Genomic DNA, 288,358 nt, shown 5'->3' with positions numbered 1-288,358 from the left:
TGTCACTTGGCCTTGAAATCCTGGGAAATTCCACTTCTGTAGCTCTGTGGTTTTGTCAGTCTCTCTTGCTGTCTTGTGAGCTTCTGAGATTCCGGATATACAATTTCATGAGTATGTTTTTGTTTTGCATTAGCAGCAAAATGATATGTTGACTATGAATGTAGTCAGAGGTGCTGAGGGTACTCCAAGTAACAAAGGGAGGCCAGAAACAAAACTGCAGTCCGGCTGGCAGTGTTCAGAGATAGTACTCTCCTGTTCTTCCAGAGTGATGCGTTTATGAGGTGATAACTATCAGGAGTTAGAGCACAACAAGAGAAATTTCTTTTTGTAAGAATTTGCTGTAGATTTGGTCTTTGACCAGCGGGAGAAAACAGACTCTTTACTCTTTAGATGGTTTCACAGAGCAACCACTGCATTTCTCAGTGCTTTTAGAGTCTTGTATATTCTATGAGTGAACAACCTGTCCAGTAATCTTTTCCACAAGTTTTTTCAAGAAAATGTATTTTGTTTTTGAAGTAAAACAAACTTAGCTGTATTCTTAGCTGCTTCTGTGCAGTAACTGCCCCCATGTTGTGCAAAAACTGTCCCCCCTTTTTCTTTCCTCTTCCTGTCTATATTTGAACGTGTCATTTTGGCTAAGCACTGTAAATCTATAGATAGTGGAAAGCGGGTCATGTTGCTCGCCCATATAGCTTCTCCTCATATTTTTCTTGTCTTTTAAGCGGAAGACAAAAATCAGTCCTCACTACTGACAAATGACAAGGTGTTGAAATGAGTCAGCTTGGCACCTCACATACTTGTTGGTGTGTTACAGGGTTGAATTACCAAGTGATAAGCAGCACATATATCAGGAATTTGGACTCACCCATTGTTTACATGCTTATTTGTTGTGGTTTAACCTCAGCCAGCAACTGAGCACCACACAGCCGCTCGCTCACTCCCCATCGTCCCCCGTCCCCACCTCGTGGAATGGGGGAGAGAATTGGAAGAGTAGAAGTGAGAAAGCTTGTGGGTTGAGATAAAAAGTTTAATAATTGAAATAAAATAATAATAATAATAATAATACGAAGAAGAATATACAAAGCAAGTGATGCACAGTGCAATTGCTCACTACCCACCAACTGATGCTCAGCTAGTCCCTGAGCAGCGGCCCCCCCGGCCGGCTTTCCCCCAGTTTATGTACTGAGCATGACGTCCCATGGTATGGCATGTCCCTTTGGCCAGTTTGGGTCAGCTGTCCTGGCTGTGCCCCCTCCCAGCTTCTTGTGCACCCCCAGCCTTCTCAGTCGGTAGAGCATGGGAAACTGAAAAGTCCTTGGCTAGTGTAAGCACTGCTCAGCAACAACTAAAACGTGGTGTGTTATCAACATTGTTCTCATCCTAAATCCAAAACACAGCACTATACCACCTACTAGGAAGAAAATTAACTCTATCCCAGCCGAAACCAGGACGTTATTTTTTGTTGCTCTTCCTTCTTCCTTTGTAATTCCTCCTCTTCGTGTCTATAAGTGAAAAACACTGATATCCAGCATAATTGATACTTAGTGTAATACTCAGCCAGGTATTAAGGAGAGGAGTTTTGAGGAGGGAGGCTCACAAAATGCAAAGTAGCTTCTAGCATATAAGGGTGTGGACTCTTGGGAACAGGCAGGCTTTAGGCTGGAAAACACTCCTCTTTTTCCCCTCCCTCAGTTCTTCTCTTGGTTTCTTTCTCGTTGGTAATCCCTCTTGCCGTCTGCTGCAACAGGAGTTCTCTTTCTGCCCCTGTTTCTTCTCTAAAGCTCGACTATACTTGTATTTAAATGTGAACTATCAATATACATTATCATTTGCTTTAAAATTGGTAAAGCCTTTGTCTAAACAAGATGTGGTACCTACTGGTTCTTGCTAAAATAACCATATTAAAGACCTGGTTTCAAACAGAACTTTACCTGTACCTATCTAATTCATACTAAGGTCTGTTTTGCCATAGATTGTGGCCTTTGGAAAGTGAGTATTGAATTTGGTATCTCAAAGTGTTCAAATTGACTGGCTGTGCTTTGGTTTTCAAGATGTGTTTATCAAAACTGAACAGGTATTTGAAGGATGTTAGTCTGTTAATGTGGGCAAAAAAGGCAGATGTGCACTCCTTTCCTCTCTGACCTGCCAGAGGTTCCTGTTCCACTCAGTTTCTCTTAGTCTTGATAAGAAAATAAGATGGAGAACTGTTTTCTGGAAAAAGTTTTATTATCAAATTGTTCCTATACAGCATTTTTACCCTTGGTAAGGTAATACAGATCTATGTATGCACTCGCTTGGAATTCAGTTCCGCCAAAAAGAGAAAATCAGCCAACACCACCTTTAGTGCAAATTAATGCCTTAGATTATATGAATTTTCTGGTTTTGGGTTTTTTTTTTTTTCTTTATGCATGTTTTCCTCTCAGAGTGCTCTCCAAGTTCATCTTTGAATGAGGGAAAATTGTGCTTGTTACAAAAATAGGTAGCATTTCAATTTCTAGACAAGCGCCAGCTTTACAGTACAGTGGGAGGTAATTTATCAACCTCTAAAGTCCTTATTTCTTCATGAAATTCATGAAATTTCTTCACCCCTTCATGGGGCGAACCCATGCTTGGTATTGCACAGACAGGACATTAAAGCAGCAGAGGCTGAGTCAGGTGGGGAAGAAGTTCCACGCAAGGAGGAAGACGACCAGTGATAAGGACTGTTTCAGTAATACATGTTCTTGTCCCACCAGCCTGCAGCAGGAGAAGGGGGGGAGATAAGTTATTTTTTCCTCAGAAAGGAAAAGTAATCATTGGGAACAAATGGTCCATTTTTAAGCAGTCCACCTGTCAGCGGCAGCTAAGGTAGATGTATGAGTGAAAGGGTAGGAAAGGACACTTTATATTAAAATGATAAACTAGAAAAATCTACTTACTTCCTGGGTATCTCCTGATAAACAGCTTGCGGACTTCATCGTAGACCCATATCAAGATGGCAAATGGTACAGCCACAAACCAGTACTGAAACCTGGGAGTGGCAGAAGAGGTATTCATTCAGAAGCATCTAACCACTCAGCTGAATTTCTGGGGTCTCTGTCTATGCTATTTGATGCCACTAAAAGAGAATCTGGCCTTTTTGGCTTTTTTTTCTTCTTAATTTAAGCACTCAAACGGTTAGAAATAAGATGATGTGTATGTAAGCCTCCCAGTCTTAAGTAGTTACTGAATTAATTTATTCCAGATACTATTCAGAAGGAAATGTTGCCTGGTGCTATTACAGCCTCTGAAGATGGCAGAAAACTGGAACATTTCTGACAGCGATATCTTTAGAATAAAAGTTGCTTGCATAAAATTAAGTAAAATGCTACTTAATCTCACCAAAATATTGGGGATCCTGGCAAAAATATTAAAATGTTTGTTCTACACGAGTAGGTTTCTGGATCCTCGGTAGTAAATCTAGTAGAAAAAGTAGTGCTTTTTTTGTGGACACTATGAAGATAATGCCCTTTTTGGTCAGGAAATTGTCCACCCTGTTCTTCATAATGAATATTCTTAAATATTTATCCTTGAGTTGTGCTGCATGGGCATCCTGCTCCCATTTGTCTGTTTCTGGCAGAATGGTAAGTCCATGTCTGTTTATACGTGGAGGGCAAGGGAAGTACGCTAGAACAAAAACTTACCTCAGTGGTGTGAAGTTCAGGGCTGTAACATGTCCAAGACCATAGGTAAGAATCAGAGCAATTCCTATCTGGGAAAATATACCCACCCAGATGACTTTGTTCCTACAAGAAAACCAAAGAGGAAGGGTTACATGCCTCTGTCCATGCAAAAAAAACCTGACACCACAGCTTAATGTAAAGGCTGTGCCACTTCAGAGTTGTGGTTGTGCTCCGGTAGCTAGCTTGAGTGATCTGCATCAGATGATGAGCACTGCAGACACAGTAGCATGAGACAAGTGGTAGACTCTGTCGCACTGTCTTACATCGCATACGCCCGTGTCTTTCCTGGTAGTGTTCCTGACCTACCTAGATTAAAGCAAGCTTTAGGTAGACGTGCAGTGTGCATTAGTCATGTCTTCTAGTTGCACTGTGAAGGTGCGCATTGTGACCCAAATGTAAATGTAAGAAGGTAAATGTATACACAGGTGTAGGTTCTGTATGTGCAGATAAAGAAAAGAAACAACTTGCTTTCCTATCAGAAATACTCTGACTAAATGCCAACTTTTACTTGTAGCCTCCAACCCAATAGGTATTTTTAACTCCCTGGCTTCCAGGGGATTGAAGGGTACAGTGCGTTTTGGAGAGGGCAGTCAGCACTATCTTAGGGAGTGTGACCAGCTGGTATCTCCTCAGAGGCTAAAGTTATCTCAGAGAAGTCCAAATGTGCTATCTATTGATAACTACATAAAGAACTTAAGAAAATAACCTGGAGAGGAAACTCCCTTTTTTTGTACTAAACATTTTAATGAATAGAGAGTTAGTTTTAAGGCGATGCATTTTCAGAGTAACCAGTACAACATCCTTCTTTAAAGAAAACCCCTATCGTGAAGTAGGAAAGGGGGTGGAGGGAGGTGTAATAAAATGTTTGTCTGAGATTTGCAATTGCTTGAAGCCAGATTTAGTCTTTGTTCAAAGACTGAATGTGAGTGGGCTAAATCGCTGAGCTAACCTTCTTCTAAAATTAGCAGTAGGCTAACTTATCCTCTCATGTGTCAGGTAGAGAATCTGCAAAACTTACCTGAAAAGACCCTGCTGGAAAATGGAATTTCTTCGTGTTTTCCTGATGATCAAATCAGCAACTTGCTGAATTGTGATGCTGACAAAAAAGGCAGTATAACCAGTCCACTGTAGGTACATCCTCTGGTATTTAGTCTGCAAAGCAAAGGAGAAATCAAATAGCGTTATATCAGACGCTCATATCTTGTGGAAGTGACTGCAAACCTTTGTAGTAGGATTTCAGTTACTAAAGTGTAAATGCAGAGTTATTCTAAATTTAGATACACAATGATCAGATTTTGGCCAGTTGTTCTAGTCTGTTAGTTACTGTGGATGAGTCATAAGGCTGAAGCATGAGCTTGATGTAAGGAGGTATCTATATCGATTTGTTAATGGCTTGTGTGTCTTGCAATTTCTGCAGAATGAGTGAGGGGGAATGATGAGTGGAAGGGGGAGGGAGAGTCTGCAAAGTACTTTACAGTAGTGCTGTTCAGAAGCAGGGCTGAGAGATTATGATGGGTCTAAACAAAAGGTCTAGAGAAGAAGGTGCATCTCCAGAGGCTTTGAATCAGAAGGTGGCAAATTGTAGAAGAATGAATGAAAGAATGGAGTCTGAATGAAAGAGCTAGGTGGCAGGAAGCTCTAAAGATTCTATCCTGAGGGATCATTAGATGAAAACTAATTATTTTTGCATTTAAATTTCTCTCTCTTTCCCTAATCCGTTGTTTTGGAGGAGAGTATAGAATTTTTAAGAAACTGTTCGGTGAGAGAAGCGCAAGGATGTTTCAGTGCTTCTTTACCCATTCCTGTCCATATGAATCCTCAAAGTCATTAATGGCATTGTTTTCCCAGTCGACTCGCACGCCAAGCAGCGTGGAAGGGAGGAAACCTTGTTCAGCATACACGGTAAAATAGGTTACAAAGGCTCCCACTGACTGCATGATACCTGCAAAATCAAAGAGTTAGAAATGAGGAAGAAGCAAAATTTAGGAGCACTGGGGAATGTGCTGGATATCAGTGTTGATCTATCTCCTATGGCATGAAACTTGCTATGAGTCTAAAGGTAGTTTTAGAGCTCTTAGTGCTCTAAGGTTCTTGACCTCTGTAGGTAAAAACCTGTTGTATTGTTAAATAATGAGCAACAGAAGGGAGTTAGTAAGTTTGCCTAGGAAGGCAGCGGAAGGAGTTGAGTTTCAGCTCCCCCTTTTCTAAAAAATTAATCAACTTGATTCTGTCTTGGTTTGCTGATACAAGATAGTGCTTCAGAGAACAGGTCAACCTACCAATCTGCAGATAGGAGTATACAGCGAGCTGCTCATTCACCAGCCTGTCTTTCCTTTTGTTACGAGGTCTCCTGTTCATAATATCACTTTCAGCTTTTTCGTAGGCTAATGCAACAGAGGGGATCTACAACAGAAATAAACCATCAGATTTTGGTGGCAATATTTGTCTGCTTCTCAGATGCTTATCAGAAAAGTTTCAGTTCTCAAGTGGTTCCGTTGACATACCCTGCCTTTTCCGTATACACAGAGCAAATGAAAGAAGGATCCATGTAGCATTCTTTTGACATGTATAAAGGATTTGAGGGAAGTCTGAAACTGTTTTGTCAGTCTGGTGATCATATCACAATACAAAGGGCTAGAGGACACTGAAAACATTAAAAGGTCTTTCAGAACCCTTGGACTGGGCTGTGATGAAATATCTGGTATTCATCCCCTGTAGTAACTGCAGCAATCTGTACAATCCTTGATTGAAACACACTGTTATTTTGCACACTGCTGAGTTTTGCTTGTCAGCATGGATCAGAAGTCTTTTTTCTTTCTGCTCCCCTTCTGCAGGTTTTTTTTTCTACTCTTCTTTCTCTATCCCTGGCTGCTTTTAATCTAGCCCTCTACTCTTTCACTAGCTTGTTACTCAGCTGCAGGGTAAGGCAACGAAATCTTCCAGTGTTCTGTATGTCCCTTTGCACCCAGCCCCTCTCACTTGTCATGATATTTCAGCAGAAAAGAACTGAAAAGACCCCAACTTACGATGTCTGTGCCCAGGTCAATAAACAGGATGGTGATAGTGCCAATGGGCATTGGAATGCTAGCAATAATGTAGATGAGAAAGGGACAGAGCTCAGCAATATTCTTAGTCAGGGTGTAGGCAATTGTTTTCTTTAGGTTGTCAAAGATCAGGCGGCCTGGAGGAAAAGGAAATACTTCTGTAAAAGCTAATTGTCAACAGTGTATTCCACAAAAAAAATTAATTTTTAGCTAAACGAAGTGAAAACATTTACTGCTTATGTCTACTTTCCTCGTACATTTCCTTATGCATTTTGGGTTGTTTTTTTTTAAACTACTAACCTACCTTCCCTTAGAGCCTTCTGAAAATTCAGGTGAAAATAGAAAATCTCTTTCAATGAGACAGATTGAGGAAAAAGTCCCGTTCCACAATACGCTGTAGTTTTAATGGAAACCACAAGCTCTTTACGGTGAAAGAAGAGCGAAATGTGTGTTACTGTCATAGGTGAAAATGTAGAGAAAACAATTTTGTATCTTTGTGAGGCTCAGAACTGCATAGGAACAAGATGGGAAGTGCTTTTGTCTGGAGCTTGAACAAGCAGCGATAGCAGACCGATGCAATGTGTGAGAGAGGGGGATGATTTCCTTATTGTCTGTTTGTCGTGTCTATAAATGGAATTAATTCCTAGTTTTTCCAAATACCAAAATCACATTTCCAAATCCAGATGGAAAAAAAGGGGGGTAAGCACAGGAGGGAAGGATCAGGAGGACCCACCAGTGCTGTGTGGCTGTCAGCAGCTTTCAGCTAAGAAAGTGGATAGCAACATTATTTTTACCTTCCTCCACTCCTGTGACAATAGAAGCAAAGTTATCATCCAGCAATACCATATCAGCTGCATTTTTAGCTGCGTCAGAACCAGCAATACCCATAGCAATTCCAATATCTGCTTTTTTAAGAGCGGGGGAGTCATTGACTCCATCTCCAGTCACGGCAACAACTGCTCCCTGAAACACACAAAAGGATCCAGATGTGGGTTTTTTGAGGAGATGGTGCTATCTTCCCCTAAGGACAGTCTGCTCTCAGCACACTCCCTGTCTTTAAATCTCTAGAAGAAAGATGCTGATATGAAGTTCTGAATCCTCTTCGTACCCACATAAAACATAGCCAGTGATCAGAAAGACGCTAGGTAGGATTAATACAGCAACCTCAGACTTTTGTGTGACAGATGTCTGTATCTGAGTTTGTCATCTAGACTCCCTTCAAAGTAGAGAGAAATGGGAAATTCAGCGATATGATTTACTACATCCTAAAGAGTAGGCATCTAAATTAGGTGCACTTAGAAATGATCAGATTAATTGCATTTTTTCTGTGGAATATAAGGGGGCTTAAAAATTTAGACATCTGTCTATATGTATACGGTCTATCCCTGTCTGAGCAGACCTAGGCTCATCTCTGGCATCTGTGGGAGATTCAGTTGACACAATATGTTCTGTCCTTGGTTTTTTTTGTGAAGTGCTTATACAGTCAGTCAGTTTTCATCTTAATTGTAAATTATGTAACTGTTCAGTCAGAGAGCGTTCTCATCCTATCCCAGCAACTTCTGGTCATTGCCAGTCTATGCTAGATTTGTGTTAGTAATCCAAAAGATGGAAAACTGATAATTCAACTCAGCTGCTTTGTTATCTTCCAATGAAACCATCTACTGCAGCTAAAGGTCCTGTTCTAGTTGATGCAAAAGTTCAGGGCTTGATAACAATACAGTGTGTTCTGAGTGGGGAAAAAGCCTGGCAAACTGATTAATACAAATACTGAATGTCCTGTCCCTGTGGGGATTTAGCACAGTGTCACTACCTATAAATAATGCCATGTACAGAAGGGCAGAACTAAACATAGCATGTAGACTGGCTGGCTTGAGTTGAGGGGGGTAGGGTGTTCCTTTTCATCCTTTAAAGAGCCAAATCTACTAGGAGTGTGGGTGTCTAAGCAGTGCAGAACACATTTACCCCGTCTGCCAAAGGCCATAAAAAGATTTTATCTTTTTTTTTTTTTTAATCTCCTGAAAGCAGTTCAGGCTTAAACCCGAAGAGCTGATAATGCTGATTGGAAAGCTTAGCTCTGGTGTAATTACAAAAATAAAATAATGTCTTGCGCCACATCTCCTTCTCTGCAAAGTTCAGGCACAGCAGTAGCGTGGCTTTCAATTCACAGCATCTACTTGGAAGATGTCATATCTGAGGGGAGAATCTTTCAATGACAATTTGCGTCTTTTTCAGAGCTCTATACATGTAATTTCTTCCCCTTCTGCCTCTTGTGCTGGCTGCACTCCATGCTCCTTTACATAATATTGCCAGTGGATGGGACAAAGTCTCTTTAAATCCTGCTTTCTGTGGGTTGCTTTACAGTCTCTGAAAGTAACATAGATAAGGCTTGGTTCTACATAAATCACGCTATGACATTTTGCAGGATTCATAGCTTGTTTTGCTTCTAAACATTCCTGTGGGCAGGAAGTGCATAGGTTTAAATGGCCACAAGAGATAAGATGAGAGGATGTGGTAACATGTTGCTTTTATCTGGGTTTAAAGAATTTTTGAGGCAAGGCTGCTTCCCAAACAGTGTATAGTCTCTGCCCAGGAGGCTTTATGTGCAGCACAGCAGCAGCTTCTCAGAATTATATGCAAAAGACAGCTCCAAGCCAATCAAACTTAGGAAAAACTCATTTTGTCAATAGGAGTTCAGAGTCTGTAACAGGAATTTGAGTAGCCTGGATTCTGTCCATCAGTGTTTGTGGCAATCTGTTAATGTTCTTGCACAGTGAAAAGAGTATAAACAGAGCTTAGAGAGCATTGGAAATTGGCTTCCACCCTCTCACCGCGGGGATGGTATCTGTGGAAAGCTACTGCCTCATGAATGCCCTCTAGCCATAGCTGTGTGTAACCTTTTACACCTCTTACTCACCTGCCTTTGGCAGCCTTCAACTATAACCAGTTTCTGTTGGGGTGATGTCCGAGCAAAGACTATCTCTGAGTGGTCACACAAGATTTCATCCAGCTGCTGCAAGCTCATATCCTTCAGCTCCATCCCATTAACTACTGCTGCTGTAGCTTCTCTGTAAGAGCCATGGGAAAGCTGGGTAAATTTTCAAATCAAAAGGCTTAGATAAAAATAGTGCACTCATAGAATGTATGAGGCTTGATAGTAAGGAAAGCAGCAAGTTGAGTTAATTTCAGAAGCATTAGTTGTTAATCAGCAGGTGTTGAATGAAAGCCAGTGTAGAAATCCAGAGTGAATTACAGTTACCTAGATACAGAGGGGAGTAATTGAAGCTTCCTCCTGAGCAGACATAACAGCAGAAAATGCATTTTAAAGAGGGCTCTGAGTGGGAGGGTGGCACAGTGGAGGAGGAAGACATCTTTTCTGTAAACAGTTTTTATCTTTCTCTTGTGATGTTATTTTTTTCACATTTAATGGGTGAAAGTGGAATTTGGACTGATGGTCCTTAGGTCGTGTGATTCTGAATTTTGCTTTTTGTATGTGTGTGTTTTGTCAAATGGGCAGTGACAGCAAAGTCCAACATGATCTGCAAAGTATAATTTCCTAGGTTTTTTTCAAGGGCCAGTGAAGATGAGAGCCACTGACCTAGACACATAGTTATTTAAGTAGAGATGGACGCGTTGGATGGACACAATGGCTTGGGAATGTATCAAGAAACAGAAAAGCAAAAAGCAGCCATGATTTAGAAATAGGCTATAAAAGCATGGTGGGGGGAGAAGGCATAGCTTTCAGAAAATGAACCCATAGGAATCCCCTATACTCTGTTTGCTCTTACCGTCTGTTGACTTGCTCAACAGGAATGTTGAGGCGCTTAGCAATATCTTCCACAGTCTCGCTGGTGGCTGAAATGATGCCTACACTCTTGGCAATGGCCTTAGCTGTGATTGGATGGTCGCCAGTGACCATGATAACCTGAGGAAGGGACAAGCACTCAACATGAGTGACAAATGTATAGGCAATGGCTGGAGTGAGATAAGGTGAAATATCTATTGTTGTAGACCAGGAAGCGGTTTAGAATCTGAACTTGGAAAGCTGTGCTAGGTACATAACGATGACAGCTTATGACTATTACTTACTTAGCTCTATATTGACATCTGGTCTCTACCGTTTGTTATTGCACTATTTTATCAGGGCAGTGATATCATTATCAGTGACAATTTGTCACAGGCAGCAAGGTTAGAATAATACAGAATAAAGAAGCCTTTGTATAAGAATTTATATTAGGTATACTCAAAGGTGAGAGTTCGTTAGAATGTTGCATCTTAAAATGGATCCTTGTGACTGAGGTGTCCTGACAGATAAGACACCGTTTTTTCTTGTTTTTCTTGAAGAAAAGTTGCCAGTTGCCAGATCTGCCTTCAGAATACAGAAAATTTCATCAGGGTTGGGACTTGTGATTCATCTCATCCGAGATCAGTAATTCCGGATACTGATTTTCCTTTCTTTACCTAGATTGCCTCTCTGCCTAGAGCTGAAAGTTTACTTGTGGGTCCCCTGGGAGGACTGCTTTAGGTTCAACAATTCAGGAGAATTACTGCTTCAGGTTCAACTTTGAACAGTTTTGAGATTAGTGATTCCTACGCATAAAAGTTCATAACAGGTGTAGCCCTGTGTCCTAATGCCTTCTCAAGAATTGTTTCTGTTACCTTACGCTGTTTACAAACAAGTAATTCTAGCTGGCATGGTTTCTATATTCTAGAAATGAATCTGATGAGACAGTATCTGAGCTTTTCCAAATTTGGATTTCCAGTTTTGGGGTTCTGTGCACTTCCTATAGTCTGATTCCCACGTAAATTAAACTGTTTTGCCTCTTGGGGCCTTCAAGTAGTTTCTTTAGGTTACAATTGTAGAATGGTATTACAAACGTTTAGATTTTTGGTAGTTGTTGCTAGAAAGATACTTAATGACATTGTGGTGGAAGATCTTAGAAGTTATATTATCATGAGTCTTTCTGTAGAATCACTGTATTTTTCATTGTAAAATCCCTACCTTGATCCCAGCACTGCGGCATTTTGAGACAGCATCTGGCACTGTGGAACGAGGTGGGTCAATCATAGATAAGAGCCCAACAAAGCACAGGTTGGAGGTTGGGAAGTTCATGGAATCTGTGTCAAATGGGTAGGTGTCTGGAAACTCATTTTCAGGCAGGTACAAATGACAGAAACCTGAAAAGAAACTTAAGTTGATGTAAAGTACAGGAAATAGTGGGAGAAAGAGGAAAGCTTGCTATATAGCATCAGGCTTATGCTCTTGTCTGTAGAATTCCAGTGCATTTAACCATTACCTTTTCGTGGAGGATTTTTTAACCTGCCATTATAACCTTCACATCAAAGTTCATATAGAGTCAGTGTTTCACATGGCAAAGCTAGTGATACTGCCAGCAGGGAAGAATGTTTTCCTTTGTGGATTACCTATGGGTTTTTTTGGCTGCGCAGTGTGGCAGATCAACATCAGTATAGAGCAGTAAGGGCATCCCTGCCACAGAGACCTTACAGCACGTCAGTGTGGTTTTAACACTGCTTAGGAGGCTGTACGCTTTCCTTTTTCCCCTCCACTGCGAGAGGAATGAAGTCCAGACACACTGGATTGTACCAAGTTTTAAAACCCCATTTTACACCGCAGTTCTCTGATAGTCCCTCTGGTTGGACTCACCCAGCACTCTCTCTCCCATGCCCCCCAGTTCCATGTATGCTGTTTGGAAAGCTTCTGCCTTTTCACTGTCCAGTGGTTCTTCTTTGCCGTTGATCATGATAGTGCTACATCTCTCTAAAATCCTCTCTGGGGCACCTTTCATCACCAGCAGAAAGCGTTTGTCGTTGGGATCTTCAGTCTCATGAATCGAAAGCTGTGTGCCACAAATATGAAATGATTTGAAAGATCATACGTGATCCTCACTTGTTTCTAGTTTTGATCACTTTGCATGGAAGTAATGTTTCTTCTTTTCCATGAGGATATCATACATTCTATCAAATGGAATTAACTACGTTTATTATAGCTTAGATTTCCTCTGTCACTGAATTACTCCATTAAGACTTTGAGGTCACAAATAGTTGTGTTAGACCCAGTGATAGAAACGGTTTAAGCTGGAAACAGTCTGGCATAATTTCCACAAATGAAACACACCTGGAATTTGTTGGTAGAGTTGAAAGGAATTTCAGCCACTTTCTTGTTCTGTGCTCTAATATTCATGACGTCACCCAAAATGACTTCTGCAAATTTTAGCAGAGCTGTTTCAGAGGCATCACCTACCACAACTCTCTGTATGCACAAAAGAAGAAGCAGTTTAGAGCACATATACTTCTGCGCTTCCATCAGGGGAGCTTGCATGCTTCTATAACATGTTGTATGCTTAAGCAGCAATGAATCTATGTAGCTACATCCAGGTTGTCCTGGAAAGTTATTACAGTAAAAATTTGGGACATCTGTTTTGCACTTGCTGCTAGAACTAAGCTACAGCAAAGAGATGAAATTAGCGCTTGATTCTGCAAAAGCGCAAGATTTGTGATCACTTTTAGGTTTGTGTGGAAGCTTTGTAATGCAGTTCTAGGGTAGCAGCAGGCATGTATGGGTAAGCTAACTGATGCACAAAATCAAGTGACTTTGAGGAATGCATTGATGGAGTAAACAGTAGAAATCGGGGATCTGTTCTGGTAGTCTAGTCACCAGAATTTACTACCTTCAGCAGTCATGTGTAAAGACATTAATTAAGGCACGTTTGTCTTTTCTATCTTGCTATATTAAATTAATAGTGTAGTAATTATTAGTGTAGAAATTCTTGCTACCTGAATTGTCTTTTTCCTCATAGGGACAGTTGCTCTTAGCTTTGTGGGTTTTCCCCCCCGTCTTAAACGTTTTGTGAGTGTATAGCAGTAATGCTACTATTCATAGTAACTTAGAAGATTGCTGTGGTAAAATGAAGGACGTTACTAAAGCCAAACAGAACAACTTACATGTATTGTTCTTTCAGAGGAAGAGAAATAAGCTGATACAAAGCAGGCAGTACCTTCATTATTGGGAGATTCTCCTGCCCTGGTCTGAATTCTGCCCGGTTGCAGAGAGTTAAAATTTTTGATAATGCTGTCCATGATGGAGAACTTTGGTCAAAAGGCTGGGCTGAGAGGAAGCAAAATAAATATTGCATCCCTTAGCATATTACGTGATGAAAGTGGAAGCTTGAGTTTTAAACAACAGGATTGAATTATTTGCAGAAGAAAATTGCTCTTTTGAGAGGTTCTGTGACAGAAAAACAATTTGACACAAACCATTACATCCGTCAGTTAGCGGTTCTGGCAAAGTTGCTTAGATGATCCTTCTCTGTTTATTTCCCTACTAAGTTTACCGTCGGCAAAAGGATCTGGATTAGAACCTCCTCCAGACATTCTGTGAGTGGAGTTAAAATATTAATTCTTTTTTTCACGTTTCTACATGGCTAAGAAGGGATTTTCTTGTTGCACACCACACTTCTATGTGGAAGGAAAAAATGTCTGGTTTAGCTATCAAAATATATTCCCATTGACATCAGCTTGACAGCTGGTAGGTGTGAAACACCACAGGTTTGATCCAAGTAGTTGCCCCTTCCCAGATCCCCCATTGCCATATTTACTTGTTTGATCTTCACTGGTGTCAGCTGAGTAGATCTGATTATCAAACCAGAGGTGAGCAACAGTCATCCTGTTTTGTGTGAGGGTCCCTGTCTTGTCAGAACAGATGATGGAGGTAGAACCGAGTGTTTCTACAGCTTCCAAGTTCTTCACCAAACAGTTCTTCTTTGCCATCCGCTTGGCTGTCAGAGACAGACTCACCTGGCAGAAGTAAAGAAGTTCAGCTCACTGTTAGTGAGGTACAGTTACAGAATGATGCAGTGAGGTTACATAGTTCTGCTCGGTTTTGTTTTTGGTTTTGTTTTTGGTTTTTTAGGATGAGAACATTTTAAAAAAATTATCTTTTGGTTGACTGCAGTGCATTTTTTTTCTTTTTTAATAGCATTATTAAGGTCAGAGGCTTGGCTGTAACTAGCACAAGTACATTTGCTGCTGAGAGGAACCTGCTTTCCTGCTGATAGAAAATCAGAATGTCATATCAGTTAAGAGGCTGTTTTAGATGGGAGAACCTACGATGCGGGGGGAGCTTCTAATCACCAACTCAATGAATCCTGAAATGATTCTCTTCATTATTGCAGTACTGCTGGTTGTTCATTGTTGGTGTACTTTAAGGCTAACAGTGCTTAGCAGTTGTACTGCTTCTCAGCCAGGGATTTTAGTGATGCTTTATACATGTTAGTAAGTGGAATTTTCACATGACTTTTAGGGTACAATATCCTCATTTCCAAATAGGAACAGGTTGTGGGGAAATGAGTCACATCATTCTACTGGTTAGGAATTGAGGGAGAACTGTACTTGAAGAACCTTATTTCAAATTGGATTGTTGCACTGAAGCTTTTAAGATTAATGGCTCAGTTATGCCAGAATTCCCAAATGAAATGTTTGTCCTTTCAGTTTCATGGAAACAAACACCCCTATTTCAAACTCAACTCAGCCAAGTCACTTAATAGATAATTTGTTCTTCACTGGTTAGTGTTGCACTGTAACGAACTTAGGAGTGATGAATTGTGGTAATGACTGAAGAACTACAGTGGCAACCAGCGAATTCAAACATAGACTCACCGTTACTGTGGCTAGCAGTCCCTCTGGCACATTTGCCACAATGATGCCAATGAGAAAGATGATGGAGTCCAGAATCTTGTATCGCATAGAAACAGATATAATGAAGAAGAGAACACCGATGGAAATGGCCACTCCTGCCACCAGGTAGACAAAATGTTCTATCTCAATAGCAATGGGTGTTTTCTCATTTCCTACTCCCGATGCGAGAGAGGCAATCCGCCCGATGATAGTGCGATCCCCAGTGTTGATTACAATGCCAGTAGCAGTGCCTGCAAAGAAATAAATGATTGTCAGCTCCAGGAGAGACTAATCCTGTCTTCTGTACCCAGTACTGATTGACGAAGACCCTTCTCAGCCTTAATGTGACTGAGACTTCACCCCAGAATTACATTCTTCCCCTTAGAAATCTTAGAAGCTCTGTCGGTGATGAGACAGACAGACGTAAGCTATTTTCATTCATTAGAGTCTTTTTTGATTGCATTGCAGTAGGAACGTAGTGTTATCCTGGGTGCTGTACGGTCTCGTAGCAGATAGTCTGTTGGGTATGACACACATACTTTTTAGCCCTGAGAATAGGAACAACACCTTTATGTGTGGAGAGCCCTTACTCAGAAGCATCCACAAGTACTTAGAGGCATCGGCAATTTGACATTCCTAAAGATAGTGATGGAAAGACCACAAGGAAACTGCAATTAATTGATTGTTGCACCCATAACCAGGCTAGGTGTTAAAATAAATGTCTCACTGGTTGATGCTAAGTATGACTAGCCCAGTGCTTAAGGCTTTATTTTGGTGTGCTTGGGACAATAGTTTCTTGTGAGCAACTAAACCTTTCTGGAATTCCTTGAAGCAGAATTGTTTAAAATGAGTTAGCAGTATTACGTAGCACCCTGTACAGGTGCCATTTCTGGAGGCCCTTCTCTCCGTCTGTACACACCTTCCACACAGGTGGTGGAGTAGAATGCAATGTTCCTGGTCTCCAAGGGGTTCTCATGGGTGAAGTCACAGGAACGAGACTGTGGTTCTGATTCCCCTGTGAGCGAAGAATTGTCCACCTTTAATGAAATGGAGACATGCCCATATTAAAGTTAGTAATATGCAGTTATGTCTAGCTCAGAAGGTAAGGCGGCAGCACATTTAATAATGGGTGACAGGGCCATAATCTCTCAGTGCCTTTTCTCCGAGGGAGTTGCCGTTGTCACTGAGAGAATCTGTTTCTGTGGGAATTCAGTTCAGTCAATGTTTTGTGTCTGTCAGTGGGATTTTCAGTAGCAGCCTGAAAGAAAACATGGTTTGAAGATCTGCCTCCAGGTCTGTGGAAACTCTTAATACTGTATTGGTATTTCTGCCCCTGTCCTGGCAAAGAGTATTGCTAGAACATGGTGTGGACCTAATGGCTTCTTTTAATGTTCAGGGAGTGGAGATGTTAGTCCTAGATGAGCTGAGCATCACAGTATAGCTTCTGCACTCTATGATTTAATTAGATTATGTCTAATTAAAGCTCTAATAACTCACATTGGGTGCGCAGAAATTCTTTATATGTAGTAAAAGTCTCTAAACCATGTTTTTCCTCTTTCCCCATGCTCTACAAAGCACTGTTTACCTTACAACCCTGAGTAAAGATCAGACGAATGTCTGCTGGGATCCTGTCTCCGCCCTTTATTTCCACGATGTCTCCAACCACCAGCTGGTCTGATGGCAGTTCCTTCTTTTCTGCATCTCTGATGACAAGAGCTTGCTGAAAGACAGAAGTGTGACAAAAATTAGCATTGTGCCATCCTCTAAACCTCCTGCCAAGAGGTAAATTCAAGTTGGGCTTATTGTGGTTTTGTCATTTTGAGGTGCATTATTGGAATGAACTTTCATCTCATATGAAATGCCTTGGTTATTCTCACCTGTGGAATCATTTTACTGAAGCTGGCCATGATGTTTGTGCTTTTAGCTTCTTGATAGTAAGCAAAGATACCAGTGAGGATGACAACCAGTGCCAGGACTACTCCAAGGTAGAGCTAATCAATAAAAGACATAATCCAGTTAATTTAAGACAAGTGTTAAGCAGTTCCTCTGCTAGAATAAATCATAGTTCTATATTGTTTCGGGAGACTCTTAAAATGAGGTATTGGTCAGGTTAAAAGACAGTTTAAGAAAAGAACTCTCAAGTTTTGCCCTGCTAATGATCAAGTAAAGCTTTTCGAGTATGAAGACGGCTTTTGATAGCAAGTTTCCCATCTCTCTAAAAGCCTTCTCTAAACTAAACCTGACACAAACCGGAACAATTTACATTCCTAGCAGAGCATTAACTCATAAGGGAATCAGAGTCAAAGACTCCAGAGTACTTTGTGGACTTCGGTATTGCTCTTATGAGTACTCAAGTAGTTATGATTATGGGTAGTGGTTATAAAACCTTTGGATAGGCACTCTTAGACAGAAGTGGTATGTCAGGTATTTGAGCATTTATCAGAAACATTTAGTAGCAGAGGGAGAGTCCTGAAAGAATAAAAGGCCTCCTTGTAGTTACTGAATAACTGTGAATTAGTATTTAAATTACATAGATTGTCAAAGGGTCAAATACTCACTTTGTGGTTATTCAAATACTTACATTGTCAAAGGGTGATTCAGCTCCCTGAGCAAGCTGAATGCCAAATGAAATCCAGGAGAAGACGGCTCCTATCCATAAGAGGATGGAAAACCCTCCCACCATCTGCTTGAGGAACTTAACAATTTCAGGAGTGGCTTTGGGAGGAGTGAGTGAGTTGGGACCATCCCGAGCCAAAATCTCTGCTGCTCTTGCACTAGAGAGACCCTGCAAAAGTAAATGACGTGTTTAAAATGAAGTCACAGAAAACAGATTTTTGTCTCAACTTAGAACAAAATTCACATGCTGTTTTTTCCTTAAACATTGTTTGTGTCACAGATCAGCTGCAGTAACCTGCATCTTTGATTTCCAAACTTTGTGATTTCAGGGTGGCTACTATTAGTTATCTGCTAGGAAGAAACAGATATTTTTTTACTGGAGCATTGAATCTGGGGCTGCATCCATTAGGAGTTTTCATTCTGTCGGTTATCTGTCAAGTATACCTGTACTTAGTGTTTAGAAAGCTGGGGAAAAACAGGCATCAGTTCTTTTGCCACTGTTTCTGCATTTCCACCAAGATGTTTGGAGTTCATGGGTTACTTGAAATTCTTGTCTGTACTCTGGCCACGTTGCAATGCTTTGATATTCGAAAGTGAGGTGTCAAAGGGACTCAGGAGTATAGTTTCTCAAATCTAGCATTTCCTTCAAGATAAAATAATTTCCAGTGCACTCTCTTGCTACAGACACTGCCAGTGAAAAATGAATTGTCGTGAAATTGAAATATCAGATAAAAACTTCAGAAAAGCTGAGGTCCTGGTGCAAACTTTGAGGTCACGTTTTGCGCAGGGATTTTGATTTCAAAACAGTAGATCAGACTTCTTCAGACTTGAGAGAAACTCCAGTCTAAACCCATGTCAGTGCTGTACGTGGACTTGCTGGTTTAGGCTTTATTGGGAGTTAGCGCGTCATACTCATGCATGCGTGCATCCACACGTACATCTATAGGTATGAGTCTGTTGATTTGAATGTTTTCCTACTGCTTCTAGGAAGCTTTGGGTAAGTCAGAGGCAAAGTAAGGCAACTGATTCAGGCAGTTTCTTAATGATGCCCTATAGACTTACTTTATTGATGCTCGTACCATACTTTTCCTCCAGTTCTGAAGTGCTGAGTTTGTGGTCATCCTGGATTCCAAAAGAAAGAGAAAATAATAGTGAGCAAGCAGAATGTCAGACTGCTTTATTTATTTCAGGATCTGGGGAATGTTCAAACACCTGGATCTAGGACCACGGATCCAGTTGCTAGTATGACATTCCACTTATTCATGAATAGACAATATGCAATTTGCATATTGATAAGCAAATTATCTTCCACTGGAAGATGGTATTTTCTTTTGGTTTTGAGAGTACTTTTGTAAATAGCTCCCTCCTCCAGCAAATCTGTCACAAGAACAGAATGGTGTTTTCATGTCAATACTGCTTGCCACAAATGTCTGTGCTTCTTTTAGATAAATAGCTCCTCTTTAAATGCTACAGGACTCAAGCATTCAGTACCATAGGCAATATGTTGACAGAAGAAAGGGTGTGGTGTCAGAATATGTGTGACAACAATCGTTGCACTTGATTGACAAGGTAGGGTATGTGAAATTATTCGCCACAGTCTTGTAGAAAGAAGCAGCAGGTTCTAACCACAGTTAAAAAGGGTGTGGGAGGGGGAAATCTCAAAGCTCTTCTCCTTTCCCTGCAGTGACACCTCTGTGATATCATTGACCTAATTATATTTTGTGCCGAACTAAGACTTAGAAGCCAAGAATTTGAGAGATCTCACAATTGTTTTCACAGAATGATTCATTGGTACTTGGATGAGTCAATTAACTTGTCTGTGCTTTGGTTTCTCTTTAGAAACATGAGAGTAATGTTACATCCCTGGTGGCAAAGATAAGATACGTTGAGAATTATTTAGCTAGTACTGGGTAGATCTTGGAAACATGATGGGGAAACTGATGGCCCATTTTGGGGTATCCTTACCCTTTGAAATACCATCTAGCCCATAAATAGCCTCTCCTTTGAGTTGTTCTCAAAGCAATTCAGAAAAGAGGTCAGTATAATTACCTTCATTTTTCAGATTGGGAAACTGAATCGTATAGAGAGGAAGCAACTTTTCCAAGATCAGCCAGCAGGTCAGTAGCAAGCCGGAAGTAAAATACAGGTTTCTTGAGCTTAGTGCGCTGTCCTTGAAGTACAGTGCAGTTAGTTTGGGGAAAAAAAAACTGTGCTTAAAGCTGAGGCATGCTTTTAGATATACTAGAAATCTCTGGAGCAAAACGTTGTGTTTCTACCTTTCCTTCTGTTTCCTGGCTGACTGTGTAAGTGGCAATTCAGAGGAAATACTGATTGCAGCTATTCCACCTGGGGAATAACTCCTCTTTGGGGAGATAATGTTCTGTACCATTGGTGACTTAATTAAGCCAGAATCATTCTTTCATTATAGGTATTAACCCTGCACAACTCTTTTCTGGCACACTTCAGGAGCGTGAGGAAACAAATCCTTCCCTGTGTTAGGATTTTCAGTGCAGCAGGTCTTCTGTTAAAATGATAGTGCATTGGCATTCACTCCCCTTCACCAGACTTCATTCAGACAGTGGGTAGAGGCTGTCCTGCCACGTGTAATGGGAGCTGAGCAACACTCACCAGGTCCAGTTCTTTCTTAAGGTCTTCTGTCTTCTTTTTTTTCTTGTTGCCTTTCAAGTCTTTGTACGTCTCCCCTTCATCTCCAATATCTGTTTTTTCTAGATCTTTTGTCCCATAGATCTCAACCGAGTAAACATCAGACTTTTTCTGTAAAAGAAATATGGTTTTGGCATTGTTGTGAACATCTGTTGGGACTTGAAGGAAGCAGTAAAAATATACCACAAAGTCAAACTCTGACAAATCTACTTTTTTTAGACAAGCCACAGATTGCTACTGTCTCTTTCTCCTGGCAACTGAGAGTGCTAGTTCCTGTCGTATCCTGAGATCCCTCCAGCATGTGTTGCAGTAATCATGGTCAGGTCTTTGGCACATGTAAATTACAGTGATTCCTTTAGAGATGTGCAACACTTTTAGCAGTTTATGGTCTAACACAAAGTGTAGGAATAATGCCCAGGATCTCAGCATTACTAGTGAAAACCATTAAGTCATTTATCAGCTCCAAGAAGAGATCAGTGTAAAAGCAAAAGATTTTTAAAAGAAAGGGGAGGGGGAAAAAATATTCATTGAGAACTTGCCTATTCCTGGAGCTTTCTAGATACATGACTTCAAGATTTACTTGTCTTTTTTAATTAGAATTAACATTTATACATTTATATTTACACATTTACACTTGATCACGTAGCGAGAAATGGAGGCAAACACCATACTGGTAGCCAAGGAGAAGCAAGTCTTTCTTTTCACATAGAGCTCAGAACTGACAGGGAGTTAGCAAACTTCACTCGTTTTTGCCAATCTAGTATCAGGTGCAGGAAACTGTTAACACAGGGAAGCTGCTAAACCTCTGACAATGTTTTGCTTTTATTGATAACTTGGGGGTTGTGCTGTTTCCTAACTTTAAGTTAATACCGTAGTCTGAAGGGCAAACTTCCTGTGTTGCTACTTTACCAGCTTCTATAATCATAACGTTCCAGATCCTAATTATCTTGTAAACTACATGCCATGCCTTGGAAGAACTATTGGTTGACCCCATTTCAGAGGCTTCCTTACAGATTAACCATCAGAGCTTCGTGAGAGTCATACTGGATCTTATCTGATGGTGTGCTTTACTAGTGGGCCAGATGAGCTTGTAGGCTGCTTGCTGCCGCCGTTGTCTGTCTAATGAGTACATACACACTCTGCAGGGCATTTGTCAATGTTTGGACTCCTGCAGAGGTAATATTTCAGATGAGTTGAGAGTAGATGTCTTAATTACGTGCAGACTAAACCAGAGAGCTCAAGTAATGGAAACAACAAGGGAAAAAAAAAAAAAAAAGGATTGGGACATCTTATTACATAATACTATTCTGAACTCAAAAGCGGCATCTTCTCCTCAGATGCCCTTTAATTAGAGGAATGTTGAAGTCTTGACATTGTATCTTGAGGAAGGGAAAAACTAAGAGCTGGTGAGTGGTTTGGGGAGTTAAAAGTCTGAAATCCTTTTCCTAAAGCACTTGAATTTGCTTGGTGATACATATCCCAGATAAAGGACATGTCTGTTACAAGAAGTTCTATTTTTTCTACCATGCCGAAGATTCACAATCTGGTTTATCTATTGGGATTTTTCCTTCACCTTCCTCCTTCTCCTCCTCCTCTCTTTAACTATCCCACCCAAAAATCTGTTCAGCTTTTCAAATCCCCATAAAGTAGAGAGACCAGGAGAGAAAGAAAACAGCTATCTATTGTGAGAACTTAGCAGATGGAGGAGAATAATAAAGACAATGAAGTTAGTAAAATTTATTGATCACTTCTAAGCATGATCTATGTTTAACTTTTAACCTGCAAGTTTTCATAAAATCTCAGATTTTGGCATTTGCAAAAGGGGTAACGTTCATGAAACTCTTGATTATGAAACTAGCCAGTCCTAGAATTCTTCGCTATGCAATCTGATCTCTTTACTTTTTAGGATTAGAGGTGCATGCCCGTAATGTACCTCCATACAGTGAAAATTTTAGTTGGGGCACTGGATGCCCAACAGTGTCTAGTATTAGTTCCATTTTTCACTTAGCTCATATTTATAATATACATATGTATATTAAAACTTAAATTAATGCTTGTTCTTAAGAAGAAAAACACATGTGCAATAGCAGCAGTTCCGTGAACGGTGTACTCACCTTTACCATCTTGGTGAGTTTATTCCTTTCCTGATGGAGTGAAACAGCCAAGCTAAAGTCTCTGGATGAAAAGCAAAAGCCCAACTGGAGAATGAAGTGGCTCAGAGTAGTTTTGGCTATTGGAGTGCAAAAGCTCACAGAGGTTGTAGCTCCCTCTTGCCTGGCAAGCAGATGTTAGCTGGAATCCTGCTTGCACTTTGGCATCCTTCAGGCAGGACGACTTCGTTGTCCAAAGCCTGTGGAGAAAGAGCACTGTTGGCTAGTGCTTTATAAATCAGCATCTTGTGCTGCCACTCCACCCCTCTCCTTCCAGGTCCAGCCCATCTTCTGTTTCACCTGTAGTAGGTGGAAAAATACCACAGTAATGGGCATGTGGGTTTCAGGTCAGATAGTTTCTAATTATTCCTTTGTAGTGTTTGCTCACGACTAGGGAACAGGTGTATTATTCATCTTGCTAGAAGCAAAGAGTTTTCTTCGGAGACTTTCCAGCACTGGACTCCCCTTATGATTTCCAGCTGTCGTGGCAACGTACGGTGGGGTAAAGGAAGTCTGTGCACATTTTGTCTTGCTTTGTTTACATGATGTTCTGTTTGCCTGCCTAGGGTCCCTAAAAGTCAGATCCCTGCCCTGTTTAGGTACTAATAGGGATTTAGTGGAGTGGTGCTCCTTCAAGCCTCTTAGCTTGGACTTCACTTTTAATTCTTGCATTGCATTTGTTGTGGTTTTAACCTTCATGCTTAGCTGAAAAAAGCACTTCGGAGTGCATTTTCAGCAAGAGCACTTACCTGAACAGCTTATTTACATTGTTTGTCTTGCACCAATTACCAGCTTCCATACAGGAGTGATTATGAGATTTATGACACTTTTGATACCTGGTGTATCTCATCGCTTAGAAGTAAAGTTAACTTCTTCACCTCTGAAATTTAACTGAGAAAAATGAAGTCAAATAGGGTGAAGGATTTTCTGTACTTTAACATTATTTGGGGGAAGACTGTCTTTCATCTGTCTGACAGAACTGGTCTCACTGAACAACATAGCATTTCAGCAGTTGGTCTTTTACATTATATAATTCCTGAGCTTCAGATTGCATCATTTGAGATGCTGTGAAGTACCACAGTCACTAGCAGATGACTCAAATTGTGGTGAGAGATACCACGTGTTAATGGAGATAACTGATGTTGACTGTTTCAAGCTATATGTATAAGCTGTTAGTGTAGGGAAGACAACCAAGAAATGTCCCTGACTACTTCAACAGGAGCATAAATAAATTCACGTTCAACTTACAGGCAGGTTCCAAGTGATTTGAGTATCACACCTCCTTAAACATCGCTTATATTAAAAAGCGAAGCTGTTTCCACTTTTCAGTTTATGTGTATTGGTCTTTTTCCATGGCATTCTTTCATCTTAGAATGTTATGCAAGATACAGAAGTGTATCTGGAAAGGTTTCGCGTTCAGTTTCTGCTGTTTGTTGTATTGAGAACTGGATTGTGTCCTGGGGCTTGAAGATGAAACCTTTTCATATGTATATAAGTATTGGAGATTTCACAATATGTCCCGTATGCAAGAGCAGTAATATATTGACTGTATCCAGTGAATCTGCATGTGTCATGTCTTACCCATTACTGAGATTGTTCTCTCTACTGCTGGAAAAGGTACTAGAACAAGAAGATCAAGAGGTACAGTGAGCATATTTGACATCAAACTAGACTACTGAGGCTGGAAGTGGGGGGATATGTAAAAGGAAACATGAACTTGGAAATAGGGAAATGCCTTCCAGGAATGCAGCTGCGTTGTCTGTCGGATCTGTTGGTAAAGACAGTAGGCTGGAAAATGTGAAAACAGGGCTAGCATAGTTTATCGTGTTCATTTACAATTTTTAACTGGGAACTGGGATTTCTAATCCAGTGGCGAGGAATAGGTGGTAGATGGAAAACAAGAATGTGTATCATTATATACTGCTATTCACAGGTTTGTAAAAACAACTATTCTGTACTTTTTAGTAATGGTTTGTGATTTAGAATGTTATCTGGGTCATTTGGGCAGTTTTTGCATTTGTCTTCTATAAATCATGAGTACTTTGGCCTGGGGACAAATGTTAGAAATGCAAATTAGAAAAGTGTTCGGCACCAAAGTACCCCATACACCCTAGTCTACGTGCAGTATTTACAGTGACGCATCTGTCGTCTGAAGGGTATGTTCTGTAGCAAATTCATTAAACTGGGAAAGCCCTATAGACAGTACCACAGCTTAGCAATATTTACAAAGTATTGAGCCGGGTTTGCTGCTGACAAAGGATCTGTATTGAGCTGCCAAATTCAAAGTGCAAAATTGATGGTTAAAAAGTTCTGTGGCAGAAATTTCATTAATTTTGTCCACTGAAGGGATTGTTTTCCTGTGAGTTACAAAGTAAAGATGAGAAGTTCTGGAAAAAAACAAATCTCTTGTTCCCCGTGAACCAACATAGCATGGTTGGACGGTGTAATATCCCACTGCTGGGAGAAATTATCCTTGTTAACAGTAGTCACTTGCCACTGATCATCTTGGGTTTTGTCATTTGGCCCTGCTGAAAAGGTACCAGAAATAGAGCCCACATGAGAACGTGGGCTGCAGTTCTGGTCAAGTGCTTATGCACAACTGAATCCTGCCAGTGAAACACTCTTGCCCTGGTTTGGCAAGACATGGCGTGTATAGAGAGGAATATACTTGGGCCTGTGCCAGAGAGCTGTAGTTGTCACATGTTTCTAGTATGTCTCAACATTCATAGCTGAGCCCTGTTTAGAAGGTAAAATGAATGAGTATTGTTCTGATTTCTAAATATCAGTCTGGAAAAATAATGTGTCCCTTCTGAATTATTATGTCTTTTACACTTCTTCACCAGAATTAAGACATATTTTGATCCTATTCTAAGTTCCTGTGGCTGTATGCAAGTCCTGTAAAAAGACAGTCAGGAGAATGCTTTGCTGTTATTTAACACACAGAGACCACATTTCTTAACTTGTAGTGCATGAAGACTGCAGGTTGCTGATACCTGTGCTCAGATTCTCAAATTCGTTCAGGTTGTGAAGCAAAGGTGTAAATGTTGGTAAGGGCTTTTGGAGTAAGGAGAATGTAATGCATTTGCCTGCGATTTGCCGGTTGAACTTTTCTGTGTTATTTATATGTCTCCTATCTGGTATGAAGTGGGGCCTGCATTAGCAAAAATGGCAGCGTGCAGCTTTAGAAGTACCTGTAGATGCAGGATTAGGTGGTAGATCCATACTTAAATTTGCTTTTACAAGGCATGGGTGCAGGCTTGCTGCCTTTCCTCAGGGAGAGCCAGCAGAGGGAGCACAGCAGCCTCTGTGCTTAGTGTTTTCCTTGTTCATTCATTGCTTTTACACCAGCAAAAATAAGATTTTAGAGAGCAGAATGTGTGTCTATCTTGGTGTCCTAGCACAGGCCTATCTCCAGTGATAAAGAAGTGTTTTGTTTTTCTTCCTTTGAGGCCAAGTGTAAAACAAAACCTGAACTTCAGGTGATAGTTTTATGGTGCGGAAATCATCTTTCAAGGTGAGATAGAACTGCAGATGAGCTAGGCACGTACTGGCATGTATGTACATGAGCTCTACGATTTCCTTATGCTTTAAGTAGCCTTTAAAACAAGGCTTTGCAGCCAGCTATCTCCAGTAGCAGGCAACCTGTTAGTGAAGGCAAGTAGAAGGGGCTGAGAATGTATTCTGGGTCCATCCCTTAGCAAAGGGGGGAAGTTTTGAGGATTCCTTGTTTCCTTACTCAGTGGAGTGAAGAAACTCCCCCCTCAGCAGGAGAGGGAAAACCTATTGCTAAATCTTTCTTTTTTTCCCTTCTTAATTTAGCCCAAAGGTGTTAAACCATAATTCACAGGCCACAAGTGATGAACCAAGCACTTGCATAGACCTCTCGGGAGCCAAATTAAAACAAAAGCTTAGGCAGTATTTTGACACTGGTAATTTAGGCACTGGTGGTAAACCACTCCTTGTCTGAGTGCCTACAGCATTCACCTTCCCGTGATCGGGGAATTTTACATAGTACTGTACAGAGTTCATGGAAAGCTATATTTCTGTGCTTTTTTCTAATTTTCCTTTCTTGTTAACCAGAGGTGAGTAGGAAATTACAAGGAGCAATAGGCTTAATTCCTAGCTTTTAAGATGGCATTTTAAATGGTGAACTATAGCGTGCCTCACTATAAGTACCATGCTGACTTGATATCCCGAGGGACTTGGCACAGTCACCGCAGCTGTAGTCTGTTTCAGTGAAAGTTTTATCTCGATTTTACAAAAGGATTTGGCCTACCCTCACCCTTTTGAAGCTAATATACTGCTGAGGTGAATTTTGTATATCCACAAAGAGATAACACGGATGAAATGCATCATTTCATATATATTTTTTTAATATATCGTTTATTTCTTCACATCATCTGAAGAAGAGCTAGTTAGGCGTGGGGGAAGTGACTGGTCTTTTCACCTCTAGTCCTTGTTTACAGAGTTTCTACTTAGATTTCTACAATAGAGTCATTTGTATTCTGTCACTTTGTGATGTGGAGAACTGCTCATTCAAAACATTTTCACATGGGTAATCAAGAAGCTATGACTGTCTCCAATATATCTAAAGTAATTCTGGGTTACTTGAAATAGTAAGCTACAGAGGTGTGTCTGTCAGGGCACACTATCAACTGCTGAGCTAGCTGCTCCCCACCTAAAGAAAGTTCAAAAAGATGAGAAGTAAAACTTGCACATTTCTTGGGGAGGGGGGATATTATTTAGAAGCAATCTTTTGTTGAAATTTTCTGTCTCTGAGGAAGAAAACAGAAGCCACAAGCGAGAGACAGTATCTAGGACTTTCTTACTCTTCTTGGTATTTTATCTTCCTGCTTCCTAATGCTATTAATATGAATCATTACTGAATTCATACTGAACATGGTATAAAAACAGTAAGGAAAAATTATCTTCTTCCTCTTTGCAACTTCCTGGGACTGTGCAAAGGTACGGTCAGGACTGGAAGTTGGTGTGGAAACACAGTATAACTATCTTCTTTAAATGTGGTGATATTTCCAACATTTCATTTGCAATAATAAATGATTTATAGGAATTCGTAAAGTCTAGTCTTTCTTTCAAACAGCTGCTGTCTTGATGCTTTCATCATTCTCAGGCAAAACAATACATTTTTCCTTTTAAAATGTTATCTGATGTGCTGGTTAATGTGCCAAACCAGTGCATCTAGAACTTGCAGAGCCAACCTGTAGTTTGCAGTCTGAATCTATTCCTCTGGAACAACATACCCAACCTCATTCCTCATGTCACAGCCTGTCAAGTGTCAGAGGCAAGCTAACTCTTCAGGTGAAGACAGGATGAAAAAGGGACAGTTAAAAGAGGGATGCGAGTATGGGCCTATGCATAACTAAAGCTGGATGCATGGGAAGAGAAAATGGATAGTAATGCAGAGGTATGTTTACCCCAAAGCACCTATGCAAATGTAGGCAGGGAAGCTTTGGGGAAGACTCGCTTGTAAAATACATGGTATGTGTGCTATATGTTTATAAGTAATGCTACCTAGAAATGGCAGTCTGTGGTCAGCAAAGGTTTCCATACACAGCCTCTGGAAGGATGTTGTCCATTATTTGTCAAAAGTCACTTCAAATGGGCACGAATTATTTCCTAATTTCATGTGGAAACAAACTAAGTGTTATTTGGCAAAGATGCTCTTCGGCTTAGAAAATTTTGGCCCTGTGGCTTTTGGTTTTTTATGATGAAAAGCAGGTCATTGCACTAATGTGACTGCACAAGTAGTTGACAACTGATACAGCGGGACTAGATGTTGACTAGCAAGATAATTCTCGTTGGAAGATGGCTGAGGTGCCACAGCCAGATGTTTACTGTCTGGATGACCTCTATTGGAAAATGATTAAAAATGAGTCAGTTGGTTGAATGTGGGTCGTTCAAACAGATGATCCTTTTTTTACCCTGTGATGTCCTTGCATTGCTGCCATGTCACCCGAGAGTTCTGCTAACTGAAAATGACAGTTTGTGAGCACAGAAGCGGTGAGTGTTTCAGCTGAGAATGCCAAGATGCTGGCTCACAGCTTGCAACAGCTGCTAGCAGAGCAAGTCAGGATCTTTAGTCACAGCTTGCAAAGCCGAAGGCTGAGACTGACAAAGTGATGGCTCATGGTTTACAAGAGCTGACAGCCAGCGACCATTGCTCTGATACAGACTGACCTCTGTGTTTGGTATTCCCATCTGTAACAATGCTAGCAGATTTGCAGGCAGGAAGCAAAGTTTAAATGGCCAATAGTTGAAAGGGATATTGAAAACTGTGGGCTTCAGTGGCTCAGTGGAAGAAAAGAGTAAACCATGTTTAAAAATGACTGGTTTTAAACTATTTTTTAATTTTGCCTTTGCACTTTTGCATTCCCAGAAAAGTGGGTGGATCGTATAGAGCTGTTACCAGAGCAGGCAAGGTGGTAGGGATCTGTCGAAGCATTTAATAGAGAATGCTGTGTGTCTCTCCTCTTTCTTTTTTTTTTTTTCATTTACATGTGATAGCATTGCAGTGGAATTCTGTTGGCCACTTTAAAAGGTGGGGAGGGAGGGAGAGCATTCTCCATTCAATTCCTCATACCTTTTGAGATATTTCAGAGAATCTGTATTTCATTTTTCATTTGTATTTCCTTCTGAAACTCTGTCCTCTAGCAATAATGGTCACATTTGTGTCCTTGAGTAAAATTCAGAGAAGGCTTCTGGGGTGAGAGAAAATGGTCTTGAAATAGTTCAAGGTGTTACACAACTGGGATGTTTGGGCTGTGATATGAAGTTGCAAACAGCATTTTACCTGTGGAATTTGAAAATCACATGGGTTTGTACACAGCCCAGAGCAGTGTGAAATCTTACCCGTATAGACCTTGCACTCGGCCTTGTACAGAAAATACTTAAGGTCAAGAAAAACTTGTTTCATATTTGTCAAAGCCACGTGAAGGGGCTTGGCCGAGTCTCCATGCCCTCACCGCCAGTGCCTCTGCTTTGGTCCCACACCATCCTTTGTACTTGCAACTCAGTGCCTCACTTCAGAGTCACACAGACAGTCTGAGATGTTGCAGGTGGGAGATGAGCAATTTAAAAGGTAAAATGCAGAACTAGAGAAAGTGCTAGCGCCATGACGTAGGGCCTTTACACGATGAGCATAAGAAATTCACAGTGCCGATTCTCACCAGTCTCTAAAAGCCCAGCTATTTTGGTTGTGCATTGCTAACGTAAGTTACTTGTGCTTCTGCCATGATACAGAAAATCACGATGAAAAAACTCCCCTGCCACTTAGCTCCATCCAGAGAAAGAGAAAGGTTTACATGATGTAGGTCCGTACGCATGGAGTGGTGGCCTTGAAGGGAGCAATGGCCATAAAGAGAGGAAGGAGCCTTTGCATTCTCTTCAGAGCCTTCCACGAAGCCGGCATGAGTGAGGTGCTCTGCCTCTGCCCGCACTGTTGCCATCGCCTCCCCGTACACCAACGCTGAGCGCGTCTCTCTATGTGGGCAGAGTTTCACCTTGCGCTTTCAGTCTTGGGGCAGTTAATGCTGTAGGAAAATCCAGCCTTACCTTTCACCTACTTTCCTCTTGGGAAAATGCCCTTGACTTTGATTTACACTGGATATTGTTTGACTGCTGCTGAGAACCTGTCCAACTGCTTGTTCGATGCAAATTAGAATAAAGTCAGTTAAGTAAGAAATATAGAAAGTTATAGGATTGGGGCTTGGCTAGCAATGAATTCACTGGTTTTCACAGTCTGTTTGACTTTGGAAATGGCTCAGGATAGCATGGTTAATGTTTTGAAAAGCTATTCTATCCACAAAGAATGCAAAGTTTTGTTAGATGCAAGATGCACTTAAGTGGTTTGTAGTCTTGTTTTAGTGAAGTGTTTGTATTTAACAGTTCCAAAATGTTACCTTAAATAGAAAATGTTAGCCAAGTTTAGATTTTTCCCTGTAACTCTTCTCCTTTTATAAGTCATGTCTGTGGTATCTGTTTTTACTGTGCTCAGCTTGAGGAAGGTCACAGAACTGGGCCTTTTTAGTATCGTACTTAAAGGCATTTGTAAAATGCCCCTAGTTAGTGAGTAGTAACACCTATGTGTTAGGGTTGGTTTTTTTCATCAGTAGATCTAATAATAATTGGCAAAGGAGGTCAGGAGCATTATCTCCACTTTACAGATGGAGAAACTGAGTCATGGAGAGGCAGCGACTTGTACAAGATCAACCAGTAAATCTGGGGTCCTAGCTGAGTATCGTGTCAACCTGGTGCGGTGTCACAGCCCCCTACTAAGTGTTTTTGCCTATTCTGTTTTCTGATTGCCACCTCAAGCGCTGATGGAATAGGGGTGAACTCGCAGCATTATTGTGTAAAGTGGTGCAGAGAGGACCACTGTTTGCTGGAGGTGTCAGTCTTTTCCAGGGCTTTTACAGCCGGCGGTCCCCACAATCTTGAGTGCTTCCATAGTAAAATCAACAGCAGCAGTAAGGTCCCAGTGAAAGGATGAGATCTGAGTTTTCGGCTTGCTTGATTTGTGTGTGTCCCTTCCCCGTACAATTTGCTTGATAGCTGCAAAACTTAATAAGATCTCCTAGTACAAAATTGCCTAGGATGGGATACAGCTCATTTAAATTAACTCTGAGGCTACGCTAGTCACTCGGGTTGTCTTTATAGCCAAAAGGAAGAAAGAAGCACCTCCAGACAGCAATTCGTCTCATTTGCGTTAGGCGTATGAGATGATAATTACCCTGTAGAGGCATGCTGTTCTCTGCCTGAATAAAGCAGCCTGGAAGAATACTTCAGATGAAATACATAGCTTTTAGGGCAGATGAATCCTGTCCTTAGGAACAAATGCATATAGATGAGTCCAGATGACATGGTTTAAATATTAAAACCAGCATAAAACCAGGACCTGTTGCAGCGGGTCCAGAGGAGGGTCACAAAAATGATCAGGGGGATGGAACACCTCTCCTATGAAGAAAGGCTGAGAGAGTTGGGGTTGTTCAGCCTAGAGAAGAGAAGGCTTCAGCAGACCTTATTGCAGCCTATCAGTACTTAAAGGGGACTTATAAAAAAAGATGGTGGCAAACTTTTTAGCAGGGCCTGTTGTGACAGGACAAGGGGGAATGGCTTTAAACTAAAGGGGGATAGATTTAGACTAGATATAAGGAAGAAATTTTTTACACTGAGGGTGGTGAAACACTGGCACAGGTCGCCCAGAACAGGCGGTGGATGCCCCATCCCTGGAAACGTTCAAGGCCAGGCTGGATGGGGCTCTGAGCAACCTGATCTAGTTGAAGCTGTCCGTGCCCATGGCAGGGGGGTTGGACTAGATGACCTTTAAAGGTCCCTTCCAACCCAAACTATTCTATGATTTTCCAAGCTTGCACTGTTTGGACTTGGCTTTTGTGTACAGACAAGTCTGAACTAGTCACAGATGTGAGCATGCGTAGTCCTTGGGCTTCCTTTTAACGCATTTTGCTAGGAGTTGAGCTTCAGTCGGTCATACTGATTTGTCATGGAGAAATATTTGCTGTTAATGCTGATTTTTACCAAAAGATCTTGCAAGTCCCATCAAGTTTTGCGTCAAAAGTCAATTATTTTGAATGCGTCTGGCATGAGATGATTTGTGAAAAAGCTGACTATGAATGAAAGGCTCCCTACATCACCAAATCCATGTTCAGTATGCAAAGTTTTATGATGAGTGAGTAGGTGGTGGCTGAGGTCTATCATAAGTTACATGCAGGTAAGCACAATGTTAGTATAAGCAAGCAAATGAGCTGAAATAGCTGGACAAAAGCCTGTGCTTTTGACAAGCGGGAAAACAAATTGAGTCCTTTTGGTAGTGGGTCTGAACCAAGTGGTTCCCGGGACGCAGGAGGTTGTTCCTCTCCTGGGACAAATGCCATGTGCTCCATGTCTTTCTCTGGAAGTGGAAGAGAGGTATCAAAAATGAACACAGTTATAGGAGATGCTCTGAATTTAATAAGTCAAAGGACTGTGAAGTGCAACATATGCTCATGCTCTTGATAACCCTGTGAAAAGATGGACAAAGCAAGGGATAACTGGGACTTCCTGTCAAATGAGCTTTATTACTTCTTCCTTGCTGCTGTGTAACCTGTCTGCAGAGCTGTCCTTGCAGCACAAGTATCGGGGGCGTGCGAAGTGTTGAACCTGAGCTTCATGCTTTGGAAGTCAATTTTGATGTATTGTGATACTCTTAATCCAGGCACTTTCCAGGACAGTGTGAGGGAGATAGGGTGTCATAGCATAACTATACCCTGCAACAGGAGGCAGGCAGGGCAGAGGCTGCTGGACTGCTGGCGAATGAGCTAGCTCCAGAGCTGGAAGCAGCATAATCACATCAGCACTGTGCTTGTGTTAATAAGCTCTGTTGCATCATGGTGGTAATTGGTATTTGCATAGCACTTTGCAAATATGAAAGCAGTGCTTAAATGCAAACAATAAATAGGTTGGCTTCCAGCCTGCTTGTATAGCTTGCTCTCTCAGCTAAGTTAGGCACTTGATATGAATGTAAAATAAAGGATTGAATCAAATATCTTTTTTACGGTTTGGTTCTGACTAGACGGGCTTATTCCTCTTCAAATGTGTAGGTGGGCTGTGAAACTGTTTGAGCTTAGAGAACTGTTAGTAAAGGAATGTGCAGCATTTTGGGATCTGGATTCCATGAGGTGCCCTTAAAAGCCATGGAAACAGCCGTGCTCTGCTTTACTTCATGTGAGCCGTCGTGTGATGAGATTTACAGTGCTTAGTGCCATAATGCTAACTTTACTTGAGATGTTTTCATCCTTCTTGGTGTCGATGTGAATTTAAATTTGGGAATGTGTGTAGCTTAGTTACTGGCTTGGGGTTTTATTGGATGCTAGCCATGTGCTTTTTAGTAACAGTAAACTCTGTCTTCTCATGTAATTGTTTTAAATTGTAGTGCAATTTGGGCAGGCAGCACAGTATGCACAGATGATGCATTTGGGATGACTAGAAAAGTTCCAAAACATGTATTATTCCTCTCTCCTATGGAAACCGTAATTGTGGCGAATTAAAATACATGAATTAGTATTTTCTTCCTTGGAAGTGAAGTCAGATACTTTGATATTTCACATGCACATAATAAGACTTCTTTTTAGCTATTTCAGAACCCTGAAATTTACACTACTTGGCAAAATGAGGCTTTGTATTCATAGCGTGTAGGAGTTTAGGCTACTGCATCATTTGGAAATAGATTACTCTTTAACATCATGTATTTTAAGATTAATAATTTCAGAAGTTTCTGAGCATCCATCCAAGAGAGCAGCTCCTTGTAACAATGTCTATTTTTTATCGGGTTATTGCATAAAATCAGCATTGCATTCAAATATTACTCTCTTGCAGTATCATTCTCAAGTATATTGTTCAGCTGCTGAATTGATACTACAAAATGAGTATTGCTTTATCACAAAGTGAATGCATGTGAAACCAAACATCAGAAAGAAAGAATTATATGCTATGCTAGTAGGAAACAAAGACTAAAATACAATAGCGAAACAGTTTTGCAAAGGCCACCGAAGTTCAGAAAGGGAAAATAGCATCGTAAAGAAAATCAGTCTTAATAAATTACCAGTCCTGTGGGAATTGTCTTGTACTCTGAAAAGTAGTTCCGGTTTTTCTTCTCACCAGAATGATTAATAGACTGATTCTGCCAAAGGGCAGAATGTTTAAGCAAAATGTAAGCACTAAAAATGAAAGCTTAGTATTTTTGCAGCTGCCCATCGTGAAATTGGGTTCTCTAAGGAAGAGGGAAAAATTAGAATACTTGCAAAGGAAGCTGGATCAATGAAATAAAGCAGTTTAATTTTGATCCATCAGAGGAAACTGGAAGCACATCAGAAAGAGATATTATCCCCAGATGAGTTCCTTGCTTATGCCCTCTCCCCCAAAATCATCTCAGCTACCTTAGTTACTTGACTGTGGAATTAAAATTAGGAGCCTAGCCACTGCAGGTTTTCCCTCTAAGCAGAGATTTGACCTACTGGATTCAGTCTCCTGCTCTGAATTGCCCCGTAACGTTTTGTCTTTCTCCGTGGGCTCTATGAAACCTGGTATGGCATCAGGATAAGTTTCTCTCTCATGGTGGCTTGAAGGTGCTGCTGGTCAGTACCCATTTCCCATTTCTTCTGACAAAAATACTGTCTGCCTTTGGACATGTCCCTGTTTGTTATCAGCTGCCTCACATGCTTTTGTGATAACTTGCTGTATGATTGTGCCCGTTGCAAAAAAGCTTTAAACTAGTATAACATCCAGTTTGTCAGCTGGAAATAATTTGTCCTGCCCAATTTTTGGACGTACTGTTTGCCAGTTAAAAATTCAGAAGGCCGATTCCCCTTTGGCATATGTTGGAGCAGCACTGCTAAAATGTTCAGTGTATGAGAGAGGAAAGCCAGGCATGTGTCCAGAGTTTCCAAGTGAATCAACCCAGTTCCCATTAGCTTTGCTGTAGGTAGTGCTTTTCAGTCACACAGATGCTTTTCAGCACTCCAGCCTCCTGCAGGACATCTCAGTGATGGCCGTTTGATTTACACAAACCCTATTACCCAGGAAGAACAAGTTGTAAATCAGTACTTGAGATGTCTGAAATGAATTAATCCGTTTCTGTTGAAGCAGGTGGCACATAAAGGTCTATCAGGTCCACTGTTCTGGATCAACATATGATTTACATGTGCTTGTCTTCCTCATGGAGATGAGTCAGAGGCTAAAGAGTTTCAGTCCAGTGAGGAACTGAGTATCTATTTTAAGTTGCTATACGTTCTTGATTTCTCCTGAGAGGGAGATAGCAGGGACTGAACACCTTAGCTGATATCACTGATATCTCAAACGATAATCCGTGGGATGGAGAGTATCAGGAGAGTAAAAATCACAAGCCTAGACTGCAGCAAGCCAACCAGATAATGGCTAAACATCGCCCAGTTGCTGGGCGTAGATAGACTCCGCTTCCCCTGCGGCTGGCGCTGTTCCCATCCTTTTGGTGTTCTCTGTACTGCACTTTGTGACATCGTTTCTCTTTTTATATTTCTAGCCTATTAAGCACTCCTTAGCTGGAGGTTTTGCTTTGTAAAGTGCTCTGTTTGTGCAATGCAATATATGCTGCTTTATCAGGAGTTATTTACAATCTGAAGGTAGGCTCTGAATCTTTGAAACTGCCCATCGTGTGATTTGATTGTCAAAACCGTGGAAGTACTGCCTGTGTAAAACGTGTTGCTTGCAATTGTATATCTGCCTTGGACATGTGAGCGCTGCGACTATACAAAGTCTATTAGGTGGACAGAGATCCTTTTGCAGTCATGGCAAGCATGAAATCCATTTTTCCTGGATTTCTCCTTTAGCAAAAACCTGACTGTAATACTAGCATATTGGGCAGGAGAGGGAGCCTTCACTTTTGGATGTCACATCATTGGTTGTGCTTAATTGCCTTGGTTTTGGGAGAATGTGGGGTGTTGTTGCATTAGAAGGCATGTTTATGGAGATAATCCATTTATCAGGCCAAGAACACATTCTCTCTCTACTAGACGACAAATTAGTTCTTTCCTTACCGAGACAGATAATAAGGGATATCCTAACCCAGAGGAACAGGGGAGGACATGGCATGAAGCTGACAAGATCAGAAACAAAAGTAGAAGCAGGAGATGAAAAATACATTGATTGAAGAATGGCTGCAAAATACAAGTGATCTACTGCAGCAACTTATTCATCAAGGGAATTTGGCCTTGCCTCACTGTAATCTAAATTGAATCTAATTTAGATTCCAAGCAAGGGATGGGAATCCTTTCCTGAACCAAAACAAGCCTTGCCACCTCCTACCTTTTCATTACTCATTCCTTAAGTTGTTTGGGTTTGTTATGTAGGACACTCAGGAAGAATAGCTTAAAGCTGTGTGTGCCTGTGCTAAATCTGATGTTATAATCACACTTTACTGTACATTGGGTTGATTTTTGATGCAGTTAAAGCACCCAGAGCTGGTAATGTGCCTCTGCCTGGGGCCCCCAGGCGTGAACATCTTTCTCTTCTTTCCTGAGCGCTGAATTACTTGCATTGTTGCTTGACTTAGTCTGGGGGAGTCCACTACAGCCTTGGCCTCAAGCAGCTTCTCTGTTTTTTCATTCTAAAAATCAGCTCTGCTCATGCCTACATACGTTGATCAAAACCATCCTGGAAGAAGGGACTGGAAGATAGTTTTTTTCATTTTTGAGATACCATGCTTGCTGACCTACTTTCTGTTCTTGCATTATAAGTTGATAAATGGCAAAACTTGGCCTCCTAGTCTGTGCATGTCTGGGAAGACTGAATGGCATAATTCCTTCCCTGAGGCTTGTCAGGACTCTCAGCACCTGAACTGAGGCTCAGACTGTGCTCAGGGCCATGGCAGCAAACAGGCTTTATTCAGTACTCTATTGGTGATTCCCTCTTAAAATGCGTGCTGTATTTTTTCTGAGACTTTTTCCTGAGGAGTGAGAAGAGATGAGATTTGGGCATTGATTGCAGTAGAGATTTCTGTAACACGGGGCACGTCAGGACGCTGCCTTGGAGCATGTCCCAAACCATCGTGCTACCTCATAATTTTCGAACTCCTTACCTGATTCTTTGACGTGTGCTCCTCAGTGTCTCACCTCCCTCGCTCCCGGAAACCCGTCCCAGTTCTGAGGTGTTTGCTTCCCTGTGAATACTCTGCTGCCTTACAGAAATCTCCTGTGATCTTGTGGGTATGTGCTCTGGTCGCTGCCTTAGTGCCATAAATCTTGTCATACCTACATATATAGTTCCCATACAACTAATTTGTCTCCTACTGATTCTGAACAACATGCCTACATCTGAACAAAACGGTGGGTTGAGCAGGTTGTTACGCCCCAAGGGTAAAGAAGTTACTCGCAAGTTCAGGACATGGACAAAACCTGCCTGCAAGCAGTGTGAGAGAGCACTGCTTTGGGGAACGGGAAAATTGAGTGGCTAAACAGGGATGGTGAGAGTGGCTTGGAAGAACTCTGGAGGGAAAGAGAATCAAATGATGGAGTTGGGGGGGTGTCAGGATGCCTCTTGAGAATTCGCTGGAAAAAAAAGCAAATTATTTATTTCCCTGCAGAATTGAAGGTATGAAAAGGATTAAACATGTACACTGAACCAGAGCGTATGTATTTTATATATTTGAAGTTCTAACTGACAGCAAGTTTTCTGCCATCTCTATCTTAATGCTCATCAGGAGTGCGTGCCCTATTTTAGTATTGTTTGCCAGTTTGTACTTGCTGGCTTCCTTATGGAAAGTATTCTAAGCCACGTGAGATAGGTGGGTGATAAAATGCTTAGTAGCAACCAGCTGGTAATGGGAGTAAGGATTGTGGGAATGCTGCTTCCTTCCCACTTCCGAGAACTGCACCAAAAAACAAGAACCTCTACCACATGTGAACTGCGCTCTAGACCGCTTCAGGCAAGGGCTGGGAAGCTTTGTTCTGGTTGCAGTAGGAAATTCCAGTCGAAACCAAGACTGGGTTGGCCTCATTAGAGCAGGACACAGGCGGCAAAACATCTCCTTTCCCAAGATCCCTTTCTTGTTGCTGAGGTGAGTATTGGGGTCTGCTATTTAATGCATCCAGCCACTTTTCATGATCCAGTAATCGTGCTATCTTCTCCTACAACCTGCTTTAGTGATGCTTTGTACTCTCTTCTGATTTTTCTCTCTGAATTTTTCTCTTGGTGGCTGCTGCTCAGCACTTTGATGCAGTTTAATACATACATATCTGATGATACTGCCATTTTATTACATTTTGAGCTGAAAAGAATTTGCAGTTTGGTGTTCAGGCAGATTTTTCAGGAATGTAGAGACACCCCATGAAATAGTAGTTGGTGGAATCGAAACTGACTGATGTTTTTCAAATTCTTAATAATTACATTGGGGGGGGATCAGCATAACTTTTTTTTTTTTAAACAAAGTGGTTTTTAAAATAATTTTAAAACAGCTGGAAATAAGAAATTAGCAACTGACAGTCTTAACATGCAGCTGATGAGCTTTTCTGCCTGCTCCAATAAATGGCAGGTAGTACTTTCCATTGCTAAGCCCGAGTTCTGCTCAAGTAGACTAGGCCAGAGAAGGTTGCTGTCTGAGAGCTGTTTGTGTGGGCTCTTGGAAGCGTAAGCTTTTTTATTTTCTGTGATGGTGTTTCCATGTGACTAGGGAATGCTGCCACTGTTAGCGTAAGTAGATCCCTTTGGTGACAACGCCAATACTCAGATCAAAACTGGAACAAGTCAAGGAGAGAGCTCCTCGCAGTGGGGCGTTTGTCTGTGTTGTGTTTTCCAAATGTAGTCGGAAGACTTGAACCTTCCGAGCCAGCATTTTGGCTTTGAGACTAAAATAACACACAGGAAAAATCTATATGCTGCTGGAAATATTCCTGACTGCATTAGATTCTCCTTATCAATCTAAGCGTGCATTTGGAATTGTGCCGTGGATTCCCAGACTCATGTTCAGTGTTGCTCCGTTTCATGCTTGTTTCGAGTGTGAGGTGTGGAATGTCTATCGAGCTGGCTGATGACTATTTTCACGGAAAACAGTAAATTAGCAGAACATTGAGTCACTTTATAGAGAACTGTAGCTATTTGCATATTTAATAATTTGCAAATCATTAAATGCAAATGACTTAATGCCCCAAGAAGGAAAAGTATGGGATAAAAACCATGAAACATTTAATTCTGAGATATCGCCAAGAGGAAAGCTGATTTTATTACTGGATTTCAGTCAGTCAAGGACTCTCTGAAGTTAAAATGGAAAAATTTGGTTTAGTCTAGATTTACCAGCCTAGTGTTCATTTTGCTCTCCCCCATCCTTCTGCAGTAATCAGTTGTCTCTTGCAAATGAGTGTACTGATGTCGCTAACCTTTTCTGTCAAAAGAGTAGACTCTTGTAGACAGTGCTCTCCTGTACCCACCTTTCATGATGTTTGCTATTTTCTTGTACAGCAGAACTGTGAGGGAAGAGGACCTTGTGCTGTGCTGCTGCAGTGTCTACCCTGCAGCTGTTGTGAAATTATCTAGGTTAAGAGGATGCTACTATCACCAGCAGACAAAGGCAAAGGCTTTCAGTACTTTGAAGTACTAAAGTGCTTCCTGTTTGCATGTTGGCATGTTCCAAGAGCGTGATACAAGATGGGGAGAAGAAGAGACTGTAAAGCTTTGCCTAGAAAGGGAAATGAGGTGAGACGGTTTTGCTGAGCAAGAGGCATAAGGGAAGGAGAAAGACTGATATTGCTAAACAAGCCCATGTGCGATCATGGGACAGCAATGAAGGTATGGGGGTCAGTGATGGGGCAGAGGCTCTGTAACCTGGTCATTAAAACAGGAAACAGGAAGTTAAGGGCCCTCACCTCAACCCCAGATTTAATCTGTGGCCTTGAGCAAATCATTTCACCTTGATCTACCTCTGTTTCCACTCTTCCTCATGGGAGGGAGGATTTGACACCTCATGGGTTCAGATGTTAAAAGACTTCACTAGTTTATGGATGAATATGTATGCAGTACCCACTGATATCAGAAGTAGGTGCAGAATTGACCCTACCTGTCTATATCATCTTTCCAATTCTGCATTTACGGACCCCACAGTAGTTGGGGAAAAGAAAATCATACTTAATACTCTGTTACAGTTTAGGAGCTCTCTGGCATATTAGAGAAAGCACATTTCTTTCTAAATTGAAATAAGCTTCCAGCTTTTGTTGAGGACGTGTGAAATTTTATTTCTTCCTCGGAAATAGCTTCATGCTTGTGCCTTTAGTACATCGCAGCGATGTGCTTTATTTCTTCATTTCTTAGAGAAACAACCAGTGTTGATACTTATTGTGGTGGTGTGTGTTGTTGCTCTTAGATGCTGGGAAAGGGCGGTGATATCTGTGGTATGTGAGAAAAAGACTATTTCTAGAACAAACAGCTCCTTTGTTAGGCAGTGTCACTCCTTGTATGGTTTACATCAGGATGGGTGTAGGAGGAGGAAAGACTATTGTCAAAGCACGGGGAGTTGCCCTCTGTAGTGAGCAATCCAAACCCCACTGAGCACCTTGCACCGTGGCTGTCCGGGAGCATGGAGTAGCTGCGCAGGGAGAACAGTTATATGCAGGAGATGAGAACATAATCCTTGCCACGCAAATGGAGTACATTTAAGCCCAGCTGACTGAGAACATCTGTCAGGGCTCTGTTTTATAGTGCACAGCTTGGTTTTTAATGTAATGAAATTTCTGGCATAAAGCTTCCGTATTTTATAGAACAAGTTAATTTTGTCTCTCCCCCAAAGGCTTTGTTCAAAAACGCTTTTGACAAAAAGTGGACACCCCATCATCGTTTGCTCACCACGCATGAGGGATCAGAGGGACCTCAGCCTCCCAGCTATCGTTCTGCCGATCCTGTACAGAAAAGCCCATAGACAGTCTTGATAACATAAAATGTCTTGGGGTTTTAGAATTAAAATTGTACTTCCAAATATGTTTTTAATCAAGGGTTGTTTACATTCCATGGCAAAAGTAATAACTAGCTGCTGTTGATGCACTGTGAGCACCCTGAATGCATGACTGATCAGAATTCAATAACTCATGTACTGATAGGGACTGGTGGCCATGTGTAGTGCTACTGGAATGGAAATGATCATGCCACTGCTTAGTGGGTCACATAAGTAGCCTTTCACCTCATTCTTCCTGGGCATTTGTGACTATGTGGATGGCTTCCAACGTAACCACTTTTATGTAGAGGAATACATACGTCTCTTTAAGTGGAATGTATGTGCATAGTGTTCTTTCGTATAGTGTTCTCTCTCTGATACGATCAGCACGACTCCTTATCAAAAATCAGTTGTTATCACTGGATAATTGTACCTGGACAAGGATCCTACGGTGCTGAATCTATACAAATATGAAAGAAAAAGAGATCGTAGTCCAAGTGGTTTCCTGTTTCAATTATTCAAATATATGCATAAGAATAACAATAAAGAAAATGTTACATAAGTTGCAGATAAAACTTAATTCTCTTCAGAACAGCAAGCTTCTCTCTCAAGTATGAGTAATAACAAACACCCCCTTTTTTTTTTTTCTTAATAGGAAGTGGTACTCAATAACGGCCTCTGGAAGCATTGTGCCGACGTTCTGTATTTCTGCATGTGCGAGAGCGATCAGGGAGTGTACATCAACGGTGTGTCCCTTGTTCCTGAGTTGGACAGCCCCATCTCCAGCGCTGGAAGGAAACTGTTTCTTTTTCCAAAGTACCATCCAAAAAGTTGGGTTTGGTTTTGTTTGGTTTTGAGGGTGGGCAGGTAATAATGGCATCTGACTGTAAGGACCAAGAACACTCTTGAACTGGATTCATTCTCCACATGTTGCTGGCACTTGGCACTAATTTTTAGTCCTTGCCAAGACACAGACTTGAGCTGATGACCTAGTTTCAGCTGACCTTGAAATAAGCAACCTATGTGACCTTCAAGCAATTACATGACTCAGGTAGCTGGCTATCCCGTCAGCTGGCTGCGGAGCTAAGGGTGCTTTTGTTATGCTCTGTTCAAGGGCTGCTGGTGGAACTGAATTATTCCCTGTGCCTTCCAGCTTGTCTGATCTCACAGACATTTTTTGATTCCTTATTATTTTCTTTATCTTAAGAACTGGCAGGAACACGCTGAGATCTGTACCTGATACCAACAGTTACAGATTCATTCTTCTCAGAGCATTGGGGTTTTTAATTATAGCCAAAGCCAGCGTTTTATATGGTCTGTAGTTCTTTGTAAAAAGTAGCGACTCGCTGTAATTGGTCACTGCATGCAATACAGTCTATTTTTGTGTAGTGTCCTCTCAGCTCAATGTAAACCACCCGATCTTTAGAGGCACCGTGGAGCGAAGAGTAAGTGGCCATCAACTGGGCAGTGAGAGGGGACAAGGGCAGGCAAGGCTTGCAGATAATGGTACATGAGTTGGCAAGGCACAGGCAAAGCAGAATGACAGAGAAAGTAAGGGTTCCTGTGGGAGGAACAGGAGTCAGGCAGGGCAAAGAGGTGAAGCGGGAGGAGTGAGAGGGAGGGGGAAGGCGAGGCAAGCATGTGGAGTGGAGCAGAGTTGGTACTGTATGCCAGGGTTTAGTCTGGAGAGGAATTTCTGCATCCCTCTTGCTTTTATTGTGTCACAGAAATCTAATTCTGAAGCCCATATCGAGATTGTGCATCACTTAAGTCCTTTATGACCAAATGCTTTTAGAATTTGACAGGCACCAACAGAAGAGCTATTCTGTTGCAGGGATTTCATGGTTTTGCTAAATCAAGAACTTCAGATCTTTGGGGTGAAAGGGGAGTATTTGCACTTGCATGCAAAGTGTTAAGTATTGCAGCTGATTCAGTTACCGTGTGTGACTTTAATGTAGGTTTGCACCCCTGTTTTTTCTAAGAGAGTAGATGTACTTCTGTAGAGTTTCACAGTAACTGGGGAAAAGGTGTAAGTGATGCAGACACATCATCTATTTGTAGATAAATAGAGTTTTTGCAGAGAAATTACTTTAATCAGTCACCAGCTGGGACACTGAAGCAATCACGGTCATTAAATCATGGGACAGAAAGGCTACACTGAGCTCTTAGTCCAGCGTTTGTAAAGCGTCTTGTCTGTGATGGGGACTCTCTGAGGTGAGTAAGTAACAGTAATAACATCAGACAACAAGTGGATGCAGCTAGAAAGACGAGGAGAACACAGAAACAGTGGCACAGTTTCTCTAGCTCCGAGATCTGTATTGCCTGAAAAATGTCTCTGAATAGAGGAGCTTGGCTTTACCTCCGGCGACACAGAGGGGACAGCGCTATCTGCCGGATCTGCAGGAACAGTGCCATTGTTTTCCAGGATTGCACACCACCAGGCATATTTTACCTCCTGCCCACAACACACACTTACATACATATGTACACACACATATATGTGTTTGCTCTCTCCCTCTCTCCCCTTCTCCCTCTGCTCCTCCCTTGGGATTTCTCCATGTAATCTCTCCTTTCCTGTACAGTATTTGGCCTCTGGATGGAAACCTATGATTGCTCTAAATTTGTTTGGTTTTTTTCTGGTTTCTTTGCTTAAAGTTAATAAAACAACTACTAAAAGTAAGCAAACTGTAGCAGAATACCGAGCCAGGAGAAGGTGCCTGCTTAGACGGTGAAGTGCTAGCAAGGAATTCCCTTTGAAAAATGGTAGTTTTGAAGGAGAAAGTGACATTTTACAGATTCAAAGCTCTGCTTAACTTCTGCTATTTTACACGGCACCTTTGAATTTGACTGGGGAGATGTTCCTCGCTGTCAGAAGACAAGAGACCTTTCAAATCCGTCATACTGAACCTGTAAAAACTGTTTCTCCTTTCTCTTGTGTGATGTCTAATGTATTACATATGTGTTTGTCGTTTTAGATGAAAGACAATGACAATTGTGCTACTAGGAGGGGAAAGTTGGAAACCCACAGATGGAAGGTGTAGAACATAGCCAAAGACCAAAAAAGTTCCTCTTTCACAATGGGAGACTTGAGTCTGCAAGACAATAAGTATATCCGACCAAACATCTCCAGTACAAAAAAAGTTTCTTGGAATCCTTCATATTTCCTGGACTGCTGTGAAAACAAACCACATTTGAGAAGTAGCCCAGAGCTTTCTTCTAGGGGACTTGGAAATGAACTTAAAGCAGTATGCCCGTGTTTATTGACAGCTGGGGAGGAGATTCAGCCTTGTTCACCATTTAAGGGAAAAAGCAGCAACTAGCACTTCAATCCAGCCAAGGTAAGAGAGTAACACTTGCTGAACAAGCTTTTCTTTACAAAAATGCAGTCATTGCATGGTGCTAAAGTAATTGATGCATTGGTGTATTTTACTAGCAGTAAGAATTCAGAAATTAAATGAGCAAATGTGAATGAATACGTGTGGCAATCTGACACACTAATGGATTTTCATCCGCTGCTGAAGTGAATGAGCTGAGGAGAGGCCTAAAAGCATATCTGTGAAAGTGCCACCTCATTAGACTCCAGACTGGTAAAACAGCACTTCAGTTGCAGCACACAAAGGCTTGTCTATGTGCATATGCACTACTTGATTTTATTGGCATTGAGTCCCAGAAAACAGTACCCCAAAAGTGCCTGGACCAACACCAGGGCTTAGAATTTCCAGCATGGATACAATAACACACCTCTAAATATGGCCTGTATCAAATGTCTGAAAAAATGTATTTGTTTAGTTGCTGACCACAAAGTGTTAGTAACGTGCAGGAATGTAGCTCAGTGTGTTTCTTGGACAGAGAGGGGAGAATTTTCAACCCAGCCTTCAGAGCGCACCTGCTGCTCAAAGGAATCCAAGTCCCCAGACCCTGCCAGTCCTCTGTGCATGCGCAGGCTTTGGCTTATGCAAGACTGTTCTGCATTTGATGAAGTATTTCTCTGACAGCACCACTGTGAAAAGCATTAAAGGCTCACGAACAGCTCAGGCAGTCTGCTTGCTGGGGCAGTTACTTCTTGTTCACAGAGGGGAGGACTCTCTAATATCCAGTCCTTCTCATTCTTAGTCTTGAAAGGAAAACAATTCTCAGAGCCAAGGATAAATAGAGGCATGTTGAACAGCCTGTGTTTTCTCTGGGAGATAAGGATGGCAAAGAGACTGTGCCTTGTGGGTCCTCAGTGAAAGCAGGAAGGGAGAGCAGCCGGCATTAAAGGATCAGAATTGCTCATCCAGAACCAGAGGCCTTGGAAATCAGTTGGCCTCTTCCACAGGCATGAAGCAACCTAAGCCAAGCTCAGGTAGCAGTAGTAAATCAAGAACATGCACGATCTGTATATAGTGGAAGGAGGTTCTGCAGCATGTATGTGACAGAAAACAGAGCGGTTGTTCAGTATGGAGCATAGCTTTCAGGAATCACAGGGGTATGTGCACGGGGAAATAGATCTGGCAAAAAATGATGCAATGCAAATGCAGGCAGGTATTTGTATAGAGAGCGCATGTAAGATAGCGCAGTCACTCTGGGTACCTGCATCTTAAGAGCATTGATGGGGACCTACCTTCTTGAATATGGGGGGGGGGGGTGAGAAGGGCATGCAACTGGGGCTGGGTGCACCTGAATGCTGAAGACCTAGTCCCCAGCACTGGGAACTGTGCATCAGCTGGAAATGTAGGTCTACAGATGGAAAGATGTGTGAAGAGTATAGCTGGAGCTGTCTGTAGTGTATACGATGGGGATCCAGATGTTGGCACGTACATGGAGAATGCATTTTAAAACTTGAGTGTGAAAAAGAAAACTGAATGAGCTTTTATAACCCTCCAGGGGCACCCTGTAAAGGCAAGTAGAGAAGTCTTCCCTTGCTATAGATTTCTGTAGAATGGTTTTTAAAGTGCGTGGGAAGGATGCCTACATCTATTAAATTCAATGTTTTTAAATTCATATACATTATCCTGTGTGACTTTTCTGCAAATCGTTACTGGTTTCATACCTAAGCTAGAGGCTGCTCTGTAGGAGCAGCAGCGAGCCAACTGTAAAGGGTGCTCTCTTCCTTTTCTTGCTCTTTCTTCCAGCACTTGTGCATCAGGGGATTGCACTACTGTTATTTGGTTGTTGCACAGCTCTGGTGGCCTTGAGGTTGGGATGGTTGTTGATCCCAGTGGTGGGTATGTGTTGGTTCCTGACAGTCAGAAGGGGCTGTGCAAGGAACAAGCTTTGCTGATGTCTGGCTGCACAATAAAGAGGACATTTGCACTGAAGCGAGCTGATGTGATTGCGGATGGCAGAGGAAGATGCCAAGATGGCTGTCACAGGGAGGCCAGACACGCAGGTTTTGTGTTCCCACTCCCATAGCCTGGCTCAGGGACCATAAGAGTGAGGGATTAGTGAGGACAGGGTGCTGACATTATTTTTAACCTCTCATCTTGTGCCTGTGCAAAAGTGCCAGCCTTTTTTCTTTTCCTGTTTTTCATTTTCATGTGAAGCATTAACTGGGTGGGTTGCCATAGCAACCCCTGCATGATAAGTTGGGCTGCTTCTTGCAGCATTCAAGATTTCTGTCTCTCAACATTCAGTTCCCTTCACCATTTCCCCTGGAGTGCCAAAATGGCTGAGGGCTTTGTGGTGCTGAGCGAGCATCCTGTGCCCTAAGGGTTACACCTGTCCTCCAGCCTGTTCACTGGAGGCATCAGGGCTCTGTTAGGGCAAGAAGGAGCGGCTGTGCGTCCTTGCATTGGATGGGGTTTGAAGAACATGTGCTCTCCATCTCTTTCGCAGCACACCAGAGCTGAAAATTGAAACAGGCTTCCAACGTGGCATCCTGATTATTTGCAAGTTTTCCTGAAGAGGGCTGGGCAGTGTTTGTTGCCCATTCGAAACAGGCACATGGAGACGTTGGAGGGGTTCCCAGCTAAGCCCAGATCATAGCAAGAATGAAAGGATCTTACCCTTTCATTCTAAAAACATACAGTATCCCTGAATAAGTCCAGAGAAGTTTTTCTGGGTGTGTGTTTGTTTTAAAAAAACTAACACAGGTTCTGGCAGTTTAATAAACTGGACTGACTACAAATATTTATTTCAAATCACCTTTGGTTTTGTCTGTAGTACGTGAAGCATGCTCTAGGTGAAGAATAAACTTCTCCAGAGCTTGGGGAGAGGATGTGATCTCTGCTTCCGGGGCCTGTGGCTTTTTGTGTTAGAATCCACCCAAATCCAAGCCCGGTTTCACCAGAGATTTTCTTCACTTTGGGCCCAATTTCCCTTCTTTACATAGCACGTAGAACACCAGTCTAGCATGAAGTGCTTGAGGTCTGTACACGAGTGATTCTGAGGGACAACTCATTACTTTTTTGGGATGTTTGTTTGTCACTGTAATTTAAATTGGTTGGCAGGTGAGTGCTGGAGTGCCTGGGGTTAGAGGAGAAAAAGGCTTCTGTTTCTACCTGGGGGAGCACTGAGGCAGCTGACAGCAGGGCTGTGCTAAGAAAGGAGTAGAAGCGGGTGAAGGGTCAGTCGGTGTCTGCTGACCGAACCAGCCTTGTAGACCTGCTGCTTCCTCTTAATCCTCTCAGACCCTCTCTCTCCTCCCTGGCAGGATTCTCTGTAATAGATGTAATTAGAGCAGCCATAGCACAAACAGTACAGCTTTGCTGATCTGTGTTCTGTGTTTTCTGGCAGTGCACCTGGCTTCCTGAGAACAGATGTGATTTCCACTGTACTTCATGAAACAGGTGGCTGTCAAATGAGATAGCCAGGGACATTGTCCAGTAGTTCCTGTGTCTATAAAAAACCCACCACCAGCACTGATCCGCCACGCACAGGCTGGATTGTTCCAGAAGAGTTAGGAGCAAATCCTGTGGCTTAGCCTGCCCTTCCCTTTGCCGAGTTGTTGTGAACATAGCAAGGGGCAATGGGAGAAAAGCAAATGGCTTCACGTAGGAGGCTACGTCCTTCCATCGTCTCTGGGTATCGTGGCTGCCATCTTGTCTTCCTGTGGAGAAAAGTCAGATTTTATGTTTTGGATATTTATGATGGATGGCTTCTAAGGGGGGAATTGGAAGTATGTTGCTGGCATCTGCAGGCCACTGACTCGCAAGCTGTTGGTCTCCATAGTCACACCTGGCTCCTGGAGAAACCTTAAATAGGTGTTTTCTTTCATTAGTTTGCTGATGGGAGTGCACCGTAACCCAAAGAAGCCTAGGAGCAGAGGGAGCAGTGAGTGAAACCTGACGGCCCGCATGTAGGGACTGTCGTGGCTTTGGTTGGTCCCTGCTGTAATACCTCAGGGCTGCAAAGGTTTCAGGGGTCATAGCCAGACGTGGCTTGGAACAGGGCAGAGTAACCTGTCCAGTCAGTAAAATGAAGCAGCACAAGGAATTAGGAAGATGTCCTTAGCTAGGAATTACTTGGAGTTGTCACAGCAGGCTACAAAGGGTGGCGTGGAGGCAGTTGCTCTGTACGTGGTTATTGGCAGATGATGAATGCAGCTTGCTGATACAAACATGATTAGATGATGTCTAGGAAAAGCGTTGGCTGTCTTTGTCCTGTGCCTGCTTCGCTTAAGCAGTGTAGGGACCAGACTGCCTGTGTGCGCCCTTAGCACCAAGCCCCCGGTGCCAGGCTGTGCCGGGAGGCAACAGGGCTGTGGTAGTGACCACCACCGGCAGGGTTGTGCCCAGCTGAGAGTCCGCCGTGAACAGCTGGAGGGCTCGAAGCTGATGCTTTCTGATGGCTGCAAATTTCCCTGTTTGGGTGGGTCTCGCTGTCTGCGCTCTGAGTTCTGGCACTGCGAGTTGCTCACGTGTGGTTCTCTGAGGGGGTTGGGCAGGTTTAATTCAATAGATTGTGCTGAGCCGACATCAGAGCAGATGCTTTAAAAAGAGGGAGCACGTTTAACAAGCGCTTCACTTTTCTCTCTCTGTCCGCTGTGACCTTCAAAGGTGGAGAAGCCCTTCAGGGCACGGTGGCCCCAGTCCAAAAAGAGAAAGCCCAGCCTGCTGCTGGCATTAAACTCCTGGGAATCGGACTGGAACATGAGGAGAGAGGATTTCCCAGTATTTCCAACAGTGACCTTCAGAGCTGTGCAGACGTTAGTATTAAACTCATGAGAGGCGGAGGCCTTTCTGTGACCCCGCATGGATAACTCTCCCCCCACTCTCCCCCCTCGGCTTCATTTTGGAGGCCGGATGAATGATGCTGATATCCCCTCTCCAGCTGCTCTAGCCAAGCTGCCACGTCCCTGCGGCCGGGAAGGAAGATGCCCGAGCGCTGACCCCTCCGGCGGCTCCCGAAGGGGCTGAGGAGCCCGGTTAGCTGCCGGCACGGCGGGGACAGCCGGGCCCCAGGCTCCCTCTCCGCGGCCGGCAGGAGCCCGGCGCGCCCCGCGCCGGGGCCGGGGGAGGGAGGGAGGCGCCCGCGCATGCCTGCCGCGGGCCGTGCCCCCCGCCCGGGCTAGGCTGGGCTCCGCGCAGACGTTGCCGGCCGCGGCACGCAGGGACACTGCGCCCCCGCGCAGCGATGCGCGCTGCCCCCGGCCGGGCCGGAGAACAAAGGGCCGCCGGCTGCCGCCTCCCAGCCCCGCGCTGAGCGGCGCCGGGCCGCGCTGAGCCGCGCCGCTCCCCGCAGCCACCTGCTGCTCCGCGCCCCGGCGGCGCCCGGCACCTCCCTGCGCGGAGCGGCGGGGAGCGGGGCTGTCTGCCGGCGCCGCGGAGCTGTCCGGGGCCGCGGCCCTGTCCGTGGTGCTGCCGCCCGCGCCGGTGGGAGCCCAGCCCAGCCCTCGCGGGGATCCCGTGCCACGGGGAAACGGCACCCCCCCGGTCCGAGTCAGCCCGCAGCTGCCGCCCACCCTCGGCTCCCTTCTCGCCAGCAGATCCGAACCAACAGGCACAGAGCAGCCGGCAGCCCGAGGCATCCTGTTGCGCTGGGTCCACTTCGAGGAGGGGAGAAGGCAGTGTCTTCTGAAAGAGCCTCTGCCCGGGTTGAGATTCGCTCCCGGCTGGGAACAATGGCTGCACTGCCAAGGCTGGTTTGTGCGTCTTCGGTCGTGTTGGTGGTCTGGGGTAGGTGCTTCCATTCCATGTTGTCTTCAGCCAGGTTCTCCACCAAATCTGGTGCTTGCCTCTTGTAGGATGCTTCTTTAAAGCACCGCTTTTCCTAGCAAGGTTCCCTTAACGCTGTTATGAAGACCAGCCTTCGAAGGGGCTTTTTTGTTTACAAGAGGAGAAGGAAATGATATTCACGCAGAGTTAGTATGAATGTAATGGGGTTAATATGAGGAGAGAAAATACGTTACTGTTAAGTAGCCTTACGGCGCAAAGCGTGTGCTTTAATACGCATGCAAGTTCTTTACTGTTTCCTGTTGTTTTGAAATTTATGTATTTTAAATGTAATTTAACATATAGTTGCCTCAGGGAGGATGTGCAAACCATTAAGCAGTGCATGTTAGTGCTAGTTTTCCATGCAGTCTATATAAACCGGAGTAAATAATTTTATTGCAATTACAGTTTTTCTTCTGCAACCAAGAAAAGGTTGGTTAGTTTTGCCAATACAGCTACATTTGATGTGCACGTATAGCGACAGCTCTGTGTGCGGGTGCATATCTGTGTGGACGTATCTAATTTAACCGGACTAAAGCACGATCCGGTAGCTTCTTCCTTATTTCTCCCAGAAAGCTGGTGCTACCCGTGGAGCTGGCAGTACAGGAGAATTGGAATCTGGCTATTTCCAGGATAGGTCCCAGGATAATACAGTGCTCGAGAGAACAGGTGAATGGTATCTCAGAGGCTGGGGAGGAGGGAGCAGCCAGCAAAGTCAGCATCTTCAGTGAGCTAAACTTCTAGGCTTTGGAGACAGGTTTGGACAGACAGAACCCAGTATTGTTTAGCCCAGGGGACAAATGTCAGCAGGGATTTAGTCTGAGATGTCGTGCCGAAGCATTCCTTTTGTGATCAAGTACGAAGCTTCACAGACAATGATTTTTGTCTTGTTTGGGAGAGCTGTATTTTATAGTTGCCAGTGTTAGCACAGATCTGATTGGAAGCATTTCGAGCAGGAATGCATGTAAAATCAATAACTCCTCCCACTGCCAAATCTACTCAAGTCCAAGCCCCTTGGTTCCCAGTACTGCTTATGAAACCTAGAAACAGGAAGGGTGGTGAATCCTCCCAGTTTGTTTTGAACACACTGCCAGATTAAAACATCCAGACCTTTTAACTTAGCACAAAGAGCGAGCTGTTCCTCCACGCTTGAATTCTGGGCTTTCTTTCATAGCAGACTGTAATTGCTACTGTAACAGGACCATTCTCAGCATGCATGGGAGAGAATGAACAATGCCTCTAAAGTGGCATTAATTACTATGGGAAAATTAAAGTTGTGGCAAAGGAGATGCTGGAGAGGTGAACCTGCATGAAGTGGTCACCCTCTGTTCATTATTATGAATTATTTATATCTCAGAGAAGGAAGCTTGGTAAAATTTGACATTTGAGATCTATCTGTTGTCAGAGGGTGCTAGTAACGAATCAAACAGTTTTCCATTGGGGATGATGTGATCATAAAATGCCGAGATGTGGATAACTGATGTCTCTCTAATTCTGTCTTACGCTTCTCTGTCTCGCTTCTTCTCTGCTGCTCCTTCCCCCTAGCTGGTTTTTGTTCTGCAGTATGTGTTGAAGTTCCATCAGAGACAGAGGCTGTCCAAGGAAGGCACATGAAGCTACTCTGCATCTCCTGTATGAAGAGGGAAGAGGTCACAGCCAGCACAGTGGTGGAATGGTTCTACAGGCCGGAGGGTGGAAAAGATGAACCTGTATGTATGTTTGGTAGCTGAGCCCTTGTTTTCATAGGTCTTACTGTGAAACACAGTCCAGTGAACTCATGTGGGAGAAGCCAAAAGGTATTTGTGAGAGTGTAAGTTTGTCCTGTGGCAGGATCCCCAAGGAAGACTGTATAAGGGAAGGAGAGAGACCCAAACATGAACAAAAGCTTTCTGCCCCATTCTTATCCAAGTCTGTAGAAATGCCCAGCAGGCTGCTCTTGTATCATGGAGGAGAGATGAGCCTGGAATTCAGCTCTAAGCTGCAGATCTTCACAATTTCTGCAGCGTTTTCACCCAGAGGTTCCACAGCACCAATTTTGAGCAGTAACTGAAGTGTCTTTTCCTCGCTTAGCTGATTTCCATGCTTGGGCACAGCATGAACTCATGGCAGGAAAAGCTAGAATCTCTTGTCGAGTTCAAACATTTGGGGTCGTACATACATGCATGTCAGTTTCCAGTTCCATTCCTTGAATACGTAAAATCTAGTACGTAAGGAAATCAAGAAGGGAAACAGAAGTATGGAGTGACACCTGGTACCCTTGGCCACATTTCCCTTCTTAAGACACTTCTGAATCCCAAAGCTGTTCTTTGGAGTTTAAGTCGGGCTCCGATAAATCTGCAGGACAGGATTTACTTCTTTTTGCCTCAGAGAAAGCCGTGGTATCCTGACTGTGGGAGGATCTCTCCGAGTTGTTTTGGATCCCTGTCAGGAAAAGGTAAAATTCGTTTTCAGAGTGAATCAACATGGGAATCATTCAGACGAGGGGCAACTGGAATTCAAGAAAGAATGGTAAAACGGAGAATAAGATAAAGGCTGAGTGCACATATTTCTTTCTAACTATTTTGTCTGAGTACGAAGCATTAGATCAGTGGTTGCATTTCATTGCGATTGAGCAGGGCCAGGAAAGATGACAAATATTCTCCTACTGTCCTGAGAACTGTAGGGACCGCGCCAAGGAATGAGATGGGAATTCGCTTTCAGTGACCTGGGCGATACATTTGCCAGTGGCAACCCCAAGAATGCTAACAGAAGTGAGCTGGGGCGGACAGTTTAATGATGGGGACTGTGGTCAGCCAGAAACTTGCAAGAGATTAGGCCTGCGAAAGCCATCCAAGCTCTGTTCTTCTGATGTACTGTTTTCACGCTGTCATATTTACCCTGCAACACTTCCATTTCAGCTGAATATCCCAGGGCTTACCAAAAACGACTGACTGTCTTTGCTGTATTTATTCTGTGGTTCCTTCTTAATATAATCTTACGTGCAGTGACCGACAGGCTAGGCACGAAGACTGCAGGATCCTAGTTTTTAGTTCCATTGCTGATTTTGTGTGTCATTGTCCACATGCGTCTCTGTTTTTCTGTGCCTTAGTTTTTCTACCTCTGCGATGGAGGTAATTCCGTTTTCTGTCTTTTGTAAAGTAGTCTGAGATTTGGAGGTAAAGGGTGATAGACTATGAATAGCTGCTGTTACTAAGGAAGCCGTAGCCCAGAACATACATGTGTGTAGCTAGAGGATGATGTTGCTCCTTGCAATATGCTGTGGTGTTGTCCGAGATATGCATCGGTGATTAATCAGAATATCCCTTCACGTTTCCTCACAGATCTACGAGTACAGGAAAACAAACCATGAATTTCCAAGCCGCTTCAGTGGTCGGTTACAGTGGAATGGGAGTAAAGACATGCAGGATGTATCCATCACTGTGTTAAACGTGACCTTGAACGATTCGGGTATCTATACCTGTAACATCACCCGGGAGTTTGAGTTCGAGATTCACCGACCTCTCTTCACAAGCTCCAGATTGATCCACCTCACCGTGGTGGAGGAGGGTATGAAGGATTGGCAGAAAGCGTGTTGTGCCTTAACTCGTCGTGGGTGTTGTCATCCAGGGATATGGTTTGTCATTGCATTGCAGGAGAGGGATGACTGAGCTGCCAGATAAAGGTGTCTGTCTTTGCCAGCAAGAAACACTACACAGGGTTCAGGAGGGGAAGACCTGCATTTTGTTTGCTGGCTGCAGCCTCTTTTTAGGCTCAGAGTGGTTGTGTGAATGTGGGAAGGTATAATAAGCTTGGCAGGCTGGGGCAACAGCTGGGCAGGCACAAGAAGCGAGCAGAGGTTTCCAGTTTCTCCGCTCAGAACCCTTGCTTCTCCCCTGGCGGCTCTAGGACGCTACAGCACAGCCTTTGCCAGGGTTCCCGCAGCTTCTGCTTCCTCGCTTCCGCCCCCTCCCTCTTGGAACGACTCATTCTCCATTTTGATATCAGTCTCTTGCTTCCACCCTCTCCCAATCTCTCCTTCCCTTTGCAGTGCTCCCGAGTCTTTCTGTTCCTCTTGGTTTTGCTCAGCTCAGTGCTGAAATCCTGGCTTGTTAGAAATCAGTGGGAATTCTGCTGTTCTCTTCAGAGGAGGGACAAGAGCTTTTAGCCCTCATCTTTTTCTGCTGTGTCTTCCCTTCCCTTCTTCCCCACAAGCATCTGTGTGTTTTGATCTCTTTCAAATCACTGGCGGCACAATACAGTCAAGTAACACCCACGAGTAGGACGCACAAAGGAAACAGAGCGTGAAGATGAGATAGGCTAACGGTGAGCAATCTGTATGAACGTGTGGGTGGCAGAGAATGCAAGACACATGCAAGCCTGTGCATGTTTGATTCCACTGGAAACATGCAGTGGGATCGCTGCTGGCATATCCTGTTGGCAGCCTCGCCTGTTCCCTGTCTTTTGTCCCCTTGCAGTGTAGTGGCACCTGGGTATCTCTGGCAAGGTGGGTTAGGAAGGATGACATGAGGGTGGAAAGTGTCAGTGGAGCTGCTGTGCTCCGATAGCTGCATGTGAGTGATCAGAGATTATTTCATTTTCTTAACAGCTGGAGAAGACTTCACCTCGGTCATCTCTGAAATTATGATGTATATTCTGCTGGTCTTCCTCACCTTGTGGCTACTGATAGAAATGGTCTATTGCTACAGGAAAGTCTCTAAGGCAGAGGAGGCTGCCCAGGAAAATGCGTAAGTGTGAAATCTCTCCAGATGTGAGCTGTTCTGCAAGGGTTCTTCAGATGTCTCAGTCCAGATCAGACTGCAGGAAGACTGAACTTGGCTACCACACGCTTCTAGCTGATGTTTGCTATGTCTGGAATCATTGCAATGTTTAGGAGTGCCAAAAGAGACAGTGCACTTGCACAACGCACCAGGTAGGGAGGGTGGCCACGGTGCACGGTATTCCAAAGTGGCCCGGTTTGAACTGCGCAGAGATGCTCTCCTGGAAGGCCTGCTTTCAGAGATCTGACTCACAGATGCAGTTGACACAGCAGAGATGTTCCGACTTTTATACTGGCCCATTCCCATCTTTCTACATACTTGGCTTGGGTAAGGGTGCTCTTTGTACATGGTAGGAAGGCTGTATGCGTAGGATTTTACAGTAGGGAAGACTTGGTGTCTGCTCCTGACTATGCCGAGGAGTGTTTCCTACTGCAAGCATCTTCTACAGGCGACATTTGTTACCTTAGAGATACTTAGAGGCGTTCAAGATCTCTGTAAGGGTGAATGGACCCAAACTGTTTTTTTGCACTGTAGCACTTGAGGTTATGCTTTCCTCCTTCCCTCCAACTACAGGACAGACTATCTTGCGATTCCATCAGAAAACAAGGAAAACTGTGCTGTGCCTGTGGAGGAATAGCAGAGAGGAGTCAGCGGAACGAATGGCACCAAGGTAGGCGATGAGGAAACAGTCAATCACTGCTTGTGTCTGTCAACCTTTCAGCCTTACTACAGCGGGTTAGGTAGGTGTGCGTGGGGCTGGAGAAAAGGCAGATGGGAGACTCCTGGAGTCTGGCTGTGCTTCTTCCCTGCAGCTTCCCCAGTGACCTTGGAAGCAATATAGGTATCTTTAGGTGCTGGGTGTACTAATATTACTTTAAACCCCTAACCAACACACACGTTCACTTTCAGGCCATGGTGTAATTACTCCTCTTTTGCCCATTCCTGTGGAGTTGGGAATAGTCAGTGTCCCCTGCAGATGGGGAGCTGTGCTCAGGAGGAATACGAGAGCACTATCTCCAAAGGAGGCATCTGCTAGGAAGGACTTTGTGTGCAAAAGACCAAAATCTAGATCTTTTAAAGTCTTGCTCACGTCCTGTCAGTTATCATGCTAATTATATCACGATTCTCACTTCAGTAAGGTCAAATGACTCGTGCTCCAAGAGGAATTCTCTCAATTGCAGGGGCTCTGAAGACAGAAGGACTGCGTCATGCCAGCCAGGTTTGAGGGGGAGCTCTGCGCCGTCAGGAGGAAATACGGGGAAGTGTAAATTCTCTTCTATTTGCCTTGGACTCTGTACAGCCTTGACTTTGGCCTCATGACTCCATTCTGAGCTGCCAGCCCATTTGCTAAAGGACTCTTCTTTTGAAGCATGCTGAGCAAAGGGTGCAGGGGAGTGGGCAGCACGCCTCCTTCCCAGGTTTCAGTCCTATCATCACGTTAATGGCTTTGTAAATGTTAAGTGTCATTTCTTAGCTGCCATCACCGCCACCTTTATTTGCTAAATATGCTAGTTCTCCATTGCAGAGGTAAAGGGTATGTATGTCATGTTACTCTGACCTGCAGGACTGGGAATCGGGTCATTTTAGGGTCATGTTCCACCATATGTTACAGCCCAAGCAGTCCTACCAGTGTTCAAACAGGAAGAATTCAATTAATTAGTTGTTGATCTGGACTTTGGGCTGCCCGTGCACAGGCAGAGTAGGATGAGGACTGTAATGCATTAGAATTTTTGAAACTGTGTAGTAGGAAGGGTGAGTCCCTGTGCCATGTTCACACTTGCTTCTGAAGGAGGAAAGTGAGAATACAGATCCTGAAGTACTCCTACTTTGGGAGGCAGTATGACGTAAGTATAAGAATCCCCTGTACCCACCCGTTTCATTTAGCAAGCGTCAAAATTCTTCGTTCCTTCCATTTGCCTTGCATAGCAGGTTTACTCCTCAAGTACGTAGAGACACAGTGATAAGAGTAACCTGCGGAGCTGCGTTCTGCAACAACGGGGAAGCCAGTAGGACACAGTATGCAGTTCACCTGTTCCTGGGGGAACCCCCGAAAGGAAGACAGCCTGATGCAAGTAGGCGAGCAAAGTAAATAGGATGCACAGCCCTCACAGGAAAAGGACGGACAGCTTTGCAAAATGGTACTACTTTTTGTAACTGTGCTATCAGTCTTCCCATACTGTAGTGTAGCACCACCTAGAGGAATAGACAGAAAACGCTTATTTTTTTTCCTAGTTGATCGTAATTCTGTCATGTGATAACTGGTCACTGGTTTGAACAGTCAGCATTCGTAAGTGATCCACTGCTGCACAGGAATCACGCTGTAAATTCAATGTTTCCTATGCAGACCTACCTTTTTGATTGTAGTGGATTAAGCAGAGTAAAATTTGTTTTCTGGCCTCAGATGTAGATCAGTTGAGCTCAACAACTAGGATTACAAGGAGGAAAAAAGGCAGAAACATTGGCCGGGGTGGAATTGTACCTTAAGACAAAATGGGGGAAGGTTTGTTTTTTTCATATAGCAGATGTTGTTACATCCCTGCTGCAATGGAGCCTATACTGCTTGCAAGAGTTGACAAATTATGCTACACTGACCGCTTCTAAATAGTTACAAAGTGCTTGTGAATCAAGGCATGCTTCCCACCTAATGGAACTTCCTCTGCTTTGTTCTGCTGCTTTTTATGTGTTGCTAAAATCACAGAAATTACTCCATTTGTCAGTCAGGCCCAGGCCAGATTTCTAACTGGCAGTTGTTCAAAATTCCTTTTTTAGAGTGGGTGTCAACTTTAGCAAACTACTACAATGCAGCCTTCACAGTAGGATCGCTCTCAAGTCCAGAGCCAAGTCTGGCAACCTGAGCGCATTTTCCAGGTGAAGCACACTTGTAGTCTGGGCACCGGTTCCTTAAAACCTAATATCCAAAAGGGGAAAAAGCAGCTCCTCTTCTAATTCAGCTGGACATCTTCATTTTCCCTAGGCCAATTTGCTTGGCCTCAGGGCAATTTTGGGCACAATCCTAACTCTAAACCCACAGCGACAGAGGAGGGACTAGATTGTAACTCCAGAATTTCCGTCACTGACCACGGCATTGACGCCCATGGTGATTTTTAGGTAAGGTCACGTAACCTCTCTCCCACTTCAACTCTGCTCCTCAGTCCCCGTGAAGCATTGATAACCCTCTGGTGTCATAACATTAAGTCAAAAAAGGAGGAAACCGAGAACTTCTTGAGAGCTACCTCAGGTGGTAAAGAAGGGCCGTCCTCTAGTCCTGCACCTTCCGGTAGCTTACACGCATCTTCTCAAGATGCTTTTTTTTGGACACATCTTTCACTTTTCTGGTTCCTGCAGAGACACATGACTATTGCCCCGTGTTGTTCTAGGCAGGAGAAAATGGTGTGTAAATTTTGCTCAAGATTCTCATAGGAAAAAAAAAAAAGTTTGGGGTGTCTCAAGGGTGGTGTTTAAAGGCAGGCTGTGTCCTGGGAGAGATGGTCCTGGTTGGTCTCTGAAAAGACTCTCTCTGTATTTGGAAATGACAGAAGAGACTTTAGAATAGGCAGGATAATAAAAAGAACAAAGCACTCACAAGTCGCGCTGTTTGTTTGTTTGATAATTTTTTTTTTTTTTTAATTTATACCGTACTTCCATTGTACTAGCTACTTTACATTAAGTTTTGGCTGCATAGCCTTTACGATTCCTAGGTTCTAGCAGGTAAGTTTCATTATCATTTTACTGCATTTTGCGCACAGCGCAAAGTTTATGACAGTTAGACAACTCCTAAAACAAAACCACGGTTCCTCCCCTGCCCCACCCTAGAGTTCACGTTAGCGCTACAGGCGCATCAGCCTTGGCCAACAGCCCCCCGCTTCCCGGGCTCTGGTGGTGAAATCCAGAAGGGAAGCGCACGCCTACGGGTGATTGTACGACCCACTCCCATTCCTTGCTGACGCGAGGCGATCCTCATTAATTTGCAGTTACGCACAGCAATTGGGGTTGCAGGATCCAGGGCCTCAGGTGGGGACAACACACTCCAGGTTTTTAGCAGCTTTATCCGGTCCTGGAGCATGCGATGGGAGATGAACTGCCGTGAGAATGGTAACGTCCCAGAGGTGCCACAGCCACACGATGCCAGTCCTGGGCGGTTGTAATGCTGCAACGGTTCTGCTGCTCCTCCCTCCCCCCTGACCTCGTCGGGCCAAGAGCCAGGTTAGTGCTTCCATATCTGCTCTGTTAAGTGCTATTACAAGGGAGGTGGGTTTGCGAAGACAGGGAATGACACGCGTGTGGCACGGGCTCCACCTCTTTGCTGGATGAAGTTGCTGTTTTGTAACAGCCGCTCTCCCAAATCCTAATGCCACTGGGGCAGATTGGGCCGAAACTGAGACACGACCAAATAGCTCTAGAACCTGAGCTGCACGTTGGTTTTATTCCCTAACTGTTCTCAGAGTTTGGGTTGGGGAAGGTGGCCTTTTAACGTTAGCAATGGAATTGGCCTAAATGAGTGAGGTAACAGAAACGGCAAGAGGAGGTACCTCCCCGAGCCATGTGCAAATATAACTCCTTCAGCAGAAGGAAGTCCTTTTACCTACTGAGAAAAATAAAACACATTCACTTAAAGAGCATACAGACTGCGGCACGGAAAGGCAAGCAGGGACAGCACCAGGACAGTCCATCTGTGACACAGGGAATGATTGTCTGGCAGCAAAGGTGTGAGGGGAGAGGGAAAAGCCATAGCAAGCACTGCAGAATGTGTGTGGGAGAGGAGGGCATGGCATGCCACGTATCCATGCTAAGAGTTTTAAGCCCATGCTGTCTGGCTAGATTGGGAAATAATCTCAAATGGCAGTCGATCAAGACACGAGATTATTTGGCCAGTGTGCACATCTAGAAAAAGAAAGGTATTATGGCACAGAGAGACTCGTGCTGTAGAGACTGCAAAGCTTAGAGAGATCAGAGCATGCCAGGCGGGGGGAATGGGCCAGAAAGTCAGCACAGTCGCGTCTCGGAAACTACACTGACACAAATGTTTTGTGAGCCACTTACCTTAGATGCTTTGGTTTAAGAGTCTCTGTTTCGAGTATTGTTTTAAGCAAGCCCCTGACAGATATTTTAACTAGTGCTGAGACTGTCTGAAAAGACTAAGCCAGAGTCCACATGACTGCGCCATGAAACGTATCGGTGGCAGCAAGCCTGGCAGAGATCCTGTCGGAAAGATCTCTTCGGAGTTCAGCAGGTAAAGCAGAAAGCACAGGTCTGTCAAGAGCTGTGGGACAGCAGCAGCTGCCTTGACAAACATGACAGAATTGCCTCCCCTGAGCCAGGCACTGTTGCTTTAAAGTGTTTGTTACTGACCGTGCTTTTCCGCATATTGCGGAAGCAGAAAGTCCAACCTCTAAATTAGGAAGGGGTTTGCTTCTATCCTCATAGGGAAAAGCAGACACTGACTGATGGAGTGCTACTTGGTTAAAAGGGCTAGTTCAGTACACATCACGGAAACACCGTAAGGACATTCTGTGGAGAAGTCCTCTTGGGAGCGTAGCATCTCCACGCCGACAGCAGAAGAGTAGTCAACATGTTTGCCACACGCTATGACTGAGCTCCACTGTGGACAGAGCCTCTTCCTAGATCACTGCGCTAGGCTAGAGACCGTGTACGCCTGGGTACTAACCTTCACAGACTGTTTTTTCATAGACGTTAACTCACGTGCTGGCTTTATGCTAACTGTGCTCATGTAAATGAACCCAAGGCGAAGAGGAGTCCCAAATGTTTTCCCACTCCTAGCAGCACGGAAAGACCCATCTAACTAGCCAGGAATGATTCACTCCCCTGAAATATCTGCTGCTAACCTCTATTTTGCAACTCATTCCGTGTGAGCAGTGCTGGTCTTTTTAGGGTTGGAGACTTATCTCCACCACTCTGTCCTAGTGCTGGATGGTGTGAAAGCTGCAGGCTGTCCTCTCTGTCTGTCTCCTCTATTTAGGTGCCTTAGGATCACCTCAAGAGGATGGAAACACGTGACTGAGAAGGCAAAGCTTACCAGGAAAGGGAAGAGGCATTAAAGCCACGTGACACACAAGTACTGTATTCACCAAAACCTGCATGTATGCACACCCTTCTGGTTAGCACTTCTGACATACAGAAAGCCAAAACGTGAGGTTTGCAAGTGTGTCTTTCACTCAGCCTTGGTGTATCGCAGGCGCCTTCCCCGTTGCCTTTATATCTGCAGAGAAATGACTGTAGAGCATATCCAAAAGGTCTCGTTTCAAGTACCCAGACCAAAAGTGTCTCCAGCCGCTATTTGGAAAACAAATTTCTACCTTCATGTGTAAAGGTAGGAAAAAGCATATATGTAGGTAGGCTATGCGGTTTAGTGCTGAGGAGACAAGTAGGCTAAAAAGTCTGTCTCCATCTACACCCAGGTGAGCTTCTGAAACTAACGGGGTCTGTCTCTTAAGAACACAGATTAAGCATGCCAGGCTTTCTGAGAGGGGATACAGCAACGCAGGCATCATGATTTCAGAGGTGGTTTTGTGCCGGGGCTTTAAATCCAGCAAAGCACTGTGCTTTGAAACCTTGCCTCTTTCAAAACAGGGTCATATTTGTAATAAAGCCATGCTGCATATCTCTTAGGTCTCCCTCTATTAGAGCTAAAGCAGACAAGTGGGGTCAGGTGGTCAAATGGCAGACTGCTGCCCCAGACTGGTACAGCAGCCTGTAAGCTGTGTGTAAATGCACACTCTGTGTCAGCAGCATAACTGAGATATGTTAGGGGAGATCAAAGTTGTGTGACTTTCTTCTCTCCTCCCAAAGGACTTAAGGGAGCCAGAAAGGATTTATGGAGAATTATCAGCTAAGATGAATTAATATCAAAGTTTTCTGACTGAAGCGTGCCTTGGATTATCGGTTAATTGTTGAGCATCCAAAAAGCACGGTTGTCCGGTTAATTCATAGGTAAGCTCCTATTTTTACCATTGCAGGTACCTTTCTCTCTTTTAAGTGGAACGTGCAGACTCAGCAATGCCCCTGTCTTGGGCACACGCTTCTGATCTTACCACCTAAAATAACCTGTGTCTTTTGATCCTTTGTAGACTTTACGCGCAGGTGCTGCACTAGATACATTTGGTATCTACTTTATGAACACATGATTGCATAGCAGTAATCCAGGTCTCAAATTCACTTTGAGCTCGTCCCAGATGGCATAACCCAAACACCTCTTTTAAGGTAAGTATTAGAAGGCACGTAGTTATCAGAAGCGAGATTGTATCAAGCTAGGATTAGCGAGTATATTCTTCTCCCGTATGAACAGGTGATACACACAAACTGGCAAATCAGAGCCTTCTGTCCCTTCTTCTCCCTCCTCCCAATAGGTAGCATCTTACTTGGCAAGAATTAGGCTACTAGCTGTTGGCATTAGTTTGCACGTTTGGCTGGAGAAATGCTTTTTTAAAAATCTCTCTTTTGTAGTTGTTCACATTCTGCAAATGAAAACCCAGCTGCGCTCACCTGGCAGATTACCAGCGGCAGAAGGGTCAGAGGGAGGACTTGGCGGGGAAATGCGTCTGCGAGGCGCTATAAAGAAAACTACCATTGACGTGGGATTTCTGGCACAGGTTAAGCAAGGCAAGCAAGTAAAGAAGCAAAACCTGACAATGGAAGCCAAGCTACGACTTGGCTGTGACTGCTTAGGGATGGCAGAAGTACCACCCCCTGTAACATTATTCAGGTTGCTCAGCCTTGCTCCTAGAAAGCGTTGCTAATTTCTCTAGGAAATGTAATCATCAACTGACGGGTCCAAAATTGTCTATGGCTGCAAAAGGAATTAATCTGTCGATTGGGAATCAACTGCAGTAGCATGTGATTCCTACCGTAGCCATCTAGAGGAAGGCATCTAGGTGAAAACACGCCTAGGTTTTAAGCCCTCACCTTTAGTACCATTGTGGGTTTTGCCTGCAGAAAAAGACCTTGCTTTTTTCTCTTTTATTACTACTGTGATAAATTAAGAGGCAATAAAAGATCGTGAATCCTATCCAACTCCAAGCCAGACTTGCCGCCAAGTGGCAAAAAGAAATAACTAGGAATCTGAGAAAAAGAAACCTAAGGCCTCAAAGAAAAACCTTCCTCAGTCTGACGGGTGCTGCATGTACAAGGTTCTGTCTGGTGACCACCACCCTTATGCTCTTTATTGAAGGATTCAACGTAGCTGTGTGTCAGGATATATGTCAAACGTTAAACCCAGTTTAAAGTAATGTGCGGGCAGAATGAATATTAGTGCTTGAGATTGTTATAGCTGCCTCTGCATGGCCTTGCGTTAACTTAACAGAGCTTGTGCAATTCTGTCTCGAGGGCCAAGCCCGAGGAAGCCGTGTCAGTGGGAACATCCCGAACCCAACGCAATGGCAATCTGGAAGAATGCTGCAGAGGAAGAAGGATGCATGGATTGAGTGAATGGCTTTCTTGCCTCCATAACTAGCTAGAGAACGTGAAATTGGTAAGAAACCAACTCTGATCACTAGCATTTATTTTCAACCCTCTCGGACGGGTGGGTTTCTCTGCCTCTCGATGGGTTGCGTCCATCTATGTACAAAACCCTCCCAGCCAGGTGGCAGAGACCCCATGTTCCAGGCTTCTCTCTCAAGATGTGGCCGCCGCCTTTTCTGGCATGGGCAAGGTGGCAAGCACAGGGCTTCCTCTCGGTCTTTTTTCTTGGTGCTTGGAATTAAATTCTAGAAAAGCAGAAGGTGGGCAGCAGGGGATTTTTCTGTGCTTAGTAATTGTGAGAGTGACTAATGGGGAAACGGGACACTCGGCCAGTGTGGCAAGTCACAGCGGGGAGTCAGGGCCCTCCTGTCCCGAGATGAGCCGCAGAATGCCCTTCCCAGGCACTAGCACCTCAGTTTCATTGTACAGTAGCCATTTCAGCAGCCTCCCTGGGAAAAAGTCAGGGAGCGGTACAGTAGTCAGCAGCATTAAATTAAATAAATAGTCATAAATACACATTACTCTCTAGTTGCATGTCTTTTTCACAACCTCTCTTCATCCGCACTCCTTCAAATCTGAGTCGTCTTCTGCGGGACGTGTTGTGTTTAGCACTTGGTCACAAAAATCGTAGGCAGGCTGGGAGAAATCAGCGGGTTACTTCTACGTACATTACCTTTCCCTAATTGGAATGCACAGGCTTGTGAGGGTTTTCCTTAGACTCCACTTTGTCACCCAGCTGTGCGGATGAGAGTTTCTGGTACAGAGATAGGAAGACCAGTTACTCACCCTTATGTCCCCTGCTCTTTCAGCACCCATTGGAGCTAGACACAAGGGACGAGCTAGAACTGCACCGTTTGCATAAGGGGAATATGCAGCTGACTCCCTCCTGCCATTCAGAAGGTGGAAAAATCCTGGTGTTGAACAAGGTGGAGATAGAGGGCCTCGCATGTCACCTAATCTACCTGGCTGGGTAAGATGAGAAAGCATTTATTAAACATTCAAACAAGCACCCGGCATCCCAACCAGTCACAGCGGCATTTGGTACACCGCACAGCACAGCCTCTGCTGCCCCTCTTCCTCACTTGGCTGCTAATGGGAGTCCGGAATTGTCCCCCGGAACAAGTGAAAATGCATATTGTCTTTTTAATGCAGCTTTACCACCTGACTTGCTTACAGAGCAAATGCTTTGCTATCCAGCTTATGAGAGATACCAGTCTGATGCCTCACACTGTGGACATCCCTCCAGATCTATCCTGCCACCCACTGACGGTCCCTTTTTTTGTTTTTCTTTTTTGGTCCCCGCCACCCTTCCTAATCTCTCCCGGACTTTGAAAGGCCTTGTTGCTATACAGACGCAGTCATGTAAATATCCACAGTGAGGGCTGTTGCTATATAGATGCAGTCATGTAAATATCCTAGCGAAGGAAAGGAAAGTTGTTCTTTTTCTCCCTAATGTTTTCCCGCAGAGCGTGTGAGACAAGGTAAGGGCCAGGTGGTACGAGCAAAATGGTCTCGCAGACCAGGGGCAGGAGGGAAATTTGCTGAGCAGGGTAGCGGGAGCGGTTGCAAATAAATACTAATTTTGGTTCTCTTTTTAAGTTGGGGTACTCCCCCTATCGTGGGAAGTCGCACAGGCAGTAGCCCTTTCAGCACCGATGCAGATCTTCAGCACAGGGATGGCTTAATGGCAGGGGCCCAAGCACATAGAAAGCAGAGAACTACAGAAAATGTAAAGGGGACACTGTCAAAGGGAATGGAAGTGTGCTTTCTGCGGTGTGGCTCTCCTCCATCCATGCACCTTGTAGGCAGATGCTCCCCACCATCCTCCTTGGCTATTGATGCAGTATCAATAACAGGAGGCAGCAAACTAGTGTTTGGAGAAAGCATTTTAGCTCATTTGCATTCTGTGCTTTGCTCTCTGAACCAGGCTGGCTGGCATGGCAGCAAATTGTATTTCTGCTCTGAGAAGTATAGAAGGTGATTGCCAGTGAGACCTGCTCTCTACAGACCTACAGCAATTCTTGCAGAGGCCTCCTCCCCAAGTGTGGAATAGTCTTGTAAGGGATTGACGGCGACTGCCAAAACCTCTCTGCCCTGAAGCCAGCAAGGTAAGGAAGTTGACAGTGTCCCCTTTATATGTATAGATAAATATAGTCAATCAGGGACCTTCATGCGCGGGGGGGGGGGCACTCACTCTGATGCTTCCCTTTCAAACAACAAAAACAAAACAGACAGACAGACAGACAAACAGCCAGGAATATTACAGAAGAGTGGTGCCAAGGGCCCAGGGGAGCACACTTAGGCGCACCCCTAAGCGCACCTCAGTGCCGAGAGAGCACAGCCCTCCCACACACGCACACACCACGCTACCACCGAGACGCTCCATTTCAGCCAGTGTTGGAGGTCAATCCTTCCTCTCGATACGTAGGCTTTTTTTTTTCTCTTAAAATCTGTATATAATATATATATTTATATTCTGTATATATATATTTATATATATATATTTATATATCCTATTTACACGTATTGCACACGGTCCTCTGGCCTCCTGCATTCCTGCCTGTTAGTGGAAACGTTTCCGTTTCTCCTCTGGATCTGACCCGAAGTCCCGGGACCCGATGCCATTCTGAAGATTTATTAGCGAATCCTTCATCTGCAAGACAAGAAATTTTTCCACTGTGATGCTACCCTAGAGGTGAGAGCGCTTCGGGATTTCCTTCCCCTATCGGTGCCTCCTTCTTCCATGTAAAGTATCGATACCATAATCATCTGGTTTTTGGGAGCGGCATGTCAGGGCTGGGATGTACAAATGGGGACTGAGAAGACAGGATCCCGTGGGAGACCACTCTCCAAGATAACAGAGGAGGGGCGAGAACGAGGAGGGATAACAGAGGGCGATAACGAGGGGCGATAACAGAGGAGGGAGAGAACGAGGTATGGGGTGAGCAGCGCTCTCCGTAGGGGAGAGCAAGCTTTCATTTATGAGCTCTGGTCTAAGCAGCCCGGTGTACAACCGGCTCTTTAGGCAGCGGATACCGAAACCCCTGGCTTTGTGCTATTAAGGGCCCACGCAGAGTGCGTCCCCTTCATCCATGGGATGCCAGAGACTAGATATAAGATGTGCTAATATAAGGTTTTTGGCCCTGTAGAATTCTCTTTGACACGCATAGACACCTATGAGGTGACAGAGAAGCTGCAGTATCCTGCGAATAGCCCTTGGGACCTGCTGCCCACCGCTACGTCAGAAGATGGATCTAAAGGGAGATGGTAGCGGAGGTGACGCACCTGATTGATAGACTACAGTGGAACCAGGTAAGGCTGAAGGGATTGCAAGCGGGTGGCTGGGAGGACACGGTGACCCTCTAGTCACAGCGCCAACTGGCCGTGCGGTCTCACCTGGTCTAGAAGCATCACCGAGGATTTGATGATCTCACGCCATTTTTGTAGCTCTGAGTCATGATACTTCTGCTGAGATTCTAGTAACTGGGCCCATTCTGTCTGAGATTGGGGTAACCTGTCAGGCAGAATACGAGCAAGAGTGAATCTAGGGAAACTGAAGTCAAGGGGAACAAAATGGATTGGGGACATGTGGATTGTATCAGTTTCTGCCTAAGCTTTTCACCCTAAAGGGGCAGGTTTCCTTGAGCAAAAGTGCATTTAAATCTGCTTAGTATTTTCCTAAATTGGATACCAATGTTACTCTGTCTTAACCATGGTAATGAATTAATTAATAGCAATGATGTGCCTTTTGCAGAAGTTGCTGTAGTGTGGGTGGAACCCAAGGCCCGTTGGACAGAAGGCAGCGTGCTCTCATTGCCTGGGACACGTGTGTACTGAAAGATGGCACTGTGGCCGTTGATGGGGAATAACGCAAGGCAGCGTAATGATGTGGGACAGGTAGCCCCGTACAGTTTCTGTGTTTTGTTTTTTGAGACATGCTGTGTCAGTCTTTATTTAATACAAGGCTTTCTCTTTATTACGAGTAATAGCAGCACTGGCTCTCTTTTTAATGGCAGGTAAGTGTAGGTATCAAGCCCTTCCCTTCAAGCCCAATTAATCCTCCAGAACAGGGCTGGAGGCTGCTGAGTGGAGCAGGATCAGGGCAGATGCAAGCACTCAGGGCACTGACGGGAGGACCACCAGGACTGGCTGCCCAAAGCTGCCACTGAGGGCCACGTGATGGGCCTTGGGTGGGAGGTGCAGCTTGGCTGAGCCAAGGTGAGGATAAATCTCAGTTGAGCAGAGCGACGTAAGGAGCGTAGCGACGAGGAGCGGAGTCAAGGCAGTTAGCGCGGCAGCAGGAAGGCGCAGCAGTGGCAGCACCCATTTCTCCTGAGAGGTATGGCCCTTTACTTTTGCGTGCTGCTTTCTAACATAGCTAAAAGTCTGCCCTACTTTGTCTTCTGCTTACCTCTTTGGGCTTTGCTGCTTTCTAACACAGCTGAATCCCTCCTCTTAGGTTACAGTAGAGATTTTCAAGCCTCCTTTATGAAGTCCCCGTGTCAGTCAGAGCTCAGCTGCAGCTAGGAACTCACTTCTTGGGTAAGTTCCTCCTTTCTCCCTGGCAATATAATGTAATAGTCTAACTTGTTCCACTCTTACCTTAGCGAACGGGCAGAGTGGGGTGCTGCTGCCACGCTAACTGCCTTGACTCCGCTCCTTGCGTCGCCCTGCTCGACTGAGATTTATCCTCGCCTTGGCCCAGCCAAGCTGCACCTCCTGCCTGAGGCCCGTCACATGGCCCTGAGTGGCAGCTCTGGGCAGCCGGTCCTCCTGTCAGCGCCTTGAGTGCTTGCATCTGCCCTGCTCAGCCGGCTCCAGACCTGGAGATAAAACAAAGAAATGTTAATTAAGCATGACAATAAAAAACCAACACAAGTAAGAAAATGGACCCGCTCCCCATGGTCAATAATCCTCGTCTCTAATAAGTAACACGCTGCTCCTAATAAAGACTGCTTTCCTTGCCCGAGTGGAGAGGCTACATACTTGGGATTGGTACACTTAGTTTGGGGAACTGCTGACTGCCCCTGCCCGCAGAGAACTTAAGTCTCAGTAGAACCAGATATGGGGAAAAAAAGAAGTCTTTGGAGCCTCAAACAGAATGCTTCTGAGCACACCTGGCCATTGACCCAGCAGATGGCTTCAGGTCTAACTCCACAGCAATCACAGTTGCAACCCAATGAAGTTACCCTGTGCAGGGGCGGGGGGGAATAGAGCTACCCGTGTAATTAATTCCAGTACATGCACATTTACAAGGAGCACACAAACAGCATGTATGTCAGTCCTATGCTTAAATACTATAATGTGGTTGTCCGAATAAATACCAAGAGTGCCAGAGGAAGATAAAGCAGGCAAAATCACTTACTTAACGTATCTATCCATGGGAAAGTAGCAGGGCTATTATGGGGAAAATAATAATTCCCTTCCCTAATGAGGAGAAATGAGAAAGCCCATAACATGAGCCAAATCATGCAAAAAAGTCAGTAGCATATGGCTATGGTTGCTTAAAGTCAAACCCAACTTAGCAAGGGAATTAAGTGTGACCGCACAAAAGAACAGCCAGAAAGGGGGACATAAGGGGACCAAAACACCTTGGCAAAGTGGACTCGGGATGTTCTCAACCTCTGAAAATAGAGAAGAGACTATTCAGGCAGGATGCTTAGAGCTTACGTATGTAAAAAAAGCATTCACCTGAAAATGCCAGAAGGCATTCAAAACAAAATTGCTGGCTATCATTATAAACAAACAACTATGGGACATCAGGTCACCACTGTAAATGCCACCTACAAAAAGGTGCGCTGGAGCACATCCTGGGAAACGCAGACTGGCAGGTCCGCCTTTGGCCCTAGACAAGATGGGCGAGTCTGTATAATAAAGACCGATCCCAACAATCAATTCAGTCTGGTTGGAGGCTTTCGGCGTGCTTTCTGCAAAAGGAAATGGGGAAATGCTGCCATACAAACTAGAGCTCTACCCATCTCAGCACAGACCAAGTGGACACTATACTGAAACAGGACGTCCAAAAAACCCTTGGACAAGGTTCCACGCTACCAATTATTAAAGAAACTAAGTCAATCTGCAATCACACTTCACTGCTTACTATCTAGTACCGCCAGGGAACACTTTGGTCGTTAAGGAGCGCCCTGCGTCCTCCTAGTGATCTCTCTCTTCCTCCCACGCTCTAACAACTTGCTGATATCTGGACTCACACCTTTCAGAACACTTTATCTAACAGTTGATTGTGTGTCACAGGCCCAAATTCTCCTCTGAGCACAAAGGGTTCTTTCTAAGACACTGCTTTTCATACCGAGGGAAGTTCAGCCATCAAAGGAGGGGAGGTGACAACCTTGGCTCACGATTGCAAAATATACATTCGTACAGCATCTTCCGTTACATGGGATGCTGGGAAGAAGCAGAGGTTGCCTTAACTTGCTGTCTTCTGCTGCAACTGTTCAGCAGTTTCAGACCTGGGAATGCTGATGGCCCCACAGCTTCAGCTAACTACCTGCTTCATCTGTTTTACACAAAAAGGAAGCAATCTACAAGAAAGCCCAGGGCTTTGGCATTCTGGGAAAGCCTCTAACCACCACAGGAAACACGCAAGAAGAGGCAAAGACAAAGCAGGTGTGACAGTACCTTTCCTGGAGCCGCAAGCCCTGCCATGCCGTGAGTGTCTGCGTAGTATATTCTAACATCCAGAGTTTGTAGAACAGCATCATATTGAGAATGACCAGCAGCACCAGACTGGAAAGAAAGAAAACAGTCAGTTTACTAGGAGCACCTCATAGCCCATTGCCTGCCAATCACACCTGGGAAAACTCCCACGGCTTTAAGAAGGTGTCTGGGGCCCAGGTCCACACTGTATTTGAGTGGAAATTTAATCTGAGTAAGGGCCAGGTGATCAGAACCCAAAACTTCACCTCATGGGAGAAATGTGTGAGCCAGGAGGACGGACAGACAGAAAGACAGGGATGACGGATCAGACAGAACAGGTTGGATGAGTGGATGTGCTGAATGCAGAGAAAGGGAGGGAAACGGGAGAGTAAAGAGGTAAAAAAAAGAGAGAGACAGTACCTGAAACAGATCCTAATGGGAGCAGGGAAGAGAAAAGACGGAGTAGCTGCAGGTTAGAAACAGACTGACAAGGAACAGGAGAAAGTGGGCTGAGCGGAGAAGGCTCATAGACAGTGCAGAAGATACATGGGGGCGGGAGGAGGGAAGAAAGGAACGGTGGGAAGAGAGGCAAGAAGGACAGACAAATAACCGTGTGCTTGCAATTAATGGTGAAATTTGCTCAGCAAAAGATAAGCTGTGTGCAGCTCTTGCAGACAAGCCCAACGCGCGCCCATGCAGGGCACTGTCTGACACGTAAATGCATGTTGCAGCCCGCATGCATCCAGCCTTCGCCCGCTCCTACCGCACCTGGCGATGGGAACACCACCGCAGGCCACCCTGCAAACCGGTGCTTTGACCAGATACTGTACCGCTCCTCTCACCCCCCCACCGCCGCGCATGGGCATTTCCCCTCCTCCCGTCAGCCACACTCAGGGAATAGATTCCAAAATAACATGCTCGTGCCTGTCTCTGAATGGCGCAGCTATTTTGCTGGAAGAATGGCCCACTATCGCCCAATTCAGTCAGGCGGACGGCAACTGGCCAGAAGAGTATTCTAAAAACATGGAGGGCGCTCTGACCACTCTACGCTAAGCTAGTAGCCTGTCAGGAGAGATTGTTGTAAAGTTTTTGTGCCTTCCTACCCAAAGTTTAAATTGCATCTCACCTGTCTAGATGCAGAAGATAGCACGAGTCTATCTTCTCATCATTACATTACCTGACTTATCATTACAGCAGCTAGCTGGGGTGCTGCTGCAAACCTCTGCCGTCTTTATCCCCGCTGGGAAAAGGAAATGCAGAAAGGAGCTCAATTTGAAAAGTAACCTCAGTCTACAAATCTCAGCTTCTTCCCACCTCACTAAAAGGTGGGTGGAGCTTAAGAAAAGAAAGAGCCCAAGTTCTGCTGTTCCTCCAGGGTTAACAGTATGCTTCCATTTCCCTAAGTGCTGAAAAAACCCGCCATCTCTGGACTGCTCCTTCAGACTGTAGCGCTTCACAGCACCTGCCCAGCAACCTCTGCAGCACTAACACACGAAAGCTACCGTCAGCCCAAGAGGCAGGGAAACAGTAAATACGCCGGGGTTTAGGCTTAAAGACTGAGTGAGCCACAGGGATACGAGAGGCCCATACCCAGCTCACTTTGAGCGCACATCCAGCCAAGTCCAAGACTAGCAACTGTGAAAGGTGGTGGCAGAAAAGGGACCCAAACCAAACGTCCTTCCTGCTGCTGAACTAGCGAAATCATGCCACTCTCTCCTGCTTCATGTGTTTCTACCCCTTATTTTGCAGAAATCATCGCTAAATGGTCCAGCTTCTTTCTGAGATGGTATCTCTCGTCAAAATCGCCGCCCAGGACCAGAGACGAATAGGTTTTGCCAGACCAGAGGAAAGAAGTAACGGACTCCTCACATACACTGAGCCCTGTTGTGATAGCACAGTAACTCCCAGAGAGCTTTGCATGGTCATCTTTCATGATAACAGCTAGTTTGTCTGCAGATTACATTAAATGACTTATTAAAAAAAACCCACAGTTTCTAGATGTCATTGAAAATCTCTAAACTGAGTCCCCGAAATAAAAAAGACTCTTTCTGCTTGTTGGATTTCTTCTCTTTTAAGTATTAACTCCCCTCTCCTTGCACAGCTGCCCCTCGCCCTGCTTCCCACTATCAGCATTGCCTGTCCCCCGCACAGTATAGCTGACCTCCATTTAGGACTCCCAGAAACATGCAGGTCTGTGAAGCCCATGTTTCGTTAAAACAAGGTCAAAACTGAAGGGAAAGGAGAGACTTTGATAAAATAAGATCCAGAACCTACAGAGCCAGATCAGTGGCCAGCTAAGTACTGGCAAAAGCTGGGATCAAGCCAGACAAAACAGCTGCTGGGGCATTTGGAGGAAATTTTAATTAATTCTTTTCTGCCTGCCATTGCTTTTCTCTCCTCTGTGCTGCGCAAAGTTTGGGACCAGAGAGGAATATGAGAGAGAAAAAATTGGCACAGGGGAGCACAGGATGCCAGAAACACGAAAGGGCCAAAGTTGTTTAAAGGCTGACTGTGAAGGAAAGCAAAAAAATCACTTACACAAAACTGATGACAAGGAGCAGCTTGGAGACACTCTGCAGGTGGAAGCCGCTGGGGCTCTCCTCAGGGATGTGCCGTGTCTGAGTGGAACCTGAGGAGACAGATGCGTTTAGGCTAGGAAATGCTGTCTGATGGGGAGGGCAGCCCTTTTCCCTCTGCCCACCCCTCCATCTCACTCAAACAATCATAATGCATCCTCCCTGCCCTGGAAAGCCCTGGCCACTCTTCCCATTAACCCTCCGCGAGCAAAGCTCCAGTTTTTCTCCCGGGGTACCCAGCTCTCCATCCCCAAGCATGAGGGGTCTGCAGTTCCTTACCTGCCACATGCTTGATTCGATGTGCAACCTCCTCATCTGTGGGGGTGGTGACGGGACTCAGCACCTCCTCCAAGTGCGGCACCCGCAGATGGGCATGGGCCCGTTTCCTCCGGCGCACGGTCGATTGCTTGCTCACTTTCTCTTTGGGGGATTGTCTGTGGACCTCAGCCAGGTACGTGCTCTCGGTTTTGGTCAGTTCGCTCTCTGCAGAGACAGCAAGGGAAAGCATTTAGTAGAAGCGGCACTGGCCTTGCAGAGATATAGACTTAAGCCCTCTAATGGCACAGCTGCTGGGCCAAAGAAGTTGGCAGGGTCTAAGAGATCCATGCCAGAGGACACACTACACATCCCTTAACACCTTTTGCCAAACTCTGACCCCAGACTGCCTGCGCTCCTGCCTGAGAGCAGGATTTGATGACCTGATTAATTCCAGCACGTGCTACCAACGCTGTGGTAATAACTTTGGCTGGTGCCTTTCATAAGCCACCCCGAGGTCTGATCCCCAGTAGGCTGGCAGCAGGTGTCACACCGTCACGCTGCCCGCGTGCAGGGAGGCATGCATAAACTATGGAAGGTGCCACTGTCTGTGGGTCATTACCGCAGCTCCAGTCATTGCCACTCTTACCCAAATGACGGAAATAATCTTCTAGGCCGCTCCAAAAATTCTTCTCAATGAAGGATTTCACCAGCCCCCAAGGCTGTTTCCTGTAACGTAGCTCTGTGGAAACCCTATGTGAAGAAAGGAAAGTTATTCTCCCAATTTTGCTTCCCGGAGGCAATGTCAATTCACAATCCTTTGTCAATGTAAGTATGAGAAATAATCATGCACACTGTTATTTCTGGAATGGTCTCAGCCCTTCGTGTTTCTCGAGGAGAAGCATTGCATGAAAAGTCCTTCCAAAGGCCGTGGCAGGAAGGCCTCAAGAGAGCCTCCCCCGAGAGGACTCCCGAGACCTTTGGCCATGTGGCAGGCAGACATTTTGATTACTTATCAAAGTCAAACACAAAAGCCTATAGCTTTGCCTGGTACCGAATTCCTCTGCTTGTTCCCCCCCAGGCGCATCTCAGAGGCACCAGTCCCTGGAAGTACATCCTGTTGCTTATCACACGTAGTTGACTGTGTGTGACAAGCGGCCCTGCAAACCACTGCTTCCTCGAAGGGGGCAGGAAAAGTCTGTAAATCCTCTCCCTGACCCAGCTGTAACTCCTCTGCATCAGGTCTATTGTTTGCTCGATGTCACCACAGTAGGCAGCTGCCCCTACGGTAACTCTTCGCGACAGGAGTGTTCTGGCAACGGGACAAAGAAATAAGGCTAAGTTCTCCCCAACCCCTTCTAACACACCAAACAGCAGAACTCCCACCCAAAGGTGACTTTTGGTCGTCAGTAAAGCCCTTTATCCCATAAGAAGTGTACCTGAGTCGGCTTTTGTTTCTGGCAACACGAGTCAACGTGTAGCGGTTAATGGTGTAGAAATAATCATGGTAGGGGACGTCGTGAGTTAGCACCTCTGCATCTATGACATAGCACTCGCTTTCTTGGCTGGCTTTGTACATTGTCTGCATAAAAGACAGCATGCAAGGCAACTATTAGTCTGGTTAGGACATGGCTTTGATAGATTGGCGCCTTCACTAGCACTTTACAAAAACAGCTCTACCACAAATAGGAGACCACGCCCATGCCCAAGCCCCATCTCTGCCATTTTTCCATGAACAGCTCACCTTTAAGGGAAGGCATACTCGAGGAAACCAAGTGTTTCACTCAGGTGTTTCCCAAGGGCGTATTTCAAAAGGGGCATTCAGTTCCAGCAGCTCCACCTCCAGCATTTTCTATCAGAGACACAGTTACATACACTGCCACGTGAGGACCAGTGGCAGCGGGACCTTTGCAAGTGTCACCTCTTCTCATTAAACTGATGTCTGGCTTGTCAGGGAGCAACTTGATCTAAAATCAGAGGTGGCCCTGCTTTGAGCAGAGGTCCTTTCTAGCGTAAATTATTCTGCGATTCTAAACGGCATAAAAACATGTCAATTACTTCTTCTGAAGTAATGCTTCTGATCTGCTTCTTTCTTTGCCCCAGAACAAACCTCACAAAGGGGACAGACACAGTTAACTGCAGATCCATATGCAAAAGTATTGCTTTTCTTACAGACTATGTCCACTTACCTCTGCAGCAAGAACACAGCAAAGCGCACCTCAGTGGTTGACCCCAAACTCAGAATAAAATAGGCCATGTCCTTGCTTGCCTGAAAGTGTACCGTTCCCTTCGCCCATCGCTTTGCTCTCCCCTTTTCTTTCTCTATCTTCCCTGCACGCAGTCTTTGCTTCTGAACAGCACGCTTCATCCCATCCTTACAAGGTATACCTTGCCGCTGGGATTCTCCTCTCCCTGAAACATAATGCTCAGACACCCCATCTTTCCTTGGCTCCCTCTTAGTGTTCCCTCAAGCTAACTCTCAGTATCTACCTTTGGCCACTCGAACCTATCTCTGGACATGGAAGGAGGCTTTTCCTCCCTCTCTAGCTGCAGCCCCTACTAGATACAGCTAGCCTGGCTCTTCCCAGTGCATTGCAGATGCTCCCCTTTTTTACCTTTTTAAAGAGGTCATCATCTAATTGTCCTCACCAGTAATAAAAAAGCCTGGACATCTCTATGTAGAGCTGTGAGAAGGACTGGCCAGACAGTATCTGACTTTCTTGTGCCCTGCTCATAAATAACATCTGCCAGAGTGACCGCAGCTCAAAAAACACCAGTACGGGTGACAAACACAGTTGTTACAATGTGCTGGCTGGTTTACAAACTCATCTGCTTTTGCTGGAAAATTTATAGTCCTTTCCTTGCAATGCAATCCAGCGCGAGTGTAAGATTAGCTATTCACATTTGCAGTGATACTGGGTAGCAAGTTAATACAAGAAAAATGTGTAAAGGAAAATGGATAGGGACAATGAAAACATGCAAAGCAGCATGCCCAAGACAAGAAAATAAATCACAGATCTGTTTCTGCAAAGCATTACACCCCTGCTCGCCTTTCACATACCTGCGTCTCAGTGACAGTGGCAGTTTTGGGGGCCAGAGGGTTGGTGAGGGTGATGGTATACAAGATCACTCTGGTCTGATTGCCATTTTCTTCCTTCTTCCAGGGATGAAAGATAATATCTGAGAGGACAAAACAAGATCCCATTCAAGTAATTGGAGAGGGACCTCGGGTCAGTTCCCTAGGGAAAGGCGCAGCCATATAACCAAGCTCAGGACAGTATTTCCTCCCCCTTGCAGAGCTTGGCTGCAGAAGTACTACAGCTCAACTGCGCGTGAAAGAAAGGTCTCCTGTACTAACTGTGAATACTTTCCCCTCTTTCAAGTGCAGAGAAAGGGGGAGAGGCCGGGGACATATCTCCTTCAGCAAACCTACAGTTACAGGGAAAGGAGGACTACAGCATGCCAAGGGACACGCTCTTTGCATCGTCAACTGCACAGTCCGTGCCAGTGCCTGGTGTGGAGCTAGAAGAGCTTTTTCCTCACCCTGTTAAGCCTTGAACACAGGATCAGGCCTTAGCCGATGTTAAAAAAGCAAGAGTCTGCTTCTTCCATAAACTTAGATCCAGCTCTTAGAAAAATAAAACTACATAGCCAAACAAGGCTGGTTCTACCTGCTTTTGATTACTGTCAGTACAGACTACAGCTGTCCCAAGATCTGCTCAGAATATTACCCAATCCCTCTATCATCAGGCAAAGTTACACCTCCAAGGCATGTGCCGAGACCTTCCTTCTGTACAGGCCTCTGTACCTCACAGGGAACGCAGCCTCCGTCAGGGACTGGGCTTTGCCACCAGCAGCTTACCAGAGAACCGGCGCTGTTCCATGAAGTCCCTCTGGAACTGGGAGTCCGTGAAAAGCAAGTCGTACAGTTTGTCCACGCTGAAGTTGAACACTTCATTCACATACTGACGGCCGTTCAGATCCTCGTAAAAGGCTTGGACTTCCCCTGTGGGGAAACAGGCCCGCAAGCCCCAGCCATGATCCTCCGTGCCAATATCAGAGGCCGTGCTTTCACAGTACCAGAACCTTAGTATTTTACTTTGTGAAGAAGGAACCCAAAGAAGGTACTTCTAACCCTTTTCCTCCACTGATCCCAGGACAATAGTTGGAACGTCAGAAGAGGTAATGAACTACATGGGTTATTTTAGGGACATCCTTCCAAATACCCGACACGTTCGCCCTCTGCGGCCCAGGATGGGAACTCTTTGCATCTTCTGAACTCTTAGGGTCCAGAAAAGGAATTCAGTGTTTGCCACTCCAGTCCCTCACTGGAAAGGATGGGAGAAGGCTGAAAACACCACCGATGGAACGGCCCTTCCCCGCATACCTTCATCATGGGTCTCTGACGAGTCACTGAGCTCAGTGGGAATGTCTTCGTTGTCATTGAAGTCTAGGGAAGGGGAGTTCACGGGGCCGATGATCTCTATCTTCTCTCCCATGATACTTGCAATGCCAAGGTCTTTTTCCACAGGACTCTCCGCCACTGCCTCCTCCTCTTCTGGTAGCACTCCATCAAACTGCAGCAAGGAGAAAGCATAATGAGGGCAAGATCAGCACCTGGAAATTGGGGGTTATTTCTGAAAACTTTACATCTGTGGGCCAATTTTCGTACCTTTGAACATTTGGCCTCGACATGTCTGGAAATTAAATAATATAGAGAGGAGGAAGGTTACCATACGGTGTTTGTAAAACACATGGACATATTAGATCATGACATACACAAGGCTTTTTGTTTGTTCAGACAAGCACACAAACAATACTGGTTTTGCCCCTGAGTAAGCCCTATACAGCTAGGAAAATCTGAGGTTGTATCTAAACAAGGTCTGTTCTGCCGTAATACTGTGAGGGCACACACTGTTTCCTAGGGAATAACTGAAGGCAGAGAAGAAATTATAACCCTTTTATCTCCAACACTCCATTTCCTTTCATCTGAAAGTATAGAAAGGAAAATGCCCTTGCTGCTGAGAGTCCCAGTTTACCAGCTTTTAGGACAGCTACGCTTTGCTCACTTTTTCTTGGCTGAATGCCATGCTCACAGATATCACTGACTCAAGGACTGTGGTCAGCTGCAGTGGAAGAGGAGCTGCAGGGTAAACGGTCACCTCGTACATTCAAGGACTACCAGCTGGATCCCAGAGAAGAGGATTACTGCTCCCACTGCAACAGAGGAAAAACACTTACCGAGGCTGGCGCTTCACTGCTTCCCGTAGATGTCAATGTGCTCGCAGTGACAGATTTCTTTGGCAGCTGAGGGCTAGCTTCTGGCTTGGCCTCCATGCTGCTTTTTGAGGAGCTGTCGTTGACTTCATTCTCTTCCACGGGGATTTCTTCACAGTAGCTGAGACGCCACAGAGAACACAGGTTTTTATGTTTACCCCTCTCAGTACAGCTACAACTGGACACACAGAGCAAGTAAGAATACTTTTATGAAGTTTCCAGTCTGACCGGAAGCAGAAATGGCTCAGTGCAGGGAAGATCAAGCCCAAACTTGTCAAGTGTTTATACACAGACTGACAAGCATCGGCACCTTCTGACCATGTAACACGCTGACTGGCCTTGTGACTGGGATGCTTTGGCATTTACAGAATTGCTCATCTAGCTCAAGCAAGTACAGAGGCAGGCATTTCAGTTCCTACCGACTTCTGTGAGGAAATGGTATGCTTTCAGCTTTTTAGACATTACACATTTAAGGGCAAACATTTGGCCAGAACCCAGAATCTCTCACTAGGGACAAACAGCAGTTTGAGGTATGCAATATATTGGGAATCCTGCTCTCCTGAGGCCATCTTTTCTTCCTCATAGGCAGATTTTACTCCTCCTCACTCACCCCATTGTGTTGAAGTCATCATCAGGAGGCACATAGTCTTCATCATCACTGGTCAGACCCAGCTCGTTCCCATAACACTGGTGGACAAAGTGCCAGAGCTCCTTTGGACAGAGAGGCTAAAAGAGGGAACAGAGAACAGCATACACTTTCACTTGAGAACGCTAAAATATAATGAATTTTTGGAACTACCATTGTCAGGAGTATTACATTCCTCACCCTGAAAGGAGAAGTGAGAGATTCTGACACAGCCCCTGATGGGAGGTGAGAGCCTTCCGATGGGCTCACCTCTTCTGAATTCCAGTGATGCTACAAGGTGGATTGTATGTTACTGGCAGGCTGGCCCAGCTCCATGCTGGCTAAGGACTGCAATCATATGTATCCTTATATTGGTAGGCCAAGCTGGCTTAGAGAGTGTCCCCATCAAGCAATAAGAGGCCCTTTCTCCAAGTAAGCCTTCACCATCAGCCCAGGTTCTGCCCTAAAATCTGACTTCGTTATTTTTCCATGCCAGAATCTCATGTTACTTAAGACTATCAGAAAGCCAACATGAGGCTACACCCAGAGCAGCACACAAAATGAGACTTCCCGCTACTACAATGCTGTGCATGTAATAATGTAAGCAGTAAACCTGCATTTCCCTCCACACGCGTTTTCCCCGCCTCTTCTGCTGTGCCTCCATTTAATGTCTCCTACTATACCAAACCCCAACACCTTATGAGGGTTTTTCCCTCCAAGCTTGTTTAAATTAAAGCTGCCTGAAGAATTACAGCTGCAGGGAAAACGATCTAAAACAGCAACAAAGAAAAACATTTCCTGTTGCAGTTTAAAATCACAAAGTTTGTCTCACCAGATACTATTGTGAAAAGCTTGTATATACTTCCAGTTAAAAGAGAAAATGAATTATCAAGACCGTTCACAAAAGCCCAGCCTTTTAGGGATGCAGGTCAGCTGATGATCATATGACTGCGTTCTGAGGTTCTTAGGAAATGGGGCAGGAGAACTTGTGATTTAAACATGTGGTACAGGGATGAAAGGGGATGGATTTTTACCCATGAGAAATTTATGACCAATGACAAGAATTTCTTGGTAATGAGGGGTGGGTGGGTGGGAGGAAACCTAGTGAACTTTTTCTGAGTTGCTGGCTTGAACTTCTTCCCATAGTTCCTGCATGGGATAAGGCAGGAAATTTTTAATCTAGCTCCCAAAAGTAGCAATCAAAAGCATGGGGGAAAACCTCTAATGAGAAACTTTTATCCAGAAAATGCCTAACTCTGTTTCACCTTCTTACCACATGCACTCTAATTCGCGTCTTATCAGGAAAAATGGACTAGGTTCTTTCTCCCTCTCTCCTGCTGGGCATGGATCCTACACTTGGAAAAAGAGCTCTGGAAATGTTTCCTGTCTTTATCACTCACATGTCTCAGTTCCCGTTTGCTTTGACCTTGAAACCAAGGGCACTGAATTTTGTTAGGGAATTCAAAAGGCTGATCAAATTACAACATATGGTAGCAACACAAGCTGCCCAATGCAAAGCGATTCTTTTGCATACTAAATACCACCCCGATTTTCAGGACAGGGTATTCTGGGTACTTGACTACTTGAGCCTTCCAGAATGGTGTGAACTCAAGCCAGAACATCTCGAAATGCTGGTAGTGCTGTAACATCAGTTCACGAGTCTTGCTCCCGCAGTGAGGCCAGAAATACTCAATGGACTGTGGAACAGACACTCAGATCAAATATAGGATATATGGGGCCTCTGGCATAGCAGGTGCACATCCCTGCTTTATTTTAAAATCCAACCCACTGAGGCCTTACCCAGTGCACCCTGCACTCACCATTGTTCTCGTTTGGTTTTGGGATGCCCTGAACACATCCTCTTTTTCTGTCCTACCTTGAACTCTATACTTCTGAAGCACAGACTTACCAAGAGCTTTGCCTGTGCAGTGACCTATTTCTGTTGCATTTTGAACTGCTTTCTTCTGGGCTGTTTCACTTGAATTACAGACCTCAAAAAAACTCCTTCCTGAGACGCATGCTTCCACAGCTCAGCAGAGACAAAGTGGCATCTACTGTGTGTGCAAGACATGTCTGTACATCGACAGAATTCCATGCAAAAAGAGAGAATTGCACCTGAAGTTATGTACCTGCTCTGCCTAAACAGATGCTTACTGTCCCCCGCGTTTTATGCATATACATTAGTCACAGGTATTATGCTTCTGCATATATTCATCCCACCCCAACACTGAGATGCTGGTCTCTGTACCTTGTCAAGGAGAGCATTCTGCCAGAGTCTGAACATCATCATGTACGTCCTGTCTCGAGCCCCAAAGGAAGTAAAAAAGTGCTGAATGGGAAGAGATGGAGAGAAAAATCAGTTCAGAAAAGGCCCAAAAAAGGGAAGAAGAAGAGACAAGCCAGTTCAGATCACTTTCCAGCTACAGTTCACAGAAGGACTGAGCAAGCCATACAGCACAGCTGCTCAGTTCTTGGGCACAGACTGAAGCTCATGGAGGCCTCACAGAGAGGCTGAGCGCCTCTCACCCACGGGAGCGAGTCTGAACATAGAAACAGTTCTGTTAGAGATGTGCTACTATATAACCCGGATCTTCTACCTGGCCCCACACCCACAAGCTACGTGTGTTCCAGACTCAGCCCAAGGTCTGCAGAAGCTCTGCACCCAGCCCTTTTCCCTTGATGCTTCCTCCCAGGCCCCAGGTAGCACAAGCAGTCAGTTTGGAAATATCCCACAACACACTTATATTCCCCTGCCCCTGACAGCCATAAGGGGTTGCCCCAGAGCTGGAGGCTTCAAGGATGTACCTTTTCAGTGTCAGTGCAAACTTGGATGGCATTAGGAATGAGCCGTGCTGTTTTTTCCTTGGTCATCGAGCAGATATCCTTCAAGCGAACTGTCAGCTACAGTCAGAGCCATGCAGAAAGGGGAAGGCAGAAAAAGAACACAGGTAAAGAGAGACACTGATGAGAAAGACAACAGAAAGAGTGCTTTTAAAGCAATGTCAGCAAACATGCTGACATAAAACACATGCTCAATGCGGCAGACTGACAGCCTTACCAGTGTCTCCCAACGGAAAATGTTGCTGTAAAAGCAGATCCAGTTTTCAGAGAGGTAGAGGCGGCCCTGCAGCAGAATGTCTCTTTGTAGCGCACATGAGTAATCTGTGGGTGGACAACAGATGATAATTTAGGAGCACCAAAACCAGAAAACAGGACAGCCTAAAGGTAAGGATAAGCAGCAGTGGCAAGAGAAGCAGCTACTCGACACAATCCTGCAGAAAGTCAAAGGGAGAGCCAGAAGGAACCAAGCCACAGCTGCTGCTCTGTCCACTAGGTTATGACTCCTCCCAAGGGCATGTCACAGACAATCTCTCTTACTGACTGATGATCTTGCCTTATTAGCTGGTCATTCTGTAGCATCCTATGTACTATTTCCAGATCTTAATCTGCCTTTTCCTTTTCGCCTTCTAGTGCCATTGCTCATTTCTCTCCCAGTTAAGCATCCTAAACAATTTCTATTCCTCTACTAGGATGTGCATCTTTCAACAGTGTGAGACACGGTACGAGATCACCAGTTACGTAAGATAAAAGAACAGATGCAATGTACTAGGCAGTCGCTAATCAGCTAAATGGATATGGGAAGGGCAGTCATGTGTGAGTAGGGAGCATCGGGGATGTTAGAAAAAAGGGAAGCTCAGTGGTATGTGCATGTTGAGACATGCAACCCTGACCAAATGAGGAAAGAGCTCAAACACTAACACACTGTCAGGTTTGGGGGAGCACTGTGGAGGAAAACATGCTCCTCAAATCATGAGGGAACAGAGCCATAGCTGATACAAATCAGCGTTGCTCTCCCCGAAGCAAAACGAATGAAACCCATTAGAAATGGTGAGGAGGGGTTCCGCCTGCGCACAAGAAAGACACAACGGGCTTGTTCCTTGGTGGCAATCTCTTTGAAGAAGCAGCAGCTGCATGCATGTGTGCTGGATTTCCTCCCCAAACCATGGGCCAGCACAACAGGGCACTGCACCAAGGGTATGACCTTACCTACAATGAGGCGCTCCGTGTCAGGAAGCTGTTTGAAGAGTTTCCTGAAATCTTCATTCCGTTGTTTATATGTTGGACTCAATACCTGCAAATAACAGAGTGCCTGTTAAAGAGAGGGGCAGGCATGAGTACAGAGAAATGGAGTGGGAAAACAGGAACACCTTGATAAGGAGAAGGGGGATCAGATGCACTTACAAAGCATGAGGCTAGGAGCTCCCATCACAGCAGACACACAGATGGGAGGATTCGGGATTTAGTGCATTAAGTGAGAAGAAAAGGAGAACCTGACTTGGAAGAGCAAGAACAGAGTAGAAGAGCTATACCCATATCTGCTAGGTAGCAAAACGGAATTGCATGGAAGCCATGGCTACAGAAGAAATCTCTTTTCCTGCAGTCCTAGACTGTACAAGGTATGACACATTCTCTGTTTGCAATGCATCAGTTAGCTGCCAATCCCCAGCTCGCCCAGGAAAATAGGTGCTTTAGTACAGCTGCAGCCCTTCCAGAGGAACTTGAACGATCACTGTCATCAGGAGCTCGGGAATAATGCAGTCATCCCCGTTCCTCTCCCCATCAAGTGCTCCACCTGGCAGCGAGTGAACACACAACTATCTGCTGCTGCTCCACCTGGCAGTCAGTGAACACACAACCCCCACTTTTGTGGGGCTCAGAAGAGGCTCTCACAGGGACTCAACCATGTTTTGCGCTTATTCTGCAGACACTTGGCTTCATGGAAGGCCTCAGAGAAAACAGTGCTGTTGGCCGGAAGGAGACCAGGAGCTGGCTTCTCTCTGGTGTTTACTAAACTATAACATGACTCTGCCCATGTTAGACCACCTCCTACACACCATGCCCATGCTGACAGCTGCTCATATTAGCCAGAACATCTTTTGAAGGCAGAGTTGACCGAAATAGAGGCAGGTGCAAATTCAGGAGGCCCGTAACTCCTGTCTAATCTATCATGTTCTTTCTCCCACAAATGTAGGGAAGATGAAGCAACCTGGGGTACAACCTCTTCCCTCCCTATCTCCATTTCCTCTCAACAACCCTCTCCTACCTCTTCCAGCTGCACAATACATGTCTCCCAAAGCAGAAAGGTGGGCACACCTCAGAGCCTCCCAGCAAGGGCCACAGAAATCAAAGTGATTATAGAAGATAGCTTCTGTTTGAGAATGGTGTTGATGGGGTCGCAGGGGTGGGAGGAATATGAAGTTTATTTAGCATTAGCCTTACAAAATTGTCAAATGCTGTCAAATCAAAGAAGGAAACACAGACAAGACCCCATCCCCCCAAAAGCATTCGCTCTTCCTCACACCAATTCAACGAACTAGGAACAGTATTTTTTAACATCAAGTCAGCACTTCAGATATTTGCTCCAGTCCTGTGGGCCCAAAGGAAAGTATCTTACTTCTGAATAAAAACTGCTAACCAGCAGATGACAGAAATATGAATTTTACTTACCAAACTTCTAGCCTGAACATCTGGAAAAGATCTTGGTCAGAGATGGGCTCCAGCAAGAGCCCAAGCCCAAGACTTTCTGGGACAAGCAGACAGGATGGGAAAGGAGGGGGGAATAGAGATTATAATCAGCTCTGAGCTTTGGGTGCAATGCATTACAGCAACCCAACTTAGCAGTACAGTTGCCATGTGGAGGGGCGCTCCCCTCCCTTCCCCACAGTAAGGGATGTTCTGACCTGTCTAAAACCTGTACTACAACAGACGCTTCTGCTTAGCACCAGAACTTGTGTTAGACTGACAAACAGTTCCATTTAGGGACACTCACAGCTGGAATTTCATCTGATCCACGGCTGACATTTTCTTGCGGTAAGTCGACAAGCCCCTCCAGGTCCCACAGCAGACATGGCAGTTCTTGATCCAGCACAAGATCCCAGAGCGCCCCACACTCCAGCAAGGAATCCATAGCGTTTCCTCGGCACTTGCACAGCTCCCTGTGTTCTCAAACTCTGCTTTTCCTGTTCCTGCTGTCACCGCTTCTTGTTTAGATTCAAAGTCAAAAGAGATACAGCAGCTTGGCAGGAGTTTACATGCCTTCCCCTACTTTCCTGCTCACATTCAGGTCGTCTGCCCTAGTGGCCTCTGTAGATCTGAGAGAGGATTTGCCCTCCAGAGGACTTTGAAAAAGTGGCTCATTAGGGTAAGCGTGCTGACGGGCAACCTTTGTGCTCTTCTGCTCCAGTCTCACCAGCTTCTTGCTGCGGGCATCCCTTAAAGAAGCACTGCAAAAGTGCCGACAGCCTGAGCAGTCCCAGGCAGGTCTGTGCAAGGCATCTGCAACTCCCGACTGAGGCCCGATGCCCAGGACTGCCAGAGCTAGCAACTGAAATAGCTCCGACCGCCAGGAGCCCACCAGACCAGCTGTAATTCACAGATCTAGCCGCAGTTTCCAGGACTGAACAGGACAGTAAACAGTTCAGAGACTTCAGCTGCTTCCCCCCCCCCCCCCCCCCCGCCTTTTAAACCAGAAAAGCAGTTATTCCTTCAGTGCCTGCCTCAGGCTCTCCTCTCTAGTCCCTCTCTGCTCTGAAAGGCAGCTTCAGTCTTTGTTAATGTTTCTCATGGAAGGAGCGGGTGGGGAAGATACCAAACTGACTCGCACATGCTTTAAGTTACTGTGGCTGCGTAATTCTGTCGGCCAATGTCCTGCAGTAACCCAGGCTCAGCCCTGCCTCCCAGCAGATGTTTCCTGTAATGGAAAGTTGCTGGACAGAGTGTGTTGGGGGAGGCGCGAGGGGATTAAGGAGAGACCAGTCTAAAGAATATAGCTATGAGAAATCAGCCATGTGAGACCCACACAGTTAGAAATCTTAAGGGCTCCTCTACTCCTATATGTATCTCTGAGACCCCCAAAAAGCATAGGTCTTTCTAGTTTTCATTCATTAGTCAGGTCACTCTGGAAATGAAGGGCAAGGGCTTCCTTCAGGGTCCAGGAAATGAACTCCCTGCAGGTCCCAGGAGGATTGCTTGGAGCACTGGAACTCCCTGTATCCCTCTGCCCTTAGTCCCCTGCCTCTCCATCTCTCTGCTCAAGTGTAGAAATGCACACGTAAACGTCCACACCACGACACCAGTGCTGCTCAGCCATGATGCTGAGTCTGTGAAAACAAGTATACTGAAGTAAAATCCTCATTCTTCCTAACAAACTGGGCACATAGATCTCAAAAAAAAAAACAAAACAAAAAAAAACCCCAACCAAGCAACCAACCAACCAAGTGTCTGCAAAGCCGCTGTTTCATTCCAGGGCCAGTGACTGCAGTTTGCTCACTGACAGGAAGAAGTGACAAGCGCTCTGTCTGCTCAGATGCACCACAAAAGCATCGCTGGTGCTAGACAGCACACAGGTCTCTCCGTTTAGCCCTGTTAGAAGGAAGCAGTACATCCATCTGCAAAGAATTAGGATTACAGACATCTGCGAGGTAGCTGCATTGCTTTACTGAATGGCCCTCTTTGCTGGAAACTGCTTATGGGATTACTTCCAAAAAAAAAAAAAAATCACCAGGACGCTTCTGTCTACACACCCACCCACCTCCCTTTGCAGAGATGAATGGCACAAGTGATCGGAAGAGCTAACCCGGAGGTGGAGACAGCAAACATTAACTCTACTGCAAACAGAGAGAGACGGGACGGGATGGCACTGCAAAGGGTGGAGAGAAGAGGCTCGGTGGGGGAAATGGAGAGAAAAGGGTGACTCCCCATGGTAGGATCTCCCTGTTAATACACAAACAAATCCTCTGGCAGGAAATTTAAAGCAACTGTTTCTGGGGGATGGGACAGGACAGGGAAGTCTGACAAAGGTATAGTCTTGTACAGCACACAGCACAGAAAACAGGTGAGGAGGAGAGATGGCAATGGCAAGAGGCAGAGAGAAAAGGGAGAAGGTAAATCTTATCCAATTTGCATGACTGATGGACTTGCTCTTAACTCTTTAGGGAAGATTTATATTCCTTCTGGACAGAACAGGAAAACTACTGGAAAAGAACAGAATACATTCCCTGCTTGTGTGGGAGAGCTTAGACCCCACTGACAGCAGGACTGCTATGCTGATTAATGCCAGCAAAGAAACTGGCCACCTGTCCAACAGCATTTCTTCCAAACCCAGTCTGGTCCCTTGGGTTTTCTTACTCTTTTTTTTTTTTTCTTCTTTTAAAAGTGAATGAACAGCAGAGGAAGAAGCTTCAGAGTAATTACTGGCCATTTGGGGTGGAAAGTGGATGTGAATTCGTCATCACATGAGCTTGCACCAAAAGCTAACTTCTAATTTAGTGCCTCTACACCACAGTAACTGTGCCAGGCCTGGTAATCCATACACCCAAAATCATGGAAAATCTGAAGGGAATTGCCTATGAAAAATACCTGAAAGACAATGAGTTAACATTGCTCCAGAAGTAGTTTGACAAAATGGTTACTGGATCTTAAAAGATGATTGCACTGATTTACAGAGAAAAGGGCTGTTTGTGTTCAACACCTTGCTAAATCATCATCGAGCCTGGATTTTTGCAATAAACCCCGTTTACATGATTGCTGTTGCCAAGTCAGACTCAGGCTGCCACCCGTTGGAAAGCTGTTTCTGATGTTTTCCCTAAAATGATGCATAATTTCTCTCTGTCTTTATAGGGAACATTTTACTCTTTCCAACAGCTGAGTTTCCCCCTCCACTCTACTATCTATGAGGAGGGTACTGCAAGAAAAAAAGACAGCACACCAAGACCAGCAAAGGCTGATTTCTTATGGTGTTCAGTCATAATCACTTGACATTGATCTTAAGAAGCTGCAAGTGCTGCTCAAAGGTCTCCACAAAGAAAGGGCCTTCACAGCATCACAGTCCACCATGGATTCTCAGCCACCTCCTAACTCCTAGCGCACAGGCTTTTGCCGCAGTTTTCCCAAAGGAAAACCTAAGGCTCTCTCCTTCACATGGCTACCTAGTTGCATTTGACTTGATTTATTTTTGAGACTTTCACCTCTTGCAAGACAGGCTAAAAATTGCCCTGTGTGCACAGCACTTGTTTGCAGAACTGCAGGTGCAGGGCTCCTGTCTCACCCTGTGCAATCCTCACTGCAGACTTCGCTCTGCCAAAGACAAGTGGGTGGAACTGTGCTCCTGTTGATCTTTTCCGACTTACTAGGACAGCAAATGTTTCTAGCAGTATTTAAGAACACCTGAAAGAGACAATTAGTGTCTTTTCACTGTAATTTTTTTTTCCCCCCACTAACCACTCTGGGGCTATCCTGCACATGGGTGAAGAGGGGGTGGTTCAGGTCAGTTATAGGGAGAAACTGTAAGAAGAAAAAAAATTCAAGCATGGTTGCAAAATAGAATGCAGGTGAAAGGAATGTACGTAGATAAACACAAAGGAAAGGAGTACAGAGTAAGGCAGACCTTGGGATCTAAATAGTAAACTGAAAACCTCATGGACAGATACAAATCTCACCTCTTCACTGGTATCAACTGTGTTTGCTCTAACTCTTCAAGATCATCTTACTCTCTTTTCCAGGAGTATGCTCTGCAGATTCTCCTGATGCCTGGTGTCTACCAGCACAGGGACTACAGGAGGCCATTTACAGAAGCAAGCCTTGCTATAGAGTGGCAGCTAGAAACGCTGCAGAAAATTGGAGACATACAGCCTAATTTAGGAACAGTCAGGGAAGTAGAAGGATCAACAGTCCAACTGAGAGAGAAGTAGACAGAAAAAAACATGTCAGACTTGCTCGGCTCAGTGCCTCAAGTGTACACTGACCTCAAGACACAAGAACTGAGAGCTCCTCCATGCTTGGAAATGGGGTCCTTCACCCAAAGCCCAGAGAGAAAAAGAACAAAGGAGATATTTTGCTGCCGGAGTAAAAGCTATCTCCAGTTTGTCTCTAATTTTAATGATGTCTGCTGGGTGACAAATTCCTTCTACCAACTTGTGGAGTTCCTGCCACCCCCACAGCCAGTGCGACCTTGTCCTTCATGTCATCAGGGAAGTGAAACACAAATTTCCCACCTCTCTAAGCACATCAGGTCTACAGAGTAAGTCACATCCCTGTTTCAGTAAACAAAAATACAGAGAAAATTTGTTTTTGAGCTCTATTCTTTTAAAAAACAAAATTATTTTAAAACTAATAAATCGATTAACAATAACTCAACATGCAGACACACAAGTCCAAAGCAGACACACACAAACTGCATCCTGATGGCTAAGCATAGACGGGTGGGACCTAAACCACAGCTGACCAACAAACTGAGTTTCACTCCATAAGAATAACAGGTCTTCCAAACGACAGTCTCCATGTCTGCAGTTCCTCACTAAAGGCATGAGAAACACCTCAGCGACTTTTTCTTTCCGCTGCTAGTGAACTCAACCAGCTCAGTGATGGTCTGCTCTTCCACCATGAGGACATGAACACAAAGCAAACCTCGTAAGGTTGAGTATTCTCAAACTGGTGTTCTTTTCTAAATCTCACAATGCACCTGGACCAGTTTGCATTTGTCCTCTGGAAAGCAAAGCAGAGAAAGCACACCAAGACCAAGAAAGGGCAGCTCTGCCAAACCAACCCATGACCTTGGTTCACCCCTTTTCTCCCACTTCTCAATCTGGTAGGGATGTCAATCCCAAAAAGCACGTCTAGGATCAAAAGGAGAACACACAAGGCAAGAGAAGTTGGTAGCATCTTAAGGAAAAAGTAGAGAAAAAAGGAATCCAGGAGAGGGAAAAGGAAGGGTTCCAACTGGCAAAGAGGGATACAGTGCTACAAGGACAAAAAGACCAGTTAAAAGCAGCAAAAACTGAAGTCATCTTAGAAAACTAGCATTCTGACCACCGATGCTCTGGGGATCTTTGAAGACCGTATGCTCTTTGAGGCAAGGACTATATTTTTTGGTTTGTGTTTGTACAGTGCGTGGCACCCGGGGCTGCTGAACTGGCACAAAGAACAATGTGGAGGGTGTTTGCTCTGAGCATAGTGAAGTCTACGTAAAATGAAAGTGGAGGAAAGCGAGTAAAGGAAGTTGTAAGGTTTTGTGAAGGGGTAGCCTCCACAGATTCATTTCTAGAGCTGCTCTCAGTGGGGAAAGGAATTGAAGAATCAGAATGGTCCAAATGCCAGAAAAATCCTACCTGGAAGGAGTTAGCAAAGAAGGGAAGCTATATCAAGGAGATGCATTAGCAAATTTTTAATGGTAATAATACTGCCAAGTAGGATTGACTGCCTTCCTGGAGTTTGCGGCCCATCCGTATTTCCACATTGCTGCTTTTATCTGGCCAGAATGTCTCTACTCACTAGAACATGGTTTGGTTTTGTTTTGTTTTCTAATGGAAAATAATTGTGGGGAAACCACAAAAAATGCAGCTGGTGCTTACTCTCCGGATGTACTGTCTCTCATGCTGAAAATATATGGAGAAAAAACAAGAGAACAGAAAAATAAGATAGAGGGGACATGAAAACACAAGAGACCCACAGAAGCAGACCACAGCAAAGCATCATGCAGCAGGTTACGGATCTCAGCAGCTACAGTCAGAAGCAGCTCTTGCATAATAGCAAAAGTCACCTTTAGCCATGGCCACAGATTCACATTTTTGCAGCAGCCTGGTTGGGCCTGTGCATCTGCCCAAACTGCCTCACTCCACGTTCCTTTATCTGCCACTTCTCCACCAGTTTTGGCCTACCGTGGTTTATACTTCATTCTTAATGCCGTTGCCTCTATGCTTCTCCCTGCTTGTACAGCAAGTAAATAAGTCTGCCTCTCATGCCTCTGTGAAATCTGACCACACTGTATCAGCCAAAATCACTGGTTCTAATGTCTTATGCTGCAGGAAGGTAGGAACTGTTGCTGAACATGGAATGGCTGCTGCATTTGCCTACAAAATCACGGTACTGCTGGTATCTACTTTAGAGTACTCGAGGGGTGGGGGTTCAACCATGCAAAAGTGACACCGATTGTGGAAATTTGCACAACACCAGCTTTGTACTGAAAACACTGCCACTCGTGCTTACGGAACGAAAATAAGATCAAGGCAGAAGCAAAAGATGGTTTGTGTTTCCATGAGGTCAATAGAAAATAATTCCTCTCTCGCCCCACACCACCCTGAGAGATGCAAAGGGTTTGCACGGTGGCAGCTCTGTTTGTCACCACATCAAGACCAACTCTCCTGGGAAACTGGAAGGTACAGGATGTGGAGATCATCAGAAGAGTGACTGAAAAGACAAAGCTTTTGCTCTCTCTCTCTGGCATCCTTTCCCTCAGGATGTCAGTCTTCCTTTGCCAGTTCTGAGCCATTTCCACTTCCTCTTTTTAGAAATGGTCAGTATGCCCCAGTGCCACTGCAAAGCCCCTTTGCACCTTCCCCCCCACCCAGGTACCCAGCCCATATTCACCCAGGGACAAGAGAAACTGGAGTACTTACATTATACCAACTCTGGCTTTTCTGTAAGGACAAAATAAAAGAGAAGCATTAGTTAGCACAGAGATCTTAGGATCAAAAAGAAAGATGGACAGAGAAACCAGGTCCAATCTGGTTTGTATAATTAGCGAAGTGAAAGTGGGATTAAACGGAAGATTTCAATGGATTTCACAGTGTGGTCTAACACAGTTATTTCCAGTTACAGGAACAAAGAACAAATCCAGAAGCATGAGTCCATAATAGGAAACAATTCAGGCTAATGTGTGCATGTCCACATGCACACACACACACAAACTCACGCGCGCATGCTGTAATGATTTTTGCAGAACAGCAGCGCCCACTAACAACGAAGGAGCTAATCATAATCATTGCCAGCCATTTCTTTCAGAGGCTTCATTCTTCTACATCTGCTGGCTAGGTTGCAAAAATCACATTGCATTGAATGGACCCTGTGCAAATAAGCCCTCAAAGAACTACCAGGAGGCAGGGACACAATTTTACTCACAAAAGCCATCAGGCAAAACTTCCAATAGTATTTCAAATTTTAAAAGGGAGACACATACAGAGCCAGGAAAACTGCTGAAGAAAATCGCTAGAAAAGCTAAACAAAACCAAAAACAAACAAACAAAAAAAAGCTGGCGGGTTTGGGTCCCCCCCCCCCCGAATTTCAGTGCACAGTATTTTGCATCATCTGCACATGTGATTTTTTTGTCCTTATCATGGCATTTCAGATGGTTTGAGAGGACAGGCCACATGTCACACTGGAGCATATGAAAAAGCTAGCTCAGCTTGGAAAGTCACATTTGGCAATTTTCAGCTGGAAGTGAGATTTATCTGCACAGAGAGAGGAAGAAATAAGCTTCACACTCCCACTCCAGTCAGGCTGGCTTTCCAATGCCAGGACACTGAGCAGAACTGACAGAAAGTATAGGCATCCCCCATTTTAGGGTGGATTTACCTCAGGGCAATGAAGCTTGGGGGCCCTGTAGCCTTTCACCACTAATGGTGGTCAGCTACAGTGCATATTGCCAGGCACGTTGCGTGTCAGCAGCCACACAGCTGTGCCCGTCCCCCTCTCCCAACCAGCAATGGCATATCTACATTACACTTGGGGGAGTTGAGTCTAATAGACAAGGACAGAAGCAATATTTCACTGCATTTCTTTCTTTGAAGTCATCTTGCTTCTGACCTTAGATTGGGAGTATTTTTCACAGCTTTATACCCAGTCTGGAATATGAAGGAAAACATACTGTTCTCCGACTTGTAACAGGGCCTGTGGAAGTTTTACTCAGAGAGTTAAGTTCATATTCACAGAAACACAGAAACTACCTGCACTGGGATAGCCCACAACAGGACCAACGACGTACAGGATGTTTACCATAGGAAAGTAAGTGCAAAGTGTTAGTGAGATCAGATTGGACCAGAGATTTCTATGAAGACATGGGGTTGCTTACGCTGTTCTTTCCCTAGACCTCCCTGCTTTCAGTTTCCTATGCTCCCTATATGCCACTCCAGTAGACAACCTTACTGGCATCTGGATCTCATTCACGGAGTCAACATTTCTAAAGGATCCCTTGTAACCTTGGGCATTTCTGCCAGTGTCACTGCACCGGTCTCTAATGAAAAACCCCACAGTAATATAGTATATGCCACAGGCCAAAATACAAAAGTTTGACGTTAAAAAGAGCAACACCCCTAAGGCCTTTCCCCAAATCCTGGGGAAAGGATATGAACTGAAGAACTAAATACACAGTATGGCTCATCAACTAAGCAGAGGAATTTCCTCTTACTTCCTACACTTTTCCATACTTGGCCATACCCATTCATAAAAGATCTGGTTGATGTCATCCTTCTCTGCAAGTAGGACATGGAAAAAGGCCTTATGCAATTCAGCTATACTAAAAAAAAAAATCAGGGGAATTAATCTTAATCCATGTATGCACCACCTTGTCCTGAGGAGCACAGGGTCTAAGATGGAGTGATTTTGCTGCAAATTTGTTTTGCCATCTGTCTGCCTTAATGAGCAAAAGGCATAACTCAGAAGTTCCTGGAGCAAAAAAATCATAATCAAACTATAATTGGCATAGAGAAAACAGAGACACTGCTGTCACTGTGTCTTCTAAATTAGGGTGCATGTTTTGTGGTGTCAGCACACTGCAACAGGATTTCATTCCCCTCTGCTACTTTAATTGCAGTAACTCTTTTTTTCCCCTCACAGTTGAATTTCCCCAAACCGCAGCTCCTCTGTAAAGGAGCTGTGCAGCTCCACCTTTCTTAAGCTCTTCCACGCAATTACACTCACATCCAAGCCTCATTGTTTGCCTCCACCAAGTGTTCTAAACATGAGGAGATTCCTTCCCCCTGACCCTTATGTTTTGCAGGTAAAACAGACTACAGGAAGTCCAAAGAGAAGGGAGACTATCTGAGTCCTTAAATCTATATTCAATTTTATTTACCCTTTTTTTAACTCACTGAGAGTCAGAATGTAAGGGGATGCGAACTGTGAAAATCAAGAGACAGTATAATGGAGGGGAAGAAGAACAAAAAAGGAAAAACGTATTCTTACTTTGAGCAGGTTAAGTCTGTCATACTGGAAAAAGAAACCATAAGCATTAGAACTGAAAAGAGAAAATAAATAAGTAACAGAGGAATGGACTTGCACACAGAAGTGGAAAAGATGTCACTGATTTACGGAGATGATGCTATAGGAGCAGATACCAGAGTTCATAGTTATATGGTGGCTGTAACCAGGAAGAACTTAGGAGAACTTGAGGAAAGGTGAAAAATGGGGTATTTTCTCTGAACCTTTAACTAATATAGTGTTGCCTCTAAATCTTCATGGGTTAACGATCTCATATTTGCATATACTGCTATGGAAGATTACAGCTTTACAGTGCAGATGGGAAGCAGTGGATCACGCATACGAAGTTCAGCCTGCTAACTTGATGCCAACAGAAGTTTCCACCTTTTAGCATTACTGGGAGCAGGATCACAACTCACTCCTACATACTGCTGCTTCCAGGGGAACGGAAACTTTTTGCCAAGTGAATGACATGCCATAGAGCTCTAGAAGTATCCCTAAGTCTATTTTACAACTGGGGAAACAGAGGCACAGAACCAGGGTGAGAGCAGAGCTTGGAACGGATTCCAGAGCCCTTTCTCCTGACCTGTGTACTTCCAAAATCTATGCTATTCACCTGGCTTCTAAATGCCCATGGTCAAATAACTCACAGAAATTGATGAAATTTATTCCCAAATCCCTCATTCCAGTCCAAAACAACCAGAATTTCATGACCTACTACCTAAAGGGGGATTATACTACCCAATGGGAGGGGCAAATGAGAAGACACAGCCAAACCCTTCTCATAATTGCACACTGAAAGGACAAGGTGCAACAGTCATAAGCTGCAGTAAGGGAAATTCTATTCAGATAGAAGGAAAAAGCCTGATCACAGCAAGAGTGGTTAAGCACTGGAGCAGGGGCCTGACAAGGCTGTGGGATCTCCAGTCTTCGAGGTTTGCAAAATGTGCCTGGCCAAGACTTTAGACCAACCTGATCTAACCACATCTGCTCTGCTTTGAGCAGGGGCTAGGACTAGAGACTTTCTGAGAGCCCTTCCGACCTAAACTGTTCTACAATCTCCAGGGCCTACATCAAAATTCATGTTTTCCCCTAACCTGATACTTATCCTCAGCATTCATTATTAGCTATAGAGAGTGGGAAGAATCTGAAGGATTTGCAATGGAGAGGAAATCACTTTTATCCTTGGGCAAGAGCAAGAGAGTTAAAAATACGTATTTCATTGTTGGCTGCTAGCAAAAAGGGGTTTTTTGCTGAGTTCAGAAAGCTGTTCAAGAAGCAGCGGTGTTTGCCAGTAAAAGCCTAAGGCTGATGCAGGCCTATAGGTGGTTTGGTCCATGCCACACTGGCGGACAGCATGGAAAAGCAAGCTCCAGAAAAGATTTCCTACAGATATAATCCAGTGCTTAAAAACTCCTGGTGAAGCGCTCCCTCTGATGGCAACACTGCAGCATGACAATTAACACAACAGACAAAATAGGGCAAGGGACTTCAAGCAGATCTGTCAGCAATTGTATAAACACAGCATCAAACTCATGGGCTCAAGCTGTTTCATTTCATTAGTGAGACAGGCTGGAAAATCAGACCATTCTTCTTGCAGAAGAGGGGTGGGGAGAGAAGAGGCTGAGAATGGAGATTTTAAAATATTTGTCCTTAAGTTCTTTGTTCCTAACCTCTCCCTGTCTTGAACAGATACCATCATCGTCTGTCTGGGAAGAATCGGGGGGTTTATTACGCCTGAGATTCCTCACTTGTACCAGAGAAAGCCGCCTTGTGGAGCACAGAAAAGAGATTCAGCCTTCATGCTACTTTAGGCTCACGCTGTGCAGACCGTGGGTGAACAGGGCAGGAGGCTCTGACGCAGGCTGGCGGAGGTCATGCCTGGGATCCCCTTCCCTCTGTGCATTGGCTTCCTCGCACTGGAACTCATCTGAGGTCCACTTCCCTCTTGTTTCTCTAATTGTCTTAAAGTTGCTGGTTTTTTTCTCTCAGAAAAGCAAGGGGCTGGCTGCAAGCACATCACAGTACCACTACACATACATTTTACACATCGCTCTCTACCAATGTTCTTCCCACTAGTCCCTCTCCTAACAAACCTCTCCATAGCTTAGGCAAAAGCACCTCCAGCCTACCATAGCCTAGCCATGACCTGTCCTGACCCCCACACCTCTACTCACCATCAATCCTTTCAGGACTCTCTGCTACTCCAGACCTGCATTTTCCATAGAACTTGTTTCACACCTCACTTGAGACTTTAGTCCCACAGTCCTCCTTTGTAGTTATCCAAGCTACAGTTACCAAGCACAAGACAATCTGTCTAAAAAAAGACATAAAGAAGCTTCCAGCAGACACCAGCAATCATGCAAGGTCAGGCTGGTTACAAGAGGCATTATGACCAAGGAAAAACAGTAAGCCAGCACTGTAGACTTCGCTGCTCTCTGAGAACTTTCCTAGAATGGAATCTAAGGCATCAACTGGGGAAAGGCCAAGGCATTGATTTCGTAGATTATGAAGCCATCCAAGCCATTCTGGTTTTAACTTTACTTGTATACATGTGGAAATGCCAACAGCCTGACACTTTGTCCAACAGGCATCTCATCTGCGTTTCTGATTTTTACACTCTTCTGAGGGTAGCATAGAGACGTGAGATCAAATCTCAAATGAGCTTATCTCCAATCCAAGCACCCACAGAGGGATCTTCTACTTACTACCTTTCAGAGCGAGCCCATGAATTCTCACAATTCATTTGGGACAGGTCTGTTCTAACAGGTTTAAGCTGGGTTCATTTGAAATCACTGATCTTTAATATTTACATCACACAGGAAAGCAGGGCAGTAAGCTGAGATCACTGGCCACAAAACTACTATTCATCATAAAAAGCAGGCAAGAAGTTATGGAGATGAACTCTTGTTTCTGACAGGCATAAAGTAAGAAGAGAGGAAAGAGAAGGGATTATGGTACCATTCAGCCTACCAAAGCCAGCAGATTTCTCCCTGGCAAAGACAGCAGCTCACTTCAAGGGAGAGGGAAAGCAAACCTTAAAACAAAGGCTAAAATTAGTTGGAAGTAATTGAAGGAGTGTGATGAATAGGCCAGTTCTCACACCATGTGAGCAAATATTAATGAGATCCCAGTGATATAAGTGAAACCAGCTTCCCAGCTACAGGCATTGGGCTGAGCTCTTGCTGACATTCTCACAGCCGCACCAGGAGAATGCCTTACTGGGGTCACCGCTCAGTACCACGGGGAGGGTTTCTGAGTGATGAGACAATTCTACAGTGGGGGACAGGAGAGAAAAAAGAAGGCTTACTTTGGAGAGGCGCTTGTGTGACTTAATCGGAGAGAAAGCATGCAGGAATGAAAAGAGAGAAATTAAGGGAAGAAGAAAAAATTACCTTGCAAATCAAGAGAAGGAAAACCCACAAACCCAACAGAAAGCTTTATATCCCCCCCTTCCTTGTGAAAAGCACCATGAATTAAAGTCAAGCTTTAGTAGTCACCACGTTGGTAAAAATCACACTCCCATGGCCTTAAATCCCACTTTATGGGCCAGGGCAATGCAACTCATCTCTGTAATTCCCCCTTACCAAGGATGACATTTCCCTGACAGAGCATCCCCCAGTGTGGCTATAAACATAGCGTGCCCTGCATCCTGCCAGCCTCCCAGCTGCATGGCTTTCTTTCGGGCAAGACTGTTGGCACCATAATGCATGAGGGTATCATCCGGTCCTGCTGCCCTGGGGCGGTGTTTGTAGGTTACTTGTGTGCACAGGAAGCAAGTCTGACCTCAAGGGCAACCTTGAGACAGGTCTCAAATGATTAATCTTGAAAAAAACGTTCGCCCCTTCTTTTGAACTCACATACTCCCCCGTTAGTGGCGAGAGATCAGTTCAGCCCAGTGAACGTGGCCCAGCGAATGTCATTTCCTCTGCTGACAGTGACCACAAAGGGGAGTGGATGAAGACTTCTTGTATGCGTCACACAATCGAGCAATAAATCGGGCAAAGATCTAACAACTCATTTCACACAAGCCATCAGCGTTATGCCTGTGACACTGTGATGTTATTCAGGCTGAAGTATTTCACTTCAAAAATGTGGAAAAACACAAGTGCTCCTGACAGCTTACTATCTTATAATATGCCACTGACATTAGAGTTATAATCAAAGGTTATGTTTGGCTCCCGAGGCCCTCGTGTTTTTCACCAGGTCCCACTGCTCACAGAAAATCAAGAGTCGCCAAACCTGAAACCCTGTTCCTCAGTACAGCAAAGACAAGGCTGTTTCTAATATGGTCAAAAGACACAATACCTTTGTAGGGAAAATATCATCTACCCTGGCCAAGACAGTCATAATACTGCACCAATAGGAGGCAATGTGCAGAGGATTGGCAATCTGATTCTGTGCAACTTGAACCTCATCTCAACACAGGGCTTAGACAGGACTGGAGAAATGCACGGGCCCTTCACAGGCTGTCTGCACAGAGGAACCTTTATTTGTCCCGTGACCCTTCATGATCCAGCTGATAAAAAGTAATTGCAACAGCTGATTTTCAAGGTCTTTCTCAAAACCACAGAGCCTCCCAAGGAAACAGGGCCTTGACTGCAAAAAAGTTAGCCTACGTAAGCTGTTATGGAACTGCAATACAAGCCATCAGCAACTCATGGACTCAGGTCACTGAAAGGATGATAGGGTTGTGCTGAAGTCTGACCCAGGCAAATAGCTTCCTGTTAGGAGAATTTTCAGAAGTATGGTGGGGGAAGAAGGAGGAAAGTTAGCCAGAGAAAAAAAGGCACAGGACAAAGCCAGTGTACTGCATTAGAGGGTTTAGAATGGGGGACACGTGCACATCTTGGCCAAAGTCATTTGCTCGCTCCTCACCTTGGAGTTCTTGGCCCCACTGCGGCCTGACTGAGAGGAACAGCTACGCTGTACACCCTGCTCCGGCGTGGAAGGGGATTTGTCTGATGAGTGGTCTGAGCCTTTTTCCACCATGGCGTCTCCTTGGGAGTCCTGCGGTGTTGGGGACCGGGAGCGTTTGCGCAGGATTGGGGAGCAGGCAGGCGTGCTGCGGTTTGAGTTACTGGCAGTACTGCAGAAAGAAAGAAAGAGCAGGGTTAATAATCTTCAGCTCAAACAGAAAGCAATGCACCCATGCCTTGAGGTGGAGCATTACCCACAGGTTTCTCCACTAGCACAGTGGACAAATCTGGCTCCCTGAAGCAATACACCCAATGCCACACTTAGGACTTATGTCCCCAGTAAAATTAGGCTATAGACAGTTATCATTTACCAGTGGCAGAGGGAACTACAATGGCCTGCCAGTGTCTTTCTCCACCCGCTCTTCAATTCATCTGACCACAGATGAATGCCTACGAGAATGAACTCATTCTCTCCTGTCAGCTCTGAGAGTTTAAAATGATTGATCTGAGCTTAGAAAACCTAAACTTGCACTCAAGAATGAGGGAGATGTCAGTGTGTTCTCAATACAGTCCCACTCTGTCCCTCCTTTATTTTATTTCAGCAAGTGTAACTATTCTCAACAGGATGAACAAAAATGGAATCATATCTTTTAGGAAACACTCCATTAAACATCATCAAAAACGATGGGGCACTGGGAGGGGAGTCATGACGACAGACAATGCAGTCATGATTTCCTGTATCAAATCATCCTTTCCCACACCAGTTAGAGTTGGGCATGAAAATGTTTTGCTATAACATAAAAGCTTTCATGATTCTAAAAGAAAAAAGTTCCCCTTTCATAACGGGGAAAAACAAGACCTTTCAAAGTTTTACAGAAATTATGAAACATTTAGGGGAATGGAACTTTTCATCCCATACCTTCAGGAAATGCCCTAACACCTAAATCAGAAAGCCAGTTACATACATATTTATACAGAACAGGAAAACTCAGATTTCCTCACTGTTTCTTCTCTTTTGATGCCTCTTCTTCCTGCCAGACTCTTCAAAATACCACACGCTACATCAATTTTTCCCTATGCAACTCATTTCCTTCAGCAGTCAAATCTATTTACGACCGGCCCAAACATCTTTGAGGCCTTTCCAGCTGGTACCGTTCAACTCTGCAACCTGCAGGTTACAGTGGAACCTGGGCTGATCCAAGGATGAACTTTGTGCTAACTCTGCCATGCTGAGTTGTTACTGTACCTTGTTATCTTCTGAGCATTAGAAAGCAGGCCACATCTGAGTGACAGAAGAGCAGGCAATAGAAAAAGGATGAGGGAATTACAACTGTAAGGGATTGAATTAAAGAAGCTAGTACAACCAAACTCTTAAGGGCTACAATTTAAGCCCAACTATATAGAGCAAACTTAAGTTTGCTTCTCACAATGGGATGTAAAATGAGGTAGTGAAAATGGATCGTTTCCTTTCTGAAAATCTAGAAAGGTTGAATACATGCCTGAGGTTTCATTAATTCTCAGATAAAAATCATATCCACCTCTTACCTCTTAAGATGCCAAAAACATTTTACAAATGTTAGTTAGCAGATACAGGTAGATAATGTAATACACTCCTCCGTTAGTTAACAGGTTTAGTTTGGTTTGGTTTAGTACTGGATGAACTGGTCTCATAAACTAGCCTCTATTTGCTCTCTGCTTCTGTTAACACACAAGTGATGAAATTTCCCTAAACAATTTGCAGAGAGCATACAACAAAGTTGCTTATGCAAACATTAACAATCAAATTTCACGCTCATACACACAAGCTTGCAATTGGCAAGAACAGTAGCACGGCACTTCGCAGAAAACCCTTAGAAGATATTTTCAAGAATATAAAGTGTGGAAGTTCATATAGATAATGAACAGGCTAGAGAAAATGGGTTTGCAAAATGTTCAGTAAGCAGGAAGAAAGATGGATTAAATTACAAACTCCACTGTTACATATTTCTACTTAATAGACAGAGAATCATATAGATATAGAATAATAAAAAGCTGCTTGTTCAAATGCCACCTAAACCCCAAGTTAGCTCCAGTGCGAAGACCAGCAGAGTAATTCTCCCCCTTAGCTTGTTTCTTCACAGTTCACACCTAACAATGGCACATGTCATGAGTGAAATATGCCAACAGCATACTGTGTCCTCCCTTTCCCTGGTCAAGACACAGGAATACTGAATACTAACTACAAGTACAGCACAACTGTAGCAATATTCAAGCTTTAATCCCTCCAAATCATATTTGAAACAAAACAAAAGACTGAGCAAAAGATGATCTGGACCATTCTCCCAGCAGCATTGTCTGCAACAGTTTAGGTATATCATGAAGTAAAATTATCAGGGGTTTTTTTAGCTTATTAAAATGTACAAAAGTATCAGGTTTCTTTGCAGACTTTCAGCTGATCCAGTTAAAAAGGATATTTCACCTTTTCTGTCCTCCTGCTGCTACTTCTTCTGGCTAAACTCAAGACGTACACACTTTAACAACCCAGCATAGTTGCATCTAGTGTACCAATTGCAATCAGCAACTACGTGCGTGCGCAGAAGGTACTAAGACTTGAGTTCATCAGCAATGCTTCCAGAGATGGAAATGGTTTTGAATTGCCATTCCTACAGTTAAGAACTCTGAATTCTGAGGCTGTATTGCTCCTGCTCATGCTGTGTTATTGCTTATCTGGCATTACATCACATTTCCTAAATCTTGCCCCTAGCATGCTTGATTCAACATAAACTGGTTTATGTGAGAGGTCCCCAGAAATACAAGGCAAGAATTTGAAGCCAATGTTCCTGAGTCACATACCACTGCACTAAATTTGTTTGAACAGATGTACTCATTTTTATTCTACAGCTCTACAAAACCTGAGTTTATCATGCGCAACCTCCTTCTCATTTTCAGTTTGTGCGAGTTCATACTCACAAGTTTCACTTTGAGTTTCAGCTTCATGCAACTCTGTAAAAACCAAGCCAAATTCAGCCAAGGTTCTGCTTGCTTTCAGGTTACAGTTATGAAGGAGCACTGAGTTTTTACTGCTTCTGAAGTAAAGCACAAAATAACCAGTTCAAAACCAGGGTACAACTGCACCATGTGCATGTGAAACTCAGATGAAACCCACTAAAAAGTTCAGCAGTCTTTTACTCAAATTGTAATCAAATGAGAAATGAAACAAATTTTGCCTTTTGTGGACTGCAATAAATACATTAATACTAGCTACAATATACACTCACTCACACACAGTCATGGAAGACACATTCTGAGTTTTCACGCTCTGAGCACGCACATGCTCCAAAACTGACTTAACACACTTAACGCAGACACTGCTAAGCAGTGTGCAGCTATGGAGGCCAAGTCAAGCTAATCACCCAAGGTCTTACAAAGCTCCTCAGGTGGGTCTTCCAGTCACAGCTGAGTAACTCACGCTGCTGCAGCTACATAGGAACAGCATTAGCATTAACTAGTTTAAAGCTGGCATGTATATGTTTGTCCAGGCTCACTTCACACTACTGTAGCCATATGTTTTGGTGCCAGCTCTGCCAAGCACAATCTCAGGCAGACTCTGGCCTCCAAGTTAGTTTTCCAGTCACTTAGCATCTATGGCATGCTTTAAAAAACTAAATCCATACATACATATTGTGTTAGGTATGTATGGATTATCACCTTTGCAGAGAAGGGGGAAAAAAAAGATAGCTTCAAGGGCGCCTTCTTAGGCTGTCCCATAAGACAGTTGCAGAGAGCTGATCAAACTCAAGAGGTCTGAATCCATCTCATACTATCTGATGACTGGGCAATGCTGAATATTTCTCACATGAAGGACTCCACGGGTGTGCACACAATGAAGAACACGAAGAGTCTGTTAATTCAGCCTTTCATCTCTACCACAGTGAGGATGGGCACAAAAACCACAAGCCTGCAGCTCTGTTCCAGTCGCCTCCCCCTGCCCTGAGCCCCTCAAAACTCTTGCTGCTCCCGCTCCGTCCCTGAAGTTTGAATCCAACCCAAGGCACAGCCATGACGAACGCTTTTTGCAGTTGCCATAGTGACCAAGGCCTGCAATTGAACCAGGAATCAACGTCTGAAATGCCAAAACAGCTTGACCCACTTTGAAAAAAAATAATAGTAATAAATAATGCTTTACAGACCTAATTGACCAGAGCACATTCAGGGCCTCACATACCCCTGCAGCGTAGCCTTTAGTAGATGCAACAAATTAAGTCAGGGATAGAACACAAACAAGCCCACCTAAGCAGCAGCCCCTTGCTCCTAGGTGAAACCCCTGCACAGAGTATAAGAAAGCACAGAAGGCAGAGTACGTCTTCTTGGTTTACGTACATACTGTGCCTAAGAGAAGCACCTTGTCTTACGATTGGAGCTGCAGTAAAAATAACATGAGCAAGTGCGATGTGGCCAGGAAGAGGCCAAACTCTGTTCAGTCACATGGAGGACAAGCCTCGATATCTGGAGCAGTGTAGTGAAGAATTAGCTTTTCTTTAGGTGGTGGAAAAAGAACGAACATTTAGCAATGCACAGACAAGCTACCTGGTCACACCCTACTCGGGACACTCCACAAATCAAGGACGCAAGGCATGACACAAAAAGGCCAAACTTCTTCCTCCAAAAGAATATTTCCTGTAAAGATTTGGACCATCTGGTAAACAGACACTTCAACAAGCAGTAGCTTTTGGGAAAGGCTACAGTCTGTACTCCACAAGCTAAGCTTGGGATTCTTACAGCTATAAAGGAACCCTGAGGACTCTTTGCAATGCTCTAATGGAGAACTCAACAAGAAACCTGACTTCGTTCGAGTCTGTTAAATAAATTCTGCATGAATGACGTTCAAGCAGTCCTGAATTGACATGAAAATCTGTCCATCCTACCAGATCTTCCGAAATAATCACTCTGCCTGCCACTACAACACAGCCATGCCCGGGCTTAAGACAAGCACCCTGCAACAGTTCTTTCCCCAATCACACATGCCCCAATAGCCAGCAGCCATCCTCCGAACACAACAGCTTGCCAAAGAGCATTGTCGCAGCACCTGCGGCTACACTGTACAATAGCATCCTGTTGTTCTCCTCTCAGGTAGTGATACACACAGATTAAGAAAACACGCAGCAAATCTATTTGAATCTGCCAGTTGCAGGATGTGAATTAGAATTTAGCCAGAAGTAATCACTAAGTTACCAAGAGTACCAAAGGATTTGTAACAATGAGGGCAGCTCATCTAAACAAGTGGCAGCTTCAGGCACACAATGCTCCCTACCTTCGTTGTGATGACCAGCTTCTCAGACGGCAGAAACGGATCAATGACACCATTTCCTGCAGTATATTTCTAAACCCCTTGGACTTCCTCAAGAAAGTCCTGATCTGGAAAGCTAATTGGCAGCCTCCAAGTCCACCACAGTTCTCAAAAGAACTTGCTTTATAAATCTGCTGAAGTTGCTCACATCTCCCTGCAGCCCATTGCACCTACCTGATAGTAAGCTCTTCAAGGCCCAAAACTGGGGTTACCAACAGCATTGCAAATGTTGGGCTTAATTCTGGAAAATGCTGAGCACTATGTCCCCAAACAGCAAAGAACTTAAGCACATACTTAACTCTGTATGCAGACCCACTGAAGTCTATGGGCTGTGCAAACAAAGTCAAGCCTGTGCTTACATGCTTTCCTAAACAAGAATGAAGGAGATTCTCAAGCACAAAACAGAACTCTACTGATAAAGTCTTGAAAAAGAGCAGAAAAAGCTACAAGGTCAAGAAGGCACCTCAAGCCTGGCTGTAGTACAAAAAGAGTTAATTCTCCTCAGAAACAGCTAGTAAGGGGGTTAATTAGATGCCTACAAAGATACTTTTCTGTGATACAATCTGACATCAGTGGAAAAAGATGAGATTCAGAAACTCATTATGCAGGCTACCAAACAGCAAGCAGATGGTAACAACTTTTGGTCATCACCAACCTACACTCACTTCAAATTGATAATCCAAGAATGAAAACCTCCATATATCCTCAAAGCAATTCCCTGGGCTTGCCATTGCTCTACAAGCAATGGCAAAATGCTATACTTATATTGCATCTCCCAGTAAAAAAGACAAAAAAGAAAGCCTTAAATTAAAAAGCAATGACACCTGTAGGGCTGTACAGAAACCAAGCAGTGTTTCATGAGAATTGCTTTAAAAAGAATAGTAAGAATAGTATACTTACTGTATGTTTTTTAAACAACTAGTTTTTAACAGAAAAATCCACCCTTGTCCAAGGTTTACTCTGATTATTTTGACGTTTCACAGAATGGTGTCCTCCTCCTATGACATTCAATAGCATGTTTACATATTCATGAGATAAAATTAATGCAATTATTATGCTTCAGGGGATTAGCAAATCACTGCAAGCGTTAGGAAGGATTTGCCTTCTGCCCATATACAGCACTGCTAGTTGGTCAAATGTATTATTAACAATGTCATTGTCTTTCTCTGAATCATCTGATACTGGTTACCACTAGAGACAGACTATCAACTCTGATGGGCAAATGGTCTGATACCTTACAGAAACTCCCACTGTGCTGTGTTTGAAACAATCCCTCCACTGCTCCGTTCCTATTTGGAGTTACTGCAAAAATCCCATGAAAAAGTTGGAAAAAGCTTTCAAAATAGAACAAGACAGATCTTAATAATACTGTCCCATAATACAACAGTCACAATTTAGAAAGGATCATTAATCTCCAGAGAACCAACACGTGTTATAAATCATACACTGAACCCCTCCCATCACTCACAAATTAATATAATTCCATTTGTTCCGAAGTGTTCCACATGGAACAAAGTATGATGGATAATACAATGAAATCAGGGAAGCAATAAAGGGGAAATAATGCAAAATAAGAATTTCACATCCCTCTGAAGCCGATGGCATGTCTGTTTCAGACACAGCCCCAGCATGGTCACCTGCAGGTCACTCAGTCTATGGCTGTACTTCCAAAGGAGGAACAGACAGGGGCTTTGTTTCCTCCCCACCACAGTGCCAAGGGGTCTTGTAATTAACAGCAAGAATTGCAATATCTGATGCAGTATTCAAAATCTCAGAGCCTGGAACTTGGGACAGAACAGAGCTCGCAACTCTTGTTTGAAAAATAAATATAATAACGAAGGACACTTAAGCTGTCTCTGATGTGAAGAAAAGTTTGAAAATGTGACAGCTCAAAGAACAAAAATAAAACAAAAATTAATCCGAGCATGTTTATTTTAAACCTCATTACTTCCGAGCTAACATCAAAATCTTTCAATGGTTTGGAGAAGCAATGTTGCTGTCATACATCAATCCATCTGCATCTTTTCAAGGGAGAGCGAGAAAAATGCAATATAGCACTAAATAGCTAGCAATAAAGATCCATGTGCATTTTTAGATGAGGACATAGGTGTGATAAAACTCCTAGATTACCTCAAGAAGAGCACAAGCATTCTTCCTTTCTGCCCATCTCCTGCTAGAACTTCAGCAAGGCTATGAGCATCCCAGGACTTTATTCCCAGCACAGGTAGCATCCCCCTGAACACATTCCAATCTTGTGGCAGGGGTTTTTATAAACCACAGATTAAACGTCTAACAAAGCCTCACACCACATCTTATCAGCGACAAAGCGGGGGTGGACAGGGATATTGTGTATCTCAGGGGTAGAAGACAAAGCCAAGAGCTTTACATCATCCCACTCACTCCTGCTGCTCATCAGCATCAGCTTTCGTAAGTTAACAGAAGATGCTGTGATCTTCAAAGCAGGGATCAAATCGATTTCTTTTGCTCATCCCTTGATGTTTCATCCCTTTATCATTTTGAAAACAACAACTCAACAATTCATGTCCCCTCACCCTGATACACATGTAATCTCTCTCCTTTGCTCTAACCATGCAGCAGCACTGTCCAGCTGAAAGCTAAAAATAGAGGGCCAAGGGCTGCAGCTGATACTGGGAAGAGTCAGACACCCTCAGTGCAAGAGTCATACACAGTCCTTTGTCCTGAGGACCTGGTTCAGACTTGTCCCCCCACATAGCATATTCTCTCTTGCTTTATCCAGCTTTCTGCTTTTCAGTGGCATGGGCGGTTGGGGGCTTCCCTTGGCAGAATGTTGGGCATTCAAAGTTACTGCACTGATGTAAAATATATCTCTGAGGTTCAGCCTGAAGTTTCCTTCTATCCTACTGAGCCAAAATCACAAGCTCCATCCTAAATCTACCAGCTTCAAAAGGAGTTCTCCTGCAGATGCATGTGACTTAATGAAGCAAGGAAACAGGAATATATGCTCTTTACTGAATCAGTGATTTCCATGATGGACAGGACAATGCTAGTCACCGGTAATCTAAGAAAAAGCAATTTTTTAGTGAATGGGGATTCATCAGATTCTCACTGCCTATAAACATGCACAGTGCAATGAGCCCTCATTTCCTACTGCTCTCCCCTGCCAAAAAAAAAAAAAAAAAAAGCCACCTGTATAGATTCTGGAGGGCAGCCTGAAAAAGTGGCACAAAACAAATTCTGTCCCTCTCCATCACTGCATATATATAAACACAGAGAGGAATGCAAAGCAGAACCAAGACATCAGTGTGCATGCTCTGAGCCCTTTTAAGAGCAAGAGAGCACATGGGCAAACAAATACACCATATTTCTGCAGCAGCTCCAGCTGCCCTCCTGTGACGCATTGCGAGTTCATCCAACTTCAACCCCCTTCTGCCTCTCTCCATATACCCAGATGTTACAAGAGTAATAACTGCCCCTTCGGGGGTGGGGGATGGGGGAGGCAGTAGGCGTAAAGGGAAAAGGAGGAGGGGTGAGGGAAATGAAAGCCGAAAAAAACAATCAGATTTGCTCATCGGTTGTTTCAAACAATCGAAAAGGCTGCTTTAGCAAATCCACTGCAGGAGAGGTAGAGCGCGTGCATGGGGGAGAACAAGGAAAAAAGCAATCAGCCTGTGGAAGGGAAAAGAAATGAAGCATCTCTGCAACATGATGTCACGCTGTCTGCTTTCAAGTCCCCCAAACAGAAAGGAGCAGCAGCAGCAACCAACATGGACTCCAGATTTAATCTGCCTTGAAAGCGTATGTCTCAGATGGTAGATTTGCTCGGCAAACCTGTGCTGAGCACAGCACATACAGCCCGCTGGCTCCATCTTTCACACACATACATGCATACATGCACGCGTGTGCACACACATTCAGACTCTGCAGTCAGCACATAGACACACAGAGGGGAGAGGAAGAGAGGCATCAGCAGAAGGAACAGGAGAGTAACACTAACCTGGTAGCCATTAGGGACCGTAGTGCAGCGCGGAGCAGCTAGGAATTCATTCATTCATGCACTTGTGTGGTGGGGGGAGAGCGAGGGTGGGCCAGCAGTGAGGTGGGAGGGTACTCACCTCCTGCACCATCTCAGAGCCCTTCCCGAAGGGAAGAGGGAGCAGGGGGTGCCTGGGGCTCCTCACAGGCACCCAGAGCCCCCTCTCTCAGCTGCCTTGCATGCTGCTCGGGCTCCTGCCATGGCTCAGCCTCTCTTCTCCCCCCCCGCCCCACTCTGTGATTATGATTGTTTGTGCGGCTCGACTGAGGTCTGTGCGTCTCTCCCCTCGCTGCCAGTTCTTTCACACACACTCCTGCACGCGCACACAAACACACACGCGTGCGCGCGCATGCACGCAGCCTGTGGGCTGCCGCTTTACATAATGCAACCCCCTTAATGCCTTCATTATTCATGGAAAAGGGGGGAGGGGGAGCTCCTGCAATTTTTCCCAAGGTCCCCTGATTATACCTGTCACTTTTAGATGCTGCTGTTCATAAAGTTTGGCAAAGCCTACAAGTTAAGATCCTACAGGTTGAAAAAATCATATTCATCCTCCCTGTGTACACACTAGACCATTCACACATGGGGGAGAAAGTCTCGAAACCTGTAAGCGTGTCAATGCAAGAACAGTCAGGAAAATTAAACCCTAATTAACTGGTGAAGTGGATTATCAAAACTGAATTAAACACAGTGAGGACACACTCATTCAGAATTAAGATGACCTCAACTCAATTTAGCTTACTTCATCTAGGAAGCTAATTTGGTTTCATTTTTCATGCCTATCCATCTGTAAAACAGGCCTGGGATTTTTAAAGAAACGTTATCCAGCAAAGTTTACAACTCTACATTAGTATTAGTATATGGTGTTTCTTTGGGGGACATACACGCTACTGTATCTCTACACACCCCCTCACGGACATCTTTATGCCACAATAAGGAGAAGGGTTTCAGACCCTCTCAAGGGCTCCCACAGCACAATACAAATTACATAGGCTGAAGGATGAAAAAAAAGAAGAAAGCAAAACAATCAACTAGCTTGCACTTTTCCTTCCAGTATATGACATCAGACCTTGTCTATACAAGGAAATACTGTAGAACTCATCTGGAACAGCTTCCTGTACTAACACCCTTGATTTGAAGCCGAAGTGTCCACGTGTGGAAGTACTCTGGGTTATTCTAGGGCTTTAAATGTGAAACAACTTTCCAGTGCAGACAAGCCATAAAGAGCATCCAGAGAAGCTCCTGTACCAGTGTGGCTACAGTAGTTTAAAAATTTACACCTTATATCACTTCTATTCCTCGGCAGTCTCTTCAGTCTACATTCACATCGCCCACCTTAGATGTTTATTTTCAGAGGTCCCTGTGGTATCAACTGAGCCAGGCAGGCAACTCCAGAGTACAATTCAGAGTACCTAAGTCAGGAGTCTGACTACAGCCAAATTTAGATGCTGTGAATGACCCCCTCAGGGACTTACTGCTCCTCACTGGTAATAGGAGGAGCTGTGCCTTAAGTGATGTAAATACTCATCACTCTGCCCTTTGCTTTCTTTTGTTGCATTTTACCCATTCCATACACAGGGTTGACTATTTTCTCTTCTCTTTAGAATCAGTCACAGCTTTCAGTGCTAATGTCCCAAAAGAGCATCTTTCCAAAAGGCAGATTATCCATCATTTCACTACAATCAAAATTAGTGGGAGCAGGAGGTGCTCTGCTCTTAAGAATCAATGCTCTGCACCAGCAGACTCATGTCACAGTGCGATTCAAATGCTGCACATGATTTTAAATTGAAAATACTATCACCATACACGTCTTTATCACGATAGTACAACCATCATCTTATTCAAGCAAACCTGGTTTTTATTCCTCTAATTCCATCAGCGCACATTTGATCAGGTTGTGTTCTCAAGGTTTTCTCTGCAGTCATGGGAGAAACTTCTGTTAAAATGAGAAAGTTTCTCATATAATTACATGTTTACAAGCGTTGGAGATTTACAAAGAGTACCAAACAGAATGAATCCATAACACAATCACAAGAGCTGACAACAATATTTGTCACTTCACCCAGTAACGTCTGACTTTAGGCTTTAAATCTGCAAGTCCCCATAAGGATGGAGCTTTCTACCTTTGTGGAAATGCACTGTCTCTAACAGGAGCAATTGTAAAGCTAAGTAACAACTGGCAATGAAGAGTTAGGGCCAAATCCCACACCATCTTGTCCTCACACACACTGGCCTTCTGCCAACACAGAACTTTCTATTAATTTTGCAATGCCATCTTCTCAAGACTTTAATCTTCAATTCATTGGACCATGCCTCAGTGTTTATGGGTAAACCTGGTGTGTTTTGCAACTGGAGAAATCCACATGCGGTAGTCTTGTGGTCCTCGCTAAAAACACTGAAGTATTTCTCCAATACAAACCTAAGCACGAACAAGAATACAGCAAAATCTCATTATCCAGTCAGAAAAACCAAGTTGATCAGCAGAGCCACCATAACTTGCACCTTGACTTTTCATTTTCATATGTGACCATTAAAGGTTTCAAATGCTTACAAAAGTTCGTGAACTGGTGAATTTACAAACATGTTTAAAGAAAGTGGCATGTAACATACAAACTTTGCTATTCCCTGTGCCCAATGCAAAGGTACCTCCATATCCAAAGATGGTGTGATTCCCACTGAAATGCTTCGTCTAGGACTATATCTAGTTTCAACTCATGAACAGTGTGGATAAACCGGACAGGGTTCAGATAAGAGCAACGAACAATAAAGGCAGTGGCACTGAATCCATTCAACGCAAACTGGAGGTCAAGGAATGACAAGCTTTAAATGACCACCTGGTACAGCAGTTTGATGGTACTGGATAACAGATGAAAGTGCAACAGTACCAAGTGCTGAAAGCCGAAGCTAGACAATTCTGACTGGACAAGAGACACATGTTTTTGGAAGTAAACAAAACTAACCACTGTAACTAATTCAAGGCTAGATTATCCATCTGTGGCAAACAATATTACACAAGGTTTTTTGTTTTCTTAAATACTGTTCTGTACCTCAACCAGAATCAATTCACGCAAGTCTTATACATTGCATTCGACAAGACTTAGAAGAGAAATCTGAATGGTCCCATTTCATTTTACAGTCTATGAATCTTTCAGTGTTTTTTTTCTTATGGCTTTCAAAGATGTATGAAATAGTTGGAAGTGTGATTCTCAGCCTCTACAAATTTTGGTATGTTTTGCCTGAATGACTATTAAGGTTTGAACAAGATACTATTTTTCAATAGTCACACGAGAGCTACACTGGCCCAAAGGCTCTGATGAAATTCAGTATAATGGCTACTTCAGATCTGGAACCATGGAGAACACGCAAAGGCTGAAAGCAGGTCATGAAGTGGTAGGATAGATTCAATACATGAGTTTAAGACCTACCCACTCCTCAGACTGTCAGGAAGAAAGATGAATCAAACAGAAGTTCCACTTCCAAAAGCACTGTAAGAGCAGTAGTAAAAATGCAAGACTTACTTAGAGAAAAGCTTCTTAGGCTTAACTGGGATGGCGTGAAAAAGGCAAAGTTACAGGTAATTTGAAAAATCACGCGACACCTCAAATTCTTTACAAACTTTATCAGATCTGCAAAATTTAACTCAGAACTCTCGGAAGGACAAATACTCCTGTTACATTTCTGGGTCTTTGCAGCACCATTCATGTCACTATGAAGACAGCTTATTTCATGGTGGCAATACTTTGATAATACTGCACTGGGAAGAGGATTTTTAGGGGCCTTTAAGGAAGCTCTTCTGAATGTAAAGCTACCGGTTCCTGTTTTGTTCAAGAGCTGCAGAACGCATTTTATGTCGACTGGGTTTACTTGCATGTATGTCTTTCAGCCCTTGCCCTGGTACTGGTGTTAAAGAATCAAGACAAGCACTAGGACATTATTTCATGTGTGAAGGACAGCTTTAGGAGGGCTTGACTGCTGAGCTATTCATGGCATGACATGGTCACACACCACAGCCCGAATACCACAGGACTACCAAGCCCTACAGAAAGGTGGAAAGTCATCCATCAGGAGCACTCCCTCCAAGGATGCTCTACTTGAAAGCATGCCTATCTGTGGCAGGCTCTTCCATGTTCACGCAGACAGCACGAGCCATACCTTTACCACCTGCTGGACTGAGTGGCAGGGCTGGTTTCTGCTCTATTGTCTCAGATCCAGCCGTAACACAAGCATACTCACACATATTGCATCTCTCAGGTGAGAGGAAATGATGCACTAAGTAATTAAAGCACGGGGCTGATGATAGATACACGCAAGACAGTCCAGTGCCTGAACGTCCAGGCCTACAGAGCAACAAGTGGGTTTCAGATAAACTCTATATCCAGCTAGAACAATCTAGTACCCTCCCTGTAAGCCACATCAGTGATACGGAAATAAACAGTGGTCTTTAAAAAGTCTGTCTGCAAAATATCTGGGAACAATGAGCGCCTGGATTTGACAACACATTAAGGTTTCTCATTTCCCCTTCCCCAATAATTCTTTGTCCACTTTTAATACGATCTATTTTGAAAACTTAAGCCATTGAGACAGTTATTCCCCAACATCTCTACTTTTCAGCTGAGTTCAGAAGAGAACCAGGGGACACTTAAACTTCCATAGTATTTCTGGCCTTGTCGTCAAAAAGACGTATCAGAAATGTTAAAAAAGCGTGTCCTCAGGGAAGACTTGGTGTAGTGCTACAACCCCAAGATCTGCAAGTAGGATTAGCAGTAGTGGGTAATTGACACATCTGGATGGTAATTAATATTTTGCATGTTTATTTTTTTTGCTCATACCACTGTTGGAGCACAGAAGCTGCTCTTCTCCTAGACACCCTCTTTAACTATGAACATATGGACTCTGCTTTTGAATGCACAGCATTGTACAGGCTGAGTTCTTAGACTGGGACAGGTGGTCCTGTTTGCTAGCTCCTGCTCAGACCATGGAACATCCTTCCAGCCTCCAGCATACAAAATGGGTGCTACGCTTCAAACCCCACAGTATTCTCACCCTATTAAGCAATAAGGAGCATTGCCAAAACTCTTCCTTCTCCCTTGCAGAAAATGGGCTCCTAGACAGGTGCCAGATCAAGCAAAAATCTTTTTAGAGTACTCTGAACTGACAATGGTATTTTCATGGAGCAAGATACAGTGGCTGCTAAGAGCACATGGATTCCTACAATAGTGGGGGTTGGAGGAGGCAGGCAATCATGTGCTCACAGGCATGGGGAGGAAGAGGGGGAGGAGGAGAACAAGGAGAGAGAGAACAAAGTGTCAACATCTTAACTGGGACACACAAAGAGCCAGTTCTTAGTAAGAACTTAATCCAGGATTAACAAGAGGTCAGCTACCTCTGCAAGGAGACTGCACTAAAAGGAGCTAATTAGCTCTCCTTAATTGCACAAAAGAAACCACACAGAATTAAAGACATTCACAAGTAGCAGAACCCACCTCACCTAGGAAACAGAGCCCTACCTGTTGTCCTCAACACCACGCTCAAACAATCAGCACGTGGAAAGCCAAAAGCAGGAAAGGTGAAATGATGTTAGGAAAGACGCTGTGGGGAGTTAGGCTCAGCATCAACAAGTGAAATGTTTGAGTGAGAGCTGGAGCCTACATCACACTGGACAAGCATTTTTAGTGTGGCCAGTATCTTTCTAGACAGCTTCTTCAGCAACCACTGCCATCACATGTGGAACTGCCCAAGATCCCTATGGGAACTAAAGCTATCGCTTTCATAAACAGTATTATCCATGAGGATATTTAATGCAGTTTTAGCCCTCTTTAATGCAACGTGATCTCTGAAAAAGAGGAGGAAGGATAGCACAAGGGGAACCAGTCAATTATGCTCTGTAGGCCCAACTCTGCCCTGTAGGTTGAGACCGACAGAATCGCATCCCAACATGGGTAGGCATTGCATCCTGGGTCAGGATAAATGGAAAGCACAAAGCAAATGCATCACGGACAGGTAATAGCTCCCGGCCTGGAAACCACCGGTTCAGGATGATGCAGTGGAAAAGGCTGGCTGAGCTGACCTCCCACAAATTCTCTGTCTTGAATTTCTAATCATATATTACAAAGACACTTACAGATCCTTAAGTCCCCTGCCAACTTCCACTTGATACTAAGTCCATCCCTTTTCTTCCTCTAAAACCATTACATGTTCTGTTCTAGTGCACTGATGATAAGCTGGTGCATATTTTACCCCAAAAGCACTTGTGCTGCGCTGACAGATAATGTATACAGCAGTCAGTGTACTTGAAAATGAAGATTAACAAGCACATCAATAACACTAACAGACATCTCCAAGATCGAGCGCTAATAAAAGTAACTCCCGTATTTACTTGTTTTATAGCACCGTGCTGAGGGCTGGGCAGCTTGCAGACAGACAGGGCCCTCACCCTGAGGAGCTTACAGTGCAAGACTTCAACCGTGCAGTGAAAGGCACGAAGACGAGAGGCTGCACTGATTTCAAAACCTGCTGCAATGAAAGGAGCCACCTTCGACCACCAGGGTCTGAATGCATCCCAGCTGCAAGATCAGTGCCCAGTTTAAGGGAGGATGAAGAGAAAAGCAAAACAACAGGTTGACCAGGGAAGTCTATCATACACACAAAGAAAAATAACAACAGAAACAGGAGATCACCCATTAATTACAGGTCCCTGTGGAATCATTACAGTACTGCCTCCATTATCTATGTATCCTTCTTTTCTTATCCCTTCAGGACAGAGTTAAATATCATGCCATTGTACTTTCAGTTACATTGCAAAGGTAGCCACCAGGGGACAAGCAGCAGCAAAATTTCACCTCAAACCCAACACAAACAAATCACGTTCTTTGGCTACCACTCTGAATATGAGAAAGCCACATCCCCCTCCGCTCCCAATAATTGGGCAGCAACCCTCATATACACTGTTCCTATGCAAGCTCAGCACAAAGAGAGAATTCCCTGACATCTGGATAAAGCTTCAATAGCTGCCATTGGAGAGAGCAAAATGCACATCGGCTGCTCTGTGCCAGGGGCTGGGCTACACCCGGTCTCCTGGTACAGACATGCCCCACTCCTTCAATCCCCTTCACCACCACCACCGCTCCACTCCCTATTCCATGCTGCACTGAGCTGCAACAGCTCAGACCCGTGAGTAGATCTATGAAGAGAAGGAAGAGGAAAAGGGCACTAAAGGGGTACAATCTCTTTCTTTAGCACGGGCTGGTGCAGTGTGCACTTCTATGTCATATAATACAGTTACAGTTATGCCAGCTTCTCCACCATTCCTCCAGACTTCCAATCTGTTTATCCCAACCAAAAACAGCCTCCTAAAGCCTTCTCCCAAAGCACCACCCCAACCTGTATCTTCACACTCCTCCTGAGCCACCCCTGATTTTCAATCCCAATACCCATTCACACACATCAGATTCATCCCCACTCTCACTGATTGACTTTCTTAGCCTTGCTTAACCCTTTCTTCCAGGATGGTCTCAGATTCCTGTAATCTTCTGCTGGGCTCACCCAGAAACTCACTAACAACACTAAACAGCTACTCAGTCCAGCCCCTACTCCCATGAAGACAGAACATTGCTCCATAAGAGTCTTGCTCAGCTTCTCCCCCCACACCCCCATCCCTTCCATCTCGACTTAGATTGCTCAGTCAAACCCTCTGTGTCTCCGTCCCAGCCCTGCACTGCGTGAGGGCATCCTTTTTCCTGAGGAACTGCCTGACCTCACAATGCACACACAAACACAAAGGAACCTACATCCACAGGAAGGAGTCCTCCTGCCTGCCTGGGAGATGAAAAATGAAGAGCTAAATGACTGCATCGCCACCTGTTACCACATTGCATTTCCCAGGGCGCCGCTTCGTGTCTTCCCTGCTCCTCTCCTCTCCGATTCCGAAACCACCATTTAAACTGCAGACAGAAGCAATTCTGCTGGGGGAGAGATCATTAAACCATTCAAGAATCTTACGGCTCCGATGCATTTTATGCTCTCAAAAGTAGTTGACAAAAAGATTCCCCGCTCCGATAACAGCTTGGCATGGCTGAAACAAAGCCTTCTTTGCAACTTGCTACCCAGCTCCGGCATCTGAACTGGCTGCTGCCCACTAGAAAGAAAAGCACCCACTGTCTCTTTAAGAATGCCCTGTAGCCCACATCACTAGAGCTCAGTTAACCCTGGCTGCTCCTCACTCCATTCACTGATGACAGCTATGAAATTTCAGGACTTGACTTCTCCTGCTCTTACCTACCTGTTCTACTGCCCTGGTACAGCTTCTCCGTGTTGTTGCACATCCCTGGCATCCCAAACATTTTTGCAGGGATGCTTTAGCAGAGCTTTATTAAATATCCCTGTACTCCCCGCTATAAAAACCACCAGGGAGTACTTCTGTGACGACAAAGGAGCAGAGCAGTCAGCACGGACCGAAACATCCCAATTACCTCTAAATTCAACTTCCTTACTCCCACACAAAGCACTCTTCTCTGACTACTTAGTCATTTCTACCGACTTACTGACTCCTCATCTTGCTGAGCTAGAGGGACTACTTCTCTAAACCTTATCAGACACAACACAAACCATCTACTTCCCTGATACAACAGCAGGCAGCACAGCCAGCAACAGGAGAAATATTTGTCTTCAATACATGGGTAGTTTCAAATAGAAACTCTTCAAAAGGCCATCTTCTACAGAGAGGTTATAAAATGCAGAAGGTAATAATGTGACTCATATTGAAAGTGTATATAAACACACAAACAAAAACCTGCCTCACAAGAAAAATAAACAGAGACTGTGACTGATTCTCTTCTGGGCAAAGCATGAAGAACGCTACCCTACCACTGTCCTTGATTTTGTACCTACTCCAAACAGGCGTAACGGAGCAAGCAGAAAGCCATGTCCAGCAATTCAAAGAATTGAAAAAACAAGAAAGCAGCACAGCTCAACACTGCACAGAGTAAGCGCGCAAAGCAAATTAGACATGTTCTTGCAACATGATATAGGAGCAGGAAAGACCAACGTGATTCAGAGCTGCATAGTCTGATCAATCATATCTCATGGAAACTGATGAAATATTTGCTCTGTATGATCAGTTAATCCCTACCAGGAACTTTATTATAAGGGTGCCATATAACCAGAAAGATATTCTTATAGAGCAATAAGTTCAAAGGAAAGCAACAAAAACATCACAACATTCATGAGGCTCATTTATGAAAAGAAACTTGGAAGGGTAAACAAAATGAAGTGGTCAACAAATATTTGAAGAATGCCAAAGAGAAAAAGAAGCTGTATTAAAAGGTTTTATAACAATGAGCAATGCAATTATATTAAATTGAGGGGAAAAAAACAAGGCTGAAGTCAAATCCTTTCAGTCAAGAGCATGAGAGAAGTGGTATAAACCCATTCACTTGTCCTGATTATAAACAGCATTAGGTAACCATTAATAAAGACAAAACAGGGAACTGTCCTGCATTGGCAGGAGCATGGATCAATGCCTCAATTCCATCAAGTTTTTTTCTGTCTCTAGTTCTGCTTTCCATAATTTTCCTCATATGCAGCAGCCCAGTCCAATGACTTCTTGGTTACTGCTGTTTGCTAGCGATGCAAGACTCTTTAAAGGTTTGCATTTGGTTGGTGTTACAGCTGTTTGAGCATTAGGATTTAGAGAACTGTTTTGACTTGCTGTATTTTTGTTTCCAAAACCTCCAAGTGAAACATATCCATATGATTTTGAGTTTCATGAGGGAAATCCTGCAAAGTGACATCTAAATCATCTGAAGTTCTTAATCTGGGCTGTGATCCTTGAAAGAACAAATGTCCTTACGACAATTATGGTATTTCCAAATATGAGCAAGACATAGGTTGCTTTGGGGCAATTGTATGTATTCAGGTTGTGACTTTGGACAAGTCACCTATGAGAAGTCCAGGGGATATGGCTGGCCAGTTTACATTTCTGACGCTAGCTCTTACATGAATATAGTTTGCTCTCTTTAAAGAACTGTTTTAAGCTATAACAATTTTTTGCTCACCTAAGCCAAGCTTGTAGTAGGGAAGTTTTCTAGTACAACTCTATTAATAAACATGTTAAAAGTAAAAACGCCTTTAATCTCTGTGTACCTCATCTGCAAACCAACCACTTCCTTTCTTCTACCCTTTGTCCATCTTGCCTATTTAGGATGTAAGCTCTTCAGGACACAGACTGTCTCGAGATGTGCATGAAAATCTCCTAGCAGAACAAGACCTTTCTTTTAAGAGCCTCTCTCACTGCAGAACACCACAATCTTAGAAACAGATCCGTTTCAAAAATCAGTTGTGCTATTACCTGTCTTCGAAACAGAAACTCAGAAGAATCAATGGGGAACCTATTCTTTCTGTTGGAAAGGTTGGAAAAATAATATAACAGGCATTTGAAGCAGTGATGTAATTTTACTGCCTTGAACCAGCCACTGAATATTGCTCAGATTCTCTAAGCTCCAACCCCTAGACACATATCTTCTTTCACGGCCTACAGCTAAAGCAACAGTTCGCCTCCCAAACCTCATTCCTAAAATGTACATCAGCTTGAAGGCCACCACATGAGTACACCATTTCTTAGTAGTTGACAGCTCTGAAAAAAAAAAAATTCCAGTTTTGAGGGCTGCACAGCCACAACCCAATCTCCTCATTAGCAGAAGGCACTTCTTTCAGACCTCTATGGCTGCTTTATTTCTATTCCTACAAGGTCAGAAATACACCAAAATTACAGCTCTAGCTTTCCACCAGCTTTCTAAAATGCCTCTGTCTCCAGTGCAAACCTTTTAATTCACAGCACTTCATGCGTCGTCACTACAGAAGTAAGGGATGAGACCTTGCAAATGACTTCTCTGGAATCCTCAGACCTTGCCATCTCTTCCTCCTGTCATTTAAACACAGGCTTGTTTGCTTAGTATTTCATTAAAGGAATTATTTTAGTTAAAAGAGAGCTGTTCTTACTCTAAAAATAAACAAAGTCGTCCTTCCTCCTCCCCCCACAGCTAATTTGGTGCCTTATATTATGTGCATATATGGACTTTTTTTCTGTTACCAAATCTTTGCTACTCCTGAATATATACCTCCTTCTTCCTCCTCCCCAAGTCTTTTTCATTCAATTAATTTTCTCCTCCATTTTCCTTCTTCCAGTTCAAAAAGGCCTGAAGTTAGGTGTGGCCAAGCCACATTCTTCCAAACCTGGTATTCCAAGTGGTTTGAAAATGATTCAAAATATATACCCCAAATATATATCTCCTCCTCCCACAAAAAAAACAAACAACCCAAACCAAATCCCTCCTTCTCTGCTCCTTTGCCATATGCACAGAGCAGCTGTGACATTGTCAAATGAGAATGGCAGCATTTTACATCTTGCGTTAGTTGAAAAAAAGCAGAGCATCTACCCCCAGGTCACTTGGCTGTGGCCACAGAGAGCATTCTGTCCGGGAAAAATGGTTACGGAGAATAAACCACTGGAAAACGTAAAGTATAATCAACAGCACAGACCTAAACCTGGCCAAATGGAAAACTTCAGTAAAGGAGAAGCTCAGAGACCGTTCCACCATCTTGTATTCAGCATGTGGCTCTGCAAGAGCATACAGAAGTTACAGAAGGAAAAGAAAAGCTACTGATTTATGTACAACATTTGTTTTGGTCTCTCCATTTCTTGAACTTAGATATTTTATACTTGGAATATACTATTATTGCTATTATATCTCAATTTATAGAATTTACTTTCACCAGACTCAAAATACTGAAATTAAGAGTTACCATTCATGATAAGTATCAATTATAATAATAATGGCAGTCTACCATTAAGATGCACTTTGTAAGCAGGACTGAAATCAGAGGCATGCAAGGGAAGATTCAAGCATAAACACAGCAGCTGCTTAATCAACCAAAGGAATACCACTACTTTAGAATAGGGAGCGAAGAAGAGTCCTGTTCCCAAGGGGAATTTCAGTTAGCAAATGTGGTTAAGCAAAAGAGATCTTGACCAGGACACAGCGATTCTTGCATAATGTGCCACAAAAGCTTGGATGGCAACATTTGGCTCTTTCAGACCTTGACCTATGCCCACTTGCTGAGCAGAATAGCCCTGATCAAGCAGAGATTTTAAGTATGTGAGTATTTCCATCTAGTTCAATAGAACTATTAACACGCAGGGTGAATCACGTGCTTACAAATTGTGGAACGCTGTTCAACATACCCCTTCTAGCACTTGTCACATGTAAATATCAAACTGCTTCAGTGAGAGGGAGCACAAGGGGAGAAGGAAAAGAAGAACGATATGCCCCATTTTGCAGACAAGGAAACTGGGGCAGAGGCAAGATCATGATACAATCGGTCAATGACAGATCCAGGCATAAAACTGGCCTCTTGTGACTTCCAGCTCCCGATAGCCAGGACTCTGCTTCTCATTTGAAGGGCCAAGCAGTTAAACAGCACACAACAGCCTCAGCTCCACACTTAAGCTTTGAGAGAGAAGAAAAAAAAGTATCTGCTAAATTTCACCTACAGCCTCTTCTTGACTGAATTTGCCTCTTTCCATGCTTTTTCCTCCTGCATACCTGAGGAGAATCATCTCTGGAGAAGCCTCACTGCAGCCTCATTCATCTCAGCTTAAGACCCTGAGCAAGCAATGGCTGCCGAATTCCAGAATGGTTCCAAGCAGTTTGCCCTTCACTTGACATTTGTGAGGCTGCTGAAGGACTAGAGAGAGAGCAAGGTGATTTTACCATCCGATAAGCAGAAAAAGCAATTTTAGAGCAAAACAAACGATTAGGATTCAATTAGCCAAAATAATCTGCAGCCCAAGGAGAGAACTGAAGGAGAGATTCTGGGTGTTGGCAGCAAGCTCTGCAAAGCGCAGCATCTTCATGGCATAAGTCAAAGAACTCTTCTGTCTAGTTGCCCTCAGAGAGGTTTCAGTAAGCACATGTATATCAGAGAACAAAATGATGGATGTTTATCCAGTTTAAAAACAAAAATTGATGCCAAAAAAATACCACATAACAAAGAAAAAAACACTAAAGGGGTACTTTTGCCAGTCTATCATCACACAGAGCTACAGCAAACCAAATCTCAGACCAAGGGCTTCATAATGACTCAGCCAGTTTTTCTTCAAAGAGTCTCCTTCCACTGTAATTTTATTTTTTTTTTTACTTGTACTTTATACCATATTACCACTGAAGGTATTAATTCAGCGTGGCAGTGTGCAGTCCAGGACAAAAACTGGTAATGAGCCGATCTTGGTTCTCTTTCTGGCTCAGTTAGTGACTATAAGTACAGTCTGACCAAGTGAATTGCATGCCAGATTTTTCCTTGACATTAGTGCACTTGGATTAGGCTCCTAACTGCTTACTATCACTTCCCACTACCAAAAAGCCCAGATAAATTAGCACAAAACCTGCTGCTAACCACTTCATTGTACTATGAAACCATTTACAAAATAAATCTACCAATACTGCTCAAAGTTGTTCTTCGGGTCACTTTACACAACATCAAAACGTTTCTTCCTGTTGAGAGAGAAAGGATAGAAACTGTACTTTATGGACAGAGGTTCAGTCAAATAGTTCAGAATATTCTGGATGCAGGGAGAGACGAGTGACCTGTTAATATGGTTTCCTCTTCCTACCACATCGACAGCAAACGGGAACATTCTGATTCCTAAGATCCATTTGCAGAATTTATAAGGAGTGAAAGCCTCTTCTTTCTAAAATGCTAGAGCCGTATTTATATGCACGTGGGTCATCTTTGATGGTTTTTAGTGGAGGTTTATCAGCACCTATTTCTTCCTTTTGAATAAAAAGCACAAAAAAGAAGAATGCAGACGCAGAAGAACTGATGAAGACGGAGGAGAAAAGAACACTGAAACATAACATTTTAACCTGTAACGTGAAGGTCGAACAGCACAATATGCACAACAGCACAATTATGTAACTTCAGCAGAACTATTTTGCTAGCCTTCTCCAAAAAATTGAGGAAGAATTGATTTGGAAATTCATCTTTCACTTGCAATGCAATAGAACGAAATTCATTTTCACAGCACACAGTAATTCTTTAGGTCTCTGCAGTATCGATAAGAAACTGAAAATGATTTAAACGGCATCATCATTTCACTATGTAATTAAGGAGGCAAGAATCTCAAACACCCACGTTTCTCACCTTTCCGTATTACAGCAAGTACAAATTCTATATAACTGAGGGCAGAATGCATTCCTCCTGTCTCTTTTTCACTAACCTGTTATTTTAGAGTTCAAAGAAGTCGCAGGACTAGACTGTAAGGACAGAGCTATGTAGGACTAGTGTGATAGCTTATGAACCCCGTCCCTCCCCTGTTACATACTCGTGGCCCTGAGACACTGACAGAATCAACTGAAAGGGCAGGTGTCATTAGCCTGGTCTAGATACAAAGAACTCCTGAAGTCGCAGCCTTACAGCATGCATAACAGAAACCGCCTAATGTTAATCTTCACTGCTCCCTGACATCAAACAACTTCTAATTTTAGCTCTGCTGTTCTGTAACCCTACCTAGTTCCCATCCCACCCCCACAACTGTATAATAGATCCTTCCTTCAGATAAGTAGGGTGTTGGAACATTGAGAGTTTTTTTCTCACCCACAGGCACTAGCAGAAAAATGAATTACAGATTTATTTTTAGGTAGAGCCTTTGGCCCTTATTTTCTCTGTAGGTTCCATATAGCAGGTTCTGTGGCTCAGAAATATTCCAATCAACAAATCAGCACAAGCAATGCAGAAGGAACCACAGAAGAATGATCAGAGTTTTGTTCAGTATCCCACTTACGGGACATCAAGTTCAGCTACCAGCTTGCTTTTGTCCCTGCAAGACTCTTCAGCGATTTGATTCTCATTTTTCATAAAAGATCCAAATTAGTATCTGTCTATGCTGGATTATGAGCTCCCTAAAACTCCTAACAAGGGAGACACGCTAACGGCAAGCAGCACTGCCTGAGATTTGAAGGGAGGGAAAGCCTGCCTGCCCTGCTGTTGTAGTTTCTGGCTTTCTGAAATTTAAAGCTCGGGGCTTGGCTCATTATAGTCCCTAAGGATCTATGAGATAACGGTGATGTAAGACTGGAAGCAAAAGTTCTGTCTCGCAATACCATGTTACAATGTAAAGACGTATGCAACGGTATTAAATTATTGCACTGTGACATGAAGATGATCTATTAAACCAAGATACTAGGCCCTGACAAGACAAATTGTTGTCATATAACAACCTGCTAGGGGACTGCAGTATCATTTCTGATACCAGGATGTTGTACCATAACAGCATGATGCTGCACTGGTACATCAGGACCTTGCATCGTGATACAATACAGTCACGTTTTGATGTCATAAAGCTATGATAGTTATACATCAGGATTCGCTGTACCGCAGTGTATTGCGACCACCTAATGACTCCACGGTATGCAGCTATGCTATGATATGATACCAGATGGCGATGAGATCCTTTTTGGCAGAATTAGGTGGCGTACTGCAAAAATGCATGACATCATATTAGAGATCAGCACATTGTCTTGTGCCAAAACAAGCTTGCTCCGAGACTCAGAGATGGCCAGAGGTTCCCCGATAAAATGCACTACGTTATCTTGTGCAATCTAACAGCATGAAATGAACGGGTAGTCTAAAAACTGGCAAGAGCAAGTCCTTTTCCTAACGGTCAGAGAGGGCTGCTCCTGCTGACAGCATTCTGTCCCTGTACTACTGCCCTTCCTGGTACAGAAAGAAATCATGTGTCTTTCTGAGAACCGCTCCATAAGGAAATCTGCATTAACCCCAGCAGTGCCACCTAGAACTGGAATCACCACTTCTACAGCAAGGACCAAAAGATCCGTTTGCATGCCACGCATTTGACATGGTTTTTTCTTTAGACAAATACTAAACCTGTAAAGCCATTTCACTGCAAATACTGGAGGCTGTGCAACCCACGTTAAGGCACCCTAACCAAGTTTGACAAACAAAGAGGGAACTCTGGGAACTCTGTATTCTACGCTTAGATCTATGCTCCTCTAGAGCCATGCCAATCAGTCCAGTAGTGACAAACGCATATACCTGGGTGAAACAGAACTTGAAATAACATCCTTAACTCACCCTTCTGTGCCTGGGTATTGCAGCACAATCAAATAAATAAAATTGCCTGTAAACATCCTAGAGGAGAAACAGAGTAACTGCTGCAAAGATCCAAAATGCTGTATACTTTTATTAAATAAGGCAAGCAATCAGAATATTTGACTTGTTTCTCTTTGGGATTCAGAGGAAGGTGAAGGAGGGATGCTGAAGAGGCAGCCCAAGCAGGGCTTGGTTAGCACTCTTCAAGTTTCCAGGAGAGCCAGGGGAACTGATCAGGACCTTTACTGCACTCCCCACCAGAACACACACACCCAGGACAGCACAGTGTCCCTAGGACTCTGCCAGGAGCCTAGAGAAAACTCAGAGGGAAGAGCGTCACCTACTGAAACACCGCTAGCATTTCATCCAGCACATGAATAATCTTCTTATGTCCCCCATCCAGCTCCTCAATCTACCAGCCTCACTTGCTTAGCTCTGAAGTCTAACAAAATTAACAGGATGGCTTCAACCTTAGTTGTTATAAATGCTATGATGGAACTGGTTATACAAAAGCGCTCCAATTATACAATTAACAAAAATGTCCTGGATAGGTACAGAAATGAATGCAGTGGGGTGCCATGTTATTGCAGATACACATGATCACAGCATTTATAACACATGCTTTGCTCTCCCGGTACTACGCTAAGCTATTATGCAACTCATCAGCCCAACTGCATACCACATAAAGCAGCAAATCAGTGCAAGAGTTGGGTTTTTTTTTTAATTTAAAAAAAAAAAGAGAGAGAAAAAAAGATTTTCAAATGCTAATGGCTATATCATTTGTACAGTCTATGTTACACGTGGCTACGTACACACAGGAAAATTTCAAAGGCTCTCAGTTTAATGAAATAAAAGACAAAATTACAGAAATTAGAAAAAGAGATGACCTATTGAGTCATCCCTCGCTCTAGTCCGTCCCCTGGGGCCCAGTACAAGATGCTTCCTCGTGCTGTGCTGTAGTGCTTTTATTTTTTACACAGAAAAAAAATAAAAATAGCGACAATAAATAAAACAACAAATGAAAAATAACTTCGCTCTTTTCTCACACTCTACAGGCAAGGATCTCAAAGAACTAAATTCATTCTGATGCGAAACAGCACACTTGAGAAGGAGACTGTTATTTCTATGATCACTTCCTTTTTCATTACAGAGAAAAAGGATTAAGAAAAAGAAACAGGCCCTCACATTGCTCTTGTCATCCACTTTGCAATTTCAAACCAAATTACGAAGTCACATTCCACTTTTAACTATGGAACTATTCCCATCTGATAAAGTTCTGATTAAATCAATTTCATCACAATAATTCAAAGACCATTTATTCCAACTAAGTAGTCTGGCATACTAGAGATTGAAAATAGTTTTGATATTCTCAAGATTTTATATAAATCTTTGTTGTCCAAGTTTATATTAGATCTATTACATATATAATTGCATCCATGTATATTACATACATGTATATTTACCTACCCATATAAAACACAAACTTGACCAATAAAAATATTTACATGCAAACGTTTTGGATACACTCACAGCTTTATTGATTTTTACCCACACAACCTTTTCTTTCACTGCCCACTTGTCCAAACCTGGAGAGTTTTCCCCCAAAACACCCAGGAATGATCAAAGAATTAATGAGCACTTTGGTACCTTCCAGGAAGCTGTTAGTTCCCTCGACTCCCAACTCTAATAGATTATTACAGAAACGCGCCAACAAGGTACATTCCCAAAAGCAATTATTTAAAGGACAAGCTAGGCAGGAGCCATTCCACACACATGGAATCCAAAACGTTTTCTCAACCTTTCTTCAGAAAAAACTACACGTGCTTATTTTCTCTGTATGGAAATAAATACGGAGTCCAGACACTCAGGTGCGCGGGTGTTACGTGCATGCATACACAGATGCAAATTCATGCACAACCATAGCGAAAGCTGGGAAGAGAAGGAGAAGGGGTAGCAACAGCAGGGAGGAAGATGCGGCCAGACCAGAGGGAGGCTCACGGCATCACGGTCCTGATGCAGAGATGCCCGGACAGGAACGGCCCGTTGTCGCATCTATTCCCGATGACTTCCCCGGCGGCTCCCTCCCAGCCGCAGTCTGGCGCTGCCCCCGGCAGCCCGCACAGACGGCCCCTCGGCGGTGCTGCAGCGGCCCGAGCTTTGCGGCGCAGGCACCGGCCAACTTAGCGGAGCGCATCCCTTCCCTCCGCCGGCCCCGCCGCCTTCCCTCCGCCCCCCCCGCCGACAGCGCTGCGCTCGCCGCTGCGGCGCGCAGCGGGGCTGGGAAGGAGAAAGATTTCGGGAAGCGGGGTGATCGCATCATCCCCCTTTCCCTAACGCTCTGCTTACCAGGCGAGCTTGAACCCTTTCATTAGTACAGTCACGATAATCCGATGCCCGTGTCCTTGTCTGCCCACTGACAGCTCCAGAGGTCCCAGGACATATTGGAGGAGACCCGGCCGGCGAGCGTCCCCCGGGGAGCGCCGAGCCCCATGCACAGAGCCCCCCGCGCCGGGGCACGGCCGCCTCCCGCCCTCGGCGCCCCCCCAGACCCCCGCCGAGAGGCACAGGGCTCCCCGCACTAGCACCGCCAGGGGCTGAGCCGCCCCGCTCTCTGCTGAGCATGTGCAGCACCGGCAGGACAGCGCGCCGCGCAGCATGCCATGGCATCCGTGCGTGCCCGCCGCGCCGCCCCGCGGCCGCCCCCGCGGGGGCGGCCCCGAGCCCCCGCCCGCCCCGGGCCCGCCGCTGCGGCAATGCCCCGGGCCGGGGCCACAGCTCCCTTCGGCGAGGAGCCAGAGAAGGGGGAACGCGCCTTCCTCTCTCATCCCTTCCCGTCCCATCCCTCCCCCCTTCCCTCTGCTCGTTTTAGGGCAGGCATAGTCAGCCCCCCAGGGCTCCCTCTAGTTCTTTGCATGGGGATTGATTAACCCACCGCTCCGACCGTAGAGCGCGAGCAGGCTGAATAACAACTGCTGCAGAAAGCAAAGGAAGCACTTAATTGCAACTAAAATTTTCAAAGAGGCAGGAGACAAGTTCCTGCACCGGACCTGAAGCCAGGGATAAGGCAAGTATCTTATTCTCATGCCACCCACTGCCAGCATTTACACAAACAGAACAGGAGAGTCACTTCTGGAGCATCATACTGGAGTCAAGACCTTTTCCCCTCACACCATACAATAAAGATCTTCTGCACCACAGCACTCAGAGGGCTGAGTGGGGCATAGGCAAGGCCTGACCAAAAGGGGGAAGAAGTGCCAGTTATTGCATCACATACACACACCCTCATTTCCTGCAATACACTGCACTTTTCCTAGGAATTCTATTTATCTTGCAGGATCTAAACACACCCTACTGCTCCCACTGCACAGGGAACAGTTAAACTATAGATTTGAAATATACTTCCCTATTTCTTAGTAAAGGATCAGCTAAAGTACTTCAAAAAGTGAAGCTTGGGAGTGTCCAAGGGTGAACACACACACACAGACTCTCACCACATACAGAGAGCTCTGTTTCTGTCCCAAGACCAAAGATGTTCAGTCTTGCCTATGAACCCTATGGGAATTCAGCAGTTTCAGCGGTGGTAGAGGAGAGACATCAGTTAGGTATGTGAAAACTAAGAGATTCTACTTTCTTGAAGGTGTTTTTTTTATTTTAAATGCTATTTGTCATTCTTTTGCACCCAAACTGAAGGTCCACCCATCCCACTGACTGCAGTTCATGTCTCCAAGTGGAATGATACAAAAATCTTGACCTGTAAAATCACCACTTCCATTCTGTTCACCTCTCAGTGGATGGGGGGAGGGGTGTGTGTGTGTGTGTGCGCACGCGTGCGTGCTCGGGGTACTAGTTTGAAGTTTCTGTTCTGGTTTACAAAGCTTTCTGAAATTTGTCCTCATTGCCCGAGGAAACATTGAGACTATGATGCCCACATCACCTTTGGGAAGTAACAAACATGCACTTCTCCACTTTCATATTTTGCTTAATAAAGGCACCAGATCTTTTTCCTGATTCTCCCAAATCCTGAACAGATGGACAGAAGCAAAGTTGCAGTTCTGAATTTAGCAGGAAGTCACTGTTGTAGGGCTTTGGTCATTCCAGGGCAGGTGAAAGGAAACAGGATCTTGGCAGTGGGGCTGAAGTTTCAGCAACTCTGCAAGTAACACTGAAATGTCTTCCTGGGGAGTTGAATCGCAAAGGGAAAACTCAGCTTAGTGCTAACTCCCTCCAAATAGCTTCCCAAACACTTGTGACATGTTGCACTCTTCGCTTCATTATGAAATACCATCATGCTCTGGTGCCTGCTGCAGAAGGAAACAACTAGTGTGAAACTGCATCCTGTGTAGAACTGTCTTCCACTCTGTGAACAAAAGTGATGGACAGTGCCCTGCAGGAGAGCCCCATGCTAGGCAGAGAGATTTGAAACACCTGCTTGGAAAACTGTTTCCAACATGAACTTTGCAACATGCCTTTTTGTTTACTTCCAGACAAAAAGCATTAACTTAGCCATAAAGCTGGGCACATGCATTTCCACGTGACAAACAGTATGGGAAAAACACATTCAGATCTCACCCCACATAATTCCAGATTCAGCCCTCATTAGGTCCAACCTATATTGGATGCCTGGCTTCTACTCAACTTTGCTCCATGAGATGCTTTGCATCTGTGGCCTGCAGGTTGTCAAGGAGAGAAGCAAATCACAGTGCTGTAAAATGGGTCAGGAGACCTGCAAGCTTGGCAAATCTGGGACAGACTAATACTGCAGAGTCACATGTTTAGAAATCAAAGCTCAGGCAAGAAAGGTATTAAGAGATAAGCATTCATGTACTTTTTTTTTTATAATAATATGAGGGTTAGGAAATTATCAAAGGAGATAGACCCCTTAGAAAAAGAAAGTGTCTGTTTAAGCATCTGGCTGGCAGGTGCAGCCACTTCTGCCACAATTCAGCTGGGATCTGCTCTCTGAAATCCTTGCAGCAGGAGCCTTGGTGAAGGGACTGTGGGTCACTCACCATCTTCAGTGAACCCCAAGCAGGTGACCCCACTGTCACTGCTATTTACAGTCTCAATTAACACATTCACTTGAATGGTCCATCTGTGTCAGCTAATGCTGCATGGGCAAGCCCTTTCCTTTTTCTCTATACTCTGCACATAACTACTCCAGGGAAAAAAAGATACTAAAATTTAAATAAGGTAATAAAAGAGCATATGTAGATATCAAGAGAGATAGGCTACGCACAGCCACCCTGTCCACCTCCACAGTGCTAAGAATACTTAGAAGTCACACGCAAGTTGAATTCCAGATAAATTATCTACCTACTCCAACCCGAGCATCCATCCCACAAAACAGGAAAATGGGAAAACAGAAAAAAGCGGTCTCAGAACTGTGGCTTGAGAGATCCAAACCCACTTCTGGCTCTGCTACACACCTCTGTTTTGAAACTGGGTAAGCCCTATAATCCATGTCTTTTCACTCACCTGTGGAACTACATGTTGTAAGGAGACATTCATTACACGGTTGTAATAAGCATCAATAATAGATTGGTTTGGATTGTATAAGTGTCACTGTAAGTGACATGATGATCATGTTTTGCATGAAAAGAGCTTTCCCAAGCCACTGTTATTTTGGTAAAAATTCTTTTATTTTTCCATACAAAGAGCAAAAAAATGCAAAAATAGTAATAAAAGCATGAACATCAGTTTTCCTTTTAGTTTGTTTTCATGTTTCGTGAAAACAAGCACGATAGTTGAAAACAGCAAAAGATTTCTGAGAGCGGGGTCTTTTTGGCCAACATCAGCGATCACAAAATCATGAAAACACCACAACAATATTGTCTCCTTTATGTCTCACCTACCATGGCCTCTCCTCTCTTGTCTAACCAGAATCTCTGAATTCAGCAGCAGCTATTTGAAACATATGGAGGTGCCCTTCATTTCTCCTGAGAAAGGCAGTAGTCTCCAAAGTACAAATGCTCAACTAGAGCACCAGGACCATCAACCAGTTAAGAGTGCCTACAACTTCTGCAACCCACCTCTCAAGCCATAGTCCTTCCTCCCTCACCCACATACCTATCTCATATAAAGATGCTGCAGCTGTGGCTCTCATGGCCCTCTGTTGACTGCCACCTCTGTGCCCATATCGAAACTGCATCTTTTGCCTCTTCCTAAACAACACGCTTCTCTCTACACCTGCTCCTACTTCCTTCTCCTCTCATTTCCTTCTTTATTTTATCTCTCCTCCATCAGCTATTTCATAACATTTTTGTTGACTGCCTTCACTTCTTTCAGTGTTGTGTTCTGTTCTCAGCTCCCTTTCATATCTGAGTCATCAGATCACCTTTCCCCCCCAACATTTTTTCATTATTTCTTCCCATACCAATCACCTTTCTTTGTACTCGTTTGTATTTGACCTATTTACAGAGCCATATGTATATTTTCCACTGACTGCTCTTCATGCAGGATGTTAGATCAGATGTTCATAATTTTTCCTTCTAGCCATTAGATCTGTAAGTCAAAGTATTTGCTTATTGCAATAGAATTTTGATTGTTTGAGACAGGGATCTCTTTTTTTTAATTGCAAAATATTAGGTACATCATTTGCTAAGCATAACAGTAAGATAAGTTTACATGGTATCTGTTGTCCCGCCTCATCCCCTGTCCCTCCCCCCAGGCAAAATTCTCAAACTTCAAAAAGGATTAAAACAAGATAATTTAGATCCTGGCCTACTGCCAGTAACATTTTGAGTACTTCTGGTCCAGAGCAAGAATACTATGAATACAGACTCCCTTGTGGCTTCTGGTTGCTCTAGGCGACAGTCAGGATGAGGAAGTCAAATGTCTAACACTAAAAACAGCAACAAAGTAAAAACCATGCAGAACTTTCTCAAACTAAAGAAAGACTCAGACTATGAGTAGCAGAAAAAAGGAGTTAGAAAAAAAGACCGGATGTTTTCCTGACCTGTAACTATAAACTGTCAAGGCCACATGAACTAAAAAAAATTTAGGGCTGTAATACACAAGGCCAGAGTTGTTGGGGTTTTTTCTTCTGACCTCCAACCTGGATGAAAGTAGTACTACATGGTACTGTCCAGATGGGACAGTGCTTTACATGCCCTCTGCACAGGCAAGAACATCTGCACAAAGTGACAGACAGTAATGAATGAGGTCTTGGTGTTCTCTTACATTCTGGTCAGATGGCAAGAAACCGGCAATTCATACGCAGCATTTTGCCACCTCCCTTGTCAGGGCCTGGATGAAAGCTGGAAGCACAGAGGCAACTACAGAAATTAAGTCATATGACGGTATTTAATATTTAGCACTATTTTATTCACATATCAGCTATTTTGCATTACCCTATTGTCCTCTTCCCCTTACACATACTTCTACAAGCAATCCCAGCCTGAGCAAGTGCTATCTAATAAAAGCCAAGGAAAATCTCTAAGCAAAAGCTCTGCGGTACTGTAAATAGGCATCTTTTCTGGCTCCACTCATCATTCCCATTACAGCACATAAGAGGAACACATTTCCTTCAAGATGGAACAAGTAAATCAGGTGCCTAAATATCTCCTCCCCACCCTAAAAGGTCTGAGGACTTTCCATGTATGTACTTGCAGTACAGAGAACAAGAACCTTCCAGTGTCAGGGGAATGGAAAGGCAGCTCACTAACTTATGTTCCTCATTTCCACTAGTTGATTAGCTGGAAAGTGATTCGTGCTTTCCCAGGAAGCATGCTAGCTTCACATTGGCCTGTTTTTTTTTTCCCCTCTCTCTAACAGGTTAACTGCTTTTCCCCTTGGCACTCAGCAAGGAGCAGGGACAAAACAATCAGGGTTCCTACTTTTAGCAGGGCACCACGTAAGCAAAGCTGCGAGGTGACACAGCACCATGTCACGATCCCAAAGCAAGGTGCCCCATAGCATACAAGGGACAAACAGTTTTCTGATTCCACCAACAGGTCTGAAAAGCCTCAAGATGAGGATGAATGATTGATAACCCTGGGATTAAAACCATAGGCTACAAAATAGCAAAAGCTGCACCCCTCTATTTTTAATGCGCTAAATATGGCACCAGTCTTCGGCATGTCAGGAAATGCCAGTTCTTGAAATACCCTGAAAGGTGCCCCAGCAGAAGAGGAAGCAACAGTGCAACACAATGGAGAGCAGCCGTGGAAGTAAGTAACATCCTGATATTACATCCCATAGATGCTTTTGGCATCATCTCAGGCTGAGAAAGTAAATCTGTTAAACCTTCTCAGAAGTTCTTTGCTAGCCTAGGCTAACCCCAGCAGAAATTAAGCAAAATGAATAGCATCCCTTGGAGGCTCCAAACCAACTGAAACAGGAGTAAGTGACCCAAACTCAGAAATGAAAATAGACCATGGAAGAACATTTGGGCTCCAACAAAGAATAGGGGACTAAACATCAGCACTTGCCACGGTGTAAGTCCAAATAAACCTGTATACATTCCAGTAATATTTACACCACAACTAATTTCCAAGATGTATCTGTTTTAGAAGGTTCAAACTAGACTCAATTTTTCACTCAAGATACATTTTCCTGAAAAGACAATTAGGTTTTCAGTACATTCACACTAAGATGGTGCTTTAACACTGTAGATCATGTTTTCCTTTAATTAAAAAGAAACTATAAAACACAGGCACAGACAAAAATGAATTTTAAAGTGATTTTGGTTTTTTTGTCTTTGAAAGTGTCTGTTTTTCAACACAGAAAAGCTAGTCCCCCAAAATGCCACAACAGCTACAATCGAAATAGAGAACATCACTTTCAATTGGCTCCAATGCCACTGGCCTTTCTGCATTCTCAGTGGTAATTTTTTTCAAGCACTACAGCTGTAAGTGGGTTTGCAGCGACAGGCAGTTGAAGCTTGAGCAAACATGATCATGAGGATGATTTCACCTTTATAAAGCAACATTTATCCAAAAGTACCTTCACACAATTTATTAACAGACTCTAAAAACTCAAAACCTGCATGGACATGCAACCCAGTCCCGGGGCAAAACAGGGCATTGTTCACCAGTGTCACCCAGGCTTCTGGAAATGGAATTGAAAAGTATACAGTATTTAGCAGAAACAAATGTAAGAAGGGAAAACTCAAACTCAACTGGAATTCTAGCTGAGACATAAGAATAAGCCCTACAATCTGTTAACAGCACCACAGGTTTGTTTTGTTTTTTGGGTTTTTTTAACCATGGACTTCTATCCCCAGGTAGAACGGTTACCTCCTGGAACACAGCATGCTGTATCGCCGTGCTAGAGCATCCAGTTCAGCGCAAGCTCAAAAGCAGGAGTTTTATAACTACTAATACCATTTCCCACTCTTTCCAAGCTATGGCTCTTTTCAACCATGCTTAATTTCAGACCCTGCTGAGATAACAGCACAAGATATATTTTGCAGACACGTTTCCTGCGCATTAACCTTATTCTCATGCCAAAGGAAGTAACACAGGTGGCAGGATCATGCTAGAAAATAAACCATTTGCTATGAAGACATAATCAGTGGTCCCTGCCATGAGATACAATCATTCGATGGTGAGACAGTCTTGTACTTCCCAGGTCTCACCGAACCATGCTGAAGCCATGCATGGTATACGTCGTCTCCCATTTCTACCTCACAAGCCCATCTTGATCCATCCAGTTCCATTCCCACAGGAAAGCAGAACATACAACCTGGTAAAAGCAAGCAGTACAGGCAACAGAGAAGCCTCACAGAAAAGGGCGGATGCATCTATCAGCTCGAATTACTTTCTCACTCGGCACTCCCCCGAGATCCTTTCCGGAAAAAAAAAAAAAAAAAAAAAGAAATAAGGCTGCCAAAAGGCATTTCTACTCACACAACAATCCCCGGGAGTGGGGAAGCCTGCCCCTAAAGCACCCTCTAGCGTCACTTTCTCATACAGCAGCAAAGCAGGCTTCTGCCAGCATCCCGGCTCCCTCCTTGCCTTCACGAACAAACTGCCACTGACAGTAATGCAGACTCCCCTATTTCTCTCCCACCCACCCCCGACCTTCGCCTAGAGCATCAGCATTTCACTATTTTCTCAAATCTTACAAGAAAAGCAATATATGGAGACTGGCCATGATGTTACTTCCTCCCAGAACCTGAATCCCATCATCAACCCCAGCACTAGTAGCAACTCCCAGCATCTGGGAAAAGGGTCAGGAGAAAGTAAAAAGGGCAAGAGACAAAGTAAGAAGTTGCCAAGCGAAACCACTTACGCACAGTGAGGCCGGCAGCATTTCCATCCTACCTTTGCTGTCGCCATATCAGACGTCTCCATGTTTGCTGCTTGGCCTATCAGTAAACAAGAGCATTGAAGGAGAAGGGAGGAGAGAGAAAGGGAAAGTCAAAAGAGGATGAAAAACAAAAGACAAACAACTTGACAGGATGAGAACAAGAGAGTCACTTAAGAGCTAGTCCCAAGTTTTCCCTCCTGCCCTCAGAGATGCGCAGAAAAAGCATCTCAAGCAGATGGTCCCAGTTTAGATACTTGACTGGAATCTGACACAAGACCTGAGTCATTGCCTTCCCCCCCCAACTCCTCCTCCCTGCCACCACCCAAAGGTCTAGTAGGATGCTGCAGAACAGAGAAGACCCTCTTCTCAGCTTCCTTTTGAAGTCTGAGCTTCTGCAGGGAACAGCAAGCAACCCATCTTCTGGACGTGCTGCTGTTTCTCCCTCCTGCTCTATGGGAAGGGAGAGTGACACAACCAACCCCCCCAAATGGGTACTTTAGGAATCAGAAGAAAGGAAAAGCAAGTGGGTTCTGGGCAGTGCACAGGTAAAGGAGGAGGGATCAGACATGAGGAGGATGGAAGTAGGGAAGAAAGAGGCAGCTTCTGAAAGGAAAGAGCGAAAGGGGTCAGCCAGACAGGTAGAGAAGCAATGGTGCAAAATAAGCATACCAGAGACAAACGATTCAAAGAGAGATTTACACGTGCAGAGAAAAATGCAAGGAGGCGGCTAATCATCTGCACCCTACTGAGAACACTCACCTCAGTAACACTCAGAAATGATTGGGCCTAAACTAGGAACTCTTTGGTGCACACTCTCAGCTCAGACTGAAAATATCAAATCATCATCTAAGCTAAAATTTGTCCCAGCATCAAGAGGCATCCGTAGCTGCCGCGGCCCTGCCTGCCTGAGGCCGGCCCTGATTGGCGGAGCAGAGTGACTTCATGCCGCCCCATTCATCACCGAGCTTCTCCCTCCCCGGTCCTGCAGGCTCCTCCTGGCCTACTTTACTACGGTAGATCACTCTGGAGCCTATTAGCTAGGAACCGTTGCACGCAACTCCTCAGAGCACTCTGGCACTAGGAAACCAGACAGACATGAGCAATCCTGGCTGGGAAGGAGGTAGAAAAAACACTGCAGAGCCCAGTCAAATTAAGAGCCTCTGAGGGCTAGAGACATCACTGCTTGAAAGTGCTTATTCATACAACAGTGCAGCACGCTGTGCTCAGGCACGCAGCAGGCACCACAGTATAGTACACAAAGACCAGCGGCACTGGCAAATAATTTACAACACGCTAAACAGTCTACACACATTGAAGGGCAGCTATATAGTCCCTGCAAAACCATACTGCTACTATTCCCTTGTGCACAGGCATATACACACCCCATCCATAGAGCAGACCCACTGCATTTTATTATATTAAAAGTATTTTGCAGTCCTGTCATTAGTATGCAGTGGAATATACATAACAGACAGCACTATCATGCAGATGTGCAATGTAAACAGTAAAGAGGGTCCAGCAGTCCACAGACAGACAATACTTAGCACTCAAACCACCTCTAAAAAGGGCCATCAGTATACAATATACACAGAGAACACTCCCACCAAGTCCTGTCTTGGCATACAAGAAATGTATATTTCTGGCATGTTTCTCTGTTGTGATGCATTCATGCAGTCACCTGCTTATACAAATCAAGGCTGCCACACTTCACCTTTTTACCCAACATATTCAAATACACCACCCTCACACTTATCAGGGACAAAGCCCATCTTATGAAGACACATAGATCATGAGCCATGGGATGCCATAAGATATATTTTTTAATCTCCATCCCAAGCATTGCTGTGGAGCTGCAATGCAGCTTCAACATACCCAATCCAATGCCACATAGGAAAAATATCACCACACCACCTGAGTTAGCTACAATCACTAGGATAAGGACTGTCATCCTTGTTGCGCACTAGATGGATTTCCACATGCCTCCTATGCTGTAACACTGATGACAGCAGTCCGAAAAGTAACCATAAGACATCCAGCGCAGACACAGAGATACACAAACAGCAAGTGCACATACTGTGGACAATCTACTCCCCAAACCCTCTTGCTGTCATTTCCACGTTGCAGTCTCTTTACAGCGGAGGCTATCTGTAGTTCCAGCAGGGTGCAACAGCTCATGAACTTAAGAGCAAACAGGAAACATCTCCTGAGGAAGTCCACTTTTCAGAAGGGAACAACCCACTATGACACACTTGAGGTCTGGGTAAGAATTCAAAGCTCTATAAATAGCTACAACAATAGTCATGTTAGGTCGGGGTTTGAGCTTGTAATTGCCTCCAATAAGATATCTTACAAATTAGAAAACATTGCTTGTTATAAGCACTACCTGCAAGTGTCACTGCCCCTCCAAACAGTCACACACTGTCACAACTCTCAGCCACTAGAGCATCCTCTGTATAGATACATCATTGTGGCTTTACTACTGCCCATCATTACAGTTCTAGCTTCACACTAACCCAAGCAGACTCACCTCAAAGATTCATGGCAACTGAAAAATTTACTTATTCAAGTACCCACACAGTGGAAACAAGGGGCTTAGAAGGCTCAGACAGATTAGTTCACTAGAAAAGGTGCGTGACCTGCAGGCACAGAATGCAACATGCTACCTGTAAGGCACCACTTCAGCTGCAGTTTGATTCTCCCATACGGCAAGAAAGTCAAGTCTGCAGGAGTTGGGGGAGCAGTAAAAAAAAACCCTGTGCCTCTGTGAAACATGCATGCAAAACAAAACCTGTTAGTAACAGAACCAGTGGGAGGGAAAACTAGAAGCAAATCAGGAAACATTATGGGGAGAGAGAAAGAACTGCTACGAAGAATACCAGAATGTAAGGAAGAGATAGTTTAACTGTTATGCACCTTAGTGTACAGATCCCCAGGAAAAATGCCAGGTGGATAAACTCCTGAATCCTTCCTGAAGTCAGTGTTCTGCAGCTCTACAGCCTCTGCTGTCAGAGAAAATCATATGCAATCACAGCATCCGCAAGCTAGGGCACATCTCCGTTTCCTGGGGCGGGGGGGGGGAATGTATCAGAAGGGACTCCCTCTTTGCTGCAGCAGCTGGGAAGAGACATGAGACTTCTTTTCCAGAAAGAAAATATGCATTTCACACTCCTGGCATCATGGGAGCTGTAGTCACACTGTCTACAGAACAAAGTGCTTGTAAGCCATTTCTTTCTAAGCTATGTGAATGCAGCATTTGTCATGGCATTCAAGTTAGAACTTAGGGTCTTGGAAGGGAGAGCAAGGTAGAACAGCGTCACAGCAGAAGAGCAGTAGCTTCAGCTATCCCAGAAGAAGAGAATGAAGAGAAGCTCCCCTCCATCAAAAGGCGAAGAAAAATAATTCCCTACAGAGACTTTGGAGGAGGAAGAATACTATTGTGTAAGGAGAAAGAGGGTCAGTATCGGGAGGGTGGAGAAACTGGGATGATTCAGATTGCTGAATCAATGTTCCTTGAGCAACATTATGACAAAAGAGGGCTGCTGCTTTCAGACAGAGTCTTTTGGCTCTTTTTCCCCTCATTGTCTTGCATGTTTGAACTCTTAACCTTCCATTTGCTTGAGATGGTGCAATAACCTCTCCCACCCCAGAAAGGACTCATTCACTCTGTAAAGGGGCAGGCTAACAACAGAACTTCATGACTCATGACATGCTTCATAGAGAAATTCCTCCTTGATTTGAATTCGTCAAGAAATGAAAAGCCATCTTCTGATTTTTACCTTCCTTTGCAAATAACTTGCAGCCACTGGTGAAAAGGCAATAAGATTTCATTACCTTGAGCACAAATATTATGGCCTGATCATCTCCCTTTTCATTTAGGTCAAGATACTCTGAAATAACTCATGGCATGAAATAACTCACATCACACCACAGCCCAATACCTTAACAGAACAAGATTTTCACTCACGATAACACTGAACATCCGGTCTCTCAAAATCAGAGTACTTTAGTGCCTAACAGCCAAGACACTTTGGATCCTTTGTAACTTAAAAGTCTTTCAAGTACATCGAGCTAAATCTTTATATGGCGTCCAACAACCTTCAGTCTTTGGGTTGGCACTGCCTAAGGGATAATCCATAGACACACACAGGTAGCACACTAGAGAAACAAAGCCTTTTGTACTCATCTGGATCCGTGGGGTGTCTAATGCAATATCCTATCCTGGGCAAAAACTAACCTCATATGTTTCAGAAAAATGGGTGAAAACCTTGTAGCAAGAACATAGACCACAATATTTTGGTTTTAAGAATAAAAACCCTAGAGAAATGACTGCAAATTCATGAGAGGAAGAGAAAGGTCCCAGATCCTTCATGTCTGAAACCTGAGACAGAAGAAAGTAGCTAAAGCAGGGTCGTAACCACAAGCTTCCAGTTTGCAGTCAGGGGCATTTCAAATCAGCAGTGAAAGCCTCCTACAGCCCAAGTCACTCACTACCTCTTGCATGTTCAAGGGGTCTTCCAGTAGCAGTAGCACTAGCAACAGGGTAGAACAAAGGATGGCAGGCTGAAAATAGGAATACAATACAGAGGATGCCTGTTTTCCCAGTGTCACATACCACAAAGCTACACTTCATTGGGAAACCCAGAATAAAGATCCCTAGTTTGAGGGGACTGATGCACAGCAGGTGCTGCACAAAGCAACAGCCTGCTCAACCTCACATAAAGTCTGAGTACTTACATGTCTAAGCTCGAAGCAAAGATTCTTTTCCAGAGTAGAGAATTAACAAAATCTTACAATGCTGGAAACTTTGGTAGACCCATATCCCTCAAACAGGCCCATATTACATATGACCTGCCATTTAAACAAGAGGAAGGGGTTAGAGAGAGAGAGCACATAACAGAGCACACTACAACCGAAGATTTGGGACAGGGTACTTAAGAGGGAAGGGAAAACAAGCAGCAGAGAAGGCTTAAGAAAAGTATTAGGTCAAATTTGCAGGAGAACAGGAAAAAAAAGCAGAGGGGCTCAAGGACGGACCTTGGCTAGCACCATTACAATGCCTGACCTTGTTACGATGCATGGTGCAGTGGGGAAACGCACGCTGCCATCTTATCACCAAAATGCACAACAAATACTCTGCAAAGGCCAAAAAAGAAATGGATGGGAAGAAAAACAAGAAAAGAGGAGAAGGAAAAGAAGAAATGCAGAGGTCAGTGAGCACTCACACGGTTACAGTCATCTGCAGAAATGGGGAAGTCTGTCCAAGTGCCAATGTGCTCCCCAGCAATCTGAGGAAGCGTCACTTCAGCAGCAAGGGAGCAAAACACTGTTGAGTTGAAAGAGGATAGAATCCCAGCTTGTTTACACAAGCACAGTGGTTTGGGGGAAAAAGCGGCACAGAGCGGTCACCTCAGAATCCACTGTGGAAAAATGTAACGCCACCATTGAGACAGTTCTAGGATGGCTTTTATTGATATTATTGTAGTCACTGCAGTTTGGCCCCAGAGGGAAGGAGCAGTGACTAGGCTGATGAGAAAGCAGAGCTATGGAGAGATCTCCAAAGAGCTTGATCTGCACAAGAGGCACTGGTCTCCTTTCTCTGCTCTCAGATTTCTTCCATCACAGGCAATTCAATTTTAAAGGCACAGCTGCCTTTATGTCTCCGCCAGATATGCTGCTGCTGCTACACAATAAGATGCAAAAACCCGAGAGAGTTAAGAATTCTCTATTGAAACAAAAAGAATTTGACATTAATAATTACCAGAATGAAATTCTCAAGGCCAGAATTAACCAACTACCATTTCTCTTCAGCTAGACTGACCATTACCAGGTAGAAGCTAACACAGCTTTTCCCAAGTCTCCTGAAACAGGGGGAGAAAAAAAACTGGTTTGAGCATTATCATCACTACCAGTTTTCTTCCAGGTGGAAAGCATGGGTATTTAGCTCAGAAGGAAGCCAGAGTATGGCTTGCAGAGGTAGAGTCCATAAAAGGATGTTCCAAGCCCAGCTGACCCATTACAAGGAACTTTTTCTGCTCTTTTCCTTTTCCGCCAGGACTCTCAGATCCACTGGTAAATGGAGCAGCCTGCGCAGCTCAGTCAGAGCTATCAGATCACCACAGGGCACCCTGTACGCTTTCTGCTTGATGATTTAGGTGCCCCCCGCTTCTCCCACCAGCAAACAAGCACTTCTTCCCAGGGACACACAGATGAGCTCCTCTTACTGTGTCCAATGCTCTGCTAAATGGAGCTAGAATCTCAGGGTGGAGAGGAAGTATGTAAAAAGAGGCAGGTAAATACAGAGTTACAGGGATCTCTTTGTAAGGTACGTAACATTTAACTACATCCTACATTAAGAAGCTATTCTTTGTGCACTGCATTTTCAAACAGCATCTTATTTCCCATGCAAGTAAGAATTAAGTACGTACTTACCGTCACCACATAATTCCCCTCCTCCCCAACCCCACGTTGTTTCTGCTTCTTTATTTTGTATTACAACTCATTTTGAATGCTTGATATTTCCCCATGTAGACAGCCAACTATAAAGTGTCAAGATGCACATATTTTCCAAGGTAACCATTGCAAATACTTGCATACGCTGGAGAGATATAGCACTAAAAGCATGGAAGAGGCCATGATAAAGTATTTATGTGCTGACTGTAAAGTTAGGAAAAAGCTGATTTGTTCAGGGACTCACATTGAGAGCAATCTATACAACAGATATCCTCCTACTCTTACAAGATAGGTGCTGTTTCACCAAGCAAATCCAAAATAACCTGAATTCCCAGTTCAGATGAGTGCCCTTAGATTTTGGGGAAAATTTTCCATCCCTACAGAAAAGTAAGAAGAAACATCCTGCGCTGAGCAGCTGGGTTTCAGAAACAGCTGATGACTGCACTGTAAAACAGGGCCCCATAAAGGTCTCTGTAAGGGCACCAGCACAGGCATTCAAGCTGAAAAAAGCTATTCCAAGATCCCCTTCCACCACTCACATAACCTGCCAGAGTCTCAGGGGAAGCTGAGGCGGCAGCAGCATGGGTCAACAGCACTTTTTCCTCGAGCTGCAGTCTGAAGCTTAGGCAGAATTATCAGTCTCTCCCTGTGCATTCAGCTTCCCTAAGCAATTGGCTAGAAAGGCAAGGCTGTGAACAGCGATGCCAGCTCTGATTTAGACATATACTATGGTCCCAGATTCTTGAAAAATTGAGGTGGGAGAACTAAAAAAATGCTGTAAAAAATAAGCCTTCAGTTTCTGCCCTTCAACATATGCTAGTCCTGTCTGTCAATTTATTGGTTCAACAAGTGGGTTTTAACTTGCTTATCCCTGCAACACTTCTCCCCAGAAGTCACTTGAGCATTTTATTTTCTTTTCTATGCCCACTGCATGTCGAACAAGTCACTACAAATTAGGAGTTTTTGCTCCATCTCGTCTGCAGGATTGATAGGTAAAGCTTGAAAGCTTTGAGCTCTTATTAAGAATCGAGGCAGATTAAAGCTGTAGCAACTCAAGTGGCTACTATCTTGAGACACCCTTCTCACTCCACTGCTTGGAATTACAAACCCCTGTACTAAGGATGGCAAAAGAGATGCTATGTACTCCTTACAGACACCACCATCAGCAGCTCAATTTGCTAAGTTGAATAGTTAACAGTAGCACAAGCTGAGACACTGTACAGTCCCCTCTTCAGCTAGGATGTCTGTTTGGCATCTCATTTTAGTCCTTTATTGTTGATTACTAAGTGGATACACAGGCCTTATTTCCACCTCCCAGGCAGTATTCTGAAGAGGGAAATGCCCCTTTCAAACTGGCTTTTTGGCTCCAAAGGCCACGGAGAAGCTAAAAGGACAAGTTCTGTTATCTGCAGTCTCCCGTACTATTTGTCTTCTCTATCAACTGACTGTTTGCTTAGATTTACAGTTTGAGTTCTGTGCAGCTAAGATCACCTTTTGCTTCCACTTAAATAGCACACCAGATCCCAGACTATGACCAGGGATCCTAGGCATTGCTGTATGCAAATAATATTAACAAAACATTTCAGTAACACATGACAAACTAGATTTGCAGCTATTCTATCTGGGGAGGGGGGGGAAGAGTTAGAGACCTGGTTAAAGACTGAAAAAGTAACACAGAACTCCAGAATGATATTTTGAGATGTACTTTTTTGGTGTTTGCCCAATACCCCCTTCCCTTCACAAGGAAAAGAGATTAGAAAAAGGGGACCTGAAGAGCTGTATGCCATCCCATCACATTTTTATTTTAACACCACCTTTGTTTTACTGCATTGCATTAATCAGTCACACCACATAAGATGGAAGCAAGGAACAACGTACTTTCAGAGCTTTTCTTTGCCACGGGAGCACCAGGCACATTCACGACATGACTCATAGGTACATCTTGGTTTCTGATGACACCTCAGTTAAAATGTTCCCAGCATGAGGAAAGGTGGGCTTCTCTGACAGGGAGACAAAGAGGTATTGCCTACGTGGTGCTCTTCTTGAGGAAACCCTGCACTGATTTCTAGCATCAGTTTGTTTCTACGAGTGTTATCAAGAGGAGGAGAGATCACTGGTACAGTTAAAATTCCCAGACCCTTCAAGTTTGGGCACATGCAATAAAATCGGAAGAACAGTTACAGCCCCTAGATGTGTCCCAGGCCACACCCCAGCTTAGAAAGGCATCCCCATCAAAAGGGATGCATTCTACACCTTGGGGAAACTCTGGCCTACAGATTTAAAGTAAAAGGCTGCAATACAGGTTCTATAGCAGTCAATCCCTGCATCACTGCATAAACCTGGCCACACGCTAACAGAATTAAGCATCAGGCTCCCCAGGAAAACCCCTCACTTCTCTGCATCTTTGAAACCCCCTAGCTCTGGCTGCGAAAGGCTGAAATCAGTTAAGTTCTCCGAGACACTCTGATGGCTAATTTTAGAGCAGGATTGAAGTTTTAGTGCTGCAACAGAAGCCCACAATGGCCTTGTCTGTCTTTATTGATCTTGCCCTTTATTTGGTCAACAACTGGACCATTTTCAGACAATCTCAAGAGGCCTTAAAACAGGCTTAGTGCCAACACTTTCCCTCTCAGAATACCCTCCTTCTCCACATTTGGTACGAAACGGAAGGAAGTCCAAGCAGAACAAATCTAAATTAGTCTTCTGAACAACCAGCCTCACTCTTAACAGCCAGTTGGCATCTCACAGCAATGACTACTTGAAAAAAGTCCTGGGTAGAACATGCGAGCAGGAAAACAAAGCCGGAAGTACAATACGTTCTGCACCACAGCCACTGCTTGACTGCAGCACTTGTTGGTAGAGGTGAGTTAGCAAAACCTGGGTACTTCTAAGCAGGTTAGTTACACCAGGAAACCCTGTCCAAGGAACAGGGGGAAATATCTTTGATTAGTTCACACCAAGCTATAGGTACCAGCATGCTCTTCAGCATCCAGTTGGTAGCCTCACTCCCTCGGACCTGCTGTTAGCAACACAGGGAAGGCTCTGAGGCACAGTGAATGCCTTGTTGCAAGGTGAAACCATGCAAACTGCTCAGCAGCTGACAGCATGCTGCACAAAAAAGCCTGCTGACAAGGGCCAAGAAAGCTTACATACAGAACTGGAGAAGACCTATGAAAGGGGATGGCTAATTATAATGCATTCCAGCCTCCTACCCCCTTCTCCGCATGCTTCAAGATAGCTGCCATAATATTCTGAGAATCACAGTGCTCCCAGAGAATACAGAGCTGACAGGGTGACCATTACTTAAGGTCTGCAAGTGAAGTGCAGTTACACAACTGAAACTTCTGCTCTTGGGAACAGGAAGGAAGGGTAAGGAGTCTGCCCAGTGTCTCAGATAAGGAAAAAGAGGGACATTAAAACGCCTCTTCACCTCCTCCTCATGTTCCTGAGCATCACGAGCTAGTGACGCAGCCATGTGAGGTCTGTCAGACCTCCTCTGCATTCAGAGATATGCAAGGGATATTGGGTTTATCTAATCTTAACTAAACCTAGTCCAGTACAGACAGAACTGATCAGGAAATGGAGAAGCAAGATCCAAATCCTGGTTCATCCTGCTGTTACATCTAGTGTTAAGACTGTGCCTTTTCTCGAAGTTACACTACTGAGCTGTATGGCAGTTCTCACACTACAAGCTCTGTCTCAGAGCTAACTGTTTTTAGAAGGGAAATAGGCAGGTATCATTTCGCCATGACAGCTTGGAACAGAGGGCCAAATTTTAAGAATTATTTCTTTTTAGTGATGGTGGGGATTCACACAATCTATTTTACTTATTGCCTACACAAAAACTCTCCATGTCATCAATGAAACTGTCTCATGAGTGGCAATCAGCTAATGCCCAGAGGCGTGATATTTGACTACATTACTATAGATAGCACAAAATCACCCTGCTCTCAAGTTAGCTGTGAACTCTTCAAAGCTCCAGGCTCCCACGCACTGAGCAACAACAACCAAGTACAGGAAAAGGCACAAGGAAGCCAATTAATCCTGCAAGGTCTCATCCTTGTCTCTGGCCCCAGTAAGACAAACAGAAGAGAGGTATCTGTCCTTCCATACCCCTCACAATCATGGAGGGGGGAACAACAGGAACTATCCCCCTTGCTTCAAATCAAAATGCTCTGAATTCAGTCTCCTTAAGATTAAAGGAGAACAAGAATGGAAGAGATTGCAAGTGGAGCACAATTTTGATGAATCAAATCCAATACTGACTTCTACGAAAAGAACAGCCTTACCTCCACTGACAGCAGAACATAGGCATACTCTGCAATTAACAACAGCCCATCTTCAAAAGAAAAACCAATGTTGGCATACGAGGAACAGGTGATATTTCCACTCACAATAACTCTGCTGACCACAGCCAATCTGGCAATCCAAGTGGAAGAGAGCTGATCTTAAGCTGCTCTCTTGTCTTATACAGCAGAGAATCAATGCTGGGGCTCAGGAAGCAGCAGCAACCAGAAGGTGAGAGGGGAAAAAGGATACTAGCTCTGAATCTAAATATTAACCATCTTTCTTATGTGACAAAGGAGACTTGCGCCATCCTGGTTAAACTTTCTATTTAATATTAAGTCCAACTGACTTGGAGTTTGGAGCTAGATCCAAATCCAAACTCACTCTAAAGTTACTGCAAGAGCATCAGGGTTCTGGTCTGGGGCCCTGTAAGAGCTTCATTAGCCTCCAAGTCTTCTCCACCAGGTCTTTAGCACCACCTTTGAAAACCTCCCTAAAGATGATGCATCAGGCATCCATCCTGATGGATAAAAGCTACTCAGGGATTTGACTAGTATTAGGACCCTTCCTACCAAGGACTCCAAATTCAGGCATCCCTTACAGCTAGCACTGTTGGAAAGAGCAGTGAGCTAGTCTCTCCAAATTTTAAACTCATACTAGAAAGCGGCAGCTGGCTTTTACTTAATCATCACCTTTAAAATAGCATCCATTCTCTTTTACTCCAGTAAGCTTTTCTCCATAACAATGCAGGAGGCCTGCACCATACTGCGTGGGTTGGCATAGCTCAGGTGACAGAGAGCAATTACACTCTGTTCCTTGCAGAATCATCACATCCAAACACACAAACAAGGGTCCCTGGGCTCTGTTAGCCCCCACCCTCCCCTTTCAAGAACAGACCAAGCATGCATGGCCATGTTTTGCCCACAGTTCTCACCTATCTTCAGCTGTCCCAAGCAATGGAAAACACCTTCCACTCTCCCTGAAGCTGCAGAGGTAGCAATCTTTGCTGTGCCTCCACTTGCAGGCAAACAGGGGCACAGTATGTTAGCGCCAACTTCTTTGTATCAAGGAGAAAGGGACACAGGCTAGGAAGATGCAGCATAAGCAAGCCCTGGGTACATAAATAAAATATGGAATTTGTCCTGACCTCTTACACACACCCCAAGGATGTAATTTTGGCACATTTTCAAAGTTTGACCTCTTTTCTGATCTTTACACAACTTCCTGGGAATCCAAGCAGCAGGCAGAATTTCTTAAACTTGTCTATGTCTTAAGCTGTTACCTTGCTCCTTGCAAGCTCTCTTTTGTGAATTTTTATCTATTATTTGAGAAACCCTTATTAGTTTACACAAAGGAGAAACAAGCCCTGCAGCCCTGGAACTAGCAGAATCAGGTACCGCACAGATTAAGGGGCTAATTAAACTGCAGCCAAGATGTAGGACATATCAATCAAATGCTGAGATATCTTAAAACTGCTCTTCCCCATTTCCCCCATTTTGATATGATCTCTAACGTAAATCATTTTGATTTACATTTAATTTTTAATGTAAATCATTTTTATATGATCTCTTGTAAACTGCCACTCACTTCTTTCCCCTCAGCCTTATTGCTTTCCATCCTTGTACTTTCCATGCTCTCCTCTCTTGAACAATTTGTCTCCTCCTTAGACTGAGTACAAGTCTAAGGACTGATTTTCCCCTCTGGTTCAGTAGCTTAACTTTTACTCTTAATTAAAATATACTCTGCATCCTAAACCTGATGGGTGCCTCAGTGTCATAACAAAAAACAAGTACTTGGATCAAGCAGAAGCAGGCTCATGAACTTGGACTTAATCTAGATGAAAGCTCAAGGTAATTCATACATAACCTTGTCTCGTTACAGTGATTATGGAGTCTGTTGTGTGCACACATCTCACCCAAGTCTCTGGCTGTCTCCGTTCCAACCTTACCTACCTACCCTTTGAATTACTTTAAGTCAAGCTGCTATTGCGAGCACAATTACTTGGACACACAGTAACTCGACTCTGCCTATCTTTGTACTTATACAGTTCGTGGTGTTTCAGCATCTGAGCAACTCAGGCTTAATTCACCACCTCTATTTTCCTGTGAGGTAAAAAAGGAGTTCTTATTTCATAAACAGCAACAGGAAACGACTCACCCAGGCAATCAGAGAGCAAGGACCTGAGCCCTAAGTTCATACAAAACCTGAACCCTTTCTAGCCTGTCCCATTAACTTCTCCTTCCTGTGGCTCTAAAAATACCTGTAAAGCACATAGTTACCCCAAGACAAAATAAAATCTGTATAGGCTCCCTCTCAGCATAAGCCAGGCATGATAGACACATGACAACTTACATGACTTTGCGGAAGGAAAGCTTTTTCCTCAGAGAAGATACACGCAGATGGCAGACCTGCTTCACTGCTGTGCTGCAGGACGCCTTTTCAGGGTATGGGTTCTGGACCATGGCAGTACTTCACAATGCACAAACCAACAGCAGCACTCACACCTCAAGAAAAAGAATTGCTAGAGAGCACCGAAGGCATCTGCCAGCAGCAGGACAAAAATTCTCAGTCTTCTCTGAAAAGACCTGAGGCTTGGAGCATGGTCCTTGGAAATCTGTCACTGAGAAGTTAACTCCACTAGCAGCACCCCCGGTACCATCTTTTACAGTAAGAGCAGGCAGGCAGTTAAGATCTTGGATATGCCTAGTCCAGATTTCAGCCATCCTCAGCTATGTATTCCTCTCCATTTTTTTTATCCCAGAGTCAACTCAGCATCCCTTTACTTTTGGCTGGGGTAGCTTCTTTCAGCACTTTCCCAGGTGTGCTGAGGTTGGTGCAGATCCTCACTTGCTCTCTGCTCTAACCCTTCAAGTGCAGCACAGGCTCCTTCTGCCTGTGATATCAGAGGCAGCATGCCAAGAGAAGGTACACCTTTCAGTACATACCACATGGTTTCTTGCTCTCCCCTCTTCTGCCCTACTCAGCTGAGCTTTTGTCACAACTTACAGGACTGCTGAAACCCTGGGTGGCTGTGGGTTTTTTTTGGTATTTGGGGTGGGTGGTTGTTTGGGTTTTTTTTTTAAGAGTTACTGTATAATAGTCAATTGATCAAGTAAACAGAACTGCCTGTAGGTCTTTAACAGAAGCAGAGAGCTCCAAACCTGTGGGTGGAGGACCTTTTGTTAGTGGTCAAAAACACTACAGGAGCAGCAAGAAAGACCCTCCTCATTCAATTTTCAAGGGTCTAGCAGTGTCAAGATGCCTCAGAAACAACCTTCAACTTTGCTAACAGGAATAGTAAATAGCAAGCTCTCAAAGGTTTTGTTAGCCTTCTAACTAATTCATGTCCAGCTTCACATCTCACATGAAACTCAAAATGTGTTGGAGTTATTTTTTTTTATTAAGTTTTACAAGCACAAGCCACCAGTGTCCAAAGGAAGACTATACCAGTGGAGCCTGATGCAATCACATTGGCAAAGGAGGAAAAAACCAAAGTGGCAATGGCAATTTACTAGCCCTCATATGGATCATTTTAGGATCAGTGTCCTCCATGAAAACAAGAAGTTGCTTGTAATTAAATCTAGGCAGCAGGAATGTTGCAGGTCCCCAATAAGAGAGGTCAGCAGGCTCAACGTCACCCTGGCTCTGCATAAATAGGTCTGAGATCTGATTGTGCTGCACCTAAAACACGTCCCTTCCAGCCAGGAAGATATTCTGAGCACCAATCTAAAGGCTCCAGTTTAGTCTACATCTGAAACAGGCAGCACTTCCAAATTATTCCCTTCTTGCTATTCCCAGAAATCCCCCATCTGAGTATTAATGAAGCCTAACCCTGTTTAACCTATGAAATCCCAGATCCAATGGCGTAACAGCATGCATTACACAGAGGAAGCCCAGGTATGACTTAAGGACCCATCTGCTTTGCTGTCAGATTCCTTATTTCCTGGCTGTAAACACCACTCCTCACTAGTCAATTATGCCAGGCTCTGCAGCACCAGAGACTGATAATTGGAGTGAAACATATGGAAGAAAAGGTTAGATACAACTACCAAGTGCTAATTCTGAGCCAAACTCTGCTGGGATATTAATTAGCTCTTCAGGGTCAGGATGTTCTCTCAAGTGAGTCAATTCCTCAAGATGCCTACTCAGCTGCTACTCAGTTCTTAATCCATTGGCCTTTGACATCATAGTGGGGAATCTGAGTTCAGTAAGCATTTGTCCTACTACACAGTTAGTAAGAAAGACCTCTGACCTCAGAGACAGCTTATGTGGAATAACTGAGTAACAGACCCGAAACAAACACTCTTCTGAGGGACCATGCGTGGATACAAGCACGCAGAGTGGAAGATGCCACATTCAGATGCTTCTCGTAATCCACTACGCAGCAGCACAAAGGAAGCAGTTCCCAAATCTCAGCATATGCCCTCCTGCGGGCTCACTACAACCCACAGTCACAAGAGCAGCTAAGTAAAATGCAACATAACTCCACTGTGCAATGCAGTAACAAAATAATGGGAATTTCAGAAACCAAAGTCCAGATGTAACGCTGGATCCAAGGGTGTTAGTGGGGAAACAGGCCTGCAGGAGCTAGCCCAGGATAGAAAGGTGGTAGTAGCTCAGGGCTCATAGTTCATGCACAGCAGAAGAAAATGAAGCAGATTCAGGCTCAAAAATATGAACTACAAGATACAGCAAAACTCTTAATCATGTGGCTCTGAGCAAAGCAGCAATAATAAATCATGCACAAAAATAAGTATTCATTTGTCAACAGCTTTTGTGCCAATGCTGCAATTTGAAGCAGTCATTAATCAACCCGAAGTACAAGAAACTTAAGTTTCTTCTGGAACTTCATAGCAGTTCTCACCCAGCTGCTAGACATGAGCTCTAGATACCTCAGGACTATCACAACATATCAGAAGTGAAATATAACAGCTAAGCTTCATATTGTCTTTGCTGAGGACAAGAACCACATATGAAATCTCACTTGTGTATTTTTTTTAAAGGATCAGAGCTGCTAATGATCACTACACAGTGAGTTTGATGAAGCTATTTACACCAGCTACAGTTTTGGGAAATGAGTCTCAAAAGAAAATGCAGGCTACTTCAGGAGTTGGATGCATTTGTCCCACAAGTTCTACTTTTAAGTACATGAAAAAATGCATCTTTTTAGACATTGATAAGACCAATGTAAATAACACTTCTTGTTAAACAACTCTGAGTAATACAGAGAAAAATAAATAAGGACCTCAACCAGCCCAGCCCATGTAATTTCACTGAGTGGTTCCAGGCATTCCCCCAATTCAGCCATGAACAGACTTACCTGTCGTCGCACATATGAGGGCTCAAGAATCGGGACGAGTCATCATCGTGGCTGCTTTGCTGGCTGCTCTGCTGACTGCTGCAATGAGACAGGAAAACAGAAGCAATTAGACAGATTTGTGTAAGTTCCTATGAAACACTCTGGCTTAAAGCCAGAACGAGAAAAACGCAAGGTTCATACTTCACATTTGGGGGTGCAAAGAGAAAACAACAGAACATAGTAAGTTCATATCTGATTTACAACAGGCGTGACTGGTTTGAAGCCTTTTAACCTCACTTAGTGACACTTTCCTAAGAACTTTCCTAAGAAATACAGACATGACCTTGCACATTGCCTATACACAGCGTTTCATCATGCCACCCCCGAACAGTTTCCTACAGCATAACATTCAAATACCGAACTGCTGCAAGTCCACATACTCCCCACTTCTAGGCAGCAGGACAAAACAGCAGTTAAAATGAACTCTTACTAAGGATGAAGTGGCCAACACTAAATTTCTGGTGGAGAGTTGCATGCTGAGCCCACAAGATGTCACTCTCCCTCTTTAAATGAGTGTTTTGGGGGTGATTTTTTCCTGTACATCTATTGTATGGAGTTAGCCTTATTCCCTTCTAGCAGCCTCCACCTGCTCCAAGGACTCATCAGGGTTCCTGCTTCTCATTTCTATAGCTTCAATTCTTTGCAAGAGCTTTCCTTCTGAGCAGTAGATAGATCTGATTCTGCCTTCAGGTAACAGACTGCAGCACAAAGAGTGAATGTTCCTGGGCTAGCTTTAATCTACTTTGCCTGGGTACCACTGGCTGTGGAGTCATGGCAACACAGCTTTAGCACAAACTGCACAGTCCCACCTGGGACACTGGGTACACTTGCCTGAGCACACAGGCTGTGCTAAAAATGCTGTGGCTTCACTATTGGTAGGACCTACGCTGTTCAAATAGAACTAGTTCAGGTATACATAACGCATGCTTGCAATCACAGCTTCTACTGCACTGTACACAGATCTGCACATGACATTGCCCAAAGGCACAGAAATACAAATACAGTATCAAAAAGGACCAAATTGCATCTTTTCATTCTAAAAAGCAATAATACTCAGGCAGTAACGCTTATTTTGGGGGGAAAACAGTACCAAAACACTGCAATAGGACTTTTCCATGAAGTCTACTTGTTTGTTTTGGCTTTTTTACCTGGCCTTGACCTTTTTAACCACTAAAAAGAGGATCCTATCTCTTGGAAGAAAACACTTGTTTCTGCTGTGCAAGAAGCATTCTCTAACTTCCCTTTCCATTTCAGCAATACTGTCTCTCCCTCTTTAAATTAATTTTTCAGGAAAAAAAAAAAAAACATTAACAGAATTTTTTTCTTCTCTGAATGTACTCTATGCTTGCATAAAGAAATTATAGCTATTCTTACCTACACCTACTTATGCTTTACAATTCAACTACAGAAAGGATACCTCAAACGGTAACAAGTGTATTGACTCGAATACGTTAAGTCCCATGCAAAAAAAAAAAAAACCACACCAAAAAGATTACTTTTACCACCACATAATATTAATAGAGAAAATACTTGAAAAGGTTTAGAAGTTTATCTATAATCTTGTCTTCGTACTTCCAAGGAATGACAAAATACAGCCAAGCAGTCAGGGGGAGAAACTAGAACCAGCAAGTACTGCAGTGACAGACCAGAACTACACACTCCGCTAACTAAACAGCACTTCTTCAGCAAATCTGTGTAAATAAATGGCTCTAACAAGCCCCCATGTTCGCTTTTTGGGGATCTGAACCCCTAAAATTCCTGTCCTCCTCCCCACAAAGTATCCTTCCAGTTAGTTTGTTTTCTTGGAAGACTGTTCCTAAGTTTTAAAGGTGAACATATCACAATCCTTTAACATGACCATTTTGCTTTTTTATTCTAAAAGAAGAGAGAAGGGGAGGAACTTTCTCTTCCCCCTATGAGATCAGAGTTTTTGCCAAAGAGGTTGGCAGTTTCCTCTGAAAAGAAAAAAGCCAATGAGTTTTATTTTCACTTAATATTTCCATCAACCACCTTGATTTTGACCAGCTTCTTCTCTGAGGTCTTCAAGGACTCCATCTTATTGTACATGACCTTTCTGAAAAACACAATAGCTGTCTTGGGGACCCACTTTGCATTTGAGAGACACCACACACACCTGGCACTGTCCGCTATTTGTGCTGCCTGTTCAGAACATGAGGCAGAAAACTGTTCTTTACTGTTAAGATAGAAAGGAGAGCAGGCTGAAGCTTTCAGAAGAAAGTAATTCGTGATCGGTATTTATAAAATCCTCAAACAAATAATATAAAAGGTTGGACATACAAAACTACAAAACTCATGCAATATTTATGACTTTCAGCTACAGATTTAAAGTACGTGCATTGCACGGAAGTCATAGGCGTGCATCTCATGCGGGCACATACACACAATCCCACAGAGAATACTTTGCTTGTTTCCCCATTGCACAGTATATAGTTTTACCATCAGAGCCAAGACAGGTAAACATTTTTGCAAAAACCTCTCAGCAAGGGGACAGATTTAATTTTCTGCTCCCACACCCACATACTTAGTCATTCTTTTCTTAAGTGTCTCACTGTAGAAAGGATAATCAGAGAACAAGAATTCTACATTGGCTTCAAGCTATAAATCAACAGCTGGGTAAGAATAATATATCCCAAAAAGCAAAGAAACATCTTTCCTGTACTTCTGAGCTTAATTATGGCCCAGTGAACCGGTTTGGAAAGAGTGCAAAAGGAACCACACTTCCCCTCCTAATTCAAAGGAATTATCACCCTTTTGATATGAGAAGGCATGGCGGGGACTGTTTCTATAACTACTTGTTTCTTCATAAAAAACCCTCCTGCAAAACTCTGCCATTTCATTTCAAATCAAGCAGATACAACAAAACTTACCAAAAGAGAATTCCCAATATATCACAGCCCAACAATAGCACCTGCAATGCTGGTAATTCCATGTGAAAGTTTACTTTTGGACAGCTATGCAAGATGAACCTTAGACCTTTTCATGCTCATCTACCCATCATTAAATTTCTCATTCAGAAAGTCCTCCAAATCAAGGTTTAAAATTTAATGGAATCCAGATATTGCAACATGTTGCAATACAACACCTTACCCCCTTGTCACTAGTGAACACAATATTACGAGCAATGAAACAAACTCAGACCAGGAGAGAGAAATTAGTTTTTACCCACTTGTCTATTTGACAGTATTCGACATGAGCTATGTTTCACTACAAGACTGTTTTGCATGGAAGCTTTGCAAAAGTTTGTGAGCTCTTCACACAAAGAAAATCATTTCAACATTCTGAATATTAGACAGTGCAGCTGTTAAATTCCCTAAAATGTACAGAGCAGTTGAAGTGCCTATTGTTTTATTATGCTTTTCAGTTCATTTTAAGTTGACCTGCTTTTAAGATGACCGTGTTCCTTTGAGGTGGTATAACAACAAATTACTGTTGTTGTACTGGAGATAATATAAGGGGAGATAAGAAAGGTACGATTTGTACTGAAAAGTAGTATGGGGGGAAGCTTTTAGATACAGTCATGTCAGTTTTGTATCTACAGAGAAGACCAAAACTGGTTAAGAACCTCAGGAAATCAGCAGAGCAAGCTTATCTCATTCCAAAGCTCAGCAATGATAAACTTGAATTTGGACAAGGCTTAAATCTTTGGGTACACAGGCCCAGCGTGCCCCTTTCTCTCTCATGATTTCAAAGACACTAAACATTACTTTAAGGCTTATACCCTGTGGTTTTTCCTCAATTCTCATGCCAATATTCAGACTCACAACATTACTTACTCCTTTAGAAACTGATTAAGAGTTTTAATACAGATCAACCATGCCTTTTAACAATTAAATCTTTGAAGAGTCTACTTCCACCGTTCCTCCATCTCACTGCTCCCAAATAATTTACCCAGGTAGCCCAAGTACCAAAGAAACCTTTTTGTACTGACTGAAAAACAGGTGTTCTGATCACACACACATCCTACTTTGTTCGAACCTGGAGAGAAAAAAAAATCAATTTTGCACTATTTGCAAGACTTCTGTATAGTGAAGAAAAATAAGTAAGAGTCAGTTTTGCAGTGGAAGAAGCTCCCTATCGTTTGAGCAATAACAGTGTATCTTGATAGGTATATAAAGGAAAACAGATCCTCAAACATCTTCAAAATCAAATTTGTATTCAATGTTCCATTTTTTATTTTCTTAACAATATCAGCTCAGTTGCCAGTCCATCCTTCTACCACGTCAGTGTGATGGTGTGCTCCCACGCCCAACCTGACCTTTATCTCCTGTAACACTGCTTAAGTGATAACTACCAGGAGTAGTCGTTAATGGATGCTGCTGATGATAGCTTCGTCCATTAACGAAGTGGATTCAGGAGCCAGATAACAACACAATAGCCCTTGGTTATTGTGAGAAATACGCCCACCTAACCACAGTTATCAGTATGTAAATATGACTGAGTCAATCATCTTACCCCTATAAATAGTGAGCAGCCCAAGAGCCCTTTGAGCTCTCCTGCACAGCAGTGGGCTGCACGCCAGGATCTCCCCTTGAGTAGGGATGCCTCTCAAGGTTACTCCTCGAGGTTGAGAGATTCCTTGCCGCAACAGATACTCGGTAAGTGACTAATAGCATGCTAAACTTTGAAATCTCAGCCAACTGATATAAAGGATTGATTATGCATATATAATCCTTTAGACATAAACTGTTGACCAAGGCTGGGACTAGGATTGGATCCAGCCCCACCTAAACTCCTCTCTGAGGAGTTTAGAAAGCAAGGGGGTCCTTTCTGAACCTCATGACTCAACGGGAGGGTGTCCCTGACAGTTTTGTCTGACCCTGTCCTCTATGCAGTAAATAATCAAGCGTACCTTGCCATCGAATCTTGTTCACTGTCGCATTTACCATTGAACTTTGTTAATTCACACTAACTCACTGTTTTCTATCAATAAAGTATTGTTGCTTCCCTCTTACGAGTGAAGTGCAGTCTCACTCCATCCACGACAGTCAGAAGACCCAACCACCACATTTCTACTAAAGAAATACATTCCTAAGAATGCTTGTTGTTACCTTTTCTACTATCTGTAATTTGTTATACATCCTAAATAGTTTTTATTGACTTCATGACCCATGTACACACACATATACTTAGATAAACACTCAAGACAGTTAACAAAAAAATAATCTTTTCCAAATCTTGCCAGAAGTGAACGTGAACAGACTGCAGGTACTAAAAAAAAAAAGTGTAAAACTTGCCTTTGTGTCTTAAATATTTAAAGATTTCTCTCGCACTTGGTCTTGGGAAGTTATAAGCTATAAACTAGACTTTGTACTATTCTTATCCTCCTGCTTTTTTTTTTTTTTTTTTTTAATCAGGCTCATTTTATTCTGAGATTTCAGTCTCTGAATAAGGCAGAGCAAAGATCTCTTACCATTTTAAGCATGAATAGGCTTTTAAAGCTAAGCAGGTCTTTTAGTAGAAGATATTTGTCCAGATTTCACAAAGTTCAGACACTCAGCTCAATGTTTGCACACTAGGAGCCTTCTAGGACTTCTATACCCTCCAGATGCGGGCGATAAGCCCACCATACTTTCACATTTGCAGGTGCATCTGGCAGATTTTTATTCAGAGGAAGTTTTTTCAACAATGATGGATGAATGGAGCAAGCAATGAAATGGGAAAGAAATGTCTGTATCCTGGAAGATAGAATCACTTAATGAGTTTGGAGAATTATTCATAAAAATGTGGCCTTCAGAAGGCTATTGTTATCCACAGCTATTAGCAAAACGTTCAGGTCTGAACCCAGATGAATATTTTGTATTCATTTTGCTTAATTAACCCCTGTATTCATAAGGCTTTGTTGGGTTCAGTATTAAGCATTTCAAAAAGGAGAATAATAGACAATGGACAATCAGGTATACATATATTCTTCAACTGCTTTCAGCAACTGTGACAACAGTTTTTGGAATTAAAAGCCACTATTTATGAAATCTCACAATACATGAATATTTTCATCAACATAGATTTGGGAACTAAAAGATAAGCAGGTTATAATCAATAGAACAGTGAACTTGCATCAAGGCTTCTGTTAAAATTTACAAAGCTTTTTGGATATTTGAACAACTAAAGGGTTCTTCTCATCTTCACAGCTGCAAGCACAAAAACTTGACTCTACCTGCCTTAAAATATATCACAAAATAATTAGGATGTCTGCCACCAGAAGTATAACAGTACCAATATCTGGTGGGAGTTACGGTTAAGTCCAAGCTGGCAAAAAAATTAAATACATCATGCCTTTTAAATGGTATTTTTGTATTGTCAAAATACATATTATTTTAAGCCAAAACTCTCTTTTAATTAAGTGTAAAAGATTTGTAATGAAAATGGAACATTTTAGATAGTGAATTCCATGATGTGCAAACAGTCTTAATTTGAAAGCTTCTGGTAAGTGTTCTTGCCCATCTTTCCTTGGCAACATAAACACAGGATAATAAAACCAGATTGACCTTCAAGCCTCAGGTGTGTCAGAAGAGGTCCCTCTGAGTGTTTTCCTACAGGGGGCTCTAGGAGCTTGTCAAAGACAAAACAATTTTATCTTTCAATTTCACCCTCCTGCTCTGCTCACCCTTCCCAGAATGTAGCCCCCCCTCATATTTCTCATGAAACAGCAGAAATAGACCTCCCAGCTGCCTAACAGCACCTCATTGTCCTTGGCAAATTAAATTCCTGTCATCAAAAGCACTGTGTTACTATGGTTGCATGAATACGTAAATGACTGCCATTACAAATGTCAAGGAACTGTCAAGGTGGAAGGGAAGGAGAAAGGAGGATAAGGGACATGAATCAGAAATCACTGACCTAAGTTCCAAGGGCTAACAGTCTCCCTCATCAAGAAGGGCTGTCCTTTGATAGACCTAAAGCTTTCAGGCTGTGAATTAAAAGCCAAAGCACCTTCAGTGATACAGCTTTCCTATAGGTGCTACAAGTTCCCACTCTCAGCATACAAGTATGAAGTTGTCAGGGACAACAGATCCTTAACACTGAAGGCAGCAAGTAACATCAGGCTTCACTAAAAAAGTTAAGGAAGATTCATGTTCAGCGAACTCCAATTGCTGGATTGCTACCAAGCTCTGTGGTAGGCAGGTACCACAACATTTCTAAGGATCACAGCACCCTTTCTGTTTACACAACCGTGCTCCATCTAAGGACTGATTCTGAAGGAGCTTCTTCAAAGAAATAGGTAGCAAGCACCCTGTTTCTGTGCACATTTCACTGAAGTTGAAATGGCAATATGCAGAGGCAAGAAGAAAGTTTGTACCCAAACTCATGCAATGAATCAGTGCAACAGATGGAAGGCAGAGCTGGAAGGTGAAATTTCAAGTGCCTTTTTTAACCTAAACTTAGAGCATGCACTACCTGGAGCCTAACGTATTGCCAGCATTCCCGAGAACCAAAGGGGCACTTCCTACTCCAGACCTTCATATCTTTTTAATAATTCAGTTTCATAGATGGGGGGGATGTAAAGCAATGTTTACAGTCTAAACCCATTAGTAATGATCCAAAAAGATAAAGGACAGTTGCATATATCATAGACCGTCATCATAATTAGTACTAATTGTGTCCTTTGCAGTCACGTTCAGAGTTAGGGAGCCAGAGTCTGAATCTGTAGTAGAGATTCTTCTCTCCTTGCTGGAAAGGGTTACAAGGGGCAGGATGGGCAAGTTTTCTCCTCCCACTGCATTCATTTCACAAATGAAAACATCGACATCAACCTTCACAGCTATCAAGGCAAGCCCTTTCACCAACATCACATTCAACAATGAACAAACATCTTGAATTTCAAAACACAATCCAGTGGAAAACAACTGTGGTAATGAACACAGTGATTTATTGTTAAATACCATTGACAGGCACAGTGCTGTGTAAGACATGAAATTCAGACGGCCCAATGGTAAATATTTGCTGACTAGATAAGATCAACAGCATTTAAGTTCCAGGCTGTTAGTAAATTAGTCAATTTTGATACTCTTGTGTGACTGGTCATCCTAAATCACACAAATACTGAAAGGCAAATATTTAAAAAGAAAACCACAAACTACCGCACAAAGGCAGTAAGAGTCAGCCAAAAAAAATGACAGAGCTGGTGAGATTCACAGGCACTTGGCACACGTTATAAAAAAATGACAAAAAAACCTGCAGTCACAGCAAACAGTACATCAGTACTCTTCATAAGAGATATGCATGCATCAATTTAAAAAAATTCAGTTCACTGGAAGCACAAATTAGGTCTCATTTAAACTTGCAGGTTCAAAAAGGAAAAAGATTACATTAATAGCTGAGTTGCTACTAAGCCATCATTTGTGCCCTCTCACATTTCAGATTAGAAGAGATACCACATAAATGGAAGTTTGTGCTTATGGACTTTCCAAAGCTATCAAAAGCAGAGAAGATGGGCTGCTTACTACAGAGATCTATATAATAAAACTCTTCCCATTTTTGCTTTGAAGATGCAAAAGAGTACAGATACCAGCTAAATACCCCACCAGGTATTCAAGTCCCAGATTCAATCTATAAGATAATCACGTCACTCACATTCCTTCAATTTTCTCCAGAAATCAAAGTTTTAAATATAGTTTAAAAGATTAACAAGGAGAGATGTATTCCAAAAAACTTGCGACTGTATTAAAAAGTGTAACAAAATCATTTCTGCCAACACCTCTCAGCACTTCAAAACACACATTTGTCCTCCCGAAAACCTCAATTAACCAACTCCAGCTACAAGCACAAAAAAAAATGAAGTCCATTTGCCTCCCCCATTATGAAATCCCTATGGAGCTATCAGTTCCTCAAACAAGTGAGATTTCAACAAGAATTTTATCAAAACTTGAAAAAACAAAAATGCACTGGCAATCCCAGTATGCACACGTCTACCACTTACTGCAGCAGCTCGCTGTATTTCTAACAAAGGACAAGCTCCACTTCCTCTCGTCTGACCTAAAACTGAAACATGAAAGTTCACAAAAGCCAGAGAAGCTGAGAACTACAAGTTTTAGTTATTCATTTTGCAGCTTCTTGGAATTGTATCACATGAGGTGAACAAAACCTTAGTCCACCAAGCCTTTCCAGTCTCTCTTTAATTATAAGCAGCACAGGGCTTTAACCGTTTTCTCTTCATCAAGTACTTTTTCCAAGGATAGTAAATACTGCCACTAATATTATCTAAAGACAGTAGTCTTCTCAGACTGCGTTTCCATAATGTGAGAGGCTCTATAGCCTTTGCTCTTGTAGCTTTTTGGGTTTTTATTTTTCAATTTAGCAGTTACTTAGGGGAGAAAAATCCTTTTTCCTCTAGAAAACACCACAGTATTTTTCCTGGGTGTGGAAGCAAGAAAAAGGTGAACGAAGCATTAATAAGCAGAAACATTCAGAGTGAATTTCAGTTTTGTTAAGAAAAGCAAAAATATTATCCACTACTTGAAATTAAAGATTCATTTAGTTTTATGAGAAAAGTCAAAATATCTAACACACTTATTTGTAAACAATATTTTTAGCACAAGTTCCAACAACTCAGCAGTTCACTGTTAACTGATGTATCTCAGTAGGGTGACAAGAGACTTCACAAGTGAACTTTTTTCTTAAGGAAAAAAGATAGAAACTTTACCTCTTTCTGCCACAGAATGTGAACGGTAACAGTCACAGAGCACACTGCTGAACGGTGCTGAAGATTCTCCTAATGTGTCATTTGTTTCACACTATCAGATAAGCTATAAAGAATTCGTCTGTAAAACATCTATGGTGGTGTGTCCGGCAGCTCAAGAAACCTCCGTCTCCACAGCACATACCCTTTTCTAAAATGAGATGAGATGGAATGCTTCTAATATACTTAATTTTTAACATCTTATGTTAGAGACATTTTAGGATATAGGTGAGTCTTTCCCTTTAGCTGAACCTGTCATTTAGGACTTCAGTAAGTGCCAGAGTTTCCAGCAGAGGACCAAACTGAGTACATTCAACCTTAGAAATGTCAAGAGCTACAACACAATTCCCCGCTGATCCAACAAAATCCATAACAAGTTCTACATTCTTTGAAGCACCAACATTTTACATTTCATTATTAACTAGTCTGGACGCTGTGATTGACCAAACAAATTTATCTTTTGGGCAAGCGTTAACAGAAGACAAACCACGTGATTTTGGAGAGCTCAAGGGAAAGGGAGCTCTGGAAAGGGACTGCAGGCATCAGGACACAACAGCTTCCAGGACCTCCTGCAAAAGCAAGTTCAGCAAGGAATAACAATGAGTAAAAGATGATTCAAACCTTTTACCATCCTTGGCATTCTGGCTTGTTTCTTCCCACAGTAGCGGAGCACATTCAGATTGCCACTAGCACGATCTTTGCCCAGCACAAAATGCCTCATAGGAAACTGTTCAAGAACAAAAGATTTACTATACCTCAACTATTACATATGTACTGTTGTTGAACATTCACACAGGAGCCCAAGTCAGACAATGATAGTATTGGGCCCGCCTGTTTACTCTCAGCTTCTGCCAATGGAACGGTGGAAGCACAGGATCTCATTCCAATACCGATCTTAGGCCAAAAGAACAGTCCTTTAAGCCCAAGTGATCTACCCTCTCAGCAGTTCTTGCCTTACACATCAAGAATCACATGCAATTCCAGAGATTACTAGCGAGGGTGGCTTTAAGAAATGAATAATAAATTAAAGCAGATACACTCTCGCATCCCAACATCAATAATGCATGTTCATTACATGCATAGCTAAATGCTAATAGATTGTATCCACTAGCCTGTGAGGAAATAAATATCATCATGCCTTAATACAAAATTTGTGCACTTGTGTGCAGGGTTCATACTTTATAAAACTGTATGCAGGTAAATAACTTCCATCATTACCTGGGTAGCAAATGATGGATGAGGAATATAGGTAAGAAGCTGTCTGCATCCCTTATAAAAATCATCCTATTTATCCTCTGTATAGGCCCCCAGAGCACCAAACCTGCAGTTTGGAGCATCATGCTTTTGTACAAGGACAAGTTACAGGGAAACTCCTACCCTCGAGAAATGGCTTCTCCCTGCTCTTTCACCTTGAACAAAACTGTGATAGGCAAGCAAGGCTCTTACATGCCACCTCTGCTGTTTAATGAAAAGAAATAATCAGTCTCTCTTCTGCTCTCACCATCAGCCACCTAACAGCTTTTAGAGAACCAGCAGGTAAAACAAACCTTCAGATTATCCAGGCTGTTAAAAACTAACTAGCAATATAGAACATTTTGCAGGCTGGAGTTTCCGGATGAAAAAAGCAGCCAGCCTTCATCAGACCTGGAGCATTACAGACAGCATTTCGATTCCTAAAAGCATTTGTTTATTCACTTGGATGCTTACTGTATGCTAATGGTCACAGAGCTATTGCTCTTGCTCAGGGGCACGTGAGCAACACATGCATCACTGGAATAAGTCAGCTGGTGCACAGTTTGCTCTCAACTACCAGCTTTCCTGGGAAAACCCTGCCATACAAACAGGCAGATATCTGGCCACATAATGGGGGTAAAGGTTACCAGACTCCAAAAAAAATTCAAACTGCTTGACAACAATTTAACTAGAAAGAAGGAGTGACTGGAAGCAAACTGCATTCATTTCTCTGGTGGGAACCGCATGCTGATGGCTGCCCCCTTTACCAGGTGAAATTTGGGAACCTTAGCACTTAATAGCGTACCACGCTCCTAAGCAGATGTGTGGCACACTGACCACATTGGGAATCCCTGTTACAATCGTGTTACAATTAACCAGCTGGACAGTTCAAGCATCATCACTGTAACTCAACCCCAAGACAGGGCTTGGTGGAAAAACCGCTGGATGAAATGCTTCAGCCTTTACTCTAGTACATTAGTCCCTGTTGCCCTTAAACAAATTAATTGTACAATAAATGACATTACTAGCATCTGTTACAAAGAGCAACGTCAAAATAAAACAGCAGCAAGAGAGAGCCAATGCTCTAGATGACCAAGTCTAAAGTAGGGGAAGATAGACAGGCAGTATCTGCTTTACAGAAAGCCAGCCTCCTGGGCTATTTTAGAACAGGGTTTCACATGCAACAGCCTCGGGTACGGTAAGGTTTACCCCACGGTGCTAGCTACTAGTCTCTTTCAAATTAATGCCACAAAATCCTTTACGGTTCATCACTCCCCACAGATTTTGCTTTCTCTGTGTTGTTTTCATGTCTGCTGAGTTTTGAAAGCCCAGTGATGATCTTTGCATTTTGCAAGCCCAGAGGCTCAGCACAAAGTGACCAGCAAACTGTTGGGGTTCCCCCCCCCCTCCCCAGACTAGAAAGGGAAAAATTCCATTTGAAGACATCATGTTTCCCATTGCAAAAGGGATAGTTTTGGAGCCTGCTACGTATGAAGAAAGGAGGTGCCATGCTGGCTTTGGTATGCTAATACCACCTAATCCATCAACCACTTCAGCTTTTTTCCAGTCACTGCTTCAAAAACATAACCAGGGTTAAGGCAGAAATGTCTTAATGATGAATAAGCAGAAAGCTGTCAGCATAGCCATGGAGATTATCATGTGTACATGAATGAACTAAGTTTCTTACACATTCACACCAAAAGAAATGTCTTGGCCTCCGTTTCAAACACATTCACCATCAATAAGCCCAAATTAAATCCTTCAGCTGAAAAGCCATCCTCTCTGTTGAACTTCAGACCTGAACTTTGTGATTGACACATTAGCATATGCCCTATGCATTATCCTTCCTGTTTTCTATGCTATAACTGAATCACTACCTGTATCACCACAGCTAAGTGAAAATCAGTTAATTTTTCTCAACCAAGATATGTTTTTCAATGTTAACTTTTTAAAAGAGGTATTATCAAATCCTTGATGGCATGCATTTATTGATGAAACTTCCCCAAAGCTTAATAAAATGACAGACTGACCTTGCTAAAGGGACCTCACACAAGAAGAGTTACCACATAATCAAAGTGGATGTTAGCAGAAGAAAAAGCTCTGTCCTATAAACACTCAAGCAACACAGCAGTCAGTGAGTCAACCTAGTTATGTTGCGTGCAGAAACAGTAAGAGAAGTTTCTTTTTTTTATGGAAGTACAGTACATATTTTCAGGCATAAACCCACACATATAGGCTGTATGGGAGTTGCAAAGCAACAAAAGAAAAACTGGCCCACACTAAGCTAGGATGAGGATTTATAATGCACTAATTTCTCAGAGAAACCTTTAAATCATCTTGTGTATTTTGGGCCTTCAGGAAAAAGGCAGAGTAAACTATACTGCGTGTTGTAGACCCTGATTGCACCTGCAGAGGGTTACAAAGGTATAGCTTTTTCTTCATATGGCCACACAATAACTCCCTGGACATTAATTTTCCTGTGTTGACAGGCTCTTGGAGGTCTTTATGAATTATTTGTCCCCTTTTGAGCCAAAGGGCTGAGTGACTTCCAAGTCCGGAAAGCAGCCAAGAACTGAACCCAGACATCTTGACATGCAGACCCACCTACTAGCCACAGGGCTGCTTTGTTTCTCTCTTGTTCTCACATTCTCCCAATGTCAGCAACTGAATGAAGGATTTCTGAGAAGGTCTCAGCAGTAAGAATGAACATCACCAAAAAAAACACTGACAAAGGTTTGGCATCATCACTCCCTGCCCTGGTAATCCCAGCAGAGAGGTCACCTCCTCTCTCTCAAGGGTCTCTTCAGGACACCTTAATGAACTTAAGTCTTATCACCCATTCTTTCAGGACAGCCTCCCTCACTCAGAAGCAAGCTCTTTTCACTGGCTCTGTATTACCTGCAGAAGGTATGCAGAGGACCATGAACAAGGACAGATCCTAGCACTGCTGTTTCTAATATGCCTACTGTTTGCACATAAGGATTAGGCCATTTGGTCTGGCATCAGCAAGTCCAACCAACTACATTACCCATTCCAGCCAACAGGTGAGGACAAAGTCCCAGGGAGAAGCGCGCCAAGATTTCTAGGGGAACAACCTACCTATTGTGGACAGGCGCTTCTTGGAAGCAGGGAAGAGAAAGTGGCCAAAAACATACCTGCTCTCACTGTATTCCTTCTTCTCTCTCACACGCAGCCACTTCCGAAGGAGGAAGCGCTTGCGCCGCGGGGAGGCACTGGGTGTGGAGCAGTTGGACCACGGAGTGTCCTCATCACTGGAGGGGGTGATTTCAATGGATGGGAGCTGCAGGTATTCCTTGCTGGAGGAAGGAGAATCCTGATACCTGCTGGCCTCCAGGCTCTGCTCCTGCACATTCTTCATCCGCCTCATCTTGAAGCGCTTCCTGCGCAGGGTTGGGGTGGACGAACTGGACCACACACGGCCACCCTCCACCACCTGCTGCTCTGGGACTTGCAGGGCTGGGAGCTGCAGGGTTTCTGTCATATTGGCAGCTGGCATCAGATGCCCTTTCTCTTTCTGCTCCCACCCCCAGGCACACTAGCTCTGATCTCGATGTAAACCACACCACAAAACCACAACTTGCCTTCCTCCTCCCTCACCCAGTCCAGTACTGCCCTCCCTCTCAAGCAGGAAACCTCATGTTCTTCACATGCTTTTCATTTAACAAACAGTGGAGTGGGGAGGGGATGTTCAGGACACAGACATGCCACAAGGGAAGCCAGTTCCAAGTTTCTTTTCTCCTTCTCCTCTCTACAAAGTAAGGTCCCTCCCCTGCCTGGTCTCTCTCAAAGGAGTAGGTTTAGCACCGAGACAAGGGTTGCCAGCAATGGCTTGGCTCACTTTCGGCTCCCTCCCTGCCCCCGCCCCCCCCCCCGCCTTTTGCCTTCTGTCCGCTTTGCCTAATGTTGGTTCAAGAAAGTCTCCTGGGGCTGTGCTAGGAAACTCAGCTGTGGTCTTCTCAAGAGACGATGCAAGTATGGAGTGGAGCGGCGTGGAGCTGTGAGGAGGTCAGAAAGAGAAACAAAGAGAGGGTGGGAAGCAACAATACTAGATAAAATCAGGAGAAAGTAGGAGGAGCAGCATGTTCTTTTTCTGTAGCGGGTAAGACATACGCAGGCAGCTGTTGCAAGCGTAACTGCACTCTTAATCCCAAGAGACAGGGTTTATATTACCAAATATGCTGCTGCTACAAATCAACCAAATGAAAAAGGGTAAGAAGGGATAATAGCCTGCTGTAGAAGCCAGTTGGACAGGCTTTCCCCTTGTCCCACCTTCCTGCTCAGACAGCCCACCCCATGGAAAGAGGGCGTGAGCAAACTTGGACTTTCAGCCTTCTTTCACAACTAGGGGGTTTTTTGTCCCCATTGACTGCTCACAGAAAAGGCAGAGAAGGAGAGGGATTGAGGAATAGCTAAAAAGGCAGTAGCAGCAGGTGGCATCAGAACTGGGACGCTGATTGGTTTTTTAGCTCAGGTTCACATGAGTGAAAGCTGATAAGAGTTCTTGGAGGGCAACGCTGCTTCCAAAATGACGGTGGATGATGGATGGTTTCAGGTCCAGGAACCAAAGACACCACATAAAGACAATTAGACATGCAGAACATATTTTAGACCAGGAGAAAGACACATACTACATGGAAGATTCCCAGGCATTTAATATGCTAAGGAAGCTCTACCAAGGGTCAAGCACTGGGAGGAATAGCAGCCTCAGGACAAGCCTTGCAAAAATTCTGGTAACAAAACCAAACCAGGGAAAACAGTGTGACAGATTCTCCATCAAGATCCCCTGGGTCTCATGGAATGCTCCCAAATGAAGCTGTATTTTCAGGTGGAAAAGTGACATAGGAACTTTAATTCTCCAAGGGAGTGACTAGAACTCAGCTGTGTGAATTTCAAGTGTGCTGTCAAAAAAAAAAACCCATCTCTAAATCAACCTGACACAGCTTTAGTTTTCATTGTTCAACAGCCTGAACCTTTAAAAAAAAAATATTAGTTTCAGGTTAGAAAATATTTGTCAACCCAAATCAAAATAGTTTTTCTTGCATGGACTGCCTCAGTTTTGTTTGAAAATAAACTTCACAAGAACTCTGAACATCAAAAACTGCCATCTAGAACATAGATAACTAAACATGTCAAAAAAGGAAGATTTATAACAGCAGGAACAAGGGGAAAGGAAACAGTGTTTCAGTATTATGTATTCTTTTAAAAAATCCTCAATTGCTATATTCTACTTTATTGTACTGTCCTTTTTGCTCTGCTCATCCTTGTAAGTTAATAGCTTGAGCAACTCTTCAAATCAGTTTCTGGAGCTCCTGTCACCTTGGTATCTATGCATCAGATGCACACACCGACAATCAAAATGCCTTCTAACAAACACCCACTTAAATAACAGAAAGTCAAATAAAACAGGTTTTTTCAAGTACAAGAAACAAAAATCTACAGATTAGACAAAATGCCAATACTCCATATTTGAAGATTTGCTTCAGTAGTTGTGCATACTCTGCCTCTCTCAAGGGCTGATACCTTTTCTTCCTCCTCTGCATATGGAAAAACCTGAACCTGAATACTTCAGCCACCTGTTGCCATGATTTTTATAGTGTCACCACACATCCAGAAGCCACCTGTACATAACATTACTGGCTACCTGTTAACACAGGAAATTAACTTTCACCTTCTTCCCACAGCATCTGGGAACCAAAACCCCACAATATCATTCCTAAATTTTAACCAAGAGTGAGTGTGTGCAACTTTGGGTGAAAGGGTTAGTAGCCCTTTGGAGGCTATCATAAAGAAGTTCTGCTCCATGTATTAATGAGCTTGGTCTCCTGTGGAATCTTTCATCAACTACACAAGATTCTCATTTAATTGCAGGAATAAGTGCAAATAAGAAGGGTCAAAGTTTGCACTTCCGCATGCTTTCTTCAGTAATAAATTGCACAGTGGACATTGCAAACCCTCAAAATCCCCATAGATGTTATCTAATTAATCAACAAGAGACCCATACTACATTGCTTTAGGCAATTGTAGCATTTGGTAATCACTTTCTTTGGCAAGGAAAAACTGGCCCTTTCACCAGTCTGCTTTTTGTTGCCATGGCCATGCCAGTACAATTTCTTCACCCTCAGTCTCATTGAACACTAGTGGAATTCACTTCAGCAAGACTGGGGATCCTTTCCCACCCCCTTCGCACATACAAAACTGAAAATAATTCTCTGAGGCTGTGCCATGAGAATCCTCCCACTTAGGACAGGGTACACATGCATGTGGACTATCCCTTTAATTCCAAGTACCTCACTGATTAGTAAGCAACACTTACTTGCACGCCAACATTCTCGGCGCATTTTTATTTTGCAGAGAGGATGCTGGCCACCTGTCTGAGGCCCTTAGAAAAAAAGAGAAGCTATGTAATAAGAGAGACAGCTCAAACACCTGACTCACAAAGTGAAAAATACCAAACATGATCAAGCACTATTTCTGTACAAATCACAACAGCACGATTTGACTGCTTCCATGAGAGCCTGTGTGTTGCTAGATCCTTGTTTAATGACTACTCTTGTAGTCTAATGATCCCTCTAACGATAGATTCATTAGGGCAGCAAATGGTTGACAATGCTTCAGGTTGATCAACAATCTCTCTGCCTTTCTCCTAGTCAAACATTCTGGGGTTTCCAGCATCCTCAGAAGAGGACTTATAAATTAAGCAAAGAGGAAAGAAAAATCCTCTGAAAAACTAAAAATCCTCCCCTGAATAAAGGACATGAACCAATGCCAGCCCAGATTCTTTGGCAGTCCTTTCCATAACAGCTTTCCCATGCATTTAAGGGACAGTAAAATGTCATCCCTGGGAGATGAATACAGAGTAGGAGATGGCACTGAGAGTACACTGTAAGAAAACAATTTATTAATTAAAACCAGTTATTTTTAAAACACAGGAAATACATACAACTTATTCAGAAGACTAACAAAGTCACTCAGATGCACAATATCTGGCTACAGCAGCTCTGTCAGGTCAGGCAGGGAGACAACTGCCCTTACAGACCTGGAAAAATTCAAGCCATATCTTCCCATTCAAACTCCCCTTTTCCTACAGTTCAGGGGCATGTTTAACTGATTTTCCTTTCTGTGCACACAGTCGAAAGTGGCAGCTTCTGCATGAGAAACCTGACATGCCTATAACCACAGAACAACCCCTGCTAGGTCAAAACTCCAATTTTCAAATTCTAAAACTTGCATGTTTCTTTTTTTCTGTTTAAGTTCTGGAGTAATTTTGTGAGTTTAAATGAAAAACTAATATATTTATCTGCATTTACTTTTGCATTCCAACAGTTTTCTGCAAGAACAGTCATGTTATCTTTGGCACTGGAACGCTTCCTTACACTAGGACTTCGGCCATCCTTTGGTCTTTGCATATTAAATTAGAATGAGGCCTATTACGATTTGACATATGACAATTTGTGAATACATGCAAGGAGCATGTATGGCTAACTATTCTTACTTTACTTTAGTGCCCTACAGACCTGTCCCTTTAAGTCATGCACTACCAACCAGCAGTTGCTATAATTTGAACATACACAGTCAATTTTATTTTGGATATGTGATACTGGATACCTGCATGTGTTGTTCTCTGAAACGCAAGGACTGTGTTACAAAACAGATGACACGAATTTCACAGGCTGCAGGGTGAGAAATACCAGCAACAGGCTGATACCTCAGTGTATTACAAAGCAAGATGGAGGCACTCTTGTGGCCCATGCATTCCCCAATTCTTCCCTGCTCAGTAGAACACTTATTCAGGACTTGCCACGAACTCTTCGACAAGCAGCCCAGTTCAGAAGGCAGTTGTGCACATTGTTTAATGACCGCAAATCCTGATAACTTGGGTTAAACACTGTCTCAGCACCACTTCCTTCATCTCCCAAAAAACATGCTGTGAAGGAACATAAAGGCGTTTTTACCCCAAAGGACTCAGGATGTCCCTTCCATGCCACCTGACCAAAGAACAGAACAGTTTCATTGTAGTTTGACAAAAAATAATAGAAGTGCTTTCAATCAAGTCCCCAGTTAGTGAGAAATCAGCTTTTGGATAAGCTGCATAAACTGCACAGGCCTCTGCCATAAAGCTTTAACATGTCTGTCATTTTGGTCAGTAATAATTGGCCTCTGAATTAAAATACAGGTGTATACATACTTGTCCTCAGTGCAAAGCACAGCCTACACGTGCTAAGTGCATTACAGAAGGTTACCTGACCCAAAACCTAGGAGCAGTAACTCTCAACTCCTACCAGAACCACATCATTATCATCAACAATGTGGGCAACAACATGGGACAGAAAGGGGTTGCAATAGGCTTAGCCACACTGGATACAATCTCTCCTACCAGAACAAAACACAACTTGTGGAACATATGTTGTGTTATGTATTAGTTGCTGGCCATTTCAACAATACTTGAAGAGGCTGAAAAGAAGGCTGATTCCAACAGGGCTTTCTGCTTCGAGTTTAACCTATACTGTTTGTGCCTTCCCTTCCAAGAGAAATAATTCTCATGTCAGCAATAACTATTAAAGATTTCAGTCTGTGAATTCTTACTAACAGAGTACCACGCGTAACAGGCATTTAAATTTTGGCCTCGTACACTGTAGCAAACCCCAGATTCTTCAGATACCATCCAGAATTCCAGAAATTGTCAAACACGATTCAAATAGCACAGCACATTACGTATTTTTTTCAGCATTAGGACAATACTTTCACAGTTCATTTCTTCAGGTAGTGCTCTTCCTCCAAATTAAAGGGGACAGTTGAGCCTAAGATAGCAAGCAAAGCAAATTAAATCAGTGTCATGACTTTGCAATAATAATTCATCAGAAGATGGCAACAGGACAAAGGTTCCAGGACCTTTTTCCCAGTTTGAGTTTTCTTTGCAATTTAGAACTCAAGCAAATTATTTGGCACTGCTTATTTACACTGCTCAAGACCTCTCACTTGAGCATCCAAAAGGGAAGCTCATTTCTTCTCATAAATCTAATGGAGGGGATCTAGGGTAGATCAATTAAATTCAGTCCCTCACAAAACATAGGGCGACCCATTGGAATGAATTTCCATAGGAGCTTGGCATTTGGTTTGCACTATATACGTTGTATATGAAGGAAGCAAAGGGACTCTGTCCAAACTCCTTGGAATTCCTCTACCTGTACAGCACTTACCTAATGGGTCACAGCTCACAGCACACACCATTAACCACAGGAGAACAAGTCTGTAAGTACAAAAGGTCTCTGGAACAGCACATTCTTCCCTACCCAGCTAAAATATCTGCTTCACTAGCTCAGGTCAGTCAAGTTTGCTGTATTTAACCCAGACCTGCGCACAGAAACATGCACACCCGCTCAAGAGCCCCAAGCACACTGGAAAAACTTCACTCAACTATTTGGGAAGATAAAACCCATTGCCTACACAGGTGTGACAAACTCTCATAGTTCTCATTAAAAATTTGAATATGCCTAAATTTTATTTGCCCCAAGAACAGCAAAATTAAGATTAAAATAAATCCTTGCTTCCATCTGCTGAACCACATGCAAGCACCAGAGAGCTGGATTCCAAATCACACCCTAACAAGTGTTTGGCATAGCAGTACTTAGGCCTTGTATCATTTGTGAGCAACCCAGCCAATACTCAAACACAAGCAACAAAAGTTAGACTCTCAATTGAAAGCAGGGGTGAACAAACATGTACAGCTAAGCAGCATACTGCATTGCTCACCACAGGATAAGTGTCTTCCCAGGCTTAGACATACATATTCAACTGGATATTGCAATGTAAACACCTATCCTCTAAAAAAATCCAAACATTTTGCTTTATTGTGCTATGTTCACAAAACAGTTTCAGTAAGAACTTAACTCTTTCCCCTCCTCAGTTTAGCCACGAAAAATCAGGCAAGTGGCTTAAGTCCCAGCACGATGCTCTTGGAATTTTTACCACTTGTGGTTTTTGGACAAATAACAGCCCCTTTCCTCCAACACTGAGCATCAGCACCCAGCAGACAGTTCTGAAGAAAAGCACAATATCTGCATGAAAGCATGAAGAAACTTCCACAGATAAAAAGCCCCTCTGATCAAGCAAGCACAGACCGCAAAGTACAAGGTGTTACTAGTTGAAAGAAGAAAAAAAAAATTGGGTGTTCATAAGAAATAGGACAAGCCAAAGTAGAAGAACAGTAAGGTTTTGGTACTTGCTTCCATTCTGCACCTGTACAAAACAAAAAAAAAACACCTTACAAACAAAACTAAAAAAGAAGGAACGATGTTTTGTTACAGAATACCCTGCAGTCCAGTGATTGAGACTCTCACAAGATCAGTCATTTTTCTTCTCATTCAAGGAAGATGCAACTCATTACTTGTACAAAAAGCAGTCAGTCTAGAAAAGGACACCTTTACCTAATCAGAAGAACTCAGAGGCTTGAATCTCAAACTCCGACAACACATGCAGTGCCCTTCTTGTAAGCAGGGGTTATGTAGATCTGCTTCCCACCTGGGCCTTTGTTTTAGCTGAGAAAAACACCAAATGCTTTAGCAAGTACTGTATTGTCCTTTCTAGGATGGCCTGACTCCAATTAAAATTTCTATCTGCCTAAGAGCAGTGGTTCCCAGCTCATGACTTGCATGCTGTTTGCGTGACTGATATAGGAAATATAGGAATCTAAAACTGAGTCTAAAGAGAATAAATGATAGTGTTACCTGTAGATCATTATTTTGTACCAACAGCATGGTTGGGAGTGGAATAGTCTTAAGTATTTCTGCTTTCTGTCCTATTTAGGATAACTAAAAACGATTCTGAAACAACTGTCATCTCCCTCCTTTTTTCTTTACGGAACAGGGAGAGGCAGAACATTTCTTTGCCCCACAAAAATACCGTGGAAAGGAATGCCTGTCAGAAAAAGATTTTCTTGAGTCTTATTCTGCACAAGACCAAATGGAAACCACCAAAACCAGCTCTGAACTCCCAAGAACCACTAAAATGACAGAAGGACAGAAAAGGTTCTTTCCTACAATCGGTAAACTCATTTTACAATAAGCATATAGAAATTGCTTTGTAAATACCATTCCTGTCCATCACCTCAATTATTACCAACTGCAGCAGCAAGGCTGATAGAGCCCATTCCTTCAATTAGACAAATGCCTGAGGACAACTGTCATTTTTCTTCATGATCTCTGAAAGAAAGCTATTTGGAAAATACTTCACAGACAGTTGAAAAAAAATGTCTCCTCCAGCTGGCTTTGCCATTCACACTTACAATCCTGCACTTGCTGTTATAGAAATGAAGCCAGCCAACTGCACCACCCCAGCACATAATTCAGCATACATGTATCATATGCTACAGACACAAATCTCTCCATTGATGTGTATTACATGCCATAAACATGTTTGATACATGAAATATACACAGCCTATAAAACCCATACCCATGTTTCTTGTTTCCATAAGAGCACATATAAGACAATACACATACTACATCTGCAGCATAAGTAGGTAGAGATTACAGTAAATGAGTATGGAAGAGTTCTAATACATCGAGATCACAAAGCATCGTTACATGCAATGTCACAAAGTAGATGCCACATTTATCATGTATAAGCAGAATGCATTGAATATGCCCCTCAGGCAGAAGTTTTACCTGAGTATACATATACAGGTGTGAAACAACCGATAAATGCCCCCGCAATACACTAAGGAATGTAGCAGAGCCTGTATATCTTAGAAACAGTCATTACAGCTATTGCCCAAATATGACAGACACCACCCTCCTAGTTACATCTTCCCAGCAATCTGTTACTACATTTTCATTTGCTAAGGCTAGTGATGCCCTTGCTGCAGAGTAGATTACACTGCTAATATAGGTTGTAAATAAGCTAAATATACACACACAATTTCAAGTGCCACAGAGTCTCTCACTGACCTAGTTCCAAACAGTTGCTAAGGATCATCAGTCTAATGGTCATCTTTTAATGAAAAAGCTTAGAACTGTCAGGTTACATCACAATGGCCAGAAGTCTGCTACCCGTATTTTCCCGCCAAGTTATCATTATTATGCTCTTGTGAGACTCTCGAGGAAAGCAAGGTCAAACTCTGCAGAGGCACTCAATCAAGGTCAGAGTCAAGAGCTTTAGGGGCAAGCTTACACTAACAATGCCCAGACTATGCTCTATTTCGTCTATCCCCAGAGCTACAAACACCAATAATGACCATAAGCTAAAAGAAATTTTCATTCGTTTGTTTGCCTTTTAATATAAAAGTAGCAACAGAAGCCAACAGGTGACAATTCTTCAGCCGTTTGGGTTTAACTAATGTTGAACAATCATAATTCCTTTTTTTATCACCAAGATTTTTTACCCAGCAAGCATGTTAGATTTGAGTAGCACTAAGAGGTTTTAGCTGATCACAGAGGGAAGGGTTTGCACCACACATCACCTTTTCTACCCTGTGAGAATCACTGAGACACAATTTACAGGATTGCAACCAGTGTAAGAGTCTTCTGTAAGCAGAACTATCTGAAAAGGCTTTATTTTTCCTTAAAGCCAGGGAGGTGAGGCACGAGCTAGTTAGATTGTTGCTGAGACTAGATATCAGGGTTCCTGGGATACAATCTTACTTTTCTCTTTTGTCTTTCAGAGAAACCCATTTCACATTTTGTCTCAATTTTCTTGCAGATAAAATCGAGATTAAGATAGCTGCCTGATGTGCTAGAACTGTGTTAAGTTTAGTTTAAGAAAAGATGTAAGTCACATGGCACTCTTCAAAAGACAGTCAAAATGTACAGTCCAGAAGACTTGGAAGAGGTTCTGAGCTACAAGAGCTGAAAATTCCATGTCCTGTCACCAACAAGAGCAATTGCAGTACAAAAACAAGCATCTATTTCAAGATGGTGAACAGAAAAACAAGCAGTTTGTTATTATTTCTCCTTCCTGATGAGAGCTAAAGCATGCATTGGAATCCAGCTGCTTGTGAACCAGAAAATCTGTTCTGCTGAAGATGAATAATTCCTAAGTATGACAATCTTACTGTCCTATTTTTTTTCTTTAAGAAATTTGGGCAGGGGGGTGCCACTATTATTTGCTGAGCTTTAATTCTCAGTTAACATCTCCAGTTATATTATGTGTGATGCCAATTTCTCTCCTACCATGTCTGAACTATAACTCAGAAGTTGTGAACGACAGGAAAATATTCTCAAATTAAACGTAATGCTGACTACTTTAATAATGCACCCTCTGCTGTTTGTCTCTGCTTTTTGTTTACAGCTCCTACCAAATTTCATAACCACTGCTGCACACTTACTGTAATCTCCAGTCACAGGTGCGTTCCAAAGTGCAAGGACACGAATTTATGTTCAAAGTCCTTCTTATACCAAGGGCCGAGATGACTGCAATGTGATACTACTGCATGCAACACTGTCTACATGAAGAGAAGAAAAACAGATAGCCTAAAAAAAGTCAAAATTAGCTACACTATAGCAGCACCAAAAGGTACTTGGTACAGGGGCTACGCACCTCCTCCTTCATCCAACTAAATGGGGCTTTTACTTGTCACGTAATTAAATTTTAGAAAAGATAGCATCTTAAATTCACATTACAAGTCTGTTTGTCTCACCATCTGAACTGTGATTTAGGTGGAGCATCCACAATGGATCACTTGTTCAACCTGAGGTTTCTAGGATGCGTCATGAATCCCTAAAACGACATGCATTTTACACTTGGTCCGGGTTCCTATTCCTGCCTTCCAAAGTCCACAGCCCCACAGATTCTCTGAAGACCCAAGTATAGCAGAAACAAAACAGCTGCTAGGGGACCCCTTTACCAACGGGACCCTGCTGCTCTCTAGTGGCTGAGAAGCTGCAGGCAGCCCAGCTTGTACTATACAGTGGGCATGAGTTTGCTTTTAAAATGGTTCCTTGCCACTGTTAAATACAGGTACACAGCAATTACTTTCAACACAACATTGCAAGCGTTTGAAGTCGTTAGCTGCCACTAAGTGTTACCAGACACTTTCACACCTAACAGCGCTATTCTCTTGTGAAGAGCCCATAAATTTGTAAGCCATCCACAAAAACATCTCTTTAACCCCAAGAAATCTGTCAGCCAGTTCATTGGACAACAGCAGAAAGCCCTGGGGTGCAGCAGAGCCTTAAGGCAAGCCAGACATGCCACCCATAAGCCACAGAGTGTTTTCTTCTCCAAGAGCTGGGAACTCTGATTACCTATTGATCCTATTCACCCACTTTGGGAACTGCATTTGAGCTCCTTGGCACTAGAGTTTCTTCAAAAGCTAAAAGGTTTTTCTTCCAACATTCCAGTTGCTCATCTTATGTTCTTCAGTATCAGTGGTCTCAATGCTCATACAGAAAATAAGGATTTTTGCATGGTTCTCGCCTCAGAGTACAGAATGTTCTGATGTCATGTCAGACACACTTATAAAGGAGAAAAGGTTATGAGCAGGCACTAGCAGACCGAGGACTGAATTGGCATAGAAGGAGGAGATACAATCAGCCAAGTATTCCAGCTCAGGCTGGGACCTCTGTTTTTCTTTCTGCTTTGGAGGGTTATTCTGAGAAAATCTTTAGGGGGGGGGGAAAAAAGCCTCTTCCTGGGCAGACATTCTAAAGAAAATCTGAAGGACCTAGCTGGGTGCAGATAGGTTTTGCTAGCCAGGTGTGCAAGACATGGTACATAGCATTTGCTGAGGAACAAATTAATCCCTGGTATAAATCAATGAAGTCGAAGAAATTACACCAGGATTCAGTTCCAGATTTTATCCTCTACCCCTCTATCCCCACTACCTTTTACAGAGTTAAAACTATTTCTTCTTTTTCCCCAAAATTGAATACTACAAAAATCAAATAGTAGACTTGATTATACTTTTTTCCCCTCAGTAAGCTTTTTCTTCAAAAAATAGAAACAAAGCAAAACCAAAAAGGATATCAGTTTTAACCCAACAGCAGGGGAGGGGGTTGTCAAAAAACTTCTAGAGGAAGAGTTGCTCACTCTTTCATAGCTCTGCTAAGCAAGTAAAAAAATATATATGTTGTAAAAAGCAAGCACAATTACTAAAACAAAGGAAAGCACATCAGGTCTTCAGCCTTTAACTTCAGTATCTGCTACGCACTAGCTAAATAATCTTTGGCTAATCACTTTAACTGAATCAGATCTTTCAAAAGTGTCTGCATCTCCCATTTTGGCCAGTCTATTGAATTTAGAAATCAAGGGCTCCTTTCTCAGAGCAGACTGTTCCTGGACATTAAAATACTAACCACTGCTAATTTTAGAAGTGTGTATAAAGCAGGAGGGAGAGAGGACACAGGGAAGGTGGGTGAATGCGTGTGTGTTAATAGTGTCATTCCGAGACATTTCTAATTTGGACTATTTGTCTTTAAAATTTTTTTTGTTTGTTTTTTAATTTCTACAGAAGGCTATGCAGTACATTTTAAAGACTGAACTAATAATTTACAAGCAGAACACCACCTTATTCTCAGGGTCAAATTCCAGCTGCAGTGAGGGGTGGGGGGAAAAGCCAATTCTAGCAAACGGCATCACTACATTTGGAACAGAATTGGAAAGCGGGCAGAGATTAAATCTTTGAACCATGAATTTAGTTTCCAGAGTTCTGACTCTTAATTACAAAATTATTCAGCCCAGACTCAGCATCTGACTCAATAACCTCTGCAGGAATGAATAGTTAGTTCCTCACAGAATCTTTTCATTAGTTATAAATATATCTGCCATTCATTCTTGCCCGCATGCAATTTTACTCCCACTTCTTCCCAGCCAACCAGTATTAGATATGAGCAAACAATGACACTTATTTTTTTAAATTATATTTCTGGGCCTCCCATCAGTTTGCCTAGGGCTAAACTGCACAATGACACCTTTATAAAGTTGTAATAAAAAAGCCCAGTTTAAACAGAAAATAAAAAGTCCTGGTAAGCGGAAGCTCAGTGAGGCATGAGATAAATGTCTTTAATATACTGGAATCTGGCAATTACCTACTTCAGATGAATCAGTGTCCCTGATGTGAATAACATCTAGTAATTAAATCTAAGACACAGAGCTTATTTAAGTGGCTTATTTGGATCTAAAAGAACCAATGGGCTTTATAATTAGGCACAGTTAAAAAGGTACTGATAGCAGTAGGATGACTGCCAATTGCCCAATGCAATTCCTGAAGAGTTCTCAGAGTAAAGCTTTTTATTTAAATACTCAGTGTGTACCAATAGCGCAGCAAACCTCTTTCCAACTTTTGTGACCAAGCCTGGGGACCTGTTGATCTTCCTTCCACTACAACTTAGATTGCCTCCAAAGACAATGACCATAAGTTTCATCCCTGACCTAAGAGATTGGACCTGTTGCATCTTTGATCTTTACGTAAAGATGTGATATTGTCTCTGAAGTCGTATCAGTGTTTTTAAGTTATCCCTTGCTTTAGGCATGTTGGAAAGCAGCCCATGAGCCTTAAGCATTTGCTTAGACCACTATATAGAATTACCATCAGAATCCCAGTGAAAGTTTGCAGATAGCGAATTAAGCTTTCATCTCCAGTACAACACAGGTAATTAATACTTCTGCCAGCTTTTACCTAATAAAACTAAGGTGCAGAAGGAAAAAAGTTATTTGCCTGTATTCATATACTTTGTTTCTGCACAGTGATGGTTCAATGGGATTTTCAGATAATCCTTAAATGTTACAGAACTAACTTTCACCAATTTTCAGTGAAATTTGTACTCCCATACCGAACAGGTTTCTGGGAGAAGAATAATTGCTAATGCACCTTTTACGAGGTACTTGTGCTCAGTGGAATAAAGTGCTGTGCAAGAGTTGTTATTCCATTTTTCCAAACTTAGATGGACAGACAAATCAGGTATACAAATACCTACACAAAGAGCTGTACACCCGAGACATGAAAATACTTCTAACAGCTCAGATCAAAACGATCTGCCCACTTAGTCTAAAATATAGAGCACTTAATGAGGCAGAAGCCCAGACAGATGGATGAGCAGGCTGAGGCTCTCCCCCTCAAGAAGTGAGGATTCAACAGCATCTGCTCAAGACATCCAGAAGGTTTCTGTCACACAAATAAAAATAATCATCATCTGTCAGTCTCAAATCACTCAAACTCACATGCATGAAGAATTGAGATTCTCAGCTCTAGGAAAACCAGTCTTTCTCCAGAGGAGTTACACCAAACTTGTGAACATACAAGTCAACACTGCCCTGGGAAGAGGGAATCTACATCATGTCTCTGCTGGTTGGTGTTTCCCACATAGAGCTCAAAGGCAACTGCAGGAATTAGATATTTACTGGAGTGAGCATGGTAGGAACACATTTTCTCAGCACATGCTTACACAAGCCATTTTCTCAAATGAACCTATGCCAAAAAGTTAAGAGCAAAACAAGGGAAAACCACAAATTACTTGTCTCAGAGGACTTTTTTTTAAAAACCACTCTTTTAGGAAGGGTATCAAGAGAAAGGGGAAACAAAAGATGTAGAATTAGAGCACAATGTTGCAGCACCCCCTCTCAGTCTGGAACAAAATGCCCAGACAACATTGCAGCTGTTTATAGGTTAACACAAGCTGAGTCAGTGCATCTCAGCCTCTTTCCCACTACCACAGCTGACCTGTGTTGTGAAGAGGCCTGGAATCAGCACAAGCTCCTTTTCTGATGGAGTTGTTCTTAACTGTGGCAGCAGTGGATGTGACACTCATCTGTCTCATTTACTGTGCAGAATTTGGATGCCACAAATTTAAGTTTGGTATTCAAGTGTGATGTTCAGGGCTGCCAATACAAATTGCAGGAAGACTGTGGAGGTCCAACACTGACTGCAGCAGAGGGATCAGCAGTAAAAACAATCAGCAAAATGTGTCAAGTGTCCCTTGCTGCACTCCAGGAAAGATCTGAGCATTTCCTCTCAAAGTTACATGCAAGTGTTCCACACAGCATCCTAAACTGTTAAGAATCAGGTGAGAAAGTGAATTCTCTTTAGCCATCATCCTATTGACAAACGTGATCATTCTTGTTTCAAGAGCATACAATAGTTCCATTTGGCTAAATGTTTTTTGGTCCCCACCTCCCTCAGAAACAACATGCAACAGAAACCAGAACACATTCAGCTACACATTTTTAATGGGTTTTAACATAAGCTTCTCCAAGACACAAAACCCCTTATACTTCCTGTGCTCTAGCCATGTAAAGGTAGCAAACTTCTATCAGAGCATTTAAAGAAGTTCATTTACTGGAGTTTGAACATGTTCATCCATCTCACATTTTGCAAAGTTATCAAGTAGAACAGTTCAAGGGATAAGAAATGACACATTTCAAACAAACATCAACTGTTAAGACCAAATAAGAAATTTAAGCAGTTACCCAGCCCTCTAGGAATCAGCTGACAATCGCATTTTATGTTTTTAACACTGTGAAGAGTAAGTCAGCTGTCCACACAATATATAGAAAACATAAGCATAACACGAATTACTCATTTAGTGTTGCTTATGTACTTTACAAAGCAGATAAATTATTTAGGAATGCTGAACATACATCTGCTATATTATTGTAAGAGAACTCCATGTCCATACAGAACATAGTAGTATATTAAACTGAAAACAGTGTCCGGGGGTGGATTTAATAAACGCACAGCAGCATTTTCTTCAGCAGTTATTTTACCCTTCATTTGCACTACTGCAGCCCACAACAACTGCTTCTTAGAATCCTATCATAGAATGCTTTGGGTTGGAAGGGACCTTAAAGATCATCTAGTTCCAACCCCCCTGCCGTGGGCAGGGACAGCTTCCACTAGACCAGGTTGCTCAGAGCCCCGTCCAACCTGGCCTTGAACACTTCCAGGGATGGGTCATCCACAGCTTCTCTGGGCAACCTCTTCCAGTGCCTCACCACCCTCATAGTGAAGACTTTCTTCCTTCTATCTAATCTAAACCTAACCTCTTTCAGTTTAAAGCCATTACCCCTTGTCCTATCACTACAGGCCTCGCAAAAAGTCCCTCTCCAGCTTTCTTGGAGGCCCCCTTCAGGTACTGGATGGTACTTAGGTGCCAGATTTAGAGCCATACAATACCTTGAAATCTGCAGGATGCTATTTTTAAAGATTTCATTTCTACTTCAACACCTCTTCTGTGGTCTCAGCTTTGTAAAGGAACTGGATCAAGGGTGGGGGCTTTTTGTCCAAAAATTGAGCAGAGCCAAAAGAAAAACTGTGCCTTCTGCAAGGAATGGCAACGAAGACTCAGAACATGGCCTTCTTCCTTCTGCATCACGAAGCACAAGCCTTGCAACCCATGCTTAAGGCTCTGTGCTGCCTGCAGATGCTTACATTCAAAGCACTATTTCACACTTAAAACCATCTCAAAACAATCCTTAAAGTAAAGCTCAATTTGGCTTTGGTGCAGCTGAAGCAGCAAATGCTTAATCATTTTTCTTGCTCAAGCAGGAAATGTAAAACTAAGCAATGACCATTTGTGGCTGGTGATTCCCATTTTGGACTTTCCACACGAGCCTTGCTAGTGTTAAACATGTCAGCATAGGTATATTATCTTCTGCCCACCTAGGTATGCTCTTCCTTACTCTATCCTAAGCTTTCACACAAAATATTTTGGTGCTGTTGCACTGTATTCCAGAACAGCTCACATCTTAACAACAACAGGATAATCCTACCATCACTCTCTCCCTTTCTAATTTCCCCTAAGTCCAATATTTGTCCAGTGAAACCCTTCAATAAGAAGGGTACTGACAAAATACATAGCCACTATCAAGTTCAGCCTTTTTTTAAAGCTGTTCCCAAGTATAAACCTTATTACCACCATCATCTTCTACCAGAAAGTCAGATTTTTCTGTCTAAAACTTTTTCTAAAGTTTGTTTCTGGGCCAGACATTTGAAATGAGTCTTTTCAACTCTTTGATTTAAGCAGTTCCAGTCAAGGGAGCTTAAATTCAGATACTAAGCAGTGGAGCACAGTTCACGATTCAACTTGCAGAAAAGGGTGGACCCCAAAAGGTGAAGGCAAAATGGATCTCTAGATTAGCTTGATACTGGTTATTCTGTGTAGTACCTTGACATTTCAACTTTACTAGCAGACATCTCTCCCATTTATATTGCAGTTTGACAAATAAATGAAACATTCAGGGATTTATTTGACCTTTGCGTACGTAATACATTCCAACCAAGGCTAATCAATTCAGTTAGGACAAAATGACAACTGAAATCATAGTTTTCCAAAGATTGCCACACCAAGACCACTTCTGATACTTGATGATGTGTGCATCCTCTTACAATCAATGTGATCTGCCTGTTAGGGGCCAACAAGAACCACTGAAAGCATAGGTTTTACACATAGCTCTGTCTCTGCTTATGGTATATCCTCGGTCAAATCTTTGCCATAGGTCTCTGTACAATGTAGAAAATGATACTTACCTCCCAGGTAAATAACTTCAGGGATCCAGAACAAAACCAAACCTAAGCTAGATATAGTAGAAAGGAGACCAAGATCCATTATTTCACTCAAATAGGCCACTGATGAGCTAAAAGATGTGAACATCAATTTAAGTAACAACTAAAGGCTTGTATGAACTCACATTCTTGAGATCCCTTCACACTTTTCTGATCAATTCCATCTGTCTCAAGAAGCACCCACCACTTACCTTATCTTTGAGGCTAACAGAGCATCTAACATTCATATAAATACAATTCTACCACAGACTAATATTTACAGTATGCACAGCAGTATTTAAGTCATTTCACTTGTGTATCACTGGTCAAGAATCACTGTTTTACACAATTGACCTACATAGCATTGTAATGCTTTTTCTGTATAGCACTTTGACACTCCAATTCCACTAGCAAAAACTCCTCCACATTTATTGCAGTTTCCTTCACAAATATATCAAGGAAGCTGGTATTGTTCCAGACAGCCTCACATAAAAAAAACATAAGCTACAATCAACAAGCCTGTTTAATACCCACTGTTGCACATCCTTCACTTACACTTTTCTCCCTTTTGGTAGCTGATACCTTTTTGAACTAAAATTGCCTAAGTTTAAATAGTTAAATGCTCAGTATACATTTCAAATAGCCAGTATGAAATGCACATGGTAGTGCAGCACTTATGGGGTCAAACAAACAGCAGAGAGCATAGGGAGTCTTCTGTGGCTATCTTCATCAGGGAAACCTCTAAAACACAGCATTGGATTCATTTCATCACCTTTGGGAGCTGCAGTGGTGTCGGAGGGAAGGCTGGATTTGCATGGGGACAGAAAAGAGGGAGGGGGGGAAGCGGAGTAGGGAGAATCACCAGATCGTAGGAAATCCTGCTGAATGAGAATCAGGCAGGATCTTCCATGGCTCTCTTCCCCTCCCTTCCCACCACTATCTTAAGAGCAGTTTCAAAGCTAGAGGCAGTAAACAACAAGACTACGACTAAAAAAGTTCACATTTATAACACTGGCCCTAATCTGTCTGAAACTGCAGTAAATTAACAGCTTGCTCCGGCATTTCAACAAGCACAGAAAGCAACTGCAAGCAGCAACTGCTACTTTAGCAGCTGCCACAAGGACTGGAAGGAAACTGAGCGGCTGTCAGGTGGGTCTGAGGCCTGCAGGCATACACTGACGATGAGATTCTGTCCCTCACATGGTGCTTCCTCTAAGAAGCAACTTTTCTGCAGCATCTGTTTTTAGGACAGAAGGCAGACAAGAGATGTGAAAGGAGATTGTCTTATATAGGGAACATTAAAGATACAGCTTTTCAGAAGTGACTAGTAATTCCACACATCCTTTTTCGCTCTAGAAGGGGTCAACAGCGATTGGATGTGTAAAAAACTGGGATATGCCTGAAAGGGTTTCTTCCCCCCCCATCAAGAATTATCAGTTGGACTGCAGCAGGAATTTTGCTTATATGCAACTTTCTTCACTCTCAGGTGCTGCTTATGAAAATACACACAAAACACAGGAGCAAAAAGTGAACTGTAGCTCACAATGTGAAACAACAGCTGTCAGTAATCCAAGTAGCAAAGATGTATATGAATGTTAAAACTGATCCCTTACCAGGACATACTCCATATTAGTCACTTTCAATTCAAGAACAGGCAAGTGACAAGAATACAAAGAGCTATAGTTTTCTAACAGAAGACTCAAGGCTAACATTTTCTAAGGTTCACGTCATTTTTCTTCAGGCATTTCTTTAATGCAATAGTTGATAATCCACCTCCAGGGACTCACAGCACCAGCCAAACTCACAAAACTTGCCACAGTCTACCCTCTATGAGTCATCAGCAGAGCCTTCCCATCTTCCTCTCAGTTAATACCACTGAAATACAATTCCGAGTCACTGAACTGTCATACATACCCAGGGCTAAGTTTCTTAGGACAGTTTTTGGCACCTTTTCCTTCTCTAGGATTCTTCAAGGGATCTTTCAAGACTCAAGTCACAGGATGCGATCCAGAAATCTCTACAAGCAACAAAACCTCTCATCAACTTGATCAGACCAAGCAAAATATCTCTAGAAGTGCAGCGGAATGCAGGCATGTGAAGGACACGCCTAATTTTTGACTATTTGCCTTAAGTGACACAAATAAGAGATCAGTAGTTATTGTTAAGCACACTATATTCTTCTCACCTCCAATCAGTTCAAATTGAAGTTCAAATAGCTGGTTGGGGAGCGGGGATGTTGTAGGAGAGAATGTGGCAAAACTGTCTCAGGTAGCTTAAGACCTGCCTTCATGTTTTCCCCAAAAAACATCTAGTATCTTTTTCTAACCAGCTCCAGTCTAGATATTTTGTATCAACCCCACCACATGCAGAGCCTCAGATCAGACTCTGCTATTTCAACTACAGCCATTTCCTGATCTCCGCTCTGCTTCCAACACAAATGAACTCCGCTTCCTGATACTCCTTAAATTACACAATGCTGTTGGTGTTGGCCTTTGCGTAATTTGTAGTGAATATTTTACTTCCTTCCCCAAATAATTATTGGAAGTTTAAAGGAAGTACTATTTTTTTCTCTAGATATAACATCAGTTTAATTATCTTTAATTAATTTTTAATATTATTTTACAACTTCTTTAAATATCAAAAAACAAAAGCTTATGGATTTACAGGACTTATTACTATCCTTCTAGAAGACTCGCTGACATTGAATGAAGTTACATTACACCATTCATTTTTTTTATCTCAAATATCTTTACAGCTGTAAACTTAACTGTGTCATGCTGTGTAACTGCTCAAAATTCCTCTTTTCTTTTTGAACTGTAACTTTCAGAGTTTGAGCTTTATTAAGTCAGGCAGACCCTCAAGGCTTTTTTCCACAATATTTGACATGAGCTAGAATAGTTAATAGGGCAGTGAACACTGCCATTATGTGTGTTATGAGCATACAATCATACATGGGTCTTACCAAGAATCGTTCTTACTTGCTTAATATATCATGGGCCTTCCCTCCTCAAATGTTGCCATAGAAACCTCAAATTATGTCTATAGGGGAACAGAAAAAAGGTTTCCTAAGGTATGGATGAAATAGCTCCATGGAAACAAGCACTGACTGTCAGAGGAGATGAAGGGAGGAGGTTTGTGTGGGAAGACACCAAGATGATCATCATCTAAATATGTAAAACAAGAGCCATGCAAACCAGGCAAGCTGTCATTCAAGTATCTGCCTGCTTCATGACTGGCATGGAGATCTAATGGCATAAGAACTCCTGGCATACTTGAGATCAGGTGTTGACCAGTGATTCCAGTGCCCACAGGCACTGGAGGTGTACAAACATCTGTCTATAGGGTTATAATGCATCATACCACTACTAAACCTAGGAGTCAGTCCAGTGCAGCCTGGCACAATTAAATAGGATCCAAGCTAAGAAAGGTTAGGAGAGGTCCGTAAATTCACACACTCACATCACACCCAACTATTTTCAACCTTACAAATCTGTAAGCCCACTCTGAAAGAAAAATAGGGAGATTTCTGGTAAATTTTCATTCCGTTTATCTACAAATATCACCAGATCAGCCTCTTTTGAAAAAGATGGTATTTATTCTTTGAGGCAACATTGGAAGTGCAGACTCTGGAACGGGCACCATCTAACCGAAGAAACAGCAAGAAGCCTTCTGGAAATTCCCATTTTCTTCACATGACAGAAGACTAAACCATAGCAATGCATATTATTTGTTGGATTGTGCTCTAGTCACTGAGGGTAAGAGAGTCAGCTACCCTAAACATCTAAGTCTGAGGCAGTTACCCTGAGCTCCCTCTGTAGTACTCTGAAGTAAACATATGCTCTTATCTCATGGTGAAATAAGCATTTAAATAGATCAGAAGCCTAGAGCAACTGAGTCGAATCTGATCCTTAATCAGCACATGCTAGTCCACTAACCTCAGTCAAATTATTTAATGCTGTTATTTGAAACTACCTGAGCAGCTGGTTATCTGCACCTCCATTCCCTAGCTGCAAAACAGGCACATTATCTCAGCCAATACTCAATTCATTCATTAAGCGTTGATGAGGGTAAGTAAAGCATAGGAAACATTCAAACAGATATGGTAGTGTCTCAAATTCTTCCAGGGGAAAAAAAAAAAAAAAAAAAAAATCAGAGCTCTTCCACAGATCTGAGAAGAAACATTTTATGCAGAGTTACAAAAGGTACAGAGTTAGAGATACAGTTATAGTCTCAGCCTTTTCCTGAGCTTTTTCCATTCCCTCTCTCAGATTATATTTACCTGAAAAGAACTTTGTATTCAAACAGTTTTGGAAACTCACATTAATCCATCCAGCTGTAGTTCACAACCCTGAACTTGTGAAATATTGTGAAGCCACAGACAAACACATCTCATGGCCAGACAGGCTACACACACAGCACTCACAGAAGCTATTCCTATTTTTCATGAAGTTAATGTGAGGCAAGACTTTTCTCTAATAAGACCAGAATTCAAAGGCACACACAATATCCTGCCCTGCCCCCAGCTTTCCAAACTCTGCTATTTCATGTTTTTGCAGCCTTACACCACAACTCTCAAACTTCTTCCTGCCCTGCTTGATTTCACATTCCCCCAATCACTTGCCAAAACCTAACTCACATAACACTTTCCTTACAAAATTCCCCTCTCAAAGGCTCAGGAATAGCCTTAGTTGTCTATCTCTCAGCAAATCCAGTTTTCTAAACCATCTCTCCAGCCCTTATAACAGGTCTGCTATTTACAGCTGGAAAATTTTAACATTCTGCAGTGGAGAAAGCAAATCAAACCTACGGGGAAAAAAAGGCATCACAAACTCAAAAGGCAAATTTCAGTTCACTGGAACAGAGCCATCAAAACTCAAGCATTATGTGAATCGAGTCTCTTTGGAGCTCAGAATTGGTTTTCACCATATGCTTATGAAGAGAATCAAAGCTGAGCTTTGAGCAAAAGGCTAGCATTATTACAGCAAGAACTAGACTCAAAGTAAGTTTACAATTTGAAGTCATTCATTTCTGGAACCTTTGGTTTCATTCAGACAAACAATTTTAATAAGGAGTTGGTGAAAAGAACAGGAACAAATACATAAATCAAGAAAATCAATTTTAAGTAAACACCTTCCAAATAAAACTATGCTGCATACAGCTTCAATAGACACCTGTACTCCTGTAATAACCACTCTTTCACATATCAAAAGCACAAACAAGTCTTGCTTATCTCGGACTGCCAATCATATCGCTACATGGATTGTGTAAATAGGCATGAGGTATCAGTGTTGTACAGATTGAAGCTGAAAAACATTTTCCATTCTTGGGCTATTGTGTTTCTCTCCTTGCCACAATTAACAGCAGTTGAAGAAACATTTTCTACAGCTTAAGTTGTGAGCATCTTCCAAATTCATCTCCTCAGAGCTGGGTTTTTCCAGCACAAGCAGCAACATCAAGCAGTTCTACAAAGTCTAAGTCAGGAACACTAGGAAAACAGATGCAATTTGTTAATTTGTTTACCTAAGTTTTCTTTCCAGCAAGACACTGCAGTGCCTCAAAATATTAGAGCTGACATTTTACACCTAGACCAACTGCATATCCAGTCATGAAAATTAACAACAGGTTGACTAATATTTGAAGTAACCATTTTCACCCAGCATCATTAACGACATATATGCCATACAAATAGATTTTTTTGGGGAAGGAGTCCTACTTTGAACCAACTCAATCTGTTGAATAGATGCTTATCTGCAACCTGCTGACAGTTGCCCTGTGGAATGACAAAAGGAAAGAGGACTGATGGGAACTGTACCGGCTAGCACACTAGTTTGAAAGCATCTCAAAGATAGTCTGGTTTTATAAGGGTATGCACATTTGTTGTGCTGTCTGGAACACAGAAGAGTTATGTATCTGGAAAGCAGCTGACAAGCACGGAAGACAAGAGCTTCTGCCTCACACAAACACATTTCTGGTGGGGAAGTAGGACAGCAGAAAAGCCAGAAAAAAGTGAGGGCATGGCATAAACAGCCTCCTGCCTGAAATCCAGGTCTATTACAGGAACTTAGCAGAACAGGAAGAAGAATGAGGTAACTTTTTTTGTGTTTTTGTAAAGACAAAGTAGGAAGATTAGGTTTAGCTAATTTAAGGCTTTGGAACATGACTTAGAGTCAGAAGGTGTTGAACAGATAAAAATGCTACAGTTGGGGCTGCAGCAATGGTAAAGTCTTCACAGGTGAGTCTTTTCAGTGCCCATCATCACTAGAATTTCTCAGAGTTTTGCCTTTACAGCAGCCTTTTTATTCCTTTATCAGAGAAGACCTTAAGAACACCGGCACACATTTGCTAATTTATACAGTTTTAATGCATACGTTTGCAATAAGACTTGGGTCTGACTTTGTGGAATACAAGCTTCCGCTCAGTTCCAAGAGAACTTCATGAAAGACTGCATGTTTTCTTTGGATCACAAATTAAATGGTTTTCTTCTATGAAAATGGTTTACTTCTCTCAGCAAAGAAAAATTGTAGTAAAATCATCAGTGAGACACCAGCAAGAGCACAAGACAGATACATACCTGCAGAAAAACCTCACACAGACTACATTACACAGGTTATTTCACTGGCTGCATCCATACTAGCAAGCAGCACAGGTGAAAAGAGCTCTAAAAACAAACAGTTGGTACTGAGGACCTGACAACATTCCAGATGCAATTTTTTTTTTTTAATCTGGTCTTGTGGATTGAATGCATTTCAATGGTAAGGAGTACATCCTACAATTTAGCTCTGTCTGAAAGCAATCCAGTCTATGTAAATAGCATGCACACTGAGTCAGACTGGAAGTTTTGATTCAGAAGTATAATTCTGATCCATACTAAAATGCTCATATAAAAGCACCAATTTACTGGCGTGCAGGGATCCAACAATAAGTAAATTGGGATATCTGCCTGTGTGCTGCTTTATTTAATTCAGAAGTAAGCCACCCACATGGACAATGTGTGGTCAAAATATAGCAAGTAGCAATGACTAAAAATACAGTAGGATCTCACAGGAGTGTTTCATTTTCTTGTCTTTTAAGTTTGGTTTGCATTGAAGACCTCAGATGCAACTGTCCAGCCACTGTCATAAAGCTAATGCTCTATTTTATTCACAAGGAGGGCTAAGTTTTTTAACATGTGTCACAGCCTCAGTTACACGTGAGAAAAATGTGCACACGCCTGTAGTCCTAAACTTATGGGGAATTTACATCACAGAGCTCCCTGGTGAAATGTTCCAGATTCTTCAGCTTGCCTGAACTTTACTTACTCACCCATTCCTTTCCATTTTTCCCCAGAACTTACAAAACTCAAGCCATTAAGTGGCTTTAAACAGCCAAGAACTTAAGACAACAGCTAAAGAAGTACTGCTTGCTCTGCCCCAATCCTCAGCATAGAATATTCCTCTCCCAAGTATTTATGCCTGCCCAGTTCTGAAAATTTAAGATATTAGAGGATGCTTATCTTGTCTACATAAATGTAAATCTTCACAGATGTAAAACTCGGTACATAGTGCAACACTCAGGGGCTAAGCACTGGAGGGGGCCTCAGGGAAGATGCTATCTTCAGATAACGTCTTCCAATATTTTCTCTCGAAAGAAATACATACACAAAATCCTTTTTCCTCCCAGTCTCAAAAGTACAGAATTTGTATCCCTTGATTGCATCTCCCAGCCAATACTATGAAAGCTGAGACCCGCCCAAGCACCTGATGGTAAATTCCCTATTTTCTTCCAAATTCATAATTTTGCTATCCATAGTCCTTGCTAGCACTGCAATTCAAGTATTCCCACAATGGGAGAACTTGACTTTATAGCCTGTTTGTAGCATCTTGACTGCAGAATTATATGCCATTATCGCCATGAAGATGGCAGTTTAGAACTACAAGCAGTGGGACATTGTCCACAGGTTTGCAGTAACTTATCCAAAATTCAAACCAAGAAAGCAGCCATCCTTCAGGGGTGCATTGCTAACAGATTTACTGCTACCACCGAACAGAATTACCTTGACAGACCACTCAAGTGTTTATTTTTTCTACTCTTAAGCAATCTTCTCCAACCTGCCTACATTATGTTCTCTCCCTTTTTCTCTCCTCAGATCACTTCATTAGCTCCATTTCTGTCTGATACTGATGCATTAACTTGCATCTTTTGTTGATCAGTGTATAGAAGCTGAGGTCTCCCCCTTTTAGTGGGGGCCTTTTGCTTTTTTTAATGGGATCACTCCTTAATTCAAAACACTCAAGTAGGTGTAAGAGTTCCTGACTTCATTTCCTCCTCAGATAAGAGTTCCAGTAAAGCAGAATAAGCAGCTGAATTAAACCCCCAAGAAAAAAAATACTATGTCAGGAATTCTGCTTACAATCCAAGGGTGCTAAAGAAAGGAACAACATACAGTTACAATTAGCAAGTTATTCAGAGCTTTACTAGAAAACACACAGATGGCACACAGACAGTCAAATGCTACACGTACATTTTATGACATTTTGGAAGCAGCACATTTGGATTTGAATATGCCAAGCTGTTACTCAGAGCAGCTTACTTGCCATCAACAAAACTCTACCCCATTTATTTTCATATTTAAACACATATGCAGCACATATCTTTGAGCATGCTCATAGTAAAACTATTAACATGGATTTGCTATGTTGCTGTGATTAGTTTTCTTCTCCCTCTTGCGTCTGGAGGGAGCCAGAAGCCAACAGAAAAAGAAAAGCAATATGTAAACCCATGAAAAGGATACCTAAAGGAACAGAACCCTTCAGAAACTTTACTCCTGGCTGGAGTAAAGCAGTCATTGAAGTGACCTTTAGATGCCTCTGCCAACTTGTCAAAGTTCTTACAGAAACAAGTCCAAGAGTCTTGTACTTTCTCTATCCACCACAGAGGTTAAAGATGAAATGTTCTTTGCCATTCTCATGCTTCCCAACCCACATAGCAGATGAAGATGCCCAATTCCCATTTTTAAAACGGACTCAAATCCTCTCTGGCAGTTTTGCAGTCAGCTAAACTACTTCAGCAGAATCCTGCTCCATTGCACCAAGACACCATAAGATTCATGAGTACTGTTACACAAGATACTAAAATATGCTTAAGTGAAAGCCATTTCACAGGTTTTATAAATAGTGGGTTGTTTTTTTTTTAAACTGAGGAAGCAGAGCTGGTAGTCTTACAGCTGCCACAGCAGCAAGGGATAGGACGCAGACATATGAATTTGTGAATTTTCTCTCTCTTGTGTTGCAAAAAAACCCAGAAGCATCTGCTCTAAACCCATAGTGCAGAATTGTGCAGAATCATCCAGCCAGTCACTGATGCCCATCTTCAGAAGGGCGTAACCCAGGAGATGCTGACTTCCAGATTGCTACTATAAACCCTGGACTACACTGAGCTAACCCTCAGCCCTGAAGGGTTATGCCAGAGATCAGAGAGACCCAGTTACTCCTATACTCCTAATAGTCCCTTTAATCATAAAGTACATACTCTTATATAAAGTTTCATCACATCACAACAAGGGCAAGAGAAAATGCTCTCTTGCAGACAAGGCTTACAGGTTTTGGCCTCAAGCAATCTCATCTCAATTTCTGTTCACCCTTCAGGATGAAGGAATGTCTCCAGAGAGTGAAGGGCACTAGTAAGCAGATCATTTCAGCAATAATTATACTTGACATTGAAATTATATCCCAGAATAATTTCATTTAGGCCTTCACTGAGTAATAGGAGAAAAAAACCATCAATAAACATCACAGAAGAATGACAGGCTGACATCAGAGCAGCATTAAACTCCTTAGATTCCTACACTTTGGAAAAAACTCGTGAATGGGGGGAAGGGAAGCTACAGAACAAGCCTAAAACCCCTGCTTGCAGAACTCAATTGCCTCTTAAAAACAAGCAGATTAAAGCAGCCACTGCACGATCTCATAGTAACAAGTGTGTAAAAACTAAGCTGCATTTAGAAATAAACAGAGCAACAGTCACAGTGCCCCATTTGGGTTAGGAGTGGTTTCCAAGGGCCTGGAATTTGAGCCACAGTACTTAATGACATCAGCTCCAGCAAAAGGGTCTTCACAACATGTTTTAAACATCCAAAAGGTTTCTTTTGTTGCCTATATAGTGCTGATATCCACAGCCACTCTAAACCCTTCTACTCCATAGTGTTTAAACTTAGAGTACTCAATAGTGTTTAAATAGAGAGATCTCGACCCATCTCCCTTTTCACATCCAAATTTAAGTTTTGTTTGGTATTAATTGACATTTCAACAAGTCAAGTCAAAGGAGAGAGCCAACTTGGGAACAGCACTAGACCTGTTTAAAAAAGAATTCTGCCTTCAATAGCAATGCCTGCAGAAAGTGCCTGCAGAAAGCAAAACAAAAGCACTTATTCCTTCTCTGGAAGGCTCTTACGTGCATTTTGTTCTTCACACCCAATGAAATACCTTCAGTAATGCTACCTGGCCTACTCTGTTCAGTCTCAATTTCTGCAATTACCAAAGGAGACAATGAATGAAAAGATGTGGCCACATAAAAGCACAGACTTGCAGTGACATGGACAGCCCTGCAAGACCACATTTAAAAGCAAATCACTCCAGGCAAAAGTTCTTAGCCAGCATAAAGCAGAGCAGCTCTATTGATTTCAATAGAGCTGCATCAGCTAGTATTGAGCAGTGGGGAGCCTGGCTTTATGTCCCCCAGCTGCAATCCATATCATCTATGCTCTGGCACCAAGCATACTCCACTGGAAAAGACAACAGTTTAGCATATAAACCACTACTGAGATTAAAAAGCTCATTTTTATTTCCTGCTCCAGTTAAATTTCCTGTTCCCCAGAAAATTCCTCACGTCCATCTCCACCATCACATATATAGGGATAATATCTACACAAGAACAATACTATTTGTACAGCATTAGAGCCAAGGAGCTCCTGTAGATGCTAGGGGCCCATGTCTTCAAATTTTAACTACTCGTAAGAGATAGGCCCTTCCTCAAAGGTACCTTAAGAAATAAAAGGCTTACCTACACAAATAGTAAACATACAGCTGGCCTGATCTGCTTACTCCAGCCATAAGATCACAAGGGCTTAGAAAGGGAGCACAGACACCCCTTGAGCTCTCCAAGGGCTTGTTAGCTCAGGGGCAGCACTTGGTGCAGATGGAGGTAGAGTATTTCCAGATCTGAGACACCCATATAGCACTGCACAGACAGCTCAAAAGCAGCCAAAAAACATGAGTATCAAGTGATCTCCTAGCAGGGCAGAGGCTGAAACATTCCCAGTCCAGAGGAGCAGACTGCCTCACAGAAGTTCAAAGTTAAAAGCTTTAGGGACACTGCCCCATTTTGCTCTCTTCCAGCTTTGCTAAGTGACAGATCAGATACCGTTGCCTTTGTACCCCAAGGTCTCATTAAAATGAAATGAGGAGCTTCTCTCAGACTACCAAGGTAGCCCAGAGCCTCTGTACACACTAGTCACATTTTTTTCCTTTCTCTCCCTTGTGACACAAGGGGGAAGTAAGTCTTTCGACAGTTAGACTGCCTAACACTAAATAATTAGATTCCCCCTGCCTTCTATCTAGCCTAGATCCCCAAAGATTTCTCTGGCAAAGGCAAGGAAGAGCAGATGTTCAGTTCAGATGAGATTAAAGACAAATGTTGCATATGGGTACCCTATCCTGTAGAAGAAAGGATACAGATTCAAATGAAAGCCAAGGAAAAAGATCTCACAGATTTGGTAACTGATTCTGCAGTTAAAAAAAAAAAGGCATAGGAAACTGGCCAACTTTGCCACCAAGTAGAAAATGTGGCAGAACCAATTTGGCTACAAAAATTCCCTTGGCCTGAGGAACTTGTGTCTCCAGTCTACTGATTTTATCTTGCCAACCACCCGTAAGACTTCAAAACCAAAGTGTGAAATACTGGTTAATTATTGGGTACCCCAGAGCCAGGAAAAGCTAAATATTAGAAGGGAAAGGAAAACTGGTAGAAGCAAAAGAAGAATCAGGAAAAGTAGAGGAGAAAATGGTAAGTTAGGCTAGAATAAAAAGTTTCTATGTGTACATCTTGGCTGGATGACAGCTGCAGTGACTCATATGATAAAATATCACACAGCCAACAGAGTTGTTTAAAGAGGTCTCCAGAGTGCAAGGCAAGGAATAACAGGATAAAAATGAACTAAGACAGTTATATGGATGTTTCTTTCAGTCATAACACAGATGAACTTGAGGGTGAAAAGGTAGGTGAGGGGTGTGGGTTGATGCAGAAACAAGGATTAAGGCATTTATAAAACTTGTATCCAGCTACAGTTTGCGATTTCCATCCTGCTGATCAGAAACAGATTATTCTGTAACAATTTCCCAGCACAAAGGGTGGAACTGATTACGGAAAGAAGCCATCTTTCTCATGCCTTTCATTAGGGCTGGACTAGTCATAACCATGGACGACATCACAGCAAACAATCACACAGGCATAATGAACAAGCTACTGATTTTCTCCACCCTGCTGACCACTTTTCCAGGTGTCCTGTTTCAAGAGCATTTTCTAGCACAGGTTCTTTAAGTCTTAAGTATGATCACTGACCTGGCATTGTCAGGAAACCAAGTCTTAAAGCCTTCTCTACAGCAAGACTCTTGGTAAACCTGCCTGGGTTAGCTTGGGGGGTTTGAGCACACTACTGTCAAAGCTATTCATTTTTAGCTCTACTAATCCAATTAACCTCTTGCTCTTCAGTCAAGAGGTTAGGCCCTTCCAGCATTTATGCTCTGAAGACTCAAGATGGAGTTACAGCAAGTCCAAGTTCTGTTCCCACTTTACTGAAATTTCAGAATTCACAATAAGGCAGGTAAGAATTACTAAACTGACTTTTTTGTGTGCATGTCACAGCAAGTTTATGAACACCACCCATAGGCACTTTTTTTATTTTAAATGCTTCTTAAGAACTCTACAAGGGAAGCAACCCAAGAGAGTCCACAAGCAAAAGTGCATATACTGCAAAGAGAACGTAGCTCTGGACACTTTCATGTGAAGCTACAAGGAGTTACAAGTCATTTACAAGCAACGGCCACAAAGTTCCATCAACAAAAGGAGAATCCCCAAGTTGTTTTTGTAACATGACCTTTAAACATGCCTGACATTACACAATGACTTGCGCTCTCTCTCTACACCAGTTTCCTCACCTGTAGAAGAGGGAAAGCATAAAAAGCATTGAGGCCATAAGATGTAAGAAGTGCTAGGGCAAAGCATCATTACTGAAAGGCAATAGCTAACCCAGGCCAAGCCTAACAGAGTTCTCATTTCTCTCTCTGGAATGTAAGGTTGCAAGACTAAAACTAGTAACACAAAATGGGTTTGCATCTAGCAGGCAAATGCAGAAACAGATTCAAAATGTGAGAAAAGGTGTACTTCACTTCAAAGAAAGGACAGCTGAGGGACAGAAACTAAAATTGAGCAAAGGAAGGGAACAGGCAGCAGACAGACAGGGGCCAGGTGATAAAAATAGCTTTGGCTAGTTTCTCATTCTGTTTGCCATAGATACATTACTTAAGTCTCTCAGCACAGGAGGAGGAAATCTGCATGAGGCTTGCCTTCCCTGGATGAATGTGTCAGTATTTCTTATTCCCTTAGAGTTGCATTTGACAAAAAAAAAAAGTTTTCAGAGCTTGATTTCTAGGGCTTGAGCTTGATTTTTTCTCCGCTTGCAGTAATTCTTTACTGGGCACAGAGCTCCTATTTTTAGTATCACAGACACCCTGTGCATCTCACCACACCAACTCCACAGTACCAGGTCCTAGCCTGCCTAAGCTCTACCAGAAGCACACTAGTATCCTTTCAAGTCTCCCAGTCACTGCTCCAAGGCCACAATCCCTGAAGCACATCTTCATCACGTGTAGCCCAGACACTGCAGGTTGTATCACAAAATGCTACCTAGATGCAACTTTCCCAGACTCATACTGTGCAAAATGTCACGGAAACTTGGGGTGCAAGGCACCAGTATTCAAAGAATGCATCCAAGTATATCCTTAATAGTATCATGCAAGGTAAAAAAAAAGCAGATTGTGCTCTTTGATACGTACGTGACAATATCGGACTTGATCAAGCTGTTTTCATAGCCAGACAACATTTATGCAGTGGTGCATCCACAGACGCCATAGGAGCAGTGCTCACTTTGTGTACCTTGAAATGCAAATCCTCTTAGAACTTGGAAACACTTGACCAAGAAATCTGCTTCTGTAGATTACAACATACTAATACCTATATCCTGATCAGCAACCTGAAGGCTTAAATAATAATTCTGATTGAGAAGGTGAATTTCAAACAGCAGATCACCATGTCTAACTCTCCACGGGAAATTTTTTAAAATTCAGGATAAAAATCATGTCTTGTTCAATGTGAGTGGTCCCTTATGTAAAGCCAGTTCTCTATTTTCTTGAAGGCAGTGGCATGTTTTAAGGGAATCTACTATACCACAAACATAACAGTAGTTAGCAGATCTTTCAAACAGGAACTATTTTCAGGACATAATACATCTCCCTACATTTTAAAAAGCTTATGACAAATATATGCATATTTGCTTTGAGATACCTTTGAAGGCCATCTTCCTAGCCGTTTGTCATGCTAGATGCTATGTGGGCTGTTTCGTGCATAGTCTAGAAGCCACCTTTTTGCAAAGTCATTTATTTGAACTCGCACTCTCCTTTGCAAGTTAGTTGTACTGTAATAGTTTCTAGAAAACCGCAGTCCAAGGTCACAGTTGGGTGCCTTGCATATAGGTAATTGCAGGTATAGAAATAACTGCTCCAAGGAACTTAAGATGGAATAAGTATAGTAAGCTTATCTCCCCTCCTTTCTAGTACTTACAAATACTCTGCCAGCAAGTACTGCAAGCTGAAAGATCATGAATCATTTTGGGAAAAAAATATTAACCTAACAGTGCTCTCTCCTGGGACTCAGGCCTCAGCCAACTATTAAGTCATTAGCTGGACTCTGCAGTTTCACCTCAATCACAACAGTGCACCAGAGCTGCTCCTTGATTAATCTTCTATTTCAACACAGATTGTCTGTTAATGTTTGAGGTTATTTGTCCTCTTTCCCTGCCACAGAGTTAATTAAAAATGTAAGAAAGAGTAACCCATAGTTCTAGGAGTAAGTTTTTCCTGTGGTATCATCAAACAACCTAACGTATACATCGGGACCTGCAAGCATGCCAATTCTGTTCTTCCTAACCCCCCGCTGCAGAATTTAACATGAGAGCTGCTTAAAATACATACCTTATACATTAAGTAAGAATTGGAATAGAGAAAACATGTGGCTCTGCTGCAGTTGTCAGGCCTGCCAGCTAAGCATGGTTACTGTAAATGACCTAGTTAGAAATGGAAATGTGTGAGAGAAAGCTGCAGAAATCTCACACTCAATCAGCACTAGAGCCTACACCAGCACACTGAGCCTTTAGTTTCATTTCTCTACCCAGCTGTGCTCTGTCCTACCGAAAGCAAAGATCCCTCCAAATGGCACAAACACTTTCAGGTTCTGAGCTACCTGGTTATTTTAGCATTAGACAAGCAAGGCACAGGGGAAGATGCATCCTCCTTCCCTGTATATGCTCTCTTCCACATTTTATACAATTAACTTGAAAACCAAGTCTGTCAGATCAGGTAAACTGTTCCTTTTTGGATGGATTCCCTCCTTGCTTAAGGGAGCAGGAAGGCAGCAAGGTTCTCCAGCTTGTGGGTCTCTGCCCTTTCTACTGCATCATGTGTCAGTGATGAGTGTCACACCACAGGCAGAGACAACAGCTTGTTCTTTTACATTAGCGTCTCCTAAAAGACATAAGGGCTGAAGATGGTCACAATTATCTCTGAATCGCATTTCTAATCCCTCTTCCTTCCACTGTAGCATGCATAGGACACAAGTAGCACTATGTGATCCATTTGTCTCACAAGGAAGTGGTGGTGGAAAAAATACAGGGCAACTATTCAGAATTTGGGTGTATGTCGTAGAAAAGCCTAACACACCACAGCACAAAACATGGCAGCTGCAAGGCTAGAACATAGCATCGTCATTCTCATCTATTACTCCTGCCTCATGTGTGAATAGGGAAAGATGTTCTACAGCCAGATCTGAAACACCTCCATCCCCCACCCCCAAATTTTTCCTTACCATCAGCAGATACAGACACATGGCCAGAAGCATGACCTTTTCCATCCCTTACAAAAGTCAGTCCATTTTAAACTACTTTAGAAAGCCAAGTATCATCATCCTTATAAAAGCCCAATTCCTTGGTGTCCATCTTGCCAAACATCCAAGAGAGGAGGGGAGGCTGGAAAAAGGATGCAGAAAGACGTGGGCATGTGTGAGAAGTGCTGGAAATAGCATAAAGCTGATAACAGAAATAAAACTGTGGATCAACAGGAGCTAGATAGGCTGCAGAACAGTACAGCTGAAAAGCATGACACCTATTCTTGGTTTACAGATAGGAGACACTACATAGGACACCACCCACATTTTGACAATCTTGTAGTGGTAGAATGCCACTGTATGATTATACAGCATACATCTTCAGTGGCTCAAGAGACCCCACAGCAACAGGGAAATATTTACAAATCCACAGCACTGCTGTGCAAGGCTGACAAGCAACAGACAAACAATAACAATAATTCTCTGAAATGGAACAACATCAGCAGGCACTGCCACAGGCAACAGGGCTACTATTTTGTTTCACATCAAGCTTTCAAGCCAAATCCCAGAACCAGACACAGGAATGGCATAGCAAGCAGTCTCAAAGTATTCAAAACTAAGTAAAGGGGTCCAGGACACGTGAGGTCTTGGAGGTAGTCATTGGTATAGCTACCACAAGCTAGAGAATAGACTGTATCTGAAAGAAGCAAATCTAAGCAGTCTGGAGGAGGGCAGAAGAAAGGAAAAACAGTAGTGCTAGTCTAAAAGCAATGATATCTCTAGTCTATCAGTTAAGATGTTCATCTGGTTCCCATTACAACTACATAGCATTTCTCTATTTGTTCTGTATTTATCATTACAACATCCTCTAGGATGATGCTGGCATCCTCCTTGCCAGAGGCTGAGGGCCAGCACAGCTCACACTCATTCAACAGCATTTAGACACTCAAATAATCACCAAAATCAACACCAGCATACCCATAAAATGGCTGACCTTAAATGATCTACTTACTGTCACTCCGGAAGTCTACAATGGAGCAGGGACAAAACCCAAGCCTCCAAGTGTCCTGTGTTAGCTCTCTAACTAACCTATCATTATATCTTTAAATAGAAGTTTAAAATATAGATCTTACCGTTCATCTGCCATCCAAGAACAGCATGTTTGATCCTGCCTTTCATGAATAGCTAGACTGTAGACAAACCCAAGGCCTTCAAGATCAAGGACACAGTTTGTTTCACACTTGTTAATTTGTACATACGAAATGCAATGAAATTCACCATATGTACTCAGTAAGTTGCTGACTGCACACCTGATCCAACTGAGCTTGCATATTGTTTGACTTTATCTCCTATAAGGAAGTAACTTATTTCAGAGACTACAGGACTGAAACTGCCTTTAACATCACCCTGCACCTGCCTCCCCAATAAAGACTCATCAGAGCATGGAAGCACAGGAGAGTAACTGATTTGCCCTTCATTACCACAGAAACTTATTGCAGTATTCAACTCTGTTCTGAGACCCAAGATCTCTGTATTTCCAGAGTAGACTACTAATAAACTTCTGTACCACAACCCTTTGCATTAAGTAGCTTGGAACAGACATGAAGTGCATAGGGCAAGTGAGCATCAATATGTCGTATCAGGAGAATATATACACAGATCACAAGTTCACATGATTGCAGCATGCATGACAAATGTGACAATGGGTGTAAGTGGGGTGGCATCTTGCTCTGCAACACACAAGATCAATGCATATAGAAGCATTTATTAAGCATGATGCACTAAAAGAATATGCTAACCACAGGCATACCAAACATGTTGCCAAAGATACGGTGTTATAATCAGCAATTTTATTTTTTGGATCAAAAAAAATAAACCATGCCATGAAAGCTCATGAAAATATGATTGTATTCCTTAGGTCAGGTAAGACTATGCTTTACCCCTCCTCTTCTCCTACAGTGCCTTTTACTATTGCTGTTTCGCATTACTGCTCATCCCCAAATCAATGTAAAATTCTTCCTTAACCACAAGCCCAGAACTCCAGCACCTCATCCTTTATAATTCAAGACAAAAGCTTGGCTTTAGAAGTCTATTTGCAAAAAAAAAAAAAAAAAAAAAGGAGTGTGAATAGTCATGTTAAGTAAGACATAAGTCATTAATGTAATTAAAGAGCAACAGATGCTTTAGAAATAGTAAACAGTAGTTCTACGTAGAATTGAACAAGTTCTCAAACTCTCTGCTTAAATTCACCTCTGATACAGGCACATTACAGTCTAGCTACACAGTATTTCCCACACAACAGTCAACTATAAATTCTTTGTCTTTTATAAATGAAACCTTCATAGAAAGTTTTGCCAAACATACCATAAGATTATTCCCTGTCAGGTGTTGCACTTCACTTGCTTAATTTTCTTCCTGGGGGTGATATAGTCTCCTCCAAGATTCAGAATTTTTTCAAGATGCAAGGTAATCAGAATCATGCGTTTTCTGCCCTTCGGCAGCATGCACAGCCTTTCCATAAAATATCTCTTCACTCTAGAAATGACTTGTTAGTTATACATGGTACATATTCCAGCTTGTACTGATCATCAAGGTCAAAATACACTCCTGCTCCTCAACTGAATAAGCAGAATCCTTTTTCCTTTGTGAAATTTAAATGAAAAAGACACTTTAAGCCAACAGTAAGGCATGGTGTTTGAAGGGGTGTGCAGGTATGCTACTTAAAGCCCATACATTCCCCAAGAGTTTAACATTTTCGACCTCTCTTCAAGGTTCTTCTCCCCACCGCTGCCACATACACACATTTTTAAGCCATTGCACAGGCCTCGCATTTCCTCTTAGCCCAATGATTTACACCACCATCTCTCCCAAGACTTCACTAGCACTCAGTTTCATAGCTGGGACACAGGCCAGGTCCAATGACAGATGCAATTGACTGTTGTTGCCGCAGGGAAACAGTGCTAATGGCTTACAAGGGGATTCTGCCTTTTCCATAGCAAGGGCCATCTCAAAAATGGAGAAACTCCATCAGACTTCAGCCTGCGTGGATTATTCCAAGGTAGCCAAGGAATAGTTAAACTACAGCAATATTTTGTACTTAAGTAGTGCACATTCTTAGCTGCTGGTCAGTAAATGAAAGCCAGGAACTTCTGTTCTAATAGACACTCCAGCCATTACCTGAGGTGTTAGATTTTTGCACACATCCTTTGAGGAACCTCAACAGCATGCGTCCTTGGCACACACAGGACCCTCAAGAGCATCATTAGGTGGTGCTCTAGCTGTGCTCCCTCCTAACATTCTTTTGTCTAGGAGTCCTTGATCTCTGACTTCCTAGCAAGGAATTGATAAATTGCCAGATGAATTTTAATGATAAACATCTACATTCACAAAAGAAAACTGATGCTATAAAGCGTTAAGGAGACCATGTTCTTTCCAGGATAGGCCAAAGATTGAAGTATTCACCCCACTGCTTCCAAACTTATGGAGGAAAAAGGCAAGAGGAGCTTCAAATGCCTTAAACTTTTGGTTTTCCAATACCTGAGCTGTAGTCTTGTCATTAGTATTCACTGAATACAGTTTGCAGAGGGAAAGAAACAAGAACCATTCAGAGGTCATCTAATCCACATAAAGCAAGATCCAAATCACAGTCATTCCTTAAAACATGAAAATTCATATAATTCTAACAAATCTCTTATTTAACATTTAACCCAATTGTTTCAGGCTTCTTACACGAGAAAGGTCAAAAGCAGACGATGGTAACAGCACCTGATCTCTCCATACTGACCTTAAATTTCTTTTTCCCTATTTGCTTCAGCATGTTTTCATGAAATATGCACACAGGCACAATGGATTATATATCACATGGTGCAACATTTTGTTATTAGATAAATGAAAGACAAGCAAATCAGCTCTGGTCACAAATCATAGTATTCTTCCAGTTTACATGCTTGCAATTGCTATAAGCAACAGGACACTTAAGTAGCTCTGGAAAAGACTAAACAAAAGAGGGAATGCTTCCTAGACCTTAAGTCAAGCTTTCATCTGCTTTTTATCTTTCAGAGTTTGACATTTCTATCAGAATTCCAGTGGCTTTTGAAGTTTGCAATTTCTGCATTCACTCTATACCTGTAAACATACAGGGCTAATATTTTATAAGTGTTCTCTCTTTGTCAAACATTCAGAGAATCACAACCAGCTAACAACCAAGATTAACAGTGTCATCTTTTAAGGCCCAACGCCTGCTTCTGAGAAGGATCACTATTAATAAGATTAGGTGGGTATGTGTTTTATGAGCCGAGTATATTCACAGAATAATCAATGTGTGGTCAAAATCCTTGTCTAGTTCAGCCCGCACTCCAACCAAGGATTTTTGGCAACTCTGTTCGTTTACCGCGCTAAGTAATGCCTCCTGTCATACATATATGTGTATATGTATGAATTATATATAAGATATTCAGGAGCCTTGTTTAAGTTCATTCTAAAAGCACATAGACAACTAGCTATGAAAAATGTGGTCAGACTGATACTAATTTGTTGCAATAGCTTTTCTGACAACTCAAATGAGAAGGCTAGACTAACCTGCTGCATTCAGTAGCCTGCTAATTCATATTTAGCATGCTATTTCCAAGGCAATCACTTAAATGTGCAAGCTAGGAATATGTGCTGACAGAGCTAAAAGATCTTTTTTTAAAAGAAAAAACCTAAGAAACTAGAGGAAAAAACCCACAGAATTAAGAGATATGAGAATAGAGCAAAAAGCTTGTTTTTAAAATTGAAGCAGTATCTGCACAAGTGTTTTGCAATATCCAGGAGGTCCACAAAATGCTATGTTATTAAGTATACAGTTATTTGAACATACCACCCTTCCTGTGTGAAAAGACACATGCCTTCTATTTTTACATGGTGTGTAGTATTTTAATACTGTGACTCTCAAAGACCTGTCTCAAAGACATTTAAATCTTGTGAAATGAAACAAGTGAAAAGTTACAGAATTTCTTATCCCTCCAAAAATACAAGCCTATCTTTTCCATCACAGCCTTTTCAACAGTCCATGTTAATAGCTTTACTATTCACTTGCAGTAACTTCAATGCTTCAAATAGGGAATATAGCTGATAAGACGATGCAAGTCCCCTCATAGACACCTCCAAAGGGGACAGTATGACAGTGTCCCCAAAGAACTGTACTTTTTATTCCATGCTAAGAGACCAGCACCGTCATGTATCTGCCTGGCTTCCCACAGACCATGAAAACCCAGTGGCTATGGTACTGTCACTGACTCCCGGCTGGAATGTGAACAAGAATAAGGCTGTCTTACCTGGCTCTGCTTGGAGGAGCACTCATTCATCAGCCAGCGCCTCACAGCAGCATGCCCGGGTCAGACGCCACCGTGTGAAGAGGGGAAGATCCCATTGCAGAGAGGCAGGATGAAGGGTTGGGAGGCGGGGACCCTTCAACGCGAGCCGGACACTAGCTCCGGAGATGCAGGATTCGTCTGACAGCCAGCAAACTGAACAGAGAGCTGCTCCACTCCTCTCATACTGTAGCACATCGCTTCACTGCCAAGTGCACACACTGCCTGCACGGGAGCTGTGTGCCTTGTTAACCCTCTTCTGGCTCTAGGGCAGGAAGCAGGAGCTCTCTTAAGGGATCTTCCTTTCCCTGTGCTTTCCAATCCATCCCCTCAGAGCCACTCCTGGAGAAACCCCTCTTCCACATCAGGTGGGATTTTGCAATGTAATCTAAAAGAGAGATATTTAAAGGAATGACAGGAGGCTGCCAAACCAACAAAACCCAAAAAAAGAGCTGCAGATGTGGAAGGTACAAACAAAACCCATTATCAGCAGAACAAGCGTCTGCTATGGAAAGAGGGTGCCTAGACTAAATGAATCCCACATTGTAATCAAACACACAGGACTGGACGTGGAAAGAAAGTGGCTTGAATCTTACAGTGGAGTGGTGTGAATATTTATACTTCCTCCGTTTACAGAGGGATTTAGAGAGGGTCAGAGGTTTTGTGCATCTGTTCCTGCCATCTGCAGCAAGAATACAGCTCTTTGGGATTTTAAGTATTTATTTGTTCCCAGAATCAGAGAGGTTAGGGCACTAGGACTATATATACCTGACAAAAATTACATACAGAAGACACAGATACTGAGCTAGAGCAGGTTAATGGGTAATCAGGTTTGTTCTAGCATTAAACCGCTTCTGCATAGAGCATACCACTTGTCTCTGCCAAAACAAGCTCACAGCTTTGATGTGATCCTCTTTTCCTGATCATGATTACTTTGCTTTTGCACATTGTCTTAATTCAGTGACCAGAGACCAAATTTTCCTTTCTTAAAAACATGCCCTAAGGATTTGGACACCGAGTTCTCATTAACTGTAATCAAGTCAAAATCCATTGTGTAAGCCTGAAATTCAGATATCTGAGCCTACTTTTTACCACAGTTCAGTACAGCACCTAAGAGTTCCAGTTCTGACAAACACTAGATCCCATCCTGTGGTTAACAAGTGTCAGGGGACAGACTGACTTGTACAATGCATGTCAGAGAAAGCCAGTGGACTGTTTTTTTAGCAGGTTGACATGCCCCACCCTAATCAGAAAAAGAAAAAAATTAAAGCAGCACATTTCCTCAAAGACATTTACTCAGAACCAAACACATACCACAAATGGACCATGGTCAGAGAAATGGAAGTGTAGCTTCGAGTACATGGTATAGACAGCAGATTACCAAAAAAAACCTCCACAAAACAAACCCCAACCATCTCCAACACCCTTCCCCCCCAAAACAGTCTAATTCAGGGCTTCTTCTATACTGTCTGTTCTTAAAGCAAACCTCAACCTTCGTATCATAGTTTTCAGTCAGATATTGGCAAACTCCAGTGTTTGTTCTTTAATACTTGTGAGGGCATATGACTGGGTGCAATCACATTTTGCAAGGATTTGAACAGACTGTAACAAAAGAGCAAGTAGTCTTCTAGAGAACAACCTTATCTAGCATAAAGGAGTATTGCAGCAGACAAAACTGCAGTCAGGGACTAAAGGTTTGTCTACACTGCAGTACAGATATCCAGGTTACCTTGGATAGCAGATGCAATCTAAACAGAGACAACAGAGCAGCCTACTCAGCATGACCCCCACTGTGCTGCTAGAGTAGTTGTGTACTCATGTACACAGTAGCACATATAGAGCAAGTGAAAGGAAAAACTGACATCTCCCAATTCCTTCAAGTGGAAAAGAGTCACCCCCTAATTCCCAGTATGAAAGTCACCCTTCACAGAGGGTAGGACTTACACATTGTTCTGATCTAATACAGAATAGCAGCATTATACATGCTAAGATGCACCATTGCTGTGATTACCACTGGGATGTAGCAACATTTATATAAGGTTAACAAGCAACACAGCCACCTGCCAACAACTTCAGTTAACTGCTTTTCTCAATGTTAAGCAAGAAAATTTGCTCAAAGAACTTTTTCCTGCAAATTTGCCTTCTCTTGCGAGCACAGCCAGCATTTAAGCCCATCGCAGCATGAAGTACTAGTAGTCCACAAAATACAGACCCATCCCTTGACCTTTTACTGAGGAAACCGTTTGTTTTGCCTACACTCCTTACTATATACAAGCAAACACAGAACCAAAGCCACTGCTCTTCAGCTAACTGGGTATACCCGAGTAAAGCACTGTTCACTGTTCTGTGGGCTGACAGCACAAGCAAAATGAGCACTGGTCTGTCTGCAAGAGACCATCCAGACATACTGCAAACTTCATATTGTAATCAGTGTCTCAGGTTAGTCTACCCAGGCTTGAAGAAAAATTTCTGTGCTGAGAAGCCAAAATTTATCAGGGATACAGCTATTATTCAAATACAGCCCTTACTCAAATGAGTTTGTTACGCTAAGGTTATCTTTATCGCTCTTGTTTTGAGCGCTCATCTATAAAAAGCAAAGCCGACCCTTTCCAGAAGCCTACTCCTTCACGCATCACCTGATGGCTCAGAAAAGCATCCTTGAAGACACAGCTGTCAAGGCACAGCTTAAAACATTCTTAGGATGACAAAGTTACACAGTGATTTCCATAGGAGCTGAGATAGTGACTTTTAAAAGTAAAAAAAAAAGATGGTAATAGTACCAAAAAGCGTGCTTCCCACGCTTATGGTAGTTATGCAATTGGACATCAGGTTTCCACCTGCCTATTTTTAGATCTAAATCTGTTCCCTTGAGAAGAGAAAGAATTTGTGCCCCTACAGCCAACTCTACCATTTTACCTCCCACACGCACTAATCTCCCTTCTGCAAGCAGGGAGTCAGCACAAAGCTAATCCAGTGCTTCCGAGAATGGAATTTGACCTCAGAGACTTATATGGATATTGATAAGCTGCAAAAGAAAAGTAATTTTACAAACAAGAAATAAAACATTTAAAATAGCCCACCTAGACACGGGATTACGTCTGATTGCACAACAGGTTCCTATTTATTCCCCCCAAATATTAAGTTTTCTGCTAAGTCTTGACTCAAGGGTAAAATCAGTATTTCATTTTTGCCAAGCATTCAATTTCTGACGCAAAAATCAGTCAAATGCTACTTTATTACTACACAAATACAGCATTTTTTCTCCAAGCAGGCACAGACAGCACCTCTCTCTCTCCCCCCCAGAGAAATAAACCACAGAACTAGACTTAGCACTTCCGTAGTCTTCCCTGCTTTCAAAATGTTACAGTAGTATCCCTTCAAGGCAGTAGTACACCATCCCATAAAGAGAAAGAAAAGAAAAATGTTGGCAGAGATGGGATTAGAACTTAAGACCAAAACCCTATCCACGCTAAGGAACTCTTTCAGTTATCCTATTGCTTTGCTTTCTGCAGACATTGTTAGTTTAGGACCCCATGTTCATTTCTGTCCTGAACCAAGTAGAGAAAGCAGCTGGAAGCTCAGCACTGCAAGTACAACTCCTAAATCATTCACAACTCCAACTGGCTCCATCCAGCTAGGAACTGCTGTGACTAGCTTTTACTTTTTCAGCTGCCAATTAGAAAGAAAAGCCAAAAAAGACCTCATTCTTCATTTGCAAGTCCTTAGGGGAGACCTGAAGGAAAGTGAAATTTGGCCCTTCCATTCCACCAGAAAATCCCCCTCCCACCACCCATAAATTTGAATGCAAACCAGTTACCAGTGAACTGGAGCAGGGAGAAAGGAAAGCAGACTACTTAAAGACAGGAAATTCAAGAAGACGTTGAGCAGCTTCTGGTGTTGCATAAGGCAGCTGGAGCATGGGATCTGAGTGACTTCATATGATTTAAGAGGTCACTAGACATCTACTCAGTCCCTTTAGGCATTCTGCAGGATTGTTCCCCACTGGAGATTGATAGAATATATAATCCACTGTTCAGGAGAGTCTAATGCGAAATGACACAACCAAGGATGGATTCACCTTCTCTCTTAGGAAACGATAGTGCACTCAGATACCTCTCTTAGAAAATGTTTCAGCAAAAAGCTTAGTTTGCTAGCCCATATTATGTAAGTTTAAACTATTCAAAACCCTTACCAGAAAAAAAGATTGGTCAGCTGATCACAATGTTGAATTTACAATTTGTCAGCTAATAAATACTATACAAACATAAAAGGAGTTCCTTCAGGAAATGGGTTCTTTTTCTGAGAATCATTGCTTCTATCACAGAAGCAGCTCCTAGGTTTTGACCTAATTTCCTTCCATATTTTTTTCCATATAACCAAATCTAGTTTCAAATAAAGGCATCAAGTAATTCAGAAGATAAAAGCCATCTTAGTACCTGTGAGTGCTGAAGCAGAGAAATTAAGGTACATGTATACTGCGGAGAACTTGAAAATAGAAATATTAAGTTACTCTCTGAACCATTTCCTTGAAGGGTTCTTGGTCTACAAGCCATTTACACCAGAAGAACTAGACATTCCTCAAGCTATGGAGGTCAGGCCAGATTTGAAAAATACTTGTAACAGATGTATCTTTTCTCCAGTTGAATACTCTTGGCAGAAATGCTCAACTGTAGGTGCTGAATTTCTTCAGTGAACAATTGCATCCTACTCTTAACTCATGTTTACTTCAGAATACCCACTTAAAATAACAAAAAAGCACAGATGAGTAATTGGATGCAAAAAAGGTATAGTCTCAAAAGCCCTAGTGCCCTAACAACAGGGGTGAGCAAAACAGACCTGGCAGCAAAGAACATGTGATAGCTTTGAGCTTCCTTCTCTCAGGAAATAAACCTATTATCTAAGTCTTGCATGCTGTAAAATGACTCTTGTATCTTGTATTTGGCAGACTTCTAGCAGAACTACACATCAGTGAAACTTTGCAACTATCAGTTCCTCTTGCAATCCATAACACTTCAATAAGGAGAAGAAACAAAGATACTAAGACAATCAAGTCCTCGACAGGCTGTCTGACATGGCCCTTTTTGAAATGATTAGATGGCTAACTTACCCACTTTCAGCCTCTGACACCATTTGTGAACAGTGAAAAAACCTGAAATCACATTTTAAAGTCTCATTTAGATATGGTCATTCCATAGATTTAGGTACGCCTACAAGTAGTCTCAGCTCACTACAGTTATCAACCCAAATACCTTTAATCAACATTAACATACCTCTGAAAAGGTCTTTTTCTAGTTACATTAATACTATTACTTAGATTTTTAAGTTAATTTATGCATTACCTCATACACTCTTGAGGAACCTTTTCACTCTCTCCTATTTCCTGAGATACTAGGCTATGCTAGACTTGAAGATCAAGCACACTGTGTAATACAGCCGGAGCCTTGCAACACCTACAGCAATAAAAAGACTTGCAACTAACATCCCTGGAAACCTTCAAGGCCAGGTTGGACGGGGCTCCGAGCAACCTGATCTAGTTGAAGATGTCCCTGCCCATGGCAGGGGGTTTGGACTAGATGACCTTCAGAGGTCCCTTCCAACCCAAACTATTCTACAATTCTATGATTCTATAATACATCTCAGGGAAAAAGGCCTCATCTCCCAGAAGGTTAAGCTACCTGGAGCTATCCAAGCAGATGACAAAAGTCTATCCTCTAACAATACCACTTTCAAACGCACATCAGAACTTTGGCAGGTTCAGAACTGCAATTCCAACCTTGCAACTTAGAACTTTACTTTTTGTAAAAAGCCAAATCTGTACCAAGTTCTGCACAAATAAAAGCCTTATGCAAGTTCAGATATAAACTTAGTGCTCAAACTCAGAGCAAAAAGTTTATTCTACTTATAGAAGCTCATTGTGCATAGGGGGAAAGTATAAACACTAGCTGCTAACATTAGGGCAGAGTTAGAAGCTGTGCCCTCTCGGGCTAGAATCCAAGTCATTTGCCAGAGTAATGGCCACAATTAGAGACTGTTGTTTTAAAGGCCAGAAGCCAGGCACAGAAGAGAGTCATGAGATCTCCACTGTACTCCTTTCCCCTCCCATCCAAGTGGTCACTGCCATCAAGGCCAAGACAAGCATAAAGCTGATAGATTACACTAGAGACAGACAGGCAGCAGTAGACAATAAATACCAGAGATATAAAAGTTCATGAGGAAAACTGTGGCCTCAAGGCTTCTTTCAAGGACAGGGTGTTTAATAATAAATGCAAGATTAATACAGCTCTCAACCACCAGGGCAGGCCTTCAGGGAAAAAGACGGGGCTTGAGCCTGTTTTATTAGAGTCATTTAGCATATTCACAGTGTTTGCTCCATACCAAAAACACTCCACACGAACAGATGCATTGTCCAAATTTAGCTCTTCAATTTCCCCTTCTTTCTAGCATTTCACACGCAAAACATTCTTCAAGAAGATCTTTAAAGCAGCAAAGAGAACAACAAAGCAAGTGAAAAATCACCAGTGTATCAAGGGCATCATTCCTGCTAAACAGTAAACATTCCTGCTAAACAGTAAAACTGTTCCTCTTCAAAATAATCTAATGAGAAAGCTTCCAATGTGATACTGGAAAAGAAATTGCATTGAGCATATGGGGAGAGCATCTGCCTTCAAAGCTCAAACTTTCCTAGTCTTTCTGGAATATAAGTAACTACAATAAACATGCCCCAGCCTGACCTTGGGAGCACAGAATACTATTGACTGTCACTGGTTTACATAGAGATGCCAAGCCACCACACTTAAACTCATTATGCCTTAAACTCCAAGACATGTGCTTAGGCAACAAGAACTATGAGGTGCCTGGAGCTCCAGCACGGCCACTCTAAAAATTGGGCTTTTGATACCTATGCAAACCAAAGCAGTTTCTTAACCCTACACAGAAGGCACTAAACTTTCACACAGTGAAGCTGACAATGTAGCAATAAAGTCACAGCTACTCCTACCTCTTCTATCAAGTCACTGAAGCAGCTAATCAGCTTGCTATAATATTTTTCAACTCTTGTGGCTTCTGCCATGGGGTTATTTAAGCATGCCTACTCCAGATAAGATATTCACAAATGTAACTTAAAATTTTTTGCACCTTAAAATAGCTAGGGAGCAAAGGGCTCTTTGGATTTGTTGACTTTAGCATCTATTTTTACTGCCCAAATTATAAACCAAGAACACCAACTAAGGTATTATAACTGAGATTCTTACAGAGTCACCAGAAGATTGATTACTTTAGCATAAGCAACATTTGGGGATTTGCAATGTTATAACAGTGGTTTATCACTTTCACATCCCTCTACTATATTGTTTCACTAAAAAACTTCTTAAACATGCAGATATGTACAGGGCATGTGAAAGAAAAAAAAAAAACCTTTCTTTCAAGACTAATCCATTCTCCCTTCACTGGAACCTGTTTAAGGCTCACAATGCAAGTACTTGCCTTTATCTGCCCAGAAGGAACCCTGCAGCTGTGAAGCAAATTCAAGTTCCAGAGATTAACAAAGCAGCCCAGGTATTGCTGTTAAATGCATTAATAACCACGAGCTTAGGAAAGGAGAAAAATCATGTAACAAGTTCATACAATTCAAAACCTCAACTGAAATATTTGGCTCAAAAAATTGTAACACTTGTAACCAGAACATTTAAACTCAGATTTACAGCATCTGCTCTAGGTTTTGTATCAGCAACTAGACAGTTTCCAGAAACCTAGGCAAAACAAAAGCAGCCCACCTGAAATGTGACAACAGGGTGGAGACAAAAACTCCCCTTAAACACTACTAGTCAAGACCAACCCTTAATCATAAGGCATAATCGCAAGCAAGTCCTTTCTCCCAGTCTTTCCTCCCCGTGCAAACTCATGACCATTTATATCACCAAGTCTGAGGCAAAGGGAACAACAGATACACAGAAGATCAGATACCTCAGACATTCGAACAATTCTCATTTTTCAAGGACCTACCCCTTCTCACAACCCTACAGGTACTGCTTCACTTCACACTCCTGCTTTTTTGGACAGGAAAAAGCCAGCCACCAGTAACAGATACTATTTATGACAGCAGAGACAATTAGGAGGTCACTAGGACACTAAGGAAGCAAGAATTGTAGCAGTAATAGATTATTTACTGGTCAGAACCAATAGAACTGGAGACTTGAACTCAGGCTTCCTGACCCCCAAAAGCAAAGGTCCGAAAGCCTCCCTTATGCCCTCATTTATTTCTTTAAACTCACTGAAGCCACAGCCTCAGCAGACAGCCCTCCAACACACACCACAGTCTGGGGGACTTTCACCCCCAGACGGCATCGCACATGCTCCTGGGCCTCAGCACACAGGACAGATTCAGGCGGAGGGAAGGAAAAAAAGTTACCTGTTTATAAGGTATTGCATTCTGCATAACTACCCCTGAAATCCAAGGAGACCGCGGACCGGCAGGCGTGAGGCGGACGCTACCACCCGTTGGAAGAGGCTCCACCCTCCCGCGAGGCCCCGAGGGTCACCTGACACGGGCAGAACCTTCCAGAAGCAGAGCTCACCTGCCGCCCCGCCCCCGGGCTGCCGCTGAGGGGCTGCTCCCCCGAGAGGGCTGCCGGGCTGCCCCGGCCCTGCCCGCCTTCGGCCTATAAAATTGTGTAAAGTTACCTGGTTCCCAGAGAGGCACTGCCACGCAGCTTCTTCCCCGAGAAGAGGGGACACTGGACTGCAGGACCCTCACAGAGCCTTAACTACCTCAGCTGAGCAAGGCTGCACAGGTGAGTCCTCTCAGCTCATCACAGGGAGCAGAGTCCCCACAGCTGTGCCCAGGTTCCCTGCTGAGGGTAGGTGGGGAAGGCTTCAGAACACACACACCCCCTCAGCCTTTTGTCACCCCACACCATGCCCCACAGCCAGATTTTCCCTCAGGCAGTGACACTGCCTCACACAGGTCAGGGGAGCCAACCATTGCAGTCCTGCAACCCTCTGCTTCAGCATCTCTGGCAGGCTATTTTTTTTTTTTTTTTGCCTTTGCTGCCACATTGCATCCCTAAACTAACTTCAAGTAAGTACCAACCTAGCCTACCCGAGATAGAAGCGAGGAAAAAGGCTTGCTTTATACTAATTTCCCTCCAAGCCTGCAGTTCCACAAGTGCCTTTCCAAGGCACTCACAGAGCACCCAGTGTTTCAGAGCACCTGCAGAGGAGACTGGTAACTTTGCAAGGTTAGCAAACACAAGTATTCATATAGACCCGTTTCCTAAGTCAGAGCTGCTGTTGCCACTGGAAAGGGTCCAGAGAGGAATCATTTTTAGGGAAAGGTTACCATAAGCTATGTGTAAGTTAAGTGACTTGCTGTGTACCACCTGGGGAGCCTTGTCAGAGTCAGAACTAGAGTTCAGCTGAATTCCTAATATGTTCCTTTAACTGCTTGATCATATTGGCATGAGCTTTTAACTTCTTGCAATTCATCTAAGTAGTAATAGAGCTGTGTCCAGCCAGGGACTAGAGCAGAGCTAATATGCCACTGTTCCTTTTACTTTCCCTTGGGAAGAAGGGTAGGAGAAAGTTCCTGCTTACCAAATGGCAAAGTTCCTTTGTGACTTCCTTCCATTGATGCAGAGACAATTAAGAATAAACCAGAGAACAGAACACTGGACAAATAAAGGTGATTCTAGTCATGGAACTCAAACCCCCATCAAGCACCTGCCAATTATCAAGGGTTTCAGGGTGCAGGCAATAAATTGTCTCACATGTCTGGTATGCAAATGAACTCAGCTAGAACAACATGCAGCATATATGCATTTTATCCTGGCAAGAGGCTACCCTGTCATACCTTTTCTATTACCCCATGTTGTTGTGGTGACAGTATGAGCTTTCTAATTATTCCAGTAGACTCAAATCAACAGTAAAATACAGCCTGCTTCCATCAGGCAAGGGCCATTTCTTCCTTCACAGCTGGATGCAGATTCAGGATGCCACTATGTGAAGCAACAACCAGTCCCACTGGCGTGTCTCAGTAGTATCAGTTAAATTTAGGCAAGCTGAAACATGGAATGACATGTTCCTTTCTGACCCTCATTTCCTTATGGCTTGGCTTTTCCTTCTCTGGTAAGGGGCCCTTGCTGGGGTAAAGCAAGTAGTATTTTACTACAGATCCTTGGGGCCTCAGCTGTAAATCTCCTTAGGAACATACTTTGTAAAACTGCCCTTAGATTACAAGGAGAACACAGTGCATGAGAACTGTTGAATAAGCTTTCCTGTCTTTCACTTCTACTTGTGTAGTCTTACACAGACACAAGCTGCCTTGGCAGAAAATTTTATACCTATTGTCAAATGAGTGAACCTGTTGCTGCTGTTGCAAACAAACATCCCTGTGAGACATTCTATGGAAAAATCACTATTCTTTGACTGAACTTTTAAACTTATTAACTGAAAAAACTGAAAACTGAGAGGCATGCTAGCCTTAGTTCTATAGAAAGCCAAAAGGGTCTAGTCATTTCTTAACACAATACACTGGACTATTTGTTCGTGGTGTAACAGTAAATTTACCTCTTCTAGGGGTAAAGATTAGATTCTTTCAGTAACAGTCAGAGAAAAGTTGATATGAAATCTGAGGATTCTACTAATCAGATCTAAGAGACAAGTCCTTACATGCAAGAATTGATAGAGGGAAACCTCTTGCCTGTCTGAATACAAGAGTTGGAGAAGTCTGGCAGACATACAGTTCCCTCCAGTCACTCCAGGATGATGTGCAGAATTTGAATTTTAAGCTTTCCAGTAGAAGACAGTTACATGCAAATTCATTGTTCCATTATCTAGATCCAGATTATTTGAACACCTCTGATCCAAGGCTTAGATTATTTACTCATTGTTCACCAAATAAAGTATTAATATTTCGTAGTTTCCCAGGGTAACGTATTTTAGCCTGTTGAACAGCAGAGTAAAATATTCATAGCAATCATTCTGTGCAAGATCTATCAGCAAACAGCCTAGGGGAGGAAAAAACATTTGGTGGCATTTGCCAATATTGCCCTTCAGTGCAACAAATTCATTCAGCAAAAATAAAACCTAAACCAAAAAAGCCACACAAGATATGCTAGCAACTTTTTATTTACCCCCTACTTTAACTGTATTTTTAGGCTCCATTAACAGTACTTGTATGTACACTTGGGTCACACTGATCTTTTACCAAGACCATTTTCTAAGGTGAAATGCTCTAAAGAACACAAGTGCGGGCTGTCTGTAGAGCTAGAGAGTTAAGATGGAGTCACTCTCTTAAGACTTCTTGCTGTGATTCACTTTTTTAGCACGTCCTTCCTTCAGGATTTGTGCTTTATGAGATACAGAACAGCCTCCTGGCTGACAACAGGTTGGATAGCAATAAGCATAAAAATGTGCCTCCTAGAATTGAAAAGTAGATGTATTCAGCCAGTCTCCAGTATGTAGAAGGAAAACTAGTAGGAGATTGTGAGCCTTGGGGGTCAGAACATGCAGCAGGTAAGGCCAGCAGCACGTTACTTATTTTGACTACTGAGACGTTATGGCAGTAGCAGGTCTGCCGGACTGGAACAATCAAAATTATTTCCAGTACTATGGAAAATTATGGACCTTCATATGAAGATTTCATGCCAAACCATTTTTTTATAGCTACAGGGTTTGTATCAAATACAGAAGGATGAATTATTTTTGCTGGTATTATCCAGACTCGTGTTCCTGCTGCAGTCTTTCCCTGCTAGGCTTTATTACACAACCACATCCAGTGCATTCCCAGAGGCTAAATTTCCCATTTTATACAAGGCAGTGGCAGATGCATTCCCCAATCTGAGCGGGGGAAGAACAACTGCTATCACATCATGTGAAGTCAGAATATGCATTACCTCGACAGTTTTCTGTCATAGGCTTTAGCCCTTCTAGCCTTTAGTAAACCCATGCCTGATCTAAGTTTATTTAGATAGACTGGAAAAAGCATGAGCTTTGCTACATAAGCCACAACATTGCACTGTACAAAACTGGGAGGCAAGAGAGAGAGGCATTGCATATAAAAGGGTATTGGAGGGAAGAGCTGTCCTTAGCATATAAAGATCTTGACATAAAAGCTATAACTGAGCTGGAGACCTGCAGCAGGACGGACTTACCACACAGGAGGTAGTCTGTGTTATTTCCCAGGGAGACACACAGAATTTCTCATCCTGAACTACCAGGTGGCATAGCCACACTGCATTCAGAAGCTGCCACGCAGAGGTGGCTGTCACTGTGCTTAAGTTTCAAGATGCTTCTACAAAGTATTTTGGGATTGCATTCGGGTGACAAGGTCAGCATAAATCCAAGTTTATCATCACTTCACCTACAAATCCCTCCTCTATTTTCAGACCACCTGGCCATGTCAAGCCTCACTCACTGTGACCTCCACTTTGGTCAAGAAAAACTTCTCTGTAAAGGATCATTCTACACTCAAACCTCACTCCACATTTAAGGGGTGCTCTAATTCATCTTAGTTGTGCTCAAGTCTATGGTTTTCCAGCCTGGAGGGCGTTTCCTCCCATGTCCTGGGCTGCAGAAATTAGCGTGCTTTTTCATGCTAACCTTACAAACCGCCTAATTTCAGAGCAAGCCTTTGACTTCCTTATTTCCATCAAGAATACATGCTGCCTTCCATGTTCAATCAACATTTTCAAAGTGCAGCTTGAATTGCTAGCCACTTGAAAGACAGACTGATTGCTACTGAGAACACTGATTACTATAAACCATCTGCTCTCTAGGGATGGCAGCAGGACACCGCTGACAACTGGGAAGTCAGATTTCAGGACTGAATACCAGAAGCTAGCAGAAGAGAAAAGGGAGTATTAAAGAACAGAGGCAGCATACCACTTAACACAAGAGCATGATGCTATAAATACAAACTCACACCATGGTGCAGGCATGCATGCATTCCTACATGAAATATTTGCTTAACATCTTAACTCACATTACCTAGACTATCTTCATAAATGAATACCACTGCTCAACTAAAGATGTCAAAGCCCTTTATAAGTTTTGGCTTTACTTGACAAAGCTCCATCTTTTGCGCCACTGCTTTCATCCATACAGGGAAAGGAGACCAGCACTGTAAGCAGTCTCCTCACTAAGGAGTATTCCAGCACACCTTGGTTTTTAAGTAGGCTGAACCACCCTTCCCACAGGTCTTCAGGGAAGATTCAAAAGCTCTAATGGGAAGCATAATTTTACTCCTTTGTAAAGGAGCAGAAACTTTCCCTTTTGAGAAAAAAGCATTGTCCTCAAAAAGAGGAACTCCAGCATTTCTTCCCTAGCCTTCTGTGTCTTTCAGCCTGGAGAAGCTGCTCAGATGTCAACCACAAAACTCCAGTGAACAGGATGTGGTAGGGCCTAGCCGCTTTGCAGCATGCCAGCAATTGCTGGAGTTATTTTAAGCTTTCTGTAATTGACTTAATTTGCATGCAGTACACTCTGTAGGGCATGAATTTATTTTGTTCAATGTTTATACAGCACCTAGCAAAACAGACTCCTTGCCCATGCTTAAGGCTCCTACATGCTAAATGATAATAGGAATAGATTTATGTACCCTACTGTTGATCTCTGACCTGGGGGATTAATACAGTACCTCAGGAGAGTTAGAAGTGAGGTCTTTCAAGGTATTCTGAGTGACAACAGTCAAACAAACACCATTTTCAACCATTTACCTTTGAAAGACCTTTCTTGAGGTTAAATGGAAAATTGTAATGATAGCACCCTTCAGACAGGACTTGTGTTCATCTGTTTCACTGATGCAAAGCCTTTTGCTGACTACTGCTTTCATGAAGCTGACATTCTGGTACTTAAGACAGTGAGGATAGTAGATTGGCAAACTCAGACAACACTATTTCATACAAAACCCCTGCCAATGCTGCTTTAACAGCGTCACACTCTTCTTCCCCCAACACCTGTACCTTCAGTGGACTCTCTACCACACCCCTCATTTTAGACATTCCTGCTCTATTTAAGTTCTCAACTGCGCTTCTGTCATAGGTGAGAATCCACAGTCCTTATATGCCCTCTTATGCCTTATTATGTAGTCTAGAGCACAAAAACCATGCCTCTTGAATCCTTCTTATGTTAAGCAATTCAGAACACATATTTGCATACATTCACTTGCATGAAATTCCTTTCCATACTAAAATGTCCTTTCCCCACCAGCAACACACAACGCATCCAGACTAGCTCTTAATTAGCATGGCCTAATAAGCACCTTCCAGCTTGAATTTGCTTTCCTCTTATGCTAAATAGCAGCCTTCCCAGCCAGTCTTACATAAAGGACTTTCACCCAAAAAGCAAACAACTGCATGAAATCTTGTTAATTGCACAAATCCTGGCTCCTCATTTTGCCTTTAGGGGATTTTTGTTAGCATCCAGTAACAGATAAAAGCATACACAGGTATTTGCAAAGAACATTGCTAGGACATTGCTGTGACATCTGCGAACAGCTGAAGCAGCCATCTGTCTTCTACACAATCTGTCCTACTATATTCCTGTTAGCGCCTATTGAAATGTGCACACGTAGGAAGTAGCCATTCTATGAGTAGACATACCTGCAGAGCATCCTGGTTTTGCCGGTGTGCATGACCCAGTAATTTGCTTCAGAGTTCAAACCCTGACATTTGACACCAAAATAACATTTGTTCCCTGGAGCATTTATCATGCAATGAAGAGCACATTTTACATATATATCACTCCTAACAAGAAGTCTTTTAAACAGCAGTGGAAAGCAGCCACCAGTACAGGTCACTGAAACACTGTAGAACTGTAAGGGTGATCAGGCAATATTTCCTTTTGATGGAATAACCAAGATGACAAGATACTATCTGCTTTGAAATAAAGCCAAAAATAACTTCTGTCTGAAGTACCACATGCTATTTAGTACCAATAAGCATATGCCATCAGGACCTCACTCTTTCACACCACAAATGCATCTCATGTAGTACGTTGTCCACCGAAGTAGCGTGGAAGAAGTCCAGCATAAATAATCTGTCCTCAGACTTTATGGGTTTTATTTAAAACTCTATTCAAATGTTAACCTAGGCTAACCTTGCTTAACTTCCATTGCCAGATAAAAATCATGACCTAGAAAAAAATTTACTGTGGAAAGCAGCAAAAGAGCATGCTTGTAATTGAAGTAAAAGGAAAAGAAAGATAAAAGCACTAGGGAAAGGCATTAAGTTTCTTTGGAGGCCTGGGGAGAAACATATTTAAGCTTTAATGTGGTATGACATGAGTAGATTTAAACTGTTGTTAGATCATGATCCAACCTACTGCATCCTCTTCCCTAAATTCCTAGCAGAGATGAAGCACCAGGCTGTGGTCAAAACTGCTTCAGCTTTTTCAAGCTGTTAAGAGCAATGGATTTACCAAGGCAATTTCTTTTATCTCTGCTTGTCCTGTGTAGCAATTTCTTTATCTTCAGGATCATCTCATGCAAAGAAATAAACTTCAGTTATTGCTCTTTCCTCCTTACCCCACTAACCCTTGCCTTGCAACTGTTCCCAGACTTCTTGCTTACCAGGGTGTGTTTAGCAGATGCAGCAGTAACTGAAAATGGAAAGGCTCAGCAAGGGCTCTATCTACTGGGACACAGGGCAGGCCTCAGGCTCTGGTGGCACTTCATCCCAAGACAGGTGTTAAGAGCTAGCAGGCAGCTTTGGCGCCTCTGAGGGTCACAGCATCGATGCATACGTTCAGTATGTTCATACAGCTGCAAATCCAAGAGGCAGACGCCTGGATAAGACTAAAACTAGATGTCCTGTATTTATTCAGGCTCTGAGCTCTACTGAAACTCATTTTTTGTCTTTTCATCTACTGGACTGAAATGATCCACGCTTCCCAGAGCATTCATGATTGAGAGCTGAGAACAAAAGGAAAGACATTTCACAAAGCGGTCAAGTGTGGCTTCCAATACCTGCTGAGAATGACTACATTTGAACAGAGGCTCCAGGTCTAAACTAGAGCAAACACCTCCCAGCCAGCTAGCCTCCTCTGTTTTCTTACTTCATACCTTCACACCTCCTTAGCATTCGTAGTTTCTGTGCTAAGTATGTTTTCTGATGGGCCCAAATCCTTGTCAGGCAGTGCTTATTCTGTGTATCAAGATAATAATTACTAATATATAAAAACTGTTGGCAGTCTCCCCCAGGAATGCTTGTTATGAAATGGAAACAGAAGGTTTGTTTCTGGTTTGCAGGCAAGCCATGAGCTTATTTCACACACACTTGTTTCTTGTGACAGAGAAATCTAGTATTTCAATGGCAGCATGAACTAATAAGCAGGCAGGTCCGTTTTTTCCTCCCAACCCTCTACACTTAAGGGGATTCTTTGTGAGATTCTGCAAGCATTTAGTTAAAAGTGCAATGTTTTAGTATCTATTTTCCCTTTCAGAACCAGGTAGTTCTACAGTGAAACAATGGAAAAAATACAGAATTCTAAAGAAAATATCAAAATAGTGGTATGTGTACACAAATTTTTCAGGCCACAAACTCTTTTGGTTCTCTTTTATAGCAAGAACATAGTTAGCACAAAGAAATTTACAGGTTACTACTGATACTTTGCAGAAGAACCACATAGATCCAGCTTGCAAAAACTGTATAAATATATCACATACGCAGCACACAAGAGGTTCATCTCTAGTGAAGCATAGATGGATTCCTAACAAACGAAAAAAGATAAGGTATAGAGGTGGAAAGATGAGGTGTTGCCCATACTACCACCACAGTATTGAAGCTTATCAATGCTAAGGGGCTTTGGGTAGATGACGAGTTAGTTACTGAAGTGTAACAAGTTGCCACGTGTCAGCTGCTACACAGCAGCTGAGTGGTTGGAGACATGTAGCCCACTCCTGTTCAGGACTAAGTATGAATGACAAGGTTAGTGATACACATGGCTCGAACCCATGTGCCTGTTAGCCAAAGCCTCTTGGCTAAGCCCCCTTTTCTAATCAATTCCCCTTGAAAATAACAGAAAGAGTACACGTTGTTCCTTTCGTGGATGGGATCCACCAGTTTTAAGCCATTGCACATGTTAACTCTGACATGAGACTCATGGCTTGAGCCCAAACAGTAAAGAGTTCTGCCAGCACGCAAAACATTGGGAGTCTAGCTTTAACAAGACAGCCAGCCATTTTATGAAGTTAGAGGATTTTTCAAATCTTTTATTTCTTCACAAAAATTAACAAGGAGACCTAGTCATAGTGGGAAGAAGGATTCTTTTTTTCCTCCTGGAAATGAGTAGAACAAATCCATGCAATAGCAGAGCACAGGGCAGTTAACAGAATTGTTTTCTTCTGTCCATCACTGTCACAAGATATCACAGCAACTATTTTTGTTGATGCTGCAGGCCAAAGAGTCCAAGTGTTCTCTCTACTACCCTTGCCTTGGAAAATGTGCAAGATGTTTTCACTAGGAGGAATAAGGCTGTATCAACTCTTTTTACAAAAGGATTTTTTTTTTTTTTTTTTTTAGGACTTGAGGACAGCACAGAAAATGAAGTGATCTCATTCTTCAAAGGCATCTCATCATTGTTGGTAAGCGGAAGGGTTACAGGACAGCCCCAGATATTAGAAATACCAAGAACTTTCAAGAAGTTCCTTCTCCATGCCTCATCTATCTCAGATGGATGTGGGATTTAACTACATTAACCAACCTGTGAGCTAAGCCCTTTGAAATCTTGAGTAAAGGAGCAGTGTTCAGGAAGTACAAGTTACTAAAATTTCCAGTGAATAAGCTATTGCTGGCATGATATTTCTTTGACATCTCTTTGATAGAGGTGTCCAAAAATTCGAGGTTACTACCTGCTGCTTTTAAAACTGCAAATTAAAATCTACCAAATAGACCTTCCCTTACTACAGCAGCGAGAAGTTGAAAGTAACCAGATAGCAACTGAGTAAGTGTAAAAAGTAATTGTTGACAAGAAAATTGTTGCTAGGTAAGGCTGTATAACGGTAAGGGGAATAAGTAGAACATTGGCAAAGGCAAATACCACCAGCCTTTCCAAAGCACTGGGAACATGCTCTGCCCCCTCGTTTCCAGCCTCATCGGCCCCACCGTTTCACACAGCCCACCGTCCTTCCTACCGACCAAGCCCACTAGGTGGCATCATTACTAAAAGAATGAGAGCCTAGAAATTCATTATTTCATAATTCATTAACCAATAGTCAAATACAAACCCCCGAGCTTTTAGGGAAGTTGGAAACCGCATTTTCGTGAAACACGGTGGCTTTTAATGCCAAGTTTTCCCTTAGCCCAACACTGAGAAAGAAATAAAAACAGTCAGAGACAGTATCTGTTCTGCATTTGTAGAGCACCTACTGTCAACATGCGCAGCTCTGAGTGAGGCTCTTCAATGCTACTGTAACTCAAATAACATTTAACCACCCGGTCTGAGGGACAGGATGAGACATGGAGGCTTACTTCGGTATAAATTTTAGTTTTAACAACAGCTACTGTCTGGACCATAGTTTTAATAAACCTGTGTCTGTCATGCCCCAGAGCTTTCATCCTGTTGTGTACCTCTTCTCCAGTCCTAATTTTCATAACAATAACATCAACAGAAACACTCTCAGTTTCATTGGTTTGACATATGCCTCAATATTTAATGACTGGAATAGACCACTGTCTTCCATCTCTATGTCCCTTGTTCCATTTCAAGTTACAAGTCTGACATTTTTCCTTTTCCACCTTCAAATGATAAATACGCTCTGATTTTCTGTTAAAATGCTGTGGCCAGCAATTGCTGAGAAATGTTGCAGTTCCATTTAGTTCAGTGATGCAAGTATACTTCTCCTTAGAAAAAAAAAGCTATTATATTTTTTTGCTTTCTCATGGTGGCAGTTTAACAAATGCTCCTAAGACAACGTCAATACCCACAAACTATATACTGCAGGTATCTAACGTAAGTAAAAATTTTACCCACTACAAACCACTAGATAAGGATCAAAGTTAGAAGCCTATATTCCCAATATAGGCCATAGAATGAAGTAGCACATCTAGTTATGGTGGAAGATCCACAGGTAGACATGTCCCATGTTACCCTGTCTTAACTCCAGAGCACAGTCTAGCCATGACGATACCACCTTTGAATCAACTCACATCTTCAAAACCTTCAGATGATACAAAGCTGAAATCAAAGTTTGTTAAAATCATGAAGTGTCTTTACCTCACTTGTCTGAGCACAGGGTGCAAGTGGCACCTACTTAGATGATTTCCTCATCAATACTACACTAAAAGCACGAAACAGGAAAAAAGAAAATATCCCTAATTAAAAAATTGTCTTACTGCTAGATAAGTAGGAATAAGAAATTGTCTTATTTTATTTCCAACTCCATTGGATATTGATAGCCAGGCTGAAAAATTTCTAGTGTTTCCTGCAGAGCATGAAAGCTGCAAGAATCATGGGTTTCTGCTGCTAAAGATCATTCTGTCCTTCTCTAAGATCATTGTAATCAATGTGACAGAGGAGAATCTGAAACAAGGTGACATTTCCTACTGCACTGTTCAAAACAAAGTGGGAGTAGGTTGCATTCCCAAACGACCAGCAATCACAAGCATCTTACCAACTGAAGGAAAAAATTTGCAGACAAATACCACACGCCATGTGGTGTGTGTGTGCACATGCATGAATGTGCACACTCTGAAAGATGGTGGATATGCCTTCCTGCCAGAGGAATAACAAGTAACAGGCCCAAAATTTATTCAGATTTTTCCCACACAAGTCAAGTTTCTATTCTTCAAACACTAAAACCACAAAACACATGAAAGGCTTCCCTCATCTCATGTCTTCCCCCTGAAAGCAAGGCAGGCTATGAACACCTCCAGTGCATTGTTCTCGTTTCTCCTCCCCATCCTTTTCCAGTTTGGGAGTAGCTTTTCCCTGAGCTCCTGTGCAAAAGAAAGTCCCCAGATGGGCCAAAACTCTGTTCCAAGAGGGGATTACCCCATGTACCCATTATGAATTGTCTGCTCTGTAAACACTAATGGGGTAAGAAACATGAAATTATAATCCTCCTTTCACAGATGGGCAACCTAGGCATTGAGAGATCAAGCAAATAGCTGCACATTACCCACAACTTCTGCAGTAGAGCCAGAAGATGAACATTTATAGCAGGAGTCCCGAGACTACTGCCCTTCTCCCAAGAATTACCTGTTCTTTCTCATCAGGCACCTAGATGTACACTCACAGCAAAAGCAAGCAAATGCCAAGACACAGATACACCTGGATAACAGCAGCTTCTAGTTCTGTTCTCATACCAAACTAAGAAACATAGGGCAGTAAAACCAAAGGGGAGAAGACCTTTCCCTCTGGCCTAAGTTAGAGACAATTAACTTGTTTTAATTAGAATTCCCAGTTTTTACAAGGAACAGAACCTAACAATATTCTCAGGTGATACTGGTCAGCATGGAATTTATGCCACATTAATGGGTGGCTTTCACTGCAATTCTCAAATTCATGATCTGTTCAACAATGAAGTTCTGGAGGAGAAAGCAATTTCAGCTCTTTTACCTTTCACTATAACAACCCAGCTCCTTTTAAAAATGCAGGCAGAGGTGTTTGGTTACAACAACGCGTCCTCATTGTTCTTGCAATTTTTTCCTCCATCTGACCCTACAGCTTATAAAAATTAACATCCAGTAACTAAGATTCCAACACAGAAGCTACAGAAAAACAGGAATGTTGATAGGCATCTGCCCAGTAAGAGGTACAAATCCTAACAGAGCATGATCTGTGAATTATTCATTAAGCAACATTTTTCTTTCCTTTTCATAGTTAGACATTGAAAAAAACACAGTATCTGTAACATTATCTGTAACAACTTGCATATCTGCCCAAAACATATCTTTCCTTTTAACAGGCTTCTAGTTACATTCAGTAGAGTGTAGAACTTCTGCATTCAGGCATCAAGGGACAGCTCCCAAAAGGTCCACATAACCATGTCAGAAGCATGCAGGCCCAAAAGACTCAGCAAGCATCACGGAATCCAGTTCTTGAGGTGCACATCATAGAATCATAGAATAGTTTGGGTTGGAAGGGACCTCTAAAGGTCATCTAGTCCAACCCCCCTGCCATGGGCAGGGACATCTTCAACTAGATCAGGTTGCTCAGAGCCCCGTCCAACCTGACCTTGAATGTTTCCAGGGATGGGGCATCCACCACCTCTCTGGGCAACCTGTTCCAGTGTTTCACCACCCTCAGCGTAAAAAATTTCTTCCTTATATCTAGTCTAAATCTATCCCCCTTTAGTTTAAAGCCATTCCCCCTTGTCCTGTCGCAACAGGCCCTGCTAAAAAGTTTGCCGCCATCTTTTTTATAAGCCCCCTTTAAGTACTGATAGGCTGCAATAAGGTCTCCCCGAAGCCTTCTCTTCTCTAGGCTGAACAATCCCAACTCTCTCAGCCTTTCTTCATAGGAGAGGTGCTCCACCCCTCTGATCATTTTTGTGGCCCTCTTCTGGACCCGCTCCAACAGGTCCGTGTCTTTCTTACGCTGAGGGCTCCAGAGTTGGACGCAGTGCTCCAGGTGGGGTCTCACCAGAGCAGAGTAGAGGGGCAGAATCGCCTCCCTCGACCTGCTGGCCACACTTCTTTTGATGCAGCCCAGGAGAAGCGTTAAGTTCACATTGCAACATTGACATCACACTTTGGATCAGCAGATGAGACATTCGAGTTAATCTCCTGTCTTCCTTCTCTATTACATATCTGCTTCAACCCCCTTTCTTCCCTTCAGACATCCAATCATTCCACTGTAGTGAGGTCATGTCAAATCTGCTGCCAAATTATTCTGAGGAATGGATAAATTGAGGGCTGCAGGGCTGTCAATCTAGAACTTTGAATGAACATCCACCTTCTAGATAGAGCATCAGTCAACAGAACAAGCAACAAATCACTTGACCTTGATAGTGCAGAGAAGAGTCTACATTTTATAGCTAGTCTCTTTGATTCTGAGAGATCAGGAATATTTGCTGCTCCCTCCACATCAACCTTTCCACCCCTCAGTGTTCCCTCCCACCCCTGTCACGCACAGTTTAAGGGGGAAACAATTTTTCACATCACAGTAATGGGACAGTCTGGGAACTAGTAAGGGCCCCTTGCAAAGAGGATGAAAGGAAGGATACAAACAGACTGCTGTTCTTGACACTGAGTTGATTTCATATACACTGTGGGAAATAGCAACAATTTCAGACACTGATGCAGCTGGTGCTCCCCAACCTCTAACTACCCAGCATTCCTACTTGAACTCATTGAAGTTGCAGTTGAAGTGAGGCAAGGTAAGGGCCAACTCACAGCCAACATTTCAGTATCAGCAAAGCCTTCACTTAGAAGCAACTGAACAAAATACACAACAGGGAAAGGAAGAGTGACCTGCATAAACGGAGAAGATACTATCACATTCATTATTGCTTGCATGGGGGAAAGTTGTTTCAGCAGAAGGACATAGCTAGACCCCCACCACAGACTATGTTGTCTAGCAGATGCTAGCAAGCACGCCAGCTTTTTTGCAATCTTTCTCTGCCTGTCCAGTCCAGCAGAGTAACTGTGGGTGGAACCCAAAGTAACGCTCTTGCTCCCACTCTCCTTCCCTTCTGAAACTCAGGCAAAACCGGAGGATTAATAACTCCAGTTATTCAGTAAAGTGATCAAAATCCTCCTGTCAAACAAAAGGTGGTAGTGCAAGAAAAGCTAAGAGTCAAAACAGCCAGCTATGTGTGACAGAAAAGTTGGTGCCAAAAACTATTGGAAATATCCTTTTGCGTGAAAGGCCAAGGTCACTTCTATTTAAACTCCATGCTAATGTCAGGCAAGGGTTAGAACACTGCCTGTTCATCTGTTAGCAAAACCAGAAGTACCCCTCTTCAGGTAACTAAAGCAGTATCAGTGATCAAGTGTCCCCTTTTCCCAGAAAATGAACTTGTCATTATCTCACTGTTTTTCTTCTCACTGTGAAGAATGGGATATAGCATAAGAGAAAAGCTACATCTGTATACTTTACAAGTGCCAAAACTTGCTTCCCCCCCGCCGAGTGACAGACCACCCAGCATCTCCCTGCTCAGAGACAGCAGGGCACAAGTTCCTACAATTTATGTTCCAAAGAGCTTTTTGCTTTATCATCTCCCAGACATACTATTTTGTCTTCAGTTCCAAACAGAGACACAATGTACTTGTAAAAGATATTTACATTTTGAAAGTATTTCCATTAACTGGGTTTTCTTTTTTCCTTGCTTTTTGAAGGTCAGTCATAAATAATTCAGAGCTACATACTAAAAGAACATACAAAGCTCAACTTTTTACATACACTAGAGTTAAAGGACCAATTTTCCATTAATAGAGAATCATAGATGTGGTAATCTGTGTGCTATTACATACAGTATGTAAATCTATTTAAGCACAGGAATAATGCAGCACTAAGTACAAAAACATACGATGTACTTCAAGGAATTCAGTTGCAGTAACACACAGGCATACTTTATCCTGTAACACAAGCAGATGTTGATAGGCCATCTTATCTAAATGCATAGTTGTAAGCATAACTAAGCATACAGTGACTCACATTAAAGCCTAAGACTGTTTATGCTTTCTGAAATTTCACAGAAGCAATGACATGGGACACTAGATAAAACATTGAGCCATATACTTGCAAGAAACAGTACTGAGTCATGAATAGACTAGATGAAAACAGTAGGTTTTATCTTCCAATTTCCCCAGCTCCATTGAGTTAAAATAGTTTATTTTTTCAACCATCAAACATTGGGAGGCAGCTAGAGCCTCTGGCTCAAGGAATCTCAAATCACTCCTTGTAAAGCATCAGGATGATGCAAAGGAGAAGGTCATACTGTGCTTGCTTGCTTCTTATACTCATCCACTAAGCTCTGACTACCAACCAGCATCACCAGAGATTACTGCAATTTCTACACTTCTGCTCTGACCAAGTATAGTTGTTCTATTCTTTAGATTTTATTTTCCACTAGGCAGAGAGAGTATTCTTGTGCATGACCACAAGCACAACTAAGACAGGACTCATAAGTAACCCTGCAGTAGTGGAATAGGATATGATACAATGATGAAAGTGATGCTTCAGTGATACTATCATCCTCACCAGGACACATGCACACACTCTTTACCTGACGGTTTCTGCTACCTTGTGAGCTCTCAACTAGCAGCTGTTCTCTTGGGCTGAGGCTGGATGGGTGTATAATTAAAAACCTTTTATGTTTGGGCCACTGTCAAAGAAACAGTATGTCACACATTGCTATCACTGCACCACCTGTTTATGGAGACTCTTGTTAATTTTCACAGCAATACATTGTGACAACTTGTTTAAAAGTTCACTAGAAACATTTATCACAAAGGCAACTAAAAACATTTCTCCAAGAGGAAAGAAGTAGGGTTTTTTTCCTTCTTCCTCCAACTTCTTATCCTCAGCTTACCAAACTTAGAGAAAATAATTAGAATCTAAAAGAACAAGAATAGTAACACGTGAGGAACAACTAGATCAAAGGGCAGGAAGCCAAACCTCAACTCCAGTGTTTTCAGAACAGCAATACTGCTTAGAAATGCTACTAACTGAACGCCCTCTACATGCAGTTTCTAGCCAGAGGAGTTAAAGCTCATACAGCTAGCTACAATGTATCTGATGAAACTCTTTTCCTTTGAAAGGGGGCAGTATCACTGAAATCTGAAGGTTTCACAGGAACATTAAAAATGTCAATTACTTAATTCCTGTCCACCAACAAGATGCGAGGGACAGAGGGCTAGAAACAAAAATACCCGAACATTTAATTCCAGAAGTCAAGGTATTCCCTTCTCGCTTTTTCTGATTTTTTACTTTAAACCATCACAATGACTTTAAGTAGCAAAATGTCAAAGTGATATCACTAAACATTACTGTAAGAAAATTTTTAATTCAACTTTCAGTTTGCACAGGTTATTAGCTGCTTGTTTCTATGTAGAATTATTTTTTTTTTCTTTTAACATGGCTGTTGATCATGGAATGGGAATTCTAATCCTAGGCTAAGAATACCTCATTAAGAAAACCCACCTGCATAGCCAGCTGAAATTAGAACTTGAAGCAGAAAAGTTTATTTAATGAAGTATTTCAAACTTTAGTTTGGAACCAATATAAATTGAAAGCAAAAAAGTGTAGCGGGTTATTGGATAGCTCACAGAGTACATGAAACAGATTAATCTCCTTGTCAGTAAGGCAGCAAAGCTTCCCCTTCTTGTTTCCTCTCACACTCTCGTATGACTCCACCCCGTCACATACCTGGAAAACCTTACCAATGAAACCAACCAGGAACAGTTTGAAATTCTGTGAATGCAATACATCTCCTATATTTATTAACACAAGTCCTTAATTCAGAGGTCTAATTGAGCCAGAATATTCACTTCAAATGTTCTTCTGTTTCAGTAATCCGAAGCTGAAAGTGTCCCAAAGCAAGTTGCTCCATTTAGTTCCTGTCCAGGTGCAAGCAAGCAAATATCTCCTAAGGTATTGTACACAGATTAATTCCCCTTGCTGTAAACTGAACTGGTTATTATGCAAAGCAGTTTCCTCCAAGCAATCAATACACAGTAGCCTTCCTACCTATGGAGCCCAGACAGATTCTAGATTGCATGTCTCAGGCTAACATACCTCTTAAGTCAAAGGTCAAATATCTGGTTTTACTTTCTTCTTCTAAGAAAGCACTAGTGGGAAGTGGGGAGGGAAGATCACTCCCTCCCAGGTGGGAATTTACACACTACTTCAAAGTGGCTGTCTGAAAGCTGACATTAAGCATGACCTGGTTTGAACACCAGCTTAATACAGAGGTTCCCAAGCACCACAGCCTAAGCACTGAATGTCTCCCATCACAATCTAAACTGAGCTGCAAAACCTTGCAATCATAGTGGCCTAAGAGTACGAATAACTATGACCATGCAACAGACACACAGTAACTGGTTAGCACACATTATCTTCATGACATGCCTCAAGTCCTAAGACTGCATCTTATCCAAGTCATGGTCTGCAGGGTTGATTAATTCCAGGAAATTTATTGCTATGACAAAAGACACAAGTGTTGCCCAAGACAGATCCATCGTATCTGTCAGAAGCAGGAAACGAGTCACCTAAATTTGGGATCTACTTTCTTGTAGCATCTGTTCCTCATCTGATGGTAGACTACTAAATAGCATGATACTGAGAATTAGCTTACATACAGGATACACATATTTGAATCTAACACACAAAAGAAGGTGCAGCTGGTAACCCAGGAGGGGTTAGCCAAAGGACCTGACTGGTGAGCAGTTTTCTCCATGTGCACTTGAATGACAAGAGAAGGAAAATCCTGTTCCAAGTTCAGTGTTTCTGGCAAAGGCACAGTATTCTGAATGACTAAACCAGCAGGCAAGTGAACATCTTCAGCTGACTAGCAGTGTACAAATGAGATTTCTCCCCCACACTGCTTCTCCGAGCTGAAGAATTTCCATTTCTACCTTTAACCTCTCTGTCCTTCCCCCTCTCCTCCCCCTTTAAAAAATATTTTGTATTTTAAGTTAGTTGCAGAAATTTAGTTTGGAGCTTTTCCAGGTTGGAGCCTTCAAGTCCCTGTCAGCAGAAGCCTATGAGTTAAGAGAAAGAAATTTGCAAAAATCTGACACCTGCCACTTTCTATTGAGCTTTGGGTGGAAAACGTCCCCAGCCTCCTCCATTTTTAATGTCAGACTCAGCCTGGCGGAAAAGATTACCTCCAGGTAAAGTCATTCAGAACAGGAGTTTGTCTGCTAAGCCCCTCCTCTTTCACCACTCCACTGATGTACCAGAACAGCCATGTGTACTTAGGCTGAGCATCACTTTTTCAGTGGCAGCCTTCTATAAGGGAGGTGCATGCAGTCTGCACAGACAGGATTGCTGCCTCTCAGATTGTATTTGTGAGGCTAGGACTCTAATGATATCCTGATGAGATTCTCCTCTGCGGGAACGGAGCAGGCTGTCCCGTTTGCAATTCTTTCACAATAATAACCAGCTCATTTTGGGGGCTGGAAGAGGTGCCAGAAGTTAGCAATGTGGGAATCTCCAGCTTCCCAGATATTTAGCAGCCCTCAAATGCCCTTACTAGTCTTCAAGGGGAGAATCTCAGCTGGAAAAAGTCAGTTTTGTTCCAAAACCTATAGGATTATGCATTTTAGCTCTTCCCAGCCTGAGCTACATCTATACTAAGTGAACAGCCTCCTCCTGTGCTATATATCAGCACTTCCAGAGCATTTCTGTGCTGCAAATAGGAAAGAAACAAGCATGTAAAGAATTATGAGAGTTTACCTGAGCCAGAAAACTATTGGGCATATTCAACATTTGTATGGAGGTTGTTCAGCTTTAGGTTTAAACACATTTGGATTAGAAGTGAATCACATTGAAACACCTGGATTCCCCCCAGCTCTCTCCCAGAGATCAGGATCTCTAGCCCAGCAGAGGAGGTACTGCATGGAAGAACTGGCAGAGCAGCATTCCTCTTTAGAAGTGGACTACATAATACAGAATCAGCAAGGCAGTACCACCAATCTACAGTGGTACAACTCTTCATACAAGAAAAGCAGACAATTCCAAATAAAAATAGTACTGCCTTTCAGGTGATGCATTTCAGATTAGGACTCAAGCAATAGCCTGTAGGCTGCTTAAATCTTAAGTAAATGGCCAATAAGCAGATCACTTGAACAGGGAAATCTGGAAGGGGCAAGGAATTCTTGAAGGAAACTCCGTAACAGAATAGTCTAAAAATGGTTCCCTCATTATCTCTGTAAGAGATAACAGTTATGACACGATGAGAGCAAGATTTTACCAGATACCAAAGTAGCTAGATAGGGCTCATGTCTTAATTAGTACTGGACCAATTACTTTTAAAAAAACCTTGATCCTTCTGAAAAAAATAGGATTGAAGTTCTGCTACGGTTACCATCCCTGACAGTATACCAAAAATCCACCAGCTCACGCTGCTTCCTTCCCTACATATGCTTATTGGGGAACCTGCATTCCTGATATTCCTCCAGGACCGCTCCAGCCTGAAGTCAGGGCATTCAAACCTGCCAGCCAGCTATCTCAGACACTGAGGTGCCCGTGGAGAGGGCTTAGGGAAGTCTTACACAGCTACTCATCCCCCACTAAGCTTAATGGATTCCTTTAGTGCAACACAAAGTACATTTTTTTTAATCAAATCCTCAGAAGCTTGCTTCAAGTGTCATTTTGAGCTGAATATTGTAACTTGAATGTTCTAAAATAGAAGGAAACAAAAGCAAAAGAGATGTCATTCTTTCTCACTAATGTCATAAGATACTGATGCTCTTCATTTATTGATAGAGTGCTCTCGCTCCAGCCTAGCAATCTCAACATCTTCATGAATATTTCTATGCACACAGGAAGGAGATCCTTCTGCTTCTCTCCTTACTGCTGGAACCATGAAAATTGGGTTCCTTAGAGATGCTAGGCTATTGTAATTTGGCTATCAAGAAACCTGAGCAAACCCATCCTGCCTATCTGCTCTCCTTAAACTAGAACTCCTTGTAATCAACAGAAATCCAGTTTCAAGTAGCCAGGAATACCTTTGAGAAAGATTATTTATTTAATAACATGATTAATTCACAGCACAGTACATGTGGGGTAAGCCTCTTCCAAACACTTAAACCCATACCATCTCCCAAGAATAGTCACAGTAGGTGGAAGAAAGTGAAGAACAGAACAGTAACTCTCTTAAGTGAAATTTGTCAGACCCACGTTAAGAAGCAAAGAGAGAATAAGACTCCTTCAAAACTTGATCGGTCCTGGATGGAGTCAGTCCAACACACCGATCTTAACATCTATACAAATATTCCAGCAGGAACCAGGCTATAATACCTCAGAGGAGATGAAAAGAGAAACAGATAAGATGTCAGAATAGATGTTCTTGTTAAATAACAGGAGACAGGAGCCTTACTTCACTTCAGCAAGCTAAGGCAGGGGTCAAGAGAGACAGCTTCTACTGAGGTACTGCCTCCTGTGAGACAGCTGGCTTGTACAGAAAGCAGTTGCTCCCTAATGTACTGGCCTGAGCAGTTATCAAATTACTCCTATTAACCATGGTCCTGATTCTTCCAGGCTGCCCAGTGATGCCCAAACAATTTGACTATCACTCAGACCACCAGACAAGAACATGAGACCATGAGGAGTCAAGGGATTTCCTGCGTTAACCTGCGGCATTCACTGCCTCTTATTTCACTGCTTGAGCTCTTCTGAAGAATGGGGTGGATTTCACCCAGTCACAACTTGATAACAAAGGCAGAGCTGTAAAAGGAACTTAAGAACGTTGCCCACATTGGCATCATAGGTTCCCATGGCCTGTGTTCCTTGTCTGTGTTCAAGATTTCCTATCACTTCTCAAAAGAGTCCTTTGGGCCTCTGGGTTTAAATGGCTTTGATTGGTGCAACTGGGACTGTCAGAAAAGGTTTAGCAACGGAGCAGTAAACCTTTCTGAGTGTCTTTTAGCCATACAGAGTCAGTGTCATAGCCTCAGTGACCACACTGGCATTTTAACAGGAGCTGAAAGAACAGGTCTTGGAACCTTCACTTCTTACAGCTCACATTAAATTAGTAATATACATTAAATGATTATCTTAGATGGCATTATTTAAACATAACCTCGCAGGACGTTTGCCTCAAGCAAACCGCAACAAAAAAGCTGAGCTCATATATGCATGAGTGTACAACAACACGTTTGCACATGTAAGTGTGCCCAGGCAAGTTCACAAGCTTCAATGTTTTTTTGAAGCATATGGACACACACGGCACAAACCCAAACCCATTAGGAGTCCATACTGAAAAGCCAGCATTTTGTAATTGATACAGTCATTTTTTAACAGGCTGGAGGCCTCCCATTTTAAGGCAATCAGCACATGACTACTTTTCTTAAAAATCAGAACTATCAGTTTTCCTGGGTCAGGCACCCAAAAGTCTCAAGAATTTCATGAAATCTTGAGAAGTGCCTCAGGTTACCTACACAAAGGTTTGCCTTGCTTTATTTATTAGTGCAACAGTACACTAAATCATAGTTTGCAGTAATTAAATTTAACAGTTACATATAGTGTTAAGCAGCATGATGCAATACAGTCTGCAGCAGCAACTTGCACAAGTTCAACTACATTAGCAAATGGTGCAATAAAGCTGTCATCAAATAAACCAATCCTTGTACACAGGATTGCATATAGAATTTAGTGACATACAGAGAAAGTACCCTCAATATAGCCTCAGATGCAAAAACACAAAGTCCTCTAAAACAAACCCAGAGAGAACATTCTACGTAGAAAGGCAAAGAAAACTATGTTCAGACTCTCCAGACATTCTTTCAGAGTAATGTAGGCATCACTTAACTGTCCTGGAAACTGGATTAAGTCTTGACCATCTGTAAGTAGCAATGGGACATCGAGTTCAAGACACCAAGATAAAAGCAGGCTGAGAAATTCACTGACAACACATTTTCTACTTCTAACCAGTAGCAAGTTGACCCAATTATGGTACTGCAGCACACAGTTAATGCAACAGTCTGATAACACTTGCATTAGAATATTTAAACACCAGGATCGCAAGTCCAGAGATCAAGCTTCATGACCAAAAGTTGGTACTCATTAAACATGGGAAGTCACCTCTAATTCAATGACAAAATTCCTTTTGATTCAAAGGGACATTTTCAGGTTTGGCATCTCTTTAGCATGTGGACCTCAGTCTACTCCTAGCAGACTGTCATATACATTCCACTTAAGCCACAGGTATCGAACAGAGGTTGCACAAGGGCTGCTTTCTACAAGGGCTTCTTTTAAGTCAGGATTCAGACAAACATAGGTATAGAAATTGTAGTGTTCATATTCCATTACAGCCATGGAATTGCAGGATTTAGCCATGTTCTGTCTCTTCTGGCCAGTATGGCTCACCATCATTTGTTTCCTATTGAAAACATGGATAAACAAATAAGCAGCTTGAACTTATCACCACATGCACTGAGAATGGGTTGGGTTACACATGTAGAGCTTTTCACCTGGTAGTTAATGCAATTGCAGTCAGTCTTTGAAGACATTTAGTTAACGTCCTGCTAGACAAGTCATTCACTGACACACTAAGACACACAGCATATTTACAAATATTTTCCTAATTTTTTTTCCCATTTTGTACCCAGATCTAGCTGGATTAACTCCAGTAAAAGCAGCAATGGACTAATAACAGAAGCTATCTACTTTAAGTGCCCAATCAATGAATAACATGTGGCTATCTAAGCAGAAGAAAAATACCTGGTGGTACTCATACTGTAGGCAAAGGGTAGCATTTTAATACCAGCTGTGATGACTCAAACCTGCAAACACAAACATGAAATATCTTAAATTTTAGGTCACCTTAAAATACACTCCACACATTTGAGCCTGTCAGCACATTGCACACTGCACAATATTGATACAATAGCTGAATAGCAATAAATGAAGTATTTCAACAATGTGTTCAAACAACTCCAACCAAGAGAGGAAAATATGCCAGTCTTACCCAATAAGATATCAAGACAGCCATGAACAGTCATTAAATCCAGATATCGAGCAATTTCAATACAAACATGCATACTTCAGCATTCATATTACTGTTGAGAGTTCCTAAAATTGACTCTGTGAGGAACTATATGCTCGGCATTGCACTGGCAAACAAGGAATTTGTCCTAATGGGTTTGTAAATGTTTCTTGCAATGCTCAATACCTAATGAAATTATCTAGTCATTCTAGCCACTGAGGTTAGAAAATTTGACTGCTAAGAAAGAAAATACAACTCAAGTGCAACAATTGTAAAGCAAAGGAAGAAACAGATCCCATCTAATCAAACTACCTATAATCTACAAACAGGCAACCTTGATCTTACAATGTCAAAGTGCTTAAAAACAGGTTCTAAGCAGCTCAAAAAACCCTTTTCCAATGTATTTATGGAGATGTAAACTGAGGCACAACTTAACAGCTTGTTGTATCTCAGCGAGTAGGCGAAAGAGGCAGAACAGAACAGAATCCAGGACCATGGGTGCTCAAATGCCACACAATCATGTCTATCATGCCATTCCAGTTAATGCTTTATATGGACTGTCCTTGAATAAGTAGGCTCTTCAGTTATTCCACGTACTCTAAGTGAACTCTGTATTAGTGAAGACTAAAACAAAGCTCCAGGGACAGAAGGTTTCTGCCTGGCCCCTGCTTGCAACAGACTGGCTACCATTCCAAATCACATTACCCCCATGTCATTTTCACTTCACAGTATTTAACATTGACCTAGAAAAAAAACACTTAAGAATGAGCCCACAAGTCTCCACTAATCATTTTAACTTCAGCCTTTCCCCCTGTTCCTGTGCTAGGTCATTGTAACAGTGTGTGGGGTCAGTACAGCCACACTAAACAGTTCAGTGAAGTTTTCAAATTTGCTTCCTATGGCTCTGTAAACAGCCACTGCATGTCAAAAACTTTTGCCCACTTCCAAGTTGAATTGGGTAGCAGTCAACAGATGAGTTTTATGCATGCCATTGTCCCTAATGACAAGGTTAATAGACGAGAGAGAGAAATTTCTAAGATACAAGCTGTTTCTTTGCCTTCTCTGGTTTGATACAAATCTTCCCTTCTCCTTAGGGTCAACAGGAGATCTTACCCAGTTGTTAAACAGTGCTGCTAACAAACTGGTGACTGCTGTAAGAGAGCAGAAGTGAAGATAGCAGGGATGTGGAAATACTACACAGTGACCATTTCCACATGGGAAATGACCTGCTCGTTCCTCTTCTCCCCTTCTCTAAGGCTGAATAAATGAGAAATACAAGAGAACCAGACCGTGGCTTGGGACTTGCAGTTTCAGTCTCAGCATGGGTATTCCTAGATTGCCCTGCCTACTATATACAGCAACTTCAAGCACTGCTAAGCACTTATAAACATATTTATAGGAAAACTCATACAGTGTTTCTTCCTTCCCCTTGATTTTTTTTACGTTACTATTTTTCTAAGTCAGCACTTCTAAATAATCTCTTCTAATATTAAGAGAAAAATCTTGTTTGCTAACCAAAACATGTTACATTCTGTTAACCAAGCCAAAGGACTTACTTTTCTACAGGCAGCTGGCGATACTGTGTCATACAAACTGCATCCTATGATGGAAGTGGTCAAGAATGTAAGCTTCAATCTAGTTGTTTATTAGCAGAAGAGAGTCTAAAAGGGCAGAAGTACTTGGACAGAAGTTACCTGAAAGCAATTCAGAAGCACATTATGGCTTCCTATTCTGGAGCATATTATTATAAATTTGTTCAAAAGCAGCACTGATATTTATATTGAAAGTATCGAAATACTTGTTTAAAGCTGAGAAGAACAACAGAAAAGTCAAATGTGAAGTTTACCTTTTACCTTCAATGGTTTCATTTTAAAAGGCTTAAGCATTTGTTCTTGCGGTAAAACAAAAATTCTCCTTAATTTTTCTGCAGGTCAGACTTCATCTCTACTAAGCTTTATTGAGTCCTTTGAAGAAAGGAATTTCTACAAAGTCAAGACAGTGCTCATGATGAGCCTTTTATGTCCATTGCACTTGAAGAAAGACATTCAAGTATAAAAAACAGCTGCAAGGAGTTTTGAAACTCCTAATCAGTACTGTAGGACTATATTTTGAAGTTAATTAAAAAATTCTGTCCTCCAGTATTGACATCTTATCTGTTCAATTATAGTAAACAACATTATTGCCTTCTTTTGCTTCTAAGCATCTGAGCAAATTTCTGTTTTATGTTCAGTTTCATCTGTTCCTAAAAGAACTCATACCCAGAATTAAAAGTGTTTTGTACCGTGAAAACACTTGGCAAACAAATTTCCTATTTTTTGTTTCACAACGATGTTTGAAGGCTCCAGCTAAGACACAGGTTCCATACGGCTAGTTGCTATACTAGCAACTACTGTGCTATATAGAAATAGTACAGAAGAAAAAGGGAAAAGAAAAAACACAAATGGCTAACGTGCTGAATATCACATAATAGGTCAGTGACAGGGCTAGCAGGAAGGATTGAGGATATCTATCAACTGAAACATGCCACGTTACTAAGCTATTCCTATTTCAAAGAAACAGCTACATGCTGGGAAGAGAAAAGTAATTTTAAGAGTTGAATCTAGTAAGAATTCTATACCTGTCTTCCCTCATTAAGAGCTTCAACAGTACAAAAGCTTCTGCAACAGAAAGCTACACCAACACAAAAAGCACCATCAAAACTGAACTATTAATGCTCAGAAGGCACAAGCACTTACTAGGAAGACACCACAGTTACCTAAGCCTCCCTAAGCTAAGGTTTAGGCAGAGTAACAGCTAAGCAGTCTCACTCAATCATTCTCCAGCATCTTTTTTTCTATGTTTTCCTAGATTTTACTTACAATAAAATTAAGTTTACGTGCTCAAACCATTCTCCAACACAAAAATTGTACCTACTTAAAAGTATAAAAGAAGAAGGTGGTCTTCTCAGAGGTACTCTTTAAAAACTAACACCTTACTACCTAGTAGCAAAAACTCAGGTTATCTTGATTAACTGAAAGCTTCCCTGGTTCTCTAGGTATCATTGTATTCTATTGACTATTATTTACTTACTTAACTCTGTTTATAGAATAGCTACTTAAATATTGTACATAATATTATCATAAGGTACATTTTGCACCTTTACACGTTTAGTGTTTACTGGTTCAAGCAGATCAATAGTATAAAGTCATTTTTACTTTTTACTTCAAATAAAAACAAACAAAAAAACCAAACAAAAAACCCCCTACCTATTAAAAGCTTATTTTAATTAAAATGAACTTATACCTAAGTATTAAAAAAACCCATGGCTTTTACTTACCTTGCAGTAAAAGCCACAAACAACTTTTCTTCTTTTTCTTCGCTATTACTTTCACATACACACATCTTCCTAGCTAGTTTATTCAGCTTTTCCTCCAACGTTTTCTATCACCACTTATTACATAAATATTAAAACATACATTACAAAGACTTAAAATCCTTCAAACGTACAAACCATTATTTTTTTTTCTTCCGTAACTCCTTTACCTAAGAAACCAACCCCCCTTCTCTCCTGCTTTTTAACTTGTGTTCTGACCCTCCCTGTGTAATCTCATATTATCACACCTGTGATGCGTAGATAAGCTTTACTTGCCAACTTTCCAATCTCACAGCTGGGAAATTAAAGCACGGTGTTTCATTGGCAGGTTTTTCAGAGGAAACAGAATAAAACCCAGCATTCTTGATTGATTTTATTTGTTTGTTTCTGTTAGAAGGGGACTGGGTTCTGAAGGTAATGACAGGTTATTGTTTATTTATGGTGTTTCTGTGTTTTATTAGACTAGTTTGTAATATGTTTTAGTTGAGGGGATGTTTTCCTTCCTGGGAAAGTTCTGTTAGGGCTTTGCTTGAAAACAAAAGCCTTGTATTAGAAAAATATTTAAAGCTTTTGGTGTTAACAAAAGTAAAGCCTTGTAGGTTTTGACCTGGTTTGTCTTCTGCTATAAAATCAATAGTACAATGTAAGTAGCTTATGTTGTGCTGAGTTCTTGGCTATTGTAACAACAGTATCAAGTTAATGAAGACTAAAAATGCTGTTTCTGTGTATGAGGAGCTCTTTATTTTTTTTTATTCCTCAAAGTATAAATGCAGAGTATAGTTATAAGCTTATATAGAAAATAAGACCATCCAGAGAAATAGTAAGGATATATTCCTATAAAACAAATGTAAAAATAAATGTTGGAGTAACAAGCTGTGTGGACTGAGGCACTTTAAACCAGCTGGAGCTTTAAAGAGCTTTTTGGTTGGTAGTTTGTTTTCTCAGATATGTGTACTGACACTGTGAGTGCTAAGGCTTGTTGAAGTGAGATTTTTTTTTTACTAATACTAAATGACTAATAGTGCTTTTATGATTAATTATTGAAGCTGACTTGAGAGATGAGAGCTTCTTAAACAACAACTGGTTTCTAAGTTGATATCTGAGTCCTCATGTAGTGTAAAGCACCCTTTCCACCAGTGGCTTATTGTGAGAAGAAATCTGTGTGAAGGGCTTTATTTTCTACCCTAATATTACTTGTTGTTTGTTTTGAGTTTTCTTGTTCAGAGGCTGGTTTGTTTGTGTGGTTGGCCTTTCCTTTGTCAGAGTATTTTTTGTGCTTTTTTTACAGTTGCAAAGCCAAAAGCTGAACAGAACATGATTTTGCTCAAGAGATTCAAAGTCCTCATCTGGCTCTCCTGGTGGATGAACCCTGTTCTTCTACTGGCTGTGTCAGTAAGCTGCTTAAATAATTTAAACTGTGTAAAGGTAAGTTTGTATTGGGAGTTTCAGAGAACAGACTTTATTGAAGAATCAACACAAGAGGGTAGCTGAGTAGCAATAGTTTATGTTACTGCTATGTAATAACAGTTCTGAAAGAAAATATGGCTTCTGGATACATTGTGGGTCATGGGGGTGTTAGAGCTGCTGTTGCTGGGCATATGCAGCACTACGTAGTGTTGAGAAGATAGTGTGCAGCTCTGAAGCAGTGGGGGGCAGCTACATCTCAAGGAGCTCTTTTGCCTTGCTCTTCCTGCTCCAGGGAAACAAATAACCTGATAAAAAAAAAAAAATTAGTAGGGTTTAGAGAAAGGATCCCCTTACATGCTTCTACCAGTGGAGGTGCAGGAATAAGCTAACAAGTGCTGGGCAGGCTCTTGGGGCATGCAGATTTAAGAGACCATGTTTTCCTGAAAGGGGTTACTCATGCAAATGTGAAGGGGGCTGAAACTGAGACTGCACCAGGGAAGACCACCAAAAAGCTGGTCTGTGGCCCATGAGGATTTCTACAGATGTTTGTATACAGCTATTTTAATCTGAACCTACCGCTGACTTAAAAGTCAGGGCCTGTCAACAGCAGTGTAGGAACCCTGAAAACCTAACTCAGTTTATAAAGGTTTTTAATGAAACTTTTTTCCTTAATGCTTATGATATCAAACATCAGTTTCTCTATTTCACTATTGTCCCTGCTGAGAAGTGCATGATAAATGTCTCCCATGCTGTGCTAGTGTTGTATAGGAACAGGTGAAAGCATTCACAAGCCTACTAAGAAGAATTTGCCCCTTCTGGAAAAATAATGTGCTGCAGATAGGATGTATTCCCCCAAATGCAATCAGCAGAGGTCTTGAGAGGATGTGCTGGTGTGAATGGCATGGGTGTCCTTATATGTACTTACACCAGCCCTTGCTAGCCTCTCACTGAAACTATTATGCAAACAAGTGAGATACCCTTGCCATAATAGGTATGAACCACCAGAGGGAGAATCCCCACTGAACCCCAAAGCATAACTTGCTCTTGAGGAGCTTCCTGAAGGGGCTGAATGCAATGTGAGAAGAAGCTGCAGAGTGGCTTGTCTGAGATGATAAAGAGGAGATTTTGCATGCATGGCCTCCTCTTTCATTCTTCCCATCCCCCTCCTCCTCTGTGTATTACAGTGGAGGCTGGGCAGCGAGTGCAGGGTGACAACACTTCTGTCTTGGTTTCTGATGCATTGATTCTATTAAAGCAAAGCAGCATGCTGGGTATTTACAGCATAGCTTGGGACATCTTCTGTCAGACTTGTAATGCAGAGAGACAAGCTCAGTGCTGCTTGGCTTCTGGAGAGCGGGGGAAGGGATTAAATGCACTTTTCTCCATTGATTTATGTCCTGCACTGAAAATCAATGATGTTCTCTCAAATCCACTCAACTGTTTGAAAACCAGCAGCTTGTTTGGTCAAGTGTGTGGTGAAAAGTTCTGAAGGAATTGGCTCTTATGATATGGATAGATACAGCTGCTCTGAAGGAACTGTTATATTCACCTAATGGTTGCTTTTGTATCATCAGGTTTTTTTGATACTGAAGCTGAATATGCTGTTTAAAACATTTTCTCACTGTTACAGAGGGAACAGCTGTTTTGGAGAGGAGGAGCCAAATGCTGCTTTTGTTTCCATCTGAGGCTGGGAGGGGCAAATGAAACTTTAATGAAACAGGATGCAGAAGGATAATTTTTATCCATGTTATTTCTCCCTGATGGGATCTACCTGAATTGAGGGTCTGATTTTGTCCAGGGTAGCAGTGTTTATTGTCTTCTAATAAATACTTGAAAAGTTTGTACTGTAATGAAGAGCTAAGGTACTGAATTCCTGTAGAGCCTCTAAGCATAGTGCCCCTCATTGTGGACTTCACAAAGGTAGCTGTATTTGTTTTCATCCCTGAAGAGGGAGAGCAGCATACTATCTCTGATTTTACAAGGGAGGTATATAGAAACTGCATGTAGATGGGGTTACACAGGGAGCTAATGAGAGCTTGAAACTGAAGTCTCAAACCACAGGCTGCCTTGCATATGGCCTGCTCTTTCTCTTAGGTCTTAAAAATACCTTCATAAGTGTTCCTAAGGGAAGGGATTTTTTGTTCTGTCTTCCAAAGCTTTCCTTCGGCCCCAAGTTGCACAAGATGGGTAAATTTGTTTGATTTGCAATCAGCTGTGTATGATGGATATTTATTTGTGAATATACCTATTTTTTTAGGAAAAAATGCAGTTGCTGCTTATGTAGATGCACCTTAGCAGACTTAGACTAACTAGCTGGGGTCCTGGTATCTGTATAGCTGTGGCAACACCCAGGTCAGCACAGGATAGCCACCCAAATGCTTACTCTGCTTCTTGAATGGTTCTACAGCCACTGTAGAGTTTCAGGTAGCCAGTGTTACTCTTCTGTTGATACCCAAGTAGGCTAGCTGAAAGTACTTTGCTTTTCTGAAAAGCAGATGCATCCTAGGGCATATGGATGTAAAGTTGCAAGCATGACCTGTATATGTGTAAAGTGCAATAGATCAGAACAGCTGTGTCTATGCACACATGTAAAACATCGCTGTTTCCATGGCCTTGCTGTGAGCAGCAAGATTTATACCTTTTTTTAGTAAAGAATAAAAAAAGTTCTGTTCTGGCTGGTTCAGCTCAGATGGTCAAAGTCATCTTCTGTGAACTCTACTCCCTACCACATTTGATCCTTCTTACAGAAACTGAGGGGTTTGTCTTCACTACTGTGATGGCAGAAATGGAATGGAGTATCTGAGCTAGTTTTTAAAACCTGCTAACTGCACTAGGGTGAAACTGAAGATGAGCTGTAAAGGTGTCTTGGGCTGGCTTAAAATGACCTTTAGAAGTGAGTTAAGTTGCATCCCACAGCAGTCACTAAATGTAGACAACCAGCGTCTGCTTGATTTGGCTTTTTCTCTTGTCAGTGAAGCACAGATAAAATGCATAATTAAATCAATTTTTAGGAATTTTTTTCGCTCCTAGAAACTAAAAAAAAAAAATGAAGCAAATGGAGAAAGTCTTCCAGTAAGACTAAAAGCTCTAATTCTGCAATTTATTAGCTACAAAAGAGAATAAAGATAATGTATATGTGAGTGTGTTTATCATTCTGAAGAGCGTGTGTGCTTTTTTCTGAGAGTGTCTCTCTAGCCCTTGAGTGATGAATCTGATTTTTTTTCCATGCTGGATTTTTACTGCCTCCAAACTTAACTGTTTTGACACTAGAGAAATCCTCTTGTTTCTCCTCCAAAGGTAAATATATATATTATTGCTAGAAATTAGCTCTACCTCACCCACATGACTAGTCTTCACTATTAATCCCAGCTGATGGTAGGGAGGGGCTCTTCTGGGAGGCAGCCATGTGGTGAACATTGAGCACTGCTTCTCTCCTTTTCTTTTCAGTCAAGCAAAATTGTTCTATGCTGCCGTAGATGTGAACTCCTTGCTGCACTGCCTCTGTCTCTTCTTTTCCAGAAACTTAAGGGCCTGAATTACCAGCTGCAGAGATCTAAAAGCTCTCACTGAATCTGGATGGAATATGGACAAGGAGATGAATAGCAGAAGGGAAGAAAGAGTAAAGTTGGTTATTTTTCTGGCACATGGATGCAATTACACTCAGTGCATTCCAGAGGCGTTCCTTTGAATCCTGTGCAGGTCTGCCTGCTGTTCCTGGGAGAAAGGAAGAAAAAGGGAGGAAAAGTCTCTCTTGCTTGGAGACGGAATGTCTGCACTTTCAATTCTCTTTTTAGGTAGGTTGGCTTTTTGGTTTTGTTTAGCGTTTTTAATCAAACTTCATGCACCCTCTCTGCACGACTGAAATTCATTTCTGATGAGCTAGCGAAAGGGATTTGTAAAGAAACTTTTATGGAAAACTCCAATTTCAGTGTCGTTTGGGTTCTGATGCTTTTCTTGTTGCTTTATTAGCAGATTGATAGCCAGAGATATTTTAATATCTGGATTAATTTTTTAGAAGTGCTGGTTAAACAGACTCCTTTTGGAATGTATGTTTCTTGTTTAAAGAGGGCAGTGCTTTTAAGCACTGAACTACTGAGGGGCTTGAACCTCTGGCAAAACAAGGTGAACAAAATGTCTTTGTTTCGGGCATAGTGTCAAATTTGTTTAACTCTGTTTTGATTTGCTTGGGCATTTAACATTCAGATTTTAAAATAAAGAGGCATTATTGTTTCCAATTGATGCCTAAGATTAGAAACAGATGTGTTGAAGTGCAAGAGGGAGGAGTTGGGGGGGGAAAAGGATGGGAGAAGGGAGATAAAGGGGGAAGGCAAGAAACAGGAAGAAAGAGGACTGCTGAAAGAAGAGGTAGAGGTTGACTGTTGAATAGGAGAGGAGTGGAGAGTGGGAAAGGAGATGTTAAAGGAAGTGGAGAGTGAAGGCAGAAGGGCTGAAGAGAGCTGTTTGTTAAAGCCATAGCCTATGGAGAAAAGAGTTTGCAGCCCTAAGGTCTTTGAGGGGGCTTGCCTACAAGACTGACTCAGAAGCAGCCTGGGTTTCTGCATCTCCAGAGGCACCGTAATGTGATGAGTGAGCTTCTGTCTCCATTTTGCTCACCAGATCGTGCTGACAGGCAGACAGCTCTGAAATCTGTTATGGTTGGGCAAAGGCTGTGATTCCTGGGTCCTCCTGTCCTCTGGGAATCTGGGTACAGGTGTGAAAGTGACTTGGTTTTTGATTCCCTGGCAAGAGTTGAGCCCCACAGGGTGGTGGACTGATGTGGCTGGGTACAGGTAGAATCGAGGTTTTTGGACAGCTATAAAGAAATGTTGCAGGGGACAACCCTGTTCCTTAAGTCTCACAGGTGTGGAACATGGACTAGCCAGATTTGTTAGATATCTGAAAGACAGGCAGCACTTGCAGAGTTGCTGAATAAATTGTAGAAAAGGTTTTTGCTCTAGCAATTGCTGTTAGCAAAGGTGGTAGAATCTGCAGGGGAGTGCAGGCAGCAGTTTGTCCCCTGTGCACATCTGCCTTGGCCATTTGTGTCTCAATATGGTGGAGATAGTGTTTAAAGAAGGCTTCAGGAGATGAGGCAGCAAGGTTAGGATGAACAGCTAGGCTTCTGCCAGAGGTGCCTGGGCTGGGTTAGCCTTGCAGAAATGGCCAGGAAAGCTGTTCTGTGGAAATTAGGAGACAAAATTGGGAAATTAGGTAGGTTGCTTACCTCACTGATGGAGACAAATGGGAACTACAGTCTTCAATCCACCAACCCTATTCAGCTGCTGAATATTCCTGTATGTTGAAGGCTTGGAGTAAAAGGAATATGCCAGAGAAAGGGTGCTCTTGGCTGTAATGTAATGACAATTTACCTTTGCATGACTAGTGCTGCTTTTATCTATAAAATGCAATAGGCTTTATCATCGTTATTCTTATGTCTTTTAGCATCTAGGCATCTCCACTATGCTAGTAACACATAAACACAAAAGACAGTCCCTGCCCTCAACAACTTATGCCCTCACCCGTGAGTTGAGTTTCTCAGCCCCTCTGTGGGAGTAGTCCAAGCACTGGTGAGGGGAGGGTGAGTGGCTTCCCAAAGCTCACAGCAAAACCTGGAATGTTTTGTTTCCTGGTACTACATTAGTCATTGAACTGCCCTTTGTCTTGCCCATGCTTTACCTGTCTTGTCAACAGGTAACTTAGTCTTTCTGCTCTGCATCCAGCTTCATTCACCAATATTAGAAGTGTGTTCCAGGGAAAAGTAAGTATTGTAGTTCCCTGTTCATAGATCGTCCTGAAAACAAGAAGGCTGGGGAGGTCTCATTTGCTAGCTAGAGAAAGTCTAATTGATTTTCTGCAGTGAAAAGGTATAGAAATGCCAATGATAGCTTAGCTTTCTTGCTGATAAAGTGAAAGACTAGTGTGGAAAAAAGAGTTTAGAGAAGCCAAGCAAACTTGAAATGAAGGTTGCCTGGTTTTGGGTTTTCATTATTAAACATGCTAATATCATGACTAATATATACAGTCCTTGTCTTTTATGCTGTTTACCTCTCTGAGGCAAGTGAACAGCTGTGTGAGGAGACAGGAAACAGGAGCCAATTAGTTTTAAGGAGACTTAAAACAAGACAAGATGCAAGACTTTCCTAAGTGTGGGCAAGGGTGTGATCATGCTTACTTCCCTAATAATGGCTAGGTAAATGAAGCAGGAAGGAGTGAGGAGTGGAAGGTGATGCATGCTAATGTGTGTGCCTACATGTAAGTGTTTGGAACATCTGATTGCCATCTCAGTCCACAGCTGGTCAAAATTGTTTCAAACTCCTTGTGTAATACACTGCACTCTTAAAAATCAAAATGGAAATTTCCAAGGGAAATATCTGTGATTCTCCACTTCTGAGTGTAAAAACTTCATAATACAATGTTGTGTTTCTCAGCCAGTAAAAAAACTAGCAAATGCTCTGATTTAAATATTTTGCTGAATTGGCTTAAATTTTCAGGTGCTAGAAGTCTCCTTTGCCTTCTTTCACTCCCTCCAAGTCAATTTTGAGTATCTTTAATGAGCCTTCCATTAAAGTAAAAAGCTAACTTCCTTGTAATCAAATATGTTCACATGGGTAATGCTTGTATGCCTGGCTTTGATGCTGGTATTACATGATTTTTCTTCACTTGTTGGCTAGTGTATGTGCTCTGCCCTTCAGAAAAACCAATGGGTTCAAGATCCAAAGCAGTAGATGTGCCAAGCCAAATCAGTCATCCAGCTTTCTGGTGTCCTGCTATTGGCAATGAACCTTTGCATTAGTGTTAGGGGCTGCTTACCACAATGCATATTTAGTCTGGCTTATGAGTGACAAAGATGTGTTCAGTGTGTTGGAATCTGTTATACAGGGGTGATGTTGCTAGAGTGGGTGCAGCTGTAATAGCAAAAGTACCTTTTGTACTGATGTAGCTGAGCTCTGCCCTTTAAGCTCTGAGGTCAGTGACTCTCTTACAGCTCTGTCCCAGGGGTATACAGCTGCTGCATTGAACACCAAGACTTTTGATTGTCTCACTGCACTGGGAAAAAGGTTATGGTGCAGATCCTTCCAGTGCCTGTTGGCATGAGCAATTGGGTCTGACAGCATGTGTTTGCCTAGGTATTCACCAGACTTCTAGCTTGAAAAATCTGTGATATGGAAGCAGCTCTGCAGCATTCAGCAGTGGTAGGTCAGCCTGGGGCTGTGCTCTAGTATACTGACTCTGGCTTTCTCTCCTGCTTTAAGAGCACTGGCAACCTGCAGTGTGCCCTATCGCATCTCCTTGAGGTCCTTCTCCTGAAACCCTTGCAATGCTACACTCCAGCAAAGCCAAGAACCACTGCAATGTTTTAAAAAAAAAAAAGCACTCTTGCTCCCCATGAGGTTACTGGAAGTTTTATGTTTTAATGGACTGCTTCTGCCTGGAACTAGTAAAAAGCAAGGGAGACTGTTTTAAGCAACCTGAAAACTAAGCTGACTGATCTTATATTTCTGCTGATTTTCCAGGTATTTCCCAAATTTCTCAGTGATATCTAACAGTATATAATACACTTGCTATTTCCTAGTTTTCTCATGGTTCCTTCTCTGTTGCTTTTGCCCGTTTGTTTCATGGTGTATTTAGAAGCTTGATGAGACAAGGATTTTGCCCCATGTTTTTACAGCACTTAAAAACAAAGCCTTGGCTCGGGAGTGGAGTACAAAAAGAAAAATCTGTAGCTGTGAAAAGGGATTTTTTTGTGTGATTTTGCTGTGTGGATTTCACCTTCTCTTTGTGTCATCGGATTCCGAAGGAGTGCAGGTAACTTCTTGGTGTATTTAGCTCAAGACTATTGTCCCAAGGACAGCTTTGTATAATTGATAATTGACAACTCATTTCTGTCATGAAAACTCCAAAAGCAGTCAACAAGACATCTGTATGCAGGATTCAGCCTGTTTACAGTAGTGTGAATTTAGTTTTAGAATAGGGCAAAGAGCTCTTTAATAGAACCCTATTCTAGGAATACCTAAGGAAAGGAAGTAAAGAAAAGCAGTGTATCCATTTGGCACTCCGGAGGGAATTCAAAGGTGCTAGACATAATTGACTTCCTATCTGGAAGGATATCAGGGTTAACACTGCTTGTGAGACACTGAAATTCTTCTAAAGCCAGGGATGGTTTGCATCAAATATTTTCTGTCAAGGCACTTTGAGAAATGGCCTATTTTTCTCTACTAGTGCTTTGTTTTATATGAAATAGTTTGGATTATTAGCATCTAAAAAAAAATGTTTATTTGGGGGGTTATTTTTATCCTTGTTTTTTCCATTTTACTATGAGGAAGAAAAGGAGAAAAAAGGTAACCTTCCAGAGTGAGGAAAAGCAGTATGCCAAAGTTGAGTTGAAATTCTGAAGATGAATTCATTTTTATGGGAAATAGAGTGGGGGGGACGACGATGACACATTCAACTTTTCTGAATTTCCCATGGAAAACTACTGGTGTTTTTGCCTCTGTACCCACCCTGGACCTTGCCTCCTCCATGTAGAATTAATGGTGTGTTTCTGTGGGGTACTCTGGCCCACTTCAGAAGGGCACTGTGTAAGAGCAGCACAAGCTTCCCAGAAATGTCATTGCACAACTGGCTGGGAAATATCCTGATGTTTATCCTCAGGATCACAACAAATGCCCCTGTTTTCCTCAAGGCAAATACAGGGCTTTAAAGGGAACTTAGCAGGTTTGCAATCTGGGATTTGTTTGAGTTTTCAGGAACTTCCTGAAAAGAAATGTAAACAGTCACTCTGACAAAGCCTTGTGTGTATTTGAAAAATCTTGTGTGTAAGTGTGCTTGCTACACTGTACTAAATCACTGCAAGTGTGTGTCTAGTACCAATGAAGTGGGGTGCTGCAGGCTGTTTTCTGTGCCTTTTGTCTTCAGAAGTAGTCCCCGCAGCCTTAGTCAAGCTATACCTTAGATTTTTAGCTAAATCAGTTCCCTATGTTAGCCAAGGCACTAATCATTGCTTGTGTATCTGTAATGTATTTTATACACTTGTAGAGAAAGCTTGGCTCATGCACACAGTATTGCGCATATCTTCCATGCACGAATGTGTTACAAAAGAGGCTACTTTGGGTGCAGTGGGAACTTGGCAGTGCTCTGCCTAAAAGATGAATGGATATCTTCCCCCACCGCCACCCCCCAAAGCTGTGTCTTCATCTGTTTTTAGAAATGGCTAGTTTACAGAAGCAGCCCAGCAAAAAGCCAAGGGTGAAGTCAGGTCACTGAGATCTGTGAATAGATACTCAAATGACAGGATAGCAGAGGATGCAGAAATGGCTGTGCAGGAAGCACAACAATGGAAAATGTGTGAAGTGATGGAAAGTCAAGTTGACAGAAGTGAGGAGGGTGAATTTCTATCTTGTTCATCTCAGACTCTCTTCTCCCTTCAATCTGCTTCTTCAGTATTGCTGAGTGGAATAACAGCCTGCCTCTGCCAGCCAGGGGTTCAAACCTTGCCTAAAACATGTTTTTCCCTGGGCAGAATACAGAGAAGGTGTATGCAATAGTGACTGGGAGCTCTAGCAGTGGGTTAGCAACCCAGAATAAAGCTGGTCCTTTTTCCCAGAAGCTCACTGTTGAAGTACTAGAAAAAGCAACTGGGCGATGTGAGGAGGATGGGTACTGCCCTGCCTCACAAAGCACTGTTGCTACGCTTTTCTCAAGCTGCTTTTTTGGTACTTTGGTTTCTTCATGTGACTCATTAGGTAGCACTGTCTTTTCTTTGCAACAAGTTAAACAAGTTGCAAAGAGGACTGAGCAATTGTAAGATGCATTGAAGGTGGTGAATGTGATAGAAGATCATGAAACAAGTCCTTTCCTCAACTGCTCCTTCATTTTCTCTAGGAAAGCACTTGGCAGTTTAAAAAGGCAAATGCTGTAACTCAGCATTTCTCTTAATGGGCCAGACCCAGATTCATGATGTTGGAATTGCTGTCCTACAAGAATCAATATACATTACAGTATCTTTTCAGCCTGTCTCTTCTCCTGTGTAGCTGACATCCATTTTTGTGGCTGGAAAATTAGTATGAAGCCTTAGTGTATATGACTTGTTCTCGACTGATGAGGTAGAAAAGTTGAAGTTCAGCTTAGTGCCTGCAGTTTAATTGCCTTCAGTAGGAAAAGGTCAGTGAAAATTTTGTTGTGCTTATAATATGCATTGGCAGAAGAGAGGCTGCTCTCCTGGAAACAGTCTTTTGAAATGGAGCGTGCACAGTTAGAGGCAACTGATGACCATGACTTGGCTGCATTTAGTCTGCCATAATACTGCACTGCTGCTACTTTTGTAGCATGCTTTGTGAGAAGGGTCGCACTTGTATAAAGCTTTGGGTAACTCATTGAGTCCAGCAGGGCCATATTGGGTAGACAAGTATATAAAGCCAATCTAACAGAGGAGGAAGCTAAGTTAACAGTTATGTGGTAAGGTAGCAGTTATGTCACATATCTAGAACCCTTGCAGCTCTGACTTAAAGCCATTTTCCTTTTAATATGTCCTCAAACATGGGTAGAAGTGGTCATGGGCAGATCATTGACAAGCAGCTGAATCCATCAGCTACAATTTATCAAGCTGCCATCTTTGAGCTGCCATCTGGAGGGATGACTTCTAAGCAATAGGAAGGTTTGACTTACCCTTGCTTTGTAATAATGTACTTGATAAAGTATTAATGGCTTTTTAGTACCAATGTGCTGAGAAACTCCACTCATGGTGTGAATGACTGCTGTGTTATCAGAAGAACCCTCACAGAAAGGAAATTCTGCACTGTGTCTGTTTAGTCTCTGAATTACTTTGTTCTGTGTATGAAAGAGGAAAATCTAATCTTTTGAGATAGCATATACCTGTGGAGTAATCACTTGTAGTTAAGGTGTCCATTGTGCTGAGCTGCTTGGCAGAGCAGAACCTGGAAGCCAGCTACACTAAGTGGTAGGTGGGAGTCCCCTGTCCTTCCCTGTTGCTTTTGATAAAGGGGAATATTTGTATGTCTGTTTTAAAGTATGTACACCAGCGTTCATTCAAAATTGAACTGCTCCTTATAATCTTTTAACTAGCAGCAGTCGTATAGTAACTCTAACAATATTGTACTCTGTCAGTGGAAATGCCTTTCAAAGGCTGTTTTGCAGAGGGAAATGGTATGCTTTGCTGGAGTATCTGGAGGTAAACCAAAAAGCAACAGCTCAGGAAAGCATTAGGGAGTGGTCAATGCATGGGCTGGGAATCTGGATGCAGTTCCCTGCTCTGTTCTAGATCTTGGCAAGTCATGTTGGTCCCTCTAGCTCTTTCCACTGTCTTGTGCCTTTTACTTGTTAACTATTTAGGCTGTAATTTCTTTTGAACAGAGACTGTCTTTCCCTATGTGCCTCGATGGCCTTTAGTACAAACTGGGCTGGTAAGAGGCCTTTCCAGAAGTGGAATGTGAAAGAGTGGCTCCATTCCCTTCCCCTCTTTGTGCCTCAGCAAAAACATCGGAATTTAGGTGGCTTTCCAGTATTTGGAATATTTGAGATACATGCTGGCTGAATCTCATATCTCAGACTGCTTAGGCTATTTTTTTTCTTAAAGGCTTGATAAAATTTTAAAGGCCATAGAAATGTTTAATATAGATATGAACCTTTATCTGTAGGGTAGAGCTGCAGAGTGCCAGGAAATGGTGGGGTGTTTTTGTGTGTGCAGGGGGGAAGTCTTTCATAAACACAGCAAGCCTTGAATATTGAACTAAAACAGTCAGGCATTTTTTTTGTTTAAAAAAAAATATTGCAGGGTTTTCAACCTTGAAGGCAAATCACTTTATGACTTCATTGTTTAAATTTAGGTTTTGTTTTGCGGGGGGGATCGTTAGACTTGAAGCAAAAGCCTTATAGCCCAGGGACTGTCACTTCTGATTACTTCCAGTGACACTTCCAATTATTTCCAATCACAATTCCAGGGACAAGAGGAAAAAGGAGCCATGTTCTCCAACATCAGGGCTTTTTTCTGAACAAAGGTCCATTTATCAAACCTCTGCAGAAAAAAGGTACAGAGCCAATTTGGAACTTTGCTGTGGTAGGGTAATTCCAGAGCAAATCTGCTGAAGTGAGACTTGAGGCCAGCGTCTGGCGGTGTGCTGGGAATCCTGCTGTGGATCCTGCCTTGTTGAGTAATATTAAGGCAATTGCTTCATTTTCCCCAGGCATTAACTGGCACTAGGACTCATTTCAGTGCAGCAACATGCAGCTTCAGTGAATGTCTGCTAAATGCTCTGTGGGTCTTGTAAGATGTGAGCATGCAAAAGTACTGTGCATGGAAAACAAACAGCTTAGTGTGCTCAAAATGGGAAATAAGAGTCTGCTGAGGGAACTTGACTGACTTCTAGGAACATGAAGTGAAGAATTTGGTGCAGTGTGTTTTATCCAGCAGTGAGCCTATGAGTTATTGTCCTTCAAAAAAATTAAGCAACACATGATTGCCGATGGAAGCTGGAGCACTACCTAATTTTCAAATGTCTCTGGTAGTGTTACTTTAGACTGAAGTGTAAAAACAGTCTTAAAATGGTGTCACAGCTTTCAATCACACTTAGTGAAGCCTTTCATTACCTTAGTCATACTGCACTAGGCTGTGAGTGAAGTTGGGCCTGCTGAGTGTAGGGGTTATTAGCAACTGCTTGCTTTATTTGCTTTATAGTAGTTTTTAAAGGCCTGAGCTATGATCAGGGCTCTGCAAACACTGGGGAGACTGTTTTACATTGGACTAATAGATGATGAGCAGCAGACCTGGTCCGACATTAGGAGCCAGATTATTAAGGAACCTGAGCCAATTTACAATGGGAGTTGCATACCGGACCTGAGCAGATCTTGAAAGCAGCATCAAATGAATGCTTAGCTTCGTGTGGTGACTGAGGATCCATGACCCTCTACTTTTAAAGTGGGAATGATATGTATTGGTGATCTGGCTGAATGAGGTTCTGGTGGTTACTTATTACTGCCATAGTGCAGGCACCTATCACAGAATGTGACTGAGGTGGCACTTGCAGAGAGCTTGGTGCTAATGCTCTAGGAGTCTCAGCATTTGACATAAGGAACTGTTTTACTGAATCCATCCAATCTGGATGGATGTTTTCACAGTACAGCTTTGTCTTGTTCTAATGTGGTCTATGCTGTGGGCAAATCCCCTCTTCGTTTCCATTGTTTCAAGCTCTTGCTTGGAGACAAAGGGAACTTCAACCAGACAAAGCATAGCTTTTGTGTTGGCAAATGCTGTGATTTTTTTAAATTTCTTTTCCAAAGGGGAATTTTAAGCAACTGTGAGTGCTTTCTGCTCAAAGCAGCGTTCAGGATGTCTAGATTCCGTTCTTGGTTTGGCCAGTGACTCAGTGATTTAGTAATTCAGGCTCTATTTTTAAGTGCCTGTTGGGTTTGAGTGTCACCATTTCAAGTGTTATAAAGGGTTAGTACTTCTGAAGATGCAGGTCCAGGGACACACGAGCTTGGTCACACCAACTATGTGCTGTCAGGTGTCCTTTAAGCATTCAAAGTTTTGGGGGTGCATTTGGTTTCAACTGCTTTGTGCCTCAGCTGCTGTTCTGCAGAGTAAGTGTAAGAGCACTCACAAATGTAGCAACCTTTCCCTCATGAGCTGTAAAGTGCTTTGAAATCACTGTAGAAATGGAGCTGCAAAAGTCCGAAGTGATAGTCTGTTAAGACATGTCAGGCACTAGTTTAATGGGTGAAGATAATGTTGCAGTTCAGGAGTCTTCCCATCAGTGCCACTCAGTGTGGCAAATGGATCCCAGCTTATCTGGCTTTCAGAGCTCCTTCCATTTAGCTCAAGGCTACCCCTGGAGTAAAGAGAAGGGACAATTCTGCAGCTGTTAGTTAATTCAGACCCAATATGACCTGGTACAAGAAAAGTTCAAAACTCTGAGCTCTGCTCTGGAGCTAATGATCCTGCATTGCACAATACTTTTTCCTCTAATTACTTGAGCTTGCATCTTTTTCCTATTTAGTAATGCCCTGGGCATGTTGCTTCCATTGTGGGATAGCAATGAATACATACCCATTAGTAAGGTATTGAATGCAGTGGAGGCTGCAGTGTTTCTTTTTCAAGTTGTCAGCAAGCATCTTTCCCTGCTCCATATCCTCTTCTGCGAAAGCACCACAAGAGGAGGAAAGCCAAAACCAGAATGTGGGTGGAACGAACTGGGCCTTATTGCACCAGACAGAAGTATTTAGGATGATGTTTTCTGGGTTCTAAGTGCTCAGAGGCAGGGACTGTTTCTTTGCCTGTTTGCACTGTTCCCTACAACACTGCAGACTTGAAAGCTTGCATAGCAATCCAGAATGTGTTAAACCTAGTTTTCTTCCTGCTTGCTGTCTAAACAAGCCAGGCACCAGGGTTAGCATCTATTAATGTAATTCTAGAGCATAAATTCATGCAGTGGGAAGGCAGAAAAGTTGGGAACCTAAGGTGATATTCAGACATCTAAACAATCATTTAGACTGGGATGCTGAGGGTTTTCACTTATTGTGGGCTTATGTAAATTGGGCTTGTTCTGGCCAGATCACAAAGCAGTATCTGCCAGCAAGTTTATTATACTTTGCTAATGGTCCTAACTACTGAGCAGCCCTGTAGTGTGCAGTTAGGATTATTGGGCTTCTTGGCATCTCTGGATTTTAGCACATCAAAGCCACAGAAGAAAATGTAACAGAAACCTATCCTACAGGCATATCTGAGAAAGCTTTGAGATATCCTGATATACACACAGTGACAGGGATTTTCAAGCAGTCTTGCAGAAAGAACTCTGCCCCTCTTCAAAGGTAAAGTTAGAAGGAAATTGAGGGCAGCGTTGAAGATTGCTAGAGTATATTAGAGGATTTCGTCATTGTTATCCTTGCATTCATTTTAATCACTTGGTAAAATCTCTTTTCCAGAGAGGCAGCCAGGCTTCATTTGAAGGCCTCAGGTGGTAAAAATCTCCCATCGGTTTGTCACCAAGATTATACATCTTCTGAAGAACTTGAATATTTCTGGTTTCAGTTCTTATAATGTCTTTCCTCTCTATCTTTGCCTGAGCTCCTTGTGCTTCTCCTTTTTATTTAATGCTGGCTTGGCTAGCAAAAGAGATTTACTGTAGCATGGAGCAGACTTGTGCTACACCTGGGTGCTGTGCACCACACATTTCTATTGAGTGCTCAGGAGTAATTTAGGGTTTTATCTGTTAGGCCTTGAACACAGATCCTTTAGAAACCTTTCTGTGAAAGCATGGTACCTGGGCATTTTCAAAAATATCTTTGTAGTTACTTTAATCGGTCCTCTCTTGTAGAAAGAGACATTTAAATCTAGGAAATCATAAATACTGTTCTTCAGGTATGTTCTTACATTGGTTTTCTCAGCTCCCAGAACAACTTGTATACTAGTTTTTTTAAGGGAATGAAAATGTTGCTTAGATTCATTCTCTCCTTATTTGCCCCTCACCTTCTCCTTAGAAATGTCTTTAAGCAAAAAGATGGGGAGAGTTGATTATTCATGCATGTAGAAGGATTATTTTAACTAGCCAGTTAGACAATATTGGCATTTTGTCATTTGTTTCTCCCTTATTAGTGGCTCTCTGAGGGCTACTGAAGATGTGGACTGTTCCCTGTTCCATTCTTTGTTTCCAGAAATGAATGAACTGATAATTCACACATGCTTAGTTTTATAGAATATAATACTGGTGTATGACACATCCTACCCCAGCTCAGAAATATGTTAAGTGAACAGAAAAAAAACCCAATTGTTTGCTGTAAGTTATTTACTACTGCTGAAACAGCTATACTGGGCACTTTCCATGTACTTTAAAACTATCCCTTAATGGAGGCTGTGCTGGGCAGAGGCATGTCCTTTATTTTGACAAAGGCTGCCTTCCCTGAGGAGAATCCTTCGAATGCAAATACTTTTTATCACTTTGCAATGGCATATGACATGTAAGAACCTTGCCCCTTCCTGAACTGCTCCTGCCTGTCTTCCCTACTTACAGAGCAGAGTTTCAGCCTTTCCCATGCTATGTGGTGCAAAACCATATGTGCAGTGTGCTTTGCCTCTGGCTATAGCTTTCCTTTTAGTCCCTGTCCTCAGGGTTGTCCTCTCAGTATTTCCTTTTCTGCAACCATGTATGTGGAAAACCTAGCCTACCCAGAAAAATAGCAACTTCAATAGCTGCTGGCATCCTTTGTTCCAATGAGACATGCTTTGGGTATGCTGAAGCTCTTTTAACTCTATATGCATGTCTTCTCTTGTGGTTTTGGGCTTCGTAAGCCTTTGATGGGGTCTGGGATGTTTGCTGTAAATCTCCAGATTCTGGCAGTGTCATAGCAGTAGGGTGGAAACTTTCTCTCCGCTGAAAGCACCTGATATAGTGAGTCTGGCACAGGAACATCTTTAGCCCTTGGAAGGGAAATTAATTTCCTGTTCTTGCAAGGGAGGAGGTTATTCAGGGAGGAATTGGCACTGCTTTTCCATCTTTGCTGCTGAATTAAATGCCTCTTCATTTTTTATGATGATCTTGTATAAGCAGAATGGAGGAAAAAAATCCACTAAAGCAAATAAATTCTGTTTTTCTAAAGCATCTGTATCGGAACTGAGCTCACTCAATACTCTTGTCTTGAAAAGATACCTTCTGGCACCCTTTTAGTATAGATCTGCCTGGCAGTATGATCTAATTGCCCTGGATTTAGGAAGTTTGACATTCTTGGCTTATTATTGAGTATATCCAAGTGTCTTCATCCCTTATGCCTTAAATGTCCCAGTGCCAGTTAGTATCATTTCTGTTGTGACACTAGGCCATAAATGCTTTAGTTCATGGAGGGGACACAGTGTGTGGTCTCCTTGTTAGTAAAAATTGATAATCTTATCAGTAAGTGAAGAGTGTGTGATGGGGTTGGAGGCTGTCAAAGGGTCTGTGACTTGCTCTCTCTGGATAAGGTCTATAAGTAGCTGGGTTTAGACTGGGTCTGAGTTATAAGAGGAAAGGACAGTAGTGTGTCTGTGTATTCCTGATCTTGAGGGAACAGCCCTGCTCACTACTTTAAATCATTCTGGGGTTTTATTTTTTGGTGTCAGCACTGTCAGAGCCTATAATCCTCAACCAAAGGAGGCCATCCTGCCCTACCAAGAGAAGGACTTAAAGTGAGGAATCCCCTTCAGCAAGGATGTGGCAAGCAGACTGACAATGTAGAAGAAAGGAAAAATATCCTGAGCCAATATGTGTAAAATTAGGGCCTGATTATGATCCAGAATTAAAAACAAAACATGAAGAATTCTTAGTACAGGGAGCTGGTGGAGCCTCACAATGGGCAGCACTTACTGCCAACCATGCATTATAACAACAGTAATTGAGCAGGTAATGATTATGCATGCTTTATAAACACCCACCATCAGTTATGTTCATATTGTGCAGACAGGGAAGACGATGTAGCAGATAAATGTTATTTCTGCAGACATTTTAAATAGCAGTCACTGTTCATATATTCTCTACATCCCCCTCCGATCCGGAAGTAGTACATAATATATGAACATTCAGAGTAGGTGCCAGGGAAAATGTCTTAGGCAGCTGTGAGAGATTAAAGATGCTGGAATGTTAGACTTGCATCAGTCCTGAGCTGTGCTATGAATGTTGAGACAGGTTGGCCTTATGGGCAGGGGAGCTCTGTTCATTATCTGGCTTTCGGATCTCCTGGAAGGCTGAGCAGGATGCTTCCCTTGTGCTTCAGGTGGAGATAGAGACTTCCTGTAAGAAGTACAGCGTGACTAATGCATGGAAAATGGCATATAAAACTTGATAGTATCTTTATAGCAAGAGAGTCAGAACTGCAAGGAGAAGAGATGGGAAGGCAGGAATCTGTTTTTGCTTCCAGTTCCAGTGGTGACTCTGTAGTCTATTGGAAGGAAAACTTTTCACTGGTAAGGTTCAGATCTGTTCATTAACTTGTCTCATCTTAACTGTAATCCCAGTAGGTAGCTTTACAAGTCCTTTTGGAGCCTTGGTTTCCCCATCTGTAAAAAGGGAAATGTCTTGCTATATAATGTGGCTTATGGTCTTCAGACAAAACAATGGTGGAGTATTGGTAAATAGTTTGACTATGGTTTTTATCAGCCTGCCCTTTCCAAAGAGCTTATAGCTGCTGTCTGTTTGCATTTGTATTTCATGCTGCTGGGATGTGACTGTGCTCTGACAGAGCCAGCTCTTTCAGTGTTTAGGGAAGAAGAGTTTGAAATGTTCAGGAGCCATACAAGTTCTTACTTCAATTCTTTATAAATTTTGTAGGAAATACTCAGCCATACTTCCTAAAAGAGGAAATGCCTGAGTCCTGTCTCCTGTGTTTAGAATAAACAGAATCCAGATAATTTAATCTAAAAGGAGAATGTTCTTTTGAGGATAAACAGCCTGAATAAAACATTTCTGAGCAAAACCATGACAATGCCTCTCCCCTTGCACTGTCCCCCCCAAACAGCAGTTTCTATCCTGAAGGATGCCAGAAGCAGCTGGCTGATCAAGGGAACTGGCCTCACCACAAACCAGACTGTAAATCTTACTCAGGATACCCTGTTATGCCTGCTGCAATCATGCTGGTACCTATAATCATCCCAAATCATCCTTGAGGATCAATCAGGACCCTGCAAGTGGGCACATCTTATTTGGCTTATTCTGCATAAATGTCAAATAAGACCTGTTGCCTGGCAGATGGATACTTTGGTTTTGTTTCTAGATGTTAATGAAGGCCAGATGCAGACACTTGTGTGGTCTGGGGCTGATGAACTGCTGTTATCTACAGTATGGAGCCATTTGATTTCTTTCCTCTTCTCTATTAGGCAAACATAATAAACTGTTTTCAGTGTTATGAAGCTGTTGCAACTTTTCCGTTTGAGCTTGCTGGGCTGAAGAAACACAGGAGGCAGAGGCTGGGAGGGTAAACTCAGGCTTGAAACAGGGAACTGAGGGATGTATATATCCTGTCACTCCAGATATGGCAACCAAAGAGCAAATAGGCATGTTAATTGTCAGTGCAAGATTCGCACATTAAAACTGTGTCCTGGACAGAATGCCAGTGTCTAATAAGCATGTGTTACAGAATAAGAGGTACATTAAGGGTTAGGATGCCCACTTAGCTGGCTATCTTTTTTCCAGTTATTAGGAGCTGGTCTGAGGGAAAGAATACAGGAACAGGGTAAAAACAACTCTTCCCTGGCCAGATTTTTCCTGATATTTATAGTCGGCAAATGGCTAATGTACTCATTTAGCCTTACTTCTACTGTGGCCCACAGGTTTGCCACAGTTATTCAGCCCCTGATTCAGTTCTGTGAGCTGTCACAATTGCATCAAACTCTGACAGATGCCTTGGAAACTCTACAATAACCCTAATAAGTGTTTCACTTCTCTTACATAGGTTCAGCCAGAGAGTCAGACTCTCCTGCCTGAGAGCAAACATGGGAATAAGGACTTAGGAATTACTGGACCAGATGAGACTGACAGTTTATCTAAATGACTGTTTCACTCCAGAATGGTCCAGTGTCAGGTGGAGATGGAAGAAAACCTGTAACTGGCAGTATGTGGAATCACATGCTTATATGGGAAACTTATTGCTGAATATTAGGCAGTTAGGGAAAATTACATATTTAGATTTATTACTTCGAGTATATAATGTAACTTGTGATTGAGCCTTTTAAATATCTAATGTCTTCCTGATTAGAAGTTAAGCACTTTGAATCTATTTTCTAGTAGCTGGATGCTCCACTTCTTAATGTGCATTCCTGAGGAAAATGGGTCTTCTGCCTTTGCCAGTCTGTAATATTGCAACACTAGGTGCTTGCCATCATGTCTTCTCACCAAGGGTGAATAGCCACTAATGATGCCCGTTTCAGAAATAGTAGTTTCTGCCCTGTGGGACTAGAGCTTTCCAGAAGGGAAAGGTGGAAGTCTGTTTAAAGGACTGCACACTCAAGTCTTGCTTTTGCTGTTCTCAGGTTGTGGGAAAGGACAATGTGTCAGGTTTTGCTGGTAGTGCAGGTGTACTGTTCTATTACAAGCTCACTGGGACTGCCAGTCTGTCTTCCAATGGATTTTAAGTGTGTGGCAGAAGTACTATGTGCACAGAGGAAAAAAAAACTGGGATACTATTTAGCATATACCCGTCCTTGACATGATGTACCCAGCATGCCATGGAAAAGAGGGAACCAATCTATGGAGAAAACTTGCCTAAGGTGTGTTTCAGTGTGAGCTTACTGAGATTTTATTGGAAAACATGCTTCATGGCCAATATTTAAGTATAAATAAAAGGCATGGATGCTGGCTGAGTATATGGGTCTGAACTGCTGAACTTCAGTGAATGAGTCGGCTGTAATTGAGAAATGATCCAGCCTGTCTTCTCTGATTGATAGAGAAGTTGAAACAAAAATAGGCTGGGGAACCTGTGGAGGAATTTGAGCTTTAGCTTTGTGGAGTTTCATGTAGCCTCAGGTGGTTTTGTGAAGAGCTGGCCTTCCAGATCTCCCTGCAGCCTCCCAGCCATGCTCCTTTTCTCTGGCTGGTTCAGGACAGAAGAAATGTGTAAATAATTGGAATGTGGTGCTTTGTTTAGGAGCTTGTGCCTGGAGAGTCTTGCTTGGTCTGGGTCAGGGTAAAGGTCCCTGCAGTAAACCCCTGGCACAAGGCTGCTTTTCAGCTTGTTGAAACAATGCAGCCAGGCAGGGTTTAGCTTAAGGAAGGAATGTGAACTGTTTAAGACTCGGAGATGACTCTGGGCTATGCTTGCAGTCAGATATACACAAAGCTTTGTCAGAATGTGCTGTCTGGCATCTCTTGGCACCTCTTGTGTTTTACCTGCTTACCTTTTATAGTAAATGTTTTTTCTGATGAGCACCAATGTGTCCAGGCATACACAGACACAAGGATGACATGATAGACGCTTTGCCCAGATCAAGAGGCAGGGTGCTGTGATTGATTCCCTGAAAAGAGGGAGAGAATTAAACTCATCAAGCTGTGTAAATCCCACCCTCAGTTCTGAATGAGCCCTGGATCCTAACATCAACTGACAACTAAACCTCCCCCTTCCTGGATGGAGCTCAAGATCAGGGCAGCCCCTGCTGTCTTTATTAGATAACTGTTCTCGGAGGGCTCTGTAATCTACAATACAAGGGTCTTTAAGAGCTGGTAGCTAGAAGTTGAACCTTGACAAATGCAGGATAAAGCTAAGATTCAAGGAATTATCAGGGAGTTTAATGTGCTACTGAAGCAGTCTATCAGTGAAGCAAGTAGGGCTATTTCTTGGAAAGAGATGCTAAATAGAACTGCAAGCTGTCAAACTGCAAACATCGTGGTGATGTTCTGTGGTCTCTGCTGTACTGAAAACTTGGATGATCAAAACTCATCTATTCTGGCTTTGAAAATCTATTAATAAATGTTGCATTTCATTCTTACAGTTGTATTATGGATTGAGACTTAATTTGGTAACATTGATGGAACTATGCGCTTAAAATATCCCATTGAAGTGTTACGGGCTTAAAATATGCATTCTGAAGTTAAACTGCAGTAGTTCCACAGAGCTGCATAGTGCATTACCATTAAGTGAAGTGGCAAGTGCAAGTGTGGGTAGATAAGTGTATATATCAATGATGAGGGGACCAAGTCAGTTCTTAGACTCTAAAAAAAAAAAAACCACCCCATGTAGGTGTCTGACTCTGCTGTTTCTTTGTTTTCTTCAGTTTGTCTGTTTAAATATCTTTTTTCTTACCCATCTAAATTTCATATTAGAATAGAGGCCTGACTTATGCTCTATAATTTATTCTAAAGATAAGTACAAGGCTTCTTTTGTTTTGAGAAACCCCATGGGGTTTGAGGCTTTGTCAATCTCTCCAACTATTTAAAAAAAAAAAGGTTTAAACAGAAGTTCACATATCAATTCTTCCTGTTATACCTGCAAGGTTTTTTCAGCCTGAATCAAGTCTTTAAAAACAATTGACTTTCTGGATATACAGCAGCTATTTGAATGTTGCATCAAGAAGAGGGTGCTTTAATTGCTTTCCAAAGTAGCAGGCAACAGGCAAGTACTATGCATATGTAGGTATAGAGTATGTTCTTTCATTGTCCCTCTTTTTGTATGTTCTGTGCTGTTTCTTTTCCCATCTGTCTGCTGCTTCTCAGTCTCTGCCAAAGAGCACATAAAACTAGAGGAATTTGAATCAAAGTACAGGTTTTTAAGTTTGGCACATTTGAAATTATGTGAGGAGTTAACAACCCTGTTGCTTTGCAAAAAATCTTCAACTGTCCAGTTTTCCCACAGCCACTTGATAACCTAAAGATTAAGTCTCAAGTCCTCTTCTATGAGTTTCCTCATCAGTTTTAACTTGCCTGTTGTCTCTTCTTTTCTACGCAAATTAAGATACCCAGAATCATGACTGTTATTCTCTAGTCTATGCAGCATCTAAACAAAATATATCCTTGTTTGAGGGCTTAGCCTAATGTAAATAATATCAAGCCACATGTCTAACAGACATCTTCAATTAGCCAAATTATGTAGTCAGAAAAACAGGAGTAGAAGCAAATTTTTACTAAGTAGTAATTTGGCCCTAAACATGAAAGCCTCAGATGTTCTTTCTCAACTGCCTCAGCCTTTGAAATAGTCAGATTCACCACATCAAGAGCCTTACAATAGCAGGGAGGCATCAGGCTGCTGCTTGTCACATTTATTTTTGATTGTTTATTTATCTGATCTTAGAAGTTCTTTGGGGGACTCTCTTATCCTCTCTAAAATGTGGTTGCACTAGTAAATAAGAAGCAGTGACATTAAAAGTAATTGACATTAAAATGTTGTGACATTAAAATTAATCATGTTTGATGGATGTTAGAGACTGAATCCACAAGGCTCCCGGGTTCATGTTTTAGCAAGTTTTGACATTCATTCTCCCCCTCAGTTCCTGCAGCAGTTGCATAACTGCCTTCCCTACCCGCTGGTCCTGAAACCTTGTGCAGGGAGGTGTTGTGGAGGGAGGGGATGCTGGTTTGGAAAGGAGAAGGGGTTTTCTTGGAATTGACTGCTTAGTAGCTTGGGGTAAAATGGCTGTTCTAGTCTCCATCTGGTTAACTAGTGTCAGATTCTCAAAATCAACACAGTACTGGTGACATTGGTTTCCTAATCAGCAACATAAGGTTGAAGATGAAAGGGACTGCTGGGATGTTTGCAGCAGAGCTGATGGAATTGTTCTGGCAGAAGAAGCCTTGCAAGAAAACCTGGCTCCTACAGTGTGAATAGGGGGGCTTTTGTTGCCATTTTTAGTAGTAATGGGAAAACATTTAGGTTTTTTTAACAATTGTGCAAGGTTCAGAAGGAAAATACTGTCAGTTGCCAGTTCTGCTCATGTGGCACCAGCACTAAGTGTAAAAGAAACTGACAGTCTTTTTCTTCAGGATCTGGAGTTTCTCAAAGAGCTGGAGGGGATGCGGTATAACCTGACACCTGTATTTTACAGCCAAGTTCTTTAGCAGCAGCCAGGAATATGATGAGTGTTAGGAATGGCTGATGGCTGGTCACTATTCCTATGCTTCCTTTGTGAAGCAAGAATCGGGTGAAATCATAGCAGCCTGCTCATCTTCCTTTGGGTGGCTGAAGCTTACCTAGAGATGCTCCCTCCAGGCAGGGAGTGAGAGGGAGAGATGCAGCACTTCTTGTTTCCAGTATAACATTTTCCAACTTCCTTTTTTAGCAATGTGAAGCTTGAAGGGGCCTCAGAAAAATGAACTGATGTATTGGGCAAGAAGCCAGCTATCTCCTTGCAGCTTGAGCTCTGTGCTGGCCTCGCTTTCTGTCCTATTTGGAAAATAGAAGTAATGAGCTGACATGAGCTGATTTTTTTTTTTCCCTTTCCCACTGTGGTCTGTATAAGGGTGCCAGTGTTTGTGAAAGTCAGCACAGTGGGCATATAGCCTTTTTCCATGGCCTTTTCTTGGCACTCAGTTGTAACTTGCATGAGAGTCAATGTAACAACTTTTATAAGCAAAAAGACTGTGCCATAAGTTAATTTAGCTAGAGTTAAAGCTTGGCCTGGTGGCTAGGGGCACTGAAAACTCCGGCCTTCTGCAAGCAGCCAGTCAAGAGGGGTTTCCAGTGTGTAGTTTGATTTGGATGGACCTTGTGAATTGTAGATCTTAATCTCAACTCTGCCACTGATTCCTTGTGACCTTGGTCAGTCTTGTGGTGTCCCTAGTTACCTGTGGGCAAATGGAGCTTTCAATATCTGCTTTTTCCTTTGCAAACTGAAAACAATGATACTTAGAAGCTTCACTATGGGGCTGTGAAAAGAACAGAGATCTTAACATGGAAGGATCAATGGGAGAGTCAGGATCTTGTCCTTCCAACTGTACAATGTGCACAAGTCACACTGGGGGGCACCTGTGGGGAAAGGTAATGTTAAGGATGTTTTTGCTTATGTAATATGAAACCAGTTAATTGTCTGCCACTGGATGAAGTCCATAAGGCTTAAAAAAGTAAATAACTGATAGACTTTATTGAATATACTATTTCCTTTTCTTTACACTTCTCTATTTCTCTTTGATATCCAAGTCCCTGAGGACTAATAGATAGGCTTGAGTATCCACAATTTCTGGATGTGCAAGGTAAAGTACAAATGAGTTACAGTTGAGATTTTTTTGATGGCTGGTTTGCAGAGGTGCTGAAGACCTGCAGCTGTGCATGCCCTCAGTGAAGGGTATGAGGGTGAAGAGCAGCTTGGGGAGGCAGAGAAAGACCAGAGTGCTCAGTTTAGACAGACAGTGTTTTTATCTAGTCTTCCTTCTGACTGAAAATGCCTTCTTAAAGCAGGGGGGAGAAGCTGTGTCAACTCTTACTAAAGAAAATAGATTTTCCTAGAGAAGCCAAACCAGCAAAAACCCATGAGTACTGCAGAGACTAGCCAAATACTTTTTGGTTGGTTTTTGTGGCAATTCTGGCTCAAGAACATTGGGAATTTTTGAAGACAAAATTAACCCATTGGAACACTGAATAGCAGTAATACAAAAAGTTGATTTCAACTTGCAGGAAAGCATATTTTGTGGCTTTTGCAGAGAGGGTGCCTCCCTGCAAACCTGGGTTTATATGCATTTCCAGGATCACCAATAGGGTATGGAGACAAAGGAAGCAAACTGGAGTGTTTGAGCTCCCCAGTTCTTGCTTCAGTTCCCCTGATCAGAGCATTGCTGGATAATGTAAAGTTACTGTGCAAATATTAATGTTTTACCTTAGCACATCTGCTTTGCCCCTTTTTGTGCCACTTTCTGTGGCCAGTTAATGATTTAGTTATTTTTCTGGCACTTTGAAATTTTCAGTGTTGCCCCAGTAAATATATTGGGGAAAACCTGATGTTATGCCTTTACTTGCAAGTTCAGGCAATCAAGAAACAATACCAGGTGATGTATCTAATCAGTTACAACAGCTTTTTTCCATTGTGTGGAGAGGAAAATGAAAAGCTGGTACTGGAGTGAAACTGGAGACAGCTGTGACCTCACAGATACTGTCAGCAGTAAAAAAAAAAAGGTTGAATTCATCAAATAAATTATGTGCTCAGTTATCCCCACAGACCACACATGTTAGGAGGGCTGGGGTTTACTGTAAATGTGGCTGACAGATGGCTGCCAGACATTACAATGGACTTAATCATCGAAGAGCCCACCACCCTGATCTAGCAGCTGTGTACACAGTTTGTGTGTCATGGCTGCTGAAACCAAACTGTGGCACTTAAGAACTTCTCTGTAGTGAAGGCAGTGGGGAGAGGAGCATTGTATGCTTTTTTTCTGGGCAGTCTAAAAGTTGTAGTGAAGCACAAAGGCCTAAGGCTTAGGGGGTGGGACTTGAGTCTCATGGGTCTCTCCTTGACCTGCTCTAAGGCTTAGAGCTTGTCATAGAATAGTGTAAATCGGAAGGGATTTCTGGTGGTCTCCGGCTCAAAGCAGGGTCAGCTTATATCAGGCTGATCAGGATTTCAGCCAATCCAGTTTTGAATAGCTCTAAGGATGCTGATTCCACAATCTGTGACCCTGTGTTCCAGTGGTTCTGTTCTCATAGTGAAATTTTTTTCCTAATATCTGACTGGAATTCCCCTTTTTAGAACTTGTCTATTGTCCTTCATGCACTCATTGTGCACCTCTGAGAAGTCTGGCTCTGATTTCTCTATAATCTTGTTGTTCCCTCTGTAAGCTTTACATATGGATCCCCGAGGCATGCAGGTTTTCTTACATAAATTGAAAAGGACAGAAGTGAGGTGCAGAGAAGCTGCAGCTTGTCCAGGAAACCTTACTTCTGCTTCAGGGCTTGAGGTCCTCTTCTAGCTTGAGCTTTCCTACCATGAAGTTTAGATTAATTTCCTGAGAATTCCCCACTGCCAAGTCTCCCAAATTATTCAGTAGAAACTTTTCTTTCATTGCTTCTTGTCAGGCCATATAGACCCAGTGAGATCCTTGTTTCCATAGAATGCCTGTATTTCTGCACTAGCTCTGGAGTACTCACATTCTGTAGCTTATATCCTTTCCCCTTTGCAGCTAAAATACCTGGGGTTCTGTGGAACAACGTGGTGAATGCGAGCCAGCAATGTGCCTTTGTGGCAAAGAAGGCCAACAGCATCCTGGGCTGCATTAGGAAGAGTGTGGGTAGCAGGTCAAGGGAGGTGATCCTTTGTCTCTACTCACTCTGAGATCATACGTGAAGTACTGTGCCCAGTTTTGGGCTCCCCAGTATGAGACAAACATACTGGAATGAGTCCAGCTAAGGGCCATAAAGCTGATTAAAGGACTGGAGTGTCTGCTTGGAGCAGGGCATTGGACTAGGTTATCTCTGGAGGTCCCTTCTGACCTCCACTGTTACATGGTTCTAAAGCAGTTCTGATGAAACTCGGAGATCAGAAGTTTATGGTAGGTGCTACAGATATGTTGTCCTCAACAGCAGTTTTAGAAGTGGCTCTGCAAGATGATGCGTGCACATGTTGATCACAACAAAATCCAAAATAGTTGTTCACAAGATAAGAATAATGTAGTATAGTCTATTTTTTGTTCTCGAAGACTAGTCTTTTCTCCAACACTTTACATTATTACTTCAACATCTCATGCTTTATGATAAGTCAGGGCTGTTGACAGAAACACTTCTTGATGTTGAGGAAGTAAGTTGGTCAAGTTGTGGTAGGGACCTCAGTCTGAATAAGAGCACAGGAAAAGTTCAGTGATGCTTTTAAGTTGGTCAGACCTTTTAGATAAACTGAAAAGGAGGGTGGAAATTCAGAGTCACAGTGGTGGAGCTGGTCATGTGTGCTACCCATTCCTCCTAGGCTTACTTCTGTATACTTGACCTGACCTTTACAGTATGTTTCTTGATAAGATGCCTGACCTTTTCACATCCAATTAGCAGATTTGTTTAACTGTTGCCTGAATCCCATTTTTACCCTCCTCCTTGTCCAAACCCCTCTTCCTGTTCAGCATCTTGGAAACATTGTGCTTGCTCACCAGAGCTGGATGATGTACTATAGCTCTCAGGGAGGGCTCTTTTGCTCTCAGAATGCTGATACCCAATGCTTGTTTTTATAAAGGGCTCTGCCTCTCTGTTACTTGGGGCATCCTTCACTTTAGGAAAGGGACGCGTGCCGGAGGAAAACTAGATTGTTCTTTTGAGCAAAGGTCACAGGAATATTTGGCAGGCATGATACTTGCGTGTTCTCACTCAGGGTTTCCTCTAGCATTGGCCCTAGGCTTTTGCAGATTTTTTGCTTTGCAGAGCCCTTGGTATTTGCAAACATGCAAAATATATGTAACACATGTTTCAGCTGCTGGCATTGGAGCCCTATGGTGAGTAGAGAAGAAAATCTGCTTCCCTACCAATCTTATTCCTATTGCAGATGATATGACCATTAGAAATAAAATAGTTCAGTGTGGTTCAGCTCTGCTAGATTCCGAGCTGTTTAACTGTGCAATAGTATCCCTCCCTGTTGTCCCCCCAAGAGTTTGCAGGTTTTATTTAGCTCAGGTAATACCGAAGCTTTGTCTTAGTCTTTCCACCTGCATGTCTGAAAGCCAGTTAAAATTGGATTTAAAAAGTCAGTACTTTGAGTATGCTTCTATTTCTGAGGGAAGTGAAATGGGTCTGCTTTCTGTTTTAGTCCTTACGCCTTTTCCAAGCATCTTACATGGTAACTTTATTCATGCTTTGAACTTTTAAAATAAGACTAGGGCTTTGATAAATCTACACTAAGATTAAAAAAGAAATAACCCAGGTTTATAAGTAAATAGGTAGACAGCTGAAAACCAATAAACAATATGCTTTTCCACAAGTTCTTAAATGTTCCAAAACTTTCACAGAAGCAAAAAAAATTGAGTAATTCTTCATTTTCTTATGTTATTTCTTAAGTTGCAGCATTGTTGCTGCACTTAACCAACTTCATTAATGTAACACTATTGAATAGTCAAGTCCTTTTTAGGATTGTAGGCTGCTGTCAAGTGGAATGGATCCAGAAGTTGGAATTTGGCCCTCAGCTCACAAACTGCAATCCTGTGGGTAGTGGAATCCTCCTCAGACTTCACCATCTCTGGCTATTGTCAGTGCACAAGAATGCCTTAGGTTCAGCTGTGCTCCTGACAGTCATGGAAAAATACATATATGCAAGAATCTATCATACTTTGTATTTTGTGTTAAATAACATTTCCTTATTTCCTGTGTCTGACTCTTCAGTCCTTTTCTTAACTTCAGAATCACTTGCAGCAGCTGTGCAGTGTTGTTAGTTAAGATAGCTGTTGTGCTCCACTTCGGAAAGCTGTCCCTCTGAAGGGAGAATGCTTTTCAAATTATGCTTGTCTCTTTTAAAGTAATGCAAGTTCTCACGAGTATAGTATTCAGTCTAGTCTTTAGTTTGTAAATGTTACTGGGAAAAACCTCGGGATCCTTTTGAGCACAGGCCCTCACCAAATGTAAGATCATACTTTCTTCAGTACAATGCGAACTAATATTCAGTGTGTAGAGATTTAGAGAATTGTCTGTGTGATGCCAGCTTCCTAAAATGCAGTTGGTGGGTGTCTCTTCCAGCATTTACAGTGGGGTTTGCATTTCTCAGTAATTCCCACTTGCTTAATTTGTAGCTCTGATTCAGAAAGTGGGATTTACAGAGCTCCGCCTCTACTCATCTGACTCCTTAATGTATGTGTCCAGATGCCAAACTCCTGGTAACAGTGGAAAAAATTAGAGAAAAGATGTATCTGTTCCCAGAGTCTGCTTGCAGCTGGTATGCTGTCATGCCAAACTCTAGGAAAGACACAGGGAGGGAGTTGAATCAGTAATAAGATAATTAAGAACCTGATTCTCTTTTTTCTTCCTTCTGGTTCATACTGAAGCCTGTGCAAGGATGAGGTTTAAGAGAATGAGGTTTCTTTAATTTTCTAATCTCTGATGGGTTCAGTAAATAGAAAGTAATTGATCTTAGCTACTATAGCATTGGTGGAAAAACAGAGGCTGCAGACAGCTGGGTAGACAGTATCTGTAACCATAACTCTTCTCAAGTTGAGCTGCTGTTGTTCCTGGTCCTGTGCTCAGACCAGAGGACTGCACCTTGTATTCATCCCAGAAGTGTTGCAGAGTTTAATGTATTTCTTTCACAAGACTTATGGGGGTGATGGGGAGGAGCTGCTGCTGTTTACTTTCTGCCCTAGGGTAGGCTGTAGGTGAGGATTTGAGATTGAGTGAATATGAAAAGTGACAGAGTGCTAATACATTAGGCATTCATTTTGTATCATATTAATAGTGCTTGTAGTGGATAAGTGAGATGTCATACCATGTTATGTGCAATTATGAGTATGCAACTGCACATCTCGTTGAGGTAACACGGATGTGCTGAACAGGGACTGAAACCTGTACCTTAAAACTACAACCAACTTTGAAAATCTCTGTGAGTGAAAGATGCAGAAAGGCATGAAGTTTACTTGTGAATATCTTCTGGGTTTCTTGGTACCTTTTTTGGTAAGCTTAAAACAAGTTGAATTTCTATGATAAAAAGCAGCAGAAAAGCACAATCAGTTCAGTGCTGTCTGGTTAATATCTTACACTTTGATGCTAAGGAAAAAAGGAGAGGGAATCATCAGTACAAGAATAGTTTTATTGGGAATCTTTATCAACATCTCAAGTCTCTTCCTCTCTCCCCGATTTTTTCAGAGTTACCTCAGCTGATGCAACCTACTCCTTGGATTTTGAAATTGGTGAAGAAAGATCTGATGGACAAATGCTAACATTTGTGAAACACATTTGAAAACAGTTTTGTTGCTGTCTTTTGGTTTGTATTCTGCTTGGTGTCTGCCTTGGGTAGATCATTTCTGTGTGCTTTAGTTTTTGTCTGTGAACTGACAGCACCAACAGGCTTAATGGAAGACTGAGGCCTAAGCATACTTCTCAGACAGAAGACACCCTAGAAATTATTACTGAAACCATCTTTCTTCTCATACTTTCAAGCCTTATTTGAAACCAGGCAAAAGGAGTGAAATTTCTGATGTTTAGGGGTGGAATGTCTTGTTCTCTTGCTTTCCTCAATACCAGGCTTTGTAAGGTACACAAAGCAGCCCAGAGATGATTGCAGAGAAAGGGAGTATCAGACAGCCATAGGTGTTTCAGCCCCCAAGGAATCTGTGATATGTACTGACAAGCTCTCTGTACAGATGTAGTCTACACAGCTTGAAATCACCAGCTGCATTACTGAAAGGCTTAGCTGAGCTGTGTTACTGTAAACAGAAGACACCTGGACCATTTTACTGATAAAATTGCCTGGACTAAAGGCTAAGGGACTTCACACATTCCTCCCTACGCTCTGTCAACCACTAAATAGGAAGATGCCGTTCTGATGCCTTGTTTCCTGTTCTTTGTCTCCAGGGATGTAAACTCAGAATCTCCTACTCACACTTGATTTTTAAAATGCAATGAGAAAAAGGACAGCCACAGTACATACATAGCTGCTGGCTGCCTGTGAAGATCCTCAGGTAATGGAAAGCTTCAATGTTTTTCCAATATTCCAAAGTCTCTCCATGCTTTGGATTCAATTGTGGGCGTTGGTGCTGAAGGCAAACTTCCTGTTGGCATTTTCAGGGACAGAATTATACCTCTTGATTCTAGGAATGTATAGGTAAGATCCTTAGATTGCATGTGGCCACTGGGTACTGCAGGATCAGTCTTTCATCTGTCTTCAATCTTCTAGAGAAACCCTGAGTTTTCCCCAGGGAATATTGCATCCTTGCTGGTGGGGCTGTTTGTGAGACCCAGACCTGCACTGGGCGGACCATCTCAATTGTGCCTAGGGGCGGTGTGAAGACATAGTGTATTTAGACACACATCGTGTGCACTGCCACTATGCTGGTAACAGCTATCCCACAGATCATTTCCTTGGCTCATCCAAGACTGCCCAGGGAAGGATTGGTGGCCAACTGCCTGTGCTTCTGCAGCTGGTGATATTTCTGTTGGTAGGAGCCTGTGTATCACCAGCCAAATTCTAGCCCCTTCCTGCACTCTTGCTTAGTTGTTGCAAACCTCTAAAAATCAGAGGCTTTGCTTTGTGAAATGTTGCTTTTTCTGTTCTCCTTGGGCCTTCCTAGCTCCCCGGCAGTTTCAATTCCAAATGCTTCACGTCACCACTTGGAAACTCAGCAATGTGCAGGACTCTTCCCCTTTGCTTTCTGTTTTAACAGCCTCCTCAAACCTCAGCCCCAAGCACATGTGGTTCCAATTACAGAGAACCTCTGCAATGTGATGTGGATGGGGATAGGCTGACCTTTATTTCAACACAGCTAGCCTGTTCTTGCGGGAGCTGACTGACTGTTAGCTCACATTTTTCTTATTTGAGATGCTTTTGCTTCACAACCAAATTCCTGAAATCAAAGGGAGGCAGAGGGGAGCAGGCTGCAGGCAGCATGCACTGGGGGCCAGGTCTTGGTCATTTGGAGCACTTGAGCTCTTGGGAGAAGGTGACCTTTGGCCTTTATGTCTCTGCCAGCCAAGGAATACAGAAAGCAGATGTCCCAGAGCACAGCCTTGGCTGAGTTAATTATCCTTAGGAGACTTCGGTTGCCCCCAGCTTCTCCTCCCTTGTGCAAAGAATGCAAAATAGCTGTCTGTAAGAAGACACCATTTTATATTTATTTTGGCCTAAAATGCTGTCACAGTAACTAACTGTTAGGGCTAGTGTGGTCTGAGGGTGAGCAGGGGGTGTTGACCTTGTGGGTTCTCCTTACAGCTCTGGAACAAACCAACACAGCTATCCACTGTCTTGGTTTATCCACAGCAGAAACTGGGGAAAAGAGTCAAAGGTGAGACAAAAGCCTTAATGGTGTGTGTCTGTCATCATTACTGAACAGTAATAGTGGGGGGAGAATGTTTGGTTTCTCAATAGAGAGTTTAATTTTAAGGTCTACTGAGCCTTAAATACTTAACTATAGAGCTGGTGTCTGTAGTGTCTTTAGCACTTAGCTGATTTGAGCTTCCAAGTCACTCAAGCATCTCAAAGTTTTACTTAAGATGTAATTCTTTGGCCATAAAAGTAGTTGTCAACCTCTTATTTAAGTATGTAAAACTCTAAATTTGCCTACTGTAAAATGCTCAGCATTTGCTCCTTACCACTGGACAGAGTGGGGGGCAGGCTTTTGCTTTTCCATAAAGAAGCTTAGTAAATGATTTCCTACAAGACTGTAGCAAGATCAAACTCCAACAGATGTGAAATGTCTTAAATTCCTGGCATGGAGTGGTTCAAAGTTGCAACATGGCAGGCTGTCCTGGGCTTTTTGTTTCTTACTTAGCAAACATATTATTCTTGTATATATCTAATTTAGACAGATACTCTGTTTTCAAATACTTAGAGTGGGATAAATGTTTTTAGCACAACAACAAGTGAGTAAAATGTGCAGGATTATTCAGCTGGAGGAAGACTACAAGCCGGAATAATTCTGTGGATATTCTTTTGGGGCTAATTTTAATTGTTTAAGTAGAAAGTTTTTGCTAATTTGGATCACTTTGACTAAAATGAAGTACTTATACAAGCAGTTCAGCCTGCAGATCTAGTTGAGACCAGCTATAGCATAGGACTGTTGGATGCACTGAGGTGGTGTTTTCCAACAGCCTGCCTGGATTTTGAGAAGAATGTGTGTTACTCGGAAGACTACAGGACCAAAACTTTCTTCTCAGAAGGACCCCATTTTCAGATAGTGGAATCACACAGATGTGAAAATTCTTTTGAGTATCCCAAGAAGGACTCAAAATCAGACCACAAAATTATTGGTTACACTTGAGAACTTGTCTGTAGGGGACTGTTCTTTTTTTCAGAAAGGATGTGATATATCTTGACAACAGTGGCCAATTCACTGTTCCTGTCACACTTTCATCCAGGAAACATTTTGATATTAATGAACAAAAGCAGAAAGAGCACTTAGCACAATTTCCATTTCACCTGTGATATAAGCTGTGTGTGTAGATACTATTGGAATTCCTGCTTTTGCTGTTATATTGAAGAAAGTTTTCTTCCGCAGCAGATTCGAGTTGCTTCCTGAGTCACTTCCCTCTGTCTGGTGCTAGTACAGGATGTCTCAAGTTGCAGGAAAATTACAGGTTGTATTTCTTCTCCTCCTTGGATATCAGTGTCTTGGAATAGTCTGTTGCAAATGTCATCTTTGATAAAAAGCCAAAATAAATTATAAAAAGTGTAGCTGAATAAACTTCACAGAAGTTCCTGGAATAACTGAAATTTTTCAAGACCCATTTTGGATATTCACATGTTAAATGAACTTGGTGTAGGTATGGTTTGGGCCAAGTTTACAAAGCATCATTATGGATTTCTTGTGTCTCAATTCTCGGAATCTTTTCTAGGCTGTTCCTCCTAATTCCAGCAGTTAAGTTGATACAGCACAACTTATTACTTTTTAAAAAGTATAATCTATATTTAGCATTGCTCCCTAATTCAAACCTTCTGAACCTAATGAAAGATTTAAATCTGGAAGCTTTTTAGCTTTTAGCACATGAATTTGCCTACAAATAATGTCAGTAAAAGATGTATTTTTCACTTTGATTCTGCTTGTATGTTTATGTGCCTTGGAGATATGCATATTTGATGTTGTTGGTATATATGTGCATTTGTGTATATACTTGTTATTAAATGGATGTGAAAACAAAACTGAGCTTCATAATAGCATGTATATGAAAGCATGTGTGATCACATTAAGGATTCAGATGTGAAAACACTTTGGGTGGTCATAATCTGTGATGAAGCTAAATACGTGGTCCCAATTTGCTCAGCACTTGCTGCATTGCACAGGAGATGGCTCTTTCCCTATGTCCATTTCAAAGGGCAGACTTCTGAAATTCAAAGCCCCTTGTAATGTCTGGGATACATTCAAAGTCAGTAGTCCTTTAAAAATGTTTAAAAGAGTTCTGGGACATACTTGGTATGAGAAAGATGCAGGATATTGTCCACACTTTTTTTTTCTTTAAAATCTGCTATGCATGCAAGGCAGCATGGCTTGTTATTGAGAGGGCTAGAAATCCCTTTGTATGCCCTGACCCAATCTGTGCCCTTCCCCTGGTAAATCTGTGCTTGTGCTGTTTGAGTACTGTCTGTTTAGGTGTGCCAGCTTTGGTCTAGTTCAAAATATTTGTTGCTCTGTATTCCTTGGATATTTAAAACATCAATGTAGGATGAAAGACAATCTTTCTCCCTTGTCTGCAGGCTGTTGGGTGAGTTGTTTTCTTCTGAACAATAGAGCAAATATTTAAACATTACAATGCAGAACACTGCATTGCCTGTGCGATGTCAGCAAGCCTGGTGCTACACCCAACACTTTTTTTTTTCAGGCCCATGGCTAATGCTTTCAAAATGCTGCAGCTGCAATAAGCTTAGGGTTCCTGCTCTGCGGGAAAAACAAACCAACTTCTCTCTGAAGTCATGGGACATGGGCTGAGTAAAGCTGAAAGAAGCAATTCCCAAATTGCTCTTTGGAGTGTAAAGAGCCGCACACAGGATGTGTGAAGGGGAAGAGGGGTTGGTTTTTTTTTTTTTGGGTAAGAACTGCGGAGCCTGCATATATGTGGCATTACTGAGCGAGGCTCTTGGATCTGACTTCTGGGAAAATCGTCTGTTGTCTTATTCTATTGTCTACTGGAGCCAGCCCTTAAGGCGTTACTCTGAGTAGGCTCTGCCCTCGTGTGGCTGCGGAGCTCTTCAAGGGGGAAAGGTATGGAGCCGGTTGTGCACCCATCCAGCAGAGCAAAAGCTCTTTTTGCAAACTAGCCAATGTATGTCCTGGCCAGTACATGGAGGTGTTTGCTGCTGTAAGGGGTTGTTCATAAGCACTCTCCTTTAGTACTCATTGGAATGAAACTTAAACTGAGGAGGGGGGGAATAAATGGTAAAAGCATTATGAGCAAAATCTCATTTCTTTGTCCTGTTCTTGCTAGATCTCATTTACACAAATACAAGAGAACTTCAGAGGATGTTTATTCTTTGTTGAATAATAAAACACTTAGAGGGGGCTTGGATATGTTCTCTAGTTCCTTTTTCTTTCTGAGGCACATACTGTAAATTCTAGCACATATCTAAAGGTAAATTTCCATTTCATTGCTGCTTGCTACAGTGAGACCCTACCCAAACTATTGAAGGGCATAAGGTTTGTTCACATTGAGCTCTCTTTGGATTTTGCATGGGTAATTTCCATAACTGGCACCCTATGTTGGGTACTTTTATGAAGCTGTGTTTTGAGCTTGCTTTTGACTGTGTACAGGTATGATGACTGGAAAGAAAATAAAGTGAGGCTTTTGTCTAGAACACCTGCAAAACTTACAGACTCCCTTGTGAGTTCGTGGGTATTATTAAAGAACTAATAAGGACTAAGGGAACATTTTAAATTTATTTAAGTAAGATGGACATGTCATGGAAAAGTATGCAATGTGTGTGACAATCTGGTTATCAGTTTAATGGTGAATCAGCTCCAAATAACTGATTGCATGATTGAAAAACCAAAGGGTGCTTTAGAAATCTGCAGTCACTCTCACTGGATGTCACCTTGATCTTATTCCCATTTAGGAGATGAGCTTATAGGCACAGGGCTCTTTCTTAAATCGAGAGCATGTTTGCTGGGGGCAACAAGAACAGACCAAGGTGTGAGCTCTCCTAAAAACAGTCTGTCCAAGCTGGAGAGGAATGAAAATGATGCTTGTTGTACTCCTTCAAAAGGTGATTTATAAATCCTGATCAAGGCTTTTAATGTAAAACTACATTTTAAAATGTAGAATACCCTGTGAGGTGTGCACAAAACCTCAGTGCTCTGCTGGCACAGGACTTTGAAAATGCTGCAAATGTTATGTGAATGCTCACTATTGTGGTGCTTAAATTAAACTTATTGATCAGTCATGTAGTGAGCGTCAGTGTTTTAATGAAGGCAGCCTGCAGCAATGTGGGCTGTAGGAGAAAGCAGGCGTTCATCTTAGGCAGAATGTATAATTGTATTTGGCAGATGGAGCTTTGAGACTAGTGAATCCAGTGATAAACTGGATTAATTTTCCCTTTAAAGAAAGCAGCTAATGTGGCTGAAAAGGAGCTTTCACTCTCATCGATGCATGCAGAGATCCATGTAGGGGGAGGAGAGCTTAATCCTTTGAAAGACTCCACCTGTCTTAAAATTCAAGGTGTTTTATATATGTGCGTGCACATAGTAGATGGTACCTTTCATAGAAGTGCTTGGCAAGTATTGATTAAATATCAGAAGCTGAGGAGCTGAGAGACGGTCATGCTAACAACTCGGAGGCAGATCTGAGAACGGGAGCAGGAACAGAATGAATTTTCTATAAACCAGAGTTGGTCCTGAAGAAACAGAAAAAGCTGAGGAAGTGTCATGTTGGATGTACTTTTTCCTGTGTTTTTTTAACCTAAAGAAAAGGTTGAAGATCCACTATTTAAATACAAGCTATAGGAACAAATTTAGCCTATGTAACTAGAGCTTATGCTCTTGCCAGTAATCTTGCTATGTAATCACAGGATTGTGCGTTCAATCACACATATGACTTCCTAGTGCTGCCAACTCTCAGAGTTTTCATCAGTTTCACAATAATTGGTCCAAGAAGCAAGATATTTCATCTCGCATCATTTCACAGGGGAAAAAAAATGCTTTTAGGCTTTCTTCTTGCACAGCAAAACTGAAGAACAACCCAACTGCACTCTGAAGATTCATACACAAAAGGCAGATGGTGTTTGTGCCCCAGAAATCCCCATGGAAACTTAGTTGGAAATTTTATTTGGTGTCATAGCAGACCTGGGGGTCCCTGACCTAAATGCCCGTAATTTTTCCATACCTCTGATTTTTTGGGTCAGTTTTAATTGAGTTTGAATTTACCATGGTGAGTCCATGTGTTACCAAAAGTTGGAGATGGGCAAAGCCAAGAATCGACCCCTGATTTCGTTCAGTTTTAGTAGGGATGCAGTACAGAAGGAAACTCGGAAGGAAACTGCGAGTTATGCAGTGACTAATGTGGTGCTGGTTGAACATCATGTTTTTCGGCGGCGGCGCACTGTCTCCTGCTCCAGGTTTTAGGGAGTTAATATGCGGTTTGGGTTTTACTGGCTAACATTTAGAAGGCTCTGCTTCCCTCTAGTGGTTCAGCTTAGCAATTTCCCCCCCCCCCTTTTTTTTTTTTAAATCCTGACAAACCGTTTTTGACAACTTATGATTTTTTTTTTGACGTTGCTATTCAAAGATGCTTCACTAGCTTACTTGTACCATGCCTTTCTTAAGGTTAACCCTCTTGTTCTCAGGCTGGTCTCTTATTTCCAGTGCTGAAATGCACGCAACGAACATCATCCAGTGTTAGGGAAGAGACTCCGAGCCTTGTCAGACTGATATGGGAATAAAGCGGTGGGCTCTGAAGGTCTTCTGGGTGGAAGTACTGCTTATTAATGTAATAAAAGGTGAAGGCAAACCCAAGGAGGTTATCTGAAATTTTGAGTGCATAGAAGATGTGGGTGCGACTTTAGTATTGACAGCTCTGGAATATGAAGCCATCTGTTCTTCATGCTTAAATATTAGTGTGAAACTAACTGCCTATGTATGTATAGGTGTCCCTCTTAATCAGCTGCAATCTGTCCAGGAAGCCAAGCTGTTGGGTTTTCTTTGATGCTGCAAAGCAAATGAGGAAGAATCCAGCGAAACCTAAGCTAGCAACACTTGTCAGTGCAGAGATGCATCCTTAATCCTGGCTTCTGACCACTGGCATCTGTCTTTCAGCTTCCTGTTCTGTTTGGCTGTCCGAGGCTCAGACTGAATTTAAGAGAGTGGCTGAAGAAAACGTGACTTTGCCCTGTCACCACCGCCTGGGCCTCCTGGAGCAAGGGAGCCTGGATATTGAGTGGCTGCTGCACATTTCTGAAACAGTACAAAAAGCGGTAGGTTCAGCCATCTGCTGAGAAAATCGTCTTATTTCTATGTTGACATCAGCAGCAGGTATTGATTTAAAGAGACTTCTGTGATGATCTTTGCAAATTATTCTGATGAAGTAAGCAGTGTTTAGAAAACACAGCTGACTTATTTAGAGAGATTTATAATGTATAAAAGTTATTTGATATTCACACACGCTGTATTGGAACAGGTTGTGTTGCAATCGAGTTTTCTTTAAACTAGTACTCTTATGTAATCAGTCATCATTGGATAAACTTCAGAATTGCCCTTCAGGTATTCAGAAATGACCTTGGATTTTGTAGGCTGTTTTTGAAACCTTGGCTTCAGGAAAAAATACAGTTGTTTAGTACTTATAAGAATCAGGTCTGCAGTAATTTAAATTAGCTAGCCAAAACCAGCCAAAATTAAAGACCGCTTTTATATATATTATGGTATAAGCTGATGTCTATTTTGACACTAGTATAAATGCTGCAGTATAAATCTCTAGCATAAATACAGTTTATGTATCAGTCTCAGACTTGAAATCCAGGTTTAATTTTCCACCCTGCCACAGGCTTCCTGTGTGACCCTTGGCAAGTCACTTAACCATGCAGACCCTTAGTCTGCAGTTCCTGAAAATGCTTTGATTTGTTGTTCCGTGTGAAAGTAAAATTACAACTGGCTGATCAGTCTTTGCTCCTCAGGTGATCACTTACTCTGGAGGCCGTGTTTATGATGACCTGAATGAGGAACAGAAAGGACGTGTTTCCTTCACATCCAACTTCCTTGCTGGAGATGCATCCTTACAGATCATATCCCTGCAGTCCAGCGATGCGGGGAAGTACATATGTAAGGTTAAAAATGCTGGGCAGTACGAATGGGCTCGCATCACCCTGAAGGTTGTAGGTAAGATCATTTTATTGTTCTTCCAAAGAGAAAAAATCGCTAGACTCATTTCCTGTAGAGAGATTTATTTCAGCAGGGTATAAATACAAAGACATCTCACGATCAGGTTTCACTGTCCATATCTGCCTTTGCATTTTTTGGCAAAGGACAGGACACAGGAAGAGCCTAAAGAACTGTTCTGAGGTAAGTATAATCACCTGCAAAATCATATGAACTGTTCTTTCCAAACTATCTCTATGATCTCATCACGCAAACTAGAGTGATATTCTAGCTTAGCTGGCAATCACCCTGTCCAGATCTCCTGCTGAGGACTCTGGGTTCGTGTCCCAGGACCCCAAACTGATCCAAGTCAGTGGAGGTGACAAATAAGCTGCTGGGGTTAGCATTCCTCTTCCCTGATTTCAGTTTATTGGTTGGCTTTTTCACGTACACTATCATCCCATGGAAGAAGTGCTGTGGCCTGCCAGATGCTGTGGGGAGGAGGAAGAAATGGAGAAGTAGAGGGAGGGAAAGGACGTTCTCTAAATAGTACCTAGAAGAGGAATGCAGCGATACAGCTCCACTGATGCAAGTATCCATGGGGCAGACTGCCCCAGAGTATTATAATGTGTCATTTCTATCTCTGAGCCAGCCAGCTCCACTTCTTACACTATGAAGTTGTACACAGTTGCAGCTAAAGTCCCCTAACAAACATCACTGGTGTGTAATTCCTTAATGCATTCCAGAGAAGGCAGCTCTTGGAAGCTGCTTAAATTACGTACTTTGCCAAAGAAAGGGTTTTCCACCGAGAAAATAGTTTGCTGTATTTGCATGACCTGTCTTCTGTTTCTTCTAGAAAAACCTTCCAAGCCCAAATGCTGGCTAGAAGGGGAGCTGTTGGAAGGAAAGGAACTGTCCTTGCAGTGCCGTTCCGCCTCTGGCACTGCACCCATCTCCTACCGATGGCAGCGCATAAATGAGGAAGATGAGAGAGCTGAACATCTCCCGCCTACATCAAGAGTCAGTAAGTCAGGTCATTTCCTCTTAGAGCTCTCGGTACACTCAAAGCCAGATAACCGCCCACGTGCACATGCACATGTACAGTCAAGTGCCTGCTTTTTAAACGGGAATCGCTTGATGGCAGTGATAGCAACCGTATACCAGTACCTCTCACTACTGCAGCTGGACGTTGTGCTGTGCTCCACCCTGAACAAGGAATTGCCTGAGGAGTTTGTTTAGTGTTTGGCTGAAGGTTGACAAATGATCTTTTGTGAGGCATCATTGATTGTTCTTGAACTGATTCGATCTGGAAGTTCAATTTGTGCTTCTGTGTCCTATCCACTGTTAAGGTTTCTTAGTCTTTTTTGATTAATCCCGGTGTTGCTTTTCCTGTTTCAGACATTTCTAATCCTGGGCAAGTTCTCCTGAAGAATCTTACACAGATGAGCACAGGGTTATACCAATGCATTGCCACCAACGAGGCTGGACAAGAAAGCTGTGTTGTTCAGGTGACAGTGCAGCGTAAGTATTGGCACGTAACTAGTATTCGCACCACCATATGAGCAGCGCTGCCCCATCTCAACTGGGAAAGTCTGTGCCACGCTTTTGCCTTTTCATACATGAATCACATGAATTAGTTCTTATTTATTGCACGTATGGTTTGCACAGCAGTCCTCTGTATAACCTAAAGTGGTAAATACATCATTTGAGCTCAGATGTTTTGTTCTGTTAGAAATTTTGAGAATGACTAATGAAATATGAGGGAAAAAATGGTGAGTTAGAGGTTCCAGAGTCTCCAGCTTTTAGAGGTACTTCTGGCTGGAGCAATTGCATGAGATTACTGTCAAGTATAAAATCTCTGTGTGGATAGTCCATCGTTCCAATTCCAAATTGCTTATCTGTTGCACTTGAGACAGTAAACTATCTAAAGGCAGCTGGAAAGGCTGACTTTGATGTGGAGTAATGTGTGGAATAAAAAGCAACTTTTGACACAGTTTGGTTTTAATCCAAATTTGATGAATTCTGTCCTGAACACCAGAGATTAAAATTGATGTCCTACCTGACTAACCCCATCAAGGGTGTGTGCATGTCTAGGTATCCATGTCTTTGCATATACATGCAAGGAAGAGTGGCATTTAGCACCAGCACTGAGGACAAATCCAAACAATACAGTTTAGGAGGTTTTTATGTGCAGCTCTCAGGAGAGATAGGCAGGAGCTGGAACTGCTGTGATAAAAGGCTGCTAATAGTGAAGTCTATTCCGTGGAGATGCTATAGCTTTGGAATTTTTATGCCCAGCTAGGCCTGAAATAACTGGAATGTGGTCATGTAGCAAGGAAAACTTATTCGCCTCAGGCATCTGAAGTAAAAGCGTCCAGACAGCTTTTATGCCAATTGAACTGAATTGGTTTAAAACCTCACTTTGGTTTGCTAAACCCTCCTTAGGGACGAGCCTTAAGGAAACAACTTTCAGCCAAACCCAACCTAACTGCTCTTATCAAAAGAAGTTGTCATAAAGTATCAACTAAGGGCCCATATACACTAGGAAGTGTTCTCTCATTCACTTAGTTATTTTGGATGAAAAATGCCTTGCACCTGCACAGTATGGTCTTCCTTTCCTTCTTCGTCCCTACCCCCCTCAGGTCACTTTTTTCCCCAATTGAATAATTCATTCTGCAAGTGGATTGTAATAATTTCAGGGTGAGTTGAAGGGGAAAAAAAATCCTCATGGGGAAACATTCGTTGTTCAAACACTCTTCTGCCTCTAGGAAACTGCTTGGTGCTTTGTTTCGCGTGTGGGTTGTCCTGTCTGTCTCTGTACTTTCTGTGGTTCTGTGCTCCTATGAGAGGATTTTTCCTCCTCATTTCAATTCTGATGCATAGCTGCAGGCATAGCGCTTGTGATCCCACCCTTCCAGAGGTGAATACTTTTCTCACTGTTAGCTCAGGTTTAGAACCAATGCCTGAAGATAAACTGGTTCAACTTCTGTGTTGAGACACGCCTAAATAAGTAGACTAATACATTCTGTTCTGATTTATACCTGGTGCTATAAGTTGTAGTGTGGACTGGAATCTGACTGTATGACCCTAGTGAGAGTTTACCAACTAACTCATTTGTTTTCTGGACAACAGATGCACAAAATATCGGCATGATCACTGGAGCAGTTTGTGGTGTGGTGGTGGGACTTTCCCTGCTTTTCCTGGTGGTGAGGCTGACAATAAGGAGGAAAGAAAAGAAGAGATATGAGGAAGAGGAGGCACCAAATGAAATCAGGTAACGCCTTTTATTTAATCCCCCACCTCCCACCCTCCCTTCTTTCAGTTTTACACATCTTTTCACTACGGTTTTAAGTAACCTAGGTATTAGTGTCTTAAAAGGTTGTTCTAAAAAGCTTTTAAAGTCTCCCTGAAATACCAGTGACAAATTTCTTGACTGTGAGAATCATCTTTGTGAAGACTTTCCAGAAAATAGATTAAAATGTCTTTTTTTTCCCCCAGGACAAATCAGCGTAAAACTCAACAAAATATTCTCTCTCACGCTTGCAATTTCAGCATTTTAAAGCATTTGCATAATCCTCTCCAGTACTAAATTCAACCCACTTGTCCATTGTGGTTCTGAGAGGTTTGGTTGGTTTGTTTGTTTTTCTTTTCAATTGCAATTTCTGTTGGCAAAGCTATGAGGCAGGCAGGTTCTCACAGTCTTGAGTCTTTTGAGCAACTGTGCTTCTGGATTTAGCTCAGGGTGAAAAATCCCCTGAGCTGCTGTATGCAGAGTTGAGAAGCCTCGCCCTGAGCGGGTGTACCAAGAATGCTGACGCATGTTCTTTGAACGCATCTGTTACATGCATGTGAGGTCTGCCACTTAAGTCCCCTAAGCAGAGATTGGTCTCTAGCCAATCAAGCCTAAACTTCTCAGGAAGGAAAGCGCTGGAAAAAGATATTTCCAGGAATGAGTTTTAGCTGCTCCTGCCCTTGAAGAAACCCCTTGCCTTGTTCCATCCTTATTTCTATTTGTGAAAGACTGCCTGCCCTCGTATGACATCTATGTACCACTAGGCATCTCTATAATCCATTCAGCAGCTGATTACTCTGCCTGATGGTCAGGTTGCCAGCAAGAAGGTAGTCTCTGCTGATTTCTTCCCTTCCCTTTTTCCTGTTGTCTTTGCTTTCAAATCTTGCTTGCCTTTTTATTTTTAGTTTGAGCTTCAGCCTCTTGTATCACCTTTTCACGCATGACTGTTACCTCTTCTCTCTTTCTCTCTCTTTCTCTCTGGGCCCAGTTCTTGCACTTCTTTCACTTCTTTCACTATACCCGCATTTTTTTTTTAACTAGAAGAACTGGTCTCAGCTAGTCCTGTGTAGGTGATCTGTCATTATGAGTAAGAATTACAGAGCAGACAGTTCTATCTGAACTGTTTGCACTGACAATTGGCATTCATTCCACAGACCTCAAAGCCGCACACAAAGAGCCAGTCGTGTGCAGCATGTATTCTAAATCCATTTGATCAATAGCTCCGCAGAGCAACAGGGAGTTCAGTCCACAAAGTTATGTAGCACAGAATTCAGAAAACCCTGTACCTTGCTCAAACTGCTGGACAAACATGCCCTGGTGATTTGCAGCTTCAATAAGCAACTGCTTATTGCAGCAGCAATTCAGTCTGGTAAAATGTATAAGCGTTTCTGTTCTCATGGTATTTGAGCCCTGTCATCTGTTTGATTGCAGAGAAGATGCAGAGGCACCCAAGGCCCATCTCGTCAAGCCCAGTTCCTCTTCCTCTGGTTCCAGGAGCTCACGCTCAGGTTCCTCCTCAACCAGGTCGACAGCCAACAGTGCCTCTCGCAGTCAACGGACTTTGTCAACGGAAGCTACTCCCCATCTAACTCCTCCCCAGTACAGCCAGAGGGAGACGGAAGGAAAAGAAATTGAGCCAAAGAAAGTCGACTACACTAACCTGATGAAAATGGGTGCGACGCTGGTCATGGTGCCTGCCCAAAGCCGAGCGTTCCAGACCGTGTGACTGCTCACCAGCCGTCTGGAGACTCCTGCTGTCCAGAAACACTTCACGTAACACCAGCCACATAGGAATTGTTAGATTAGCTAGTTATCTTCCTGGTCAGCTTAATTTTAATCACTTGTGATTATTCACACCACAAGAAGCCCTCCCACTCAACTCTTTCTTACAACTTCTAGCACTGAGGTTCTGATACAGAATTTTTTTTTTTGAAGAAAGATACATTTGAGGGAAAAGGGAGCCTTCTTTTCAAATTATCTTTTTTGGAAATGGAACACTGAGCATTTTAAAACTACAACAGCTAAGCGCTGTACAAATGAAATGAAGCCAAACCTCAGGATTTTTTTAAAAGGGATCAAGAGAGACATAAAGATGCATAATATTCCAGAGAGGTTTTGTGGGGAGGGAAAAGTCTGTTGTACTGGTTTTGGAGGACTTTCTCAAAGATGCATTGTCTTATCTGAAGATTTCGAGGCAGACTCTCTGCTTAGGGTAGTCTGGTGTTCAACCTCAAAGGGAACTGACATATATGCTTCACGTTTTCTGCATTCAGTCTTCTAGTGAAATACTTTTGGAGGCTGTAACTAAAGTAGAAATGAAAGGATCACTCAAAAAGGTCAAGAGATGCAGTATTAAGGCATGTGTCTGAACTAACTTCTGTACTAAAGAGAAAGGACCCTTTATGTCAAGGAAACAGAGGTGCTTTAATTGCCAGAATAAACTTAATGATGCACCCAGAGAGATACGGTCAGGAGCCTCACTCTGCTTTTATGGTCAGCACTGCAAAGCTGCAGTAACTCCACTGGAGCGGTATCTGTGGCAAATGAGCCACAGATGTGATGATGAGATGTGTGATGAGAATTGGGCACTGAATCCAGAATGAAGGTAGCACCTCAAAAAGTGAGGGCCACTAATCTACCAAAAAGCCATGATGAAGCATTTGGAAGATATCTTTGCTATCGCCAGGTTGTGAATTCACCAGTTTTGGGGTGAGCCGTGCTGTAGAAGCCTTATGGAGAGCTCTTCCCAAGACTGAACGAACGGCATTCTTGAGCTGACCTTCAGGCATCCAGGTAAGACTGAAGGATAGAGTTGACAGAGCAATAGGAAAATACACCAGGGACAGGTAAACAAGCACAATGCTGCTTCCATTAGAAAATATTTGTGTGCAATGTCCCATTTATACACCAAATGCTGGGCCACGTGCTATTGTTGAGGCTTAAACCTTAGCATGACTCTTCAAAAATTGCAAGAATCATAAAAATATTTTCTGTGATTAAATTAGCCGGAATAAACACTTCCAAGGAATATAAAGTCTTACACTTCAAGTTGAAGGCCAATAGGAAACAATGGGAGGTAGGGACAGGCTTCCTCTGGAGGCAGATGCTCACATAATTCTGTTGTTTGTATTTTCTTCTGAAGGACTTGGCTCTGACCACTGCTACACACAAGATACTAAGCTTGTGTATTCCTGGACTGATGATACTAAGTCCTGTATTCCTGGACTGATGATTTTTAATTTAAAAAAAAAAAGGTGTTTTTTTTTTTTCATTTGAGGGAGGGAATGTTTTCTCCAATTTGTGGAATGAGTCTACCGGAGATGGATCAGCACAGAAGAACCACAAATCTATAATTCTGTCACTCCAGGGACTGTAATTAATCTCCTTTTCTGACTGAGACCCAGAATTCTAGCTTCTTTGCTTGAGATCTTAGACAGTCTGATCAAAGCCAAGCCCTGCCTGGGCTACTTCCTTATGGGAAATAGTTTTCAAACTTGCCCTATACTATCTGAGAACTTCTCTTCCTAGGACCAGTCACCCATTTTCATCACATATACCAAAATTTCACTTGCTCTCTCTACCCCAGAGTCAACCTAGCCATCCTTGGCAGGACAAAGGACTGATCTGTTGTGCAGGGCAGGCAGTCTTGAGTCACAGATTTAAACAAAGGAGACATCTAGTATTAGGTGTTTGATAAGCTGCTACTTCTGTGACAGCTCCTGGTGTTGGATACTGTGTCACTTTACCTAGACAGTTTCCCTGGGTACTCCAGAGGCACATTCCTGGATCAGCTGTGTTTTGGTGGATTTGGTAGCGACTGTCAGTGCTTGGCAGCAGCAGCTCTAACTGTCTGGGATTCCTCTGCAGCTGCTTTTTTCCTGGACCCTGAAGGCTTAGGCACTCCAAAGTGCTTACAAGGTACTCCAGAGCTGGGAAAGTCCCAAAGAGCATGAGCAGGACTGCTAAAGTAGTTTGTGGCTTCTTCTATGGTTGCTTATTGTGCTTAATGTTACCTGTGTTGCATCTGAGAATACTTACTCTATGCATATAAAACCAGGAATGCTTTTCTCAGTAAACAATGCATGCCCGAGCAACCAGAAGCTTATTACCACAAAATAAGGGTAACAATCCACACAGTTGAGCTGGCTACAGTCCAAGTACCAAATGCTGTAGGTTAGCTTCGAGTCACAGGCCAGACTTGCAAATAGCAAAGAGGAGGATGCTCTGTCTACAGCCCAGAGGCCACTTGCTGCCGGCTAGGAGAATTTGCCCAGCCTGCTCCTGGCAGCGTCTTTCCTGGAGGCCTTTGGGAATAGGCTGCAGAACAGATCAGCTGTGGCAGCCCTTTCCTGGTCTCCAACTCTCCTGGAGCAGAGAAGTCGCTCCTTGTTGTATGAGCTATCTGTCTGATTGCATAGGATGAAAGGTTTATGGACCTTGGGGAAAAGAAGTTAGTTGGAAGCAATTGCTGAAGCCTGGTGTGCGTGATCATTCCCAGCTGTTCCTAGCACTGCCGGGAAGCAGGTGGCACCCGTGCCCGCTGTCCGGGCATGTGCAGACTGCCCTGTGTACAAACCGTGTCAGAAAAAGCACCGTGGCTATCTCCTGCCGTGGAACAAAGATGCAAAGATGTGTGGCCCTGGTTAGAAAGTGTGGGCACCACGGTGATTTAAAAATCACTAAGTCTGAAATGCCGCGGTGCTTTTCAGACCACACCTCAGTGATCTCACAGGTGAATACAAAGTCAATTCTGCACTTCAGTTGCTAGCGTGAAGCCCGAAGGGAAATGTTCATTTCTCAAAGGAAAAATGAGAAAGAGATCATTTCAAAGGTATTCTATTTTCAAAGGGACATTTTCTGAGCTCCGGATGATACTATCAGGAGTTGCACAAGGGAAGCAAATGAACCATAAGCCAAACTCTATTTTGTAAAATAGTGTACTTAAAGCATTTACTGTCATATACCAGTTATTACTAGTGTGATTAAATGCATACAATGTTACGTAGCTTGCTTTTGTTTCTCAGCAGCTAAACTAAGCTTACATCTCTTCTACCTGCTATAATTGGTGTATTTGTACTGTGTCTGAACAACTCAGAGGAAAGCAAATATTTATTATTGATTCCTTTGAATCAATGATTTCGTAATTATTTTTTGTTTGGTTGTTTTATAAATAAATATGCTGCAGCTCAAGTGCTACAGCTTAACTAAACATGTACTAATGCTCCATCTTATGTGGTATGATGTGTTACATGCTGTCAAGCTGAATCCAAGGAAAAAAAGTACAGAGTCAAAAATACCATTTTTAAGCTAACAAGGACTATACACGTACTTGCGTAGAAAGTGTGGGGAAGCTGGTCTTTTTCCTGGGTATTTTTTCAGTCTAAATTATGTGACGTGGTACAAGATAACGCGAAACCTTGGGTGTACTGAAGTAGATGGTGTTTTGACTTCCATGCGGCTATTTCACCTGAGGTATTTTGGCTGAGGATGTAGATGCTTCAAGCTAATATGGTAAATAGTGCCAGCACAGACACAGAT

At 42.7% G+C, this 288,358-nt stretch overlaps 4 protein-coding genes and 1 long non-coding RNA gene across 17 annotated transcripts; 3 read left to right on the top strand and 2 right to left on the bottom strand.

Moving 5' to 3' along the window:
- Positions 1–2,205: 2,205 nt before the first annotated feature.
- Positions 2,206–23,086, bottom strand: ATP12A (ATPase H+/K+ transporting non-gastric alpha2 subunit). Its single transcript, XM_076358433.1, has 23 exons — positions 22,831–23,086; positions 20,681–20,827; positions 19,115–19,174; positions 18,018–18,221; positions 17,314–17,427; positions 17,022–17,156; positions 16,356–16,473; positions 15,419–15,687; positions 14,359–14,557; positions 13,759–13,868; positions 12,879–13,013; positions 12,408–12,600; positions 11,745–11,920; positions 10,531–10,667; positions 9,660–9,810; positions 7,540–7,708; positions 6,728–6,882; positions 5,981–6,104; positions 5,498–5,643; positions 4,720–4,853; positions 3,663–3,764; positions 2,919–3,010; positions 2,206–2,736 (listed from the first exon to the last, which is right to left on the bottom strand). Exons 1-23 carry the CDS (start codon positions 22,837–22,839, stop codon positions 2,708–2,710), a joined length of 3,108 nt encoding a protein of 1,035 aa, XP_076214548.1. The 5' UTR covers positions 22,840–23,086; the 3' UTR covers positions 2,206–2,707.
- A 15,334-nt stretch (positions 23,087–38,420) lies between these two features.
- Positions 38,421–44,663, top strand: LOC143170287 (uncharacterized). 2 transcript variants are annotated; one of them, XR_012997029.1, is made up of 3 exons: positions 38,421–38,470; positions 41,985–42,075; positions 44,305–44,663. It is a non-coding gene; the product is annotated as an uncharacterized LOC143170287 (long non-coding RNA). The 2 variants fall into 2 exon arrangements; XR_012997030.1 differs by having other exon boundaries at positions 41,985–42,159.
- Positions 44,664–50,053: 5,390 nt separating this feature from the next.
- On the top strand, positions 50,054–58,805 carry SCN3B (sodium voltage-gated channel beta subunit 3). Its single transcript, XM_076358432.1, has 6 exons — positions 50,054–50,427; positions 52,009–52,172; positions 53,784–54,009; positions 55,049–55,187; positions 55,794–55,890; positions 56,402–58,805. The coding sequence occupies exons 1-5, from the start codon at positions 50,373–50,375 to the stop codon at positions 55,855–55,857; spliced, it is 648 nt and encodes a 215-aa protein (XP_076214547.1). The 5' UTR covers positions 50,054–50,372; the 3' UTR covers positions 55,858–55,890; positions 56,402–58,805.
- A 4,891-nt stretch (positions 58,806–63,696) lies between these two features.
- Positions 63,697–203,877, bottom strand: GRAMD1B (GRAM domain containing 1B). 12 transcript variants are annotated; one of them, XM_076358421.1, is made up of 20 exons: positions 203,811–203,877; positions 150,846–150,923; positions 98,992–99,202; positions 91,535–91,555; positions 83,130–83,232; positions 82,141–82,244; positions 81,888–81,983; positions 81,331–81,411; positions 79,068–79,183; positions 78,422–78,578; positions 77,568–77,757; positions 77,043–77,186; positions 76,242–76,360; positions 74,620–74,762; positions 73,830–73,933; positions 73,205–73,408; positions 72,888–72,978; positions 70,332–70,439; positions 67,092–67,209; positions 63,697–66,348 (listed from the first exon to the last, which is right to left on the bottom strand). In XM_076358421.1, the coding sequence occupies exons 1-20, from the start codon at positions 203,834–203,836 to the stop codon at positions 66,259–66,261; spliced, it is 2,304 nt and encodes a 767-aa protein (XP_076214536.1). In that variant the 5' UTR covers positions 203,837–203,877; the 3' UTR covers positions 63,697–66,258. The 12 variants fall into 12 exon arrangements, 11 of the variants coding, with proteins under 11 accessions (XP_076214536.1, XP_076214542.1, XP_076214534.1 ...); XM_076358427.1 differs by lacking the exon at positions 203,811–203,877 and adding an exon at positions 164,970–165,472 and having other exon boundaries at positions 83,130–83,214; XM_076358419.1 differs by lacking the exon at positions 203,811–203,877 and adding an exon at positions 164,970–165,395.
- Positions 203,878–243,879: 40,002 nt separating this feature from the next.
- Positions 243,880–288,027, top strand: CLMP (CXADR like cell adhesion molecule). The gene is made up of 7 exons (XM_076358564.1): positions 243,880–243,990; positions 278,494–278,651; positions 279,348–279,549; positions 280,385–280,552; positions 280,927–281,049; positions 282,661–282,802; positions 284,252–288,027. The coding sequence occupies exons 1-7, from the start codon at positions 243,963–243,965 to the stop codon at positions 284,544–284,546; spliced, it is 1,116 nt and encodes a 371-aa protein (XP_076214679.1). The 5' UTR covers positions 243,880–243,962; the 3' UTR covers positions 284,547–288,027.
- Positions 288,028–288,358: the final 331 nt, after the last annotated feature.

This window comes from Aptenodytes patagonicus, chromosome 23 (assembly GCF_965638725.1).
Source record: "Aptenodytes patagonicus chromosome 23, bAptPat1.pri.cur, whole genome shotgun sequence".
NCBI lineage: Eukaryota > Metazoa > Chordata > Aves > Sphenisciformes > Spheniscidae > Aptenodytes > Aptenodytes patagonicus.
Note: the sequence above shows the minus strand (reverse complement) of the source record. Positions and strands in the feature narration are given on the sequence as shown.

Bases quoted from the DNA above. Each gene is read 5' to 3' on its own strand.
- ATP12A (XM_076358433.1), bottom strand. The intron at 10,668-11,744 runs GTAGGGATTTTA...TCCCTTCCTCAG, and splicing joins GCCGCAGTGCTGGGATCAAG to GTTATCATGGTCACTGGCGA. The intron at 3,011-3,662 runs GTAAGTTTTTGT...TGCCACTCCCAG, and splicing joins CTGAACTTCACACCACTGAG to GTTTCAGTACTGGTTTGTGG.
- SCN3B (XM_076358432.1), top strand. From the start codon at position 50,373: ATGGCTGCACTGCCAAGGCTGGTTTGTGCGTCTTCGGTCGTGTTGGTG. The intron at 50,428-52,008 runs GTAGGTGCTTCC...CCTTCCCCCTAG, and splicing joins GGTCGTGTTGGTGGTCTGGG to CTGGTTTTTGTTCTGCAGTA. The intron at 52,173-53,783 runs GTATGTATGTTT...GTTTCCTCACAG, and splicing joins AGGGTGGAAAAGATGAACCT to ATCTACGAGTACAGGAAAAC.
- GRAMD1B (XM_076358419.1), bottom strand. From the start codon at position 165,331: ATGCCAGCTGCCAATATGACAGAAACCCTGCAGCTCCCAGCCCTGCAA. The intron at 99,203-150,845 runs GTAAGTCTGTTC...TTCTTTCTGCAG, and splicing joins CCTCATATGTGCGACGACAG to TACTGCCAGTAACTCAAACC. The intron at 83,233-91,534 runs GTAAGTACTCCA...TCTCTTTAACAG, and splicing joins AAAGCCAGAGTTGGTATAAT to GCACTCTGTTATTTGCAGGT.
- CLMP (XM_076358564.1), top strand. From the start codon at position 243,963: ATGTCTGCACTTTCAATTCTCTTTTTAG. The intron at 243,991-278,493 runs GTAGGTTGGCTT...TCTGTCTTTCAG, and splicing joins ACTTTCAATTCTCTTTTTAG to CTTCCTGTTCTGTTTGGCTG. The intron at 280,553-280,926 runs GTAAGTCAGGTC...TTCCTGTTTCAG, and splicing joins CCCGCCTACATCAAGAGTCA to ACATTTCTAATCCTGGGCAA.